Below are 288,358 nucleotides of genomic sequence, written 5' to 3'. Positions count from 1 at the left end.
TTGACATAAAACCAATAATACTTCAAGCATACTAGCTGAAGGAAATATGCCCTAGAGGCATTAATAACATTGTTATTTTATATTTCCTTATTCATGATAAATGTTTATTATTCATGCTAGAATTGTATTGACCGGAAACCCTAATACATGTGTGAATACGTAGACAAACACCGAGTCCCTAGTGAGCCTCTACTTGACTAGCTCGTTGATCAAAGATGGTTAAGGTTTCCTAACCATGGACATGAGTTGTCATTTGGTAACGGGATCACATCATTGGGAGAATGATGTGATGGACATGACCCATCCGTTAGCATCGCATTTTGATCGTTCAGTATTATTGCTATTGCTTTCTTCATGCCAAATACATATTCCTTCGACTATGAGATTATGCAACTCCTGGATACCAGAGGAATGCCTTGTGTGCTATCAAACATCACAACGTAACTTGGTGATTATAAAGATGCTCTACAGGTATCTCTAAAGGTGTTTGTTGGGTTGGCATATTAGGATTTGTCACTCCGAGTATCGGAGAGGTATCTCTGGGCCCTCTCGGTATTGCACATCATAAGAAGCCTTACAAGCAAAGTGACTAATGAGTTATTTACAAGATGATGTATTACAGAACAAGTGAAGATACTTGCCGGTAACGAGATTGAACTAGGTATGTGGATACCGATGATTGAATCTCGGGCAAGCAACATACCGATGACAAAGGGAATAAGTATGTTGTCATAATGGTTCAACCAATAAATATCTTCGTATAATATTTAGGAGCCAATATGAGCATGCATGTTCCTCTATTGGTTATTGACTGGGGAGGAGTCTCGGTCATGTCTACATAGTTCTTGAACTCGTAGGGTCCGCACGCTTAACGTTCGATGATGATTTAGTATTATATGAGTTATGTGATTTGGTGACCGAATGTTGTTCGGAGTCCCAGATGAGATCACAGACATGATGAGGAGTCTCTAAATAGTCGAGAGGTAAAGATTGATATATAGGACGATGGTATTCGGACACCAGAATTGTTCCGGAGGGTACCAGGTACATATCGGGTCACCGGAAGAGGTTCCGGGCACCCCCGGGAAAAGATATGGGCCTTATGGGCCAAGAGGAGAAACACACCATCCACAAGGGGCTGGTGCACCCCCCATATGGGCCAGCCTAAGTGGAGCAGGAAAATGGGAGGTGGAAAGGAAAGAGAGGGAATATGATTCCCCCTTCCTTCCCCCTCTCCCTCTTTCCTTCCCCCTTCCGGAAATAATGAAGGGGGAGGCCGAATTGGGTGAGGTCCCCAAGTAGGATTTCTCCTACTTGGGGCGGCCCATGGCTGCTCCCCTCCCCCTCCCACCTATATATACGTGGGGAGGGGGTGGCTAGAACACACACGAACAATTGTTAGCAATGTGCGATGCCCCCTCCACAGTTTACGCCTCTGGTGATATCTTCGTAGTGCTTAGGCGAAGCCCTGCGCAGATCACTTCACCATCACCGTTACCATGCCATCATGCCGACGGAACTCTCCCTCGACACTTTGCTGGATCAAGAGTTCGAGGGACGTCGTCGAGCTGAATGTGTGCAGAACTCGGAGGCGCCGTACATTCGGTGCTTGATCAGTCGGAACGAGAAGAAGTTCGACTACATTAACCGCGTTGTCAAACGCTTCCGCTTTCGGTCTATGAGGGTACGTGGACACACTCTTCCCCTCTTGTTGCTATGCATCTCCTAGATAGATCTTGCGTGAGTGTAGGAAGTTTTTTGGAAATTGCATGCTACGTTTCCCAATAGTGGCATCCGAGCCAGGTCTATGCGTAGATGATATGCACGAGTAGAACACAAAGAGTTGTGGGCGGTGATTGTCATAATTCTTACCACCAATGTCTTATTTTGATTCGACGGTATTGTTGGATGAAGCGGCCCAGACCAACCTTACATGACCACGTTCATGAGACCGGCGATATGTCTCCAACGTATCTAGTTTTCCTAACACTTTTCCTCTTAATTTGGACTCTAATTTGCATGATTTGAATGAAACTAACCCTAGACCGACGTTGTTTTCAGCAGAACTACCATGGTGTCATTTTTGTGCAGAAATAAAAGTTCTCGGAATGGAGCGAAATTTTGCGATGAATTTATATACAATAAACAAGAATTTCTGGAGCCAATACCTACCGGAGAGGGGCACCTGGGTGGGCACAACCCACCAGGGCGCGCCCCCCTCTCCTGGCACGCCCAGGTGGGTTGTCCCCACCTGGTGGCCCAGCACACCCTGAAACCGACGCTATAAAATCCTATTTTTCCAGAAAGAAATCAGGAAGAAAGAATTATCACGAACCATGAAACGGAGCCGTCGTCACCTCCCGTTCTTCATCGGGAGGCAAGATCTGGAGTCCGTTTGGGGCTCTAGAGAGGGGGATCTTCGTTCTTCATCATCACCAACCCTTCTCCATTGCCAATTCCATGATGCTCCCCACTGGGAGTGAGTAATTTCTTCGTAGGCTCGCTGGTCGGTGAGGAGTTGGATGAGATTCATCATGTAATCGAGTTAGTTTTGTTAGGGCTTGATCCCTAGTATCCACTATGTTCTAAGATTGATGTTGCTATGACTTTGTGAAAGGATCGGTATAGTTGACTAGAGGGGGGGGGGGTGAATAGGCAACTAACAATTTTTAGCTTTTCTTTACCAAATTAAACTTTGCATCAAAGTAGGTTGTCTAGATATGCAACTAGGTGGGCAACCTATATGATGCAACAACAATAAGCACACAAGCAAGCAAGGTATATAACACAAATAAGCTTGCACAAGTAAAGGGACGAGATAACCAAGAGTGGAGCCGGTGAAGATGAGGATGTGTTACCGAAGTTCCTTCCTTTTGAGGGGAAGTACGTCTCCGTTGGAGCGGTCTGGAGGCTCAATGCTCCCCAAGAAGCCACTAGGGACACCGTATTCTCCTCACGCCCTCACACTATGCGAGATGCCGTGATTCCACTATTGGTACCCTTGGAGATGGCGACTAGACCTTTACAAACAAGGTTGGGGCAATCTCCACAACTTAATCGGAGGCTCCCAACAACACCACGAAGCTTCACCACAATGGAATATGGCTACGCGGTGACCTCAACCGTCTAGGGTGCTCAAACACCCAAGAGTAACAAGATCCGCAAGGGATTATTGGGTGAATCGAATTTCTCTTGGTGGAAGGGTAGATCGAGTCCTTCTCAACCAATCCCTAGAAAATCAACAAGTTTGATTGGCTAGGGAGAGAGATCGGGCGAAAATGGGGCTTGGAGCAACAATGGAGCTTAGGGTTGGAAGAGGTAGTCAACTCGGAGAAGAAGATACCCCTTATATAGTGGAGAAACAAATCCAACCTTTAACCACTTAACCAGCCCGCGACATGCGGTACTACCGCGCCTGCCAAGCGGTACTACCGCAAGGGCTCACGGTACTACCACACCTCCTTGCGGTACTACCGCAAGGTAGGGTCGGACCAGCCTGGAAAGGCCGTGAACAAATAAACGTCTGTGGCCAGTAGCGCTGACTTTCAAGTAGTGCAAAAGTATGACACGGTACTACCGCTGAAGACAAGCGGTACTACCGCGCAGGGAGCGGATGTAAAAAATTACATCCGCTCCTACTTCCGCTACTAGTGCTGTGCCAGACCAGGACTCACTGTACTACGGCTCCCAAGGAGCGGTACTATTGTGGCCTCCTACGGTACTACCGCAAAGGCCCGCGGTACTACCGCAGGGGCCTGCGGTACTACCGCTCCTAAGAGCAGTACTACCGCAAGCTCCAGAACAGCAACACTAGGAAAGCTTCTTTTTGCACAAACTCTAAGAAACGGAGGATGCTCCAAAGTGCTAAGGGAAAGGCGGTGCAAAGAGGAGTAAATGTGTACGTGACGATTCCACCCAAACCTTTCCAAAGCGAACCCCCTCTTAATAGTACGGCTTTCCTACGACTCAAATCCACCGAAGAAGGAACATAGAAAAATGCCGTCTTTAATAATCTTCGAGGGGCTCCTAACCGTCTTGTGCCTAGTCATGAAATATCTGAAATACTCGAGACACACGATTAGTCCGCAAATGCATTGTCATCAATCACCAAAACACCTTAGGGATAAGTATGCCCTTACAATCTCCCCCTTTTTGGTGGATTGATGACAATATGGGATTTGCACAAGGGAGAAAGAATAGAACATGAGCAAACCCTACATCTCTAAAATATAGACGGGCTCCCCCTAGATGTGTGCTATTTAGATGAGTGCTTTGGACTGCACGGCACACATACTAGGATCAACACTCCCCCTATATTTTATAGACAAGGCATATCTTGCAATAATAATGCTAACACTAAGCATGATAGTAAATAAGAGCATAAACTAAGTAGCACAATATATCATAAGCTCAGCAAGGTGCGATAGATAGAGTGCATATGTCTTACACCATATGATAGATAAGTCTCACATGCTCAAATAAACTCAAACCAAATCAAACAAGGTTCAACAAACCAAACACAAGCGAAGCAAACACGACACGACACGGCAAATCCCTACTCTCTCTCCCCCTTTGGCATCGAGACACCAAAAAGGCAGAGAGGACACCTACAACACGAGTGGTCGCTCAAGCAGAGTAGTCGCTCGCACGCTCTTCGTCAGCCTCGGCAGCGGGGATGTACTCCTCCTCAGAATCAGTCCACTTGTAGCCTTGTTTTGCCATCCATTCGGCCTCTGTAGTGATGTGCTCCTCGGATCCGTCAGAAACATCCTCTCAAAAAATCCTCATGATCTTCTTGTCGCGGCAACGACTCTCCTTGGAGGCAACATGAGTCTGGTACTGCCCCTTGGCCTGCATGCAGAACAAGGCCTTCATCTTGGCCTTCAGCTTCTTTGCCCATGAGGGCTCAGTGGAGGGAGGTGCATATCCAGCAGAGCTGTCCTCATCTACATTCTCCCCCTCAATCTCCTCCTTATTAGCAGCCCTCTTAGCAGCTTCAGCCTCGGCACGAGTAGTAGTGTTAGCCCACTGGGGCTTGATGCAGAGTTTGATGGGGTCATGACGGATCCAGTCAGGGGCTAAAAACTCCTTAGTGGGATAGAGCTTCTCCCAAGTCTTCGATATCAGGAGGAATAGATATGTACCATAGATGGGCACCTTGCGGGTGAACACCGCGAACCGAAGCTCGCACCACATGATATGTGAGACATCAAGCGGTTGAGTCTGAGAAACTCGTGCCTCCTCACAAATGAGCAACATGTCCACAAGAAAGGCATGCACCTTGTGCTTGTCCCCAATGCGAGGAAAGAGGAAGTGGCGGAAAATCCGGTGCATAATGTCAAGGAACGGGTTGAGCACCCACGTCGACTTGCCACTGGCTAGTTTCTTCTCAACATAGAACGACATAAGCTTGTCCTTGTTAGCTGACTCGGCATTGGCATGAGGGCGAACACCAACAGGCGTGTGGAATCCCTCATCAGGCACTCTAAGCAAATCCATGAACTCCTTCCAAGTAGCAGTCAACTGACGTCCATTGGTCATCCAGGTCAGCCTCCGATCCTCCCCAGAATGAAAGTGGACCGAAGCAAAGAACTGGGCCACCAGCTCGGGGTCATAGTCCAGGTGGAAAGAGATCACATCCTCAATGAAAAACTTCTCCACGAGATCCAAGGCCTCACCAAAGTAGTGACGATGCTTATCAGCCCTCATGTGATGCATGTCGATCTAGTGCACATCCACACACAGATTTTGCTTGGCCTTGATCACATCCAAGTAAATGAGATTCTGCTGCTTGGTCCAGAACAGTTCATTCCCTCTGAAGTTTGCACGAGGATGCGCATAAGGGTTGATCTTCCTTCGAGAAACAAACTTAGCAAGAGGTATCTCATCCATGTCCTTTGATGGTTCCTTGAACCTGCTAGCAGTGGTCTTGACATTGCGCTTGGGGGCATTGGAGCCCTCTGGAACATCCTCTTGGTTGCGCAGACGCTTGGAACCCGTGTCTCGGCTTGGATTGGAACGATGAGCAGGGACACCGGAGCCACCACCTAAGACACACACAAAACACAAACACACACGAGAAGCGAGACAGGTCAAAACAAAGACCACAGCAAAACACAAGAAACCAGTAGAAAGTGCATATGGCAATTGCCAGGAAGAAGATTTGACAGCAGCGGTAGTGCTGCCTGTTCGCGCAGTACTAAAATTTTAGTGTCGCTCCTAGTCACGGTAGTACCGCGCGGTGGCACGGTAGTACCGGGGCTTGGAGCGGCAGTAGGACTTTAGTACCGCGGCCCGTGCGGTAGTACCGCGCCTGAGGAGCGGTAGTACTGCACGAGCGGTAGTACCGCACCTGATATGAGGTAGTACCGCACGGCATCAGATCCGAACAAATGAATCTGAGAACAAACGCTACAACGAGGCGGTACTACGGCTGATCAAAGCTACCCCGGGACAACATATCAAGTACACTTTCTACGCATCACTACTCCCCTACATCCTACTCTTGCAAAGATTTGGCCTAAAATCTCATGAACAACATGCATCTCCCCCAAAAACCTAGAAGCAAAAGCACTAACAAAAGAGAAAGGGATTTGGGGAGAGACCTTGATCCATGGCAAGAGGAGGTGGTGGGGAACGATCCCACCGCTCGGAATCCGAGGAGAGCGGCCGGGGACGGAGATCCGGCGAGGGTCTCCGACACCGTTCTTGAGCAGGAGAGAGAGAGGCGGCAGGGAGAGAAACAAACGAATGGGTATGGGGGAGTTGAAACTCCCCCTGCTCGGGTCTTAACCCCCACGCGCCCTCGGCAGCGCGGTAGTACCGCACCTCATTGCGGTAGTACCGCTCGGGTGGAAGAGCCGCACCAAAGCGGTAGTACCGCTCCCCCAGGCGGCAGTAAAAAATTACTGCCACGCTGGGTGCGGAAGTACCGTGCGCTCCACAAGCGGTAGTACCGTGGTAGGCCGCAGTAGTACCGTGAGCTCAATAAGATGCAAGTTTCAAACGAAATAGAAAGGGTCTTCGCAAGGAAACTACAAGCGAACGAGACACCACAAGAACACGCTCAGCACGAAGAAAGAAAGGCAAGAGACAACAAGGACCAACCATGAGACACAACCTCTCCAAGGAGAGGGCGGTGGCCGGAGCCACCTATGTTTGAGTCAATTCGTATGGCACCGCGAAGAATTATCCTTGGGCCTATGACCAAAACTCGTCTTCGAAGCACAAGTACCATAAAAAATGGCTAATGTGAAAGAGTTGATCAATTTATGCATAATGGGGGGAGGGAGAGTTCATTGAAAGAACAACACTCCCCCTATGTCCATGCCTACACCTAAACAAGATAACAAGTTGAGTATGGTGGGGTGTGCATGGGTTCAAGCAACATTGCTCGAATCAATGATATTTAGCTCATGCCTTAACTCATGAAATCTTGCTTCATCCAAGGGCTTCGTGAAAATATCTGCAAGGTTGTCATGGGTGTTGACATAGTTGAGCTCGATCTCCCCTCACCTAATGTGATCCCGGATGAAGTGATACCGAATCTCAATATGCTTCGTCTTGAAGTGTTGCACCGGGTTGAGAGAAATCTTGATGGCACTTTCATTGTCACACCAAAGAGGCACTTTGTCACAAATGACACCGTAATCCTTTAAAGTTTGCCTCATCCATAAGAGTTGTGCACAACAACTACCGACCGCCACATACTCCGCTTCGGTGGAGGAGAGAGACACACAACTTTGCTTCTTGGAAGACCAACTCACCAAAGAGCAACCAAGAAATTGGCACCCTTCGGAAGTGGACTTCCTATCCACTTTGTCTCCCGCCCAATCCGAGTCCGAATAACCTACAATCTTGAAGTTTGCTCCTCTTGGGTACCATGAGCCAAAGTTTGGGGTATGAGCCAAATATCGAAAGATTCGCTTGACCGCCACGAAGTGACTTTCCTTAGGTGTGGCTTGAAACCGTGCACAAATTCCCACACTCAACATGATATCCGGTCTAGATGCACAAAGGTAAAGCAAGGAGCCAATCATGGAGCGATATACCTTTTGATCCACCACTTTACCATTGGGATATATGTCAAGTTGGCATTTGACAGGCATAGGAGTGGATGCCGGCTTTACATCACTTAGCTTGAATCTCTTGATCATGTCATGAGTGTATTTGGCTTGGTTGATCAAGTTCCTTCTTTTCGTTGCTTGACTTCGAACCCGAGAAAGAACTTCAACTCTCCCATCATGGACATCTTGAACTTGGAGGTCATGAGCGTGGAAAATTCCTCATTGAAAGATTTGTTAGGGGAACCAAAGATAATATCATCAACATATAGTTGGCACACAAACAACTCCCCTTTGACATTCTTAGTAAAAAGAGTGGGGTCGATTTTCCCAATTTCAAAACCACGATCTTGCAACAACTCGGTAAGGTGGTTGTCGGTGTCAAAACCGGCGGATCTCGGGTAGGGGGTCCCGAACTATGCGTCTAGGCCGGATGGTAACAGGAGACAAGGGACACGATGTTTTTTACCCAGGTTCGGGCCCTCTCGATGGAGGTAATACCCTACTCCTCCTTGATTAATATTGATGATATGGGTAGTACAAGAGTAGATCTACCACGAGATCAAGGAGGCTAAACCCTAGAAGCTAGCCTATGGTATGATTGTTGTGTATGGAGTTGATTGCCTACGGACTACAACCCTCCGGTTTATATAGACACCGGATAGGGTTAGGGTTACACAGAGTCGGTTACAACGGTAGGAGATCTTGAATATCCGCATCGCCAAGCTTGCCTTCCATGCCAAGGAAAGTCCCATCCGGACACGGGACGAAGTCTTCAATCTTGTATCTTCATAGTCCAGGAGTCCGGCTGAAGGTATAGTCCGGCTACCTAAACACCCCCTAATCCAGGACTCCCTCAGTAGCCCTTGAACCAGGCTTCAATGACGATGAGTCCGGCACGCAAATTGTCTTTGGCATTGCAAGGCGGGTTCCTCCTCCAAGTCCTTCATAGAAGATTGTAAACACCAAGAGTAGTGTCCGGTTCTGCAAAATAAGCTTCCACATATTGCCATAGAGAGAATAATATTAACACAAATCAAATCTGCTAATGTATTCCGCAGTGCGTCATCACACTACAGCCAAGTCCTTCACTCAAATCGTTTTCACTTTTCCACCTCAGCGTGTTTTGCGAGGCAGTTTCCTTGGCACGTCTTGTCAAAGCAGAGATCGTGTGCCCCCCTTTTACGGGATTCTCATCAATACGGACGTGGGTAACCCAATCGTGCCCGTTAGCATGTTTTCTCGATTAAAGGCGAGTCCCAAACGGTTACAGGGAGGGCTCCTGGTATTCAACCTCTGATAAAGGGACCAGGGCCTTACTCCTTTTCTCCAATCCCAAAACAAGTTCGCCCGTCGCCTCGAGTTCCAACACCCTAGGCTCCAGATTCCAGGCGCTTTGGACCTTCGACAATGTCCGGTTCCGACCTTCAAGGACGATGGATGCCCTCCTCCGTCACGGAGGAGGACGTGCTAAAGTTGAGAGAGGCTAAGTTCTTGACCGCCGAAATTTCGCATAGGTTGCCTGCTCAAAGGCAGGCTATTCCCAGTCCCCAGCCCGGCGAGAGCGTAGTGTTCATGTCTCACTTCCTTCGGGGGTTAGGCTTCCCGATGGATCCCTTCGTGAGGGGGCTGCTGTTTTATTACGGGCTGGAATTTCATGACTTAGCTTCGGAGTCCATCCTCCACATTTCCTCATTCATCGTTGTGTGCGAAGCGTTCCTCCGTGTTACTCCTCACTTCGGATTATGGCTCAAGACTTTTGGAGTGGAGCCGAAGATGATCGAGGGATGGCACGCAGAGTGTGGAGGCGCTGTCATAAGTAAGAATGCTGATGCTCCATGGCCCGAGGGCTCCTTTCAAGAGGAGCTCGGCTTGTGGCAACGAGAATGGTTCTATATCACCATTCCCAGGAGCGCCAAGTGGGAGGCGCCTCCTGCCTTTCGCTCGGGTCCCCCATCACGGCTAGCGTCATGGGTCAACAAAGGATTAGATTGGGGGTTATCCAAAGACGTGCCCTTGTTGCAGGGCCGCATCAGGGATCTCTTAGAAAGAGACCTCAACCTGGTCAAGGTGACGCAGGTCATGCTGATTCGCCAAACACTGCCCGGCAAACGTCGCTCCCTTCATCTGTGGGAGTTTAATCCGGAGGGACCACGAGCTCTCCAGCATTTTATGGGCGCAACGCCCGTGGAGATGTATAAACTGTTCTTCGGATCACAAATGATGTGTCCGGATTTGACCGAGGACGCAGGCCTAAGCTGCAATCGCCCGGATACCCAAGTAAGTAGCCTTGTGCTCGGACCTACTATCCATATAATTGTCATAAACTTGCACCTAAAAGAGCCGTCCTTTTAAACAGAAGTGGATAGCGAAGGCAAAGCTGATCAGGTGTCCGGCTCCCCTTCCCGAAACCAGGCCGGATCCCGTGCTTGTCAGGATGTTGAAGATAATGCATTTGGAGGGAAGTAAGGGGAAGGACAAGGGAACTATGGCCTCCTCGAAGGAGGCTGGTCCTAAGGGAGGAACCGACAATTCCTCTCCCAAGGGGAAGAAGAGGGCTGCCTCTGACGACCTGGAGACCATGGCCCCGAAGCGGGGGAGAAAATCCTCGTCAGAGGGTCCGACGCCGGGGAGTTCCTCGGCCGAACTATGCCCTCAAAGGGATCAGCCCTCCAGCGAGCCGTAAGTATAAAGAGGTTTTCCTTTTGAGGGATGAGAGAAATCCTTGATTTATATCTGAGAAGATTAACCAAAATTTTACCTTGTAGCTCGGACCTTAGCCCTTCTCAGCGGAGCTCGTCTTCGGGGGATCTTCTTCCGGAGATGATGGAGAGCGGGACGCCTCCCCCTGCCGTACCGCCTAGCGAGGCGGGCGACCCTGAGGTGTCTTCGCGGAGGGTTTCTCTGAATCCGGCAGGGGCGGAAGATAGCTATGTGGCCCCCCAAGGCTCTCCGCGTCCGGCCTTCGAAGGAGGCCATAGGAAAAGTCCGACACCGTCTGGTGCTCGGCCGGAGGAGCTAAAGATTTTGCTGGGGCGAGCTTCTATCTCAGAGGAGCACCGTGCATTGATGGGAACGGTGATTGAAAGGATTTCATCCGCAGAAAGCGGATTGCATGAGGCCGTCAAAAGTTTACTGACGGGTTTTGAGGTACGTTAGATAATGTACACTTTTGTTAGTTGCGCATAAGTAAGATGCGCCCTGTGTAGATAGTAGCCCCTGAGACTCTGCGCGTTGTCAAGAAATGACGGCACGCAGAGGATCATAATCCCAGGTCTAAGATGTCGCCTTTGAATGTAGGTGGCGAGGTGTCCGGAATCAAGCCGAACTAATGATGTGGCCGAACTAAAGTGGCAACTGGACGTGGCAGATGCCGACATCGCGCTTGGCAACAAGCGGCTTGATGAGGCTCAAGGTATGTAATTCTTCGGGCGGCATCAGGTAAGAGGAGCTTCATGCCAGTGTCTTACAATGTGTGTGCTTGACGCAGATGGTATGGCCGTCATGGAGAATCTTAGGGCAGAACTTGCCCGAGCTAAGGAGCAAGCCAGAAAAAGCGATGCGACTGCCGAGAAGGCCCTTGAAGAGCTGAGAGGCGAACAGGCTGCTCACTACCGAAGCAAAGAAGAGATGGCCGAGATGGCTGAGAAGTTAAAGAGTGCTGCAGACCGTTGCAAACTTCTTGAGAAAGAAGACCGGGAGAGACAGACGGACTTAGAGAAGGCTGTTGCCGATGTCAAGGACGCTCGCTCTGCGATGAGAGCTGCGAAGGAGGAGCTGCGTCAGGCCGAACAGATTGCGGCTGGAAAGCCCTTTATGTTGCGGAGGAAGTTTTGTGATCCGAAGTTTGCTCCGTTGGACCGGATGTGGAGTGTGGAGGACACCTATCTGGATTTGGCAGCAAGTGCTGCTGATGCAACCGAACACTTTCGAGATCTAAAAGATCGCGAAGTGGAAAAGCTTTTCTGGTCACAGTTCCACAATCCAGAGCGTCCACTGGCAGTGGAAGATCGCCTGGCTCAATGGGCCGAACTGAATAGATTGTCCGGACTCGCCATGAAGTACGTCATGGGTCATCTGTGGCCTGGGAGATCGGAGCCGAAGAGTTATTTCGGCTTGGTGCAGCAATTCCTTGACGCGGTGCCGCGTATAAATGCAATGAAGAGGTCAGCATGCATAGAGGGCACTAGGATGGCTCTTGCCCGTGTTAAGACATACTGGGCAGAGATGGAGACCACCGTTGTTGCATCCCGAGATTCGGACAAAAGCCAAGTACCCTCCAAGCACTATTTTCAGGAAGTTCTTGAAGGCGCTCGTGTAATAGAGACGCAGTGCCCGAAAGATGCTATGTTATGATAGCATATATAATTATAAAGTAATATTTTGATAAACTGTAGTGGCCTTTTTTATACTTGTGCCTCCAAGTATTGGGAACACCTCCTATGCGGCCGTTTTAAGATATATATATATATACAAAATCTGAAAGATGGCAGTCGTTGGCTTCAGCCCCCACGCACATAGTGCGGGGGTGCTCGCAGAAGATGCATTTTCACACTTAACCCAACGTCTTGGTCCTACAAAGGAGGTGATAGCGCAGCGGGCCAGGCAACCGGACTATAATGCTTTAACACTTTCACTTAGCCATAGGAGTTTGACAGTGACACTATTTAGGTAGCTCCTTGGTGGTAACTGCGCTCGTCCGAGTTCGGGGCGCGTATGTGCCTGACCGGGAAGCGGCCCTTCGTTAAAGTGAAGGAATCCGATAGATTCCGATAGGTCATCGAGTGGCTGACCAGTCTCACGCTACATCATGACAGTCAGTTTTCGGCTTTCTCTACTGAGGTGCTCGCCCGGCCGAACCGGGGGCACAATCGCAGTAGTTCTCCTGGTGCTACCTTAGCCGATAGAGCGGAATGTAAGGTAGCCGAACTCAGGAGCCGGGCAACCCAACATTTGACCAAAGACATGATTCGGAGCTGATGCATATAATGCTAAAACTCGCGACGCTGAACACTCCCTAAGGTGTTCGGTCTTTATGAGTGCGGGCGAAACAACACTCTTTATTAAAAAAGCCCCTAGTGTCCAGGTATGTGCAAAAATTCTGACGTGGCCACATGCCAAGACGCCAGCCTCCTCCTTGGTTATATCAGAAAGAAAAAACCAGGGGATGTGTAGCAACAAGAGACAGTAAAAAAGGTTTACGCAGGGTCTTAATCTAAAAAGAATCCTTTAGGATGGGTCCCTACTGCACGTCTGCGCCTGTGTCTCCGTTGTGCCGTATCCTGGACGGGCGCCGCACGACGTTCATCTGTAAAAGAGAGGAACTGAGTTGAAAATGGGTCGTGCCGAAAAAGTTTAAAATAAGCAAAGTATAAAGTAAGATATATAAGATTGAGCTTTATTGTCTCTTATTGTATATGCGTGGAGCCCCTAGTGCGGGGGTATATGGCTTCTAGGCCTGCATCAATGATGATTTTGCACCGAACTCGTCTATCCGCGTTCGTGGTCTTGAATGACCTATTTCGAAGTTTTTTGGCCGGTGAGGCCATTTTGCTGTGGGGCTGTCAAAGCGGCCGCACAGTCCTCCGCTTGGGGAGGCGCACTTTAGTGCTTCCCCTTCAAAGAGATGATGCCTCGTGGACCGGGCATCTTAAGCGTAAGAGATGCATAATGCGGTATTGCGTTAAAGTGAGCGAAAGCTTCGCGTCCCAGTAGTGCTTGATAGCGACTTGAGAACGGGACGATGTGGAAGGTCAGCTTTTCGTGGCGAAGGTTATCGGCAGAGTCGAATATGACTTCGAGCCGGAGAAAACCCATACAATGGGTGTCCGGACCAGGTATTACCCCTTGAAAGGAGGTTTTGCTGCGGCGGATTCTTGCTGGGTTTATCCCCATGTGCTGGATTGTATCCTGATATATCAGGTTTAGTCCACTGCCGCCGTCCATAAGGACATTTGAAAACTGGAGTCTGCCAATTATTGGATACAGTATCAAGGCAGTCCCGCCTACATTCTTGACCCTAGAATAATCTAGCTGATCGAAGATGATCGGTTTTGACAACCAGTGGTAGGACCCTTTGGGGATGGGCCGTGTGGTGCGTACCTTTACGGGCGCCGCACGTTTTGTTATGTGAAGTGAGTTCACTGTTTTTTACTTCTTGTGGGAAGTTCTTTTGTTTCCTGGTGCTCTGCTTTTGGGGTTCGTCCTCGTCTTTGCTTGGTGTGTCGAGCCCCTTGTGTTCGGCATTGAGTCTGCCGGATTGTTTGAAAACCCAACAGTCTCTATGGGTATGGTTAGCAGGCTTCCTGAGAGTACTGTGTATCTGACATATCCTGTCCAGGATTTTATTTAGGTTGGATGGATCGTCCCTGTTATCCTGGGGGGGGGGGGGGGGGCGATTTTTCCTGATTTTGTCGTGAGCCTTTGAATCCGGCATTGACTGCCGTGCTCTTTGGACTTTTGTCCTTAGTCCAGCGATGGTCCTTGTTGCGTCGCGGTTTTCTGTTTCCATCCCTAGTTTCGGATGTACTTGGGTCGCTGGGGCTGCACCTTGCCAACCAGCTGTCCTCCCCTGCACAAAAGCGGGTCATGAGGCTTGTTAGTGCGGCCATTGTTCTTGGCTTTTCTTGGCCGAGGTGGCTGGCGAGCCATTCGTCTCGGACGTTATGCCTGAAAGCTGCTAAGGCTTCAGCGTCTGGACAGTCGACTATCTGATTCTTTTTAGTGAGGAATCTATTCCAGAACTGCCGAGATGATTCTCCGGGTTGTTGAGTTATGTGATTACGATCGTCTGCATCCGGAGGGCGGACATAGGTCCCTTGAAAGTTTGCTCGGAAAGCATCCTCGAGCTCTTCCCAGCTTCCAATTGTGTTTTCAGGAAGGCTTTTAAGCCAATGCCGGGCTGGCCCTTTAAGCTTAAGGGGTAGATATTTTATGGCGTGGAGATCATCTCCTCTAGCCATGTGTATGTGGAGGATATAATCCTTGATCCAGACTCCAGGGTCTGTTGTTCCATCATATGCCTCTATGTTCACGTGTTTGAATCCCTCTGGGAATTCATAGTCCAGGACCTCATCGGTGAAACATAGGGGGTGTGCGGCACCCCTGTATTTGGGTGTGCCGGATTCTGATGATGGCTTCATAGCGTTGCTTACGAGAGCTTGCTTTCTTGGCCCATAAATGGACCTGACTGGGCCATGATGCGAATCCTTAAGTGGGTCGCATGCCGATTTAGGTGCAGCGCCGCTTGCCGCTTTATGGTGTCGTCTATCCGACCGTGTGGCTTTTTCATTTTTTGAATGCGAGGGCTCTAGGGCCTCTTCGTCGAATTCAGGCAGTAGCTTTCTTTTCGGATAGCTTTTAGTGCGGCAACTGTCACCGTACTTATCTGTGGTATTGATTACTTTGCTCCATCTAATCCGGAGTGCATCTTCCGCTGTTTTTAGCTTCCGCTTCTGCTTTTTTAGGCTGCGTGCAGTTGCAACGAGCCTCTCGTGGAGATTCTTCTGCTCCATAGGTTTATTCGGCGTGAGGTCGTCCGGAATGCCGTTTTCGCCGGAGGAGGGACGTTCGGTTTATCTATGCGTGTTGCCCTGTTTGGACGGTTGCTCTAAGGCCTGCTCGTCGTCTACCGGCTCGTCCTGCTCTCTGGCCGGGTTTTTGTCGAGGCGGGGCTTGGGTCGGCGTTTACACCGACGCTTTGATTGCTTTTCGGGGGGTCAATCTCCCGTCCCATCCCCTTTTTCTTGTTGTCGCTTCCTTTAGGGGTATCCACCATGTACACATCGTGAGATGAGGTGGCTGTCCAATGCCCTATGGGCGTTGGTTCATCGGTATCTCCTGCATCGTCATCCATGCTGTCGATGTCTCCAGAGTCGAAGTTGAGCACGTTGTTTAAATTGTCGATAGTGGCTACCAAGTGGGTGGTGGGTGGGCTTTGAATTTCTTCATCGTCCGTATCCCACTTTCGCTTACCGTAGTCCGGCCAGGGCTCTCCTGATAAAGAGAGAGACTTAAGAGAATTCAAGATGTCACCAAAAGGCGAATGCTGAAAGATGTCTGCGGCGGTGAACTCCATTATCGGCGCCCAATTGGATTCGATTGGCAGGGGCGCGGGGGGTCGGAGTCCGGGGAGGAGTCCGGATCCTCGGAGTCACGGGTCGCACAGAGTGCGGGGCTAGCGTTCGGCTCGATCGCTTTCGGGATCGTAGCCCCTGAGGTGACATCCAACCGTTCATCCTCGATTGGCGCAATAGGCTCCGAGTTAGGGGTCGGAACCGATGTGTGTGCGGCCTCCCGGACATCGTCCGGGGGCAGAGCTAGATCATGCCCCTCGAGATAGTGCGACGCGCTTGGCCGTGGCTCGAACCCGTCGAAGATCAAGTCTCCGCGGATGTCAGCCATGTAGTTTAAGCTTCCAAACCTGACATGATGGCCAGGGGCGTAGCTTTCGATCTGCTCCAGGTGGTTGAGCGAATTGGCCCACAGAGCGAAGCCGCCGAAGACGAAGATCTGTCCGGGGAGAAAAGTCTCACCCTGGACCCTATCGTTGTTGATGATCAAAGGAGCCATCGGGCCTAAAGGCGATGACACAGAGGAACTCTCAATGAAAGCACCAATGTCGGTGTCAAAACTGGCGGATCTCGGGTAGGGGGTCCCGAACTGTGCGTCTAGGCCGGATGGTAACAGGAGACAAGGGACACGATGTTTTTTACCCAGGTTCGGGCCCTGTCGATGGAGGTAATACCCTACTCCTGCTTGATTAATATTGATGATATGGGTAGTACAAGAGTAGATCTACCACGAGATCAAGGAGGCTAAACCCTAGAAGCTAGCCTATGGTATGATTGTTGTGTATGGAGTTGATTGCCTACGGACTACAACCCTCCGGTTTATATAGACACCGGATAGGGTTAGGGTTACACAGAGTCGGTTACAATGGTAGGAGATCTTGAATATCCGCATCGCCAAGCTTGCCTTCCACGCCAAGGAAAGTCCCATCCGGACATGGGACGAAGTCTTCAATCTTGTATCTTCATAGTCCAGGAGTCCGGCTGAAGGTATAGTCCGGCTACCCGAACACCCCCTAATCCAGGACTCCCTCAGTGGTCATACCACGCACGTGGGGCTTGCTTAAGGCCATAGAGTGCCTTATCGAGTTGATACACATGATCGGGAAAGTAGGGATCCTCGAACCCGGGGGGTTGCTTGACATATACCAACTCATTAATAGGACCATTAAGAAAAGCACTCTTCGCATCCATTTGTTGTAACTTAAAGTTATGATGAGAAGCATATGCAATCAACATGCGAATGGATTCAAGGTGAACAACGGGAGCAAAGGTTTCACCGTAGTTGATACCCTCAACTTGGGAGTAGCCTTGTGCTACCAAACGAGCCTTGTTGCGAATGATAATCCCATGAGCATCTTGCTTGTTCTTGAATATCCACTTGGTTCCAATGACATTATGGTTCCCCGTTGGCCTTGGCGCCAATCTCCACACCTTGTTGTGCTCAAAGTTGTTGAGTTCTTCATGCATGGCATTGAGACATCCGGATCTTCGAGCACCTCATAGACCCCCTTTCTTAAGCTTCCAAGCACAGTTGTCATGAGATGATCTTTGGTGGAGAGCTTGGAAGCAATCTTTGCGACACGACGCTCCAATTCCTCCTCGGGGGTGAGTTGAGGAGCGGTCACTTGGTCATCTTGAGCGCCGTCTTGAGCTTGTTCTTGATCTCGAGGAAGCTCTTGATCTTGAACTTGCTCGGAGGAGAGAACTTGACCTTGGGCATCACTTGATGTTAAAACACCATCTTGAGATTGACCTTGCCCTTGGTCTTGTTCTTGAGGTTGAGGGCCTTCACTTTGTTCTTCGGAAGCGTGTGGGCCTTGGGTTGGTGATGGCTCCACTTGAGTGGAGCACTGTCCTTCTCCTTCGGCCACAAGGGGTTCCTCAATTGGTAAGATAAAACCAACACCCATTCTTCTTATGGCTTGGGGAAGAATTTCATCACCTACATCACAAGTGCCACTTTGCTCCAATTGGGAGCCGTTATTCTCATCAAACTCCATGTTACATGTCTCCTCAATAAGTCCCGTGGACTTATTGAGGACACGGTAAGCATGGGAGTTTGTAGCATAACCAACAAATATGCCCTCATGAGCTCTAGCCTCAAATTTAGACAAACGAACACCTTTCTTGAGAATGAAACACTTACACCCGAACACCTGGAAGTACTTGAGGTTGGGCTTGTTCCCGGTGAGTATCTCATATGGAGTCTTGTTCAAGACTTTGTGGAGGTAGAGCTGGTTTGATGCATGACACGCGGTGTTGATGGCTTCGGCCCAAAAGTTGTATGGAGACTTGAACTCCACCATCATGGTCCTTGCCGCATCCATCAACATCCAGTTCTTCCTCTTCGCTACACCATTTTGTTGAGGGGTGTACGGTGCAGAATATTGATGCTTGATCCCCTCATCACTAAGAACTCATCCAGGGTGTAGTTCTTGAACTCAGTGCCGTTGTCACTTCTTATTGTCAAGATTTTTGCATTGTGTTGCCGTTGAGCTTCATTTGCAAAGTCAATGACGGTTTGTTGGGTCTCACTCTTCCTCTTGAAGAAATATACCAACGTGTATCTTGAATAATCATCCACAATCACCAAGCAATACTTTCTTCCCCCAAGACTATCAAAAGATGGAGGCCCAAAGAGATCCATGTGAAGGAGCTCCAAAGGCCTCTTCGAGTAAATGATAGTCGTAGGAGGGTGAGCCTTTTCATGTAGCTTTCCTTCGATACAAGCACTACAAGCACGATCTTTGGCAAAACTAACATTTGCTAGTCCACGAACATGGTCCCCCTTGAGAAGACGTTGCAAAGATCTCATATTGACATGGGCTAGACAACGATGCCAAAGACATCCCACGTCAACTTTAGCCATTAGGCATGTCACGGTCTTGGTGAGTTGCTTCAAAAAGTTAATCACATAGAGACCGTTTTCGACATGCCCAACAAAGGCTACTTTAAGGGTTGTAGCGACTAGACCTCAAACGGTCCAATCTCTGTGCTCAGGTGTCATCCCTGGATCAGTAATGCTGACACCACACAATACTTGAAGGATTTATAACAGAGCGGCAATCACACACTTATTACATCGAGAGTCTCAAAAGAGAACTTATTACAATAAATATGGCTTAAGGCCATCTAGAAACGATAACAACGGAAGGCTTGGAAGATAAGTGAGTCCATCAACTCCAACGACATCACTGAGTATAGAACCACGACCTAAAAGGCACCTTACTCGTCGTCTGAAAAGTCTGCAACATGAACGTTGCAGCCCGAAACGGGTCAGCACATGGAATATGTTGGCAATGTAACACATAGAGAGCAATAAAAGAATAAGACTATTCTATATGCATATTTGGCTGGTGGAAAGCTCTATGGTTACAGTTTTGCGTAAAGCCAATTTTTCCCTACTTCAAAGGAATAAATTTTATTTAACTATCATGGTAGTTGTTAAACATTGAGAATGGTTGACAACATTCTCAATCCCAATTAAGCATCATCATTAAACCCAATAAAATTAATTTAGAGTAACATGATGAGATTCACATGATAATCCAAGTACTAGATACTTAAGATGTCCATAACCGGGGACACGACTAACCATGATTAGTTTATACACTCTGCAGAGGTTTGCGGACTTTTCCCCACAAGACTCGATCTCCTCCGTTAGGATTCTCGCACTACATGGTGTTTGAGAAATGGATGACCGAGACATAGTCTTTCAGAAGCGCTAGCACCTTACAAACGGGTAAACCATACCAACCTACATCCCCTACATCTGCTAGTCTACCACTGTAAGAGTTCGCATGACTTAGTCAACTATGCTAGAGCCCATAGTAGCTTGTGGCTGCACACGGAAGTTTCTAGTATGAATAATATCATGATCCCTTTGAGCCTGGGTGGTGGTCCAAAAGAAAAATAGGCAATCGCTGGAATACCCAGGTGCCTCAATCCACCCAGATATGTATTTAAGTTGCCACCTTAAATAAACCATTAAATTATCAATCTCACATCTGTCATGGATTTCACTCACCCAATCCACGTCTACGAGCATAGCATGGCATAAAAGCAAACGTAGAAGTAACTCCCAAAGGTTTGATAATAACAGGTAATAGGTACTACCTCATCTACTTCCCAAACCCACAATTTAATTAGATCCTAATCATGCAATGTGTGAGGGTTGATCTAATGCAATAAAAACTGGGTAATAGGAAGTATGATCAAAGTGTTACTTGCCTTGCTGATGATCCGTGAAACCTAGCGATTCGAAGTAGCAAGCGGCGCACTCCGGGTACTCTATCGCAAACAAACAAGCATACAATAAGTACTCAGCTAATGCACAGGTAAAACTCAAATAAGAGATCTAACTAGAAAGTTCAACTTAAGAACTCTGGTTGGCAAAAATAATCAAATCCAACGAAGCAACGAAAGACAAACGGCAAAAGAAACAACTCCATTTACTAATCTGAATCTAGGTCAAATTTTACTGAGGCAAAAACTTGTTTGAGTTGGTTAAACGGAAAGAGGGTTTCGAGACGAAACTCCAGGTGCTTGAATCGCCTGATTCCGATAAATGAGCGAAAAGATAAACTAAAACGAAAATCAGATCAGAAATGGCGATCAGAAAAATCGCGGATTTAATCCGAGAAAAAGAGAAACGATGAAAAGATTAACGAATGAACGTTCGTTATCTGATTCTAAACGATGAACGCGTTCGTTAAACGAACGAACGAGCGAATGCTCGCTAAATAAATAAACCGGAGAAAAACCGATCTATTTAAAAAAAAAATGAAAACTAGGGTTTTCTTAAAAAACCGAAACGGTTTTTCTCAGAAAACCGGCGGCGGCGGCTACCTCTGCTCGGGCTTCGGGCGGCGGCTCCTAGCAGCGGCGGCGTGGGGAGGCGGCGGCAGTGTGGGGCTCCAGGGGGGCTCCGGCGGGTTATAAGGGTGGGGCAACTTGGGGAAGGGGGCGGCCTCGGGAGGCGTGTCCTCCCCGGACTCGGCGGCGGCGGCGATCGGGACTCCGGTCCCGATCCGGCTCGCGGGAGGCGGCGGCGGCTGGGCCCTCGGCCCAGTCGGGCGCGCGGGGGGTTTTTTTAAACAATATCGCTACGACTAAAAAAAATTCTAGAAAAATAAATAAAAATCTAAAAATGCCAAAACAAATTTTCACCGTCTAAATAAAATATTTAGAACAGGATGAACATTTTCTTGGCCCTAAATGCAATTTTTGAAAACGTGCATTTTTCCTAAATTCAAATAAAATAGCAAATAAAACCAAAATAAAATCTTATTTGATTTTATTATTAAATCCTCAATATTTCTTTATTTTGGGAAAGTCATTTTATTCCCTCTCTCATTTTTTTTGTAATAGCAATAATTGAAGATAAAAATAAAATCAAATGATCCTATTCTCAAAATTTGAGAGAACTCAAATATGAAAATAACGAAATCCCCAACTCTCTCCGAGGGTCCTTGAGTTGCGTGAAATTTCTAGGATCAACCAAAATGCAAATAAATATGATATGCAATGATGATCTATTGTATAACATTCCAAATTGAAAATTTGGGATGTTAGAAAACTACCCCCCTTAAGATGAATCTCGCCCTCGAGATTCAGGTTGGCTAGAAAAGAGGTGAGGGTAGTCCTTCAACAGATCTTCCTCTCGTTCCCAGGTGGCTTCATCCTCCGTGTGGTGGCTCCACTGAACTTTGCAAAACTTGATAACATTGCTGCGGGTGGCTCGGCTGGCATACTCAAGAATCTTGACTGGTTTCTCTTCATAGGTCAAATCACTATCCAACTGAATCACTTCCAGCGGCACTGCATCTCTTAGCGGTATATCAGCCATCTCTGCGTGGCACTTCTTCAACTGGGAAACGTGGAACACGTTGTGAACTCCTGACAATTCTTCGGGAAATTCCAACTTATAAGCTACTTCTCCCATACGCTCCGAAACTTTGTATGTGCCTACAAAACGTGGCGCTAACTTTCCCTTAACTCCAAAGCGCTTAACTCCTCGAAGTGGAGATACTCGAAGATAAACTCGGTCTTTGAAAGTGCGTTATACCGACTAGAGGGGGGGGGGTGAATAGGCGATTTTTATGAAAGTCTTCAAAACATGGGAGTTTTGAAGACAAACGATAGAAATGAACCTATAAGCATGCAGCGGAAGGTAGACTACCCTAGACAAGCCATAGTCAAGTATTCAATGAAGTGAAAGTACAAAGACTAACAGCAGCTAGGCAGTACGGATCAGGATGGAAGATAATATGAAACCAATATGAACAAACAGTCACACAGTGAAGACAAATGGACAATGCAAATAGGCAATGACTTCACAAGGACCAACTGTAAATAAAGAGATGGGAAGGATAGAACCAGTGAGCTTGGTGAAGATAAAGGTTTGGTAGACCAGTTCCAACTGCGGTGATAGTTGTACGTCTGGTTAGGGCGGCTAGGTATTTAAACCTAAGGACACACAGTCCTGAACACGCAGCTCAGGACACTCAGTCCTCACCGTATTCCCCTTGAGCTAAGGTCACACAGACCTCGCCCAATCACTCTGGTAAGTCTTCAAGGTAGACTTCCAAACCTTCACAGACTTCGTTCACCGGCGATCCACAATGACTCTTGGATGCTCAGAACGCGACGCCTAACCGGCTGGAGGATTCACAGTCCTCAAGTGTAATAAGTCTTCAGATCACACAGACAGGAAGACTTCAGTGATGCCTAACACTCTTTGGCTCTGGGTGGTTAGGGCTTTATCCTCGCAAGGAATTATCTCTCAAAGGCTTCGAGGTGGGTTGCTCTCAAACGACAAAAGCCGTACTAACTCTGAGCAGCCAACCGTTTATGGTTGTAGGGGGTGGGCTATTTATAGCCACTGGGCAACCCGACCTGGTTTGTCCGAAATGACCCTTGGTCACTAAGGAACTGACACGTGTTCCAACGGTCAGATTTCAAACACACACGGCAACTTTACTTGGACTACAAGCAAAGCTGACTTATCCAACTCTGGACAAGATTTGCTCTCATAGTCTTCACTCGAAGACATAGGATTTTGGTTAAGCATCACTTCAGTCATTCTGACTGGTTCTCTTGGACCCCACTTAACAGTACGGTGGTTCATATGACTCAACAAAGAAAAACACAGAACGACGAAACTGCTAAGTCTTCGTGCTCCATAGTCTTCACGCGATGTATTCTCTTATCATAGTCTTCAATGTGAATGTCTTCACATACCACCTCTGACTTCAATGTCTTCATACATTTTCAGGGGTCATCTCTAGTAGGAAAACCGAATCAATGAGGGACTTCTACCTGTGTTATCCTGCAATTCTTACAAACACATTAGTCCCTCAACTAGGTTTGTCGTCAATACTCCAAAACCAACTAGGGGTGGCACTAGATGCACTTACAGTCTCCGACTTCATAAACTGTCTCCTTGCGTTTAGAATCTGCGTAGCTCTTCTGCCTGGACTGGGCTACCTTGAGCCTATCGCGAATCAATTTTACTTTCTGTTCGGACTCCTTAATCAGATCTGGTCCAAATAACTGACGGTCTCCAACTTCATCCCATGACAACGGGGTCCTGCACCTCCTTCCATACAAGGCTTCGAAAGGGGCCATCTTCAAACTAGATTGATAGCTGTTGTTGTAAGAAAATTCTGCGTATGGCAAATTCTCGTCCCAACTAGATCCATTATCTAGCGCACAAGCTCTCAGCATATCCTCTGAATTCTGATTGACTCTCTCGGTCTGTCCATCTGTCTGTGGATGGAAAGCTGTACTGAATTCTAGCCTGGTACCCAAAGTTTCATGCAACTGATTCCAGAACTTTGAGGTAAACTGGGTTCCTCTATCTGATACAATGCTCTTTGGAACTCCATGCAGACATACGATTCTGGTCATGTATATCTTTGCCAATTTGGCACTAGTATAGGTAGTCTTCACTGGGATGAAATGAGCTACCTTTGTCAAACGATCGACTACAACCCAAATTGAGTCATAGCCTGAACGTGTTATGGGCAATCCTGTAATAAAATCCATTCCTAGCTTATCCCACTTCCATTCGGGTATCGGCAATGGCTGTAGAAATCCTGCTGGCTTCTGATGCTCTGCCTTTATTCTCTGACATACATCACAAACTGCTACATACTCCGCAATATCCTTCTTCATTCCGGTCCACCAGAAATTATCCTTCAAATCCAAATACATCTTGGTATTTCCTGGGTGAATCGAATGTGGTGAATCACGGGCTTCTTGCAGAATCAACTTTCTGATCTCCGAATCATTAGGCACATAAACACGGTCTTCAAACCATAAGGTATCGTGCTCATCCTCACGAAATCCTTTAGCTTTCCCCTTGCTCATCTTCTCCTTAATAGAAGCAATCTCCTTGTCAGTCTTCTGGGCTTCTCTGATCTTATCCATCAATGTAGACTGAATCTCCAATGCTGCTACATAGCCTCTCGGAACTATCTCCAAACACAGCTCACGAAGATTTTTGGCTAACTCCTTCGGTAACTCTCGCATCATTAAGGTGTTGACATGGCTTTTACGGCTCAACGCATCAGCTACTACGTTAGCCTTTCCAGGGTGATAATGCAATCTCATATCATAATCCTTGATGAGCTCCAACCATCTCCTTTGCCTGAGATTTAACTCCTTCTGCATGAAAATATACTTCAAACTCTTGTGATCCGTGTACACCTCACAATGGTTTCCAATGAGTAAGTGTCTCCAAGTTTTCAATGCATGCACTACGGCTGCTAACTCCAAATCATGCGTAGCATAATTAAACTCATGAGGCTTAAGCTGTCGTGAGGCATATGAAACAACTCTTCCTTCCTACATAAGCACTGCTCCAAGTCCTCGACGTGAAGCATCACAATACACCTCATAATCCTTGGTCTGATCTGGCAAAATCAACACTGGTGATGTAACCAAGCGTTTCTTCAACTCCTGGAAACTAGCCTCACATTCCTCAGTCCATATGAACTTGGTATCCTTCTTCAACAATTCTGTCATAGGCTTCGCAATCTTCGAGAAATTTTCAATGAATCTCCGGTAGTATCCTGCGAGTCCAAGAAAACTCCGGATCTCTCCAACTGTTGTTGGCGCCTCCCAATTTGTCACAGTGTCGACCTTGGTGGGATCCACTGCTATACCTTCTCCGGATATAGCGTGTCCGAGAAATCCAACTTCCTTCAACCAAATCTCACATTTGCTAAACTTGGCATATAACTGATGTTCTTTGAGCTTACCAAGTACCAAACGCAAATGCCCCTTATGCTCTTCTTCATCCTTCGAGTAAACTAGGATATCATCAATGAACACTACGACGAACTTATCGAAAAACTCCATAAACACTTTGTTCATCATGTTCATAAAATAAGCAGGTGTGTTAGTCAGGCCAAATGACATAACGGTATACTCGTACAGCCCATACCTGGTGGTAAAAGCCATCTTAGGTATATCCTGTTCTCGAATCTTCAACTGATGGTATCCTGATCGCAGATCGATCTTGGAAAATACCTTAGCTCCTTGCAATCGATCAAACAGATCATTGATCATCGGTAGTGGGTACTTATTCTTGATGGTTACTTCATTCAATCCTCGATAATCAACAACCATTGAGGGAGTCCTGGATTAGGGGGTGTTCGGGTAGCCGGACTATACCTTCAGCCGGACTCCTGGACTATGAAGATACAAGATTGAAGACTTCGTCCCGTGTCCAGATGGGACTTTCCTTGGCGTGGAAGGCAAGCTTGGTGATGCGGATATTCAAGATCTCCTACCATTGTAACCGACTCTATGTAACCCTAACCCTATCCGGTGTCTATATAAACCGGAGGGTTGTAGTCCGTAGGCAATCAACTCCATACACAACAATCATACCATAGGCTAGCTTCTAGGGTTTAGCCTCCTTGATCTCGTGGTAGATCTACTCTTGTACTACCCATATCATCAATATTAATCAAGCAGGAGTAGGGTATTACCTCCATCGAGAGGGCCCGAACCTGGGTAAAAAACATCGTGTCCCTTGTCTCCTGTTACCATCCGGCCTTGACGCACAGTTCGGGACCCCCTACCCGAGATCCATCGGTTTTGACATCGACATTGGTGCTTTCATTGAGAGTTCCTCTGTGTCGTCGCCTTTAGGCCCGATGGCTCCTTTGATCATCAATAACGATGCAGTCCAGGGTGAGACTTTGCTCCCCGGACAGATCTTCGTCTTCGGCGGCTTCGCTCTGCGGGCCAATTCGCTCGGCCACCTGGAGCAGATCGAAAGCTACGCCCCTGGCCATCAGGTCAGGTTTGGAAGCCTAAACTACACGGCTGACATCCACGGGGACTTGATCTTCGACGGATTCGAGCCATAGCCAAGCGCGCCGCACTGTCTCAATGGGCATGATATAGCTCTGCCGCCAAACAGCGCCTTGGGGGCCGCATACGCATCGGTTTCGACCATTGATTCGGAGCCTACTGCGCCGATCGAGGATTAGCGGTTGGACGCTGCCTCAGGGGCTGCGATCTCAGAGGCGATCGAGCCGAACGCTAGCCCCGCACTCTGCACTACCCGTGACTCCGAGGATCCGGACTCCTCCCCGGACTCCGAACCCCCCGCGCCCCTGCCAATCGAATCCGATTGGGCGCCGATAATGGAGTTCACCACCACAGACATCTTTCAGCATTCGCCTTTTGGCGACATCCTGAATTCTCTTAAGTCTCTCTCTTTATCAGGAGAGCCCTGTCTGGACTACGGTCAGCGAGGGTGGAATACGGACGATGAGGAAATTCAAAGCCCACCCACCACCCACTTTGTAGCCACTGTCGACGATCTAACCGACATGCTTGACTTCAGCTCCGAAGACATCGACGGCATGGACGACGATGTAGGAGACGAACAGGAACCAGCACCTGTAGGGCGCTGGAAGGCCACCTCGTCATATGACATATATATGGTGGACACTCCAAAAGATGGAGATGGAGATGGAATAGTGGGGGATGACGCCCCCAAGAAACAGCCAAAGCGCCGGCGTCAGCGGCGCCGCTCTAAATCCCGCCAAAGCAAAAACGGTGATTCCGGCACGGGAGATAATACTACCCCAGATAGCGCCAAAGAACACCCACCTCAGCAAGATTCGGCACAGGAAGATGGAGAAGCCAGCCCTCACGAGAGAGCGGCAGACCGAGAGGTCGAGGATGATAACTATACACCTCCCTCCGAAGATGAGGCAAGCCTCGATGACGACGAATTCGTCATACCATCAGACCCTGCCGAACAAGAGCATTTTAAACGCAGGCTTTTAGCCACGGCAAGCAGCCTCAAGAAAAAGCAGCAACATCTTAGAGCTGCCCAAGATTTGCTAGCTGACAGATGGACTGAAGTCCTTGCGGCCGAAGAGTATAAACTCGAACGCCCCTCCAAGAGTTACCCGAAGTGCAGGCCGCTACCCCGATCAGAGGAGGAAGCACCTACATCACCAGCGCATGACATGGCAGACCGGCCACCTCGCGGCCGCGACAGAGAGGCCTCTCGGCCCTCCACCCAAGCCATGCCCCGACGCCGCTCAACTAAGTCACGGGAAAATGTGCCCGACCTGCGAGACATACTGGAGGATAAGGCAAGACAAACAAGATCGATCTACGGATCGCGCAGGTGCCCTACGGCATGTGACAATGATCTTCACTCCGGATACAACAAATCCGGCCGGGCCAAACACAACAGACATAGCTCTTCCGAGCTGCGTCGTGATATAGCCCAGTATAGAGGCGCCGCACACCCGCTATGCTTCACGAATGAAGTAATGGATCATAAAATCCTAGAGGGTTTCAAACCCGTAAACATCGAATCATACGATGGCACAACAGATCCGGCGGTATGGATCAAGGATATCTCCTTCACATCCACATGGCACGCGGCGATGATCTACACGCCATCAAATACCTCCCGCTCAAACTTAAAGGACCGGCCCGGCATTGGCTTAACAGCTTGCCAGCAGACTCAATCGGTTCTTGGGAGGACCTGGAAGCCGCATTCCTCGACAACTTCCAGGGCACTTACGTGCGACCGCCGGATGCCGATGACTTAAGCCACATAATTCAGCAGCCAGAAGAATCGGCCAGACAATTCTGGACATGGTTCCTAACAAAGAAAAACCAGATAGTCGACTGTCCAGACGCAGAGGCCCTAGCAGCCTTCAAGCATAACATCCATGACGAGTGGCTTGCCCGACACCTAGGATAGGAAAAGCCGAAATCCATGGCAGCCCTCACGACACTCATGACCCGCTTTTGCGCGGGAGAACACAGCTGGCTAGCTCGCAGTAACAACTTATCAAAGAACCCTGGTAATTCGGATACCAAGGACAAAAGTGGCAGGACACGTCGGAATAAGCAAAAACGCCGCGTTAACAGCGACAGCAATGAAGAAACGGCAGTCAATGCCGGATTCAAAGGCTATAAATCCGGTTAGCGGAAAAAGCCATTCAAAAAGAATACTCAGGGCCCGTCCAGTTTGGACCGAATACTCGATCGCTTGTGCCAGATACATGGCACCCCGGAAAGGCCAGCCAATCACACTAACAGGGATTGTTGGGTGTTCAAGCAGGCAGGCAAGTTAAGGGCCGAAAACTGAGACAAGGGGCTGCACAGCGATGACGAGGAGCCCAAGCCGCCGAACAACAATGGACAGAAGGGCTTTCCCCCACAAGTGTGGACGGTGAACATGATATATGCAACCCACATTCCCAAGCGGGAGCGGAAGCGTGCGCTACGGGACGTATACGCGATAGAGCCAGTCGCCCCAAAGTTCAACCCATGGTCCTCCTGCCCGATCACTTTTGATCGAAGGGACAATCCCACTAGCATCCGTCATGGCGGCTTCGCCGCATTGGTTCTCGACCCAATCATCGACGGATTTCATCTCACAAGAGTCCTCATGGACGGCGGCAGTAGCCTGAACCTACTTTATCAGGATACAGTGCGGAAAATTGGCATAGATCCCTCAAGGATTAAGCCCACAAGAACGACCTTTAAAGGCGTTATACCAGGTGTAGAAGCCAACTGTATAGGCTCAGTAACACTTGACGTAGTCTTCGGATCCCCGGACAATTTCCGAAGCGAAGAGTTAATCTCCGATATAGTCCCGTTTCGCAGTGGCTATCGCGCCCTGCTCGGACGAACCGCATTCGCAAAGTTCAATGCGGTGCCGCACTATGCATATCTCAAGCTCAAGATGCCAGGCCCTCGAGGAGTAATTACGGTCAACGGAAACACCGAACGCTCCCTCCGTACGGAGGAGCATACGGCGGCTCTCGCAGCGGAGGTACAAAGTAGCCTTCTCAGGCAATTCTCTAGTCCGGCCATTAAAAAGCCAGACACTGCCAAGCGCGCCCGGAGTAACCCACAGCAGTACCACCTGGCACACTCTGAGCAAGCGTAGCAATGCGGCCCCAACCCCAGCTTTCGTGACATAGCGAAACCAGTACCTCGCGTACATAACTACGCCCTTGAAATACCATGGGCACAGGGGAAGGGGCACAATAACGGCACGCCCAAAATACGGCTTAAAACGTACTAGGGGCTGCCGGATTCTTTTTTTAATTTTTTCTTACTTTCAGGACTCCATACTTCGGACGACCTGTTCGGCAATTCGACTGCGCACAAACGATGCAGGATCCAGGGAGGCAGACAAGCCATGCCGCATTATGGAACCCCCAGGTGGTCTCTATTACGAGCAGTATGCCTGTTTTGAATACAATTCCGCGGCCTGCCCCTGGCTAGGACATGTTAAATAGTCCAATATCTTTACCTTATAATACCACTCGTATCGTTCTGCTCTGACAACAACCTTTATATAAACAATGCATAGCTTTTGTCTATTTTCTGCATTACTCTCTTTTATATATGTTCATTAATGACATGTTGCACCCATACACTGTGGTACGACAAGTACGCCAGGGGCTTCAGTACCCTTTAATATGGTGTGAGAAGTCCATACACTTTCACAAGTGCGGCACCCCGAACTTATAGCACTATATGCATCGGCTCCGAATCGTGATTTGGGTCAATAGTTGGGTTTGCCCGGCTCCTATGTTTTGGTGCCTTACGTTCCGCTATATCGGCTAAGGTAGCACTAGGAGAACCACTGCGATTGTGCTCCGATTGAGCTGGGTTAAGCACCTCAGTGGAGAAAGCTAAAACTGACTGTCATGATGAGGCGAGAGACCGGTCGCTGTTCGAGAGGTTTTTCGAGTCCCTAAAAACTTATGCCGCTTCGAGCGAGGAGCCGGATTTGTCCGGCCAAGGCGTGGATAGCGCCCCGAACTCGGTCTTCCAAACTAGGGGCTTCACCGAAATTTAAAATTATAAAGTTCTATGGCTAAGTGAGAGTGTTCAAGCATTATAGTCTGATTGCCTGGTTCATTGTGCTGAGCGCCTCCCTCGAAGGACCCAACTATGGGAAAAAGAGCGCTCAGGTTTATCCCGAACACCCCAGCACTATTGGCATGGGGGCAGAAGCCGACGACTGGCCATCTCTCAATTTTTTGATAAACGGCCGCACAGAAAATAATATTTTAAATTCAACAAGCATTGCTTAAGCGCCTATGAACAAGTTTTCAGCGCACAGGATAAAAACAAGCGAGTTTATTCAAAAATTACATCCTTGGTACATTCATCCGCCACAAGGCGGGCACCCGCAAGAACATCCTTGTAATAGTTCTCGGGCTTGCGATGCTCCTTCCCCGGCGGCGGCCCGTCCTTCACAAGCTTCTCACCATCCAGCTTACCCTAGTGCACCTTTGCACGGGCAAGGGCCCGACGGGCACCTTCGATGCAGACAGAGCGCTTGATGACCTCGAGCCTTGGACAGGCCTCCACCAGCCGCCGCACCAGCCCGAAGTAGCTCCCAGGCAGGGCCTCTCCGGGCCATAGCCGAACTACGAAGCCCTTCATGGCCTGTTCGGCCGCCTTGTGGAGCTCGACCAGCTGTTTCAGCTGGTCGCTCAAGGGCACAGGGTGTCCAGCCTCAGCATACTGAGACCAGAACACCTTCTTCGTCGAGCTGCCCTCTTCAGCTCGGTAGAATGCGGCGGCGTCGGATACGCTGCGGGGAAGATCTGCGAATGCCCCTGGAGAACTCCGGATTCGGGTAAGTAACAAGTAGTTTACTTTTATATTTCTGCTTTGCATAAAGAATGCCTTACCCGCTGCTATCTTCTTCATCTCCTCCAACTCTTGGAGGGCCTTTTGGGCTTCGGCCTTGGCAGACTTGGCAGTCTCAAGGGCCGCCGCGAGCTCGGACGCTTGGGTCTTTGACTCAAGCTCCAAACTCTCATGTTTTTTCGTGAGAGCCTGAAGCTCTTGCTGCACCTCACCGACCTGAGCCCCAAGTTTCTCTCGCTCGGTGTGCTCCGCGGCCGTTTTCTTTTCGGCCTCGGACAGCGCCTGCTTGAGGGTCGCCACCTCAGCCGTGGCCCCTATAATAAGCAGTGCAATCCTGTTATTTTTTGCAATCACGCCTCTCTATAGGCACTTTTTCTGTAAGGTATTTCCTACCTTCTTTTTCCTCGAGCTGCCGCTTGGCAAGGCCGAGCTCTTCTGTTTCAGGACACCCACCTCCGCAGTCAGTGCGGCGGTGGATAGCAGCGCAGCCTGCACAGGCATATTGACTCTTTATTGTTAGACTCATGCGAAATTTACTAGATCCTCTATTCGGATTTTCTTTCCGAACGCCAAACAGAGCATCAGGGGCTACTGTCTATGTGGTACTATTTTTATATATTTTTACTTACCTCGAAGCCTGTTAGAAGGCTAGCGCAAGCTTCAGTCAGTCCGCTCTTGGCGGACTGAACCTTCTGGATCACCGTACTCATAATAGTACAGTGCTCCTCGTCGATGGAGGCGCCGTCAAGCACCTCAAGCAGATTGTTCGGCACCTCCGGTTGGACGGAGGCCGCCGGCTCAGAAGGCTTGCTCCTCTTGGAAGGAGTTCGCCTACCGCGGTCTGGAACTGTTGAAGATTCCGGCGCGGTGTCCGGCACAAAGCCGGACTTGGAGCCCTGGGGGGTCTTGTCCCCTTTACTCCTGGGGTCTGGGAGGTCGCCTTGCGGCTCCTCTAGGACCACCTCCTCCTGCCCCGGAGCTCGTTGCGACGCCACTTCAGCGTCGTCTGCAGTGCGTGGGGAGACATCGGGCGGAACCGAGTTCACGTCCGATGAGTCCAGGGAGCCGCCCGACGATTCGTCGAATTCGGCCCGGGCCGGACTGCATAATTACATTCGACATTAGGGAAAGCTATGCAACAAAGGAACATCATGAGTTATTCTGATATCCGAACTTACGATTTCGCCGGATGCTTGGCCCTGTTTGGCCACTCCTCTTTGCCCTTTTCGGCGTTGGGGCGTAGTCCGGCGGAGGGGTCTTCCTTTTCCTAGACCCCTCGGCCTCCCCCGTTGGGGCGGCCTTCCTCTTCTCTCCTCCCCCCACTGGGGGGGGAGAGTTTTCTTCTTCCTCCTCCTCGTTTTCATGGGAAGAGGGCGTCTCGGACTCGTCGGACGACGAGTCCGACACCACCACGTTACGGGCACTCTTTCGAGTCCCCGTGGTCTTCTTCTTCTTGGCCTTCTTTTCCGGCACCACATAAGGCGCCAGAGCCAGCAGCTTCACTAGTAGAGCTGGGGCTGGGTCTTCGGGCAGCGGAGCCGGACAATTAATCGGTCCGGATATCGCCCGCCAAGCCTGTCAAAGGTAAGGGAGTTTAGATCCCGCATAGAGTTAAACTATGAAAAAAGCTGAACACCCTGTAAAAGGTGAAAATAGCTTACCTAGCTAGCGTGACGCTGCGAGCTGTATCCGCGGTCCTCGGAAGCGGATGCGGGAGCCTCGGCACCTTTGATTAGCGCCTTCCAGACGTCTTCATACGTCGTGCCGAAGAGCCTGTTAAGGGTTTGGTGATGTGCCGGGTCGAACTCCCACAGAGTAAAGTCCCGTTGTTGACACGGGAGGATTCGGCGAACGAGCATGACCTGGACTACATTTACAAGCCTGATTGGCTTGTTTACCAGGGACTGGATGCATGTCTTCAGTCCGGTCACCTCTTCCTCGTTACCCCATGATAGGCCCGTCTCTTTCCAGGACATGAGCCGCATGGGGGGTCCGGATCGGAACTCGGGGGCTGCGATCCATTTCGGATCGCGTGGCTCGGTGATGTAAAACCACCCGGCTTGCCACCCCTTTAGGGTCTCTACGAAGGAGCCCTCGAACCACAGGACGTTGGCAATCTTGCCCGCCATGGCGCCTCCGCACTCCGCCTGGCTGCCGCGCACCACCTTGGGCTTGACGTTGAAGGTCTTGAGCCAGAGGCCGAAATGGGGGAGTACGCGGAGGAAAGCCTCGCACACAACGATAAACGCCGAGATGTTGAGGATGAAGTTCGGGGCCAGATCGTGGAAATCCAGGCCGTAGTAGAACATGAGCCCCCGGACGAATGGGTGAAGTGGAAAACCCAGTCCGCGGAGGAAGTGGGGAAGGAATACTACCCTCTCATGGGGCCTTGGGGTGGGGAGGAGCTGCCCCTTCTCGGGAAGCCGGTGCGCGATGTCCTTGGACAAGTATCCGGCCTTCCTAAGCTTTTTGACGTCGCCCTCTGTGATGGAGGAGACCTTCCACTTGCCTCCCGCTCCGGACATCGCTAGAGAAGGTCGAGGTGGGAAGTGCGGGCTTGGGCGCTGGAGCTCGAGTGTGCAGGAGATGGGTAGGCAAAGGAGGAATAAGGCGTAGGTAAAAAGGGTGGATCCTTGTCCCCTTATATGGGCGGATGCGGTTGTGCGTCCCCACCTGCCTAGTAAAACTCGCTTGCCTCCCAAGCGCCGTGATAAGTGGCGCGGTTGGATTACCCACGTCCGTATTGATGAGAATCCCGTAAAAGGGAGGTACACGATCTCTGCTTTGACAAGACGTGCCAAGGAAACCGCCTCGCAAAACATGCTGAGGTGGAAAAGTGAAAACGATTCGAGTAAAGGACTTGGCCGTAGTGTGATGACGCACTGCGGAATACGTCAGCAGATTTGATTTGTGTTAATATTATTCTCTCTATGGCAATATGTGGAAGCTTATTTTGCAGAGCCGGACACTACTCTTGGTGTTTACAATCTTCTATGAAGGACTTGGAGGAGGAACCCGCCTTGCAATGCCGAAGACAATTTGCGCGCCGGACTCGTCGTCATTGAAGCCTGGTTCAGGGGCTACTGAGGGAGTCCTGGATTAGGGGGTGTTCGGGTAGCCGGACTATACCTTCAGCCGGACTCCTGGACTATGAAGATACAAGATTGAAGACTTCGTCCCGTGTCCGGATGGGACTTTCCTTGGCGTGGAAGGCAAGCTTGGCGATGCGGATATTCAAGATCTCCTACCATTGTAACCGACTCTATGTAACCCTAACCCTATCCGGTGTCTATATAAACCGGAGGGTTGTAGTCCGTAGGCAATCAACTCCATACACAACAATCATACCATAGGCTAGCTTCTAGGGTTTAGCCTCCTTGATCTCGTGGTAGATCTACTCTTGTACTACCCATATCATCAATATTAATCAAGAAGGAGTAGGGTATTACCTCCATAGAGAGGGCCCAAACCTGGGTAAAAAACATCGTGTCCCTTGTCTCCTGTTACCATCCGGCCTTGACGCATAGTTCGGGACCCCCTACCCGAGATCCGCCGGTTTTGACACCGACAACCATCCTTAACGATCCATCCTTCTTCTCCACTAGAAGTACTGGCGATCCCCAAGGTGAAGAACTTGGGCGGATATATCCTTTATCCAATAACTCCTTAATCTTCTTCTTAATCTCCACCAAATCCTTTGCGCGCATACTATATGGTCTCTTAGATATTGGCCCTGTGCCTGGCAAAAGCTCAATCAAAAACTCAATATCTCTATCCGGTGGCATGCCTGGCAACTCCTCTGGAAATACGTCAGGGAAATCCTTTACTACTGGTACTTCCTCTTGCACAACTCCTGTTAAGCAATTTACTTGAGTCCTCTTTGGCACATGCCGGGATACGTACTTGATCATTCTCCCTTCTGGGGTGGTAAGCAAAATTGACTTACTAGCACATTCAATGTTCCCTTCATACTTCGATAACCAATCCATGCCTAATATCACATCCAATCCTTGGGATTCCAATACTATTAGGTTTGAGGGAAATACATAGTTACCAATCCTTAATGGTAACCGATCACAGCATAGACTAGCCACATATTCTGCTCCAGGCGAGGTTACTAACATGGGTGACCTAAGGGTTGGGTTGGCAGTTTATACTTATCCACAAATCCCCTTGATATGTATGAATGCGATGCACCAGTATCAACAGAACGAGTGAAGTAAATGACTTAACCAAAAACTTACCTATTACTGCATCGGGCTGGGCTTCAACCTCCTCCACATTTACGTGGTTCACCTGTCTCCTGTTGAAAGGGTTCCGCTTCTTCCCAGAGCTTCCATTGCCATTTCCATTCTAGGATTCAGGACATTCATTTGCATAATGTCCGGTCTTCTGGCACTTAAAGCAAGTGACTTGGCTCAGGTCTCTCTTGGCTGGGGTTGATGGGTTTGTACGGTTCTGGCTGTTGCTTCCTCCATTCCCATTACCAGTCTTGGTGCCATTATGATTGTGCGAGCTAACTCCTCGATGGGTATGCTGAAAATGTCCTCCCGGTCTAGGGGTAAAACGTGGCTTCTGCTGAGCTCCTGAATTGTACTTCCCTTGTCCATACTTCCTCTTGCGGTTCTCAATTTGCCGCTGCTTCCCTTCAATCATGAGAGCATGGTCTACCAACTCCTGGTAGTTGTTGAAGGTTGCTACCATCAACTGCATGCTCAACTCATCATTCAGTCCTTCCAGAAACTTCTCCTGCTTAGCTGCATCCGTAGCAACGTCATTTGGGGCATAATGTGCTAGCTTACTAAAGTCCTCCACATACTGGCCAACTGTCCGTCCTCCTTGGCGCAAGTTGCGAAACTCTCGCTTCTTCACGACCATAGCTCCTGTTGAAACATGGGCAGTACAGAAAGCCTGCTAGAACTGGTCCCATGTGACAGTGTCGACAGGGAAAGTGGCCGTGAAATTCTCCCACCATGATGCTGCGGGTCCTTCAAGCTGATGTGCGGCAAATTCACCTTTTCCGCATTGGTGCATCCTGCCGTGGTCAACTCCCTTGCTGTCTTGTGGAGCCAATCATCTGCCACTATCGGCTCGGTGCTACTAGAAAACACCGGCGGATTCAGCCTAAGAAAACGGGCTAAGTGATCAATAGGTGGTGGTGGTGGTGGCGGGTTGTTGTTGTTGTTCCCCTGATTCTGGTTCTGGACTAGCAACTACATCAACGTGTTCTGCTGCTGGATCAACTGGGTGAGCTCCGGTGGGAAGGTAAATCCAGGGTCACGTCTCGGAGGCATCTGAGGGTTTAGAAAAGATGAGATTTAAGAATAGAGAGGGGTCTAAAGAGAAAACACTACCCATATGCACATGAGGCAAAAGCAAACAATAATTCACTTCATTCAATCAAACAAGGGCATACAATCGATCTAACTATCGCAAAAGTGCTCGGACTATTATATTTACATGGTGGACTACTACTACTGATGGGGTGGTCTACTAGAAATATTCTTCAGTTGCAGACTCCATGATATCTGCTCTGGCTTCATCTACATAGTCATCATCGCTATCATCTGGATCCGAGTCGGTGTCGTCGATGATGATGTAGTCTTCAGGGTGAATCTCCTTGGGTTCTTTGTTTTCCTCTACTAGTGTAGGGCCTCCCATAAATATTCCAATCTTCTTGATCAGATCGTCATTTTTCTCCACTAATACTTCGATTTCCTCTTCATAATCTTCACGTGCAGCCTTGAGTTCTTCCTCCAGTTCCTTGATTCTTGTCCTCGCCTTCTTCAGATCTATCATGTCGGCGCACATCTGGTTCTCTTGACGTCGAATGTGCTGGTTTAACTCCTGGATAAAAGCTGCAACTGATCTATCCTTCCTGGTGCTGGTCATCTCCCCGTGCTCATCTCGACGCCCACAAATTTGGTAGATAGTATCCTTGAGATCATTGCGATAAACTTCTCCAATGCGTCCCATGGCGATGTGAGATGCCATGCTCTTTCCTAGGCTCCATGTTGGTGCATCAAAGGAAAACTCTATGGGTTCAGTGACTGCCATGAACGTCCTTCCTGGAACTTGAACTTGAATCATCCAGCGCTCCTCTTCAGGTAATGTGGCGTTGTAGGTTCCGGTGAAGCTTGGTACTCCTATGTTCAGATATCTAGTGACTTCCTTCAAGTGATGTCCAAAGGGTGTATCTTCATCCGGTTGCGTGAACTTGTTCCTTGAATCCGCCATCCTAAAATAGTAGAAAAGATGGGGAGTCAGAATAAGAAGAGAGTAGTGATCTAGGGCTTTGGCTTAGTGGTCGTGTCCTACAGTCAGCGTGTGCTCTGATACCATCTTGTAGCGACCAGACCTCAAACGGTCCAATCTCTGTGCTCAGGTGTCATCCCTGGATCAGTAATGCTGATACCACACGGTACTTGAAGGATTTAACAAAGTGGCAATCACACACTTATTACATCGAGAGTCTCAAAAGAGAACTTATTACAATAAATATGGCTTAAGGCCATCTAGAAACGATAACAGCGGAAGGCTTGGAAGATAAATGAGTCCATCAACTCCAACGACATCACTGAGTATAGAACCACGACCTAAAAGGCACCTTACTCATCGTCTAAAAAGTCTGCAACATGAATGTTGCAGCCCGAAACGGGTTAGCACATGGAATATGCTGGCAATGTAACACATAGAGAGCAATAAAAAAATAAGACTATTCTATATGCATATTTGGCTGGTGGAAAGCTCCATGGTTACAGTTTTGCGTAAAGCCAATTTTTCCCTACTACAAAGGAATAAATTTTATTTAACTATCATGGTAGTTGTTAAACATTGAGAATGGTTGACAACATTCTCAATCCCAATTAAGCATCATCATTAAAACCCAATAAAATTAATTTAGAGTAACATGATGAGATTCACATGATAATCCAAGTACTAGATACTCAAGATGTCCATAACCGGGGACACGGCTAACCATGATTAGTTTATACACTCTGCAGAGGTTTGCGCACTTTTCCCCACAAGACTCGATCTCCTCCGTTAGGATTCTCGCACTACATGGTGTTTGAGAAACGGATGACCGAGACATAGTCTTTCAGAAGCGCTAGCACCTGACGAATGGGTAAACCTTACCAACCTACATCCCCTACATCTGCTAGTCTACCATTGTAAGAGTTCGCACGACATAGTCAACTATGCTAGAGCCCATAGTAGCTTGTGGCTGCACACGGAAGTTTCTAGTATGAATAATCTCATGATCCCTTTGAGCCTGGGTGGCGGTCCAAAAGAAAAATAGGCAATCGCTGGAATACCCAGGTGCCTCAATCCACCCAGATGTGTATTTAAGTTGCCACCTTAAATAAACCATTAAATTATCAATCTCACATCTGTCATGGATTTCACTCAGCCAATCCACGTCTACTAGCATAGCATGGCATAAAAGCAAACGTAGAAGTAACTCCCAAAGGTTTGATAATAACAGGTAATAGGTACTACCTCATCTACTTCCCAAACCCACAATTTAATTAGATCCTAATCATGCAATGTGTGAGGGTTGATCTAATGCAATAAAAACTAGGTAATAGGAAGTATGATCAAAGTGTTACTTGCCTTGCTGATGATCTGTGAAACCTAGCGATTCAAAGTAGCAAGCGGCGCACTCCGGGTACTCTATCGCAAACAAACAAGCATACAATAAGTACTCAACTAATGCACAGGTAAAACGCAAATAAGAGATCTAACCAGAAAGTTCAACTTAAGAACTCCGGTTGGCAAAAAGAATCAAATCCAACGAAGCAACGAAAGACAAACGGCAAAAGAAACAACTCCATTTACTAATTTGAATCTAGGTCAAATTTTACTGAGGCAAAAACTTGTTTGAGTTGGTTAAACGGAAAGAGGGTTTCGAGACGAAACTCCAGGCGCTTGAATCGCCTGATTCCGATAAATGAGCGAAAAGATAAACTAAAACGAAAATCAGATCAGAAATCGCGATCAGAAAAATCATGAATTTAATCCAAGAAAAAGAAAAACGATGAACAGATTAACGAACGAACGTTCGTTATCTGATTCTAAACGATGAACGCGTTCGTTAAACGAACGAACGAGCGAATGCTCTCTAAATAAATAAAACGGAGAAAAACCGATCTATTTAAAAAAATGAAAAATAGGGTTTTCTTAAAAAATGAAACGGTTTTTCTCAGAAAACCGGCGGCGGCGGCTACCTCTGCTCGGGCTCCGGTGAAGCTCCGGCGGGGCTCCGGGCGGCGGCAGGGCGGCGGCTCCTAGCAGCGGCGGTGGCTGCGGCGGCACGGGCGGCATGGGGAGGCGGCGGCGGTGTGGGGCTCCAGGGGGGCTCCAGCGGGTTATAAAGGGGGGGGGCAACTTGGGGAAGGGGGCGGCCTCGGGAGGCATGTCCTCCCGGACTCGGCGGCGGCGGAGATCGGGACTCCGGTCCCGATCCGGCTCACGGGAGGCGGCGGCGGCTGGGCTGGCTCGGCTGGGCCCTCGGCCCAGTCGGGCGCGCGGGGTTTTTTTTAAACAATATCGCTGCGACTAAAAAACATCTAGAATAATAAATAAAAAACTAAAAATGCCAAAACAAATTTTCACCGTCTAAATAAAATATTTAGAACAGGATGAACATTTTCTTGGCCCTAAATGCAATTTCTGAAAACGTGCAATTTTTCCTAAATTCAAATAAAATAGCAAATAAAACCAAAATAAAATCTTATTTGATTTTATTATTACATCCTCAATATTTCTTTATTTTGGGAAAGTCATTTTATTCCCTCTCTCATATTTTCTTTTTGTAATAGAAATAATTGAAGATAAAAATAAAATCAAATGATCCTATTCTCAAAATTTGAGAAAACTCAATATGAAAATAACGAAATCCCCAACTCTCTCCGAGGGTCCTTGAGTTGCGTGAAATTTCTAGGATCAACAAAAATGCAAATAAATATGATATGCAATGATGATCTATTGTATAACATTCCAAATTGAAAATTTGGGATGTTACAAGAGTCTTGCTCCACAAGAGGGCCACAGTATCAACATCAAAGAAGGTGGCAAAACATGCATGACCTTCTCGATCGTAAGATCATGAGAAATGACAACCTTGTCGAGTCCCAATACCTTAGAGGACGAGGCGTCACCCCACTTGACGTTGGTGGGCATGGATGGAATCTTTTGCACGTTCACCACCAAGTCCTTGCTTCCGGTCATATGATTAGTACCTCCACTATCGAGCAACCATGACCCCCCACCGGAAGCAAACACCTACAAGAGATCAATGCTTGGTTTTAGGTACCCATTTTGTAATGGGTCCTTTGATGTTAGTAACAAGGGTCTTAGGAACCCAAATAGACCATTCAATGTACTCATAAGGAGAAACAACAAATTTGGCATAAACATGCCCATCACTAGCACGGCATAACACATAAGGGTTAAAGTCGCCGGCTTTGTTGGGAAGGGAAGCGTTGCCCTTCTTGGCATCACTACCCCTCACGGTGTTCTTCTCCTTCTCCTTAGTAGCACCCACTCCCTCCTTCACAAAGGTTTGAATGAGAGGAGGAGGTCGTTTGCCCTTGTTGACGGTGTCCTGGACTAGGGGGTACTCACCAAGTCGTCTCCCGATCTATTAGATTGGGCCGAGGCCCCCCATGGCCGTATACTCATGGGCCAGTTCGGACAGCTGCCGCATACAAGGAAGATTCCACAAAGACTTGGCGATCAAGACAAGGACTTCTCCCCACCAGCGTATTCGGCTAGGACTATTGTTAACCTAGGCCTCTGGTGCATTATATAAACCAGGGCCAGGCTAGTCGATAGATGAGATACAACATACACATATACAACAACCATACCGTAGGCTAGCTTCTAGGGTTTAGCCTCCTTGATCTCGTGGTAGATCTACTCTTGTACTACCCATATCATCAATATTAATCAAGCAGGACGTAGGGTTTTACCTCCATCAAGAGGGCCCGAACCTGGGTAAAACATCGTGTTCCCTGCCTCCTGTTACCATCCGGCCTAGACGCACAGTTCGGGACCCACTACCCGAGATCCGCCGGTTTTGACACCGACATTGGTGCTTTCATTGAGAGTTCCGCTGTGTGATCGACAAAAGGATCGATGGCTCGCCTGCAGATCAACTGCGACTTCGGCATCTTCGTCACCAGCTCGACTGGTCACCTTGGTTCGACCAAAAATTGCGCCCCGTGTTCGGATCACCATGTCCGGACGAGGGCCTTCATCAAACATCAACTCCGATCTCTATCAAGATCACGGAGGAATCATCTATGGAGCTCGGGGGCTCAACGTCAACATTGCCCTCAAGCGACCGTGCTGTTTTTCTGGACAGCGAACTCGTATCTGCCACCACCACCTCCTCGAGTATCGCTTTGACGATCGCTTTGGTGGAATTGTGCAGAATTGAGTCTACAACAACCCTGGAAAATCTCGTCGAGTTCCGATGGAGGAATCTCTGGCAATCCACGATATACCGGAGCCCTGTCAAATCTGGACGGGAATTTGGATGAGTTTAGGGCGTGGTGTCCAGCTTCTAGCTCGGACGTCCTTTGGAAGATCCAACCGTTGATCGTCTGCAGAATTCCTATATGTACCACATCTCAAAATTTCGGCTCGATCCGACCGTCCAAACTCCGAGAACCTTCCGATTAGTGCATCACTTTTCGGATCTGTTTTCTGCGCGAAAACGAATCTGACCCGAGTTCATCTTTTTTATGAACAGGATTTCGGACATCCCTTTTGAAGGAAGTTTTGTATGGGGTATTGTGTTTTGTTCCCGAACACATCCCACTAACTGTAAGATCTTTTGAACATGATCTTCAACATCATGCTGGTGTCAAACCAGTCCGGCAATATTACTCCACGGCTGCCGACCTGCGCTAGACATGGCGTCACTTTGTTGAGCCGAGCTCAACTTCTTCGGATCATCATATCGGCAAGCGGAACAAGAGCCCGGCATCGCGAAGGATAAATCATCACCAACATCGCTGCCCCACGGATTACACGGAGCGGGCATACTGGCATCGCCGCACGGTCGCTTCATCAAGCCGGCATCGACCACGTCACGACCTGCATCGACAGGGCCGCACTATTGCTTCTTCAAGCTGGTATCCACCACGCCGACGTACTTCGACTCATCGGCTGACATCGAGGTTTCGACATCTCGGCTGGACCGGGGGCTTCGCCATCTCTTCATCAACCTACTCCGGACACTTCGGCGTCACTAGCCGACCGGCTCCGTCACGTTAGCTGGGCCGAGGGCTTTGCCTCGGCGAGTCAACCTTTACCAGCATTGTCATGCCGTCGTTTTATCGCCCTTCAGGTAATGGGTGTGCGGAGCGGGTCCCAATTTTAGGAATCACCTTCCTTCGGATTGCTACAACAAATAAACCAGGCGCTATTAATCCCAGTATTTTTTGCTTATTTGGGTTCATTTTTCCCAAGGAATTATTACTCTGGTTTGTCCGTCATATGTACACAGGTCTATCAAATGGTGGCCGCATTAAACGACAGTCGCATGGTGGTTCGGTCAGTTTCCGTACATAGTCCGGCGAACGCCGCACTCGGAGCTCGGACCGACCTGCGAATTCAAGATTTGCCACGTCTTCACCGCATCACGCCGACGCCCTGCATCGACATTGACTTTGGCGCCAGGCCATATTTCTTTTATTACTCAGTTTGCATAAATTATTTATTATGCAATGATTTTTTTAATTATCATTATTACTATTATCTCCGGTTTGCACTATTTTTTGTGCACGGGAAAATGATCCGGGGACTTCGGCGTCACTCTGCCGGTCTGCATTGATCGTGCTATGTCACCACTTCGGCGTGTCAAGCTCTCCGCTCCGCCACCTCGGGACCGGCTTGAGGGATGGAACCTTGCCCCGCATCAAGCTCGGACCGCGTCATCAATACCGAACACATTAACCAGCTAAGTCGCTTTCATGCTCAAAGCTTTAATTTCTAACTTGCGTTCGGTTCGACCAAGCATTATACGTTTTTGGAAAAAAGTTGCTTCTAAAAAATTTCCTTGTCCAAACTTTGTTTGTGACGCATAAATTCAAATACCCCGTTTACTTGGGGGCTTCCTTTATGAAGCTTTTCCTGTTGCATATGATTATACTTGTACGGCTTCGTTCCTTGTTCGTGTATTACACCACAATATGCACCATATTGACTTAAGCGATTTGCAAGCTAGGTTGCCTCGCTCCTGTGTTTACCCCTACGTTCCCGATTGTTCGGCTAGGGAGTAAAGGGAGCACCTCTGTGATTGTCACGATCGGGTCACCCGAGCCAGACCTCAGACTGGGTGAAGCCGAAAGCTAGCGCTCTTATAGTTATTCAATGATGGTCGGCACACAACGGAACTCATGAGTACAAAAAATCTATTGCACAAGTCTCATAATAACAATGAGCACTGAAGAAAGGTATCGGTGGGGGTACTATTTTCTTCGAAGATGCTTCTTACTCTTCGCAGTAATATAGCATAAGTTCCCTGAGCGCGCTTTGTCTGTTACAGCCTTATGGCCTGATTGCCTGGTTATTGGAAACACCGTCGATATTCTCGACCGATGGAGTACATAACACTTTTCGGTCCTTAACCGAAGAGGGAGAAGCCGACGGTCGGTTAAGACGCATTTAAAGTTCGGTTGAACATAGATATGATATAAGTACTTCGGTACATGCAATCATTCATCTACCCAAGTCACTTGGGGGCTCTTAAGTTTATTTGAGCCGTTTTATTATAAGTGTTCTTCTTCTCAGTCGTTGCAAAGTTCTATTATTATTAGTATTATTAGTATTATTATTATTTATCACTCCTTTTTTTGACGCGAGTGTGCGGTCACTAGCCGGGGAGCCTAATTTCTCTCTCAAAGCCGCTAGAGTTTAGTTTGCTAAACTGGCCTAATGAGAAGTACTCCGCCCTCGGGATAGGAGGTTGAAGCCGTAGGCTGACCCGCTCGAAGTCTTGTGATAGGATGTGTCATGTTAAAGAATGGCAGAAGCACTTCTTTTTTTCTAAGACCAATTTTCGGATTGGCACCGAACACTTGATCTTGTTCGGACGTCATGTTTTTACTGACGTTTCTTGGTTTTCCAAGCTTTTTGGCACTTTTAAACTATTTGTGCTTTTCCAGCATTAGTCTCACAGTGCAACGCTGGACACCTTTAGGGATTCGGCAAAAACATTCTCAAATATTGCTATATATGCATCAGTTTCGAATTGTGTCTTCGGTCAATAGTTGGGTTGCCTGGCTCTTGCACTTGCTTCCTATGTTCCGTTTTGTTCGGCTAGGCGTGCAAAGGGAGAACCACTGCGATTGTGCTTCCAGCTCACATGGTTAAGCACCTTAGTGGAGAAAGCCGAAAACTGACTGTCATAATAAGCGTAAACTGGTTAGCGATCCGATGACTATGACGGGCCATTCATAACATTGGCCGAAGTGTTTATGGCTTGACCTCGACTGTCGCCGAACACTACCGGGGGCTATTAACTGGCCTCCCAAACTAAATCCTCGATATTTTGCTCTTACATTAGAGCTGAGGTTTAATGATCATGCTTAGCATGACAACCCAAAGAAAGGAACTGGTAGCGGGACTATTTTCTTTGGAAGACATTTCTTCTGTTAAACAGTAATATAACTCTCTGCGTACCTTTGTTTATAAAACCGTGTGGCCAGATTGCCTTGTTTGTCGTAAATCTTTGCCCTCATAAAGGCTTTATAAAGTAGGACAAACACTCCTCGGCTACTGGCCAAGGAGGTGGAAGCAGATGGTCGGTCAACAAAGTTTTGTACAATGCGGATCCAAGCATTAATGACATAAAGTACTTGGATACATAGAGTCATTACACATAATTTGTGATTTTACTATGGATATTGATCCTTAATTCGGCCACCCGTGCCCGCATTAAGGCTCGGGGGCTACTGGGCTTCGGGCTTATTATTTACAAATATTAAAGGGGCACATCGATCCCCTGTTCTGGTGTTGCCACCCGACCAGTGTCTCGGGGGCTACTGCATTGCTTGTCCAATGCAGAAAATTTTATGTGCAATATAGTTTCCGAGGAGATTTTGATCCTCAGGTTGGTCGGCCGCACCCAACCTCAGTCTTGAGGACTGAGCACGCCGCTTTTGTGTCCCGAAGTATTCTGCCGAGCTAGGACTTGATCCTCAGGCCGATTTTGCAAATCAACCAGAGTCTCAGCGGCTACTGGGATCAGCGGTCTTATGTCATCCTTCATGTGCATCTCGGGTTTTAGACCGATACACACCTTGAGGGCTATTGGCTATATATCTCGGCAGAGAATAAATTGCACCAATAAAAAATACTGACAAAAAATCGGCCCATAGTCGGGGTGGTGCACCACCTCGGAAGCAGTCCGGCATAAAGCTCGGGCGCTAGTGGCTGGCTCCATAGAGGGCATTTCCGGCATTAAGCTCAGCTAAACTCCTTCAACTTTTTTGAACCAAGGTGATATGACACCTCGGATATAGTCCGGCATTGGAGCCTGGACATAGTCCGGCGTTGGAGCTCGGATATATTTCGGCGTTGGAGCTCAAATATACAGTCTGGCGTTGGAGGTCGGATACATAGTCCGGCGTTGGAGCTCGGATACATTCTGGCGCTAGAGCTGGGAAGCGGTCCGGCGTTGGTGCTCGGCTGCAAATGATACCTCGAATGCAGTCCGGCGTTGGAGCTCGGACGCAAGAGGACCCTGCCTCCCGGGAACAACTTCAAACCCGAGGTGTGGCATAAAAATAAACAAGGCATTGATAAAGGCCGGAAACTTAAAGGGGCTCCTCGGATACCCGACGTGTAAACTCGTCGAATGCATTTCGGCGATCCTCAAGATCGAAGATAAAGAAGATTTGTTGAACCAGTTTTCAAGACCGATGACCGAAGATGAAGAACAGTTCGGAAGAATCGAGGAGCGTCCCTAACTTGAAGACCGGTTCAGGGGGCTACTGACGGTGTCCTAGACTAGGGGGTACTCACCAAGTCGTCTCCCGATCTATTAGATTGGGCCGAGGCCCCCCATGGCCGTATACTCATGGGCCAGTTCGGACAGCTGCCGCATACAAGGAAGATTCCACAAAGACTTGGGGATCAAGACAAGGACTTCTCCCCACCAGCGTATTCGGCTAGGACTCTTGTTAACCTAGGCCTCTGGTGCATTATATAAACCAGGGCCAGGCTAGTCGATAGATGAGATACAACATACACATATACAACAATCATACCGTAGGCTAGCTTCTAGGGTTTAGCCTCCTTGATCTTGTGGTAGATCTACTCTTGTACTACCCATATCATCAATATTAATCAAGCAGGACGTAGGGTTTTACCTCCATCAAGAGGGCCCGAACCTGGGTAAAACATCGTGTTCCCTGCCTCCTGTTACCATCCGGCCTAGACGCACAGTTCGGGACCCACTACCCGAGATCCGCCGATTTTAACACCGACACTTGTCATTCTTCTTCTTGGTCTTGGACTTGGGCACGTACCTAATCCCTTCTTTGGCCACAACTTCCTTTTGGTTGCTCAAAAGGTCATTGAGGTTCTTCTCGCCTTGTATGCAAGACACAAGACCTTTCTCAAGTTGCACCTTCAACTTAGCATTCTCCTCAACAAGATGCACATGCTCACAACATGGGTCAGTAGCATTTGCATTATCAATTAACATCATACAAGGAAAAGTGGCTTTCTCCTTGGTTAGCTTTACTTGAAGTTTATCATGAGACTCTTTGAGGCTAGCATGAGCACCCTTCAAGACCTTGTGAGCCTTGTCAAGTAAGTCAAACTCCTCTTTGAGTCTAGCAAGATCAACCCAAAGCTTGGCCTTCTCGGAGTTTAGCACTCGAGAAACAACAAGAGCATGATCAAAATCTTTCTTTAACTTAGCGTGATTAACGTTGTGTGACTTCTCAAGAGCCAAACGAAGACCACACTCTTCCTCAAGAGCATTGGAAAGATCTGAAATCTCATCGGCATAGTCACGACTATGCCCCTCCATCTTGGAGATAGTATCTTCTTGAGCCTCGATCATATTATTGGCTTCACCAAGTTGTTCCAAGAGAGCAACGAAATGCTTCTTGGATTTACCCTCGAGTTTACCCATAAAGGACTCAAACTCATTTTCCTCCACGTTAGATCCCTCATATTCATAAATGCAATCCGTCAAGGAAGGATTATTAATGATGGTAGTTTTGATCTTGGGGGTTACTGTAAGTGCATCTAGTGCCACCCCTAGTTGGTTTTGGAGTATTGACGACAAACCTAGTTGAGGGACTAATGTGTTTGTGAGAATTGCAGGATAACACAGGTAGAAGTCCCTCATTGATTCGGTTTTCCTACCAGAGATGACCCCTAAAAATGTAAGAAGACATTGAAGACAAAGGTGGTATGTGAAGACATTCACATTGAAGACTATGACAAGAGAAGACATCGCATGAAGACTATGGAGCGCGAAGACTTAGTTCTTTCGTCGTTCTTTTTCTTCTTTGATTGAGTCATAGGAACCACCGTACCATTAAGTGGGGTCCAAGAGAACCAGTCAGAATGACTGAAGTGATGCTTAACCAAAATCCTGTGTCTTCGAGTGAAGACTATGAGAGCAAATCTTGTCCAGAGTTGGATAAGTCAGCTTTGCTTGTAGCCCAAGTAAAGTTGCCGTGTGTGTTTGAAATCTGACCGTTGGAACACGTGTCAGTTCCTTAATGACCCAGGGTCATTTCGGGAAAATCAGGTCGGGTTGCCTAGTGGCTATAAATAGCCCACCCCCTACAACCATAAACGGTTGGCTCCTGAGAGTTAAAGCATGGCTTTTGTCGTTTGAGAGCAACTGATGTAGACTCGACTAGATGGCGAGTCTTCGACGGCCTGATCTTTCATGGTACTAGCAGCAGGAACAAGAAATTCTGGTCGAGCAAAGATGCAAGACCGTAAGATCAGAAACTTGTGTCGAGTAGGTTAGATCGACTCCACACGCAGCAGCAACAAAATCCCTTCGGATCAGCAACAAAGATATTTGGTGTCCCTCGACATGGGGCGTTTTCTGTAGTTTTATTGAACTCATGACTAAAACAAAAATCTGACCTGATACATCGGCCGTAGCCAGCCTTTTATATAGGCGTCACATGGCCAAACTGACCGACGAGAGAAACTAAAACGACACGGACTCTATATCAACTAATCTCTGTTATACGTATAGGAATATCCCTCCTAACCATACTAAATAATGTTTTCCTAATAAAATAATACGGCTACACTGATCACGTACATCTAACCCAACTGAACTAGGACTCTTAGAAAAGTGGAACCCCAGTTGGAATTTCTCCAGCCAGGTTACAACTACATGGTGGTGTTCTGAAGTTTGGCTTGATGTCTTCCTTCCATGATTCAGCTGAGTGAATTTGAATACCAACAGAGCCAATATAAAGTATACACGAAGTCTGTGTAGATGCATGCGTTGGAGCTTTCAATTCCTTTGCACTGATACTATTGTGTTTCTCCGTATCTTGAACGTATGGCACGACCCTGGATATCTCGATGGTGTTTCTCTCTTTTCTAGTAGCTATAACACCAATGACCGCATCATCCCCTCCTCCTTTAAGAGAAACCGTCCTTGGTTTCAATGTATTCTTCTCAATTTTCTTATGCAACGAAACAGTGGCATCAACCTGGATTGTGCTATCAAACATTGGCTGCAACACACGCCGCTTTCCGGCCTCCCAAAAAGAATAAGTGTTGGACCTCCCCTCATGTGTGGCACGTCGATCATATTGCCAAGGCCTCCCCAACAACAAGTGGCATGCATTCATTGGCAGAACATCACATATCACCGTATCAATATAATCGCCCACAGAAAAATGAAGACGCACCTTGTGAGTAACTTTCAACTTGCCCGATTGATATAACCATTCGACGCAGTGTGGTTGTGGGTGCCTCCAAGTAGGCAATGCTAAGGCATCCACCAAGTCCTTGCTGACCGCATTGGTGTAGCTTCCTCCATCTATGATCAACTTACAATTGGTGTTTTTGATTTGGCATTGAGTTTGAAAAATATTCCAACGTTGCCCCTTATCCTCAATGCGATCCTCTGCACTCGCTGCACCATTAGTGAAGGATATGACTCAGCAGCTTCAAAACTCGCAACCACATTGTCATCATCCCTAGATTTTTCACTAGAAGTGTCAAAAACTGCCTCTTCATCACTAGCGGATGCATAGCCATCTCTCGTGAGCAACACTCTTTTCTCATTAGGACATTCACGCTTCATATGTCCCCTTCCTCCACACTTGAAACACTCTATGTCACTAGTGCGTCCGGTCGACTGTGCATTAGAATCAACCATCGACTGATTTTGAAGCATCCTTTTGCACGGAACCATGAGAGCGATTTGATGATGTCGCCCTGGAGCTAGGACCGACATCCTCATTCTTATGCTGTGAGCGACGCCATGTGTTCAAAGTGGTACCGGGAACTGTGTTGACTTGGCGTCGCTTAATCTGTTGTTCCGCATGCACAGCTTGGTGCACAAGATCTTGTAAGTTGTAGTAGACCACCATCTCAACACGATCTTGCACCTCGATATTCAGCCCGTTAAAGAAACGTGCCATGGTCGCCTCTGGATCCTCCGTTGTCCCTGTACGTATCATAAGCAATTCCATCTCCTTGTAATATTCATCAACACTCATATTACCTTGAGAGAGTTGCTGCAACTTGTTGTACATATCTCTTTTATAGTGTTCAGGAACAAAACGACGCCTCATGAATTCTTTCATACCTCGCCAAGTAGTCGGGCGATGTCTTGAACGACAAATTTGATTCCACCAAATTAGCGCGTAACCGGTGAACTCAATTCCAGCAAGTTGAACTTTCTTCTCCTCGCTATAATGATGGGCATCAAATATTTGATCAACACGCATCTCCCACTCCAAATAGCCTTCTGGTTCGCACTTGCCGGAGAACGAAGGAATTGAAATTTTTATGCGCCCAATTCCATCATCCAAAGGCACACGCACAACTTGACCAACTCGGTCATGCACTCCATCATGAACGGAAGTTTCAGGACGAGGCTCATAATGTCGTGGTCGTGGAGCGTACCCTGCCTGGTCAACGCCATTATCGAAACCATCATCTCCAGCATGAGGTTGTGCCACCAGACGGCGATCATGCACGCCGGCATGTCCATCGCGAGCTGGTGGTGCATAATGCAGTGGAGCAGCCGGAGCAGTCTGTGGTGGTGCAGAATTCGTTGCCGGCATATTGATGATGTCTGCCAAACCATCGAACCGAGTGATCAGGACATCTATTCTTTTGCCGAGCGCATCATGACATTGCTTGATGTAGTTGCATGTGTGGTCAAAACCATCCCGAATATTTTGCAGAATATCATCCGCATACACTGGACGTACTATTTCCTCAGAATCAACGGCAACCTCATCACCCTTGTTGACCGAGGTTAACATCTTGATCAACACAGTACCGTGAACAACCTTAGCTCTGAATACCACTTGATGTAGACTCGACTAGATGGCGAGTCGTCGACGGCCTGATCTTTCACGGTACTAGCAGCAGGAACAAGAAATTCTGGTTGAGCAAAGATGCAAGACCGTAAGATCAGAAACTTGTGTCGAGTAGGTTAGATCGACTCCACACGCAGCAGCAACAAAATCCCTTCGGATCAGCAACAAAGATATTTGGTGTCCCTCGACATGGGACGTTTTCTGTAGTTTTATTGAACTCACGACTAAAACAAAAATCTGACCTGATACATCGGCCGTAGCCAGCCTTTTATATAGGCGTCACATGGCCAAACCGACCGACGAGAGAAACTAAAACGACACGGACTCTATATCAACTAATCTCTGTTATACGTATAGGAATATCTCTCCTAACCATACTAAATAATGTTTTCCTAATAAAATAATACGGCTACGCTGATCACGTACATCTAACCCAACTTAACTAGGACTCTTAGCAAAGTGGAACACCAGTTGGAATTTCTCTAGCCAGGTTACAACTACATCGTGGTGTTCGGAAGTTTGGCTTGATGTCTTCCTTCCATGATTCAGCTGAGTGAATTTGAATACCAACAGAGCCAATATAAAGTATACACGAAGTCTGTGTAGATGCATGCGTTGGAGCTTTCAATTCCTTTGCACTGATACTATTGTGTTTCTCCGTATCTTGAACATATGGCACGACCCTGGATATCTCCATGGTGTTTCTCTGTTTTCTAGTAGCTATAACACCAATGACCGCATCAGCAACCCACCTCGAAGCCTTTGAGAGAGAATTCCTTGCGAGGATAAATCCCTAACCACCCAGAGCAAAAGAGTGTTAGGCATCACTTAAGTCTTCCTATCTGTGTGATCTGAAGACTTATTACACTTGAGGACTGTGAATCCTCCAGCCGGTTAGGCATCGCGTTCTGAGCATCCAAGAGTCATTGTGGATCGCCGGTGAACGAAGTCTGTTAAGGTTTGGAAGTCTACCTTGAAGACTTACCAGAGTGATTGGGCGAGGACTGGGTGTCCTTAGCTCAAGGGGAATAAGGTGAAGACGAGGTCTTCTGAGTTGAATCACAGCCTCCCTAACCAGACGTACAGTTGTCACAGCAACTGGAACTGGTCCAACAAATCATTGTCTTCAATGAGTCACTGGTTTCATCCTTCACTTCCCTTTACTTACTGTTGGTCCATGTGAAGTCATTGTATGATTGCATCACCATTTGGCTTCACTGAGTAATTACTTGTTCTGATTGGCTTCACAATATCTTCCTACTTGATCCTTACTGCCTAGCTACTATTAGTCATTGCGCTTTCACTACATTGATTACTTGACTATGGTTTGCCTAGTGTAGTCTACCTTCCGCTGCATGGTAATAGGTTTATTTCTATCGTTTGTCTTCAAAACTTCAATGTTTTGAAGACTTTCATAAAAATCGCCTATTCACCCCCCCTCTAGTCGATCACTAGCACTTTCAGTTACCTTGTTGGTGGCTTTAGCCATGAGGCACTTGGCGGTGATTTGCTCACTGGGTGAGTCAAAGAGAGACACTCGTGGAGTTGTTGCAACGGCAACGGAGGCCATGGCAACCGACTCACCATCTTCTTCATCCTCATCCTCATGGTACTCTTCTTGAACCACCAACGCTGTGACGCCCGGATAATTAGGCTACAGTAATCCCCCGTTAACGATGCCACGTCACTTTGATTACTGTTAGTAATCTCGCGTCAGTTCGAAACCGATTCAAATTCAAAATCAAAATCAAACAAACAATAAAAGTTTTTCAAATATTAAAACTAAAATGTTCAATAAATAGTAGATAAATCAGAGGCTATGATAAAATTGTAAACAACATTATTGAAATTTGATAAGTGACTTAAACAACCTCAAACAGTGGCTGAAAACATTATTTACTAACCTTTTTATTAAAAAAAATAAATAAATATGAAATGATAATTACCCGAAACTAGTTTTTGGTGGTAGGATATATTGTGTTTTGAATTTTGGGCCAACTCTCATATTTTACAAAACTCATTTGGTGCCCAAACAATTAGCCAAAAACAGAAAAGGAAATAAATAAAAGAAAAGAAAATACATAAAAAAAAGAAAAGGAAACAAAACCTCCCCCTCGGCCATTCGGCCCAGCTAGCTACAGGCCGGCCCGGCCGGACCGGCCCACCCCACCACGCCTACTAACCCCCCCCAGGGGACACCGAACCCTAACCCACTCCTCCCACTTCCCACATCTCTCCTCTCCTCGTCCCGATCTGGATCAGGGACGAGCGTCCCCTCCCCCCCATCGACGAGCGCCCCCATCCCACCCCTCTGCCGCACGCCCCCGTCGAACACCGCCAGCGCCCCCCCCCCACCGCCGTCCTCCTCGCCTCCCCCCTCTCCCGATCCGGGAGCTCCGACGCCGCGCCCGATCCGCCGTTCGCCGCCGCCTCATCCTCGATTCACCGCCGCCCGGAGCTCCACGGACGCCGCCCGGAGCCCGCGCAGTCGCCCGAGGACCTCGCCGGACCTCCTCGCCGGCGTGCCTCCGCCTCCCCACTGGTCTGCCTCCTCCACGCCGCAGTCGTCCTCGTCCTCCTCCTCACGCCGCTGCCTTAGTCCCTGCGCCCTATCGTGAGCTCCCTCCCTCTTCCCCTCTCTGTCGCACGTCGCCGCTCCCGACCGCCCCGACGAGCTCCTCCGCACGCGTCCGTCGCCGTGGCCTCCTCCGGCCTCTCCTCCCGCCCTCTGCACCGGCAGCCCCGCGCGCCCAACCGTCGCCGCCCAGTGCTGCAACGCAGCAGCTGCTGGCGCTGCTACTGCCGCTGTCTGCTGCAGCTCCACGCCGGCCGCGCCTACCATGGCCCTGGGGCGTCCCTCTTGTGCGCCCCGGCTCCCCCTTCGCGCCCTCCCCGTGCGCTCGTGCGCCCCGCCGGGGCCTCGCCCTCGCCGCGGCCCCACCCGGGTTCGCCCTCTCCGGCCCCTTGCCCCGCCAGCCGCGGTGGCCTCACCGCGCTGGCCGCCCGCACCCGCGTCCCCTCGTTCGGGCGGTTACGCCCGCCCAGATGCGCCCCGCGCCCGATCCGCTAAGGCCCCCGTGGGCCTATGACAAGTGGGGCCCAGACCCCAGAACGTTAATAAAAAAGAGTTGTAAATAAATAAATGATAAAAAGTATATTGATTAATTAGTTAACTTAATTAATTAAATTAACTTAATTAATTAATGTTTAATTAACCTAATTAACTAGTGTTAATTAACTAAACAATAATTAGATTAGTTAAAACCTAATTAGGCTGAACAGACAATGACACGGGGTCCCACCCCTGTTGACCAGTCAAACGTTGACTGGTCAACTGGGTCCCCCTGGCCCACTTGTCAGCCTCTGTGTACATTCTGTGTACGCAGGGCTGGGTACCCATAGCATTTTGTCTATTAATTTTGAATTAGTAATAATTTCAGAAAATGAATAAAACTTTGAAAAATCATATAAAATAATCTGTAACTCGGATGGAGAAACTTTGTACATGAAAGTTACTCAAAACGACGAGACGAATTCGAATATGCAGCCCGTTCGTCCGCCACGCATCCCTAGCATAGCAAACACGCAACTTTCCCCTTCCGGTTCGTCTGTCCGAAAACGCAAAACATTGGGAATACTTTCCCGGATGTTTCCCCCTTCACCGGTATCACCTCATACCGCGATAGGGCACCCCTAACACCGCTACTTGTCATGTCATGCATCGCTATGCATCTGTTTGCTTAAATATTTATTGTTTCTTCCCCCTCTTCTCTCGCTAGACACCGAGACCGACGCCGCTGCTACCCAGTACGACTACGGAGTTGACGATCCCTCTCTCTTGCCAGAGCAACCAGGCAAGCCCCCCTTTGATCACCAGATATCGCCTACTCTTCTCTATACTGCTTGCATTAGAGTAGTGTAGCATGTTACTGCTTTCCGTTATTCCTATCCTGATGCATAGCCTGTCCTTGCTACTACTGTTGTTACCATTACCTGCTATCCTACTGCTTAGTATAGGATGCTAGTGTTCCATCAGTGGCCCTACACTCTTGTCCGTCTGTCATGCTATACTACTGGGCCGTGATCACTCGGGAGGTGATCACGGGCATATACTATATACTTTACACTGTTACGTTACCGGAGAAACTGTTTGGAGATGGGGGCTGAAGGGGCAGGTGGCTCCATCCCGGTAGAGGTGGGCCTGGGTTCCCGACGGCCCCCGGCTGTTACTTTGTGGCGGAGCGACAGGGCAGGTTCAGACCACCTAGGAGAGAGGTGGGCCTGGCCCTGTTCGGCGTTCGCGGATACTTAACACGCTTAACGAGATCTGGGTATTTGATCTGAGTCTGGCCATTTGGTCTATACGCACTAACCATCTACGCGGGAGTAGTTATGGGTATCCCGGCGTCGTGGTATCAGCCGAAGCCTTCGTGACGTCAGCGACGGAGCGGCGCGCGCTGGATTGGACTGGAACGCCACTAGGCTAGGTCTGCTTCCGGCCGCCCTCGCAACGTGCAGGTGTGCTAAGGGCGATGGGCCCAGACCCCTGGGCGCTTAGGTTTAGACCGGCGTGCTGACCTCTCTGTTGGTCTAGGTGGGGCTGCGACGTGTTGATCTTCCGAGGCCGGGCATGACCCAGGAAAGTGTGTCCGGCCAAATGGGATCGAGCGTGTTGGGGTATGTGGTGCACCCTTGCAGGGAAGTTAATCTATTCGAATAGCCGTGATCTTCGGTAACAGGACGACTTGGAGTTGTACCTTGACCTTATGACAACTAGAACCGGATACTTAATAAAACACACCCTTCCAAGTGCCAGATACAACCGGTGGTCGCTCTCTCTCAGGGATACGAGGAGGGGATCGCCGGGTAGGATTATTGCTATGCGATGATACTTGGAGGACTTCAGTCTACTCCCTTCTACATGCTGCAAGACGGAGGCTGCCAGAAGCGTAGTCTTCGAAAGGATTAGTTATCCCCCTCTTATTCTGGCATTCTGCAGTTCAGTCCACATATGATACCCTTACTCCATTTGATACCCATGCATATGTAGTGTAGCTTCTTGCTTGCGAGTACTTTGGATGAGTACTCACGGTTGCTTTCTCCTTCCTTCCCTCTATCCCTTCTACCTGGTTGACGCAACCAGATGTTGGGGCCTAGGAGCCAGACGCCACCGTCGACGACGACTCCTACTTCACCGGAGGTGCCTACTACTATGTGATGCCCGCTGACGACGACCAGGAGTAGTTAGGAGGATCCCAGGCAGGAGGTCTGCGCCTCTTTCGATCTCTATCCCAGTTTGTGCTAGCCTTCTTAAGGCAAACTTGTTTAACTTATGTCTGTACTCAGATATTGTTGCTTCCGCTGACTCGTCTATGATCGAGCTCTTGTATTCGAGCCCTCGAGGCCCCTGGCTTGTAATATGATGCTTGTATGACTTATTTTAATTGTAGAGTTGTGTTGTGATATCTTCCCGTGAGTCCCTGATCTTGATCGTACACGTTTGCGTGTATGATTAGTGTACGATTGAATCGGGGGCGTCACAAGTTGGTATCAGAGCCAACTGCCTATAGGAATCCCCCTTCCAAACTCCTTGGCCGAAGTCGAGTCTAGTCAGTGAAAACTGTTTACTAACATGGTTGTGTGGCTTACGGGCCCACGTAGCCATTTGGGTGGTATTAGGATCTTTTATTCCTCGACCTATACTCTCGGACTCTGATCTCTCTTCTATTCGGGTTAAATGAGTTTACTAAAAATCTAACTTAGGTTCTCGTAAATACTTTCTCCCGGAGAGCCCCTTCAGTCTAGGTGATCGCCGGCTGCACCAGAAGATTTCGAAGATACTCTCCGATATTCTGTCGAAACCTTATGCCGTTGCTTTTGCAAGTCCCTACCACCGGAATATCCCTATGGATAAGTATTTAGACCTGACGTGCTTACTTTTATTCCCAGTCGATCTTGTTATTATAAGATACCCCGAGGATACTTTGTGCCTACTGCCTTGCAGTTCCTTGCCACATGCATACCACTACGGATAATTACTCGCATTTATCGAGTATCCGCTCATCCCCAGATATTCATGCAGTTCACAAAATTCTTCGAAATACCATTCGATCTTCCGAAAATCCTGAGCAACCTATTGCTCCTGAAATTCTTGCTTGCTTGCATTATGGTTAATCCCATAAGTATAGTAATCTTATTGACTACCTTTGTCAATATCATTTTGAGTCCATTGACTCAATATGTTGCGAATTCTCGCAATCCTCACTCAGATCGTAGAATTCATCCTTCCAGCTCAGATGTCATTTAAAACGTGAGCTGGTCCTCGGCCAATCACATTGCCATCGATTGTACCCCTAAGTCTATTCAACTTGTCCGTCCTTGATCAGAGCGTTTGCTCCTGATCCCTTGATTTGAAAATCATAATTCCTTTGTTATTTAAACGTTGAATTATTCAGATGTTCTGTAAAACGATGCATTTGCATTCTTTCTTCCTCTGATTGGGTATCGATACTCACATTAGCTCCATTGTGGGTCACCATATCCACTGTTGGATTATTATCCGACAATGTCCTTCATAATTAATCACCTTGTGAGTTCTTACTCCGATACATAATGCCTTTGATAATTTGTATCCTCTCCTTTTGCCAACCATGCTCTGCTTTCGAGCTGGTAATATTTACTCATGAAACTTGTGGTATATGTTTCTAAGAAGCCCCTATGGGTTGAACATATGCTTTCTCTAAAACTGTGTGAACTCGAAAGTTTTCACGGGTCATACTCCTCTGATAATTCACCAGGTAGGTTTTGACACTGAAATCAGTTTTATCTAGAGCAGTGAATGAAAGGTTATGCATTGAAGAAGTGGGAGTCGACCTTGAACTTGTGTTCATGCCCATGGACACGATGTATATCCTATCATGGAAGCTTCTTGCAATAATAACTATCCTCCTTGATATAATATCATTTGGTATCTGTGAATTGATCCTTGCAATCGTGGTTCCGACCATATGTTCTTCTTTGACCCCATTTCTCAGGCAAGTTTAAGCGCTTGTCTTCTACGGGGTAATACCCCAGTCCAACCTCTACTTTGATTTGTCGTCGAGTATTACCCCCTGGTATCTCAAGATTATCACGGAACTGCATAACTTCTTATGGGTTCTTCAACCAAGTGCTACATTCTCACTAGTTCCAATTTTTCACGGGCCCTGAGTTATTAAACACTCGAGAACACCGTTAAGTGAACCGATCCCGCACTACGATTCAATAACTCTAAGTAATTTTCATTGCTTATGATTTAATAACCCTTCAAGTTATTCCTAGCCTGATCGGCTATATCATTATCGTGCAACTTTTTAACTGTGCTACCTGGTCCTTCATGGAGCACAATTCTTGACGATGAGCTAAGCTTACGTCGATTTTCCTCATCATATCATTTCTCCCTGAACAACAAACTTGATTTCGAGTTTGTGTCATACCCATGGTTCCAATAACCATTCGCTTCATCATTCCTTTCACTTGATGTCATCGCCGATCGATTACATCTTCGTGGAGCCTCTCGACTAAATTTGTCGTGGTCATCAAACAACATTTTGATTCCTTCTAGAATATCAACCAAATGTATGATGACATGTAACCATCCTTGTCCCTCGATGATTTGTGTTATCACCGACAACATTATTGCTTTCCCTCCAACACAAACTTGTTCGTGTTTTGTGTTATACCTGGAGACCCGTGCTATCCAGCAATTATTCTTCGATGCCTTGGAGTATTACCATCTTTTATATCAAGAATGTCGTGAGAATTTCACCACCTCCTAAGAATTCTTGATACAGGTAATACTTATCACCATCACCTTTCTTTCTTGGTCCCCGTGTTGGTTCTAACCGGGATTCCAACAAGTGAACGGTACTACGTGGATTTTTGTACTTCTAACAACCCTATTGCTTTGAAGTTGATGGTCGATAGTTCGTTCTTAGACTATTGGTTGTTGAACCACCATTCTAACGTTGATCATGCTACCTAAGCCCATCTTTCGGGTGCACCTTTCAGCCAATGTTCAATTGTGTATGCTTTCCTCGAGCATACATCATTATATTATATCATTTGATCTGACAAATGTTATCTCCTGGTTCACATAATTGTGGAAACCCATCCTTTCGAAATCTCGATGAATTGTCACTGAGTTCATCAACTACCTCCTTATTCCTTCATTGGTTTATTGATGAACTCTTGTTTCAGAACTCGCTTGCATAGTTCAATTCCTGAGAATCTTACAATGTCTTCTTGTCAAATTGTGTTGCACCTTTTCTTCTCAGGCATCCAAATGTCTCAGGTATCCTGGCACCAATCAGATCTGAATCTCGGCCAGTTATGATGGTTGGGACTTATTTCCAAGAGTTATAACATTGGTCCTTATATATTGGTAAGGTGAGGTCATGCCTATCACCCCTGGCCGGAGGACCTATTGTTATAGTTCCCTTTTTAGCAAGCTTAGCGATTCTTCCCTAAGGAAATCATAAGACTTATGCTATAAGTTGTTCCTGATGAATCCTTTGTGCATCCAAATGCCGACCCCTTACTTGATGACCCCGTCAATGCTATCTCGAAGCATGCCTATGGTACTCCATTTTTCAACAAGAACATTTGAAGCCCAGTGCTAAATGTTTCTTGCTCAATTATCCAATCACCGTTGTATGGGTAATGTCATGAAATTTCTCTCCCCTACCTAAGGAGTTTTCTACATTATATCCTGTCATGGATAATATGTTCTGCTTTTCCTTGGGAAGAATATACCCTTGAAATATGTGTTTAAACACATTTTCCTTTCCATTGTTCTGTTTAAAACCAGACAATCACTTTTCCTTCACATTGGTTTGTTTAAACCTTCTTGTGTTCTATATTGTATAAGCAGTAATATATCCTTGCTTATGTAAACACCTCGTTGTACCACTCTGTTAGAACGACCCTGTTACTTTTGTTGATGGCATTCCAGTAACCATCGATGGACGAGAATCTTGCCTACTGGTCCGCCTCGTTCAACGAGCGGGAAAATGGTTCTCTTCGTCCCTCGCCCTTGGTACTGATGTGTTGCCGACATGACAGACAGACTATCCTCTGACATGCCTTGCTTACATGATCGTGCAAGATGTCACCGTCCTTCCTACCTTTAACCACATGGTGGGCCCATAACCCACAGTTCCACAGGATCGAAACCTGACTCTCCTGTACACCTTGTTAACAAAGTTATCCCTTGCTCTTGGTTTCGTAGGTAATTCGCGAGCCACCTTCCTAGTGCTCCATTCTGGTATCAGATGCAATACTTACTCTCGCTACTGTGAACCCTTTCTCACTATGGTTCAGACATTGAACAACTATCTATCCACTTGGAACCCCTTATTGTACCTTCGTACCTTACTCTTGATGTATTCAAAATGTTCAGCTCGAGAGATAATCTTACGCTCATTCATGGGTTAACCCCCAGATTGTTTCCCTCATAAGCATTCTATCGTAGCCGAGCTGCCCCTTACCTATTCGTAAGTACGTTGGAGTTCCCGAGAAAAGAACGACATCACAATGATAACCTGAAGTAGACAAATGAAGACTTCAATGTAATGGATTGACCTCTTCGAGAAGAACAACCGAGACCAAGAACACTCCCTAGAATTTCGTAACCCGAACCTTCCCCCTTTACTTCCCTCTTAAATCTCGGGACGAGATTTCTTGTAGTGGAGGAGAATTGTGACGCCCGGATAATTAGGCTACAGTAATCCCCCATTAACGATGCCACGTCACTTTGATTACTGTTAGTAATCTCGCGTCAGTTCGAAACCGATTCAAATTCAAAATCAAAATCAAACAAACAATAAAAGTTTTTCAAATATTAAAACTAAAATGTTCAATAAATAGTAGATAAATCAGAGGCTATGATAAAATTGTAAACAACATTATTGAAATTTGATAAGTGACTTAAACAACCTCAAACAGTGGCTGAAAACATTATTTACTAACCTTTTTATTAAAAAAATAAATAAATATGAAATGATAATTACCCGAAACTAGTTTTTGGTGGTAGGATATATTGTGTTTTGAATTTTGGGCCAACTCTCATATTTTACAAAACTCATTTGGTGCCCAAACAATTAGCCAAAAACAGAAAAGGAAATAAATAAAAGAAAAGAAAATACATAAAAAAAGAAAAGGAAACAAAACCTCCCCCTGGGCCATTCGGCCCAGCTAGCTACAGGCCGGCCCGGCCGGACCGGCCCACCCCACCATGCCTACTAACCCCCCCAGGGGACACCGAACCCTAACCCACTCCTCCCACTTCCCACATCTCTCCTCTCCTCGTCCCGATCTGGATCAGGGACGAGCGTCCCCTCCCCCCCATCGACGAGCGCCCCCATCCCACCCCTCTGCCGCACGCCCCCGTCGAACACCGCCAGCGCCCCCCCCCACCGCCGTCCTCCTCGCCTCCCCCCTCTCCCGATCCGGGAGCTCCGACGCCGCGCCCGATCCGCCGTTCGCCGCCGCCTCATCCTCGATTCACCGCCGCCCGGAACTCCACGGACGCCGCCCGGAGCCCGCGCAGTCGCCCGAGGATCTCGCCGGACCTCCTCGCCGGCGTGCCTCCGCCTCCCCGCTGGTCTGCCTCCTCCACGCCGCAGTCGTCCTCATCCTCCTCCTCATGCCGCTGCCTTAGTCCCTGCGCCCTATCGTGAGCTCCCTCCCTCTTCCCCTCTCTGTCGCACGTCGCCGCTCCCGACCGCCCCAACGAGCTCCTCCGCACGCGTCCGTCGCCGTGGCCTCCTCCGGCCTCTCCTCCCGCCCTCTGCACCGGCAGCCCCGCGCGCCCAACCATCGCCGCCCAGTGCTGCAACGCAGCAGCTGCTGGCGCTGCTACTGCCGCTGTCTGCTGCAGCTCCGTGCCGGCCGCGCCCACCATGGCCCTGGGGCGTCCCTCTTGTGCGCCCCGGCTCCCCCTTCGCGCCCTCCCCGTGCGCTCGTGCGCCCCACCGGGGCCTCGCCCTCGCCACGGCCCCACCCGGGTTCGCCCTCTCCGGCCCCTTGCCCCGCCAGCCGCGGTGGCCTCACCGCGCTGGCCGCCCGCACCCGCGTCCCCTCGTTCGGGCGGTTACGCCCGCCCAGATGCGCCCCGCGCCCGATCCGCTAAGGCCCCCGTGGGCCTATGACAAGTGGGGCCCAGCCCCCAGAACGTTAATAAAAAAAGAGTTGTAAATAAATAAATAAATAAATGATAAAAAGTATATTGATTAATTAGTTAACTTAATTAATTAAATTAAATTAATTAATTAATGTTTAATTAACCTAATTAACTAGTGTTAATTAACTAAACAATAATTAGATTAGTTAAAACCTAATTAGGCTGAACAGACAATGACACGGGGTCCCACCCCTGTTGACCAGTCAAACGTTGACTGGTCAACTGGGTCCCCCTGGCCCACTTGTCAGCCTCTGTGTACATTCTGTGTACGCAGGGCTGGGTACCCATAGCATTTTGTCTATTAATTTTGAATTAGTAATAATTTCAGAAAATGTATAAAACTTTGAAAAATCATATAAAATAATCTGTAACTCGGATGGAGAAACTTTGTACATGAAAGTTGCTCAGAACGACGAGACAAATTTGAATATGCAGCCCGTTCGTCCGCCACGCATCCCTAGCATAGCAAACACGCAACTTTCCCCTTCCGGTTCGTCTGTCCGAAAACGCAAAACACTGGGAATACTTTCCCGGATGTTTCCCCCCTTCACCGGTATCACCTCATACCGCGATAGGGCACCCCTAACACCGCTACTTGTCATGTCATGCATCGCTATGCATCTGTTTGCTTAAATATTTATTGTTTCTTCCCCCTCTTCTCTCGCTAGACACCGAGACCGACGCCGCTGCTACCCAGTACGACTACGGAGTTGACGATCCCTCTCTCTTGCCAGAGCAACCAGGCAAGCCCCCCCTTTGATCACCAGATATCGCCTACTCTTCTCTATACTGCTTGCATTAGAGTAGTGTAGCATGTTACTGCTTTCCGTTATTCCTATCCTGATGCATAGCCTGTCCTTGCTACTACTGTTGTTACCATTACCTGCTATCCTACTGCTTAGTATAGGATGCTAGTGTTCCATCAGTGGCCCTACACTCTTGTCCGTCTGTCATGCTATACTACTGGGCCGTGATCACTCGGGAGGTGATCACGGGCATATACTATATACTTTACACTGTTACGTTACCGGAGAAACTGTTTGGAGATGGGGGCTGAAGGGGCAGGTGGCTCCATCCCGGTAGAGGTGGGCCTGGGTTCCCGACGGCCCCCGGCTGTTACTTTGTGGCGGAGCGACAGGGCAGGTTCAGACCACCTAGGAGAGAGGTGGGCCTGGCCCTGTTCGGTGTTCGCGGATACTTAACACGCTTAACGAGATCTGGGTATTTGATCTGAGTCTGGCCATTTGGTCTATACGCACTAACCATCTACGCGGGAGTAGTTATGGGTATCCCGGCGTCGTGGTATCAGCCGAAGCCTTCGTGACGTCAGCGACGGAGCGGCGCGCGCTGGATTGGACTGGAACGCCACTAGGCTAGGTCTGCTTCCGGCCGCCCTCGCAACGTGCAGGTGTGCTAAGGGCGATGGGCCCAGACCCCTGGGCGCTTAGGTTTAGACCGGCGTGCTGACCTCTCTGTTGGTCTAGGTGGGGCTGCGACGTGTTGATCTTCCGAGGCCGGGCATGACCCAGGAAAGTGTGTCCGGCCAAATGGGATCGAGCGTGTTGGGGTATGTGGTGCACCCCTGCAGGGAAGTTAATCTATTCGAATAGCCGTGATCTTCGGTAACAGGACGACTTGGAGTTGTACCTTGACCTTATGACAACTAGAACCGGATACTTAATAAAACACACCCTTCCAAGTGCCAGATACAACCGGTGGTCGCTCTCTCTCAGGGATACGAGGAGGGGATCGCCGGGTAGGATTATTGCTATGCGATGATACTTGGAGGACTTCAGTCTACTCCCTTCTACATGCTGCAAGACGGAGGCTGCCAGAAGCGTAGTCTTCGAAAGGATTAGTTATCCCCCTCTTATTCTGGCATTCTGCAGTTCAGTCCACATATGATACCCTTACTCCATTTGATACCCATGCATATGTAGTGTAGCTTCTTGCTTGCGAGTACTTTGGATGAGTACTCACGGTTGCTTTCTCCTTCCTTCCCTCTATCCCTTCTACCTGGTTGACGCAACCAGATGTTGGGGCCCAGGAGCCAGACACCACCGTCGACGACGACTCCTACTTCACCGGAGGTGCCTACTACTATGTGATGCCCGCTGACGATGACCAGGAGTAGTTAGGAGGATCCCAGGCAGGAGGTCTGCGCCTCTTTCGATCTGTATCCCAGTTTGTGCTAGCCTTCTTAAGGCAAACTTGTTTAACTTATGTCTGTACTCAGATATTGTTGCTTCCGCTGACTCGTCTATGATCGAGCTCTTGTATTCGAGCCCTCGAGGCCCCTGGCTTGTAATATGATGCTTGTATGACTTATTTTAATTGTAGAGTTGTGTTGTGATATCTTCCCGTGAGTCCTTGATCTTGATCGTACACGTTTGCGTGTATGATTAGTGTACGATTGAATCGGGGGCGTCACAAACGCCTTGTGAGAAGTCTTCTTGGTGAAGTTGCTCTTGTTTGGGAAAGACTTGGCTTTGTCCTTCCGGATGAGCTTGCCACCATTGTCTTCCCTCTTCTCATACGGGAACTCCACAACAAAATGGATCACATTGCCACAATTATAACAAGTCCTCACACGTTGCTTGCTCTTCGTGCCACTTGGATTGTTCTTGTTGAAGTTTGGCCTTGAATTTTTCTTGCTCCAAAATTGCCTTGAAGCAAGTGCCATGTGTTCATGATAGGCATACTTTGTATCTTCGGGGTTTCTTTCCTCTTCTTCCTCTTCTTCTTCTTCAACACAAACCTTGGCCTTCAATGCAAGGTTGGTCTTCTTTACCCTTTGAGAGCGAAGCACCGCATTGTCGGCGGTCTTGTCCAAGATGCTCATAGCCACATACTCATCCAACACTTCACTTGAGAAGAAGGTGTGGAAGTCCGGCCTTTGACGAATGACGGAGGACATGGCCTTGTGGTAAGGCATCATTGCCTTGAGGAATTTGCGCTTGATCCAATTGTCATCCGTGTCCTTGCTCCCATGATCTCGGAGTGAAACCGCGAGTTTGGTTACTCTTCGATAAAGCTCACGAGGTTCTTCATCTTCCTTCATTGTAAACTCATCGGCTTCATCTTGCACCTCTTCATAGTTGGAGCGTTGAATGCTTGCACTTCCCCGGTAGAGGGAAACAACTTGGTGCCATGCATCTTTGGCTATGGCGTAGGGCCGGAGGTGAGGAAGATCTTCGGGTGGAATTGAATCTTGGATGATGAAGAGAGCATTCTAATTGAATTGATTATCCGCAGCTTCTCTTGGAGTGAAGTTGCTTCAGTCATGTGGATAGAAACCTTCTTCAATGATTATCCAAAGATTAGTATTCACATGATTTAAATGACGCTTAAACCGATAGACCCAAGAATCAAAGTCCTCCTTTTTCACAATCTTAGGGGGAGGACCGACATGATTCAAATGAGTGGAAGGAATCGGTCCACCATAAACAAGTGGAGGTTCCATATGGGCAAAGATGCTGGTGCCATTTTTAAGAAGAAGGAGCCTTTTCAATTGTAGCTTCCCCCTTGTCGGAGTTAGCATCCGTCACCTTGTTCGTGGGATCACCCACTTTCAACGGTGCGGTGGATAGTTTAAGCCCTTCAATGAATTTAGTAAACATGCTTTCAACCTCGGTCGTCATGGAGGTTTTCAATGTCTCCAAGGCCACATTGAATTCCTCATGAGAGACCGAGGTTCCCCCATCGCCCGTAGACGAGATCGGATTCACACCGGAATGCTCCTCCACATTGTCTACGGTGTCAACCATACTCTTCGGACGGCAACGTCCTTAGTAAAGATATGAGGCTCTAATACCAATTGAAAGGATCGATATAGTTGACTAGAGGGGGGGGGGGTGAATAGGAAACTAACAATTTTTAGCTTTTCTTTACCAAATTAAACTTTGCATCAAAGTAGGTTGTCTAGATATGCAACTAGGTGGGCAACCTATATGATGCAACAACAACAAGCACACAAGAAAGCAAGGTATATAACACAAATAAGCTTGCACAAGTGAAGGGACAAGATAACCAAGAGTGGAGCCGGTGAAGAAAAGGATGTGTTACCGAAGTTCCTTCCTTTTGAGGGGAAGTATGTCTCCGTTGGAGCAGTGTGGAGGCACAATGGTCCCCAAGAAGCCACTAGTGCCACCGTATTCTCCTCACGCCCTCACACTATGCGAGATGCCGTGATTCCAGTATTGGTGCCCTTGGAGGCGGCGACTGGACCTTTACAAACAAGGTTGGGGCAATCTCCACAACTTAATCGGAGGCTCCCAACAACAGCACGAAGCTTCACCACAGTGGAATATGGCTCCACGGTGACCTCAACCGTCTAGGGTGCTCAAACACCCAAGAGTAACAAGATCCACAAGGGATTAGTGAGGGGAATCGAATTTCTCTTGGTGGAAGTGTAGATCGAGGCCTTCTCAACCAATCCCTAGAAAATCAACAAGTTTGATTGGCTAGGGAGAGAGATCGGGCGAAAATGGAGCTTGGAGCAACAACGGAGCTTAGGGTTGGAAGAGGTAGTAAACTCAGAGAAGAAGATACCCCTTATATGGCGGAGAGACAAATCCAACCGTTAACCACTTAACCAGCCCGCAACATGCGGTACTACCGCGCCTGCCAAGCGGTACTACCACAAGGGCTCACGGTACTACCGCACCTCCTTGCGGTACTACCGCAAGGTAGGGTTGGACCAGCCTGGAAAGGCCGTGAACAAATAAACGTCCGTGGACAGTTCCGCTGACTTTCAAATAGTGCAAAATTACGACATGGTGCTACCGCTGAAGACAAGCGGTACTACCGCGCAGGGAGCGGATGTAAAAAATTACATCTGCTCCTACTTCCGCTACTGGTGCTGTGCCGGACCAGGACTCACGGTACTACGGCTCCCAAGGAGTGGTACTACCGTGGCCTCCTACGGTACTACCGCAAAGGCCTGTGGTACTACCGCAGGGGCCTGCGGTACTACCGCTCCTAAGAGCAGTATTATCGCAAGCTCCAGAACAGCAACACTAGGAAAGCTTCTTTTTGCACAAACTCGAAGAAATGGAGGATGCTCCAAAGTGCTAAGGGAAAGGCGGTACAAAGAGGAGTAAACGTGTACATGAAGATTCCACCCAAACCTTTCCAAAGCGAACCCCCTCTTAATAGTATGGCTTTCCTACGACTCAAATCCACCGAAGAAGGAACATAGAAAAACGCCGTCTTTAATAATCTTCGAGGGGCTCCTAACCGTCTTGTTACTAGTCATGAAATATTTGAAATACTCGAGACACACGATTAGTCCGCAAATGCATTGTCATCAATCAGCAAAACACCTTAGGGATAAGTATGCCCTTACACTTTGCCATGCTTAATGCCTGTCACTTTGGGCCCGGATGCCATGATTTTAGATCTGAACCGTTTGTGTTATCACCATTATATTCATGTTCTAGATCCGATCTTGCAAGTTATAGTCACCTACTACGTGTTATGATCCGGCAACCCCGAAGTGACAATAGTCGGGACCACTCCCGGTGATGACCGTGGTTTGAGGAGTTCATGTATTCACTATGTGTTAATGCTTTCTTCTGGTTCTCTATTAAAAGGAGGCCTTAATATCCCTTAGTTTCCAATATGGATCCTGCTGCCATGAGAGGGTAGGACAAAAGATGGCATGCGAGTTCTTTCCATAAGCCCTAACCACCCAGAGCCAAAGAGTGTTAGGCATCACTTAAGTCTTCCTGTCTGTGTGATCTGAAGACTTATTACACTTGAGGACTGTGAATCCTCCAGCCGGTTAGGCATCGCGTTCTGAGCATCCAAGAGTCATTGTGGATCGCCGGTGAACGAAGTCTGTTAAGGTTTGAAGTCTACCTTGAAGACTTACCAGAGTGATTGGGCGAGGACTGGGTGTCCTTAGCTCAAGGGGAATAAGGTGAAGACGAGGTCTTCTGAGTTGAATCTCAGCCTCCCTAACTAGACGTACAGTTTTCACAGCAACTAGAACTGGTCCAACAAATCATTGTCTTCAACGAGTCACTGGTTTCATCCTTCACTTCCCTTTACTTACTGTTGGTCCTTGTGAAGTCATTGTACGATTGCATCACCATTTGGCTTCACTGAGTAATTACTTGTTCTGATTGGCTTCACAATATCTTCCTACTTGATCCTTACTGCCTAGCTGCTATTGGTCATTGCGCTTTCACTACATTGAATACTTGACTATGGTTTTCCTAGTGTAGTCTACCTTCCGCTGCATGGTAATAGGTTTATTTCTATCGTTTGTCTTTGAAACTTCCATGTTTTGAAGACTTTCATAAAAGTCGCCTATTCACCCCCTCTAGTCGATCACTAGCACTTCCAATTGGTATCAGAGCAAGGTACTCCCTTGTTCTGTCTGATTCGGTTTAACCACCTGGAGTTTTAGCTATGTCGACTGCAGGGATAGTTAAAGTCTCCGCTGCGTGCCCCGTCTTCAATGGAACTGAATATCCCTACTGGAAGAATAAGATGCGCACGCATCTTGAAGCCATTGATGTTGACCTATGGTATGTCGTCAAGAACGGCGTTCCCAAGGCTGGAGAAGGTGTCACTGCTTGTGACACTCCAAAATTTTAATTCGGTTTTTATCAAAAAAAAACCTTGTTGGATTTTTAAAAGAGAGCTTTTAAAAATTTCTTTTCCAGAAATCCTTCCTCTTAAAAACTTCCTTTCCTTTGGCAAGGATTTTCTTTTCCCTTTTAAATTTGGTGTTGAAGTTTTTGGGAGCTTTTCCTTCTGGTTGTTACCCTCTCAAACTTATTTATTTTCAAAAAGAAAATAAAGAAACCCTAGGAGTTTTGGGACTTCTTTCTTTTTGAATCCACCCATGGTTTTACCATGTCTCCTATAGTAAAACTTCTCAAAACCCCTCCCTCCACCTTTGGACAATCTGACTTCTCTATCTCAACAAGTCCAAACAAGTTTTGGATTTTATTTCAATTATTTTTATCTCCCAAAACTTTTCTGCCATTCATTTTGAGCCTAAGTGATTTTCAAAGCAAGTACCATTTTGCCTTTGAGTCTTTATCCCAAACCAACTTCCCTGGATTGTCTTTAGTACCCACAACCTAGAACAATCTTGATCCACTCTTCTTCTTTTCAAAAATTTCAAATTTCACTCACTGCAAGTTTGGACCAGATTTGCCAAATTTGGTGAAATTCATATCTACACTCCTCCAAAAATTCCACCAAAAATCATGTAGCCTACTGGAGCAATGAGAAGCCACTCCACCAAATTTCAGCTCTAGGAAAAATCCCTAGATGCCAGAAACATTCTGTCGAACACCTGAGCTGCACTGTTCCTTGCATTTTCAGAAAAATTCAGAAAAGTTCAGAGTGCAGCGTCGTTTCTTCGTCAGGCTTCGGTCACGCGCTCACAGTGCCCTTGGCTGGATGCTCGCAGCCCCTCCCTCTTTTCCGGAGCTTCACACGCGTGCTTGGCCGGTTCCAGGCGTCGGTGGCTCGCTGGCCCGCCCCTGCCGGCGTCTTCTGTGGCGTCGGGACCTCCCGTGGCGGCCGACAGAAGGCACACCACGGCAGAACACCGTTCAGCGCCGCCCAAGCCATCTGGTAGCTCCGCGTGGCCGTCTCCCTTGCCAGCGCACGCGTGCAGCACCGCCGCCGTGGCCTGGCACGCGCAGGGCGCGCTCCCTGCCGCCGACGTGCCGCACGGCCGTTCCGTTGGGACAGGCCGTAAAACCCCCTCCCGTGCTGAGCTGGACCCTGGAATGGCACCACTACTCCACCTAGGCGATGCCCAAACTCCTAATCCCACTGCCCAACCGCAGGGCCGCCATAATCACTCGCCGGACTTATCCCGTTCACGGCAACCGCCTCGGGCCGGCTATATATAACGCCCCCAAGCTCCCTCTCGCCCCCGCACACCTCCAGCACCTCACTAGACCCCGACCAGCAACTAGAAGAGCCTCAAGGGGCCCTTCTTCCTAGATTCCGGCCGCCTCGCTCCGCCTCGGCCTCCAGCTCGATTCACTCCGGTGAGGCCACCTCCGGCGCCCAAACCTCGTCCGTAGCCTTCTCTAGCACCCAGTGAGCTAACCCCCTCCTCAATTTAATCCTTGCAGCCCTCCTCGGCGAGTTCCATCAACGCCTGAACCACCGTCCGCCGGAGTTGAGGCCACCGTCGACGTGGTGCTCACCGGCGACCACCACCACCACCCATAGACGCGGAAGGGTGCACTGATCACGAAGGTACCCTCCGATCCCCCTGCCTCGCCGTGGATCGCCGCCGGCGACCACCGCGGCTCTCGGGCACCGGCGAAGTCTGCCACCCCGTTTGAAAGTTTAAACCCGACGGGTGGAGCCGCCCCGTCAGATTTCTTTTCTTTTCAAAGCGTTTTCTGAAAACGCCTTCTGCCAAATGCGCTTTCCCTCTGGGCTGGCGTAGTTTCTGCCGAAGCGTTTTCTGTTTTTATAAACTAGCCCCTGGAAACTTTCTGTTTCATTACAGATGAGTCCCTGGATTAAAACCCTTATAACTTTTTAACAGAAAGGAATTTTTGAGTGATTCTTTTTCTGTCCTCTTCAGAATTTTGTCTAGTTTTTTATCATATTTATTCGAAAAATATTTGGTATAACTTTCTGTGCACCTCTTGATATTTACGATAGCGCATATATTTCCTTATACCGTAGATACCGAAGGAGGTGACGGAGCCGCGAACTTCACCGAGCTAGGCTCCGACTACTCCGAACCAGGCAAGCATGTTTGAACTTTTGATATGATGAGTGTCTTGGCATGTTTTGCATTTAGTTAGTCTCATGGCATGTTGATGAGCATACCGATGAACGTTATTTCCATGCACTGTTGAGGTAAGTGAGTTCGATGATCCATAAGTGGATGGATGTGGATATGAATGGCCATGTGTTGGCATGAGGATGGGTAAGATGGCAGTGTTGTAGCATGCCAGTCTTATGCCAGACTATGTGACTGCAGTGTCAAACCGTATCGGTCCAGTTCCTCCCATTTCCTTCCCTGTATTACCACATGTTTTCCGCAAGGAATATGGCTTAGTAAGTTGCAAACCGCTTTCCTGGTACACACCAAAAGGAGAGGCCGGGATGATGGTTCCATGGCCCTGGATTAAAGCCAGTCATCCGGTCAGGGGGCATGGGTGTTTCCGGTTGGGACCGAGAGGGGGGCACCCCTTAGAGCGCGCGTATATAAATTTGATCCCATGCTATTCGAGATTGTGATCTCCCCGTCTCAAAAGTTTTTCTTGGACGATGTCTAGGGTGATTCCTAGCATCGAGAGGTAGGATGGGTGTGTACTGGTTAGCTGTGTTTTCTTCCGAAATACCGTAAACGGAACTAGTCCTTCGTGACTACGGAAATCCGTTGGCTGTGGGAAATTTTTTTGTACAACCTCTGCAGAGTCATATATTCCTTGAATCATCTATTCTATGTCCAAGTTCAGTATCATCTTATCCTGACAAGTGCCAGTTTTGATGACAGAGACTCCGGTGAATCATATGAGTGCTAATTCCGGTTAAATGATTATTCTTGTGGATGGACTAACCCGTTTATTTTCATGAATTGAATGTTGGTTATGAGTATTATTTACTTGTGAATAAAAGCCCTTTCTGTGATGTCGCTCAGACGTTCGACTGTGGCATTGTTATATGTTACTCTCGATAAAAGCCCTTTCTGTGATGTCGCTCAGACGTCCGACTGTGGCATTGTTATATGTTACTTTCGATAAAAGCCCTTTCTGTGATGTCGCTCAGACGTCCGACTGTGGCATTTCTTTTAAAGCCCTTTCTGTGATGTCGCTCAGACGTCCGACGGTGGCATTTCTTTTAAAGCCCTTTCTGTGATGTCGCTCAGACGTCTGACTGTGGCATTTCTTTTAAAGCCCTTTTTGTGGTGTCGCTAAGACGCCCGACTGTGGCATCATTTTCTTATATTTATTTGTCCACCCTTCGAGGCGTCGCTTCAGACACCCGATCGGTTTTTATTTATGTTTTGTTGGGACTTCAGGCGGACTACCGCCGTTTCCCTTTTACTTACTTCGTTATGCTAATTTTTTTAATATACATTGGTGAATTAATCGTGACGCATTCATGCCTGCATTTGTTATATCTCATGTCCGAACTGTCTTGCGAGTACTTTCAAAGTACTCACTGGCTTTTTGATTTGGCCAGATGCTGACGAAGGCGATCTCATGGATGAAGAGTTCGATAGCGAGTCCGACGCCTAGAGGAATCCCAGTCAGTCTCGTGCGACCCTGGATTTGGTCACTGTATTATATCCGCTTCCGCTACCAAATAAATTCATCGAGCCTCACCTCGACGCTCGATGAGATGCCAGTTTTAGAGTCATGTATTCCACTCCCCGCTGTGTTTTTCCACCACCGCCCTATCCTCGAGTCAGTAGTATGCCTCCACACCACTGTGTCATGTCCGCCATTATGTATAATTATTGGTGTGATTGTAATAATTTGGTTGAGCTGCCGTAGCTCGACTCTGTAATATATTTTATGCTACTGGCTTATTGTATCAAGAAATTGTCCACCGGTAAGGAGAATTTTTCTCATACTGGACTCAAAAGATTGGTTTCTCAATAAATATTTTTATTGGAAAACCGGTCGTGACAAGCTTGGTACCAGAGCCAGGCTGACTGTAGGAAGCCACTAGGTGCGATCGCTAATCGGTTAGTAGCATAATAGAGCTAATTTATATTTCTGCAATTGTAGTCATTTTCTGACAGTCAGCATAAATTTATAATCTGACCATGCAGGATTTTTGCCTACTTTTGTAGATGGCCGACAACAGCTGCGAGTCTCAGTCCTTCGCCAACGTGCCCGATGGGTTCGTCAAGCTTCTCTCCTTCATCGTTCAGGTCGCGATGGGGCCATCTGTGCGCCCAGTCTTCACACTCTACCAGCACAAGGTCAACAACAGTCTGACCATGCACCAGGTCACGGTGCAGTTCAGGGGAGGGCGTGGTGAGTCACGCCGCTTCCGGTTCGTGGGAAGAGCCATGCCTACGGAGAGGCATGCTATGCAGATGGCAGCCCGTGAGACGATAGCTCGCCTCAGGGATGTCCTTCCCGCGATGAAGACTCGTCGCTACCGCTATCTTCCATGCCATGTGCCTTATACCTGTCACTACGCATTCTCCTGCCCCAGAGGAGAACGAGATGAGGCTTTTGAGATGCTTATTGAGTATCTCCGGGCTCTGGAGGCAGCCTTCGACAACCTGGTGGACGACTTCGTAGCTGCCCGCATGGACTCAGTCTATGGCTGTGCCGCCAACAGGAGAGAGCTCCTGCCCGCCGCACCGCCACTGACTTTGGTCTCGTCATCAGCATCTTATGCACCTACTCGTCGCCTGCCTACCACCGAAGAGTTCAACCAGGCCATTGCACCCACTTCAGCGCGCACTGCACCACCCGCTGTGCCTACTCCTATTCGTGTTGCTCCGCCCCTGGCACCCGCTCCATCTACCCGACACAGCTCTTCACGTCTGGAGCCTATTAGTGAGGAGGAGGTCGAGTTCCCAACCTCATTGCGCCTCACCCTTGGCAGGGCCAAGGAAATCATCAACATTTCCGGCTGAGTACGCTTGCCCGTCATGCGATGTACCGCTTGTAAGATATGTACATAGGTTGTGAGGAGTAGCTTGTTTGCGCATCATGTAGGAACTGGAGAAGTGCACTAGCCTAAATAACATGTCAGGATTATGTATGCATATCCTGAGTGATGTATTGTATAATTATCGCCCGCGTGTAAGATATGTAATGAGCAGTCCTTCTCCGTGCGCAAATCAATTTGTTTTCTTAAGCGACCTTGGTTATTTAAATTATTTGCCATCCTTGTGCGATTTTCTTGGATTTGTTTTACGACCATTTTCGCTTTTCTTATGAGTTTTGCAAAATATATCCCCACAGTGAAAAATGTCTCGTCCTTGGACTCGCTCCATGCCTACTCCGCGAGAGGGAGATTATGACACTCAACCAGGCAACAATTTCACACAAGGGCAGTCAAGTCAGCAGAACAGTGAAACGGCACTCTCCCAAATGTGCCGCCTTTATGAACAGAGTCAGCAACAACATCGTGAAATGATGAACCAAGTCATCAACATGGGGAGTCACCATGGACAGTATCAGCAGCAATCCAAGTTATCTGAGCTTCAGAAGACACGCCCCCAAACATTTTCTCATACAGACAAACCTCTTGAAGCTGAGGACTGGCTTCGAGATATGGAGAGAAAATTAATTATTGCAAAATGTTTAGACCCCGAAAAGGTGCTGTATGCTCCGCACTATCTCACAGGAGCAGCCGCATCATGGTGGGAGAATTTTCTGCACATGCATCCCAACGAAAATGACATAACCTGGGATGATTTCAAGGAAGGTTTCCGTGGTGCACACATTCCTAAGAGTATTATGAAAATCAAGAAGAGAGAGTTCGATGACCTCAAGCAAAGGAACATGACAGTGTCAGATTACAACAGTCAATTTACTCTATTGTCCCGCTACGCCAATGAAGAGCGTATGACTGAAAGCAAGAAGATGGAGAAATTCCTTGACGGTCTAGCACCCGCGCTTAAATGCCAACTGGTCGTGCACACTTTTCCTGATTTTAAAACACTGGTGGACAAAGCCATCACTCTGGAAAATGAGAGACGCAGCCTGGAGGATATCCGCAAGCGGAAAAGGGACCAGACTAACCATGCTCGCAATCACCGAAGTAGGACAGATTTTCATAAGGGTGGGACACACAAATCCTCATCCAATGTCTCACGCCCAATCAAGAATTTTCATGCAAGGGACAAGGAGTTCACATATCGCCCCGGCGTTACTTGTTACGCTTGTGGAGAAGAAGGGCACTATGCCAAACAGTGCCCCAAGCCAAGGAACTCAACCCCAAGGCCGAACAACGGCGGCAATAATTCAGCGCCCAAGCGTAACAATTTCAACCCCAACAAAAACCACAGGAAGGGTCATCTAAACCACGTGACCAAAGAAGAAGCACAAAACGCTCCGGATATTGTACTCGGTACGTTTCCTATCAACACAATACCTGCAACGGTTTTGTTTGATTCTGGAGCTTCTCACTCATTCATTTCGAAAAGTTTTGCTTTGCAAAATAATTTTTCGATGTTTCCCTTGGAAAAATCCATGATCATCAAGTCCCCTGGGATTCAGCAAGTTACTCAGAGTTACTGTCAGAATGTGGTTATTGAGTTCGAAGGATTGAAATTTTACGCCAATCTTATTGTGTTGGAAAATAAAGGACTGGATGTCATCCTAGGGATGGACTGGTTAGCCACCAACAAAGGTTTTATTGACTGTTTCAACTGGACCGTAATTCTCACGCATCACCACGGGAAGACAATAAAAGTATCATCCAAGGAAAGAAAAATACCCCGGCAGCCGAGATTGAATAAGGTGGACATTTCTGAGTTAAGCAAGGTTCCAGTGGTATGTGAATTTCCAGATGTATTTCCCGAAGAACTACCAGGCATGCCACCGGACCGAGAAATAGAATTCAGCATTGAGCTAGCACCAGGAACCACCCCCATATACAAGAAACCATACAGAATGGCACCATCCGAGTTGATTGAGTTGAAGAAACAAATAAAAGAATTGCTAGACAAAGGATACATTCGAGCCAGCTCCTCACCTTGGGGATCACCAATTTTATTTGCCAAAAAGAAGGATGGAACACTAAGATTGTGCATAGACTACCGAGCACTTAACATGGTCACAGTCAAGAACAAATACCCGATGCCACGAATAAATGATTTATTTGATCAGCTCGCTCAGGCCAAGGTATTCTCAAAGATTGACTTAAGGTCAGGATATCATCAATTAAAAGTACGAATAGAAGATATCCCCAAAACTGCCTTCACCTCCAGATATGGGCTATATGAGTTCACAGTTATGCCTTTTGGACTAACTAACGCCCCCGCATATTTTGTTCACCTCATGAACAAAGTATTTATGAAGTTTATGGACAAGTTCGTTGTGGTATTCATCGACGATATTCTAGTATACTCCAAGACACCAGAAGAGCACGCGGAACATCTCAGGATTGTGCTAGGAGAACTCAGGAAACATCAATTGTATGCCAAGTTCAGCAAGTGCGAATTTTGGCTAAGGCAAGTAGGCTTTCTAGGTCACGTGCTGACCCAAGACGGTATCGCAGTGGACCCAGAGAAAGTTAGGGCCATACTTGGCTGGAAGGCACCAGCCAGCGTAACGGACGTACGAAGTTTCTTGGGAATGGCAGGATATTACCGTAGATTTATTGAAGGATTCTCTACCCTAGCCAAACCAATGACGCAGTTGCTCAAGAAGGACAAGAAGTTTGAATGGACAGAAGCCTGCGAAAAAAGTTTCCAAGAGTTAAAACGGAAATTAACCACAGCACCAGTATTAATTGTGCCTGACATACACAAAAACTTTGAGGTGTACTGTGACGCATGCCGAAAAGGTCTCGGATGCGTGTTGATGCAAGAAGGCAAGGTTGTCGCATACGCTTCACGACAACTCCGCAAGCATGAGGAAAATTATCCCACTCACGACTTAGAAATGGCAGCAGTTATTCATGCACTTAAGGAATGGAGGCATTTCTTACTTGGGAATCGATGTGAAATATACACGGACCATAAAAGTCTCAAATATATTTTCACACAGCCAGAACTAAACTTACGGCAACGACGCTGGTTGGAATTGGTAAAGGATTATGATGTTGGTATCCACTATCATCCAAGGAAAGCAAATGTAGTGGCCGATGCTCTTAGTCGGAACCCCAGCTCCGACGAAAACAGTCTGCAAAGCTTGAGACCTGAATTCCAACAAGAATTTGCCAAACTCAACTTATTAATGATCGCGGAAGGCACCATATCAAACTTGGAAATAAAGCCCGACCTTGTGGAGAGAATTAAAGAAGCTCAGCCTAGTCACCCCAGCATTGAAGGAATTAAAAGAAAGGTGAGTATGGGCAAGGCCTCGGAATTTGTCATAGGCGATGATGGAATACTACGGTACGGAGACAGACTCTGTGTGCCAAACATAGAGGACCTCAAACAGAAAATCCTAACTGAAGCACACACCACCCCATATTCAATCCACCCTGGAGGAACCAAAATGTATAAGGATATTCAGGAAAGATTTTGGTGGCACGGTATGAAGAGGGACATAGCCACATTCGTTGCGTGTTGCGATTCTTGTCAACGCATAAAATTTGAGCATCAAAAACCAGCCGGATTACTGCAACCAAACAAAATACCTGAGTGGAAATGGGATGAAATAGGGATGGATTTTATTGTCGGACTACCTCGGTCACGACACGGGAATGATGCCATATGGGTCATCACCGATAGATTAACCAAAGTGGCACATTTTATTCCAGTGAAGACAACCTACAACACTCAGAAGCTTGCCAGGATTTATCTCTCCCGTATAATTTGTCTGCATGGAGTCCCGAAGACTATAATATCCGACAGAGGCACTCAATTTGTCTCGAGATTCTGGGATCATTTACAACAGGCTCTGGGAACTCAATTGGCCTTCAGTACAGCCTACCATCCCCAGACTGATGGACAGACTGAACGCGTAAACCAAATTTTAGAAGACATGCTGAGAGCATGTGTCCTCACCTATGGAACCAGTTGGGAAGAAAGTCTGCCATATGCCGAGTTCGCATACAACAACAGCTACCAGGCCAGCCTGCGAATGGCACCTTTTGAAGCCCTATACGGACGGAGGTGTCGTACCCCGCTAAATTGGTCAGAGACCGGAGACAGCCGTATCTTCGGCCCAGACGTGCTCAAAGAAGCCGAGGAAAAAGTCAAGCTAATCAGGGACCGACTCAAGACCGCTCAAAGCCGACAGAAGAGTTATTACGATCAGAAACATCGTGGGGTCAATTTTGAACCCGGTGAATTTGTGTACCTACGAGTATCACCCATGAGGGGACTGCAACGGTTTAAGATTAAAGGAAAGTTAGCACCAAGATTCATTGGACCATTCTGTATAAAGGCACGAAGAGGCACGGTAGCCTACCAGCTAGACTTACCCGAGGAATTATCCGATGTCCACGACGTGTTCCACGTCTCGCAATTGAGGAAGTGCGTAAGCAACCCAGAGAAACAAGTATCCCATGAAAACATTGACGTGCAGCCAGACCTCACTTATCGGGAACGTCCCGTAAGAATATTAGAGGAGTCTGAAAGGAAGACCCGACAAAAGACCATCAAGTTTTTCAAAGTCCAGTGGAGCAATCACGCCGACAGTGAAGAAACTTGGGAAAGAGAGTATTTTCTTCGGACAGAGCATCCCCACTTATTTAAGGATCAGCTGAAATCTCGGGGACGAGATTTTTCCTAAGGGAGTAGGTGCTGTGACACTCCAAAATTTTAATTCGGTTTTTATCAAAAAAAAACCTTGTTGGATTTTTAAAAGAGAGCTTTTAAAAATTTCTTTTCCAGAAATCCTTCCTCTTAAAAACTTCCTTTCCTTTGGCAAGGATTTTCTTTTCCCTTTTAAATTTGGTGTTGAAGTTTTTGGGAGCTTTTCCTTCTGGTTGTTACCCTCTCAAACTTATTTATTTTCAAAAAGAAAATAAAGAAACCCTAGGAGTTTTGGGACTTCTTTCTTTTTGAATCCACCCATGGTTTTACCATGTCTCCTATAGTAAAACTTCTCAAAACCCCTCCCTCCACCTTTGGACAATCTGACTTCTCTATCTCAACAAGTCCAAACAAGTTTTGGATTTTATTTCAATTATTTTTATCTCCCAAAACTTTTCTGCCATTCATTTTGAGCCTAAGTGATTTTCAAAGCAAGTACCATTTTGCCTTTGAGTCTTTATCCCAAACCAACTTCCCTGGATTGTCTTTAGTACCCACAACCTAGAACCATCTTGATCCACTCTTCTTCTTTTCAAAAATTTCAAATTTCACTCACTGCAAGTTTGGACCAGATTTGCCAAATTTGGTGAAATTCATATCTACACTCCTCCAAAAATTCCACCAAAAATCATGCAGCCTACTGGAGCAACGAGAAGCCACTCCACCAAATTTCAGCTCTAGGAAAAATCCCTAGATGCCAGAAACATTCTGTCGAACACCTGAGCTGCACTGTTCCGTGCATTTTCAGAAAAATTCAGAAAAGTTCAGAGTGCAGCGTCGTTTCTTCATCAGGCTTCGGTCATGCGCTCACAGTGCCCTTGGCTGGATGCTCGCAGCCCCTCCCTCTTGTCCGGAGCTTCACACGCGTGCTTGGCCGGTTCCTGGCGTCGGTGGCTCACTGGCCCGCCCCCGCCGGCGTCTTCTGCGGCGTCGGGACCTCCCGTGGAGGCCGACAGAAGGCACACCACGGCAGAACGCCGTTCAGCGCCGCCCAAGCCATCTGGTAGCTCCGCGTGGCCGTCTCCCTTGCCAGCGCACGCGTGCAGCACCGCCGCCGTGGCCTGGCACGCGCAGGGCGCGCTCCCTGCCGCCGACGTGCCGCACGGCCATTCCGTTGGGACAGGCCGTAAAACCCCCTCCCGTGCTGAGCTGGACCCTGGAATGGCACCACTACTCCACCTGGGCGATGCCCAAGCTCCTAATCCCACTGCCCAACCGCAGCGCCGCCGTAATCACTCGTCGGACTTATCCCGTTCACGGCAACCGCCTCGGGCCGGCTATATATAACGCCCCCAAGCTCCCTCTCGCCCCCGCACACCTCCAGCACCTCACTGGACCCCGACCAGCAACTAGAAGAGCCTCGAGGGGCCCTTCTTCCTAGACTCCGGCCGCCTCGCTCCGCCTCGGCCTCCAGCTCGATTCACTCTGGTGAGGCCACCTCCGGCGCCCAAACCTCGTCCGTAGCCTTCTCTAGCACCCAGTGAGCTAACCCCCTCCTCAATTTAATCCTTGCAGCCCTCCTCGGCGAGTTCCATCAACGCCCGAACCACCGTCCGCCGGAGTTGAGGCCACCGTCGACGTGGTGCTCACCGGCGACCACCACCACCACCCATAGACGCGGAAGGGTGCACTGATCACGAAGGTACCCTCCGATCCCCCTGCCTCGCCGTGGATCGCCGCCGGCGACCACCGCGGCTCTCGGGCACCGGCGAAGTCTGCCACCCCGTTTGAAAGTTTAAACCCGACGGGTGGAGCCGCCCCGTCAGATTTCTTTTCTTTTCAAAGCGTTTTCTGAAAACGCCTTCTGCCAAATGCGCTTTCCCTCTGGGCTGGCGTAGTTTCTGCCGAAGCGTTTTCTGTTTTTATAAACTAGCCCCTGGAAACTTTCTGTTTCATTATAGATGAGTCCCTGGATTAAAACCCTTATAACTTTTTAACAGAAAGGAATTTTTGAGTGATTCTTTTTCTGTCCTCTTCAGAATTTTGTCTAGTTTTTTATCATATTTATTTGAAAAAAATTTGGTATAACTTTCTGTGCACCTCTTGGTATTTACGATAGCGCATATATTTCCTTATACCGTAGATACCGAAGGAGGTGACGGAGCCGCGAACTTCACCGAGCTAGGCTCCGAATACTCCGAACCAGGCAAGCATGTTTGAACTTTTGATATGATGAGTGTCTTGGCATGTTTTGCATTTAGTTAGTCTCATGGCATGTTGATGAGCATACCGATGAACGTTATTTCCATGCACTGTTGAGGTAAGTGAGTTCGATGATCCATAAGTGGATGGATGTGGATATGAATGGCCATGTGTTGGCATGAGGATGGGTAAGATGGCAGTGTTGTAGCATGCCAGTCTTATGCCAGACTATGTGACTGCAGTGTCAAACCGTATCGGTCCAGTTCCTCCCATTTCCTTCCCTGTACTACCACATGTTTTCCGCAAGGAATATGGCTTAGTAAGTTGCAAACCGCTTTCCTGGTACACACCAAAAGGAGAGGCCGGGATGATGGTTCCATGGCCCTGGATTAAAGCCAGTCATCCGGTCAGGGGGCATGGGTGTTTCCTGTTGGGACCGAGAGGGGAGCACCCCTTAGAGCGCGCGTATATAAATTTGATCCCATGCTATTCGAGATTGTGATCTCCCCGTCTCAAAAGTTTTTCTTGGACGATGTCTAGGGTGATTCCTAGCATCGAGAGGTAGGATGGGTGTGTACTGGTTAGCTGTGTTTTCTTCCGAAATACCGTAAACGGAACTAGTCCTTCGTGACTACGGAAATCCGTTGGCTGTGGGAAATTTTTTTGTACAACCTCTGCAGAGTCATATATTCCTTGAATCATCTATTCTATGTCCAAGTTCAGTATCATCTTATCCTGACAAGTGCCAGTTTTGATGACAGAGACTCCGGTGAATCGTATGAGTGCTAATTCTGGTTAAATGATTATTCCTGTGGATGGACTAACCCGTTTTTTTTCATGAATTGAATGTTGGTTATGAGTATTATTTACTTGTGAATAAAAGCCCTTTCTGTGATGTCGCTCAGACGTCCGACTGTGGCATTGTTATATGTTACTCTCGATAAAAGCCCTTTCTGTGATGTCGCTCAGACGTCCGACTGTGGCATTGTTATATGTTACTTTCGATAAAAGCCCTTTCTGTGATGTCGCTCAGACGTCCGACTGTGGCATTTCTTTTAAAGCCCTTTCTGTGATATCGCTCAGACGTCCGACGGTGGCATTTCTTTTAAAGCCCTTTCTGTGATGTCGCTCAGACGTCCGACTGTGGCATTTCTTTTAAAGCCCTTTTTGTGGTGTCGCTAAGACGCCCGACTGTGGCATCATTTTCTTATATTTATTTTTCCCCCCTTCGAGGCGTCGCTTCAGACACCCGATCGGTTTTTATTTATGTTTTGTTGGGACTTCAGGCGAACTACCGCCGTTTCCCTTTTACTTACTTCGTTATGCTAATTTTTTTTAATATACATTGGTGAATTAATCGTGACGCATTCATGCCTGCATTTGTTATATCTCATGTCCGAACTGTCTTGCGAGTACTTTCAAAGTACTCACTGGCTTGTTGATTTGGCCAGATGCTGACGAAGGCGATCTCATGGATGAAGAGTTCGATAGCGAGTCCGACGCCTAGAGGAATCCCAGTCAGTCTCATGCGACCCTGGATTTGGTCACTTTATTATATCCGCTTCCGCTACCAAATAAATTCATCGAGCCTCACCTCGACGCTCGATGAGATGCCAGTTTTAGAGTCATGTATTCCACTCCCCGCTGTGTTTTTCCACCACCGCCCTATCCTCGAGTCAGTAGTATGCCTCCAAACCACTGTGTCATGTCCGCCATTATGTATAATTATTGGTGTGATTGTAATAATTTGGTCGAGCTGCCGTAGCTCGACTCTATAATATATTTTATGCTACTGGCTTATTGTATCAAGAAATTGTCCACCGGTAAGGAGAATTTTTCTCATACTGGACTCAAAAGATTGGTTTCTCAATAAATATTTTTATTGGAAAACCGGTCGTGACACTGCTGCTGATGTCAAGAAGTTCGTTCAACAGGACTCTACTGCCAAGAATATCATCTGTGGTCATCTGAACGAAGGACAGTATGGCCGCGTGAGTGCTTTGGAAACATCTAAGCTAGTCTGGGACTGGCTCTCCAAGGTTAACGAAGGCGTCTCAACCCAGAGAGATCAAAGAATCAGTGTCCTTTGCAACCTCTTCAACCGGTTCAAGAGAAATGACAATGAGAATGTCCAGCTCACGTTTGATCGACTCACTGACATCACAAATGAGCTTCAAGCCCTCGGCGCTACTAATATCACCAAGCATGAAGTCGTCAAGACACTCCTGAGATCACTTGACAGTTCGTTTGACACCCTAGCCCTGATGATTCAAGAATGTCCTGATTTCAAGACACTCGATCCGCCTGACATACTTGAGAGGCTCAACACACACAAGTTTCAGCTTTCTGAGAAAAGAGACATCTACGGTCCCAACTATGGGCGAACTCGTGCCTTGAAGGCAAAACCTGTCTCCTCATCTGAAGAAGAATCTGACAAGAATTCTGATGATCCTGAAGACATTGGAAAGGAGCTTGCTATGCTTGTGAAGAAGTTCCAAAAATTCACCAAGAAGAAAGGCTTCAGAAAGTCTTCACGATCAATCTCAAGGAATGATGAAGCTTCTGCTCATGACTACAAGAAGAGAACATGCCACAAGTGCAAGAAACCTGGCCACTACATCTCTGAGTGTCCGTAGTGGGACAATGAGAACAACAACAAGAAGAAGAAGAGCAAGGAGTATGACTCTGACGACAAGAAGAAGAAGAAGAAATACTCAAAGTCTTCTTCCAAGTCTTCCTCAAAGTCTTCATCACACAAGAAGAGCTCATCTGGCAAGGCACGTGCATTTGTTGGCAAGGAAATGGATTCTGAGGAGGAGTCTACTTCTGAGGAGGCGGAGGTGGAGTCTGAGGAGGAGTCCGATTCTGGCATTGCGAGTCTGGCTATAGCATACGTTGCCAAGTCCATCTTCAATACAGAAGACAATGACTTCATCACCGACACCGATGCAAATGACAAGGACTACTCCGCTCCTTCCTACTGCTTCATGGCACGCGGTGCCAAGGTAAACACACGCACTACTCACTATTAAACATCTAGTGACGATGACTCTGATTGTGGTTCCAAACCCAGCTACAAAACACTTGCTAAAATTGCAACTGAACAACAGAAAGCTATGGAACACATTCAAAAACTGTTAGACAAAAGCGATGATCTGTTAGACGCTGAAATGACTCGATCTCAGTCCTTAATTGAAGACATAAAAAATCTTCACGTTAAGTATGAGGAACTTGAAAGTCGTCATGAAACGCTCTCAACAAATCATGAAAGGCTTTCCTATGATTATCTTCATAGGAAGCAAGATCTTGAGAAATTGAGAGCGGCTCATGAAGATCTTCAAAAGGAAAACGAGTCACTTCACGCCAAACAGATCAGTTCAGCTCAGGAAGGATTTGAACCACCATGTCTTAAATGCATTTAGCGTGATAATGCTACTTCTGTTGCTGAATGTTCTACTGCTGCTACTATTGCAATATCTTCAACTGTTGATGTGGTAACTAACCCCTCTGCTGAGGATACCACTGCTATTGCTGATGAGAATGCTAGGTTGAAGACACTGCTTGAAACAGGGATGTACAAAAGTCTCAAAGGGCATCAGACACTATGTGATGTCCTCAAAAGGCAGATCCTGAACCGAAACCCTAGGAAAGAGGGTGTTGGGTTCGAAAGGAAAATGAATGCTGATGGCACTTACTGGAAACCTAAGTAGTACCCCAAAACCACATGGGTTGCTACAAAGGGACCTTTAGTGGATCCATCCACTCTATCTGGCTTCACTTGTGTTAATCCCATTGTTATTGATGAATCCTTTGATGCAAACTATAAACTGTTTAAGAATCCGAATGGTGAAGTGTTTGCCAGGTATATTGGTACTAACTGCAGGAATGGGCCGCCTATGAAGATGGTCTGGGTGCCGAAAAGGTGTTTGGAGAATCTTCCTGTGAATGTCGTCATGACACCACAAGTGAAGAAGACAAATCCCAGACCACAGGCTTCATACGGCCCAAAGGCTTCATACAGATAGAGGACTCACCTGAGTCACACTAATGCAAATGTTTTGCAGGGAAGCCATACTCAGGCCTATGAATATGAGCGCGGTTCATCAAACCGCCATGTTCATAAGACCAAGAACTATTCTGCTTATTCTTATGAGTACTATTGTCTACCTGCAAGACTTTTTGCTAGGGCTCCAAAGCCAAAGTTCTCAGATGCTACACTTAGACTCATTGCTTCGAAGCCACCCTTGAATATGTGGGTGGCTAAGAAAGCTTAACTCTCTTTTGCAGGGAAAGGTCTCTAGACGAAAACCAAAATCGTCTGACGCTATTGCTGGGGACCTTGCACATCTTGTAGGGCGCAAGATCAAATGCACAAATGGTCCTATTATGTATTTTGTTCCTGAGTCGCTTGCTACTTGCCCTATCCATCCTAATCTCGATCTAAGCTTTAATAATCCACTGGATCGTCAAATGTTTTCTCTTCACAATTCTCTTCGTGAAGCCTATCCTCCTAACTGCACTGTAGGGTACGACACCAGCAGCTTCAGAATGGATTATTGATAGTGGGTGTACCAATCACATGACTGGCAAACGAAGCCTTCTCATGGACTCAACCTTACGTCCATCTGACAAAAGTCACATCACATTTGCTGACACTGGTAAAAGCAAGGTATTGGGTCTAGGTAGAGTTGCAATCTCAAAGGATCAACACATGGATAAAGTCATGCTTGTTGAATCCCTTGGTTTCAACTTAATGTCTGTCTCAATGCTTTGCGATTTAAACATGATTGTGATATTTGGAAAATATCGTTGCCTTGTTCTAATGGAATCTGACAAGTCTCTAGTGTTTGAAGGGTATCGGAAAGATGATTTGTACGTGGTAGATTTCTCAGCAGGACCACAACTTGCCGTATGTCTTCTAGCAAAAGCTTCTGAATGCTGGCTGTGGCATCAGAGGCTAGGGCATGCTGGCATGAGGAACCTCCACACCCTTGCAAGGAAGAAGCATGTCATAGGCATCGAAGGCGTCAAGTTCAAGAAGGATCACTTATGCGGTGCCTGTGAAGCTGGAAAGATGACGAGGGCCAAGCATCCCTCGAAGATAATCATGACAACGACTCAACCCTTCGAACTGCTCCACATGGACCTTTTTGGTCCCACTCATTGCTCAACTCTTACTACTACTGCTTGTCTCTATGGCTTTGTCATTGTTGATGATTATTCAAGATATACCTAGGTGCATATAATCCTCTACAAGACTGAAGTGCAGGATGTCTTCAGATGCTTCGCCAATCAAGCAATGAACAACTACGGCGTCAAGATAAAGCACATCAGAAGTAACAATGGCACCGAATTCAAGAACACTGGCCTGGATACATATCTTGATACTTTGGGTATCACACATGAATTCTCAGCTCCGTACACGCCACAGCAGAATGGCATCGTTGAACGCAAGAACAGAACACTTATTGAGATGGCTCGGACGATGCTTGATGAATACAAGACTCCAAGAAAATTCTGGCCTGAAGTCATTGATACTGCATGCCATATCATCAACCGTGTTTATCTTCACAAGCTTCTGAACAAGACATCCTATGAGCTCCTTACTGGCAAGAAGCCAAATGTCAGTTACTTCAAAGTATTTGGTGCCAGGTGCTGGATCAAGGATCCACATCACACTTCAAAATTTGCACCGAAAGCACATGAAGGCTTTATGCCTGGATATGGAAAGGATTCGCACTCCTACAAAGTCTTCAACTTTTTTCACTATAAAGTGGTTGAAACAGTGGATGTGCGGTTTGATGAGACTAATGGCTCACAAAGAGAGCACCTGCCAAATGTGCTAGATGAAGTTCCATCCAGTGAATCAATCAAACTTATGGGAACTGGAGAAATCATACCTTCTGAAGCTCAGCCTGAAGAGGAACTTATCATCTCTGCACCTGATCAACCTGAAGACAATACTCAGCCCGAAGACAATCCTTCTAACAATGACAATGATCAGCAAGAGCAAAATCCTCGTCCTGTACATCCTCGTGTTGCAAATGAAGTACATATTGAGAGAATAATTGATAGCATCAATGCACCAGGTCCACTCACTCGTTCAAGGGCAACATAGCTAGCAAATTTCTGTGGGCACTTCGCATTCGTCTCAATATCTGAACCCAAGAAAGTTGAAGAAGCCTTCATGGAACCTGAATGGATTCAAGCTATGCAAGAAGAGCTTCAACATTTTGAGTTGAATAATGTATGGGAGCTGGTTAAGCGTCCTGATCCTCGCAAGCACAATATAATAGGAACCAAATGGATATATCGCAACAAGCAAGATGAGCATGGTCAAGTTGTCAGAAACAAAGCTCGTCTCGTTGCTCAAGGATACACTCAAGTTGAAGGGATTGACTTCGATGAAACATTTGCTCCTGTGGCTAGACTTGAAGCCATACGCATACTGCTGGCCTATGCAAATCATCATAACATACTTCTATATCAAATGGATATGAAGAGCGCTTTTCTCAATGGCAAGATTGAAGAAGAAGTGTATGTTGCACAACCGTCTGGCTTTGAAGATCCAAAACATCCTGACATGGTGTACAAGCTCAACAAGGCACTGTATGGCCTCAAACAAGCCCCTCGGGCTTGGTATGACACACTCAAAGACTTCCTGAAGAGCAAAGGCTTCAAATCTGGTTCCCTCGACCCCACTCTCTTCACGAAGACATATGATGGTGAACTGTTTGTGTGCCAAATATATGTGGATGACATTATCTTCGGCTGCACCAATCAAAAATACAGTGAAGAGTTTGGATATATGATGCAAGAGCAATATCAGATGTCCATGATGGGTGAGCTGAAGTTCTTCCTTGGTCTTCAAATACGTCAGCAACGCAACGACATCTTTATATCTCAAGAGAAGTACCTCAAAGATTGCCTGAAGAAATTTGGGATGCAAGACTGCAAAGGCTTCACGACGCCAATGCCAGCCAAACATCATCTGGGTCACGACGACAATGGTAAAGAGTTCGATCAAAAGGTATACCGCTCCATGATTGGTTCTTTACTTTATCTATGTGCATCTAGGCCAGATATTATGCTTAGTGTTTGCATGTGTGCTCGATTCCAAGCGGCACCAAAGGAATCGCATCACTTAGCTGTGAAGCGAATTCTTTGATATTTGGCTTACACCCCAACACTAGGATTATGGTATCCAAAGGGCTCAGAGTTTGATCTGGTTGGATTCTCGGATGCTGATTATGCTGGTGACAAGGTGGATCGCAAGTCTACATCAGGCACATGTCATTTTCTGGGACGATCACTTGTATGTTGGTCTTCAAAGAAGCAGAACTATGTATCTCTCTCCACTGCTGAATCTGAATACATTGCTGCTGGATCTTGCTGCGCTCAGCTTCTGTGGATGAAGCAAACACTCAAAGACTATGGCATTCATCCGAAGCAAGTGCCACTCTACTGCGACAACGAAAGCACCATCAAGATTGCCAACAACCCAGTTCAGCACTCGAAGACAAAGCACATTGAAATTCGTCATCACTTTCTCAGAGATCATGTTGTGAAGGAAGATATTGATATCATACACATCAACACTGAAGAGCAATTGGCAGATATCTTCACCAAGCCCTTGGATGATAAGAGATTTTGCAAGTTACGGTGTGAGCTAAATATCTTGGAATCCTCAAATGTCATGTGATCAGGCACACATCCTAACACTTATGCATATTGATGACTTAGATGTGCAACACACGAAGTAAAGTATATCTTCAATCAATGAAGACATACATTCTAAGTGTGAATACATTAATGTGGAATTTGACTTTGGAGCGCCACGATAATTGTGCGCCGTGTCTGGGTCTAATACTTCCTATACGGTGGGTAACGCCACCACCAAATTCTTCTGTTTGAAGTGTTTTACCCATGGCGTTGCATTTGCTATGTCTTCACATTTTGTTTGTCTTCATTCTTCAACTTGTCTTCATGATTATCTTCACTATGTTGGTTTGATTGTCTTTCTCTCTCTCACACACACACACATATATATATACTAGTCTTCTGTCCTCTACAGCATTCACTTATAGCTATGTCTTCTTGTTGAATCTTTTGAACTAAGTGAATGTGATCGGACCCTAACCTCTCTATGCTTTCTATCTCAAACTCTATCTGTCCAAATCATATGCATTCTCTTGAAACTGTCGAATGTCTTCTCTGCGTCCTTGTCAGCAGAAGATACAGAGACAAACATTAAGTCCGTTTTCAATGCTAATTCCTTCACATGAAACCCGGAGAAGTAGGAACGACCACCCGACAATCCAGGCGTGCGTGGGAACGTGGAACAACCTCCGATATGTTGCATGATGGCCACGTGTCCTTCAGATGTGAATTGCCAGGGGCACCTGTGTAATAACACTGTGCCGTCCCTGTCCCTATAAATACACGCCTCACCACAGTCATTATCCTTTCTTCCACTCTCGCACAAACCCTAGCGCCACCGCTAGCCTTCGACGACGCCGGCGATGAAGCGCTTAGCTGCCGCGACCTCTCCGACGCCGTCTTCACGCCGGCCGCGGACATCGTCCTCTCCGACGTCGCCGTAGGTGTCCTCCGTCGCCAAGTTAGGGCACGGACGATCGAACTGCTCGGCCTCCTCTTCCACTCCGTCTAGAAGTTCTTCGTGTGGTAAATAAAACTTCCTTTTTACGGCCCCTTTGATCCTATAGATTCATCACTTTCTACCATAAGAAGTTTCTATTCACACAAGTTGGATCTATTTCATACTGCATCTCATAATATGCCTAGTATGTTCACTTATGCTTCACAAAGTAGTTAGATTCCTCACTTGTATTGATCTGTGGATTCGTACAAATCTGGAACCAACTCTTTATCTATGAGTGAATGTCTTCGCACGATGAGGTCAATGTCTTCTAAACTGATTTATCTTCAAAATCTTCTGAGAATGCATATGACCTCTTCCCCTTCCCTCGCACCTTAATGCTGTCACAGGTACATGTCCGTGGGAGAATCCCTTGTTTCTCATAGTCTGCATTCATTTGCAGAATTCTTACAGCATCATATAAATTCTCCCGAAGCCAGTTCCTGTTTGACCCGCAGGCGGAAGACTTTGAAACCTTTGAACGTGTTGAAGCCATTTAGTTTGAAGTTCATGGCTACTGAGAAATCTGCAAGGAAGGGAGGCAGACAACATCGTGGAAACACTGCTAAGGACCTGCCACCAGATCTATATGAGCAATACAAGTCAGATCCAGAAGAAACCAATGGAGAACGCAAGAACCGAATCCAATGGATTCGAAGACATTGGGCAGAGGAATGGTTCAAGTACAGATTCGTCACCGACGAATATGCTGAGAAAAGTGCCATCAAGGGACCATGGGGAGATATCATGTACAAAGGTCTTCAGCCCAAATCATAGTCCGAAGCTATTGCTCAAGGCTTTTACCCATGCATGCTTCGTGGACCTCAGCCTGCTAATGCTGACCCATCCTCTCTGCTATGGTGTCGCGAAGACAATCTCTTTAAGCGCAACTATCAGTTTGCTCAGAACTCTGCCAAGGAAAACAAGAAGTCATTGGGATTAAACTTCAACCCAGGCCCCTCTGTGCCACGTGCTGACGGCACACGAGAAGCTGAACCCAATCTGGTTGGGCCCTTCTGCAACCTAGAATGTCTCATTACTCATATTATGGTTCAAGGGGCAGTCGTGGCTCAACCTGCAGATGATGCTGAATCTGACGAAGCACCTGCACCACCGAAGCCGCAGAAGCAGAAGAAGGCTAAAGCTTCAAAGTCTGCCTCAGCACCAAAAATCCTACGGGCGAAGCCACTGGCTACTGCACCTCCTGAAGACAGTGTGCAGTCTGAAGATCTCTCACATATCTCGAAGAAGACTGAGATGAGAAGGAATACTGATCAGGCACTGACTGCTGCTGCTATTCTGCGCAATGACACCATTGATCTGTCCAGCGATGAGGAGCTTGCAGATGACGCTCTCGAGCAAATGATCAAGAGCAAGGAGGAAGCAGAGATCTTTAATGATTTTCCTCTCTTTGATGTGGCAATCATCCATAACTTCATTGATAAGTGGTTTGACACGCCCAACCTCAGCTTTGAAGATCTGCAACTTCCAATTGGCCTCAGTGTCGCCTTCACTGGCGCCATTTCTTCAGAGCTAGCTCTAGCTCACCGCATCGTTGAGCTGAAGCAAAAGATCAACTTTGAGAAAGCTCAGTTCAAGAAGCACATGGCCAAGCTCGGCGTGCATGATGTGAAAAACTTCAAGATTATGCTGCACGAGCTCAAGGAAGCCTTTCTCAAGAAGCGTGAAGAAGCTAAAGGTTCTCGTGAGCGCATGAAGAGCCTGGCTGACAAGTGTGTGCAAGCCTACAATGAGGCTGAGAAGCGCAAGGCTCTTGGTCGTCCTGGCATCGACCCAAGAATGGCTTCAAAGAAGAAGAAGCCCTCAACTGACCAATCTGCACCTTCAAGGCAGGAAGAACCTCGCATAGTCTTCCCAAGCAGCATGACTGGCTCGAATCCAAAGGTCAGGTCAACCGCTTCAAAACTGAAGAAGACGAGGACTGTCGAGGCTGAAGCCAGAAAAAGGAAAAATCCCGAAGCCTCTGATGTCGCTCCCTCAAAGAAGAAGCGCAAAACCAAGAAGGATCGGGCTGCTCCCATAGAGCCCTTAGTTGTTGAACCTATCTTAATGGTTCGCCCTGCATTTGAACACCACGAGCGCCAACTGATTTTTCATGAACCTGCTTCCACAGAGGCTCATGCAACTAAAGACATTCCAGAAGTTGATCCCACCACTGCTGAAGACATTGGTCACCATGACAATGTTGAAGATGATGAAGTCCTTCCTCAGATCGAGCACCAACTGGTATCATCGCCTGTGCTTACGCACAGCGAACTCATCAGCATTGGTCGTCCTCTGATGCCAACTGCTCAGGATGCATCATGGGCTGATCACCCACAACAACAAGACACCCCGAGTACTCCCCAACAACAACAAGTCACACCACCTGTGCCAGACGAAGAAGACGACTTTGAGGGCCAGCCATCTCCATCAACACAGGCGTCGCCAGCGCTATGCAGGCTTCGCAAAGGACCAAGGCCTCAAGTCCCTCTTTCGAGCGTTCCAGAAGGAGAAGTGCACCACCAAATCTGTTGCACGTCAAGTGTTTCCAGATGCCACTCCTACTGTGACTGTCTCTGAATCCGAAGCCAAAATGGCTGAAGATGTTCCGGCTGCATCAACCAATGAAAAAGAAGCTATTCCTGAAGTGAACATGTCTATGCCCGACCCTCCAGCTCATCAAGTGGAGGTTGAGAATCTTGAGGCTGCCACCACCAACACAAATGAAGCCAATGACGTAGTCATGGCTGAAGCAAATGTGGAGCCAGCACCAACCAATGTGCCAGAAGCCAATGAAGCCAATGATGCACCTGCAACAGATGTGCAGCCTGACGCCTCTGTTGATGCCACTGCTCATGTTCCTGCGCCTGCTGTTGGTCCTTAGTTTGACTATCACATTGAGCACAGGCCTCAGGTACAGAAGCCAATGCCAAGGTTGCCCAGGTTTCCAGGTCCTGCATTAGCACCCGGATCTTTCAATGTCAACGGCTTCAAAGCAGACAATACCTTCTTCAATAGCGCCAAGAACCCCTACTCGAGGGAAAGAATATCTTCTGATCGGTTCTGGAGCTATCAGCAGCGAAGTTATTACTCATGCATTCTGTACAATCAAGGTCGCATTTTCCCACATATGTTTCTTGACACTGAAGCCATAACTGGTCTGCCTTGCTTGGAAGAAGCTCTTGATTGCTTCAAAGAATCTGGATTGTTGCCGTTCGTCACTGACAAGGAGCACTGGAACGAAGAATTGCTGCTCCAATTTTATGCCACTCTTCACATTCGTGGCTACAACAGAGATCCGAAGACTTGGGTCCTTGAGTGGATGACCGGCAATGTTCATCATGAAGCCAAAGCCTTTGATATCATTGAACTCACTGGTCTGCCCACTCCAGGAGATCTTTATGAACCTGGTTGTCAGCTTCACATTGCAGCTATGGAGAGCATCTTTCAGAAGCCTGAACCAAACATGAGTCAGATGCTTAGCATGATGAAGCCTTTGCCTCCAGATGCTGCAGATCCTAAGGAGTTCTTTGTTGAAGACCTTGAGTATCTGCCACGAACTATCTATCACATTATAAGGCGAATTCTCTGGCCCATCAAAGGACATTCTCCACATGCAAAGCTGGAAGGTGCAATGAAGACTTTGGACTTTCATATTCTTCACGGCAAATGCTTCAATGCACAAGACTTCTTCATCCGCCAACTTGCTGCATCAGGATCTGATCTTTTTGGCTTGAAGTTTTACGCTCCATGGATAATGCGGCTGATCAAACTACACTCAACTGTCTCATATCAGCCCTCTGCTCGCAATCATCGGATCTTTCTGCCTGACGTTGATATGTCCGTTGAAGCCATCTTCCAGAGCCTGCCAAGGAGCCTCTTAGTCTTCAAAATGCTGAGCATCAAAGATTCTCTCAAAACATTGAAGGAGTTCAAGCAGTCTCTCGTGTTTATCCTCTGGCTGGCACTACACGTGCACCTCACCGTGCCCTCACTGAAGCCACTGACAGCACCATAGCCCAACGGCCCAAGAAGCGATACCGTGTTCTCAATGACCGAGAGCTTCTAGTTGCCCTTCATCAGAAACAGGATAGGCATCATGACTGGCTGAAGCGCCAAATGCAAAGCCTCTTGGTGGACGTAAACAGGACTCGCAATCTTGCCACCAAGAATGCCTTTGTTGCCCATGAAACCTGTCGGCGTACATGGAAAGGGCTGACGCTTATGTGTTCTGAAGATGATCTTCAAGAGGATAGCTTCTCTGAACGCTTCAAGTTTGACTCAACACCTCCAAGAAGGACTGCTGCGACGAACTCCGTCTCTTGAAGACTCTGAGTTCTCTTCCTCCGCGGCAACTGTGAATGCCAGAGTGATCGATGACGAAGACGATGCTACTTCACCGCCCCTACTTCTGCACGCATCGATACTTCCCCAAGTTCGTCTGCACTGCCAAACAACACCGACGACCTTGCCGCTTCACCTACTCCTCATGGGAACGAGTAGATGCTCTATGTCTTCAAACCTTTTTGGTCCTTACTGACAAAAGGGGGAGAAGCATATGAGTTTGATAGTCTTCAAGCGGGTCCATATGGGTGGTTGCTTTATGTTTTGCCTAGTGTTTACAACTCTCGTTTTGGTACATTTGGTCCTTTGAGTTGTAACACTTAAACTCGATGGTCGTCTGCTACTTATTTGCTATTCTGTGATGCGATGATAAATTCCGCACGTGCGACGATAAATTCCGCACTTAGAGCATTTTGCAGACGTCCATTTTTCATTATGCATGTCATTATCTTCACATACTTTTCATGCATGATGAATTGTCATCATAAGTTGAAGAGGATCTCCACAAGTACAACCTGCCATGTGCATTTGCATTCCAAAAGCAAATTACTTATATGCACATCTTCAGGGGGAGCCCTTGCAACTTATGAAGACAATTCCCTATCCTTTACAATTTCACATATTATATTCCCCGTTGAAAACTTCAACTAGTTTGTCATCAATCACCCAAAAGGGGGAGATTGTAAGTGCATCTAGTGCCACCCCTAGTTGGTTTTGGAGTATTGACGACAAACCTAGTTGAGGGACTAATGTGTTTGTGAGAATTGCAAGATAAGGTAGAAGTCCCTCATTGATTCGGTTTTCCTACCAGAGATGACCCCTAAAAATGTAAGAATACATTGAAGACAAATGTGGTATGTGAAGACATTCACATTGAAGACTATGACAAGAGAAGACATCGCATGAAGACTATGGAGCGCGAAGACTTAGTTCTTTCGTCGTTCTTTTTCTTCTTTGATTGAGTCATAGGAACCACCGTACTGTTAAGTGGGGTCCAAGATAACCAGTCAGAATGACTGAAGTGATGCTTAACCAAAATCCTATGTCTTCGAGAAAAGACTATCAGAGAAAATCTTGTCCAGAGTTGGATAAGTCAGCTTTGCTTGTAGCCCAAGTAAAGTTGCCGTGTGTGTTTGAAATTTGACCGTTGGAACACGTGCCAGTTCCTTAGTGACCCAGGGTCATTTCGGACAAATCAGGTCAGTTTGCCTAGTGGCTATAAATAGCCCACCCCCTACCACCATAAACGGTTGGCTGCTCAGAGTTAAAGCACGACTTTTGTCATTTGAGAGCAACCCACCTCGAAGCCTTTGAGAGAGAATTCCTTGCGAGGATAAAGCCCTAACCACCCAGAGCCAAAGAGTGTTAGGCATCACTTAAGTCTTCCTGTCTGTGTGATCTGAAGACTTATTACACTTGAGGACTGTGAATCCTCCAGCCGGTTAGGCATCGCGTTCTAAGCATCCAAGAGTCATTGTGGATCGCTGGTGAACGAAGTCTGTTAAGGTTTGGAAGTCTACCTTGAAGACTTACCAGAGTGATTGGGCGAGGACTGGGTGTCCTTAGCTCAAGGGGAATAAGGTGAAGACGAGGTCTTCTGAGTTGAATCTCAGCCTCCCTAACCAGACGTACAGTTGTCACAGCAACTGGAACTGGTCCAACAAATCATTGTCTTCAACGAGTCACTGGTTTCATCCTTCACTTCCCTTTACTTACTGTTGGTCCTTGTGAATTCATTGTACGATTGCATCACCATTTGGCTTCACTGAGTAATTACTTGTTCTGATTGGCTTCACAATATCTTCCTACTTGATCCTTACTGCCTAGCTACTATTAGTCATTGCGCTTTCACTACATTGATTACTTGACTATGGTTTGCCTAGTGTAGTCTACCTTCCGCTGCATGGTAATAGGTTTATTTCTATCGTTTGTCTTCAAAACTTCCATGTTTTGAAGACTTCCATAAAAATCGCCTATTCACCCCCCCTCTAGTCGATCACTAGCACTTTCAGTTACCTTGTTGGTGGCTTTAGCCATGAGGCACTTGGCGGTGATTTGCTCATTGGGTGAGTCAAAGAGAGACACTCGTGGAGTTGTTGCAACGGCAACGGAGGCCATGGCAACCGACTCACCATCTTCTTCATCCTCATCCTCATGGTACTCTTCTTGAACCACCAACGCCTTGTGAGAAGTCTTCTTGGTGAAGTTGCTCTTGTTTGGGAAAGACTTGGCTTTGTCCTTTCAGATGAGCTTGCCACCATTGTCTTCCCTCTTCTCATACGGAAACTCCGCAATAAAATGGATCACATTGCCACAATTATAACAAGTCCTCACACGTTGCTTGCTCTTCGTGCCACTTGAATTGTTCTTGTTGAAGTTTGGCCTTGAATTTTTCTTGCTCCAAAATTGCCTTGAAGCAAGTGCCATGTGTTCATGATAGGCATACTTTGTATCTTCGGGGTTTCTTTCCTCTTCTTCCTCTTCTTCTTCTTCAACACAAACCTTGGCCTTCAATGCAAGGTTGGTCTTCTTTACCCTTTGAGAGCGAAGCACCGCATTGTCGGCGGTCTTGTCCAAGATGCTCATAGCCACATACTCATCCAACACTTCACTTGAGAACAAGGTGTGGAAGTCCGGCCTTTGACGAATGACGGAGGACATGGCCTTGTGGTAAGGCATCATTGCCTTGAGGAATTTGCGCTTGATCCAATTGTCATCCGTGTCCTTGCTCCCATGATCTCGGAGTGAAACCGCGAGTTTGGTTACTCTTCGATAAAGCTCACGAGGTTCTTCATCTTCCTTCATTGTAAACTCATCGGCTTCATCTTGCACCTCTTCATAGTTGGAGCGTTGAATGCTTGCACTTCCCCAGTAGAGGGAAACAACTTGGTGCCATGCATCTTTGGCTATGGCGTAGGGCAGGAGGTGAGGAAGATCTTCAGGTGGAATTGAATCTTGGATGATGAAGAGAGCATGCTCATTGAATTGATTATCCGCGGCTTCTCTTGGAGTGAAGTTGCTTCAGTCATGTGGATAGAAACCTTCTTCAATGATTATCCAAAGATTAGTATTCACATGATTTAAATGACGCTTAAACCGATAGACCCAAGAATCAAAGTCCTCCTTTTTCACAATCTTAGGGGGAGGACCGACATGATTCAAATGAGTGGAAGGAATCGGTCCACCATAAACAAGTGGATGTTCCATATGGGCAAAGATGCTGGTGCCATTTTTACCACTAGAAGAAGGAGCCTTTTCACTTGTAGCTTCCCCCTTGTCGGAGTTAGCATCCGTCACCTTGTTCGTGGGATCACCCACTTTCAACGGTGCGGTGGATAGTTTAAGCCCTTCAATGAGTTTAGTAAACATGCTTTCAACCTCGGTCGTCATGGAGGTTTTCAATGTCTCCAAGGCCACATTGAATTCCTCATGAGAGACCGAGGTTCCCCCATCGCCCGTAGACGAGATCGGATTCACACCGGAATGCTCCTCCACATTGTCTACGGTGTCAACCATACTCTTCGGACAGCAACGTCCTTAGTAAAGATATGAGGCTCTAATACCAATTGAAAGGATCGATATAGTTGACTAGAGGGGGGGGTGAATAGGAAACTAACAATTTTTAGCTTTTCTTTACCAAATTAAACTTTGCATCAAAGTAGGTTGTCTAGATATGCAACTAGGTGGGCAACCTATATGATTCAACAACAACAAGCACACAAGAAAGCAAGGTATATAACACAAATAAGCTTGCACAAGTAAAGGGACAAGATAACCAAGAGTGGAGCCGGTGAAGACAAGGATGTGTTACCGAAGTTCCTTCCTTTTGAGGGGAAGTATGTCTCCGTTGGAGCGGTGTGGAGGCACAATGCTCCCCAAGAAGCCACTAGTGCCACCGTATTCTCCTCACGCCCTCACACTATGCGAGATGCCGTGATTCCACTATTGGTGCCCTTGGAGGCGGCGACTGGACCTTTACAAACAAGGTTGGGGCAATCTCCACAACTTAATCGGAGGCTCCCAACAACAGCATGAAGCTTCACCACAATGGAATATGGCTCCACGGTGACCTCAACCGTCTAGGGTGCTCAAACACCCAAGAGTAACAAGATCCGCAAGGGATTAGTGAGGGGAATCGAATTTCTCTTGGTGGAAGTGTAGATCGAGGCCTTCTCAACCAATCCCTAGAAAATCAACAAGTTTGATTGGCTAGGGAGAGAGATTGGGCGAAAATGGAGCTTGGAGCAACAACGGAGCTTAGGGTTGGAAGAGGTAGTAAACTCAGAGAAGAAGATACCCCTTATATGGTGGAGAGACAAATCCAACCGTTAACCACTTAACCAGCCCGCAACATGCGGTACTACCGCGCCTGCCAAGCGGTACTACCACAAGGGCTCACGGTACTACCGCACCTGCTTGCGGTACTACCGCAAGGCATGGTTGGACCAGCCTGGAAAGGCCGTGAACAAATAAACGTCCATGGATAGTTCCGCTGACTTTCAAATAGTGCAAAATTACGACACGGTGCTACCGCTGAAGACAAGCGGTACTACCGCGCAGGGAGCGGATGTAAAAAATTACATCTGCTCCTACTTCCGCTACTAGTGCTGTGTCGGACCAGGACTCACGGTACTACGGCTCCCAAGGAGTGGTACTACTGTGGCCTCCTACGGTACTACCGCAAAGGCCTGTGGTACTACCGCAGGGGCCTGCGGTACTACCGCTCCTAAGAGCAGTACTATCGCAAGCTCTAGAACAGCAACACTAGGAAAGCTTCTTTTTGCACAAACTCGAAGAAATGGAGGATGCTCCAAAGTGCTAAGGGAAAGGCGGTACAAAGAGGAGTAAACGTGTACATGAAGATTCCACCCAAACCTTTCCAAAGCGAACCCCCTCTTAATAGTATGGCTTTCCTACGACTCAAATCCACCGAAGAAGGAACGTAGAAAAACGCCGTCTTTAATAATCTTCGAGGGGCTGCTAACCGTCTTGTGACTAGTCATGAAATATTTGAAATACTCGAGACACACGATTAGTCCGCAAATGCATTGTCATCAATCAGCAAAACACCTTAGGGATAAGTATGCCCTTACACTTTGCCATGCTTAATGCCTGTCACTTTGGGCCCGGATGCCATGATTTTAGATCTGAACCGTTTGTGTTATCACCATTATATTCATGTTCTAGATCCGATCTTGCAAGTTATAGTCACCTACTACGTGTTATGATCCGGCAACCCCGAAGTGACAATAGTCGGGACCACTCCCGGTGATGTCCGTGGTTTGAGGATTTCATGTATTCACTACGTGTTAATGCTTTCTTCTGGTTCTCTATTAAAAGGAGGCCTTAATATCCCTTAGTTTCCAATATGGACCCCGCTGCCATGAGAGGGTAGGACAAAAGACGGCATGCGAGTTCTTTCCATAAGCACCTATGACTAATTGACTATTTACGGAATACATGCCTATATTATATTGATGAACTGGAGCTAGTGCCGTATCGCCTAGGTTATAACTGTCTCACGATGAATATCATCCAACAAGTCATCGATCCAATGCCTACGAATTTATCCTATATTTTTCTTACTAAGTTACTACTGCTATCATCACTTTTACACTTAGAACAAATTACTGCTATCACTATTACCGCTACCATTGCTACCGCTACTATTATCAAAATTATCATACTACTTTCCTACTAATCACTTTGCTGCAGATAATTAATCTCCAGGTTTGGTTGAATTGAAAACTCAGCTGCTAATACCTTCAAATATTCTTTGGCTCCCCTTGTGTCGGATCTATAAATTTGGGTTGAATACTCTACCCTAGAAAATTGTTGCAATCCCCTATACTTGTGGGTTATCAAGACCTTTTTCTGGCACCGTTGCCGGGGAGCATAGCTATATTCGTTGAGTCACTTGGGATTATTATCATATTATCACTATGAAGAATCTGAGGGGTGCTAAGACTAAGATTTTCCCCTCTAAGACGACTGGAGGTAAGGAACTGTCATCCAGTTCTACTTTAGATTCACCTTCTGTTATAAGTAAACTTGCAACACCACCACATGCTATTAATTCTGATATGTCGCAAGTTATTGATGATGCTATTTCTGCTATGGATAATCCTTATGGTGATGCTAGAACCTTGCTTGATAATGGTGATGTGCCACTTGGTGAATTTCTTGATAAACAAATTGCTAGAGTAATACAACATGATCTTGTTGAATCTGATGATGATCTTGAAACTGAAACTCCTGAAACACCTGCTAGAACTAGCCTTCATAGATATGAATTGCCTAAGGTACCGAAAGGTTATGTTATGAATGAGGAGACAAGAGATATTCTTGCTTGTAAGGATAGAGATGATCTAGAGAAACTATTATGCAAGTATAAAGAAAAATCTCTGAATGCTAGAATGAAATGTGATCCTAAGTTTGCTACTTCACCTATCTTTATTGATGATAAGGATTATGAATTCTCTGTCAACCCAGAGTTAATTACTTTCGTTGAATCTGATCCTTTCCATGGTTATGAAACTGAAACTGTTGTGGCACATCTTACTAAGTTGAATGACATAGCCACCCTTTTTACTCATGATGAGAAAACTCGCTATTACTTTACTCTCAAGTTATTTCTGTTCTCATTAAAGGGTGATGCTAAAACTTGGTACAATACTCTTGCTCCTGGTTGTGTGCGTAGTCCCCAGGATATGATTTATTACTTCTCTGAAAAATATTTCCCTGCTCATAAGAAACAAGCTGCTTTACTGGAAACATTTAACTTTGTTCAATTCAAAGAAGAGAGTCTCTCACAAGCTTGGGGGAGGTTTTGCTAATTACTTAATGCTTTGCTTGATCATCCTCTTGAGAAAAATGAAATACTTGATATCTTCTATAATGGACTAACTGATGCTTCTAGGGACTTCCTAGATAGTTGTGTTGGTTGTGTTTTCAGGGAATGAACTGTTGGACAAGCTGAAGAATTATTGAATAACATATTGAAAAATTATGATGATTAGACTCTTCCTCAACCACCACCTAAACCCACTCCGAAGAAGAGGGGTATATTATATCTCAGTCCTAAAGATATGCAAGAGGCAAAGAAATCTATGAAGGAAAAAGGTATTAAAGCCGAGGATGTTAAAGATTTACCTCCTGTTGAAGAAATACCTGGGCTTAATACACCACCACTGCCTAAGGTGGTAGAGGTAAATTCTCTTATGAAATTCAATGATAATGACAATCCTCACAATATGCATCCTAGCCAATGCTGTCATGAGTTTTAAAACTATATTGCTCGCTTGAGTGACTTGTTATTTAGAATATCAAATGATGTTAGAGGTGTTGGAAAGCACGCTTCTATTGTTCAAACTCAGTTAGAACAAGTTGCTAAATCACAAAGAGAGTTGCTTGATGAAATGAATAATAATATGTATGACTTTGCTGTTAGAGTTGCTACTGGAGGAGGTAAAATGACTCAGGAACCACTTTATCCCGAGGGACACCCAAAAAGAATTAAACAAGGTTCACAAAGAGCTAACACTAGTGCACCTAGTCCTTCTAGAAATAAAAATAAAAAGAAAAATGATAGGACTTTGCATGCTTCTAGTGAACCTAAAATAGAAAAACCTCCTGATAATAATAATGAAACTTCTATCTCTGATGCTGAAACTCGGTCTGGTAATGAACATTCACCTAGTGATAATGAAAAAGATAATGCTAATGTTCATGAAAATACTCAACCAAATAATAAAGAACTAGACAATGATGTTGAGATAGAACCACCTGTTGATTTTGATATCCCACAACCTAAGAATAAAAGGTATGATAAAAGTGACTTTGTGACTAGAAAACACGGTAATGAAAGAGAACCGTGGGTTCAAAAACCAATGCCTTTTCCACCTAAGTCAACGAAAAAGAATGATGATGACGAATTTGAACGCTTTGCTGAAATGCTGAGGCTAATCTTTTTGCTTACTCGCTTGACTGATATCTTGAAAATGCCTCCTTATGCAAAGTATATGAAAGACATCATCACTAATAAATGAAAAATACCAGAAGCTGAAATCTCCACTATGCTTGCTAATTATACTTTTAAAGATGGAGTACCTAAAAAACTTGGAGATCCGGGAATACCAACTATACCTTGCTCTATCAAAAAGAATTATGTGAAAACTGCTTTGTGTGATTTAGGAGCCGGTGTTAGTGTTATGCCTTTCTCTTTACATAAAAGACTTGATTTGAATAAACTCACACCTACTGAAATATCTTTTCAAATGGCTGACAAATCAACTGCCATACTTATCGGTATTTGTGAAGATGTGCCCATTGTTGTTGCTAATGTTACTATTTTGACTGACTTTGTTATACTTGAGATGCCCGAGGACGACAACATGTCGATTATCCTTGGTAGACCCTTCTTCAATACTGCAGGGGCTGTTATTGATTGCAATAAAAGCAAGGTCACTTTTCATATCAATGGTAATGAGCATAAGGTGCAAATTTCCGAAGAAACAATTCCAAGTGAATGGTATTAGTGTTATTGAAAAATCTTCGACAATCACCATTGGAAGTTTTCAAATACCTCTACCTACTGTCAAAAGGAAATATGAAATGCTTATTGTTGGGGACATTCATATCCCCATTGAGGTAACTTAGTGATTTATGAAAGTTCTTCGGTTTCATACTAATCGAAAGTGGTTGTTAATAAGACCTGATCAACCTTATTAATGGATCATTTTTGAGCGGTATGAAGTTGATGAATTTAGTAAGCACTACCTTCTATTCCTACTTTTTGTTTTATGTTTTTATTAGTTAGATAAAATAAAATGCCATGTTCTGTCAATTTTCTGATTTTCCCGTGCAATAAAAAATGACCCAAAAATAAAAGTTCTCAGAATGCCCTGAAAATTTAATACGATTTTTTCTGAATATTTCTGAATTTTTGGTGCAAATAACATCAGAGGGAGGTGCACCAGGTGGGCACAACCCACCTGGGCGCGCCAGGAGCCCCAGGTGTGCCCTGGTGGGTTGTGGTCCCCATGTGGGCCCCCTCACTTATCCCTTCACACCACATCATCACTCACCTCCAGAAAAAAATCTCCATTGCTCTCTCTCCCGTGTTCTTGCTCTCAAACCCACGGATTTCGATCTCTTTGCTCGAAGCTCCATTTTCGAAACTGTTTCGGGGGATTGTTGCTTGGTATGTGACTCCACCGTTTGTCCAATTAGTTTTTGTTTTAGTGGTTTATATTTTGAATAATTAGCTACTCTTGGTGCTGCTGTAGATGAGCTTGCATGTTGAATTCTTAGTGTTCTAAGTAGTTTGAATGCTTTTTATGGCCTCTATGTATCCCTATGAGTAGTTGGTATCATTTTTGTGAAGTTTTTTTGAGAAAATTTTGTGAGCTAATAAATTTCAGAATTTTTGTTCATAGGAAAATCATGAATATCTTTAGGAAGTTTGGCTCTAAGAAGAACTCCAAGGGTGTTATTGGGGAGTCATCTGATAGTTATCTTCATCCTCGGAGGTTGGCGGAAGTACGTCCGTGTGAATGGCCGCACATCCCGTTCCTGAAAGAGGCCGGAATCCTTCGGGAGTTCACACAATATGCTGCTAATGCCGGCCTCACCGACTTCATCGCAGATGAGTGTGAACAACACTAAATCCTCACAAACATCTTTGTTCAAAGTTTTACTTTCCTTCCTAGGAATAATCCCCCTGAAGTGAGTTTTGATTTATATGCTGAAAACCATCACATACCACTTACTGAATTTTCTAACATATGCATGACCCCTTCTGATGGGAGCTTAGCCGAGCCTAGACCGACTGAGTTTGAGGCCTTTTATCGCACTTTGACCATGGGAGATGAGAGGGGGTGTCAGCTGTCACTGCCGCTGGCTTGCATTTTCCTGCTTTTCATTACTTTGCTCTTTTCATTGCAAAATGCTTGCTTGGTAGAGAGAAGGTGGGTGCACTCAGTTCACCAGACCTTGCTGTTTTACATCGTGCACTAGAGGGCGACAACACTTATAGCTTGTGAGCTATTGTGGCTCGTCGCCTCCACATTAATAAATCCAAGGGTAAAATACATGGTGGGATTTTTGCTACTCGTTTGGCAGCTCATTTTAATGTTGAGATACGCCACCATGATTACCCTCTTACCAAAGTTTACCTAGATCGTGCAACCATGGATCACCACCATTTCGCTGATAACAATTCTCCTGACATCCCTATTCCATATAACTTGGTTTTCAGCATTGAAACTCGTGATATTATTCCATTACCTGCTCCTGCTTTGTTTGATCCTATTGCCAGGGGTGGATATAGGATTATGCCTGCAGATATCATCGCCTACCGGAACGATCAGGCTGCTGCAGAGGAGGAGGAGGAGCCTTAGCAGTGGGATGAGTGGATGCCCGCTCCTCAATACCCCTACTACCATCCAGGTTACTGATCGACTACCAAGTTAGGCCAAAAGCCTAAGCTTGGGGGAGTACGTGTTTCTCACCAACATTACATTCATGTCCACTTATTCCAGTTGTCGGTGTTCACAATTTTTCATTGTATCATCCATGTTTAGATTTTATTTTTCTTGCTTTCTTCTTGTGTGTTTGAAAAACTTTAGAAAAACCAAAAATTAGTTGTAGTTAATTTACTTTCTATGCATGCTTAGTTGTAACATTCAAAAGAAAATCCAAAAAGATTTCCTCGTTCTTATTTTTCTTGTTGGGAGCTTTCCCGTGTAAATAGTTTTTCTCATTTTTGCTTTTCCCTTTTATTTGCTTGTTCAAGAAAACCGAAAAATCCAAAAACATTTCAGGGTGTTTCTTTGAATTTCTTTTCTTTTTATTTGAGTCGTACCGAGGAGAAGACCACGATGAAAATGTTGAGTGGGTCTCATATGAATAAGTGTTGATCTAACAAAGAGCCCATTTTACCTTGCCTTCTCCTATTGAATAAAATGTTTTGCAGATTCTAGCTTAGTCCATGGCACTCTTGCACTATTATTATTTTCACATCATTCGGTCATGCAAGTGAAAGGAAATAGTGATGATATTCGATGAACTGGCCGTGGCAGAGAGAAACTCGTATGAACTCGACTTGTTCTATTTATGTAAATATGTTTAACCTAGTATCTATGATTCAGCCCATTATGATTAAATATGTTTGCAATGACAATTAGAGATTATAGTTTCTCATGTCATGAATAAGTAGCTGGGAGTGGATAATGATTTATCTTGGATATCAACATTGCGTTAAAATAATTGTGATGTAGTATGATGATATGGTATCCTCCTCTGAATGTTCGAGTGGCTTGACTTGGCACATGTTCATGCATGTAGTTGAATCGAAACCAACATAGCCTCTATGATATTTATGTTCACGGTGATCATACCCTACTCATGCTAGTGTCCAATGTTACTTATGCATAATGCATGTTCATGATCGTTGTTGCTCTCTAGCTGGCCGCTTCTCAATCTAATTGCTAGCCTTCGCCTGTAATAAGTGGGAATTCTGCTTGTACATCAACAACCTTGAACCCAAAGTTACTCCAGATGAGTCCACCATACCTACCTATATGCGGTATTACCCTGCCGTCCTAAGTAAATTTTCATGTGCCACCTCTTAAAACTTCTAAAAATAATATCCTTTTTGTGTTCCTGGATCGTTCATGGAACGAAAGGAGGTGGTCGGTATCTTCCATGCTAAGCGGGTTATTCTCAGGTCGAGTGTTTATTCACTCGCTATCGCACGAGAAAAGGGCGGTAATAGGGATGCCCAGTCCCAAAATGCTAACAGAAAAAGAGTTAATCTCTCAAATAATCAAACAAAAACTCCCAATGGAGTCAAAACCTTTACTTTTATCGCCTGGGAACCGCCACTAGCGTGCTTAGCATGGAAGATATTGATAACTGATGGTTGTGAAGTAAATGAGGAGGGTGCATGTTTCAAAATATCATTTACCTCTGTTTTATAAACTTGAGCTCTGGCACCTCTGCAAATCACTGCTTCCCTCTGCAAAGGGACTATCTACTTACTTTTATGTTGTGTCATCACCTTCTAAAACAAGCGCCAGAACCTGAGAGCACAACTGTCATGACTTATGCACCGTGTGTAGCTAATGTTGGGTGCATCATGACTAGATCTTTTCTACCATGAATTACAATGTTTAGTCGCTGCTTGAACTTTGGAGGTGCTCTGCATATATGTTTCGCGGTCTCAGAAAGGGCTAGCGAGATACCACTATAGTCATATTATATCATGGTTATTTTGACAACATGTTGCCATTTGAGATGCCTTATTATTGCTCGCTAGCTGATTGTGTCATTGATATGAGTTAATATAATCTTTAAGAGTTATTGTCGACATGGTTAGTTATAATGTTGGCTGAAAACCTGGGTGCTGTTTAAGCTTATTTATGCAAACAAGAGCAAAAGAGTTCGTCAAAGCTTTTCTTTGTCACTTTCAGTTTATCAACTGAATTGCTTGAGGACAAGCAAAGGTTTAAGCTTGGGGGAGTTGATACGTCTCCAACGTATCTACTTTTCCTAACGCTTTTCCTCTTGTTTTCGACTCTAATTTGCATGATTTGAATGAAACTAACCCTGGACTAATGTTGTTTTCAGCAGAACTACTATGGTGTTGTTTTTGTGTAGAAATAAAAGTTCTCGGGATGGAACAGAAGTTTGCGAGGAATTTTTATACAATAAACAACAATTTCTGGAGCCAAGACCTACTGGAGAGGGGCACCTAGGTGGGCACAACCCACTAGGGCGCGCCCCCCTCTCCTAGCGTGCCAGGTGGGTTGTCCCCACCAGGTGGCCCCGCAGACCCAGAAACCAATGCTATAAAATCATATTTTTCTAGAAAAAAGTCAAGGAGAAAGAATTATCGTGATCCACGAGACAGAGCCGCCAGTACCTCCTGTTCTTCATCGGGAGGCCAGATCTGGAGTCCGTTTGGTGCTCCGGAGAGGGGGATCTTCGTTCTTCATCATCACCAACCCTTCCCCATCGCCAATTCCATGATGCTCCCCACCGGGAGTGTGTAATTCCTTCGTAGGCTCACTGGTCGGCGAGGAGTTGGATGAGATTCATCATGTAATCGAGTTAGTTTTGTTAGGGCTTGATACGTCCATGTTGCATCATGTTTTCTTAGTGTTATTTATAACATTTGTATCCAAAATAATGCTTTTTGGAGTAATTATAATGATTTTCTCTCATAATTTGCAAGGAACACACCAAAGAGGGAGAATTCTCGCAGCTGGAAATCTGGACCTGGAAAAGCTACGTCAGGCCACCAATTCTGCACCACTCCAAATGAGCTGAACTTCACGGAGATTTTTTATGGATTATTTAAGAAATACTGGAACCAATAAACACCAGAGGGGGGCCTCCAGGTGGGCACAACCCACCTGGGCGCGCCAGGCCCCCCAAGCGCGCCCTGGTGGGTTGTGGTCTCTCGGCGCACCCCCGGTGCCCATCTTCTGGTATATAAGTCATTTTGACCTAGAAAAAATAAGGGGAGGACTTTCGGGATAAAGCGCCGCCGCCTCAAGTCAGAACTTGGGCAGGAGCACTTCTGCCCTCCAGCGGAGCGATTCCGCCAGGGGAACTTCCCTCCCGGAGGGGAAATCATCATCATCGTCATTGAGGGAGTCCTGGATTAGGGGGTGTCCGGATGGATGGACTATACCTTCAGCTGGACTCCTGGACTATGAAGATACAAGATTGAAGACTTCGTCCCGTGTCCGGAAGGGACTTTCCTTGGCGTGGAAGGCAAGCTTGGCGATACGGATATGCAGATCTCCTGCCATTGTAACCGACTTTGTGTAACCCTAACCCTCTCCGGTGTCTATATAAACCGGAGGGTTTTAGTCCGTAGGACAACATACAGAACAACAATCATACCATAGGCTAGCTTCTAGGGTTTAGCCTCTCTGATCTCGTGGTAGATCTACTCTTGTACTACCCATATCATCAATATTAATCAAGCAGGACGTTGGGTTTTACCTCCATCGAGAGGGCCCGAACCTGGGTAAAACTTCGTGTCCCTTGCCTCCTGTTACGATCCGGCCTAGACGCACAGTTCGGGATCCCTACCCGAGATCCGCCGGTTTTGACACCGACATTGGTGCTTTCATTGATAGTTCCTCTGTGTCGTCGCCGTCAGGCTTGATGGTTCCTACGATCACCAATAATGATGCAGTCCAGGGTGAGAACTTCCTCCCCGGACAGATCTTCGTCTTCGGCGGCTTCGCACTGCGGGCCAATTCACTTGGCCATCTGGAGCAGATCGAAAGCTATGCCCCTGGCCGTCAAGTCAGATTTGGAAGTTTAAACTACACGGCTGACATCCGAGGGGACTTGATCTTCGACGGATTCGAGCCACTGCCGAGCGCGCCGCACTGTCACGACGAGCATGATCTAGCTCTCCAGCCGAACAGTGCCCTAGAGGCCGCACCCACATCGGCTTCGACCCTTAATTCGGAGCCAACTGCGCTGATCGAGGATGGGTGGTTGGACGCCGCCTCGGGGGCTGCGATCCCAACGGCGATCGAGCCGAACACCAGCCCCGCACTCTGTGAGACTCGTGACTCCAAGGAGCCGGACTCCTCTCCGGACTCTGAACCCTCCACGCCCCTGCCAATCGAATCCGATTGGGCACCAATCACGGAGTTTACTGCCGCGGACATCTTTCAGCACTCGCCTTTCGGCGATATTCTGAAGACACTGAAGTCTCTCTCTTTATCAGGAGAGCCCTGGCCGGACTACGGTCAGCAAGGTTGGGGTACGGATGATGAAGAAATTCAAAGCCCACCCACCACCCACTTTGTAGCCACTATCGACGATTTAATCGACATGCTCGACTTCGACTCCGAAGACATCGACGGCATGGACGCCGATGAAGGAGACGATGAAGAACCAGCGCCTATTAGGCCCTGGAAAGCCACCTCGTCATATGACATATACATGGTGGACACCCCAAAAGAAGGAGATGGCGATGGAACAGCGGAGGATGACCCCTCCAAGAAACAGCCTAAGCGCCAGCGTCAGCGGCGCCGCTCAAAATCCTGCCAAAACAAATACGGTGATTCCAGCACGGGAGATAATAATACTCCGAAAAGTGCCAAAGAAACCCCCTCTAGCAAGATTTAGCACAGGAGGATGGAGAAACCAACCCTCATGAGAGAGCGGCTGACAGAGAGGTTGAGGACGATAATTATATGCCTCCCTCCGAAGACGAGGCAAGCCTCGACGACGACGAATTCGTCGTGCCAGAGGATCCCGTCGAGCAAGAGTGTTTTCAACGCAGGCTTATGGCCACGGCAAGAAGCCTCAAGAAAAAACAGCAACAGCTTAGAGCTGATCAAGATTTGCTAGTCGACAGATGGACTGAAGTCCTTGCGGCCGAAGAGCATAAACTCGAACGCCCCTCCAAGAGCTACCCAAAGCGCAGGTTGCTACCCCGATTAGAGGAGGAAGCACTTGATGCAGCCGACCGGCCACCTCATGGCCGCGACAGAGAGGCCTCTCGGCCCTCCACTCAAGCCGCACCCCGTACCAAGGCACGGGAATATGCGCCGGACTTACGAGATATGTTGGAGGACAAGGCAAGGCAAACAAGATCGATCTACGGATCGTGTGGGCGCCCCACGGCTCGAGACGGTATCCGTCACGCCGGCCACAAATTCGGCAGGGACGAACACTGTAGAGAAAGCTCATTGGAGCTACGTCGTGATATAGACCAGTACAGAGGCGCCGCACACCCACTATGCTTCACAGACGCAATAATGGATCATCAAATCCCCGAGGGTTTCAAACCCGTAAATATAAAATCATATGATGGCACAAAAGATCCTGCGGTATGGATCGAGGATTATCTCCTTCATATCCACATGGCCCGCGGCGATGATTTCCACGCCATCAAATACCTCCCACTCAAGCTTAAAGGACCAGCTCGGCATTGGCTTAACAGCTTGCCAACAGGATCAATCAGTTGTTGGGAGGACCTGGAAGCCACATTCCTCGACAATTTCCAGGGCACTTATGTGCGACCCCCAGACGCCGATGACCTAAGTCACGTAATTCAGCAGCCAGAGGAATCGGCCAGGCAATTCTGGACACGGTTCCTAACAAAGAAAAATCAAATAGTCGATTGTCCGGATGCTGAGGGCCTAGCAGCCTTCAAGCACAATATCCGTGACGAGTGGCTTGCCCGGCACCTTGGACAGGAAAAGCCGAAGTCTATGGCAGCTCACGACACTCATGACCCGCTTTTGCATGGGAGAAGACAGCTGGCTTGCTCGTAGCAACAATATGACCAAGAACCCTGGTAATTCGGATACCAGGGACAGTAGTGGCAGGTCGCGTCGCAACAAGCAGAAGCACCGCATTAACAGCGACAATGCTGAGGATACGGCAGTTAATGCCGGATTCAGAGGCTCTAAATCCGGTCAGCGGAAAAAGCCATTTAAAAGGAATCCTAGGGGCCCGTCCAGTTTGACCGAATACTCGACCGCTTGTGCCAGATACATGGCACCCCCGAAAAGCCGGCCAATCACACCAACAGGGATTGTTGGGTGTTCAAGCAGGCAGGCAAGTTAAACACCGAAAATGAAGACAAGGGGCTGCATAGCGATGACGACGAGGAGCCTCGGCCGCCGAACAACAGTGGACAGAAGGGTTTTCCCCCACAAGTGCGGACGGTGAACATGATATACGCAACCCACGTCCCCAAAAGGGAGCGGAAGCGCGCGTTAAGGGACGTATACGCGGTAGAGCCAGTCGCCCCAAAGTTCAACCCATGGTCCTCCTGCCCGATCACCTTTGATCGAAGGGACCATCCCACTAGCATCCGTCATGGCGGATTTGCCGCATTGGTTCTAGACCCTATTATTGACGGATTTCATCTCACTAGAGTCCTTATGGACGGCGGCAGCAGCCTGAACCTGCTTTACCAGGATACAGTGCGGAAAATGGGCATAGATCCCTCGAGGATTAAGCCCACCAAAATGACCTTTAAAAGCGTAATACCAGGTGTAGAGGCCAACTGTACAGGCTCAGTCACACTTGAAGTGGTCTTCGGATCTCCGGATAATTTCCGAAGCGAGGAGTTAATCTTCGACATAGTCCCATTCCGCAGTGGCTATCACGCACTGCTCGGGCGAACCGCATTCGCCAAGTTCAATGCGGTACCGCACTATGCATACCTTAAGCTCAAAATGCCAGGCCCTCGAGGAGTAATTACGGTCAATGGAAACACCGAACGCTCCCTCTGAACGGAGGAGCACATGGCGGCCCTTGCAGCAGAAGTACAAAGCAGCCTCTCCACGCAGTTCTCCAGTCCGGCCATTAAACGACCGGACACCGTCTAGCGCGCCCGGAGTAACCTACAACAAGACCACCTGGCACGACCCGAGTAGGCGTAGCAATGTGGCCCCAACCCCAGCCCTCGCAAAAATGCGATACCAATACTTCGCGCACATAACTACGCTCTAGAAATACCATGGGTATAGGGGGAGGGGCACCATCACGGCACGCCCGAAACACAGCTTAAACCGCACCAGGGGCTGCCGATTTTTTAATTTTCTCTTACGTTCAGGACTCCACCCTTTGGAAGGCATGTTCGGCAGTTCAATTGCCGCACAAACGATGCAAGAACCAGGGAAGCAGACAAGCCACGCTGCATTACGGAACTCCCAGGTGGTCTCTATCACGAGCAGTATACCTATTTCGCATACTATTCCGCAGCTTGCCCCTAGAACGGACAGGTTACATAGTCCAACCTTTTGCTTATCGCATTATTTGTATCATTCTGCTTTGATCGCAACCCTCTTTAATAAACAGTGCATAGCTTTTGTCTATTTTTGCATTACTCTTTTTTATATGTATATATGTTCCTTAACGACATATTGCACCCGTACACTTTGGTACGGCCTAAATACTCCAGGGGCTTTAGTACCCCTCAATATGGTGTGAGAAGTCCGAACACTTTAACAAGTGCGGCACCCCGAACTTATAGCATTATATGCATCAGCTCCGAATCATGTCTTGGGTCAATAGTTGGGTTTGCCCGGCTCCTATGTTTTGGTGCCTTACGTTCCGCTATATCGGCTAAGGTAGCTCTAGGAGAACCACTGCGATTGTGCCCCAGTTAAGCTGGGTCGAGCACCTCAGTGGAGAAAGCTAAAACTGACTGTCATGTTGAAGCAAGAGATGGTCGCTGTTCGAGAGGTTTTTCGAGTCCCTAACGACTTATGCCGCTTAGAGCGAGGAGCCGGCTCTATCCGGCCAAAGTGTGGATAGCGCCCCGAACTCGGTCTTCCGAATACCAGGGGCTTCGCCGAAATTTAAAATTATAGAATTCTATGGCTAAGTGAGAGTGTTCACACATTATAGTCCGATTGCCTTGTTCGTTGGGCTGAGCGCCTCCCTCGAAGGACCCAAACATGGGAAAAAGAGCGCTCAGGTTTATCCCCGAACACCCCAGCACTAGCGGCATGGGGGCAGAAGCCGACAACTTGCCATCTCTCAGAATTGATAAACAGCCGCACAGAAGGTAATATTTTAAATTCCAACAGCATTGCTTAGCGCATATGAACAAGTTTTCAGCGCACAGGAGAAAACAAGCAAGTTTCACTCAAAAATTACATCCCTAGAACATTCATCCGCCACAAGGCAGGCACCCTTCAGAACATCCTTATAATAATTCTCGGGCTTGCGATGCTCTTTCCCCGGCGGTGGCCCGTCCTTCACAAGCTTCTCAGCATCCAGCTTGCCCCAGTGCACCTTAGCACGGGCAAGGGCCCTACGGGCACCTTCAATGCAGATGGAGCGCTTGATGACTTCGATCCTTGGACAGGCCTCCACCAGCCGCCGCACCAGCCCGAAATAGCTCCCAGGAAGAGCCCCTCCAGGCCACAGCCGAACTATGAGGCCCTTCATGGCCTGTTCGGTCGCCTTGTGGAGCTCGACCAGTTGCTTCAGCTGGTCGCTCAAGGGCACGGGGTGTCCGGCCTTAGCATACTGAGACCAGAACACCTTCTCTGTCAAGCTGCCCTCCTCGGCTCGATAGAATGCGGCGGCATCAGACACACTCCGGGGAAGATCGGCGAACGCTCCTGGAGAGCTCCGGATTCGGGTAAGTAACAAGTAACTCACGTTTATGTGTTTGCTTTGCATAAAGAATGCCTTACCCACCACTATCTTCTTCACCTCATCCAACTCCTAGAGGGTCTTCTGGGATTCGGCCTTGGCAAACATGGCATTTTCAATAGCCACCGCCAGCTTGGACGCTCGCGTCTTTGAGTCAAGCTCCAAACTCTCATGTTTTTCCATGAGAGCCTGGAGCTCTTGCTGTACCTTGCCAACCTCGGCCTCATACTTCTCCCGCTCGGTGCGCTCCATGGCCGCCCTCTTCTCAGCCTCGACCAGCGCTTGCTTAAGGGTCACCACCTCAGACGTGGCCCCTACAATAGCCACGATAATCCTGTCATTTTTTGCAATTGGACCTTTTTATATATATTTAAACAAGGTATTTCTTACCTTCATTGTCCTCGAGCTGCTTCTTGGCACGCCCGAGCTCTTGCTTGGACCGCTCGAGGTTCTGCTTTAGCGTGTCCACTTCCGCAGTCAGTGTGGTGGATGCAAGCAGAGAAGCCTACATACGCATATTGACTCCTTTTTGTTAGACTCCTGCAAATTTTATTTGATCCTCTATTCGGCTTTTCTTCCTGAACGCCAAACAGAGCATCAGGGGCTACTGTTTATGCGGTAATATTATTTACACATTATTTACTTACCTCAAAGCCTGTTAAAAGGCTAGTACAAGCTTCAGTCAGTCCGCTCTTGGCGGACTGAACCTTCTGGACCACCGCACTCATAATGATGCGGTGCTCCTCGTTGATGGAGGCGCCTTGGAGCACCTCCAACAGATTGTCCGGCGCCTCCGGTTGGACGGGGGTCACCAGCACAGTGGGCTTGCTTTTCTTGGAAGGAGGTCCCCCGTCGGACTCTGGAACCTTTGAAGGTTCCGGGGCGGTGTCCGGACTAGAGCCGGACTTGGAGCCCTGGGGGGTTTCATCCCCTTTACTCCTGGAGTCCGGGAGGTCGCCTTGTGGCGCCTCCAGGACCACCTCCTCCTGGCTTGGAAACTGTTGGGACAACACTTCGGTGTCGTCCGTAGGGCGGGGGGAGGAAGCCGTCGGAAGCGAGTTCACATCCGACGAGTCCAGTGAGCCGCTCGACGACGCGTCAAGCTGGTCTTTGGGTGGGCTGCATAAACATATTCGACATAAGGGAAAGCTGTGCAATAAGCAAATACTATGAATTAATCTGGTATCTTGATACTTACGATTTTGCTAGGGGCTTAGCCCTGGGCGGCCACTCCTCTCCGCCGTCGTCGGCGTCGGTGGAGTAGTCCGGAGGAAGGGTTTTCCCCTTCTTGGACCCTCCGGCCTCCCTAGAGAGGGCGGCCTTCCTTTTCTTCTCTCCTCCCGCTGGAGGGGGAGAGGTCTCTTCTTCTTCCTCCTCGTCTTCACGGGAGGAATGCGCCTCGGAACCGTCGGATGATGGATCCGACACCTCCTGGCGCCGGGAAATCTTTCGAGTCCCCGTGGCCTTTTTCGCGGCCTTCTTCTCCGGCACCACATAGGGTGCTGGAACCAGCAGCTTCGCCAAGCGAGCGTCCGCTGGGCCTTCGGGCAAAGGAGTCGGACAGTTGATCTGTCCGGATGTCACCTGCCAATCCTGTCAAAGGTAAGGGAGCTTTGATCCCACATGGAGTCAAACTATGAAAAACTGATACCCTATAAAAGGAAAAAACAGCTTACCGCATGAGCATGACGCTGCATACTGAATCCGCGATCCTCGGTAGCGGATGCGGGGGCCTCGGCGCCCTTGAAAAGCACCTTCCAGGCATCTTCGTACGTCGTGTCGAAGAGCCTGCTCAGAGTTTGGTGCCGCGCCGGGTCGAACTCCCACAGGTTGAAAGCCCGTTGTTGACACGGGAGGATCAGGCGGATGAGCATAACCTGGACTACATTGACAAGTTTGAGCTTCTTGTCCACCAGGGTTTGGACGCATGTTTGGAGTCCGGTAAGCTCTCCTTTTTTACCCCATGACAGGCCCGTCTCCTTACAGGAGGTGAGCCGCATAGGGGGTCCGGATCGAAACTCGGGGGCTGCGACCCATTCGGGGTCGCACGGCTCGGTGATGTAAAACCACCCCGATTGCCACCCCTTCAGGGTCCCCACAAAGGAGCCCTCGAGCCATAAGACGTTGGCCATCTTGCCCACCATGGCGCCTCCGCACTCTGCCTGGTTGCTGCGCACCACCTTCGGCTTGACATTGAAAGTCTTGAGCCATAGGACGAAATGGGGGCGGATGCGGAGGAAAGCCTCGCACACGACGATAAACGCCGAGATGTTGAGGACAAAGTTCGAGGCCAGATCGTGGAAATCCAGGCCATAGTAGAACATCAGCCCCCGGACAAATGGGTGAAGAGGGAAGCCCAGTCCGCGGAGGAAATGGGGGAGGAACACCACCCTCTCATGGGGCCTAGGGGTGGGGATGAGCTGCCCCTTTTTGGGAAGCCGGTACGCAATGTCGTTAGACAAGTATCCGGCCTTCCTCAGTTTTTTGATGTGTCCCTCCGTGACGGAGGAGACCATCCACTTGCCTCCCGCTCCGGACATGGCTGGAGAAGGTTGAGGTGGGGAGTGCGGACTTGGGCGCTGGAGCTCGAGTGCGCGAGAATGGATAAGCAAGGGAGGAAGAAGGTGTAGGTTAAAAGGTGGATCCTTATCCCCTTATATGGGTAGACGCAAATACATGTCCCCACCAGCCTGGTAAAACTCGCTTATCTCCAAGCGCCGTAATCAATGGCGCGGTTGGGTTACCCATGCCCGTATTGATGAGAATCCCAGAATAAGGGGACACGATCTCTGCTTTAACAAGATGTGCCAAGGAAACCGCCTCGCATGACGCGCTAAGGTGGGATAATGAAATGACTCGGATAAAGGCTTGGCCGTGGTGTGTCACGCTACAGAATACGTCAGCAGATTAGATTGGTGTAAATATTATTCTCTCTATGGCAATATGTGGAAACTTATTTTGCAGAGCCGAACACTATCTTTGTGTTCAAAATCTTCTATGAAGTACTTGGAGGAGGAACCCGCCTTGCAATGCCGAAGACAATCTGCGCGTCGGACTCGTCGTCATTGAAGCCTGGTTCAGGGGCTACTAAGGGAGTCCTGGATTAGGGGGTGTCCGGATGGCCGGACTATACCTTCAGCCGGACTCCTGGGCTATGAAGATACAAGATTGAAGACTTCGTCCGGTGTCCGGAAGGGACTTTCCTTGGCGTGGAAGGCAAGCTTGGCGATACGGATATGCATATCTCCTGCCATTGTAACCGACTTTGTGTAACCCTAACCCTCTCCGGTGTCTATATAAACCGGAGGGTTTTAGTCCGTAGGACAACATACAGAACAACAATCATACCATAGGCTAGCTTCTAGGGTTTAGCCTCTCTGATCTCATGGTAGATCTACTCTTGTACTACCCATATCATCAATATTAATCAAGCAGGACGTAGGGTTTTACCTCCATCGAGAGGGCCCGAACCTGGGTAAAACTTCGTGTCCCTTGCCTCCTGTTACCATCCGGCCTAGACGCATAGTTCGGGACCCCCCTACCCGAGATCGGCCGGTTTTGACACCGACAGTCATCATCATCACCAACAACTCTCCCATCTTGGGGAGGGAAATCTCCATCAACATCTTCAACAGCACCATCTCCTCTCAAACCGTAGTTCATCTCTGGTGTTCAATCTTGTTACCGGAACTATAGATTGGTGCTTGTGGGTGACTAGTAATGTTGATTACATCTTGTAGTTGATTACTATATGGTTTATTTGGTGGAAGATTATATGTTCAGATCTATTATGCGATTTAATACTCCTCTGATCATGAACATGTTATCATTAGTGAGTAGTTACTTTCTTTCTTGAGGTCACGGGAGAAATCATGTTGCAAGTAATCATGTGAACTTTATATGTGTTCGATATTTTGATAGTATGTATGTTGTTATTCCCTTAGTGGTGTCATGTGAACGTCAACTAAATGACACTTCACCATATTTGGGCCTAAGGGAATGCATTGTGGAGTAGCAATTAGATGGTGGGTTGCGAGAGTGACAAAAGCATAAACCCCAGTTTATGTGCTATTTCGTAAGGGACCGATTGGACCCAAAAGTTTAATGCTATGGTTAGAATTTATTCTTAATACTTTTCTCATAGTTGCGGATGCTTACGGGAGGGATAATCATAAGTAGGAGGTTTGTTCAAGTAAGAACAACAACTAAGCACCAGTCCACCCACATATCAAATTATCAAAGTAACAAACACAAATCAAACCAACATGATGAAAGTGACTAGATGAAATTCCCGTGTACCCTCAAGAACGCTTTGCTTATCATAAGAGACCATTTTGGCCTGTCCTTTGCCTCAAAAGGATTGGGCTACCTTGCTGCACTTTTGTTACTACTATTGTTACTTGCTCGCTACAAATTATCTTGCTATCAAACTACTCTGTTACTTAAAATTGTAGCACTTGCAGACAATACCTTACTGAAAACCACTTGTCATTTCCTTCTGCTCCTCGTTGGGTTCGACACTCTTACTTATCGAAAAGAGCTACAATTGATCCCCTATACTTGTGGGTTATCAGTGCTTGATCCCTAGTATCCACTATGTTCTAAGATTGATGTTGCTATGACTTTGCCATGCTTAATGCTTGCCACTTTGGGCCCGGGTGCCATGATTTCAGATCTGAACTGTCTATGTTATCACCATTATATTCATGTTCTAGATCCGATCTTGCAAGTTACAGTCACCTACTACGTGTTATGATCTGGCAACCCCGGAGTGATAATAGTTGGGACCACTCCCGTTGATGACCGTAGTTTGAGGAGTTCATGTATTCACTATGTGTTAATGCTTTGTTTTGGTTCTCTATTAAAAGGAGGCCTTAATATCCCTTAGTTTCCAATATGGACCCCGCTTCCATGGGAGGGTAGGACAAAAGATGTCATGCAAGTTCTTTCCATAAGCACGTATGACTATTTACGGAATACATGCCTACATTATATTGATGAACTGGAGCTAGTGTCGTATCGCCCTAGGTTATAACTGTCTCATGATGAATATCATCCAACAAGTCACTGATCCAATGCCTACAATTTATCATATATTGTTCTTGCTAAGTTACTACTGCTATCATCACAGTTACACTTGTTACCAAATTACTGCTATCACTGTTACTGTTGCCATTGCTACTACTACTGTTATCAAAACTATCATACTACTTTGCTACTGATCACTCTGTTGCAGATAATTAATCTCCAGGTGTGGTTGAATTGACAACTCAGCTTCTAATACCTTCAAGTATTCTTTGGCTCCCCTTGTGTCGAATCTATAAATTTGGGTGGAATACTCTACCCTCGAAAACTGTTGCGATCCCCTATACTTGTGGGTTATCAACCGGTTGCACCGACAGACATGCAACTAATTTTGCATAAAGGTGGCTGGCGGGTATCTGTTTCTCCTACTTTAGTTGAATCGAATTTGACTGTGGCCAGTCCTTGTTCAAGGTTAAAACAACAAACTTGATAAATCACCGTTGTGGTTTTGATACGTAGGTAAGAACGGTTCTTGCTAGAAGCCTGTAGCAGCCATGTAAAACTTGCAACAACAAAGTAGAGGACGGTCTAACTTGTTTTTGCAGGTCATGTTATGATGTGATATGGTCAAGACATGATGTGATATACGTTATTGTATGAGATGATCATGTTTTGTAAAAGTTACTGGCAACTGGCAGGAGCCTTATGGTTGCCTCTTTATTGTATGAAATGCAAACACCATGTAATTGGTTTACTTTATCACTATGCATTAGCGATAGTTGTAGAAGCAATAGTTGGCGAGATGACCATGACGCTCTGATGGAGATCAAGGTGTCAAGCCAGTGACAATGGAGATCATGACGGTGCTTTGGATATGGAGATCAAAGGCACAAGATGATGATGGCCATATCATGTCACATATTATGATTGCATGTGATGTTTATCTTTTATGCATCTTTTTTTGCTTAGTACGGTGGTAGCATTATAAGATGATTCCTTAACTAAAATTTCAAGGTATAAGTGTTCTCCCTGAGTATGCACTGTTGCGATGGTTTGTCATGCTAAGACACCACGTGATGATCAAGTGTGATAGGCTCTACGTTCACATACAACGGGTGCAAGACAGTTTTGCACATGCGGAATACATGGGTTAAACTTGATGAGCCTAGCATGTACATACATGGCCTTGGAACACTAGAGACCGAAAGGTCGAACGTGAATCATATAGTAGATATGATCAACATGGTGACGTTCATCATTAAAGACTACTCCATCTCACGTGATGATCGGACATGGTTTAGTTGATTTGGATCACGTATCATTTAGATGACTTGAGGGATTTCAATCTAAGTGGGAGTTGATTAATTGAACTTAATTTATCATGAACTTAGTCCTGATAATATTTGCATATCTATGTTTTAGATCAATAGCTTGCGTTATAGGTCCTATGTATTTTTGATATGTTCCTAGAGAAAAGTTGAAAGATGATAGTAGAAATGATGCGGACTGGGTCCGTGATCTGAGGATTATTCTCATTTCGGCACAAAAGAATTATGTCCTTGATGCACCGCTAGGTGACAGAACTATTGCTGGAGCAGATGCAGACGTTATGAACGTTTGACAATCTCGGTATGATGACTACTTGATAGTTTAGTGCGCCATGCTTTACGGCTTAGAACGGGGACTTCAAAAATGGTTTGAAAACCACGGAGCATATGGGATGTTCCAAGAGTTGAAATTGGTATTTCAGACTCATGCCCATGTCGAGAGGTATGAGACCTCTGACAAGTACTTTGCCTACAAGATGGAGGAGAATAGCTCAGCTAGTGAGCATGTACTCAGAATGTGTGGGTACTACAATCACTTGAAACAAGTGGGAGTTAATCTTCCAGATAAGATAGTTATTGACAAAGTTCTCTAGTCACTATCACCAAGCTACTAGAACTTCATGATGAACTATAATATGCAAGGGATGACGAAAATGATTCCCGAGCTCTTCGCGATGCTGAAATCGGTGATGGTAGAAATCAAGAAAGAGCATCAAGTGTTGATGGTTGACAAGACCACTGATGACCCAGAAGTATAGGGGATCAATTGTAGCCTTTTCAATAAGTGAGAGTGTCAAACCCAACGAGGAGCAGAAGGAAATGACAAGTGGTTTTCAGCAAGGTAATGTCTGCAAGTGCCGAAATTGTAAGTAACAGAGTAGTTTGATAGTACGATATTTTGTAACGAGCAAGTAATGATAGTAGTAGCAAAAGTGCAGAAAGGTAGCCCAATCCTTTTGAGGCAAAGGACAGGCCAAAGCGGTCTCTTATAATAAGCAAAGCGTTCTTGAGGGTACACGAGAATTTCATCTAGTCACTTTCATCATGTTGATTCGATTCGTCTTCGCTACTTTGATAATATAATATGTGGGTGGACCGGTGCTTAGGTGTTGTTCTTACTTGAACAAACCTCCTACTTATGATTAACCTCCTTGCAAGCATCTGCTACTACGAGAAAAGTATTAAGAATAAATGCTAACCATAGCATTAAACTTTTGGATCCAATCGGTCCGTTACGGAATAGCGCATAAACTAGGGTTTAAGATTCTATCACTCTCGTAGCCCATCATCTAATAACTACTCCACAATGCATTCCCTTTGGCCCAAATATGGTGAAGTGTCATGTAGTCGACGTTCATATGACACCACTAAGGGAATCACAACATACATACTATCAAAATATCGAACAGATATCAAGTTCACATGATTACTTGCAACATGATTTCTCCCGTGACCTCAAGAACAAAAGTAACTACTCACAAGTGATAAACATGCTCAAGATCAGACGGGTATTAATTAGCATAATGGATCTGAACATATAATCTTCCACCAAATAAACCATATAGTGATCAACTACAAGATGTAATCAACACTACTAGTCACCCACAAGCACCAATCTATAGTTCCGGTACAAAGATTGAACACAAGAGATGAACTAGGGTTTGAGAGGAGATAGTGCTATTGAAGATGTTGATAGAGATTGCCCTCCCCAAGATGGGAGAGTTGTTGGTGATGATGATGACGATGATTTCCTCCTCCGGTAGGGAAGTTCCCCCGGCGGAATCGCTCCACTGGAGGGTAAAAGTGCTCTTGCCCAAGTTCCGCCTCGAGACGGCGGTGCTCCGTCCCGAAAGTCCTCCCCTTATTTTTTCTAGGTCAAAATGACTTATATACCAGAAGATGGGCACCGAAGGTAGGCCGAGGGGAGCACAACCCACCATGGCGCGCCTGGGCTTCCTGGAGCACCCAGATGGGTTGTGCCCACCTGGTGGGCCCCCTCTGGTACTTATTGGCTCCAATATTCCTCATAAAAAATCCACATAAAGTTGCAACTCATTTGGAGTTGTGCAAAATAGGTGGCCTGTCGTAGCTTTTCCAGGTCCAGAATTCCAGTTGCCGGAATTCTCCGTCTTTGTGTGTACCTTGCATATTATGAGAGAAAAGGCATTAGAATTACTCCAAAAGGCATTATTATGCATAAAACATCATAAATAACAGTAGGAAAACATGATGAAAAATGCACGTATCAACTCCCCCAAGCTTAGATATCGCTTATCCTCAAGCGAAAACCAAAATCGAAAAACATGTCCACATGCTTAGAGAGAGAGAGGTGTCGATAAAAACAAAATACGGACATAGAAGCATCATGTAGATTATTATAACAACAAAAACTTTAACATAAAACTCTTATCATAGAACTTTTATCATAGACTTCTCATGAATAAGTAACAGTTCATCACACTATCGAAGTATGAAGCATAAACTCTATTAGAAACCAACAAACTATGTTCTCAGTCAACTTTGCAACTACAATTCATCATCTTTCCAGGAAGGGTCATGTATCGGAGCCTTTTGGGAAGTCCACATACTCAACCATCATATAGTCTTGTATGATTGCTAACACTCACTGCATACACATGAGCAAAACGTTTCAACCGGACACATAGAAATATAGGGGCTTATAGCTTCGCCTCCCAATGCATTCACCTCAAGGGTTATGTCAACAATATGTGACTCCCCCGATTTAATCGTACACTAATCATACACGCAAACGTGTATGATCAAGATCAGGGACTCATGAGAAGATATCACAACACAACTCTAAAAATAAAATAAGTCATACAAACATCATATTACAAGCCAGGGGCCTCGAGGGCTCGAATACAAGAGCTCGATCATAGACGAGTCAGCGGAAGCAACAATATCTGAGTACAGACATAAGTTAAACAAGTTGCCATAAGATGGCTAGCACAAACTGGGATACAAATCGAAAGAGGCGTAGGCCTCCTGCTTGGGATCCTCCTAAACTACTCCTAGTCGTCGTCGGCGGCCTACACGTAGTAGTAGGCACCTCCAGTGTAGTAGGAGTCGTCGTTGATGGTGGCGTCTGGCTTCTGGGATCCAACATCTGGTCGCAACAACCAGGTGTAGAAAGGGGAAAAGGGGGAGCAAAGCAACCGTGAGTACTCATCCAAAGTACTCGCAAGCAAGGAACTACACTACATATGCATTGATATCAAATGAAAGGGGTAGTATATGTGGACTAAACTGCAGAATGCTAGAATAAGAGGGGGGTAGCTAGTCCTATTGAAGACTACGCTTCTGACAGCCTTCATCTTGAAGCAGTAGAAGAAAGTAGATGGTAAGTTAACCAAGTATCATCGCATAGCATAATTCTACCCGGCGATCCTCTCCTTGTCGCCCTGTTAGAGAGCGATCACCGGGTTGTATCCGACACTTGGAAGGGTATATTTTATTAAGTATCCAGTTCTAGTTGTCATAAGGTCAAGGTACAACTCCGGGTCGTCCTTTTATCGAGGGACACAACTATTCAAATAGATAAACTTCCCTGTAGGGGTGCACCACATTTCCCAACATGCTCGATCCCTCTGGCCGGACACACTTTCCTGGGTCATGCCCGACCTCGGAAGATCAACACGTCGCAGCCCCACCTAGGCACAACAGAGAGGTCAGCATGCCGGTCTAAACCTTATGCGTGCAGTGGTCTGGGCCCATCGCCCATTGCACACCTGCACGTTGCGTACGCGGCCGGAAGCAGACCTAGCCCCCTTAATACAAGCGCAGGCTTACGGTCCAATCCAGCGCGCGCCGCTCAGTCGCTGACGTCAAGAAGGCTTCGGCTAATACCACGACGTCGAGTGCCCATAACTGTTCCCGTGTAGTTGGTTAGTGCGTATAGGCCATTGGCGAGTGTCGGTGTCAAAACCGGTGGATCTCGGGTAGGGGGTCCCAAACTGTGCGTCTAGGCGGATGGTAACAGGAGACAAGGGACACAATGTTTTACCCAGGTTCGGGCCCTCTTGATGGAGGTAAAACCCTACGTCCTACTCGATTAATATTGATGATATGGGTAGTACAAGAGTAGATCTACCACGAGATCAAGGAGGCTAAACCCTAGAAGCTAGCCTATGGTATGATTGTTGTATATATTGTATATCTATCGACTAGCCTGGCCTCGGTTTATATAATGCACCGGAGGCCTAGGATAACAAGAGTCCTAGCCGAATACGCCGGTGGGGAGAAGTCCTTGTCTTGATCGCCAAGTCTTGTGGAATCTTCCTTGTATGCGGTAGCCGTCCGAACTGGCCCATGAGTATACGGCCACGGGGGTCCTCGGCCCAATCTAATAGATCGGGAGACGACGTGGTGAGTACCCCCTAGTCCAGGACACCTTCAGTGGCCCCCTAAACCGGTCTTCAAGTTAGGGACGCTCCTCGATTCTTCCGAACTGTTCTTCATCTTCGGTTGCCGGTCTTGAAAACTGGTTCAACAAATCTTCTTTATCTTCGATCTTGAGGATCGCCGAAATGAATTCGACGAGTTTACACGTCGGGTATCCAAGGAGCCCCTTTAAGTTTCCGGCCTTTATCAATGCCTTGTTTATTTTTATGCCACACCTCGGGTTTGAAGTTGTTCCCGGGAGGCAGGGTCCTCTTGCGTCCGAGCTCCAACGCCGGACTGCATTCGAGGTATCTTTTGCAGCCGAGCACCAACGCCGGACCGCTTCCCAGCTCTAGCGCCGGAATGTATCCGAGCTCCAACGCCGGACTATGTATCCAAGCTCCAACGCCGGACTGTATATCCAAGCTCCAACGCCGAAATATATCCGAGCTCCAACGCCGGACTGTGTCCAGGCTCCAATGTCGGACTATATCCGAGGTGTCATATCACCTTGGTTCAAAAAAGTTGAAGGAGTTTAGCCGAGCTTAATGCCAGAAATGCCCTCTATGGAGCCAGCCACTAGCGCCCAAGCTTTATGCCGGACTGCTTCCGAGGTGGTGCACCACCCCGACTATGGGCCGATTTTTTGTCAATATTTTTTATTGGTGCAATTTATTCTCTGCCGAGATATATAGCCAGTAGGCCTCAAGGTGTGTATCGGTCTAAAACCCGAGATGCACATGAAGGATGACATAAGACCGCTGATCCCAATAGCCGCTGAGACTCGGGTTGATTTGCAAAATCGGCCTGAGGATCAAGTCCTAGCTCGGCGGAATACTTCGGGACACAAAAGCGGCGTGCTCAGTCCTCAAGACTCAGGTTGGGTGCGGCCGACCAACCTGAGGATCAAAATCTCCTCGGAAACTATATTGCACATAAAATTTTCTGCATTGGACAAGCAATGCAGTAGCCCCCGAGAGACTGGTCGGGTGGCAACACCAGATCAGGGGATCGATGTGCCCCTTTAATATTTGTAAATAATAAGCCCGAAGCCCAGTAGCCCCCGAGCCTTAATGCGGGCACGGGTGGCCGAATTAAGGATCAATATCCATAGTAAAATCACAAATTATGTGTAATGACTCTATGTATCCAAGTACTTTACGTCATTAATGCTCGGATCCGCATTGTACAAAACTTTGTTGACCGACCATCGGCTTCCACCTCCTTGGCCAGTAGCCGAGGAGTGTTTGTCCAACTTTATAAAGCCTCTATGAGGGCAAAGATTTACGACAAACAAGGCAATCTGGCCACACGGTTTTATAAACAAAGGTACGCAGAGAGTTATATTACTGTTTAACAGAAGAAATGTCTTCCAAAGAAAATAGTCCCGCTATCGGTTCCTTTCTTTGGGTTGTCATGCTAAGCATGATCATTAAACCTCAGCTCTAATGTAAGAGCAAAATATCGAGGATTTAGTTTGGGAGGCCAGTTAATAGCCCCCGGTAGTGTTCGGCGACAGTCGGGGTCAAGCCGTAAACACTTCGGCCAATGTTATGAACGGCCCATCATTTAACATATTCATCGGATTGCTGACCAGTTTACGCTTATTGTGAAAGTCAGTTTTCGGCTTTCTCCACTGAAGTGCTTAACCATGTGAGCTGGAAGCACAATCGCAGTGGTTCTCCCTTTGCACGCCTAGCCGAACAAAACAGAACGTAGGAAGCAAGTGCAGGAGCCGGGCAACCCAACTATTGACCGAAGACACAATTCGAAACCGATGCATATATAGCAATATCTGAGAATTTTTTTGCCGAATCCCTAAAGGTGTCCGGCGTTGCACTACGAGAATAATGCTAGAAAATCACAAATAGTTTAAAAGTGCCAAAAAGCTTGGAAAACCAAGAAACGTCAGTAAAAACATGATGTCCAAACAATATCAAGTGTTCGGTGCCAATCCGAAAGTTAGTCTTAGAAAAAAGAAGTGCTTCTGTCGTGCTTTAACATGATACATCCTATATCAAGACTTCGAGCAGGTCAGCCCACGGCTTCAACCTCCTATCCCGAGGGCGGAGTACTTCTCATCAGGCCAGTTTAGCAAACTAAACTCTAGCGGCTTTGAGAGAGAAATTAGGCTCCCCGGCTAGTGACCGCACACTCGTGTCGAAAAAAGGAGTGATAAATAATAATAAAACTTTGCAACGGCTAAGAAGAAGAACACTTATTATAAAACGGCTCAAATAAACTTAAGAGCCCCCAAGTGACTTGGGTAGAAGAATGATTGCATGTACCGAAGTACTTATATCATATCTATGTTCGACCGAACTTTAAACGCGTCTTAACCGACCGTCAGCTTCTCCCTCTTCGGTCAAGGACCGAAAAGTGTTAGGTACTCCATCGGTCGAGAATATCGACGGTGTTTCCAATAACTAGGCAATCAGACCATAAGGCTGTAACAGACAAAGCGCGCTCAGGGAACTTATGCTATATTATCGTGAAGTGTAAGAAGCATCTTCGAAGAAAATAGTACCCCCACCGATACCTTTCTTCGGTGCTCATTGTTATTATGAGACTTGTGCAATAGATTTTTTGTACTCATGAGTTCCGTTGTGTGCCGACCATCATTGAATAACTATAAGAGCGCTAGCTTTCGGCTTCACCCAGTCTGAGGTCTGGCTCGGGTGACCCGATCGTGACAATCGCAGAGGTGCTCCCTTTACTCCCTAGCTGAACAATCGGGAACGTAGGGGTAAACACAGGAGTGAGGCAACCCAGCTTGCAAATCGCTTAAGTCAATGTGGTGCATATTGTGGCGTAATACACGAACAAGGAACGAAGCCGTACAAGTATAATCATATGCAACAGGAAAAGCTTCATAAAGGAAGCCCCCAAGTAAACGGGGTATTTGAATTTATGCGTCACAAACAAAGTTTGGACAAGGAAATTTTTTAGAAGCAACTTTTTTCCAAAAAAGTATAATGCTTGGTCGAACTGAACGCAAGTTAGAAATTAAAGCTTTGAGCATGAAAGCGACTTAGCTGGTTAATGTGTTCGGTATTGATGACGCAGTCCGAGCTTGATGCGGGGCAAGGTTCCATCCCTCAAGCCGGTCCCGAGGTGGCGGAGCGGAGAGCTTGACACGCCGAAGTGGTGACATAGCACGATCAATGCAGACCGGCAGAGTGACGCCGAAGTCCCCGGATCATTTTCCTGTGCACAAAAATAATGCAAACCGGAGATAATAGTAATAATGATAATTAAAAAAAATCGGTGCATAATAAATAATTTATTCAAAGTGAGTAATAAAAGAAATATGTCCTGGCGCTGAAGTCAAGTCGATGCAGGGCGTCGGCGTGATGCGGTAAAGGTGTGGCAAAGCCTGAATTTGCTGGTCGGTCCGAGCTCCGAGTGCGGCGTTCGCCGGACTATGTACGGAAACTGACCGAACCACCATGCAACTGTCGTTAATGCAACCACCATTTAATAGACCTCGTTTATTTGTTGTAGCAATCCGAAGGAAGGTGATTCCTAAAATTAGGACCCGCTCCGCACACCCATTGCCTGATGGGCGATAAAACGACGGCATTGCAATGCTGGTAAAGGTTGACTCGCCGAGGCAAAGCTCTCGGCCCAGCTAACGTGACAGAGCTGGTCGGCTAGTGACGCCGAAGTGTCCGGAGTAGGTTGATGAAGAGATGGCGAAGCCCCCGGTCCAGCCGAGATGTCGAAGCCTCGATGTCAACCGATGAGTCGAAGTAGGTCGGCGTGATGGACACCAGCTTGAAGAAGCAATAGTGCGGCCCTGTCGATGCAGGTCGTGACGTGGTCGATGCCGGCTTGATGAAGCGACCGTGCGGTGATGCCGGTATGCCCGCTCCGTGTAATCCGTGGGGCGGCGATGTTGATGATGATTTATCCTTCGCGATGCCGGACTCTTGTTTGGCTTGCCGAGATGATGATCCGGAGAAGTTGAGCTCGCCTAAAGTGACGACGTGTCTAGCGCAGGTCGGCAGCCATGGAGTAATATTGCCGGACTGGTTTGACACTAGCATGATGTTGAAGATCATGTTCAAAAGATTTTAAAGTTAGTGGGATGTGTTCGGGAACAAAACGCAATACCCCATACAAAACTTCCTTCAAAAGGGATGTCCGAAATCCCGTTCATAAAAAAGATGAACTCGGGTCGGATTCGTTTTCGCGCAGAAAACAGATCCGAAAAGTGATGCACTAATCGGAAGGTTCCCGGAGTTTGGACGGTCGGATCGAGCTGAAATTTTGAGAGGTGGTAGATATAGGAATTCCGCAGCCGATCAACGGTTGGATCTTCCAAAGGACGTCCGAGCTAGAAGCTGGACACCACGCCCTAAACTCATCCAAATTCCCGTCCAGATTTGACAGGGCTCCGGTATATCGTGGATTGCCAGAGATTCCTCCATCGGAACTCGACGAAATTTTCCAGTGTTGTTGTAGACTCAATTCCGCACAATTCCAGCAAAGTGATCGTCAAAGCGATACTCGAGGAGGTGGTGGTGGCAGATACGAGTTCGTTGTCCAGAAAAATAGCACAGTCGCTTGAGGGCAATGTTGACGTTGAGCCCCCGAGCTCCATAGATGATTTCTCCGTGATCTTGATAGAGATCGGAGTTGATGTTTGATGAAGGCCCTCGTCCGGACATGGTTATCCGAACATGGGGCGCAATTCTTGGTCGAACCAAGGTGACCAGTCGAGCTGGTGATGAAGATGCCGAAGTCACAGTTGATCTGCAGGCGAGCCATCGATCCTTTTGTCGATCACACAGCGGAACTCTCAATGAAAGCACCAATGTCGGTGTCAAAACTGGCGGATCTCGGGTAGGGGGTCCCAAACTGTGCGTCTAGGCGGATGGTAACAGGAGACAAGGGACACAATGTTTTACCCAGGTTCGGGCCCTCTTGATGGAGGTAAAACCCTACGTCCTGCTCGATTAATACTGATGATATGAGTAGTACAAGAGTAGACCTACCACAAGATCAAGGAGGTTAAACCCTAGAAGCTAGCCTATGGTATGATTGTTGTATATATTGTATATCTATCGACTGGCCTGGCCTCGGTTTATATAATGCACCGGATGCCTAGGATAACAAGAGTCCTAGCCGAATACGCCGGTGGGGAGAAGTCCTTGTCTTGATCGCCAAGTCTTGTGGAATCTTCCTTGTATGCGGTAGCCGTCCGTACTGGCCCATGAGTATACGGCCACGGGGGTCCTCGGCCCAATCTAATAGATTGGGAGACGACGTGGTGAGTACCCCCTAGTCCAGGACACCGTCAGCGAGACTCAGATCAAATACCAAGATCTCGTTAAGCGTGTTAATTGATGTAACCGCGGATGCTGACCAGGGCCAGGCCCACTTCTCCCCTAGGTGGTCTCAACCTGCCCTATCACTCCGCCACAAAGATCCACTCAGAGGGCCATCGGGACAAACGACCTTTCGGTCCCAATCCGTGAATCACTCGCGGGTACTCTACGAGCCGTCCCGACTTTAGTCACCACATGTATCATATATAATGTATATAAGTTTATGCCCGTGATCACCTCCCGAGTGATCACGGCTCGATAGTATAGCATGGCAGACGGGCAAGAATGTAGGGCCACTAATGATAAACTAGCATCCTATACTAAGCATTTAGGATTGCAGGTAAAGGTAACAACAGTAGTAGCAAGGACGGGCTATGCAGCATAATAGGATTAACCGAAAGCAGTAACATGCTACACTACTCTAATGCAAGCAGTAGAGAGAAGAATAGGCGATATCGGGTTGATCAATGGGGGGCTTGCCTGGTTGCTCTTGCAAGAAGGAGGGGTCATCAACAACGTATTCGATCGGGGCACCAGCAGCGGCGTCAGTCTCATAGTCTACCGGAGAGAAGAGGGGGGAGAAACAATGAATACAATGCAAACAGATGCATATCGATGCATGACATGACAAGTAACGGTGCCAGGTGTGCCCTAACACAGTAAGAGGTGATACCGGCGAAGGAGGGAAACATCCGGGAAAGTATCCCCGGTGTTTCGTGTTTTCGGACAGATGAACTGGAGGAGGAAAGTTGCGTGTTTGCTATGCTAGGGATGCGTTACGGACGAATGGGCTACATATCCAGATTCGTCTCGTCGTTCTGAGCAACTTTCATGTACAAAGTTTTTCGAACCAAGCTGCGGTATAATTTCTATGCTTTTTCAAAGTTGTATTAATATCCGGAAAATCCCGAAAATATTGCTAAGTCTGAGAATTCGTCAGTTGTAAGCATCACTTAGCTGTTTTCAAAAGGCTACAACTATTGCTCTGTACATCCTATGATTTTGTGCCTTATATCAAATTTTGAGCATTCTTTGTGATCTACAAGATAGTGGCACTTGAATCTCTGTTAGATTTCATTTGCTTGATCATCAACAACTCTAAAGTAGCTACGAAAATAAAGCTGTTTTCGGTTTTTCTATTAACAGAACTTAGAACTTTGTGATTTTCGTAAGAATTAAACCACGCATTATCTGAAACAGGTCCAATGGAACAAAATCTAGCTTGTTACGTCTACTTTACGTTCATATAATTTTTACCCAGGTTAGGACTTGTCTTATCGCTGTTTAGGGGCTGTTTAGAGAGCTAGTCAGCGTAATGTCAGTAAAGCTAGCTACTGCTATAGTAACCGAATGTTACTGTAGCAGTGCAGCATAGCAGCAGGCAGCGGCAACAGAGTAGCTATGGGCGAAGTCGGCCCGGCCATGGCGCGGTCAACCACGCGCGTGGCCAGGGACGGGCATGAGCAGCTGCAGCATCGGGCAAGCAGCGGTGCTGCGTAGGGCTACCGAGAGCAGTAGGCGGCGACGGCTGCAGCCAATGAGCGACGCACGGACCCGGCGAGGCCGTGCGGAGGCGGGCACGTTCAGGCGAAGGAGGGCACGGCCGGTGTGGTGTACGCAGTGACGGAGCGCGCGCGTCATGGCTGCATTTACGGTGAGTGCGGTTGTAGTAGGCGGAGCGGGTGCGCGTGTGGGCGCAAGGGGAGCGTCAGGCAACGGCCAGTGGGCGCGCGTGTGGGGCAAGCCGAGCATGGTCAGGGGCGGCGCAGCGCGACAGTAGCCGGAGGCGGCAGCAGTGCATAGCAGCATCAGCAAGGAGCAGCAGCGCGGCACACACGTACGTGTACGCGTACAGGAGAGCTCGGGTGTGCTCGGGGATGGCGGCTATGGGTGGTGTTCATCAACGGGAGTAGATGAGAAAGGGAGGAGGGGACGCACAGCTCACCGAGAGCCTGTAGGTGTGCAAAAAGCAGCTCGGGGAAGGCTCACTGGCCCCGGAACCATCACGGAGTGCTTCGGAGCCGAGGAAGAAGAAGACGAGGCGTGGTGGCGATGAAGGCGCTCCGGGGTGGATCCCGTCCTTGTAGCTGACGTAGTCGGCGATGACGCGGTATCTCGATACATCCTCAAGCGCTGGGGAGCTCGGTGGGTGTGGCCGGGCAAGGTGGTCGGTGACGGACATGCCCGGCAAGGTGAATCCCGAGCGGAAGGGAGGAAGGAGGAGTGGGGAACAAGGGGCAAAGGCGGATCTGGGGGGAGTGGGGGAGTGGAGCATGGGGGAGAGGACCGAGGAGGCAGGGGCAATCCTTATCCCACATGTCGACTAGCTGGTCCGGCGGGGGTCACCCCTGTAGCAACTGGTCGGGGGGAACAGGGCGATCAACCGGGGTGGGGGTCGGGCTGGCTAGATCGGCCTGTTGGGCTAGGCCCAGCGACAAAGTAGTTTTAGGCCTTCTTCTATTTTTTTGTTTTTCTACCTTTGCTTTTATAGAAACAATTTTGTATTTAAATAAATCATCAAATGACTTTTGCAGATTATGGAACTTGGCCAATAAATGCAATGCAATATTTGGCCTTGCCATAAAAAGTTTGGAGCTTAGTTGAACTCACTTGAATTTTGCTTAAAAGTAAATGGGTTAAATGGGATTGTTTTGGTCCTGTTTTAAATAGGTTAGAGGCGATTTATTAACTCAAATAATGTTTGTTTATGCATGAAAACTAACTAGTGAATATTTGCAACCCAACGAACATTTTTATTTGACAGTTTGAAGAAATGAAAACTTATCTTAAAATTTGAATTTGAATTGAGTTAGAAATATTTTTAATTGATATTTTTTGGCATAATGATGATGACTTGGCATCATTAGCGTGGAGTTACTGTAGCTTAATTATCAGGGCGTCACAATTCTCTTCCACTACAAGAAATCTCGTCTCAAGATTCAAGAAGTGTATAAGAGGGGGGAGTTCTTATTACGAAATCCTAACGATTCTCCTCTATCTAGGTTGCTCTTCTCGAAGAGGTTAATCCATTACATTAATGTCTTAATTTCCCTACTCCAGGTCATCATGATGAAGTCATCATCCTTCTTTCGGAGTCTTCATCGAACCTACGAAGGACAAGGGGTAACTTCGGAAGAACCGACCCTAGAAGGTTGCTTATCTGGTAGATAACATTAGGGAAGGTGGCAGAAGGTAACTCTCGAGTTGAAACTAGAAATAGCGATTGCATGTTAATAAGGTACCATGAGAAGTTTCAAGCAGGAGGCATTCCCTCGATGCCTGAAACAGGACATGAAAGGGGTTCAAAGCAACGGGAATAAGTATTGTGTTTGATACAAGAACTGATGATCTCTCAGAAGGTGGCTCGTGAATCTCATATGAAGCCAAGCGTGAGGAATAACCTTAGAAACAGGGGTTGTCGATGTCAAAACCGGTGGATCTCGGGTAGGGGGTCCCGAACTGTGCGTCTAAGGCGGATGGTAACAGGAGGCAGGGGACACGATGTTTTACCCAGGTTCGGGCCCTCTTGATGGAGGTAAAACCCTATGTCCTTCTTGATTTATTCTTGATGATATAAGTGTTACAAGAGTTGATCTACCACGAGATCGGAGAGGCTAAACCCTAGAAGCTAGCCTATGGTATGACTGTATGTTGTCCTACGTACTAAAACCCTCCGGTTTATATAGACACCAGAGGGGGCTAGGGTTACACAAGGTCGGTTACAAAGGAGGAGATATACATATCCGTATTGCCTAGCTTGCCTTCCACGCCAAGTAGAGTCCCATCTGGACACGAGACGAAGTCTTCAATCTTGTATCTTCATAGTCCAACAATCCGGCCAAAGGATATAATCCAGCTGTCTGTATACCCGCTAATCCAGGACTCCCTCAGTAGCCCCTGAACCAGGCTTCAATGACGATGAGTCCGGCGCGCAGTGTTGTCTTCGGCATTGCAAGGCGGGTTCCTCTCCATCTTTCGAACATTTGTAAAGTAGTGTCCGGTCCCATAAATGTTTGGACCTCTTGGCTTCTGTGCCCAATAAGGGCTTTCTCCCACACGTCGAATGAATACGAGGCGCCAGGGTGTTTTTACATTCGCCCCCCTAGCCAGGTAAATAAATTGTCTATTAAAGGGATGGGGATCCTTAGATCTGATCCATACCATCCTCCCCCAGCGAGAATCCATCAGAGCGCATTCCGGAAAGATCCATTCCAGCATGGCCGACCTCCGCAGCTCCTCCTCCCGCCCCCGAAGCCCTAAGCCCGGTGATTTGGAGAGGTGTTCAGTCCCACACAGTCGATTAGTCGAAATGCAGACTAAGGGATTTCTCCCTCCGGCGTATATGGTGCCTGTTCGAGCCGGGCTTGCCACCTACAATGCCGGGGAGCAAGCGGAGAGCTTTCCCTGTCCCTCTATGGGGGAACCGGTCTGCCTTGTTCCCTATTTATTTAGGGGACTCGGATTTCCAATTCATCCATTCCTTCGCGGGCTCCTGGAGTTCTACGGCCTCCAATTACACAATTTCACCCCCGCCTCCATCCTACATATCTCCAGCTACATTGCTCTCTGCGAGTTGTTCCTGGGCTGCGAGCCTCACTTCGAGCTGTGGAAAAGGCTATTTTGCCTCGTCCCTCGCACACAGAGGGGGTCACTTTATCAACTGGGCGGAGCCGAAATATGGCGCATCGCCGATACCGGATACCTATCCGGTACTCCGAAGAAGTAATCCGAAGACTGGCCTTCAGAATGATTTTATATGGAGAACGTTCCCCTTTCGGACCCTGTTCGGTGGGGTCTTCCTGAGTTCAACAATGCTCCTCTGAAGAAATGCCGAAGTTGGCGCCCACGGAGCCCCTAGGTGGAAGACAATGGAGAAGTCCTCTATCTGATGAACCGGATTAAAGCACTGGCTCGATCAGGATTGACAGTAATCGAAGTTACATCGATTTGCATAATGCGGGGAGTGCAACCACTTCAATATCATGGGGACCCCTTGTGGTGTTTTAAAGGGGCGGATGACGCCACCCGCTGCGGGCGTAAGGGTCCGGACAATGCTGCCGCTTTAGTGAAAATTTTGTCTGAATTGTTCAAGGGTGAGGAAGAGGAGTTCACCCGCATCAAGCCACGGGATGGATTCTCCATGTACAATCCTCCAAGCTGGGTAAGTTATATCTCCCTACTCCCATTTTCCTCGCATTCTTTGTCGTAAGTATTCACCTTGCCACTTTGCGGCAGGAACTGCGAAAAGCCATAAAGGAGGTCAGCAGCCCTTCTCCACAACCAGAGGACCCTGACCGGGCCCTCGACTCCGGACTTGAAGAAGATTCGGTTATATTCGTGGAGCTGATAGAGCAGCAGTTCTATCAGTTAAGCTGCGATGATGCCATGGTGGCCATTACGGCCGACTATCCCAGACTGCTCCCTAGATCGCACGTAAGAAAAACCAAAAATCCCAACTCCAAAACTAGGATCCCCTTTTAGACACTTCACCCACCATATACACATGGCATTTTTACAGGGAAGGCATTTGGGACACCCTGCCGAACCCGCAGCAACACGCCAACAAGAGGCACCGAGGCCGGGTAGGCCAAAAAAGGAAGGCGGTAAGGACAGAGACACCGGCGCAAAGGTATGACAAACCCCACTCTATGGTTGTCGTCTTTCTCGAAATATAATGACGCCCATGTTCCTTTAACAGAAAAAACGCTCGCCAGAATATGTCCGGCGATGTTACTAATCACGCTTCCACCGGCCGGGCGCCAGAGCCGGACATAGAGGCGGAAGCCGATATGGGGCGGGCGCCGGATAATCCCCCTACAGAGGATGCGAATAGATTATCTGCTACAAACTCAGAAGTGGAAAGCACCATGAATCATAGGCGCCGTCGGGCCGTACTCCGTGACGCTTGTTTCTCACTAGAGGCATTTGATGCCTTCAATTCTGGAGAGGCGTATCTCCGAGCTGCTCAAGATGGTCTAGCCAGAGCCACGGATCAGTATGTAAAGGATGTATGGGTAAGTAAATCTGATGATTTATATGTATCAGTAGCCCCTAAGACTTGAAACAGTTAGCAGAACTGATTTAAGGATCATCTTTATTGTGCAGGTTCTTACAGAGAAGAATACTAGGCTGTCACAGGAGCTAGAGGAATGCAAGACCCAACTGCGGGCCGCTGTTGCCGCATTGCAGGAACCGAAAAAGTCAACTGATGGTAACATTTACTTTAAAGAATGATGGTGACCATATAGTGTGCGACATGGTTGCAGATCTAACAATAGATGTTGCAGATGAATCCGGAGGACCAGCATGTTATGCGACAGCTAGAGGCTTGCAAACGCGTGCTGACTGAGGTTAGGCAGGAGAAAAACAATCTCTAAGACGCCAATATCAAGCTGAGCGTGGAACTAAAAGACGTTCGAGCCCAGCTTGCAGACTCCGAGAAGGAGAATAAGCGGCTTTGGCGCGGCATTTTTAGTAAGTGCTTGAACGAATCCTTTTAAAGGAGTTCGGCGAAGAAGTCGACTAACAACGTTATATCTGTAGGTATGCTGACGGGTCGTCCCGCGGAGGAAATGCCCGGGTCTGCGGGTGATCTTCTATCCGAGCTCTCACATCTGCATGAACAAGTTCGGCAGGTGATGCAAGGTGTTGCCCATGCCTTGTGGCCATCCATCTCCCTGCCAGAGGGCATTGCAGAGCTTACGGAGAAGCTCAAGGGAGCACGGTGGCGCTTTCGATTATGGAAGATATCGGCCTGCCGACAGCATGCCAGAGAAGCCTGGGCCATGGTGAAGACGCGGTATACCAAGGAAGACCCAAATCACATGGCCGAGGTCGGACCTGTGGGGCCCGACGGAAAAGAGATCCCCATTACCTTAGTTTATGGGCAAGTAGAATTAGCCGCAAAGTATTCCCCGCGGATTGTAAGCTAGACCGCCTGTTAGATGGCATAGAAGAGGAATTTAGTCAGTCTACATGACTATGTAATTAAAGTGACATGTATAATGCCTTCTAGCCAGATTGTAGATCATTTGTCTTGGCGGACCTTTTCGCTTCAACCTCGGGGCCCAATAGTCCGGAGTGTATCCGAATACCCGCTCAGTTATATAAGAACCGGGGTATGCGTGAAGACCAGGCGTAGGGGTCATTAGTGCTTGAACAGACAAGTGCCCAACTAGTTATGTTATATTACATGGGTAGTAAGAAATATCTTCCAGGGAGAATAGTTCCGTTAAGGGTTCCTTTCCCTGGGTAAGCATGCCCTAAAGTGCATGTCCGGACTGCGATAGGAAACGCAGGAAAAACATCTGGGGGCAGATATGGATAATAAATAAAAAATCATCTTTTGTTCACCGACCGAATATTCCCTTAAGAACGCTAGCTTTCGGTTTCACCCAATCTGAGGTACACATCCAGCTGACCCGGCAGTAACAATCACAGAGGTGCTCCCCTTATGCCCTAGCCGAATTAACGGGAACGTTGGGCATAAATACAAGAGACAGGCAACCCAGCTTGGACAAAACTTAAGTCATATCGATGCATATAATGGCGAAAAAAGGTACATGCGGAAGCATGACACATGTGCGGGGCTTGAGGTCCAAGTAAATAATTAAGCTTCTGTGAAAGAAGCCCCCAGGTATGATGAGCGCGGCTAGTGCATCTATAATGTGCAAGCGAGGCACAAGTTGGCCCTTGAAGGCCTAGAGAAAGAATAAAAGAAAGGAAGAAAGAAAAACAAGACAGATAATGTATATGCAAAAAATGGACAAAGGGAGGGGACGAACATAGAGTCCGGTGCTAGGCGTAAAATCTTCGGAGCCTGGCCGCGTTCCATGGGTTCGGCTCGAGTTGACTGGTCGATGCATCCCGCAGTCGGTACGCTCCACCGGTCAGAACTTGGTCAATAATGAAGGGACCTTCCCATTTGGGCTCGAGCTTGTTCTTTTTCTTATCCGGCAGGCGTAGAACTAGTTCGCCAACGTTATAAGTTTTGGCCCGTACTTCTCTGCTTTGGTATCTGCGAGCCTGTTGCTGATAAAATGCGGAACGGGCTTTGGCTACGTCGCGCTCCTCCTCCAAGGTGTCCAGGATGTCCTGCCGATCAAGCTCGGCTTCTCTTTCTTCGTACATGCGCACTCGAGGTGAGTCATGAATTATGTCACAGGGCAAGACTGCCTCTGCGCCGTACACCATAAAGAAGGGTGTATATCCAGTACTATGATTCGGCATGGTCCGCAGCCCCCAGAGTACGGAGTCGAGCTCCTCTACCCAGTGCGTGTTAGACTCCGTTAAGGAACGCAATCTGGGTTTAATGCCGCTCATTATAAGACCGTTTGCTCGCTCGACTTGGCCGTTGGTTTGTGGGTAATAGACTGAAGCATAATCGAGCTTGATGCCCATTTTGCTACACCAGAGTTTTACCTCATCGGCTATGAAGTTTGTGCCATTGTAAGTGATGATGCTGTGGGGGACGCCATAACGGTGTACGACCCCAGATATAAAGTCTATCACTGGTCCGAATTCGGCTGTTTTAACAGGTTTGGCCTCTATCCATTTGGTGAATTTATCCACCATGACCAGTAAGTATTTTTTCTTGTGGGTTCCCCCTTTAAGGGGTCCAACCATGTCAAGCCCCCAGACCGCGAAGGGCCACGTAATGGGGATTGTTTTGAGGGCGGTGGGTGGCATGTAGCTTTGATTTGCAAAGAGCTGGCAACCGGCGCAATGTTGGACCAAGTCCTGTGCATCTGCCCGGGCCGTTGGCCAATAGAATCTTGTACGGAAAGCCTTGCTTACAAGAGCCCGGGCAACGGCGTGGTGACCGCCGAGTCTAGCATGGATTTCTGCCAAAAGGTTCTGCCCTTCCTCTTCGGAGATGCACCTTTGAAGGACTCTGGTAGTGTTTTTTATACAATTCTCCCTCGTGGACCCTGTAGGCCTTAGATCGCCGCACTATGCAGCGTGCCTCGTTTTGGTCCTCCGGAAGTTCCTGCCTAGTTAGGTAGGCCAGGAATGGTTCTGTCCACGGGGCTATAATGGCCATTATTACGTGGGTTGAAGGTGTTATTTTGGTGGCGGAGCCTCCGGTTGTGTCAGAGTGTTCGGTATCGGGCATTTTGGCCGGGTATGGACTATTGTTACCGGTGTCCCCTTCCCATACTACGGATGGCTTGAACAGCCTTTCCAGAAATATGTTGGGGGAGACCGCATCGCGTTTTGCGCCGATGCAGGCGAGGATATCCGCCGCTTGATTGTTTTCCCGGGCCACATGGTGAAATTCGAGCCCCTCGAACCGAGCTGACATTTTTAGGACGACGTATCGGTAGGCCGCCATTTTCGGATCTTTGGCGTCAAAGTCTCCATTTATTTGGGATATTGCAAGGTTTGAATCCCCACACACCTCTAGGCGTTGGATGCCCATGGAGACTGCCTTGCGAAGACCATGCAACAGAGCTTCGTATTCGGCTGCGTTGTTGGAGTCTGTATACAATATTTGCAGTACGTACTGAATGGTATCTCCGGTTGGGGACGTTAGGACGACGCCAGCCCCTAGACCATCCAGCATTTTAGAACCTTCAAAGTGCATGATCCAATTGGCGTATGCACCGTACTCTTTAGGGAGTTCGGCCTCCGTCCATTCGGCGACAAAGTCGGCCAATACTTGCGACTTAATGGCTCGTCGAGGTTTGTATGTGATGTCGAACGAGAGGAGCTCAATGGCCCATTTAGCAATCTGGCCTGTAGCGTCGCGGTTGTTTATAATATCATTAAGTGGCACTTCCCAGGCTACTGTAATCAAACACTCATGAAAGTAGTGTCGCAACTTCCGGGATGCCATGAATACCGCATAGGCTGTCTTTTGATAATGTGGTTACCGTGATTTGCATGGAGTGAGGACAGTGGATACATAGTATACCGGCTTTTGAAGAGGGAATTTATGTCCGTCAGCTTCTTGTTCGATGACAAGCATTGCGCTTACAACTTGATGAGTTGCCGCAATGTACAACAGCATTGGTTCGCCGATGTTTGGCGCAGCCAGGATTGGGTTGGTTGCCAAAATGGCCTTTATTTCTTCCAATCCGGCTGTGGCAGCGTCCGTCCACTCAATGTGTTCGGTGCGCCGAAGGAGGCGATAAAGGGGTAAAGCCTTTTCTCCTAAGCGGGAGATAAAGTGGCTTAGCGCCGCCACGCATCCTGTTAACTTCTGCATTTGTTTGAGGTCTGTTGGGGTAGCCAACTATGACAAAGCTCGGATTTTGGCCGGATTAGCTTCAATACCTCAACTGGAGACAATGAAACCCAGGAGCTTTCCGGCTGGTTTGCCGAAAACGCATTTTTCCGGATTGAGCTTAATGTCGTATGTTCGGAGGTTGTCAAATGTGAGCCTCAAGTCGTCTATCAAAGAGTGGACATGTTTGGTTTTGACGACCACATCGTCTACGTATGCCTGTACTGTTTTGCCGATTTGTTTCTCCAGACATGTCTAAATCATGTGCTGATATGTTGCGCCAGCGTTTTTGAGCCCAAAAGGCATTGTATTGAAACAGAAGGGACCGTATGGTGTGATGAATGCCGTTGCGGCTTGGTCAGACTCCGCCATCTTGATTTGGTGGTAACCGGAGTTTGCGTCGAGGAAACACAATGACTCGTGTCCTGCAGTAGCATCGATAATTTGGTCGATGCGGGGGAGGGGGAAGGGATCCTTTGGGAAAGCTTTATTGAGGTCCTTGAAATCGACACAAAGGCGCCAGGATTTATCCTTCTTTGGTACCATCACCAGGTTTGCTAGCCAGTCTGGGTGTTTTATCTCTCTGATGAATCCGGCCTCCAATAACTTGGCTAGTACCTCTCCCATGGCCTGTCTCTTAGGTTCGGAGAAACGCCGAAGAGCTTGCTTGACCGGCTTGAATCCCTTTAGGATATTGAGGCTATGCTCGGCCAGCCTGCATGGGATTCCTGGCATATCTGAGGGGTGCCAGGCGAATATGTCCCAATTCTCGCGCAGGAACTCTCGTAGTGCAGCATCCATGGCGGGGTTTAACTGTGCCCCGATGGAGGCTGTTTTTGTAGGGTCCGTTGGGTGGACTTGGAATTTGACTATTTCATCCGATGGTTTAAAAGAGGTGGACTTGGATCTCTTATCGAGTATCACGTTGTCCCTGTCCACCGTGGAGCGTAGCATGGTTAGTTCCTCGGCCGAGAGGGCTTCGGATAATGCCTCGAGGGCCAGTGCGGCTGTTTTGTTTTCGGCGCGGAGTGTTGTGTCCGGATCACTAGCGAGGGAGATGATTCCGTTGGGCCCGGGCATTTTGAGCTTCATGTACCCATAATGGGGTACGGCTTGGAAGATCGTGAACGCCTCCCGTCCTAAAAGGGCGTGGTATCCACTGCTGAACGGGGCCACTTGAAATGTAATTTCTTCGGACCTATAATTCTCTGGCGTACTGAATAGCACATCTAGTGTGATTTTCCCAGCGCATCGTGCCTCCCGATTGGGTATGATTCCCCTGAAGGTTGTGCTACTTTGCTCAATGCGGTTCCAGTCTATTTCCATTTTTTGAAGGGTTTCCTCATATATGAGGTTTAATCCGCTGCCGCCGTCCATGAGTACTTTGGTGAGTCGAAAGCCGTCCAAAATTGGACTAAGGACCAGTGCAGCTGGTGCTCGGGCTGTTCGGAATTTAGGTTCGTCACTAGCATTGAAGGTAATAGCCGTGTCACTCCATGGATTTATTGCTGCTACGTGGCAGATTTCGGCCATGCTGCGGAGTGTTCGCTTGCACCTATTATTTGATGCAAAGGTCTCAAAGACTGTTAACACAGTATTGTTATCCACGGGATGGTGCTCTTTGGCGTTTGGGATAAGGAGATCCTCACCACTTTTGGCCACCTGCCGAAGTATCCAACATGCTCTAAGGCTGTGCGTTGGTACTGTATCCACTGTACTATGAATTTTGCAGGGTCCGTTAAGCCATCCCTCCAGTACGGTTTCATGCCCTGTAGAGGGTTTTTGTTTCTTTGCAACTAGCTCGGGTGTCTTACGATAGTGCACCCTTTTACTTCGGACTGGGTGTGTATTTGGAGCCGGATTATCCCAAAATTTTGTTTCGGTTTTCCAGGCGTTTTCCATCGCACAGTACCTTCGTACTATGGACGCCAAGTCAGCGAAGCGTGATATGTCACGGTGACTTAAGGTGTTAAGGATTCCCTTGTCCGTGCAATTATTGCAGAAAAGTGATACTCCATCTTCCTCTCGATAGTCCTTAACCTTGTTCATCACAAGGAGGAATCTGGCCCAATAATGATGTACTGTTTCATGGGGATCTTGCCTGATGTGGGAAGGATCGTTTATGTCTGGGTGGGTGGGTGGATTTGAGTCCGAACCCCTACCCGATCTGAGACCCAGGGGCCGAGGAGTTTCCAATCTTGGAAGTTTGGGTTCCGGAGTGTTACCTGATAAGTCTGGCCCGCTGCCTGATTCTAGGTTCAGGGCATGGGTGATGTCCTCCCGTAAGCAGGTATCCGGCTCGGAGGGCTCAGGAATCCGGACATAGTTAGTCCTCAAAATAGAGGAAGCGTTACTGCATTGTTCCTCCACCACCGCAACGTGATGGGTGACCGATGGAGAGTTAATCTCCCTTTGATCGGGTTTAAGCCCAATCTGATCATAGTCCGTAGCGACTCCCAAGGCGGCAATGCGATCCAAGAGTTCGTTTAGGGAAGAGAGCTCCATTGGATCCATCTGCTCGGCGACTTCCGAGCCGACGTGGAGGCTGTTTTTCATGACCCGAGAAGTCATCGTCGATGCAGCGGCCAAACAGGCAGTCATGACAAAACTGCCTAGTCGGAGAGTTTGGCCGACAGCCAGAGCTTCGCCGGCGGTAATGTTTCTTTTAACAACGAGATGAGGCATCCTTCCTTACGGCGACGTCACAGAGGAACTCTCAATGAAAGCACCAATGTCGGTGTCAAAACTGGCGGATCTCGGGTAGGGGGTCCCGAACTGTGCGTATAAGGCGGATGGTAACAGGAGGCAGGGGACACGATGTTTTACCCAGGTTCGGGCCCTCTTGATGGAGGTAAAACCCTACGTCCTGCTTGATTTATTCTTGATGATATAAGTGTTACAAGAGTTGATCTACCATGAGATCAAAGAGGCTAAGCCCTAGAAGCTATCCTATGGTATGATTGTATGTTGTCCTACGGACTAAAACCCTCCGGTTTATATAGACACCAGAGGGGGCTAGTGAGGGAGTCCTGGATTAGGGGGTGTCCGAATGGCAGGACTATACCTTTGGCCGGACTCCTGGACTATGAAGATACAAGATTGAAGACTCCGTCCCGTGTCCGGAAGGGACTTTCCTTGGCGTGGAAGGCAAGCTTGGCGATACGGATATGTAGATCTCCTACCATTGTAACCGACTTTGTGTAACCCTAGCCCTCTCCGGTGTCTATATAAACCGAAGGGTTTTAGTCCGTAGGACAACATACAGAACAACAATCATACCATAGGCTAGCTTCTAGGGTTTAGCTTCTCTGATATCGTGGTAGATCTACTCTTGTACTACCCATATCATCAATATTAATCAAGCAGGACGTAGGGTTTTACCTCCATCGAGAGGGCCCGAACCTGGGTAAAACTTCGTGTCCCTTGCCTCCTGTTACCATCCGGCCTAGACGCACAGTTCGGGACCCCCTACCCGAGATCCGCCGGTTTTGACACCGACATTGGTGCTTTCATTGAGAGTTCCTCTGTGTCATCGCCATCAGGAAGGATGCCTCGCCCCGTCTTTAAAGACGGCACCGTTGCTAAGGGAGCTTTGGCTGTCGGCCAAACCCTCCGGCTAGGTGGTTTTCTTATGACCGCCTGTTCGGCTTATGCGCCGACGATGACCTCTCGAGCCATCGAAAACAATCTTCATGTCAGCTCGGAACTCGTCGAGCAGTTAGATCCAATGGATCTCTCCTCCATAAACGACCTCTTGGATCGCTTCGCCGCCCTGGGAGTCGCTACTGATTATGACCAGATTGGGCCTAAACCCGATCTGAGAGAGATTAACTCTCCCCAAGTCACCTATCACGTTGCCGTGGTAGAGGGACAGTGCGGCGACCCTTCATCTATCTTAAGGACTCGCTACGTCCAGATTCCCGATCCCTCTAAGCTGAATACCCGTGGAGGGGAGGATATCACTCAAGACCTGAACTTAGAGTCGGGCGACGGGCTGGATTCATTGGACAACATCTAGGAATCCAAATTTTCGAGTTCGGAAATTCCTTGGTCTCTGAGCCTCAGATGGGGTGAGGCTTCGGATTTAATTCCACCCACCCACCCCAACATAAGCGATCTATCCAAAATCAGGCAAGAACCCGATGAAACAGTACATCATTACTGGGCCAGATTCCTCCTGGTTAAGAACAGGCTAAGGGACTGCCGCGAGGAAGACGCAATCTCAATCTTCTGCAATAATTGCACGGACAAGGGAATACTCAATGCCATAAGTCGCCGTGATATTACACGCTTCGCTGACTTGGTGTCCATTGTATATAAGTACTGTGCGATGGAAAGCGCCTGGAAAACCGAAATAAAATTTTGGGACAATCCGGCCCTGAATACAAACCCAGTCCGAAATAAAAGGGTGCACCATCACCAGACACCCGGGTCAAGCACTAAAAAGCAAAAAACCCTCTATAGGGCATGGAACCGTACTGGAAGGATGGCTTAATGGACCCTGTAAAATTCACAGTACAGAGGACGCCACACTAACTCACAGCCTCAGAGCATGTTGGATACTCCGGTAGGTGGCCAAAATTGGCGAAAATCTCCTAATTCCGGAGGCCACAGAAAGCCACCCCAGAGACACCAATACGGTATTAACAGTCTTCGAGACTTTCACATCAAATAATATGCGAAAAAGGACACTCCGCAGCCTTGCCGAAGTCTACCAAGTAGCAACAATAAACCCATGGAGTGACACGGCTATTACCTTTAAAGCCAGTGATGAACCTAAATTCCGAACAGCCCGAGCACCAGCCGCATTGGTCCTCAGTCCAATAGTGGAGGGCTTTCGTCTTACCAAGGTACTCATGGACGGCGGCAGCGGATTGAACCTCATTTATGAGGAAACCCTTCAAAAAATGGAAATAGACTGGGACCGCATTGAGCGAAGAAGCACAACCTTTAGAGGAATAATCCCCAGTCAGGAAGCGCGCTGTACAGGAAAAATCACACTAGATGTGGTGTTCGGCACGCCGGATAATTACAGGTCCGAAGAGGTCACGTTCCATGTGGCTCTGTTCAGCAACGGTTATCATGCTCTGCTAGGGCGGGAAGCGTTTACAATCTTCCAGGCAATACCCCATTACGGGTACATGAAGCTCAAGATGCCCGGGCCTAACGGGATCATCACTCTCGCTAGTGATCCGGACATAGCACTCCGCACCGAAAACAAGACAGCCGCACTGGCCCTCGAGGCACTATCCGAAGCCCTAGCGGCTGAGGAACTGACTGCGCTGCGCTCTACGGTGAATAGGGACTATGTGGTACTGGACAAAAAAATCCAAGTCCACCTCCTTTAAACCGGCAGATGAAATAGTCAAATTCCAAGTCCATCCAACGGAGCCCAATAAAACAGCTTCCATCAGGGCACAGTTAAACCCTAATGTAGATGCCGCACTGCGAGAGTTCCTACGAGAGAACTAGGACATTTTTGCCTGGCACCCTTCAGACATGCCAGGAATCCCACGCAGGCTGGCCGAGCACAGCTTAAATATCCGAACCTAAGAGACAGGCCATGGGAGAGGAGCTAGCAAAGCTATTGGAGGCCGGATTCATCAGAGATATTAAACATCCGGACTTGGTAGCAAACCTGGTGATGGTACCAAAGAAGGACAAATCCTGGCGCCTGTTTGTTGATTTTAAAGACCTTAACAAGGCTTGCCCAAAGGATCCCTTCCCCTCCCCTGCATCGATCAAATTATCGACGCTACCGCAGGACACGATTCGTTGTGTTTCCTCGACGCATATTCCGGCTACCATCAAATTAAGATGGCAGAACCAGACCAAGCCGCAACGACATTTATCACACCATACGGCCCATTCTGCTTCAACACGATGCCCTTCGGGCTCAAAAACGCCGGCGCAACATATCAGCGCATGATTCAGACATGTCTGGCAAGCCAGATCGGCAAAACAGTGGAGGCATATGTAGATGATGTGGTCGTCAAAACAAGACATGTTGAATCTCTAGTAGACGACTTGATGCTCACATTTGATAACCTCCGAACATACGACATCAAGCTCAACCCGGAAAAATGCGTTTTCGGCGTTCCAGCCGGAAAGCTCTTGGGCTTCATTGTATCTGGTAGAGGAATTGAAGCAAATCCAGCCAAGATCCGAGCTCTGTCGCAACTGGATATCCCAAAGGACCTCAAACAAATACAAAAGTTAACCGGATGCGTGGCGGCTCTAAGCCGCTTTATCTCCCGCTTGGGAGAAAAGGCCCTACCCCTTTACCGCCTCCTTCGGTGCACCGAACACTTCAAATGGGCGGATGCAGCCACAGCCGAACTCGACGAAATAAAAGCCATACTGGCAACAAACCTAGTCCTGGCCGCGCCAAACATTGGCGAACCAATGCTATTATACATTACAGCAACACATCAGGTTGTAAGCGCAGTGCTCGTCGTCGAACGAGAAGCGGACGGACACAAATTCCCCCTTCAAAAGTCGGTCTATTATGTGTCCACTGTCCTCACTCCCTGCAAATCACGGTACCCGCATTATCAAAAGATTGCGTACGCGGTATTCATGGCATCCCGGAAGCTACGACACTACTTTTAAGAGTGTTCAATAACAGTAGCCTCGGAAGTACCACTTAACGATATTATAAACAACTGTGACACAACGGGCTGGATTGCAAAATGGGCCATTGAGCTCCTCCCGTTTGACATAACTTATAAGCCACGGCGAGCCATCAAGTCGCAAGTCTTGGCCGACTTCGTCGCAGAATGGACAAAGGCCGAACTCCCTAAAGAGTACGGCACATATTCAAATTGGATCATGCATTTCAACGGCTCCAAGATGTTGGCCGGACTGGGGGCTGGCGTTGTTTTGACGTCCCCCACAGGAGACACAGTTCAATACGTACTCCAGATTATGTACACGGACTCCAACAATGCAGCCGAATATGAGGCCCTTTTACATGGTCTCCGGATGGCCGTATCCATGGGCATTCAACGCCTAGAGGTGTGTGGGGACTCGAACCTCGCAATATCCCAAATAAATGGAGACTTCGATGCCAAGGATCCAAAAATGGCAGCTTACCGCAACGCCATCCTAAAAATGTCAGCTCGGTTAGAGGGGCTTGAATTTCACCATATAGCCCGGGAAAATAATCAGCCGGCAGATGTCCTGGCACGCATCGACGCAAAACACGATGTAGTCCCCCCCAACATCTTCTTGGAAAGGTTGTTCAAGCCATCCGTAGTATGGGACGGGGAGCCGAACAATAACAGCCCGGACCCAACCGCACTGCCTGACACCGAACATTCTGACACAATCGGAGGCTCTGCCAATGAAATAACACCTTCAGCCCACGTAATAATGGCCGTCATCGCCCTGTGGACAGAACTATTCCTCGCCTACCTTACTAGGCAGGAACTCCCCGAGGACCAAAATGAGGCACACTACATAGTGCGGCGATCCAAAGCCTACAGAGTCCATGAGGGAGAGCTTTATAAGAAAAGCACTACCGGAGTCCTTCAAAGGTGCATCTCCGAAGAGGAGGGGCGGAACCTCCTGGCTGAAATTCATGCCGGACTTGGTGGTCATCACGCTGCAGCTCGGTCCCTTGTAAGCAAGGCCTTCCGTACAGGCTTTTATTGGCCGACGGCCCGGGCAGACGCTCAGGACTTAGTCCAACGATGCACCGATTGCCAGCTCTTTGCAAACCAAAGCCATATGCCACCCACCGCCCTCCAAACTATCCCCATTACTTGGCCCTTCGCGGTCTGGGGGCTTGACATGGTTAGATCCCTTAAAGGCGGAACCCACAAGCAAAAATACTTACTGGTCATGGTGGATAAGTTCACCAAATGGATAGAAGCCAAGCCTGTTAAGACGGCCGAATCTGGACCGGTGATAGACTTTATATCCGGGGTTGTACACCGTTACGGCGTCCCCCATAGCATCATCACTGATAACGGCATGAACTTCACGGCCGACGAGGTAAAACTCTAGTGCAAAAACATGGGCATCAAGCTTGATTATGCTTCCGTCTATCACCCACAAACTAACGGCCAGGTCGAATGTGCAAATGGTCCTATCATGAGCGGCATCAAACCCAGATTAGTGCGGTCCCTCAAGGAATCTAACACGCACTGGGTAGAGGAGCTCGACTTCGTACACTGGGGGCTGCGGACCACGCCGAATCGCACCACCGGATACACACCATTCTTTATGGTGTACGGCGCAGAGGCAGTTTTGCCTTGCGACATAATTCATGACTCACCTTGAGTGCGCATGTACGAAGAAAGAGAAGCCGAGCTCGATCGGCAGGACAGCTTGGACGCATTGGAGGAGGAGCGTGACGTGGCAAAAGCCCATTCCGCATTCTATCAACAGCAGGCTCGAAGATACCAAAGCAGAGAAGTACGGGCCAAAAATTACTACATTGGCGAATTAGTTCTACGACTACCGGACAAGAAAAAGGACAAACTCAAGCCCAAGTGGGAAGGTCCATTCATAATTGACCAAGTCCTGACTTGTGGAGTGTACCGCCTGCGGGATGCATCAGATAACCGACTCGAGCCGAACCCATGGAACACAGCCCGTCTCCGAAGATTCTATGCCTAGCGCCGGACTCTGTGTTCGTCTCCTTCCTCTGTCCATTTTTTATATATTTTCTGTGTTACATTTCTCTTCTTCTCTCTCTCTCTTATAGCCTTTAAAGGCTTATAAAGTGACGCGCTATCCGCGCTCATTAAACCTGGGGGCTTCTTTAAACAGAAGCTTATTCATACGGGCTTCATGCCCAACACATGTGTCACACTTCCGCATGTACCTTTTATTCACCATTATATGCATCGATATGACTTAAGTTTTGGCCAAGCTGGGTTGCCTGGCTCCTGTGCTTACCCCTACGTTCCCGATTGTTCGGCTAGGTGGTAAAGGGAGCACCTCTGCGATTGTTACTACCGGGTCAGCCGGACGTGTACCTCAGACTGGGTGAAGCCGAAAGCTAGCATTCTAAAGGGAATATTCGGTCGGTGAACTAAAGATGATCTTTTTTTATTTTTATCTATCCGCCCCCAGTTGTTTTTCCCGCGTTTCTTTTTGCAGCATGGACATGCACCTTAGGGCATGCCGTCCAGGGAAAGGAACCCCTAACGGAACTATTCTCCCTGGAAGATGTTTCTTACTAACCATGTAATATAACATAACTAGTCGGGCACTTGTCTGTTCACGCACTAATGACCCCTACGCCTGGTCTCCATGCATTCCCCGGTTCCTATATAACCGCATGGGAATTCGGACACACTCCAGACCGTCAGGTCCCGAGGCTGAAGAGAAAAGGTCGGCCATGACAAATGATCTACAATCCGGCTAGAAGGCATTATAAATGTCAATTAAATTACATAGTCATTTTGACTGATTGTATTCCTCTTCAATACCATCAACAGGCTATCTAATTTACAGTCCTGCTGGGAATACTTTGCGGCCAACTCTACTTAGTCATATACTAAGCTTACAGGGATCTCCTTCCCATCGGGCCCTACAGGACCAACCTCGGCCATGTGGTTGGGGTCAGCCTTTGCATACCGCATCTTCACCATGGCCCAGGCCTCCCTAGCGCCTTGACAGCAGGCCGATATCTTCCACAATCGGAAGCACCGCGGTGCTCCCTTTAGCTTCTCCGCAAGCTCTCCAAGACCTTCGGGCATGGAGACGGATGGCCACAGGGCCTGGGCGACGCCTTGCATCGCCTGCCGAACTCGATCGAGCAGTTGCGAGAGCTCGGGAAGAAGGTCACCCATAGAACCGGGCATCTCCTCTGCAGGACGACCTGTTAGCACACCTACAGACATTGCTTTGTTACTCGACTTCCCCGCCGAACTTTCTTTCAAAGGTTCGTTCAAGCACTTACTAAATATGCCGCGCCGAAGCCGCTGATTCTCCTTCACGGAGTCTGACAGCTGGGCACGAACATCTTTCAGCTCGACGCCCAGCTTGGTGTTGGCATCTTGGAGATCGTTCTTCTCCCGCCTCACCTTTGTCAGCACCTTCTCACCAGCCTTTAGCTGGCGTAGGAGGTGTTGCCTTTCCGGATTCAATCCGGCACCATCTGCAATTTCATTTGTTAGATTTGCACCCATGCCGTGCTTCGCAAAATACTTAACTTTCAAAGTGTATATTACCAGAGGGGGTCTCCTTGGGCTCCCCTGCCGCGGCTAGTGCGGCCTCAAGTTGGGCTTTGCACTCTTCCAGCTCCTTGGACAGTAGGGAATTCTTTTCGGTAAGAACCTGCATAACAAATGATCCTTAAATCAGTTATCCTAACTGTTTCACGTCTTGGGGGCTACTGGTATATATATATAATTACCAAAAATTTCTTACCCGTATGTCTTTTACATATTGCTCTGTGGCTCTGGCTAGACCATTTTGAGCGGCACGGAGGTACGCATCTCCCGAGTTGAAGGCATCTAACGCCCCTTGGGAGAAACAAGCGTCGCGAAGAATTGTCCGGCGACGCCTGTGGTTCATGGCACTCTCCACCTCAGAGTTGGTGGCAGACAACCCGTCCACATCTTCCGTCAGAGGAGCGTCTGGCGCGCGCCTTGCGTTCGCCTCCGCCTCCGGACCAGGCTTTGGAGCCTGGCTGGTGGAGGTGCGATTGGCAGCCTCTCCGGATAGAGTCCGACGAGGTCTCTTTGTCCTGAAGAGAGCACGAGTGTCAATGTGCCTCGAAGGTATAACACCTGGGATAAGGGGGCACGCCATACCTTTGCGCTGACGCCTCGGTCCAGACTGCACTTCTTTTCTGCCCACGGGACCCTGCGGCCCCTCGTTGGCTTGTCGTCGCAGGTTCGGCCTTCCGCCTTAAAAACCTCCCCTGCAAAGTTCGTTTGTAATCAGGAAACTGAAAACACGAGAGGGCGAACACCTATTCGGGATACTGGGACTTCGATCTCAGTTACCTGGGAGGCCGGGATTAGCCCTGGGTAATCGGCCGTAATGGCCACCAAGGCGTTGTCCATGCTCAATTGATGGAACACTCCATCAATCAGCTCCACAGATATGTCCAGATCCTCTTGAGAGGCTGGGTCGAGGGACCGTCCTGGGTCCTCAGGTTGTGGAGGAGGGCTGCTTATTTCCTTAACAGCCCGGCGCAGTTCCTGCATTGAAGTCGTCAGACTGAATAATTAACAATGGGAATAAAAAACAGATGGGCAAGTAAATACGACCGCTTACCCAGCTTGGGGGATTGTGCATAGAGAATCCACCCTGTGGGTTGACGCAGAGAAATTCCTCCTCTTCTCCCTCATACAAAGTGGACAAGATCTTTAGTAGAGCGGCAGCTGAATCCGGCCCCTTACGGCCGTAGCGGGTGGTGTCATCCTCCCCGTTGAAGTCCCACATGGGGTGGCTTCTATACTGAAGCAGTTGCACCCCCCACATAATGCATTTGGCCATAACCCCGATCATGGTTAGTCCGGAATGGGCTAACAATCTTATTCGGCCCATCAGGTAAATGATGTCCCTGTCACTTTCCCTCTGAGGGCTCCGTGGACGCTAGCTTAGCGCTTCTTTAAGGGAGCACTGTCGAATTTTGGGAGGCCGATCCGGACAGGATCCGGCAGCGGGACGTGTTCTATATAAAACCATTCCGAGGGCCAGTCTTCGGACGCCTTCTTTGGGGTTCCGGACAGATATCTGGTCCCGGCGATGCGCCACACTTCGGCTCTGCCCACTTGATACATTGACCCCTCCTTAGAGCGGGGCACAAGGCAGAATAACCTTTTCCATAGCCCGAAATGAGCCTCGATACCCAAAAACAGCTCGCAGAGGGCTACGAAGCCCGCGATATGCAATACGGAGGCAGGCGTGAGATTCTGTAGCTGGAGGCCATAGAACTCCAGGAGCCCCCAGAGAAATGGATGGATTGGAAATCCGAGCCCCCTTATTAAATAAGGGACGAGGAACACCCGCTCTCCTTTGGAGGGATTAGGGGCACTCTCCGCTTGCTCTCCGCCATTATAGATGGCAAGGCCGGCTCGAACCGGGACTATATAGGCCGGGGGTGGAAATCCCTTGGTCTGGAGCGTCACTAGCTTGCTATGCGGGATGGAGCATCTCTCCCAATATCTAGGCTGAGGGTTGGAAGGGCGAGAGGAGGAGTCGCGACGGCTGGCCATGGTGGAATGGACATTTGTCGGATGCGCTCTGATGAACACTCGCGAAGGGGGTAAGATGTGGTTTGGATCTAAATCCTCGTCCCCTTAAATAGGTCAGCTCGTTTACGCGGCTAGGGGTGTGAATGTAAAAACACTCGGACTTTTCATATTCGTTTGACACGTGCGAAGAGGCCATTATTGGGCGTAGAAGCCAAGGAGCGCAACATCTACAAGAAACCGGACTTTATTCAACAGGTACACGGAATTTGGAGGAGAACCCGCCTTGCAATGCCGAAGACAATCTGCGCGCCGGACTCATCGTCATTGAAGCCTGGTTCAGGGGCTACTGAGGGAGTCCTGGATTAGGGGGTGTCCGGATGGCAGGACTATACCTTTGGCCAGACTCCTGGACTATGAAGATACAAGATTGAAGACTCCGTCCCGTGTCCGGAAGGGACTTTCCTTGGCGTGGAAGGCAAGCTTGGCAATACGGATATGTAGATCTCCTACCATTGTAACCGACCTTGTGTAACCCTAGCCCTGTCCGGTGTCTATATAAACCGGAGGGTTTTAGTCCGTAGGACAACATACAGAACAACAATCATACCATAGGCTAGCTTCTAGGGTTAAGCCTCTCTGATCTCGTGGCAGATCTACTCTTGTGCTACCCATATCACCAATATTAATCAAGCAGGACGTAGGGTTTTACCTCCATCGAGAGGGACCGAACCTGGGTAAAACTTCGTGTCCCTTGCCTCCTGTTACCATCCGGCCTAGACGCATAGTTCGGGACCCCCTACCCGAGATCCGTCGGTTTTGACACCGACAGCTAGGGTTACACAAGGTCGGTTACAAAGGAGGAGATATACATATCTGTATTGCCTAGCTTGCCTTCCACGCCAAATAGAGTCCCATCCGAACACGAGACGAAGTCTTCAATCTTGTATCTTCATAGTCCAACAGTCTTGCCAAAGGATATAATCCGGCTGTCCGTATACCCCCTAATCCAGGACTCCCTCAGGGGTGTACAGAAGAGTCAGGTTTTGATCCTGTGGAACTATGGGTTATGGGCCCACCATATGGGTTAAAGTAGGAAGGGCGTTGGCATCTTGCACGATCATGATAGTAAGGCATCTCAGAGAATAACCTGTCGGTTATGTCGGCAACAACGTCAGAACCAAGGGTGAGGGACAAAGAGAACCATTTTCCTGCTCGTCGAACGAGGCAGGCCAATAGGCAATGTTCTCGTCCATCGTGGCTACCGGAATGTCGTCAACAATAGTAACAGGGTCTTACTGGCAGAGTGGTACAACGAGGGGCTTATCGAAGCAGGGAATTATCACTGCTCAGTTAAGTCAACTTACAAGAAAGGTTAAAAAACAATGGAAAGGAAAAGTGTACTAATTAGAACAACGGAAAGGAAAATGTGTTTAAACACATGTTTCAGGGGTATTTCCATCCCAAGGACAAGCAGAGGATGATATCCATGACAAGACAATAAGTAGATAACCATTTTAGGTAAAGGTGAGATGAAATTCACGATGTTACTCATACAATAGTGTTTGGATAAATGATCATGAAACATTTAGCATTGCGCCTACATTGTTCTTAATTACATTGTTCTTAATTATGTTCGGAGTACCACAGATATGCTTCGAGATAGTATTTGCATGGTCTTCAAGAAAAGGTCAGACTTTGGATACACAAAGGATCCATCAGGAACAACTCATAGAATAAGTCTTACAATTTCCTCATGGGAGAATGGCTAACCTTGGTAAAAAGGAAACTACAGCAATAGGTCCTCCGGCCAGGTGTGCTAGGCATGACATCACCTTATTGGGTTAAAGAAAGACCAATGCTATGACTCTTGGAAAATGTTCCAACCATCATATCTGACCGAGTTTCAGATCTGATTGGTGTCAGGATACCCCAGACTCAAGATGCCCGAGAAGAAAAGGTGCAACACAAATTAACACAAGGACATTTTAAGATTCTCGGGAAATGAACCATGGAAGCAAGTTCCAGAACAAGAGTTTATCATTAAATCAAGGAAAGTGTGAGGATGTGGCTGATGGACTCAGCGACAATTCATCGAGATTTCCAAAAAGATGGATTTCCACAATTATGTGAACAAGGAGATAACATTTGTCAGATCAAATGATAAAATGATGTATGCTCGAGGATAACATTCACGAGTAAACATTAGTTGAAATGTGCACCCGAAATATGGGCTTAGGTAGCATGATCAATGTTAGAATGGTGATTCGATAACCAATACCCAAAGAATGAAACTATTGTTCATTAACTTATAAGCAATAGGGTTGCTAGAATTTTTGAACTTTACACGTCATAGTTCAATTGTTGGTATCCCGATTAGAAACAACACAAGAAAGAATGGTGATGGTGAGAAGTATCACTATACCAAGAATTCTTAAGAGGTGGAGCAATTCTCATAGCATCCTTGACATAAAAGGTGGTAATACTTCAAGGTAGAGCATAATACAAGCTCGATAGCAAGTTGCATCCACAACACGAACAAACTTATGATGAAAGATAAATAAGGATGTTGTCGATGGTAACTCAAATTACCAAGGGACGAGGATGGTACTTACCATCATGAATTCGTTTGATATCCCGAAAGGAGTCAAAATGTTGATGATGATCACGACAAATTTGTCGAGAGGTTTCATGAAGGTGTAATCGATCATCAACGACAGAAAGCAAAAGGACTGATGAAGTGAAAGATTACTGGAACCACAGATACAACACAAACTTGGAATCAAGCTTGTTGCTCAAGGCGAAATGATATGACAAGGAAGATCGATGTAAGCTTAGCGCATCATCAAAAATTGTGCTCCAGACAGGACCAGGTAGCACATTTAAGATTTAGCATGATAATGATATAGTCGATGAGGCTAGGAATGACTTGAAGGATTAATAAACCTGTAAGCAAGGAGTTATTGAACCGGAGTGCAAAATCGATTCACGTATCGGTGTTCTTGAATGATTAATAACCCAGAACCCGTGGAAAACCTGAAATTGGTGAGAAGCAATACTAGATGAAGACTCATAGTAAGCAACACAGTTCTTTGTTATTCTCAATATACCAGAGGATAATACTCGAAGGAAGATCAAAATGGAGGTTGCAGAGATGCATTGATCTGCAAAACAAAAGTGCTTTAACTTGTTTGAGAAATATAATTGAAGGAGAACAATTTGGTCCGAACCACATTTGTAAATGATCAAACCACAGATACAAGATGAACTTGTAACAAGGGGTAATTATTTTCATGAGAAGCTTCCATGAAAAGATCTGCATCGTGTCCATGGGCATGAACGCAAAGTTCAAGGTCGACTCCCACTTCTTCAATGCCTAACCTTTCATTCACTTCCCGTCTTCAAAGAAGTTATAGAGTTGAAAATTTATCCGGCAAAACACCAGTAGATATAACCCGCATAAACTTCGGGTTCACACAGACTAAAGAAGGCATAGGTTCAACCCATAGGGGCATCTTAGGAACATATACCATGAACTTCAGCATTAAATAACACAAGCTCAGAAGGAGAGCATGGTTGGCCAAATCAGAGAATAGGATTTGCCAATGGCATTATGTATCAGGGAAAGAACTTCTTGAGGTTTTTGTATACAATGGACACTATCGGATGATAATTAAACAAAGGATCTGATGATCCAGAACGGAGCTGATGTGAGCATCGGCACACACCTAGAGGAAGAAACAATGCAAGGAGATCAAATTGTAGAAACAACTGACTAATTCAAAGCTCAGATGCAAAGGAATTATGATTTCCAAATCAAGGGATCAGAAGCAAACGCTCTAATTTAGGATGGGTAAGTTGAATATACTTAGAGGTACAATCAATGGTAATCTGATTGGTCGAGAATCAGCTCATGTCCAAGATGATGTTTGAGCCAGAAGGATGAATTCTAGGATTTGACTGAGGATTGCAAGCAATCGCAACCTATTGAATCAACGGACTCAAAATGATAATGACAAAGGATGCCAATAAGATTACCAGACTTATGGATTAACCATAATGCAAGCAAGCAAGAATTTCAAGAGCAATACGCTGTTGAGGATTTACGAAAGATAAAAAGGTATTTCGAAGACTTTTGTGAAATACATGAATCAACTGGGGATGAGTGGATACTCGATAAGTGCGATAAATTATCCATAGGGGTATTCAGGTGGCAAAGAACTACAAGGTAGTATGCATAAAGTATTCTTAGAAAATAGAGAAGATTTCGGGGTATCTTCTAATAACAAGATCAACGAGAAATGTTTATATGAATGACAAGTGTATGCCATTATCCAAATGGATATATCGATGGTAGATGATTGAAAAGGCGGAGGGCTCAAGGGTCTCGGAAAAACATCGAACAACATCTTCGGAATCTTATGATGAAGTAGGCAATCATCTGGGATGAAGGGCTCTCCGGGATGAAGTATTCATGAGAACCTAGAGTTAGAGTTAACAAAATCATTTAACCCGAATAGAAGAGAGGTCAGAGTCCCAGAGTATAGACGAGGACTAAAGGATCCTAATACCACCCAATGGTGATGTGGGTCTGTAAGCCACACAACCATGTTAGTAAATTAGTTTTTCAAAGACTAGACTCAACTATGGCCAAGGAGTTGGAAAGGGGTTTCCTACAGGTAGTCGGCTCTGATACCAACTTGTGATGCCCCCGATTTAATCGTACACTAATCATACACGCAAACATGTACGATCAAGATCAGGGACTCACGGGAAGATATCACAACAAAACTCTAAAAATAAAATAAGTCATACAAGCATCATATTACAAGCCAGGGGCCTCGAGGGCTCGAATACAAGAGCTTGATCATAGACGAGTCAGCGGAAGAAACAATATGTGAGTACAAACATAAGTTAAACAAGTTTCCATAAGATGGCTAGCACAAACTGGGATACAGATCGAAAGAGGCACAGGCCTCCTGCTTGGGATCCTCCTAAACTACTCCTGGTCGTCGGTGGCGGCTTGCACATAGTAGTAGGCACCTCCAGTGTAGTAGGAGTCGTCGTTGACGGTGGTGTCTGGCTCCTGGGCTCCAACATCTGGTCGTAACAACAAGGTATAGAAAAGGGGGAAAAGGGGGGAGCAAAGCAACCGTGAGTACTCATCCAAAGTACTCGCAAGCAAGGAACTACACTACATATGTATTGATATCAAATGAAAGGGGTACTATATGTGGACTGAACTGTAGAATGCTAGAATAAGAGGGGGATAGCTAGTCCTATTAAAGAATACGCTTCGGGGAGCCTCCATCTTGAAGCAGTAGAAGAGAGTAGATGGTAAGTTAACCAAGTATCATCGCATAGCATAATCCTACCCGACGATCCTCTCCTTGTCGCCCTGTTAGAGAGCAATCACCGGGTTGTATCTGGCACATGGAACGGTGTGTTTTATTAATTATCTTGTTCTAGTTGTCATAAGGTCAAGGTATAACTCCGGGTCGTCCTTTTACCGAGGGACACGTCTATTCGAATAGATAAACTTCCCTACGGGGTGCACCACATTTCCCAACATGCTCAATCCCTCTGGTCGGACACACTTTCCTGGGTCATACCCGGCCTCGGAAGATCAACACGTCGCAGCCCCACCTAGGCACAACAGAGAGGTCAGCATGCCAGTCCAAACCCTATGCGCGTAGAGGTCTGGGCCCATTGCACATCTGCACGTTGCATACGCGGCCGAAAGCAGACCTAGCCCCTTAATACAAGCGCGGGCTTACGGTCCAATCCGGCGCGCGCCGCTCAGTCGCTGATGTCAAGAAAGCTTCGGCTGATACCACGATGTCGAGTGCCCATAACTGTTCCCGCATAGTTGGTTAGTGCGTATAGGCCATTGGCCAGACTCAGATCAAATACCAAGATCTCATTAAGCGTGTTAATTGATGTAACCGCGGACGCCGACCAGGGCCAGGCCCACCTCTCTCTTAGGTGGTCTCAACCTGCCCTATCGCTCCGCCACAAAGATCCACTTAGAGGGCCGTCGGGACAAACGTCCTTTCGGTCCCAATCCGTGAATCACTCGCGGGTACTCTACGAGCCGACCCGACTTTTGTCACGACATGTATCATATGTAATGTATATAAGTTTATACCCGTGATCACCTTCGGAGTGATCGCGGCCCGATAGTACAGCATGGTAGACGGACAAGAATGTAGGGCCATTGATGATAAACTAGCATCCTATACTAAGCATTTAGGATTGCAGGTAAAGGTAACAACAGTAGTAGCAAGGACAGGCTATGCAGCAGAATAGGATTAACCGAAAGCAGTAACATGCTACACTACTCTAATGCAAGCAGTAGAGAGAAGAATAGGCGATATCGGGTTGATCAAGGGGGGCTTGCCTGGTTGCTCTGGCAAGAAGGAGGGGTCATCAACAACGTAGTCGATCGGGGCACCAGCAGCGGCGTTAGTCTCATAGTCTACCGGAGAGAAGAGGGGGGAGAAACAATGAATACAATGCAAACAGATGCATATTGATGCATGACATGACAAGTAACGGTGCCAAGTATGCCCTAACGCACTAAGAGGTGATACCGGCGAAGGGGGGTAACATCCGGGAAAGTATCCCCGGTGTTTCGTGTTTTCGGACAGATGAACCGGAGGAGGAAAGTTGCGTGTTTGCTATGCTAGGGATGCATGGCGGATGAATGGGCTACATATCCGGATTCGTCTCGTCGTTTTGAGCAACTTTCATGTACAAAGTTTTTCGAACCGAGCTGTGGTATAATTTCTATGCTTTTTCAAAGTTGTATCAATATCCGGAAAATCCCTGAAATATTGCTAAGTCTAAGAATTCGTCAGTTTTAAGCATCACTTAACTGTGTTCAAAAGGCTTCAACTATTGCTCTGTACATCCTATGATTTTGTGCCTTATAACAAATTTTGAGCATTCTCTGTGATCTACAAGATAGTGGCACTTGCATCTCTGTTAGAGTTCATTTGCTTGATCATCAACAACTCTAAAGTAGCTATGAAAATAAAGCTGATTTTCAGTTTTTCTGTTAACAAAACTTAGAACTTTGTGATTTTCGTAGGAATTAAACCACGCATTTTCTGAAATACGTCCAATGGAACAAAATGTAGGTTGTTACGTCTACTTTCCGTTCATATAATTTTACCCAGGTTAGGACTTGTCTTATCGCTATTTAGGGGTTGTTTAGAGAGCTAGTCAGCGTAATGTCAGTAAAGCTGGCTACTGCTATAGTAACAGAATGTTATTGTAGCAGTGCAACATAGCAGCAGGCAGCGGCAACAGAGTAGCTACGGGCGAAGCCGGCCCAGCCATGGTGCGGTCAACCACGCGCGTGGCCAGGGACGGGCATGAGCAGCTGCAGTGTCGGGCAAGCAGCGGTGCTGTGCGGGGCTAGCGAGCGCAGTAGGCGGTGGCGGCTGCAGCACAGCGAGCGACACACGAACCCGGCGAGGCCGTGCGGAGGCAGGCGCGTTCAGGCGAAGGAGGGCACAGCCGGCGTGGTCTACGCAGTGAAGGAGCACGCGCAACATGGCTGCATTTACGGTGAGCGTGGTTGTAGTAAGCGGAGCGGGTGCGCGTGGGTGCAAGGGGAGCGGCAGACAACGGCAAGTGGGCGCGCGTGTGGAGCGAGCCGAGCACGGGCAGGGGTGGCGCAGTGCAATAGTAGCCGGAGGCGGCAGCAGTGCATAGCAGCATGGGCAAGGCGGATCTGGGGGAGTGGGGAGTGGAGCAGGGGGAGAGGACCGAGGAGGCGGGGGCAGTCCTTATCCCCTCGCCCATGCCAACGAGCTAGTTCGGCGGGGCTCGCCCCTGTAGCTACTGGTCGGGGGGAACAGGGCGATCAAATAGGGTGGGGGTTGGGCTGGCTGGATCGGCCTGTTGGGGTAGGCCCAGCGGCAAAGTAGTTTTAGGCCTTCTTCTATTTTTTTGTTTTTCTACCTTTTCTTTTACAGAAACAATTTTGTATTTAAATAAACCATAAATGACTTTTGCAGATAATGGAACTTGGCCAATAAATGCAATGCAATATTTGGCCTTGCCATAAAAAGTTTGGACCTTAGTTGAACTCACTTGAATTTTGCTTAAAAGTTAATGGGTTAAATGGGATTGTTTTGGTCCTGTTTTAAATAGGTTAGAGGCGATTTATTAACTCAAATAATGTTTGTTTATGCATGAAAACTAACTAGTGAATATTTGCAGCCCAATGAAGATTTTTATTTTACAGTTTGAAGAAATGAAAACTTATCTTAAAATTTGAATTTGAATTGAGTTTAAAAATATTTCTTAATTGAGTTTTTGGCATAATGATGATGACTTGGCATCATTAGCGTGGAGTTACTGTAGTTTATTTATCCGGGCGTCACACAATAATAACTCATGCTACCCATATTCAATTGGACATATGTGCCTAGATATTTCCTCACCACATGATGCTTGACAAAGGAGAAAACTAAAAAAGGAATAGAGAGAAAACTTTGACTCATGCATAAAAGTAAATACATAAAAGTAAAAGATAGGCCCTTCGCAGAGGGAAGTAGAGGGTCACATGCTCTTATTTGTTTGTATGCTCAACCCCTTAGTGCAAAAGAACGTCACGTTGTATTGCCCCTTGTGATGGCAACCTTTATTATGCAGTCTATCGCTTTTATTCTTCACCATCACAAGTTTGTACGACGCTCAATTTTCTCTTACACTAAATGATCTCACACTTTTAGAAGCAATTTTTATTGTCTTATTGCACCGATGACAACTTAGTTGAAGGATCTTAGTCAATCCTTAGGTAGGTATGGTGGACTCTTGAAAACAAAATTTGGGTTTAAGGGTTTTTCGATGCACAAGTAGTATCTCTACTTAGTGTAGAATTTTTGGTTAGCAAAGATGGGGGCAAGCACCACATGTTGAAGGATCTACGACAATATAATTTCTATGTGAATATGAACAAACATAAATCATTATGTTGTCTTCCTTGTCCAACGTCAACAATTTTGGTGTATAATATTCTGATGGGGGCTCACAATCACAAAAGATTTCCAGGATAGTGTATTTATATGTGAATCTTCTCTTCCCTTATTAATTCTTTCATGAGTTGCACCATTGACCAATGCTATGTTTGTCAATCTCTAATAATTTTTTTACTTATACGTTTCCTTGTGCGGTGTCATCACCTACCGTAAGATTAGCATATGATCTTTTTCATTTATTTCCTTTCTTTTTATTGGAACATGAAAGTAAAGAAAGCAAAAACTCAAACTAAGCTTTATTATATATCTCGCACACGATTACAAGGATACATCACTAAGCAAACTTTCGAAAATAAAGGATCGAACTAAACTTTTATTCGTCTAAAGCAAAATATAACTGTGGATCGAACTACAATAAGTAAAGGAAAAATATAGTGGGTTGATACAATACCGGGGCACCTCCCCCAAGCTTGGAGAAAGCCAAGGGGAGTGCCCATGCCCGATACTCAGTTTTCTTTCGGTGATGAAGAAGGTGGCGGTGATGGAGAGGCAATCCTGTCCTTCACGATCAAGAGATTCTCCAATCTACGGATGACGCTCCGGAGGAAGATGTTGTGCTCTTGACGTAGAATATTTTCACGAGTGAGATATTTATTTGGCACACGAACTATTTCAATGATTCGAAAGGCTTTAATCTCAGTCGGGGTAATATGAGCATAGTAAGGTTTAAGTATATCTTCTTCTTCCTCGGCAGGCCAGGCCTGCTCAACCACCGGTGCTTGATCTCCGGTAGCCTCCTTGCTCTTGTTCCCTTTGACGGCTTCTACGGGCTCTTCTCTCTTCAGCTCGATCTTCATCAACCAAGCGTCCTCTTCCACATTGTTGGAGGAATAAGAACACATGATGCCTCGCTCAACAGATCTGTCCGAAAACGGCAAGAAAAGAGAACAGAAAATTTCTCCGCGATACGATGGTCAATAGGTTTAGGGGGGTATATAAAGATTTTTTTTATCTTGGTAAACAAGCAAGCTATAGATAGAAAAACGGAGTTCAGAAGGTACCCGAGGTGGGCACGCCCTGGTGTCTTGTGCCCACCAGGGTGCGCTTCCTGGTAGTTTCTTATTTTCCAAAACTGACAGAAAATATTTTTGCGGATTTTTCGGAGTCTGTTTACTTACCGTATCACATACCTCCTCTTTTTCTCGATTTTAGAGTGTTCCAGAAGGTCTCTTTTATGTGTTCTTCCGGTGTCAAAGTTTGGATAATATTACTTTCAACATTAATGGGCATACCTAAGATATAGTGTTTTATTCGTTGGCCATTAACAACCTTCGGTTTAGTACCTTCGACATTATTTATTTTGATAGCTCAAGACTGATAAACCTCCTCGATAACATAGGGTCCTTCCCATTTGGAGAGGAGTTTTCCTACAAAGAATCTTAAACGAGAGTTGTACAAAAGAACATATTCTCCAACTTTGAACTCACGCTTTTGGATTCTTTTATCATGCCATCTTTTAACTTTTTCTTTAAATAACTTGGCATTTTCATAAGCTTGGGTTCTCCATTCATCTAATGAGCTAATATCAAATAACCTCTTTTCACCGGCAAGTTTAAAATCATAGTTGAGTTCTTTAATTGCCCAATATGCTTTATGTTCTAACTCAAGAGGCAAATGACAAGCTTTTTCATAAACCATTTTATAAGGAGACATACCATAGGATTTTTATATGTTGTTCTATAAGCCCAACGTGCATCATCTAATTTCTTAGACCAATTCTTCCGGGACCTATTGACAGTCTTTTGCAAAATTAATTTTATTTCTCTATTGCTAAGTTCAACTTGACCACTAGACTGAGGATGATAAGGTGATGCAATTATATGGTTAACATCATACTTAGCAAGCATTTTACCAAAATAAGCATGAATAAAGTGTGAACCACCATCAGTCATTAAATATCTAGGGACTCCAAACCTTGGGAAAATAACTTCCTTAAGAATTTTAATAGAGGTATTGTGATCAGCACTGCTAGTTGGAATAGCTTCTACCCACTTAGTAACATAATCAATAGCAACCAAAATATGTGTATACCCATTAGTGGAAGGAAAAGGTCTCATGTAATTAAAACCCCAAACATCAAATGGTTCAACAACAAGTGAATAATTCATAGGCATTTCTTGAGGCTTGCCGATATTTCCTATTATTTGACATTCATCACAAGATAAGACGAACTTACGAGCATCCTTGAAAAGAGCAGGCCAATAAAATCCAGACTACAATACTTTGTGAGCATTTCTGTCTCCCGCATGATGCCCTCCATAAGCTTCAGAGTGACATTTCCGTAGGATTTGTCCCTGTTCATGCTCAGGTACACAACATCTAATAATACCATCTACTCCTTTATATAGATGTGGGCCATCCCAGAAGTAATGTCTTAAATCATAGAAGAACTTTTTTTCTTTCGTTGGTATGTAAAGGTAGGTGGTAAATATTTAGCAACAATGTAATTAGCATAGTCAGCTGTAACACCCCGGATGTAACATTCCATAATTGTAACTCCAACTCTTGCCATTTCCGGCTATGTGATATGATATATCCTTTGTGGTTGGGTTTTGTCTTTGTTTTGCATTTTGTTCATGTCATGCATTTCATCTCATGTCATCATGTGCATCTCATTTGCATTCGTGTTCGTCTCATGCATCCAGTCATTTTCCTCGTTGTCCATTTCACAATTCGACACTCCCACATGCACCCGTTGCACCTCTCAAATCTCGTTTCATGAGCGTGAGAAAAACGTTCTCGGAATGGGTCAAGATTTGTCGAGTGGACTTGTACATCACCGGTAGGCCGCCTGTCAAATTTCGTTCCATTTGGAGGTCGTTTGATGCCCCAATGGTTAAATGGGTAACCGCAAAAGCCCCTTTATATTTGCAGCCCAGCACCCCTCCAAAACAGCCCACTAGCCCATCTAAAACCCCTCCATGCTCTCCGTCGTTGGATGACGACCGTGTGGGCGAAAACTACACCTCATTTGGACTCACCTAGCTCCCCCTACATATAAATATGCACCCCCTTCCAAATTCGTAGATAAAACCCTAGTCCACCCTCCTCTGCGCCGCTGTACGTGTCCGCCGTCACCGGACATGCCCACACCACCACCCACGGCCACTCCCGTGCTGCCACATGGCCTCCGCCACCGCCCACCGCCGCCGGCCCGCTCGGCCCGAGCGAGGCCCTCCGAGCCCGCGCGCCTCGCTCGCCTCCCGCGCCAAACCCTAGCGCCCACGCCGCCTTCATCTCCGCCCCACCGCCGACCGTTGCCGCCACAGTGCCGCCCCGCCACCCTACGCACTGGCAACCACCGCCCCACGCCGCCCTCGCCGAGATCCGGCTAGATCTGGCCCGGACCCGTTGACCCCAGCGACCCCGAGCATCTCCGGCGATCCCCTGCAGCTACGGCCGCCGTCTCCTTCCTCTCCGGCGAGCGACTCCGACGAACCTCGGTTTTCATGTGAAACCCTAGATGTGAGGTTGACCCCTCATTTTTCTCCAAGTCCCAAAATTTTCAACATTATGTGCCCATGTTCATCATGCCATATCTCCATGCATGTAGCTCCGATTTGTACATATGATATATCAAAATGTTTGCCTCATGATCCTCTTCATGTTAGTGTCATTTGAATTCCTGTTACTATCCATATTGATGCCCTAATCCTCGTTGAAAAAGTGCTACATGATGTTGTCTGTTGGAATTTATCATAACTTGTTGATTTGTCATTTTCATTGCATTTTATGTGTGCATCCTATGAGCATGATGTCTGCATGTTTTAGGAGCTCCATCATGCCATCTTTATAGGGGTGCAAGTCTTGTATTTCTGTGAGCTTTGTGCTGATTAGCACAAGCATGCAAAGTAGGCTCTGTGATGTTTCTGTTTTCAGACAGTAATTTTGCAAGTCTTTTCCTGTTACATTATGATGCTATGTTTTCTTGTTGCTACCGGTAGACCCGTGCACATTTTGAGGTAGTTCAGTAAGAGTGTTTTGAAGATTTGGTATTGCTCTATCCATTCAGGCCTCTGGTTCTAATTATGGAGTAGTGTATCATGTCATTTGCATGCTCTACTTTTGCTAAATATTGTTCCTGGCAGATTGTTAACATGAAGTTCATTTTTGCCATGTGTGTTGCTAGTGATACATGTACCCTATGAACTTGCTCTTGCCATGCTTTGCTTCATAAATGTGTCTTCTTACTGTTGGTTACCTTGTGATGCCATGAAATGCTTTTTGGTGAGTGGCATGATCTTGCAAAGTTGCTATCATGAATATGTTTCTGCCATGCTCTGTTTTTCTTCTAAGTCTGAAACTGATCATATCATTTCCCATGTTTGCATTGATGCTACCATCTTGTCCATGCATCTTTGGTTAAAGTTAAGTAAGGGAGTTTTGTTCTATGTCTTTAGTACTAGCATTCCATGCCCTTGTTTTCCATGATATGTTCATGTAGCATGTTGTTTGCTAGCTTTAAACATTGCTACTTGATGCTGATTATGCCATGTTTAGTATTTTCACAAAGTTTGTGAAGCTTTTATCATTTGCATCTTTGCCATGCTATTTTAGGATTGTTCTAGTGAGTTCTAGCAGGAGCTCATTGTTCATGATTTGTAGAGCTTCACTTTTACTTTAATTCCATGTGCTTTGTTGTCTTGTTGGAATGCTGTAGCATAGTTTCATGATGCATATTAAGTGCTATGATGTTGTTAATCACAGATTTGCATCATTCTTGTTTTGCTTGTCATTTGCAAACCGTGCATCCGTTTCCGGTGATCCTTATATCGATTTCGACCGAAATCACCCCATCTTTCCAGCGGAATGCTTGGTTTGCCAAATTGATTCCTTGATCATCCTTTCCCTTCCAGAGTACCCATATGCATCGCACATCATACCTTGCATTCCATGTCATGTCTTGCATCATGTTGCTTGTGCATTGCACCGTGATTGATTGTTGTTCCGTTGCTTGTGTTCTTGCTTTGGGTAGAGGCGGGAGACAAGTTCGTGAATGAGGAACCTATTGAGTATACTAACGAGGAGCAAGCTTTCGACAACTCTAAGAACTTTGCAGGCAAGATGATCATTACCCCTGATATCACTTCTATCTTTGCTTGCTAGTTGTTTGCTCTATCGCTATGTCGTGCTACCTACCACTTGTTTATCATGCCTCCCATGTTGCCATGTCAAGCCTCTAACCCACCTTCTGTCGGTGTACAAAAGTAGGGGCTCTCCTTTGTACCTCTTTACTTGTGCACAGGTAGTCAGAGCCGCGCCCACGGCCACACTAAGTAGGGCAGAGGAGGGGAGCTAAAGCCACAAGATAGCCAGAACAACGGCAAGACCGGAGACACAAAGAGCAAGAGAGCAAAGTGAACTCCCCTGGCAAGACCCTTGCCGGGGCATCCTCCGCAGCCCGGCAAGAGCCTTGCCGGGGCAAATTGCCCAATGCCAGTAGAGCGCGCCACCCTTGAGCCAAGGGTTCCAACACCATCAACCACATTGGAGCCAAGGCTCGGGAGGCACCTCCATGGTGGCATGTAGATCTTTGTGGAGATCATAAATACTTGTGACGCCCCCAATTTGACCGTACACTAATCATACACGCAAACGTGTATGATCAAGATGAGGGACTCACGGGAAGATATCACAACACAACTCTACAAATAAAATAAGTCATACAAGCATCATATTACAAGCCAGGGGCCATGAGGGCTCGAATACAAGAGCTCGATCATAGACGGGTCAGCGGAAGCAACAATATCTGAGTACAGACATAAGTAAACAAGTTTGCCTTAAGAAGGCTAGCACAAACTGGGATACAGATCGAAAGAGGCGCAGGCCTCCTGCCTGGGATCCTGCTAAACTACTCATGGTCGTCGTCAGCGGTGGCGTCTGGCTCCTGGGCTCCATCGTCTGGTCGGAACAATTGGGTATTGAAAGGGGGGAAAAGGGGGAGCAAAGCAACCGTGAGTACTCATCCAAAGTACTCGTAAGCAAGGAACTACACTACATATGTATGCGTTGGTATCAAATGGAAAAGGGGTATTATATGTGGACTGAACTGCAGAATGCCGGAATAAGAGAGGGATAGCTAGTCCTATCGAAGACTACTCTTCTGGCCACATCCATCTTGCAGCACGTAGAAGAGAATATAAGGTAAGTTCACCAAGTAGCATCGTGTAGCATAATCCTACCCGGCGATCCTCTCCTCGTCGCCCTGTTAGAGAGCGATCATCGAGTTGTATCTGGCACTTTGAAGGGTGTGTTTTATTAAGTATCCGGTTCTAGTTGTCATAAGGTCAAGGTACAATTTCGGGTCATCCTTTTACCGAGGGATACAGCTATTCGAATAGATCAACTTCCCTGCAGGGGTGCACCACATTTCCCAACACGCACAATCCCATATGGCCAGACACACTTTCATGGGTCATGCCCGGCTTCGGAAGATCAATACGTCACAGCCCTACCTAGGCACAACAGAGAGGTCGGCATGCCGGTCTAAATCCTATGGCGCAGGGGTCTGGGCCCATCGTCCATTGCACACCTGCATGTTGCGTACGCGGCTGGTGAGCAGACCTAGCCCCCTAATACAAGAGCACGTGTTCCAGTCCAACCCGGCGTGCACCGCTCAGTCGCTGACGTCACGAAGGCTTCGGGTGATACCACAACATCGAGTGCCCATAACTGTTCCCACTTAGTTGGTTAGTGCGTATAGGCCAGTGGCCAGACTCAGATCAAATACCCAGAACTCGTTAAGCGTGTTATTTTGAAATAACCGCGGACGCCGACCTGGGCCAGGCCCACCTCTCTCCTAGGTGGTCTCAACCTACCCTGTCGCTCCGCCACAAAGATTCACTCAGAGGGCCGTCGGGACAAACGTCCTTTCGGACCCAATCCATGAATCACTTGCGGGTACTCTACGAGCCGACCCGACTTTAGTCACCACAAGTATCATATAATATGTATATAAGTATATGCCCGTGATCACCTCTCGCGTGATCACGGCCCGATAGTATAGCATTGCAGACAGACAAGAATGTAGGGCCACTGATGATATACTACCAACCTATACTAAGCATTTAGGATTGCAGGTAAGGAATAACTGTAGCAACAATGACAGGCTATGCATCATGATAGGATTAATGGAAAGCAGTAACATGCTACACTACTCTAATGCAAGCAGTAGAGAGAAGAGTAGGCGGTATCTGGTGATCAAGGGGGGCTTGCCTGGTTGCTCTGGAAAGAAGGAGCGGTCGTCAACATCGTAGTCGAACTAGGGGTCGCCGGCAGTCTCGGGGTCTACCGGAAAGAAGTAACGGAGGGGGAACACAATAAATAACAAAGCAATCAAGGCAGCACAAAGTGTAACATGGCATTATGCAGTGCTAGGGGTGACCTAACACAGTACTAGGTGCTACTGGCAAGGGGGGGGGGACATCCGAAAAAGTTTTCCTAGTGTTTTGCGTTTTCGGTCAGATGAAACGGAGGGGGAAAGTTGTGTGTTTGCTATGCTAGGGATGCGTGGCGGACGAACGGGCTATGTACCCGGATTTGTCTCGTCATTCTGAGCAACTTTCATGTACAAAGTTTTCCCATCTGAGCTATGGTTTATTTTATATTAATTTTAAAAGATTTAATTGTTATTTTCAAATTATTTTAATACGATTTAAATAGTAAAACGCTATGTGTACACAGTAGAGGCCAGCCACAGCCTATGACCTGTGGGGCCAGGGGACGTAGTTGACTCAGTCAACTATTGACTAGTCAAAGGTGTGAATAGTGCATCTGGGGCCCGCATGTCATTCTCTTTTCTTTTATTAGATGATTTAATTGTTTTTTATGCAGCAGGGTCCACATGTCATTGGACCAAAGACTAATTAGGTGGGGGGTTAAGTTAATGGGGATTAGCCCCCAAATTATTGGACCAGGCCCAGCGTTAGTGGCCGACGGCCACAGCCCGCACGCAGCCACTAGCCGATGCCAGGGCGCGCCGAGGCGAGGCCGGCTGGCCGGCGCGGCCGCGAGCGGGAATGAGCGGGGGGGGGGGGGGCAGCTGGTGAGGAGGGGTGGATTGGGCACGGCTGTCGGCGCTAGCAGCGGGCGGAGGCGGCGGCGATGTCAGGCGGGTAGCAGCGGGCAGAGCGTGCGCGGGCGGGGGTCTCCAGTGAGCGGCGGCGGGGGAAAGCAGCAGGCAGCAGCGAGCAGCAAGGAGCAACAGCGGTAGCAGCGCACGGGCACGGGGGAGAGGTGGGCGCGGCAAGGGCGCAACAATGGGAGGGGACGCGTGCGGGGCGCGCGTGTGCGCTGGGCGCGGCCAGCTCGTCGGTCACGCGGGGGCAAGGGCAGCGTGAGGCGCGGTGAGCGTGAGAGGGGGTGTGAGCGAGCGTGTCCACGGACAGGGAGGTGGCGTTTGACCAGACTGCATCTACGAGGCACGGGAAAGATCAAGAGAAGATCAGGGGGATGAGGGGCTCACAGAGGGCGCGGGGAGATGTCCAGAGAAGCCGGGGGAGGGCGAGGATGAGCGGATCGACCAGCAGTGAGCGGTGGAGGTTGTCGGCGATTCTGGATGAAGGCGGCGGCTCGTGGGCGTTCGAGCCCGTCCGGGGCCTTGTTGTCGAAGAGGACTACGACCGTGGTCCTCCTGGGCGCCTCGGTTGGCTGTGGGCAGGCCAGTGGCGACGTTCATCGTGCCGACGCAGCGGTAGCTACTCTCAGGTAGAGAGAATCGAGAGAGGGGAGATGAGCGAGGGGAACGGAAGTGGCTAGGGTTGTCCCAAGGGTTGGGGATGGTCTTATCCACCATTGGGCATCGGCGGATGCGCGACGCGTGGAGGATCCACGCCATGGACGCACACGCTGCCTCCAGAGCGCCTTAGATGAGCAGTAGGTTCAAGACAAGAGCGTTGGTGGGCTGGGCTGTACTATACACGCGTAGAGCCCAATAGTGTAGTGGTTCTTTTCCTTTACCCTTTTTTCATTTCTATTTTTCTTCTGTTTTGTCTTTTATTTTAATTGAAAATGACTTTAGTTGAACCCAATATTTAGCACATAAATATTAGGCAGTGGTTTGAGCTAGTACAACAAGATTCAATTATTTTTGAATAGTTTATATATACATTTAAGATAGGGATGGTTCAAATAAATAAAGTTGGCTCTGTTTTAATTAGGTTGAGGTCATTCAATTATCTCAAATTATGTTGATTCCTGCATGACAATATAGTAGTGATTAAAGGCAATATTATGAACCCTTTTGTTTTTAAGTTTGAAGAAATGAATATTTGACTTGCTATTTGAATTTGAATTTGAGGTCGGTTTGGAACAAAGTGATGATTAGCAGAAATTAATTATGATGTCGTGGCACCATTAACAGGAGTTTACTATAGCTTAACTAGCCAGGCGTCACAATACACAAGACCAGATGAGAACCAGAAGACGACGATCCTTGGCAAGATCGTTGCCAAGGAAATCCATGAGACCCCCCTGCAAGATCCTTGCCGGGAACGACCGCGGTGCCATGGCAAGACCCTTGCCGGGCCCTCGGGAAGACCCTTGCTGAGGACAACCGCGGGGCCGCAGCCAGGCCCACATCTGCCTAGACTCCACCGTCGCTCCCATGCAGCTGCTAGCTCAACCAGCTGGGCAGACACCTACGTGGCAGCATGCGAGCTCCACACCGACTCAACAAGCACCTACGTGGTGGCATGCAGATCTTCGTGAAGACTCCACCACCACGCCAGCCCAGCAGCCAGCCAACATGGTGCTACAATGCCCTGTCAGCTCGGATGCGCGTCGGAGCCAGGCGAGGCAGCGACAGTTGGGACAAGCTCCCTTGCCGTCCCCAATAAAGCTAGAGGGGGACGTCGGCGGCGCTTCAATGCGTTTGTCCGACGGTGCCAGAGGATAGACTTAACCACTATACACCTTTCCACCTCCTGTGTGCCACTGTGGCAACCCCTTTTGTCTATAAAAGGAGTCCCGAGGCGTACTGGAGGGGGATTCGGATCTTTTGGACTAGAGATAGACCGTAGCTAGTTCAAGAACTCAAGAGCACTCAAATATACATCAAAGCAGGACTAGGGTATTACGTGTCTCCGTGGCCCGAACCTGGGTAAACGATTCTTGTGCTGACTGCCAGACCCGCTCTTTGCACAACCCCGCACCCGCCAACTGTACAAGGGATCCCAGGGATTCCATAGGTGTCGTTTCCACCGACATCTTTGGTGCGCCAGGTAGGGGGCACAGTTGTGGAAATCTGGTCTGGTTGAAGCAGCGGTTTCATCATGGTCGTCACTCCAAGGAATAAGACGACCGAACGACCAAACAAGTGGCATCCTCGGTGGATGCAGTGAAGGCTCACACCTCGGCAAAAAAGCTAAGTTATGCAAAACTTTGAGCAATTCCTTTTTATATATAAGGATATCGTCCTCGACGATCTTGCCCTGTGTATGGAAAACCTGCACGTAATGGGGCCCTGCCACTATTGGCAACGCCCTCGTTCTGTTTCGAGTCCGCTCAACAGTTCGAGCGGCTGCGTCGAGAACGGCAGGGTGACCATCTGCAATTGGCAACACTCTCGTTCCGTCTCGAGTCCGCTCGACAGTTTGGGCGACGGCGTTAAGAGCAGTGAGGTGGTTTGCCCGACAGCAAGCATACCCAGTAGGCCATTGGGGATCCGTCCTCAAAGCGCCACGGCCTGGGTTTTCGCGCTGGCAAGCCTACCCGATTAACATAGGGTAGACATACAAAGGGAGATCAAACGGGAAAATAACATGCATCATTTCAAAAGCACCGCAGAGTTATATTACATCAATTGTTGTTGTGGTTCTAACTAAAGATAAAAATTGTCTTGGTCGTGAACCTGCATCGGCGATAAGAAACGGGGTGCCTAGTCCAGGTGCTGGCCTTCTATCCTCCGAACTCCGTCGATGCGGCTGATGACGGGCTTGATACGCTCCTCGAGCGTCGCGAGGTCCATGCCCTCCGGCAAACTCTGCAGCGCAGTATCGAAGTCGAGGTTGGGGTTCCAGTGCACCACCTTGGTGAGGACCTTGGTCATGGCACCCCGGCAAAGCCTTCGGGCCTCATCGGCCAGAGAGGCCGCCCTGTTGGAGCGGAACTACTCCAGGGCACCAAGAACACCCTCGAAGAACTGGGTCAGCTTGTCATTCGGTGTCACGCTCGGCTCCGGGACATACCTCATGTTTGGCATCCCCATGGTAGCCAACTACGTGGTGATCCTGCCAGCGACGCCGGCGAGGCGGTCAATCCAGAGTTTCTCGCCTTTCACGAAATCCTCGTGGTTGGCGGTTTCGTTCTTTCGCAGCTGCCTCTCCTTCTCCAGATTCTTGGTCGGGGTCTCCTCCCGGGCCCTGACCTCCGACAGCGTCCCCTCCAGACCCTCCAGCTTCAGCTTCAGGTCTTGGATGGAGTCGTTGGCCTTGGAGAGTAGCTTGGCCTTGGCGAGGATTGTGGCATGCGCATCAGCCAAAGCACCTTTGGTCGCGTCCCTCTCCCCGTCAGCTCCAGGTCCTGCTTCTTCAGCCCGTCCCACTCCACCTCCAGCTCGTTCACCTTGTCGACATGGACCTGGGCCTGAGCATTGAGTGCCTCATTGTGCCTCTGCTCCAGTTCCTGGGTCCGCTGCACGACAAGCTTCTCGACCTCCTCGTCCTTACCGCGGAGTGTCGCAGCAAGTTTCTCCTCGCGCGCGGCAAGGTCCTCCTCATGGAAGTTTAGCACAGCTTGCTGCTGGTGCCGAGCGGCTTCATCCTTGGTGGCCTCTTGTTTCGCTGCCTCCTGGGCCTTCTCGATATCAGCTTGGTTCATGACAAGCTCCAGCTTGCGCTCGGCCAGCAGATCCTGCGCGGCCTTCAGTTCCTCACAGGCCTGGCGGAACCAAGTTTGCATCTCGGCGATGCGCCCTGCGAGGTCCGCCTCCGCCTTGTCCACCGTTGCCATCCTGGACTTGGCCTTGTCTAGGCGGGCACGGTGAAGCGCCTGGAGCTTATGGAAGTTGGCGCTCATGCCCTGGAGGAGCCGCTCTTCCTGGGAACCGCTGCCACTGGCGCTCGGTTCGTCAAGGACCTCAAACCCGGCGGCGGCAAGCACCTCGTCGTCGAACACCTCCCCTTCAGCGGGCGCCCTGGTGCTCGCCGTTCATGGGAGGTGGACGAACAGGTCGTCGTCCACCTTCAGGTACTTGCCCGAGCCAGGGGCGACGGAGGAGGAAGGATAGTCGTCAACCACCCCTCCTCGGCAGTGCCCTTGCCAGCCTCCCTGGCAGGCCCCTTGCCGACCTCCTCGGCAGCGGCCCTACCAGTCTCCCCGACAGGCTCCTTAGTGGCATCCTCGGCAGCACCCTTGGCAGCCTCCTCGGCGGCGATCTTGTCGGCCTTGGCCACGGCATCCCTGGCAACCTCCTCGATGACGGTGTCCACATCCTCCCGGTCCACCGAGGAAGGATCTGGATACCGAGAAGGGGAATGAGGTGGAGTCAGGACCAAAATTCAAAAGAAGAAAAACGAGCGGGGACAGAAGGCAAACAACTCACCCGTGCCAGGCTGAGAAGAAGTGCCCCCCCTCCCCGCCAACATTCGGTGCCGGGACAGAGCCGCCGGCGCCCGGGTTCGCCTCCTCCTCCTCCTCTGTGCGCATGGGCTTGGTGCTTGGCGCACTTGCCGGGGACGCCCCTCGGGGAGGCGTGGTTGATGGGGGTGGCGTGTTGGGGGTGGCCCTCAGTGGCTCCTCCTGCTGCTGGCCTCCTCCTGCAACCACGGCAAGGTCAGCACCAAGAGATCGTGCCCCAGCACACGTTGATGGAGAGCGAGTGATGAACGCATGCTGGGGGTTGCGCCGGGGGCTGCTGTCCGGGCTGCTCTCCACCACCAGCGGCGTACTCGAGGTTCCCGCCGGGGGCTGACCACCCGTCGAGGCCCTGGCCCTCTTCGCCCTCTGGGCCAGCGTTTCCATGTCCCTGTAAAGACAAAGACAAGTCAAGAACAACGACACGGTCTGAGGGGGTGGAGATGACAAAAGACAAGATACTTACTCATCCTCCGCCTCCTGTTCCGCTGCCTTCCTCTTCCTCCTCGGGCTAAGGGACCTGAAGTTGAAGACAACCTCCATGTCATCATCTGCGGGAGGAGGGGAAGCGGGTGGAGTTCGAGGACGCTTGGACAAAGAAGAGGCGGTCGCTTTCTTCTTCGCCACCACAGCCTTCACCACCTTCCTCGCCGCCGCGGCCCTCGTCTGGCACACAGACACCCCCTGGGCTTGTTGCGGTTGCGCGGCCCTGCCGGGCCGGACCGGCTCGCCAGAGCTGGCCCGTCGCAGGACACGCCCTCTCCCTGCGGCCGGGGGCACGACAGCCTCGACCTCCTCCTCAGATGACTCATCGACCACATCTTTGATGAGAGGGGCCCCGGTGCCGGCGTTGCTGGCCTCCCGAGCGGACTCCGCCCACTAGGTGAGCTCCCTCTCCTCCGCGGCCGCCGCGGGCTCGTCCTCCATGCCGCCAGTGCTGCCGGCCTCCTTGGCGAGCTCCGCCTCTGCCGCCCTGGCGGCGATATAGTCCAGCTCCGCTTGGGTGGTGTCCTGGATGAGCAGCGGCTCGTCGTGGACATACTTCTCCGACAAGGTGTCAAAGAAATCGTACACCTGATCCTCCTCCGGCTCGGCCCAATTCGGGTCAAGGTCGTGCGCATTAAAGTTTGGCATCATGGCGATGATGTCGGTTTGGCGAGAGTTGTTGCTCAGCGGGACCACCCCCGCCGGCAACCCAAACAAGGGCCCCTTGGCGACCTTGCCGGCCTTCGCGGCCTTGCCGATCCTCTCAGCCCTGTCATCGCGGCTCACGTCGAGGAGTAAAAGCCGCTGGCAGAAGTGGGAGTGCCCCATCACCGTGAAGTTATGGTTTAGACCAGGGCGAAGCCTCATGATGTCAGCCGCGTTCTTGAAAAGCCAGGCTGGCCTCCCCTTGTTGTGTAGTGGAGCGATTCGGCGGCGGATGAAATCCGCCCCAATCATCTCCAGGGTGAGCCCGACAACGGTGAGGGGATGGATCCTGGTGATGGCGACCTTGAGCTTCTCATCTTGGGCGCCGACATCGCCCCAGTCATCCCTGCGAACCGGCGGCGCCTAGCGAACCTGGCAAAATTCCTATGGGTCCTCCTCCTCAATCCAGCACCAACAGCTCTGCCACTCCTCCCACCTCTCCTTCTGGGCGCCTCTGGATACGTCCCCTTCTCATGGGTCCTTGGGATCCAGGCGACACAACCGGAGATGGCGGCTCCCTTCTGGATCCGAGGATAGAAGTAGTGGCGGAAGAGCGCCGTGCTGGGAAGCACTCCGGCGAAGCCCTCGCAGATATGGGCAAAAAGGCCATGCACGCCACGACGTTTGGAGTGAAATCCAGAAGGTGGAAGCCATAGGTGTGCATGACATCATTGAAGAAATCAGAGAAAGGGGGGCAGAGACGGCAGCAAAAGTAATCGACGAATAATGGGTACCGATTTGGGCCGGCCTTGGCGAAATCGGCAAGGATGATGCGCGTGGCTAGATGCCCCGTCGTCTCCCCCCCCCCCCCCGTGTTGCACCCCCACAGGGGCTTGAAGTCGTCCCAGAGATGGACCGCATCGACCGTCAAGGGGAAGTAGGCGAGCTGCATCCGCCGCGCCGCCAACTCACTCTCCGGCGGCTCCTCCCCCCTGGCGTCCTTGGCCACTCCCTTGCCTTTGTTGGTTTTGGGTGCCATGGCGGCTGCGAGAGGTGAAGGGTGAAGGATAGCGAAGATGCGGCGGCGGCGAGCAAGAGCAAGAGCTTGAGAAGGAAGAAGGAGGGGACGGCGGTTCCGAGATTGGAGAAGGCACAGAGGGTAAATGAGCAGCGTGCCTGCGGTTATTCCTTTTTACGGGGAAGGCGCGGGCCGCCCCTTTACCATTTACTACGACATGACGCGTGCGTGCGGGAACCGCCCCAAGCATGACCCCCATGTCGCGCGTTCAATGTGGGTCGTGGGGAAGCGCAGCGGACGGAGAAGTTACTACGGTAAAAATCCGCCCGCCTGCCCGCGCACCGATCTGGGCCTAGCCCAACAACGCGTCGCACTTATGTGTGGCCCAGGCCCGGGGGCTCCTGTCGGTGTACAAAAGTAGGGGCTCTCCTTTTTACCCCTTTACTTGTGCACGGGCAGTCAGAGCCGCGCCCACGGCCACACTAAGCAGGGGCAGAGGAGGGGAGCTAAAGCCACAAGACAGCCAGAACAACGCCAAGACAAGAGACACAAAGAGCAGGAGAGCGAAGTGAACCCCCCGGCAAGACCCTTGCCGGGGCAACTTCCCAATGCCAGCAGAGCGCGCCACCCTTGAGCCAAGGGGTTCCAACACCATCAACCACATTGGAGCCAAGGCTCGGGAGGCACCTCCATGGTGACATGCAGATCTTTGTGGAGATCATAAATACACAAGACCAGATGAGAACCATAAGACGACGATCCTTGGCAAGATCCTTGCCAAGGAAATCCATGAGGCCCCCCAGCAAGATCCTTGCCGGGGACGACCACGGTGCCACGGCAAGACCCTTGCCGAGGACACCCGCGGGGCCGCAGCCAGACCCACGTCTGCCAAGACTCCACCACCGCTCCCATGCAGCTGCTAGCTCAACCAACTGGGCAGGCACCTGCATGGCAGTGTGCAGCCTCCACATCGACTCAGCAAGCACCTGCACGGTGGCATGCAGATCTCCGTGAAGACTCCGCCACCACGCCAGCCCAGCAGCCAGCCAACATGGCGCTACAACGCCCTGTCAGCTCAGACGCGTGTTGGAGCCAGGCAAGGCGGCGACAGCTGGGACGAGCTTCCTTGTCATCCCCAATAAAGCAAGAGGGGCACGTCGGCAGCGCATTAAATGCATTTGTCCGACGGTGCCAAAGGATAGACTCAGCCACTGTACACCTTTCCACCTCTTGTGTGCCACTGTGGCAACCCCTTTTGTCTATAAAAGGAGGCCCGAGGCGTACTGGAGGGGGATTCGGATCTTTTGGACTAGAGACAGACCGTAGCTAGTTCAAGAACTCAAGAACACTCAAATATACATCAAAGCAGGACTAGGGTATTACGCGTCTCCACGGCCCAAACCTGGGTAAACGATTATTGTGCTGACTGCCAGACCCGCTCTTTGCACAACCCCACGCCCGCCAACCGTAGAAGGGATCCCAGGGATTCCATAGGTGTCGTTTCCACCGACACCTTCCTAGCAAACCGTTGTTTGGCTAAGTTACCGCTTTTGCTCATCCCCTCTTATAACGTTGCTAGTTGCAGGTGCAGAGCAGGTTGTTCCATGTTGGAACATGGATATGTTGGGATATCACAATATCTCTTATTTAATTAATGCATCTATATACTTGGCAAAGGGTGGAAGGCTTGGCCTTTTGCTCGGTGTTTTGTTCCAGTCTTGCCGCCCTAGTTTCCGTCATACCGGTGTTATGTTCCTTGATTTTGCGTTCCTTACGCGGTTGGGGTTATGGGACCCCCTTGACAGTTCGCTTTGAATAAAACTCCTCCAGCAAGGCCCAACCTTGGTTTTTAACATTTGCCTAACAACAACCTAAACTTTTCCCTAGGGACTTGCAAACCCGAGGGTCATATTTATTTAACCCCCCCCCCGGGGCCAGTGTTCCTCTGAGAGCTGGTCCAACCTGGGCGATGTCCGGCGCCCCCTGGGCAGCCAGGGTCTCAGCCAACCCGACGTCTTGCCCATCCAGTGTGCCCTGAGAACGAGATACTGATACGTCTGCAACGTATCTATAATTTTTGATTGTTCTATGCTATTATATTATCTGTTTCGGATGTTAATGGGCTTTATTTTACACTTTTATATTATTTTTGGGACTAACCAGCTACTAACCCAAGGCCCAGTGCAAATTGCTGTTTTTTTTGCCTATTTCAGTGTTTCACAGAAAAGGAATATCAAACAGAATAAAACCTTCGGGAGAGTTATTTTTGGAACAAACGTGATCCAGAGGACTTGGAGTGGACGTCAAGAAATCAACGAGGAGGCCACGAGGCAGGGGGGCGCGCCTACCCCCCTGGGCGCGCCCTCCACCCTCGTGGGCCCCTCGTGGCTCCACCGACCTACTTCTTCCTCCTATATATATATATAGTGATACTATTCATCACCCAGGGTGCAGAATAAATTATTCTTCTTCCGAGGTAATCTTACGATCATTTCATAATTAAATTACGTTGGAATTCAAATAGTTACATTTCTATTGATTCATTATGTAAAATTTGGCAAAATAAAATAAAAATATACGTCATAAGACAAGAAAATTTACAGTTTATGTGTATTTTACACTACGTTTTTACGTTTGTAATTTTACATAACATAAAATATTTTTTACGGCGATTATATATTTTCTTGCGGTCTTTTTTATGTTGGAAATAAAACAAAACTTACGGAACGTAAAATTACGGTGCATTGATGGTAAAATAGAGGGGGTGAAGAATAACTATTCCTCACCCAGGGTGACGAATAGCGCGACCCTATATATATATATATATATATATATATATATATATATATATATATATATATATATACCCCGATAACATCCAGAAGCACCACGAAACCCTATTTCCACCGCCGTAACCTTCTGTACCCAAGAGATCCCATCTTGGGGCCTTTTCCGGAGCTCCGCCGGAGAGGGAATCAATCACGGAGGGCTTCTACATCAATACCATAGCATCTCCGATGATGTGTGAGTAGTTTACTTCAGACCTTCGGGTCCATAGTTATTAGCTAGATGGCTTCTTCTCTCTCTTTGGATCTCAATGCAATGTTCTCCTCGATCTTCTTGGAGATCTATTCGATGTAACTCTTTTTGCGGTGTGTTTGTCGAGATCCGATGAATTGTGGGTTTATGATCAAGATTATCTATGAACAATATTTGATTCTTCTCTGAAATCTTTTACGTATGATTTAATTATCTTATCAAGTCTCTTCGAATTATCAGTTTGGTTTGGCCTACTAGATTGATCTTTCTTGCAATGGGAGAAGTGCTTAGCTTTGGGTTCAATCTTGCGGTGTCCTTTCCCATTGACAGCAGGGGCTGCAAGGCACGTATTGTATTGTTGCCATCGAGGATAAAAAGATGGGATTCATATCATATTGCTTGAGTTTATCCCTCTACATCATGTCATCTTGCCTAATGCGTTACTCTGTTCTTATGAACTTAATACTCTAGATGCATGCTGGATAGCAGTCGATGTGTGGAGTAATAGTAGTAGATGCAGAATCGTTTCGGTCTTCTTGTCGCGGACGTGATGCCTATATATATGATCATGCCTAGATATTCTCATAATTATGCACTTTTCTATAAATTGCTCGACAGTAATTTGTTCACCCACCGTAATACTTATGCTATCTTGAGAGAAGCCACTAGTGAAACCTATGGCCCCCGGGTCTATTCTTCATTATATTAATCTCCCGTCAACAAGTTGTTTCTGGCATCGTTTATTTTTGCAATCTTTACTTTCAATCTATATCATAAAATACCAAAAATATTTATCTTATTATTATTATCTCTATCATATCTCACTCTCGTAAGTGACCGTGAAGGGATTGACAACCCCTTTATCGTGTTGGTTGCGAGGTTCTTATTTGTTTGTGTAGGTACAAGGGACTTGCGTGTAGTCTCCTACTGGATTGATACCTTGGTTCTCAAAAACTGAGGGAAATACTTACGCTACTTTTCTGCATCACCCTTTCCTCTTCAAGGGAAAACCAATGCAGTGCTCAATAGGTAGCAAGAAGGATTTCTGGCGCCGTTGCCAGGGAGATCTATTCACAAGTCAAGACATACCAAGTACCCATCAGAAACTCTTATCCTTCGCATTACATTATTTGCCATTTGCCTCTCGTTTTCCTCTCCCCCACTTCACCCTTGCCATTTTATTCACCCTATTTTTATGTTCCCCTTCTCTTTTCTAGTTCATCTCTTTCTCGCTTGCTTCTTGTGTGCTCGTGTGTTGGATTGTTTTTCGCGATGGCTTTACCAAAAGGTGTTGATCCTCACCTTAGAAGGTTGGAACAAATCGAAAATAATGTTAAAAGTTTTATGTCCTTGCAGTTTGAGCATAATAATTTCTTTAGAAACGAGCTTAAAGAACAAAAAGGCTTTATAGGTTACATGAATAAAGAGCTTGATGATATGTCTAAGGAATTTTATGGTTTGAAATCTCAGTTTGCTCATCTTGAAAAATTAATTGCCCAAATTTCGGATAAGCAGGCCACCTTAGTTAATAAGATGGTCGCTAAACCGGAAGAGTTAAATAATAATAAGGATGAAGATCTTAAAGTGATTGATGTGTCTCCTACTAAATCTTTGTTTTGCAATATGAATCTTGATAATGATAGGACTGGAGATGAGTCAACTTTAGTTCAAAGGCGTCCCAATGATTCGGAGTTTTTAGATATTGATGCAAAAATTGGTAAAAGTGGGATTAGAGAGGTCAAAACTTTACATAGCAATGAACCCACTATTTTGGATTTCAAGGAATTTAATTATGATAATTGTTATTTAATAGATTGTATTTCCTTGTTGCAATCCGTGTTAAATTCTCCGCATGCTTATAATCAAAATAAAGCTTTTACTAAACATATCGTTGATGCTTTAATGCAATCTGATGAAGAAAAGCTTGAATTGGAAGTTTCTATCCCTAGAAAACTTTAAGATGAGTGGGAACCTACTATTAAAATTAAAATTAAAGATCATGAATGCTATGCTTTATGTGATTTGGGTGCTAGTGTTTCCACGATTCCAAAAACTTTGTGTGATGTGTTAGGTTTCCGTGAATTTGGTGATTATTCTTTAAATTTGCACCTCGGGGATTCCACTATTAAGAAACCTATGGGAAGAATTAATTATGTTCTTATTGTTGCCAATAGGAATTATGTGCCCGTAGATTTCATTGTTCTTGATATAGATTGCAATCCTACATGTCCCATTATTCTTGGTAGGCCTTTCCTTAGAAGGATTGGTGCAATTATTGATATGAAAGAAGGGAATATTAGATTACAATTTCCATTAAGGAAAGGCATGGAACACTTTCCTAAAAAGAGAATTAAATTACCTTGTGAATCTATTATGAGAGACACTTATGGATTGCATACCAAAGATGATAATACATAGATCTATCCTTGCTTTTATGCCTAGCTAGGGGCGTTAAACAATAGCGCTTGTTGGGAGGCAACCCAATTTTATTTTTATTTCTTGCTTTTTGGTTATGTTTAGTAATAAATAATTCATCTAGCCTCTTTTTAGATATGGTTTTATGCTTTTAATTAGTGTTTGTGCCAAGTAGAACCTTTGGGAAGACTTGGGGAAAGTCTTTGCAATCTTGCTGTAAAAAACAGAAACTTTAGCGCTCACGAGATTTGCTTCCATGTTTTACTGGAGAGTGAGATTAGGTTGATTCTTTTTGAATATGATTAATAGATAAATTCCTCACGTCCAGTAATTTATTTTATAATTTTTTGGTTACAGAAGTATTCGAAACCGACAGATTACTACAGACTGTTCTGTTTTTGACAGATTCTGTTTTCGTGTGTTGTTTGCTTATTTTGATGAATCTATGGCTAGTATCGGAGGTTATGAACAATAGAGAAGTTGGAATACAGTAGGTTTATCACCAATATAAATAAAGAATGGGTTCATTACATTACCTTAAGTGGTGGTTTGTTTTCTTATACTAATGGAGCTCATGAGATTTTTTGTTTAAGTTTTGTGTTGTGAAGTTTTCAAGTTTTGGGTAAAGATTTGATGGATTGTGGAATAAGGAGTTGCAAGAGCCTAAGCTTGGGGATGCCCATGGAACCCCCAATATAATCTAAGGACACCTAAAAGCCAAAGCTTAGGGATGCCCCGAAAGGCATCCCCTCTTTCGTCTACTTCCATCGGTAACTTTACTTGGAGCTATATTTTTATTCACCACATGATATGTGTTTTGCTTGGAGAATCTTGTATGATTTGAGTCATTGCTTTTTAGTTTACCACAATCATACTTGTTGTACACACCTTTTGGGAGAGACACACATTAATTGGAATTTATTAGAATACTCTATGTGCTTCACTTATATCTTTTGAGCTAGATAATTTTGCTCTAGTGCTTCACTTATATCTTTTATAGCACGGTGGTGGTTTTATTTTATAGAAATTATTGATCTCTAATGCTTCACTTATATTATTTTGAGAGCCTTTTAGAACATCATGGTAATTTGCTTTGGTTATGAAATTAGTCCTAATATGATAGGCATCCAAGAAGGGTATAATAAAAACTATCATAAAAAGTGCATTGAATACTATGAGAAGTTTGATACTTGATGATTGTTTTGAGATATGAAGATGGTGATATTAGAGTCATGCTAGTTGAGTAGTTGTGAATTTTAGAAATACTTGTTCTAAAGTTTGTGATTCCCGTAGCATGCATGTATGGTGAACCATTATGTGATGAAGTCGGAGCATGATTTATTTATTGATTGTCTTGCTTATGAGTGGCGGTCGGGGACGAGCGATGATCTTTTCCTACCAATATATCCCCCTAGGAGCATGCGCGCAGTACTTTGTTTCGATAACTAATAAATTTTTGCAATAAGTATGTGAGTTCTTTATGACTAATGTTGAGTCCATGGATTATATGCACTCTCACCCTTCCACCATTGCTAGCCTCTCTAATACCGCGCAACTTTCGCCGGTACCTTAAACCCACCTTATACCTTCCTCAAAATAGCCATCGTACCTACCTATTATGGCATTTCCATAGCCATTCCGAGATATATTTCCATGCAACTTTCCACCGTTCCCTTATTATGACACACTTCATCATTGTCATATTGATTCGCATGATCATGTAGTTGGCATCGTATTTGTGGCAAAGCCACCGTTCATAATTCTTTCATACATGTCACTCATGAGTCATTGCATATACTGGTACACCGCTGGAGGCATTCACATAGAGTCATACTTTGTTCTAAGTATTGAGTTGTAAGTAAATAAAAGTGTGACGATCATCATTATTAGAGCATTGTCCCATGTGAGGAAAGGATGATGGAGACTATGATTCCCCGACAAGTCGGGATGAGACTTCGGATGAAAAAAAAAAAAGAAAAGAGGCCACAAAAAAGAGAAAAGGCCCAAATAAAAAAAGAAAAAAGAAAAAAAATGAAAAATGAGAGAAAAAGAGAGAAGGGACAATGTTACTATCCTTTTACTACACTTGTGCTTCAAAGTAGCACCATGATCTTCATGATAAAGAGTCTCCTATTATGTCACTTCCATATACTAGTGGGAATTTTACATTATAGAACTTGGCTTGTATATTCCAATGATGGGGCTTCCTCAAAATGCCCTAGGTATTCGTGAGCAAGCAAGTTGGATGCACACCCACTTAGTTTCTTTTGTTGAGCTTCCATAAACTTATAGCTCTAGTGCATCTGTTGCATGACAATCCCTACTCACTCACATTGATATCTATTGATGGACATCTCCATAGCCCGTTGATACGCCTAGTTGATGTGAGACTATCTTCTCCTTTTTGTCTTCTCCACAACCACCATTCTATTCCACCTATAGTGCTATGTCCATGGCTCACGCTCATGTATTGCATGAAGATTGAAAAAGTTTGAGAACATCGAAAGTATGAAACAATTGCTTGGCTTATCATCGGGGTTGTGCATGATTTAAATATTTTGTGTGGTGAAGATAGAGCATAGCCAGACTATATGATTTTGTAGGGATAACTTTCTTTGGCCATGTTATTTTGAGAAGACATGATTGCTTTGTTAGTATGCTTGAAATATTACTATTTTTATGTCAATATTAAAAATTTTGTCTTGAATCTTTCAGATCTGAACATTCATGCCAAAATAAAGAAAATTACATTGAGAATTATGCTAGGTAGCATTCCACATCAAAAATTCTGTTTTTATCATTTACCTACTCAAGGACGAGCAGGAATTAAGCTGGGGGATGCTTGATACGTCTCCAATGTATCTATAATTTTTGATTGTTCCATGCTATTATATTATCTGTTTTGGATGTTAATGGGCTTACTTATACACTTTCAGAGGACTTGGAGTGGATGTCAAGAAATCAACAGGAGGCCATGAGGCAGGGGGCGTGCCCTCCACCCTCGTGGGCCCCTCGTGGCTCCACCGACCTACTTCTTCCTCCTATATATATCCATATACCCCGAAAACATCCAAGAGCACCACGAAACACTATTTCCATCGCCACAACCTTATGTACCCAAGAGATCTCATCTTGGGGCCTTTTTCGGAGCTCCGACGGAGAGGGAATCGATCACGGAGGGCTTCTACATCAACACCATAGCCTCTTCGATGATGTGTGAGTAGTTTACTTCAGACCTTCGGGTCCATAGTTATTAGCTAGATGGCTTCTTCTCTCTCTTTGGATCTCAATACAATGTTCTCCTCGATCTTCTTGGAGATCTATCCGATGTAACTCTTTTTGCGGTGTGTTTGTCGAGATCCGATGAATTGTGGGTTTATGATCAAGATTATCTATGAACAATATTTGATTCTTCTCTGAATTCTTTATGTATGATTTAATTATCTTTGCAAGTCTCTTCGAATTATCAGTTTGGTTTGGCCTACTAGATTAATCTTTCTTGCAATTGGAGAAGTGCTTAGCTTTAGGTTCAATCTTGCGGTGTCCTTTCCCAGTGACAGCAGGGGCAGCAAGGCACGTATTGTATTGTTGCCATCGAGGGGTTTATATCATATTGCTTCAGTTTATCCCTCTACATCATGTCATCTTGCCTAATGTGTTACTCTGTTCTTATGAACTTAATACTCTAGATGCATGCTGGATAGCGGTCGATGTGTGGAGTAATAGTAGTAGATGCAGAATCGTTTCGGTCTACTTGTCGCGGACGTGATGCCTATATATATGATCATGCCTAGATATTCTCATAATTATGCACTTTTCTATTAGTTGCTCGACAGTAATTTGTTCACCCATCGTAATACTCATGCTATTTTGAGAGAAGCCACCAGTGAAACCTATGGCCCCCGGGTCTATTCTCCATTATATTAATCTCCCATCAACAAGTTATTTCTGGCACCGTTTATTTTGCAATCTTTACTTTCAATCTATATCATAAAAATACCAAAAATATTTATCTTATTATTATTATCTCTATCAGATCTCACTCTCGTAAGTGACCGTGAAGGGATTGACAACCCCTTTATTGCGTTGGTTGAGAGGTTCTTATTTGTTTGTATAGGTATGAGGGACTTGGGTGTAGTCTCCTACTGGATTGATACCTTGGTTCTCAAAAACTGAGGGAAATACTTACGCTACTTTGCTGCATCACCCTTTCCTCTTCAAGGGAAAACCAACGCAGTGCTCAAGAGGTAGCAGATACGTGTGACTCCTATCGGGGTTTGTCGGCACATCAGGCGGTCTTGCTGGTCTTCTTTTACCATTTTTGAAATGTCTTGTAACCGGGATTCCGAGACTAGTCGGGTCTTTCCGGGAGGAGGAATATCCTTCGTTGATCGTGAGAGCTTGTGATGGGCTAAGTTGGGACACACCTACAGGGTATAAACTTTCGGGAGCTGTGCCCGCGGTTATGTGGTAGATGGGAATTTGTTAATATCCGGTTGTAGAGAACTTGACACTTGACTTAATTAAAATGAATCAACCGCGTATGTAGCCGTGATGGTCTATTTTCGGCGGAGTCCGAGAAGTGAACACGGTTTGGGTTATGTTTGAACGTAAGTAGTTCAGGATCACTTCTTGATCACTTCTAGCTTTATGACCATTGTGTAGCTTCTCATCTTACTCTTGTATTCGTATGTTAACCACCATATTTGCTTAGTGCTTGCTGCAACTCCACCTCATTACCTCATCCTACCCATAAGCTTATATAGTCTTGATCTCGCGGGTTTTGAGATTGCTGAGTCCTCATGACTCACAAATACTACCAAACAGTTGCAGGTGCCGATGATACCAGTGCAGGTGATGCTACCAAACTTAAGTGGGAGTTTGACGAGGACCTTGGTTGCTACTATGTTTCATTTCCTGACGATCAGTAGTGGAGTCTAGTTGGGACGATCGGGGATCTAGCATTTGGGGTTATCTTCTTTTCATTTGGATTTGACCGTAGTCGGTCTATGTGTGTACTCTGAATGATGTATGAATTATTTGATCTTTGTGTGACGTGGCGATTGTAAGCCAACTCTATTTATCCCTTTCTTGTTCATTACATGGGATTGTGTGAAGATGACCCTTCTTGCGACAAAACCACAATGCGGTTATGCCTCTAAGTCGTGCCTCGACATGTGGGAGATATAGCCGCATCATGGGTGTTACATCAGCATACCAAGGAGTGTTATGAGAAACATTTATTGCAGCTAACTGCTCGTCAGGGAAACAATCATCAATGGGTAGTGGGTCATCAAGCACATTTTCAAGCCTAGACAAGTTATCAGCTACGGGGTTCTCTACTCCTTTTCTATCAGTGATATGTAAATCAAATTCTTGTAGCAAGAGAACCCATCGAATAAGTCTAGGTTTCGCATCTTTCTTATCCAGCAGATATTTAATAGCAGCATGGTCGGTGTGAACAATTACTTTTGAATCAACAATGTAAGATCTAAATTTATCACAAGAAAACACCACTGCTAGAAATTCTTTTTCAGTAGTAGCATAATTTATTTGAGCACTGTCTAGAGTTTTACTAGCATAATGAATAACATTTAGTTTCTTATCAACTCTTTGTCCTAGAACATCACCAACATCATAATCACTAGCATCACACATAATTTCAAAAGGCAAGTTCCAATTAGGTGGTTGAACAATAGGTGCAGAAATTAAGGCTTTCTTGAGTGTTTCGAAGGCTTCTAAACAATCATCATCAAAAACAAAAGGAACATCCTTTTGCAGAAGATTTGTAAGAGGCCTAGAATTTTAGAAAAGTCTTTGATAAATCTCCTATAGAAACCAGCATGACCTAAGAAACTACGAATACCTTTAATATCTTTAGGACATGGCATTTTCTCAATTGCATCAACCTTAGCTTTGTCCAATTCAATACCTCTTTCTGAAATTTTATGACCCAAGACAGTACCTTCATTAACCATAAAGTGGCACTTCTCCCAATTCAAGACAAGGTTTGTTTGTTCACATCTCTGCAAAACTCGATCAAGATTGCTTAAACAATCATCAAAAGACTTCCCATAAATAGAGAAGTCATCCATGAAAACCTCAACAATCTTTTCACAAAAGTCAGAGAATATAGCAGTCATACATCTTTGAAAGGTAGCAGGTGCATTGCATAAACCAAAAGGTATACGTCTATAAGCATAAGTTCCAAAGGGACAAGTGAAAGTGGTATTTTCTTGATTAGGTTGAGAAACAGATATTTATGAAAAAACAGAGTATCCATCAAGGAAGCAAAAATGTGTGTCCTTAGATAATCTTTCTAGCATTTGATCAATAAAAGGCTGAGGGTAATGATCTTTTCTAGTTGCTTTGTTTAATTTTCTAAAATCAATTACCATTCTATATCCTGTAATAGTTCTTTATGGAATAAGTTCATTCTTATCATTAGGAACAATAGTAATACCTCCTTTCTTAGGGACACAATGAATGGGACTTACCCATCTACTATCAGCTATAGGATAGATTATACCTGCTTCCAGAAGTTTTAATATTTCCGTTCTTACCACTTCTTTCATCTGTGGATTTTACCGGCATTGGTGATCAACAACGGGTTCAGCATCAGGTTCCATATTAATCTTGTGCTGACATAGAGTGGGACTGATGCCCTTTAAATCATCAAGAGTATATCCAATAGTAGCTTGGTGCTTCCTTAGAACTTTCAATAATATTTCTTCTTCATGTTCTGAAAGGTTAGCACTAATAATAACAGGATATATCTTCTTCTCATCAAGATAAGCATATTTCAAAGTGTCTAGCAATTGTTTTAATTCAAACACATGATCACCTTTAGGTGGAGGAGGACCTCCGAGAGTTTCAATAGGCAAATTGTGTTTAAGCAGAGGACATTGTTCAAAGAAAATCTTATCTATCTCATTTCTTTCGTGCATATGTAACTCATTTTCATGGTCTAGCAGATATTGTTCTAGAGGATCAGTAGGAGGCACAGCAATAGAATCAAGACTAATTATTTCATCCTTACCAGGCAATTCTTTTTCATGAAGCTTTCTACTAAACTTGGAAAAATTAAACTCATGAGACTCATCACCAAAGCTAACACCGACAGTTTGTTTCTCACAATCTATTTTAATGGTGTTCAAGAAAGGTCTACCAAAGATAATGGGACAAAAGCCATCTTGTGGGGAACCAAGAACAAGAAAATCAGTAGGGTATTTTATTTTCCCACACAAGACTTCAACATCTCTAACAATCCCAAGTGGTGTGATGGTGTCTCTATTAGCAAGTTTAATAGTAGCATCTATTTCTTCTATTTCGGCGGGTGCTATATCATTCATAATTTCTTGATATAAGGTAAAGGGAATAGCACTCACACTAGAACCTATGTCACATAAGACATGATAACAATGATCTCCTATTTTAACTGAGACAATGGGCATGCCAACAATGGGTCTATGTTTTTCCTCTTTATCAGGTTTGGCAATTCTAGTAGCTTCATTATAGAAGTAAATAACATTCCCATCTATATTTTGTTCCAGGAGATCTTTAACCATAGCAACACTAGGTTCTACTTTGATTTGTTCATCAGGTTTAGGTGTTCTAATATAACTTTTGTTAACCACAGTGCAAACTTTAGCATGTTACTTTATCCTAACAGGGAAAGGTGGTTTCTCAACATAAGTAGTAGGAACAACTGGATCAACATTATAAATTATTGGTTCCTCTTTAGCTAGTATCGGTTCTTTAATTTCTTCTTTAATAGGTGGGTGATATTTAAACCACTTCTCCTTAGGGAGATCAGCATGAGTAGCAAATGATTCACAAAAGGAGGCTACTATCTCAGAGTCAAGTCCATATTTAGTGCTAAACTTTTGAAAAGCATCGATATTGATAAAAGATTTAACACAATCAAACTTAAGCTTAATACTTGACTCTTTACCTTCATCGAGTTCCCAATCTTCAGAGTTGCGTTTAATTCTTTCCAAAAGATCCCACCGGAATTCAATAGTCTTATTTATAAAAGAACTAGCACAAGAAGTATCAAGCATGGATCGATCATTATGAGAAAGCCGAGCATAAAAATTATGGATAATAATTTCTCTTGAGAGCTAATGATTGGGGCATGAATATAACATTGACTTAACCCTCCCCCAAGCTAGAGTGATAATCTCTCCTTCACAAGGCCAAAAATTATATATGTAATTCTGATCACGATGAACTAGATGCATAGGATAATTGTTTTGGTGAAATTCCAATTTCAATCGATTCCAGTTCCAAGATCCAATATCATCGCATAGCCCATACCATGCCAATGCTTTTCCCTTCAAGAATAAAGGGAAAAACTTCTTCTTAACTTCATCTCCGGGTAAACCTGCAAGCTTAAACAATCCACAAATTTCTTCCGCATATATCAAGTGCATATCAGGATGTTTGGTTCCATCTCCTGCATAAGGATTAGCTAGAAGTTTCTCTATCATACCCGAAGGAATTTCATATTCAATATTTTCAGTAGCTACATTAGGTTGAGGGGTAACTAATTGTGGTTCCGGTCAAGGTGAAGATACCCCGAACAAACCACTCAAAGGATCGTTTTCCATAGTAACAAGTGACAATAAATTTCAGCACGTAGTAATAATTTTCCTTACCAATTTCCACTTACCAAGAGCGCTTCACTCCCCGGCAATGGCACCATAAAATAGCCTTGATGACCCACAACTATAGGGGATCAATTGTAGCCTTTTCAATAAGTAAGAGTGTCGAACCCAACAAGGAGTAGAAGGAAATGAAAAGTGGTTTTCAGCAAGGTAATGTCTGCAAGTGCCGAAATTGTAAGTAATAGAGTAGTTTGATAGCAAGATATTTTGAAATGGGCAAGTAATGATAGTAGTAGCAAAAGTGCAGCAAGGTAGCCCAGTCCTTTTGAGGCAAAGGACAGGCCAAAATGGTCTCTTATAATAAGCAAAGCGTTCTTGAGGGTACACGGGAATTTCATCTAGTCACTTTCATCATGTTGATTCGATTTGTGCTCGCTACTTTGATAATATGATATGTGGTTGGACCGGTGTTTAGGTGTTGTTCTTACATGAACAAACCTCCTACTTATGATTAACCCCTCGCAAGCATCCGCAACTACGAGAAAAGTATTAAGAATAAATTCTAACCATAGCATTAAACTTTTGGATCCAATCGGTCCCTTACGGAATAGCGCATAAACTAGGGTTTAAGCTTCTATCACTCTCGCAACCCATCATCTAATAACTACTCCAAAATGCATTCCCTTAGGCCCAGATATGGTGAAGTGTCATGTAGTCGACGTTCACATGACACCACTAAGGGAATCACAACATACACACTATAAAAATATCAAACACATATCAAGTTCACATGATTACTTGCAACATGATTTCTCCCGTGACCTCAAGAACAAAAGTAACTACTCACAAGTGATAAACATGCTCAAGATTAGAGGGGTATTAAATATCATAATGGATCTGAACATATAATCTTCCACCAAATAAACCATATAGTAATCAACTACTAGTCACCCACAAGCACCAATCTATAGTTCCGGTCCAAGATTGAACACAAGAGATGAACTAGGGTTTGAGAGGAGATGGTGATGTTGAATATGTTGATGGAGATTTCCCTCCCGAAGATGGGAGAGTTGTTGGTGATGATGATGACGATGATTTCCCCCTCCGGCAGGGAAGTTCTCCTGGTGGAATCGCTCCGCCGAAGGGCAAATGTGCTCCTACCCAAGTTCCGCCTCGAGACGGCAGCGCTCCGTCCCAAAAGTCCTCCCCTTATTTTTTCTAGGTCAAAATGACTTATATACCAAAAGATGGGCACCAGAGGTGGGCCGAGGGGAGCACAACCCACCAGGGCACGCTTGGGCTACCTGGCGCGCCCAGGTAGGTTGTATCCACCTGGTGGGCCCCCTCTGGTACTTATTGGCTCCAATATTCCTCATATATTCCATAAAAGTCCCCGTAAAGTTTTAGCTCCTTTGGAGTTGTGCAGAATAGGTTGATTGATGTAGCTTTTCCAGGTCCAGATTTCTAGCTGCCGGAATTCTCCCTCTTTGTGTGTACCTTGCATATTATCAGAGAAATGGCATTAGAATTACTCCAAAAAGCATTATTATGCATAAAAACATCATAAATAACAGTAGGAAAACTTGATGCAAAATGGACATATCAACCACTAGTTTCAAGAAAAAGGGCAAGGGAAAGAGAGGGAACTTCAAGAACAATGGCAAGCAAGTTGCCACTCCCATGAAGAAGCCCAAAGCTGGACCTAGCCTAAAACTGAGTGCTTCAACTGCAAAGGAAATAGTCACTGGAAGCAGAATTGCCCCAAATACTTGGCGGATAAGAATGATGGAAAGTGAAAAAAGGTATATTTGATATACATGTCATTGATGTGTACTTTACTAGTGTTCATAGTAGCCCATGGGTATTTGATACCGGTTCAGTTGCTAAGGTTAGTAACTCGAAACAGGAGTTGCAAAATGAATAGAGACTTGTTAAGGGCGAGGTGACTATGTGTGTTGGAAGTGATTCCAAGGTTGATAAGATCACCATCTCATACTCCCTATACCTTCGGGATTAGTGTTGAACCTAAATAAAAGTTATTCGGTGTTTGCGTTGAGCATGAATATGATTAGATCATATTTATTGCAATACGGTTATTCATTTAAGTTAGAGAATAATTTTGTTCTCTTTACATGAATAAAACCTTCTATAGTCATACACCCAATGTAGATGGTTTATTGAATCTCAATCGTAGTGATACACATATTCATAATATTGATGCCAAAAGATGCAAAGTTGATAATGATAGTGCAACATATTTGTGGCACTGCTGTTTAGGTCATATTGGTGTAAAGCGCATGAAGAAACTCCATGCAAATGGGATTTTGGAATCACTTGATTATGAATCATTTGATTCTTGCGAACCATGCCTCATGGGCAAGATGACTAAAACTCCTTTCTCCAGAACAATGGAGCGAGCTAATGACTTATTAGAAATAATACATACCGATGTACGCGGTCCGATGAGTGTTGAAGCTCGCGGCGGGTATCATTATTTTCTGACCTTCACATATGATTTGAGCAGATATGGGTATATCTACTGGATGAAACACAAGTCTGAAACATTTGAAAAGTTCAAAGAATTTCAAAGTGAAGTGGAGAATCATCATAACAAGAAAATAAAGTTTCTTCGATCTGATCACGGAGGCGAATATTTGAGATACGAGTTTGGCCTTCATTTAAAATAATGTGGAATAGTTTCACAACTCACGCCACCTGGAACACCACAGCGTAATGGTGTGTCCTAACGTCGTAACCGTACTTTATTAGATATGGTGCGATCTATGATGTCTCTTACCAATTTACCACTATCATTTTGGGGTTATGCATTAGAGACAGCTGCATTCATGTTAAATAGGGCACCATCTAAATCCGTTGAGACGACACCGTATGAACTATGGTTTGGCAAGAAACCTAAGACAGCACGGGCGGCAGAAACACGCCACTCGTGGAGCCGGTCCGGGCCCGACTCCAACCACCGCGCCAACAGTGTGAAGCTGTTTAGCGCAATGGAGCCCGGCCAGAGGGCCACCGTCATAGCCGCGCCGCCCTCAGAGAGCCGCCCCATCTGCTCGCCCAAGACTCGTAGACAAGCTTCGGCGGCGGTCACGATCTCCGGGAAGGTCCAAGACACCCGCGGGTCGGTCCCGGAGCCCACAATTCCCTGCAGATCTCACTGGAAGCGGACGGCCTCCTCCGCCAGCCGGCGCATCTTCGGGAAGGCCCCTATTAAATAAGAGCAAGTCAGATCAATCACCAAGGAAAAGAAGCCGGCATCCCACCCCGGCAGAACCCAAGAAAAGCACTTATTGGAGAAGGACTCTTCTAGGTGCTGCGCTTCGAGCAACGTACCACGTCGTTCCCTGGCAATGGTGTGGTCACGCTCCTGGAGCATCTTCTCCAAGTCGGTGGCTTTGGCAAGGCCCGTCTTCAACTCGGCGTCCTTGGCTTCAGTCGCCTTGTCGGCCTCCTCGCGGCGACGGGTTTCCGCCTAACGGGCCTCCTCCGCCGCAGCCTCCAGCACCTTCAGGCACTCTACCTCGGCATGGAGATGGCCCTTCTCGTCGGCCAGCTTGCCTCGCTGCTGAACGGCCTCAGCAAGGGCCCGCTGCGCCTCCACGACCTTGGTGGCGTCCGCCTTCAGGCGCTCCACCTAGGCCTCAAGACGGCTCTTGTCGCCCGCCAGCCGCTCCCGTAGCCGGCTGGCTTCATCAAGTGCCTGCCGGGCTCCTGTCGCCTCCGCCTTCGCCTCCGCCACCTCGGCCCCAAGCCGGTCGGTGTCGGCGACAAGCCGGTCGTAACGGAAGCCGGCTCGAATCAGCCGGGTCTTCCAAGACAACACCTCGGCTGCAGAAGAAAGACTCAGAAACAAAGAACCACTTTAAGATTTGACCCAACTGCTACGCAGTTGGCCTGAATCTCAAGGGCTACACCCAGTGGGTGCGCTAGCACGCCCCCACTAAAAAGATCACGCAAAAAATACCTACGGCAATGCGGAGCTCCTCCTCCTTGGCAGCAAGCCACTCTTTGAGCTGCCAGTGCTTCTCCAGAAGCCGATTGAAGACGATGACCCGGAAGGAGTCCAGTTGCTACAAGGAACAACGATCAGCACGAGACGGCGGTTGAAGATTCGACCCAACTGCTACACAGTTGGCCCGAATCTCGGGGGCTACACCCAGTGGGTGCGCTAGCACCCCCCCACTGCTACCTCTTGAGCATGCGTTGGTTTTCCCTTGAAGAGGAAAGGGTGATGCAGCAAAGTAGCGTAAGTATTTCCCTCAGTTTTTGAGAACCAAGGTATCAATCCAGTAGGAGACAATGCACAAGTCACCTAGTACCTGCACAAACAATCAAGAACCATGCAACTAACGCGATAAAGGGGTTGTCAATCCCTTCACGGCCACTTGCAAAAGTGAGATCTGATAGAGATAGTAATATAAATATTTTTGGTATTTTTGTTGTATAGATTGGAAAGTAAAGATTGCAAAATAGTAAACGAGATGCGATAATAAAAGAGATGCAATATAATAAGAAAGAGACCCGGGGGCCATAGGTTCCACAAGTGGCTTCTCTCAAGATAGCATGTATTATGGTGGGTGAACAAATTATTGTCGAGCGATTGATAGAAAAGTGCATAGTTATGAAGATATCTAAGGCAATGATCATGAATATAGGCATCACGTCCGTGTCAAGTAGATCGAAACGATTCTACATCTACTACTATTACTCCACACATCGACCGCTATCCAGCATGCATCTAGAGTATTAAGTTCATAAGAACAGAGTAATGCCTTAAGTAAGATGACATGATGTAGAGGAATAAACTCAAGCAATATGATATAAACCCCATCTTTTTATCCTCGATGGCAACAATACAATACGTGCCTTACTGCCCCTACTGTCACTGGGAAAGGACACCGCAAGATTGAACCCAAAGCTAAGCACTTCTCCCATTGCAAGAAAGATCAATCTAGTAGGCCAAACTAAACCGATAATTTGAAGAGACTTACAAAATATCAAATCATGCATATAAGAATTCAGAGAAGAACCAAATAATAATCATAGATAATCTTGTTGATAAACCCATAATTCATCAGATCTCGGCAAACACACCGCAAAAGAGTATTAAATCAAATAGATCTCCAAGAACATCGAGAACTTTGTATTGAGAATCAAAGAGAGAGGAGAAGAAGCCATCTAGCTAATAAATCTGGACCCGAAGGTCTGTGGTAAACTACTCACGCTTCATCGGGGAGGCTATGGTGTTGATGTAGAAGCCCTCCGTGATCAATTCCCCCTCCGGCAGATCACCGGAAAAGGTCCCCAGATGGGATCTCACGGGTACAGAAGGTTGCGGTGGTGGAAAAGTAGTTTCGTGGCTCGCTGCGATGTTTCTAGGGTGTAAGAGTATATATAGGCGGAAGAAGTACGTCGGTGGAGCTACGAGGGGCCCATGAGGGTGGGGGCGCGCCCTCCTGCCTCGTGGTCGCCTCTTGGCGTTCCAGACTTCAACTCCAAGTCTTCTGGTTTGCTTTCGGTCCAAAAAAGATCATCGCGAAGGTTTCATTCCGTTTGGATTTCGTTTGGTATTCCTTTTCTGCGAAACTCTAAAATAGGCAGAAAAAACAGAAAGTGGCACTGGACCTCCGGTTAATAGGTTAGTCCCAAAAATAATATAAAAGAGCATATTGAAGCCCATTAAACATCCAAAACAGAAAATATAATAGCATGGAACAATCAAAAATTATAGATACGTTGGAGACGTATCACCCACCCAGAAGAAGCAACAAAAAGAAACATAGCACATGAGGAAGAACTTACGAACACGGTGAGCTCCATCTCCCACGTCCGCTCCACCTCGGCCTGGGTGAAGGCCTGGATCCTATCCGTCCGCCCCACAGGCGCGAGCTCATGACGGCCATCGCCGCCTCCTCCTAGGTTAGGGCCCCAAAGAAGACCTCGCTGGTCTCGCCCCAAGCCGGCTGCGACCCGACCGCCCGGCGACCCCCTGGCCTGGGCACCAGGGAGTACTCCCTGCTGACCGTCTCTTCCGTGGCCGGCGCCTTCTCCCGCGCCCTCTCCGGCACCCTCGCCGGCTCGACAGCCGGAGTGGTCTGCGGCACCACCACCGGCGGCGCCCCGCCCGTTGGCACCTGAGACGCTTCCTCCGGTGCCGTTCACGGCGTCTCCTCCAAGACGACGTCGCCGCCGCCTCCCTCGACCCCCACCTGCTCGACCTCGTCGTTCCACAGTGGGGTGTCGTCCTCAACCACCACGACCTCCTAGTCGAGGTCCATGGCGTCTGCATGGCCACCTTGGCCGCGCTCCCCCTCCGACAATGGCATGAAGACCGTCGCCGCTGGCTCCATGCCAGCCAGCATCTCGGGCCATGCCGGCTCGCGCCCACCTCATTGCGGTGTTGGCCCAGGCCTGGGCCCATGCTGCCTCCAGCTCCTCCTCGGCCCTATTCCGGTCCCGCCAGGCCAGGACTTCGGTGTCAGCCGGGTCCAGGCCGAGGTCCGAGTCGGCTGCCTCCTCATCATGGTCAACGGCGCTGGTCCGGGTCCTCTAGAACACGGCGTCCTCGGTGGACGCGGCGTCCGTCGCCGCCAGGGCCAATGAGATCAACGACCTGAAGCTCAATGAAGTAAACAGACAAGAACCAAGCAGGGCCACTCGGCCATTCAAATTCAACAAGAAGGAAACTTACCCAAGCACCACCGGAATGGTGGGTCTCGCCTGTGGAGCACCGTGCCTCCTCTTGGCGGGCGTCTTCACGCTGGCAGCCAGGTTCGCCGCACGCTTCACGGCCGGGGCTCAGAGTGTGACGTTGTCCTTCCCATGCGGCTGGCTCGCCGCCGTCGTGCCCCGAGACGACCCGGTGCCACCCACGCTGCCGCCTTCTCCACCCAGCGTCGCTGCATCGACAACTCACATCAGCACCCACCATGCCGCCTCGCGCCCGGCAACTCAAGAAATACGGAAGACGAACTTATCCGCACGGCACCCCGCGCCGGCATCGGCAACCACCTCATCGTCCTCGCTGTGGGCCGCGGGCTCCTCCGAGCCGGCCCACACCACCTGCGTCCGTGCCCGGTCATACGGATGCCGGATGGCGTTCAGAAGCACATCCCGCGTTGCGTCGGGATGAATGAGAAGATATGTAGTGGCAAAGTACGGGGACCAGGGACTCACCACGGGTGCCGGGTTTGCCTGGCTGTACGGAGGTTTCCCGAACTACCAATCCTCCCGCAGCCCGGCCTTGGAGATGTCGTTGACTCGGCGGGCGACCTAGTCCGCCTCCAGGCGCAAGTTCGACATGTGGTTGGGGTCCTTGATACGTCTCCAACGTATCTATAATTTTTGATTGCTCCATGCTATATTATTTACTGTTTTGAATGTTTATGGGCTTTATTATACACTTTTATATCATTTTGGGGACTAACCTATTAACCCAGAGCCCAGTGCCAATTTCTGTTTTTACCCTGTTTTAGGGTTTCGAAGAAAAGGAAAACCAAACGGAGTTCAATTGACCTGAAACTTCACGGAACTCATTTTTGGAAGGAAAGAAGCCCAGAAGACTTGGAGTGCACGTCGGGGGATCTGCAGGAGGTCACGAGGCAGGGGGCGCGCCCACCCCCTAGGCGCGCCCTCCACCCTCGTGAGCCCCTCGTGGCCCCCCTGACGTACTTCTTCCGCCTATATATCTCCATATACCCTAAAAACATCCGTGAGCACAATAGATCGGGAGTTCCGCTGCCAGAAGCATCCGTAGCCACCGAAAGCCAATCTAGACCCGTTCCGGCACCTTGCCGGAGGGGTCAATCCTTCTCCGATGGCCATCTTCATCATCCCGGAGCTCTCCATGACGAGGAGGGAGTAGTTCTCCCTCGGGGCTGAGGGTATGTACCAGTAGCTATGTGTTTGATCTCTCTCTCTCTCTCGTGTTCTTGAGGTGATACGATCTTGATGTATCGCGAGCTTTGCTATTATATTTGGATCCTATGATGTTTCTTCCCCCCTCTACTCTCTTGTAATGAATTGAGTTTCCCCTTTGGAGTTATCTTATCGAATTGAGTCTTTAAAGATTTGAGAACACTTGATGTATGTCTTGCTGTGCGTATCTGTGGTGACAATGGGATACCACGTGATTCACTTGATGTATGTTTTGGTGATCAACTTGCGGGTTCCGCCCATGAACCTATGCATAGGGGTTGGCACACGTTTTCGTCGTGATTCTCTGGTAGAACTTTGGGGCACTCTTTGAGGTTCTATGTGTTGGTTGAATAGATGAATCTGAGATTGTGTGATGCATATCGTATAATCATACCCATGGATACTTGAGGTGATATTGGAGTATCTATGTGACATTAGGGTTTTGGTTGATTTGTGTCTTTAGGTGTTATTCTAGTACGAACTCTAGGGCTGTTTGTGACACTTATAGGAATAGCCCAACGGATTGATTGGAAAGAATAACTTTGAGGTGGTTTCGTACCCTACCATAATCTCTTCGTTCGTTCTCCGCTATTAGTGACTTTCGAGTGACTCTTTGTTGCATGTTGAGGGATAGTTATATGATCCAATTATGTTGTTATTGTTGAGAGGACTTGCACTAGTGAAAGTATGAAGCCTAGGCCTTGTTTCCTAGCATTGCAATACCGTTTACGCTCACTTTTATCATTAGTTACCTTGCTGTTTTTATATATTCAGATTACAAAAACTATTATCTACCATCCATATACCACTTGTATCATCATCTCTTCGCCGAACTAGTGCACCTATACAATTTACCATTGTATTGGGTGTGTTGGGGACACAAGAGACTCTTTGTTATTTGGTTGCAGGGTTGCTTGAGAGAGACCATCTTCATCCTATGCCTCCTATGGATTGATAAACCTTAGGTCACCCACTTGAGGGAAATTTGCTACTGTCCTACAAACCTCTGCACTTGGAGGCCCAGCAACGTCTACAAGAAGAAGGTTGTGTAGTAGACATCAAGCTCTTTTCTGGCGCCATTGCCGGGGAGGTGAGTGCTTGAAGGTATATCTTTAGATCTTGCAATCGAGTCTTTTAGTTTCTTGTTTTATCACTAGTTTAGTTTATAAAAGAAAATTAAAAAATGGAATTAAGTTTGTCTCATACGCTTCACCTTTTTAATATCTTTCATGAGTATGATGGAAAAGGATAATTGTGCTCATGTGCTAGAAGAAGAAATCTATAAAATGTTTGTCACTAAATATTTTAATGATGAGCATGATTGCAATGTTGTTAGTATTAATTCCTTGAATATCCATGATGCTAATGATATGCAAAGCCACAAGCTTGGGGAAGCTATTTTTGATGAAGATGATATTTTTTGTCCCCCAAGTTTTCATGAGCAAATTTATTATGATGAAAGCATGCCTCCTATCTATGATGATTATTGTGATGACACATATGCTTTAAAGAATAATAATAACCATGAAACTTGTCATCTTGATCTTAATTTTCAATCACTTGATAGTTATTTTGTTGAGTTTGCTCCCACTATTATTCATGAGAAGAATTTTGCTTATGTGGAGAGTAGTAAATTTTCTATGCTTGTAGATCATGAAAAGAATGCTTTAATTGCTGGTTATATTGTTGAATTCATTCATGATTCTACTGAAAATTATTATGAGGGAGGAATATATGCTTGTAGGAATTGCAATAATATCAAGTTTCCTCTCTATGTGCTTAAAATTTTGAAGTTATGCTTGTTTTACCTTCCTGTGCAAGTTGATTCTTGTTTCCACAATTTGTTTGCTCACAAAATCCATATGCATAGGAATAGGGTTAGGCTTAAATGTGCTAGTCATATTCTTCATGATGCTCTCTTTATGTTACTATTCTTATCCTTTATGTGAGCATCGTTGAAATCATCATGCCTAGCTAGGGGCGTTAAACGATAGCGCTTGTTGGGAGGCAACCCAATTTTATTTTTGTTCCATGCTTTTTGTTCCTGTTTAGTAATAAATAATTCATCTAGCCTCTGTTTAGATGTGGTTTTATGCTTTTAATTAGTGTTTGTGCCAAGTAGAACCGTTGGGAAGACTTGGGGATAGTCTTGTTGATCATGCTGTAAAAAACAGAAACTTTAGCGCTCACGAGAATTGCTGTCATTTTTATTTGGAAAGTTCTATTTAGTTAATTATTTTTGCAGATGATTAATATATAAATTCCTCACGTCCAGCAATTTATTTTAGAATTTTTGGGGTTCCAGATCTTGCGCTAGCTACAGATTACTACAGACTGTTCTGTTTTTGACAGATTCTGTTTTTCATGTGTTGTTTACTTATTTTGATGAATCTATGGCTAGTAAAATAGTTTATAAACCATAGAGAAGTTGGAATACAGTAGGTTTAACACCAATATAAATAAAGAATGAGTTCATTACATTACCTTGAAGTGGTGATTTATTTTCTTATACTAACGGAGCTTACGAGTTTTCTGTTAAGTTTTGTGTTGTGAAGTTTTGAAGTTTTGGGTAAGGATTCGATGGACTATGGAATAAGGAGTGGCACGAGCCTAAGCTTGGGGATGCCCAAGGCAACCCAAGGTAATATTCAAGTATAGCCAAGAGATTAAGCTTGGGGATGCCCCGGAAGGCATCCCCTCTTTCGTCTTCGTTCATCGGTAACTTTACTTGGAGCTATATTTTTATTCACCACATGATATGTGTTTTGCTTGGAGCGTCAATTTATTTTGTTAGGATTTTCTTGTTGTTATTTATAAAAATGTTTTGCATCTTTTATTTCAATAAAAGTGGCATTGATAGCCTTCACTATGCCTATTTTACAAGTCTTCATGTTGCTGTTTGAAAACAGAAAGTTTACCGCTGTTGCAATAATTCCCTAGAAAATTCAGAATGTGATAAAATGTTGAAACCTTTTGCATATTAAGCTATGATAAATTTACTACAGTGATAATTTTCTTTCATAATTTTTTGAACTAGGGAAGTATGGATGTTGCTGCATTCTTTACAGACTATCCTGTTTAGGCAGATTGCTGTTATGTTTGCATATGTTTGCTTCTTTAATGATTCTATTTGAGGATAGGACTATTAAATATGAAGAGGCATTTAGTATGCAATGTTGAATAATAATTTTAGTGATTTTCTACAGTAGAGTATGATAAGGTTTTGGCAATGGTTTATACTAACTTATCTCACGAGTCCTTGTTGAGTTTTGTGTGGATGAAGCTTTTGAGATTTAGGGAGACCGTGACATGAGAGGAATTAAGGAGACACAAAAGCTCAAGCTTGGGGATGCCCAAGGCACCCCAACATAATATTTCAAGAAGTCTCAGGCATCTAAGCTTGGGGATGCCCTGGTTGGCATCCCACCTTTCTTCTTCAACAACTATCGGTTAGTATTGGTTGATCCTAAGTTTTTGCTTCTTCACATGATGTTTGCTATTCTTAGATGTCATTTTATTTTGCTTTGCTTTCTGTTTGAATAAATTATCAAGATCTGAAATTATTAAATGTTAGAGAGTCTTCACATAGTTGCATAATTATTCAACTACTCATTGATCTTCACTTATATCTTTCGGAGTAGTTTGTTATTTTCTCTAGTGCTTCACTTATATCTTTTTAGAGCACGGTGGTGGTTTTATTTTATAATAAATAGATGAACTCTCATGCTTCACTTAGATTATTTTGAGAGTCTTAAATAGCATGGTAATTTGCTTAAATCCTAATATGCTAGGTATACAAGATTAGTAAAAACTTTCATATAGAGTATTGAATACTAAGAGAAGTTTGATGCTTGATGATTGTTTTGAGATATGGAGGTAATAATATCAAAGTCGTGCTAGTTGAGTAGTTTTGAATTTGAGAAGTGCTTGTGTTGAAGTTTACAAGTCCCGTGGCATGCACGTATGGTAAACGTTGTGTAACAAATTTGAAACATGAGGTGTTATTTGATTGTCCTCCTTACGAGTGGCGGTCGGGGACGAGCGATGGTCTTTTCCTACCAATCTATCCCCCTAGGAGCATGCGCGTAGTGCCGAGGTTTTTGATGACTTGTAGATTTTTTCAATAAGTATGTGAGTTCTTTATGACTAATGTTGAGTCCATGGATTATACGCACTCCCACCCTTCCATCCTTGCTAGCCTCTTCGGTACCGTGCATTGCCCTTTCTCACATTGAGAGTTGGCGCAAAATTCACCGGTGCATCCAAACCCCGTGATATGATACGCTCTTTCACACATAAACCTCCTTATATCTTCCTCAAAACAGCCACCATACCTACCTATTATGGCATTTCCATAGCCATTCCGAGATATATTGCCATGCAACTTTCCATCATTCCGTTCATCATGACACATTCATCATTGTCATATTGCTTAGCATGATCATGTAGTTGACATAGTATTTCTGGCAAAGCAACCGTTCATAATTCTTTCATACATGTCACCCATGAGTCATTGCATATCTCGGTACACCGCCGGAGGATTCATATAGAGTCATCTTTGTTCTAGTATCGAGTTGTGATCATTGAGTTGTAAATAAATAGAAGTGTGATGATCATCATTTTCTAGAGCATTGTCCCAAGTGAGGAATAAAAAAAAGAGAAAGTCCATAAAAAAGGGAAGGCCCAAAAAAGAGAAAGGCCATAAAAAAGAGGCCCAAAAAAGAGAGAAAAAGAGAGAAGGGACAATGCTACTATCCTTTGCCACACTTGTGCTTCAAAGTAGCACCATAATCTTCATGATAGAGAGTCTCTTGTTTAGTCACTTTCATATACTAGTGGGAATTTTTCATTATATAACTTGGCTTGTATATTCCAACAATGGGCCTCCTCAAGTGCCCTAGGTCTTCGTGAGCAAGCAAGTTGGTTACACACCCACTAGTTTCTTTTGTTGAGCTTTCATACATTTATAGCTCTAGTGCATCCGTTGCATGGCAATCCCTACTCCTTGCATTAACATCAATCGGTGGGCATATCCATAGCCCATTGATTAGCCTCGTTGATGTGAGACTTTCTCCTTTTTGTCTTCTCCACATAACCCCCCTCAATATTCTATTCCACCCATAGTGCTATATCCATGGCTCGCGCTCATGTATTGCGTGAAAGTTTATAGGTCTGAGATTACTAAAGTATGAAAGAATTGCTTGGCTTGTCATCGGGGCTGTGCATGATGAGAGCATTCTTGTGTGACGAAAATGAAACATGACTAAACTATATGATTTTGTAGGGATGAACTTTCTTTGGCCATGTTATTTTGAGAAGACATAATTGCTTAGTTAGTATGCTTGAAGTATTATCATTTTTATGTCAATATGAACTTTTGTCTTGAATCTTTCAGATCTGAATATTCATACCATAATTAAGAAGAATCACATTGAAATTATGCCAAGTAGCACTCCGCATCAAAAATTCTGTTTTTATCATTTACCTACTCGAGGACGAGCAAGAATTAAGCTTGGGGATGCTGATACGTCTCCAACGTATCTATAATTTTTGATTGCTCCATGCTATATTATTTACTGTTTTGAATGTTTATGGGCTTTATTATACACTTTTATATCATTTTTGCGACTAACCTATTAACCCAGAGCCCAGTGCCAGTTTCTGTTTTTACCCTGTTTTAGGGTTTTGAAGAAAAGGAAAACCAAACGGAGTCCAATTGACCTGAAACTTCACGGAACTCAGTTTTACAAGGAAAGAATCCCAGAAGACTTGGAGTGCACGTCGGGGGATCTGCGAGGAGGCCACGAGGCAGGGGGGCACGCCCACCCCCCCTGGGCGCGCCCTCCACCCTCGTGAGCCCCTTGTGGCCCCCCTGACGTACTTCTTCCGCCTATATATCTCCATATACCCTAAAAACATCTGTGAGCACAATAGATCGGAAGTTCTGCCGCCAGAAGCCTCCGTAGCCACCGAAAGCCAATCTAGACCCGTTCCGGCACCCTGCCGGAGGGGGCAATCCTTCTCCAGTGGCCATCTTCATCATCCCGGAGCTCTCCATGATGAGGAGGGAGTAGTTCTCCCTCGGGGCTGAGGGTATGTACCAGTAGCTATGTGTTTGATCTCTCTATCGTGTTCTTGAGGTGATACGATCTTGATGTATCGCGAGCTTTGCTATTATATTTGGATCCTATGATGTTTCTTCCCCCCTCTACTCTCTTGTAATGAATTGAGTTTCCCCTTCGGAGTTATCTTATCGGATTGAGTCTTTAAAGATTTGAGAACACTTGATGTATGTCTTGCTGTGAGTATCTGTGGTGACAATGGGATACCACGTGATTCACTTGATGTATGTTTTGGTGATCAACTTGCGGGTTCTGCCCATGAACCTATGCATAGGGGTTGGCACACGTTTTTGTCGTGATTCTCCGGTAGAACTTTGGGGCACTCTTTGAGGTTCTATGTGTTGGTTGAATAGATGAATCTGAGATTGTGTGATGCATATCGCATAATCATACCCATGGATACTTGAGGTGACATTAGAGTATCTAGGTGACATTAGGGTTTTGGTTGATTTGTGTCTTAAGGTGTTATTCTAGTAGGAACTCTAGGGCTGTTTGTGACACTTATAGTAATAGCCCAACGGATTGATTGGAAAGAATAACTTTGAGGTGGTTTCGTACCCTACCATAATCTCTTCGTTCGTTCTCCATTATTAGTGACTTTGGAGTGACTCTTTGTTGCATGCTGAGGGATAGTTATATGATCCAATTATGTTATTATTGTTGAGAGGACTTGCACTAGTGAAAGTATGAACCCTGGGCCTTGTTTCCTAGCATTGCAATACCGTTTATGCTCACTTTTATCATTAGTTACCTTGCTGTTTTTATATTTTTCAGATTACAAAAACTATTATCTACCATCCATATACCACTTGTATCATCATCTCTTCGCCGAACTAGTGCACCTATACAATTTACCATTGTATTGGGTGTGTTGGGGACACAAGAGACTCTTTGTTATTTGGTTGCAGGGTTGCTTGAGAGAGACCATCTTCATCCTACGCCTCCTACGGATTGATAAACCTTAGGTCACCCACTTGAGGGAAATTTGCTACTGTCCTACAAACCTCTGCACTTGGAGGCCCAACAACGTCTACAAGAAGAAGGTTGTGTAGTAGACATCAGTCCTGGAGTCCGGTCATCTGGCCGATGATGTGGGTGCGCTGCTGCGGCAGCAGCACCCGGCGCCTGATGAAGTCAATGATGAGGTTGGTGCCAGTGAGCCCTTCTCGCTCTCTCATCTCTGACACCCGCTGGCATAGTTTGAGCACCTCCTGCGACAGGTGTTAGGGATAATAACCCTAGTTTTGTTTCGCCCGCGGCGGCGCATTGACGAAGGGCGGCAGGTTGATGCATTCCACGTCGAGGTTGCGGATGTAGAAGAAAGAGTTCTGCCACTTGTTAGCAGAGTCCTCCAGGGGCATTTTGGGGCAGTCAGCGCCCATACACTTGTAGATGACGGCGGCGGCGCAGTCAGACATCTCCCCGGCCTTCGGCCCCTGCTGCTTCAAGGAGAAGAAGCGCACCGAGAGATCGATTGAAGGCTTGACCCCCATGTACCCCTCACAGAGGGTGACGAAGCCGGAAAGCTGCATGATGGCGCCCACGCCAAGATGATGGGGATGGAGCCCGAAGAATTCCAGGAAGCCGCGGAAGAAGCTGCTCGCAGGAAGGCTGAACCCACGCTTGAAGTGCGGGTAGAACACCACGTGCTCTATGCCTTCGGGCTGCAGCTCCGGCTTGCCCTGCGGCAGGCGCACGACGACCTCCGTCTCCCCCGACAAGTGCTTGGCGGTGCGAAGATATGTGATGTCGTCCATGGTGACGGTCGAGCCCATCCATGAGCCCGAAGGAAGCGCCATCGACAAAGGCGAAGGAAAAGAGAGGTGAAGAAGAATGGCGATAGAGCTCTGCTCGAAGCAGCGGGCGTCGCGGCAGGCAGCGGTCAGAAAGAGCACAAAGAGGATGAAGAGGCAAGGGAGCGCGAGCGAGAATGGTTTCCGCCGCTCCCCTCCCCCCAATTTATTAGCCACGGTTCGAAACGTGGGGAAGTTGGATCGTTTGCGCTCGCCCCTCCCACTTCCCCGCAATAAGTGCGCACGTACGCACGCAATAACTGCCTCGCGAATGGCAACCGACATACGGACACTGCAATAAATCCGCGTGCATGGGCTGAGGGCGCGCGCTGGAGGGGCCCAGCGCGTCGCTCTGTCATGTCGCGCGTGTGGCCTGTCAGGCCCTTCTGGCTTCCAGGCGCCACATGGCACCCTCGCGAAGCCCAAAAGATTGCCTCAAGATTCGACAGACTCTTCGGTTTCCCGCCCCTAATAGGATGCCGCGATCCGGCTTCTGGAAGCCGGCACATAGTGGGTGTCGCCGGACCCGGCGGTCACGAAATTCGCCTCCTCAGGGGGGGGACTGCGAAGGCCCTCCCACTTGAAGACGACGGACCTTCACAGCTTCGGGGACTACTATCGGGGGGATGAACCCCAGGCAGGCAACGGAACCCGAATCCTTTTGAAAAATAACGGGGCCAGCAACGCCCCTCAAGCCGGCTCACGTTTGGCCGGGTTGCTCAACCCGGCCCCAATAGCTGGCACACGACGGACAAACCAGGCATACCAAGACTTCTCCAACAAGACAGATCCCCTTTGGCGTGTTCCTAAAACCGGCCGCGGGTCAGCTCCCATCCCATCCCGGTCGTACGATGGGATGAGTCTTCATTCAAGGACGAGCAAGGCAATAGTGCCTGAGGGAGTCCTGGATTAGGGGGTATCCGGACAGCCGGATTATATCCTTTGGTCGGACTATTGTACTATGAAGATACAAGATTGAAGACTTCGTCTCGTGTCCGGATTGGACTCTACTTGGCGTGGAAGGCAAGCTAGGCAATGCGGATATGTATATCTCCTCCTTTGTAACCGACCTTGTGTAACCCTAGCCCCCTCCGATGTCTATATAAACCGGAGGGTTTTAGTCCGTAGGACAACATACAATCATACCATAGGCTAGCTTCTAGGGTTTAGCCTCTCCGATCTCGTGGTAGATCAACTCTTGTAATACCCATATCATCAAGAATAAATCAAGCAGGACATAGGGTTTTACCTCCATCAAGAGGGCCCGAACATGGGTAAAACATCGTGTCCCCTGCCTCCTGTTACCATCCACCTTAGATGCACAGTTCGGGACCCCCTACCCGAGATCCGCCGCTTTTGACACCGACATTGGTGCTTTCATTGAGAGTTCCTCTGTGACGTCGCCGTAAGGAAGGATGCCTCATCTCGTTGTTAAAAACAACATTACCGCCGCGGGAGCTCTGGCTGTGGCCAAACTCTACGGCTAGGAAGTTTCGTCATGACTGCCTGTTTGGCCGCTGCACCGACGATGACTTCTCGGGTCATCAAAAACAGCCTCCACGTCGGCTCGGAATTCACCGAGCAGATGGATCCAATGGAGCTCTCCTCCCTAAACGAACTCTTGGATCGCATCGCTGCCTTGGGAATCGCTACGGACTATGATCGGATTGGGCTTAAACCCGATCAAAGGGAGATTAACTCTCCATCGGTCACCCATCACATTGCGGTGGTGGAGGAACAATGCGGCAACTCTCCCTCCATTTTGAGGTCTAACTATGTCCGGATTCCTGAGCTCTCCGAGCCGGATACCTGCTTACGGGAGGACATCACCCAAGCCCTGAACCTAGAATCAGGCAGTGGGCCAGACTTATCAGGCAGCACTCCGGAACCCGAACTTCCAAGATTGGAAACTCCTCGGCCCCTGGGTCTCAGATCGGGTAGGGGTTCGGACTCAAATCCACCCACCCACCCAGACATAAATGATCTTTCCCACATCAGGCAAGAGCCCCATGAAACAGTACATCATTATTGGGCCAGATTCCTCCTTGTGATGAACAAGGTTAAGGGCTGTCGCGAGGAAGATGCAATCTCACTTTTCTGCAATAATTACATGGACAAGGGAATCCTTAACACCTTAAGTCGCCGTGACATATCACGCTTCGCTGACTTGGCGTCCATAATAAGAAAGTACTGTGCGATGGAAAGCGCCTGGAAAACCGAAACAAAATTTTGGGATAATCCGTCTCCGAATATACACCTAGTCCGAAGTAAAAGGGTGCACTATCATAAGACACCCGAGCTAGTTGCAAAGAAACAAAAGCCCTCTACAGGGCATGGAACCGTACTGGAGGGATGGCTTAACGGACCCTGCAAAATTCATAGTACAGCGGATACAATACCAACGCACAGCCTTAGAGCATGTTGGATACTCCGGCAGGTAGCCAAAAGTGGCGAGGATCTTCTTATCCCAAACGCCACAGAGCACCATCCCGTGGATAACAATACGGTGTTAACAGTCTTTGGGACCTTCGCGTCAAATAATAGGCGCAAGCGAATACTCCGCAGCATGGCCGAAATCTGCCACGTAGCAGCAATAAATCCATGGAGTGACACGGCTATTACCTTCAATGCCAGTGACGAACCTAAATTTCGAACAGCCCGAGCACCAGCCACACTGGTCCTCAGTCCAATTGTGGACGGCTTCGACTCACCAAAGTACTCATGGACGGCGGCAGCGGATTAAACCTCATCTATGAGGAAACTCTTCAAAAAATGGAAATAGACTAGAACCGCATTGAGCAAAGTAGCACAACCTTCAGGGGAATCATACACAGTCGGGAGGCACGATGCGCTAGGAAAATCACACTAGATGTGGTATTCGGTACGCCAAAGAACTATAGGTCCGAAGAAATTACATTTCAAGTGGCCCCATTCAGCAGTGGATACCACGCCCTTTGAGGACGTCAGGCATTCACGATCTTCCAAGCCATACCCCATTATGGGTACATGAAGCTCAAAATGTCGGGGCCCAATGGAATCATCACCCTCGCTAGTGATCCGGATACAGCACTCCGCACCGAAAACAAAACAGCCGCACTGGCCCTCGAGGCATTATCCGAAGCCCTCTCGGCCGAGGAATTAACCACGCTACGCTCCACAGTGGACAGGGACGACGTGATACTTGATAAGAGATCCAAGTCCACCTCTTTTAATCTAGTGGATGAAATAGTCAAATTCCAAGTCCACCCAACGGACCCTACAAAAATAGCCTCCATCGGGGCACAGTTAAACCCCGCTGTGGACGCCGCACTACGAGAGTTCCTGCGCGAGAATTGGGACATATTCGCCTGGCATCCCTCAGACATGCCAGGAATCCCACGCAGGCTAGCCGAGCATAGCCTCAATATCCTAAAGGGATTCAAGCCGGTCAAGCAAGCTCTTCGGCGTTTCTCTGAACCTAAGAGACAGGCCATGTGAGAGGAACTAGCCAAGTTATTGGAGGCCGGATTCATCAGAGAAATAAAACACCCAGACTAGCTAGCAAACCTGGTGATGGTACCAAAGAAGGATAAATCTTGGCGCCTTTGTGTCGATTTCAAGGACCTCAATAAAGCTTTCCCAAAGGATCCCTTCCCCCTCCCCCGCATCGATCAAATTATTGATGCTACCGCAGGACATGAGTCATTGTGTTTCCTCGACGCATACTCCGGTTACCACCAAATCAAGATGGCGGAGTCCGACCAAGCCGCAACGGCATTCATCACACCATACGGTCCCTTCTGTTTCAACACAATGCCTTTTGGGCTCAAAAAGCCGGCGCAACATATCAGCGCATGATTTAGACATGTCTAGAGAAACAAATCGGCAAAACAGTAGAGGCATACGTAGACGATGTGGTTGTCAAAACCAAACACGTCGACTCTTTGATAGACGACTTGAGGCTCACATTCGACAACCTCTGAACATATGACATCAAGCTCAATCCGGAAAAATGCGTTTTCGGCGTACCAGCCGGAAAGCTCCTGGGTTTCATTGTCTCCAGTAGAGGTATTGAAGCTAATCCGAGCTTTGTCACAGTTGGCTACCCCAACAGACCTCAAAAAATCCAGAAGTTAACTGGATGCGTGGCGGCTCTAAGCCGCTTTATCTCCCGCTTAGGAGAAAAGGCTTTACCCCTTTATCGCCTCCTTCGGCGCACCAAACACTTCGAGTGGATGGACGCTGCCACAGCCTGATTGGAAGAAATAAAGGCCATTTTGGCAACCAACCCAATCCTGGCCGTGCCAAACATCGGCGAACCAATGTTGTTGTACATTGCGGCAACTCATCAAGTTGTAAGCGCAGTGCTCGTCGTCGAACGAGAAGCTGACGGACATAAATTCCCTCTTCAAAAGCCGGTATACTGTGTATCCACTGTCCTCACTCCATGCAAATCATGGTACCCACATTATCAAAAGATAGCCTATGCGGTATTCATGGCATCCCAGAAGCTGCGACACTACTTTCAAGAGTGTTCGATTACAGTAGCCTTGGAAGTGCCACTTAATGATATTATGAACAACCGCGACGCTACGGGCCAGATTTCCAAATGGGCCATTGAGCTCCTCCCGTTCGACATAACATACAAACCTCGACGAGCCATTAAGTCGCAAGTATTGGCCGACTTTGTGCCGAATGGACGGAGGCCGAACTCCCTAAAGAGTACGGCGCATACTCCAATTGGATCATGCACTTCAACGGTTCTAAAATGCTGGCTGGTCTAGGGGCTGGCGTCACCCTGACGTCCCCAACCGGAGATATCGTTCAGTACGTACTGCAAATATTGTATACAGACTCCAACAACGCAGCCGAATACGAAGCTCTGTTGCATGGTCTTCGGATGGCAGTCTCCATGGGCATTCAACGCCTGGAGGTGCATGGGGATTCAAACCTCGCAATATCCCAAATAAATGGAGACTCTGATGCCAAGGATCCGAAAATGGCGGCCTACCGAAACGCCGTCCTAAAAATGTCAGCTCGGTTCGAGGGGCTCGAATTCCACCATGTGGCTAGGGAAAACAATCAGGCGGCGGATATCCTCGCCCGCATCGGTGCAAAACGCGATGCGGTCCCCCCCCCCCCAACATATTTTTGGAGAGGCTGTTCAAGCCATCCGTAGTACGGGAAGGGGACACCGGTAACAATAGTCCGGACCCGGCCAAAATACCTGATACCGAACACTCTGACACAATCGGAGGCTCCGCCACCGAAATAACACCTTCAGCCCACGTAATAATGGCCATCATAGCCCCGTGGACAGAACCATTCCTGGCCTACCTAACTAGGTAGGAACTTCTGGAGGACCAAAATGAGGCACACTGCATAGTGCGGCGATCTAAGGCCTACAGGGTCCATGAGGGAGGATTGTATAAAAAAACACTACCGGAGTCCTTCAAAGGTGCATCTCCGAAGAGGAAGGGCAGAACCTTTTGGTAGAAATTCACGCCGGACTCGGCGGTCACCACGCCGTAGCCCAGGCTCTTGTAAGCAAGGCCTTCCGTACAGGATTCTATTGGCCAACGGCCCGGGCAGATGCACAGGACTTGGTCCAACGTTGCGCCGGTTGCCAGCTCTTTGCAAATCAAAGCCACATGCCACCCACCGCCCTCCAAACAATCCCCATTACATGGCCCTTCGCGGTCTGGGGGCTTGACATGGTTGGACCCCTTAAAGGGGGAACCCACAAGAAAAAATACTTACTGGTCATGGTGGATAAATTCACCAAATGGATAGAGGCCAAACCTGTTAAAACAGCCGAACCCGGACCGTTGATGGACTTCATATCCGGGGTCGTACACCGTTATGGCGTCCCCCACAGCATCATCACTGACAATGGCACGAACTTCACTGCCGATGAGGTAAAACTCTGATGCAGCAAAATGGGCATCAAGCTCGATTATGCTTCAGTCTATCACCCACAAACCAATGGCCAAGTTGAGCAAGCAAACGGACTTATAATGAGCAGCATTAAACCCAGATTAGTGTGTTCCTTAATGGAGTCTAACACGCACTTGGTAGAGGAGCTCGACTCCGTACTCTGGGGGCTGCGGACCATGCTGAATCGTAGTACCGGATATACACCCTTCTTTATGGTGTACGGCGCAGAGGCAGTCTTGCCCTATGACATAATTCATGACTCACCTCGAGTGCGCATGTACGAAGAAAGAGAAGCCGAGCTCGATCGGTAGGACAGTCTGGACACCCTGGCGGAGGAGCGCGATGTAGCAAAAGCCCGTTCCACATTTTATCAGCAACAGGCTCGCAGATACCAAAGTAGAGAAGTACGGGCCAAAACTTATAACGTTGGCGAACTAGTTCGACGCCTGCCGGATAAGAAAAAGAACAAGCTCGAGCCCAAATGGGAAGGTCCCTTCATTATTGACCATGTTCTGACCGGTGGAGCGTACCGACTGCGGGATGCATCGACTAATCGACTCGAGCCGAACCCATGGAACGCGGCTAGGCTCCGAAGATTCTACGCCTATCGCCGGACTCTATGTTCGTCTCCTTCCTCTGTCCATTTTTTGCATATACATTATCTGCCTTGTTTTTCTTTCTCTCTTTCTTTTATTCCTTCTTTAGGCCTTCAAAGGCTAACTTGTGCCTCGCTTGCACATTATAGATGCGCTAGCCGCGCTCATCATACCTGGGGGCTTCTTTAACAGAAGCTTATTTATTTATCTGAGCCTCGTGCCCCGCACATGTGTTATGCTTTCGCATGTACCTTTCTTCGCCATTATATGCATCGATATGACTTAAGTTTTGGCCAAGCTGGGTTGCCTGGCTCTTGTATTTATGACCTACGTTCCCTTTAATTCGGCTAGGGCATAAGGGGAGCACCTCTGCGATTGTTACTATCGGGTCAGCCGGATGTGCACCTCAGACTGGGTGAAGCCAAAAGCTAGCGTTCTTAAGGGAATATTCGGTCGGTGAACAAAAGATGATTTTTATTTATTTTCCATATCTCCCCCAGATGTTTTTCCTGCGTTTCCTATCACAGTCCGGACATGCACTTTAGGGCATGCTTACCCAGGGAAAGGAACCCTTAACGGAACTATTCTCCCAAGAAGATGTTTCTCACTACCCATGTAATATAACATAACTAGTTGGGCACTTGTCTGTTCAAACACTAATGACCCCTATGCCTGGTCTCCACGCATACCCCGGTTCTTATATAACTGAGAAGGTATTCGGATACACTCCGGACTATCGGGTCCCGAGGTTGAAGCGAAAAGGTCCGCCAAGACAAATGATCTACAATCCGGCTAGAAGGCATTATACATGTCACTTTAATTACATAGTCATGCAGACTGACTAAATTCCTCTTCTATACCATCCAATAGGCGGTCTAGCCTACAATCCTATTGGGAATACTTTGTGGCTAATTCTACTTGCCCATAAACTAAGCTAACGAGGATCTCTTTTCCGTCGGGCCCCACAGGTCCGACCTCGGCCATGTGATTTGGGTCAGCCTTGGTATACCGCATCTTCACCATGGCCCAAGCTTCTCTGGCACCTGGACGGCAGGCCGATATCTTCCATAATCGGAAGCGCCGCCGTGCACCCTTGAGCTTCTCTGTAAGCTATGCAACGCCTTTTGGCAGGGAGACGGATGGCCACAATGCATGGGCAACACCTTGCATCACCTGCCGAACTTGTTCGTGCAGATGTGAGAGCTCGGATAGAAGATCACCCGCAGACCCGGGCATTTCCTCCGCGGGACGACCCGTCAACATACCTACAGACATAACGCTGTTAGTCGGCTTCTTCGCCGAACTCCTTCAAAAGGATTCATTCAAGCACTTACTGAAAGTGCCACGTCGAAGCCGCTTATTCTCCTTCTCGGAGTCTGCAACCTGGGCTCGAACGTCTTTTAGTTCCACGCTCAGCTTGATATTGGCATCTTGGAGATTGTTTTTCTCCCGCCTAACCTCATTCAGCACGCGTTTGCCAGCCTCTAGCTGCCGCACGACATGCTAGTCCTCCGGATTTTCTCCGGATTCATCTGCAACATCTATTGTTAGATCTGCAGCCACGCCGCACACTATATGGCAACCATCATTCTTTAAAGTAAATGTTACCAGCGGGGGACTTTTTCGGTTCCTTCAATGCGGCAACAGCGGCCCGTAGTTGGGTCTTGCATTCCTCCAGCTCCTGTGACAGCCTAGTATTCTTCTCTGTAAGAACCTGCACAATAAAGATGATCCTTAAATCAGTTCTGCTAACTGTTTCAAGTCTCGGGGGCTACTGATACACATAAATCGTCAGATTTACTTACCCGTACAACCTTTACATACTGATTCGTGGCTCTGGCTAGACCATCTTGAGCAGCCCGGAGGTACGCCTCTCCAGAATTGAAGGCATCAAATGCCTCTGGTGAGAAACAAGTGTCGCGGAGTATGGCCCGGCGGCGCCTATGATTCATGGTGCTTTCCACTTCTGAGTTTGTAGCGGATAATCTATCCGCATCCTCTGTAGGGGGGTTATCCGGCGCCCACCCCATATCGGCTTCCGCCTCTACGTCCGGTCCTGGCGCCCGACTGGTGGAAGCATGATTAGAAACATCGCCGGACATATTCCGGCGAGTGTTTTTTCTGTTAAAGAAACACGGGCATCGTTACATTTCGAGAAAGACCACAACCACGGAGCGGGGTTTCTATTATACCTTTGCGCCGGCGTCTCCATCCTGACCGCCTTCCTTTTTGGCCTGCCCGGCCTCGCTGTCTCTTGTTGGCGAGTTGCTGCGGGTTCGGCAGGGCGTCCCGAATGCCTTCCCTATAAAAACGCCATATGCATATGGTAGGTTAAGTGTCTAACAGGGGATCCTAGTTTTTGGAGTTGGGATTTTTTGGTTTTCTTACGTGCGATGCAGGAAGCAGTCCGGGATAGTCGGCTGTAATGGCCACCATGGCATCATCGCAGCTTAACTGATAGAACTGCCGGTCTATCAGCTCCACGAATATAACCGGATCTTCTTTGAGTCCAGAGTCGAGGGCCCGGTTAGGGTCCTCTGGTTGTGGAGAAGGGTTGCTGACCTCCTTTATGGCTTTTCGCAGTTCCTGCCGCAAAGTGGCAAGGTGAATATCTACGACAAAGAATGCGGGGAAAATGGGAGTAAGGAGATATAAGTTACCCAGCTTGGAGGATTGTACATGGAGAATCCATCCCGTGGCTTGATGTGGATGAACTCCTCTTCCTCTCCCTTGAACAATTCGGACAGAATTTTTGCTAAAGCGGCAGCATTGTCCGGACCCTTACGCCCGCAGCGGGTGGCATCATCCGCCCCGTTAAAACACCACAAGGGGTGCCCACGATTTGAAGTGGTTGCACTCCCCGCATTATGCAAATCAACATAACTTCGATTACTGTCAATCCTGATTGAGCCAGTGCTTTAATCCGGTTCATCAGGTAGAGGACTTCTCCATTGTCTTCCACCTGGGGGCTCCGTGGGCGCCAACTTTGGCGTTTCTTCAGAGGGGCATTACTGAACTCGGGAAGACCCCGCCGAACAGGGTCCGGAAGGGGAACATCCTCCATATAAAACCATTCCGAAGGCCAGTCTTCGGACGACTTCTTCAGGGTACCGGACAGGTATCCGGTACCGATGATGCGCCATATTTCGGCTCCGCCCACTTGATAAAGTGACCCCCTCTACGTGCGAGGGACGAGGCAAAATAACCTTTTCCACAGCTCAAAGTGAGCCTCGCAGCCCAGGAACAACTCGCAGAGAGCAACATAGCCGGTGATGTGTAGAATGGAGGCAGGGGTGAAATTGTGTAGTTGGAGGCCGTAGAACTCCAGGAGCCCGCGGAGGAACGGATGAATTGGAAATCCAAGTCCCCTTAATAAATAGGGAACAAGGAAGACCCGCTCCCCCGTAGAGGGACCGGGGAAGCTCTCTGCTTGCTCCCCGCCATTGTAGGTGGCAAGCCCGGCTCGAACGGGCACCATGTAAGCTGGAGGGAGGAATCCCTTAGTCTGCAGTTTGATTAATCGACTGTGTGGGATGGAACACCTCCCCCAATCATCGGGCTTAGGGCTACAGGGGCGGGAGGAGGAGCTGCGGAGGTCGGCCATGCTGGAATGGATCTTTCCGAAGCACGCTCTGATGGATTCTTGCTGGGGGAGGATGGTGTGGATCGGATCTGAGAATCCCCATCCTTTTAATAGACAATTTATTTATCTGGCTAGGGGGGAGAATGTAAAAACGCCCTGGCGCCTCGTATTCATTTGACGCGTGGAAAATAGCTCTTATTGGGCACAGAAGCCAAGAGGTCCAAACATATATGGGGCCGGACACTGCTTTACAAACGTTCGAAATATGGAGAAGAACCCGCCTTGCAATGCCGAAGACAACACTGCGCGTCGGACTCATTGTCATTGAAGCCTGGTTCGGGGGCTACTGAGGGAGTTCTGGATTAGGGGGTATCCGGACAGTCGGATTATATCCTTTGGTCGGACTGTTGGACTATGAAGATACAAGATTGAAGACTTCGTCTCGTGTCCGGATGGGACTCTACTTGGCGTGGAAGGCAAGCTAGGCAATGCAGATATGTATATCTCCTCCTTTGTAACCGACCTTGTGTAACCCTAGCCCCCTCCGGTGTTTATATAAACCGGAGGGTTTTAGTCCGTAGGACAACATACAATCATACCATAGGCTAGCTTCTAGGGTTTAGCCTCTCCGATCTCGTGGTAGATCAACTCTTGTAATACCCATATCATCATGAATAAATCAAGCAGGACATAGGGTTTTACCTCCATCAAGAGGGCCCGAACCTGGGTAAAACATCGTGTCCCCTGCCTCCTGTTACCATCCGCCTTAGACACACAGTTCGGGACCCCCTACCCGAGATCCGCTGGTTTTGACGCCGACATTGCCCCTCCCATGCCTCTGGTCTGCCAAGGCGTGGCAACAGTGCCCCACCTACCCGCTGACCAGGGCCGGTGTGGCTACAGTGCACCCGACGTCATTGCTGATGCCAGCAAGCGGCGACCTGACAGAGCGCCACTGTAGCAGGCTCAACCCGGCCACTCCCTGACGATCGACAAGATGGCGAACAGTGCCCCTAGGCACGTGGGGCCCGCACCCAGAGAACCCGGCGACCCCTTACACCCGACGGGTCCCAGCACTGGCTTCCCGGACAATGACAACCCAGTCCCATGGCCTTGTAACATTACCATTGTACCCCTAGGGGGTTGGCCTATAAAACCCCCAGGAGCCCTCATGCATACGGGAACGACGAAAATGATAGCGATCAGAGACACACTCACACATCAGACTAGCCACACACATGCACCAGGAGAAGGAGCGGCCTAAGCCTTGGCCCGCCTTCCTTCTTCCTCCATACAGCTCTAGGAGCAGCTCAGTACCGTTACATATAAACTACATTCGGTAGGACTAGGGGTGTTATCTCTCTAGAGAGCCCCGAACCTGGGTATGTCTTGTGTCCCGCGCTCGCTCATGCTGACCTCGCCTCTAGAGCCCACCAGTGCCCTCGAGCCTCCTCCTCTCTTTAGCCGTCCCTTGGCAACTGCCGTGTGCCCACCACGACACTATCTACAGAGCTCGACTTGTCACAAAAGGTTCTCGACAAGTTCAAAGAGTTGACTACGATGAGATTTTCTCACCCGTAGCGATGCTTAAGTCTATCTGAATCATGTTAGCAATTGCCACATTTTATGAAATCTGGCAAATGGACATCAAAACTGCATTCCTTAATGGATATCTTAAAGAAGAGTTGTATATGATGCAACCAAAAGGTTTTGTCGATCCTAAAGGTGCTAACAAAGTGTGCAAGCTCCAGCGATCCATCTATGGACTTGTGCAAGCATCTCGGAGTAGGAATATACGCTTTGATGAGGTGATCAAAGCATTGGTTTTATACAGACTTTCGGAGAAGCCTGTATTTACAATAAAGTGAGTGGGAGCTTTGTAGCATTTCTGATATTATATATGGATGACATATTGTTGATCGAAAATGATGTAGAATTTCTGGATAGCATAAAGGATATTTGAATAAGAATTTTTCAAAGAAAGGCCTCGGTGAAGCTGCTTACATATCGGGCATCAATATCTATAGAGATAGATCAAGACGCTTGATAAGACTTTTGATGATTACATACCTTAAGATTTTGAGGTAGTTCAAAATAGATTAGTCAAATAAGGAGTTCTTGCCTGAGTTATAAGGTATGGAGTTGAGTAAGACTCAAAGCCCGACCATGGCATAAAAATATAGAGAGAATGGAAGTCATTCCCTATGCCTTAGGCATAGGTTCTATAAAGCATGCCATGTTGTGTACCATACCTAATGTGTGCCTTGCCACGTTTATGGCAAGGGGGTACAAGAGTGATCCAGGAGTGGATCAGTGGACATCGGTCAAAATTATCCTTAGAGGAATAAGGTAAAGTTTCTCGATTGTGGTGGTGATAAATAGTTCGTCGTAATGGGTTATGCCGATGCAAGTTTTGACACTAATCCAGATGACTCTGGATGCGTATTGAACATAGGACCAACTAGCTAGAGTAGCTCTATGCAGAGCATTGTAGACATAGAAATTTGCAAAGTACACACGGATCTGAATGTTGCAGACCCGTTGACTAAAAACTCTCTCACAAGCAAAACATGATCATACATCAGAGTGTTAATCACATAAACGATGTGAACTAGATTATTGACTCTAGTAAACTCTTTGGATGTTAATCACATGGCGATGTATACTAGATTATTGACTCTAGTGCGAGTGGGAGACTGAACGAAATATGCCCTAGAGGCAATAATAAAGTTGTTATTTTATATTTCCTTATTCATGATAAATGTTTATTATCCATGCTAGAATTGTATTGACAGGAAACCTTAATACATGTGTGAATACATAGACAAACACTGAGTCCCTAGTGAGCCTCTACTTGACTAGCTCGTTGATCAAAGATGGTTAAGGTTTCCTAACCATGGACATGAGTTGTCATTTGATAACAGGATCACATCATTAGGACAATTATGTGATGGACATGACCCATCTGTTAGCTAAGCATTATGATCGTTCAGTTTTATTGCTATTGCTTTCTTCATGCCAAATACATATTCCTTCGACTATGAGATTATGCAACTTCCGGATACAGGAGGAATGCCTTGTGTGCTATCAAACGTCACAACGTAACTGAGTGATTATAAATATGCTCTATAGGTATCTCCGAAGGTGTTTGTTGGGTTGGCATAGATCGAGATTAGGATCTGTCACTCTGAGTATCGGAGAGGTATCTTTGGGCCCTCTCAGTAATGCACATCATAAGAAGCCTTGCAAGCAAAGTGACTAATGAGTTAGTTACAAGATGATGTATTACGGAACGAGTAAATAGACTTGCTGGTAACGAGATTGAACTAGGTATGTGGATACCGACGATCGAATCTCGGGCAAGTAACATACCAATGACAAAGGGAATAATGTATGTTGTCATAACGGTTCGACCGATAAAGATCTTCGTAGAATATGTAGGAGCCAATATGAGCATCCAGGTTCTGCTATTGGTTATTGATAGGAGAGGTGTCTCGGTCATGTCTACATAGTTCTCGAACCCGTAGGGTCCGCACGCTTAACGTTCGATGACGATTTAGTATTATATGAGTTATGTGATCTGGTGACCGAATGTTGTTTGGAGTCCTAGATGAGATCACGGACATGACGAGGAGTCTCGAAATAGTTGAGAGGTAAAGATTGATATATAGGACGATGGTATTCGGACACCGGAAGTGTTCCGGCGGGTACCAGGTACATATGGGCCGACCTAAGTGGAGAAGGAAAAGGGGAGGAGGAAAGGGAATAGAGGGAATAGGATTCCCCCTTCCTTCCCCCTCTCCCCTCTTTTCTTCCCCCTTCCAGAAATAAGGAAGGGGGAGGCTAATTGGGTGAGGTCCCCAAGTAGGATTCCTCCTACTTGGGGTGCCACATGGCCTCTCCCCTCCCCTCCCACCTATATATACGTGGGGAGGGGGCGCCAAGAACACACACCAACAATTGTTAGCCGTGTGTGGCGCCCCCTCCATAGTTTACGCCTCAGTCATATCTTCATAGTGCTTAGGCGAAGCCCTGTGCGGATCACTTCACCATCACCGTCACCACGCCATCGTGCTGACGGTACTCCCCCTCGACACTTTGCTGGATCAAGAGTTCGAGGGACGTCATCGAGTTGAACGTGTGCAGAACTCGGAGGTGTCGTACGTTCAGTGCTTGATCGGTCGAAACAACAAGTTCGACTACATCAACCACGTTGTCAAACGCTTCCGCTTTCGGTCTACGAGGGTACGTGGACACACTCTTCCCCTCTCGTTGCTATGCATCTCCTAGATAGATCTTGCGTGAGTGTAGGAATTTTTTTGAAATTTCATGCTGTGTTTCCCAACACTGGCAAGGCAATTATGTCTTCTCAAAATAACATGGCCAAAGAAAGCTTATCCCTACAAAATCATATAGTTTGGCTATGCTCCATCGTCATCACACAAAATATTCAAATCATGCACAACCCCGATGACAAGCCAAGGAATTGTTTCATACATTTGATGTTCTCAAACCTTTTAAACTTTCATGCAATACATGAGCATGAGCCATGGACATAGCACTATAGGTGGAATAGAATATGATGGTTGTGGAGAAGACAAAAAGAGGGAGATAGTCTCACATCAACTAGGCATATCAACGGGCTATGGAGATGCCCATCAATAGATATCAATGTGAGTGAGTATGGATTGCCATGCAATGGTGCACTAGAGCTATAAGTTTATGAAATCTCAAAAAGAGAACTAAGTGGGTGTGCATCCAACTTGCTTGCTCATGAAGACCTCGGGCAATTTGAGGAAGCCCATCATTGGAATATACAAGCCAAGTTCTATAATGAAAAATTCCCACTAGCATATGAAAGTGATAACATAGGAGACTCTCTATCATGAAGATCATGGTGCTACTTTGAAGCACAAGTGTGGAAAAAGGATAGTAACATTGCCCCTTCTCTCTTTCTCTCTCTCTTTCTCTCTTTTTTTATTCTCCTTTCTCTTTTTTGGAGACTCTTTTGGCCTCTCTTATTTTATTTCCTCACATGGGACAATGTTCTAATAATGACATCACACTTCCATTTACTTACAACTCAAAAATTACAACTCGATACTAGAACAAAATATGACTCTATATGAATGCCACCGGCGGTGTACCGGGATGTGCAATGACTCAAGAGTGACATGTATAAACAATGATGAAAGGTGGCTTTTCCACAAATACGGTGTCAACTACATGATCATGCAAAGCAATATGACAATGATGAAGTGTGTCATAATAAACGGAACGGTGGAAAGTTGCATGGCAATATATCTCGGAATGGCTATGGAAATGCCATAATAGGTAGGCATGATGGCTGCTTTAAGGAAGGTATATAGTGGGTTTAAGGTACCGGCGAAAGTTGCGCGACACTAGAGAGGCTAGCAATGGTGGAAGGGGGAGAGTGTGTATAATCCATGGACTCAACATTAGTCATAAAGAACTCACATACTTATTGCAAAAATCTGTTATTCATCGAAACAAAGTACTACGCGCATGCTCCTAGGGGGGATAGATTGGTAGGAAAAGACCATCGCTCGTCCCAGACCGTCACTCATAAGGAAGACAATCAAAAAATATCTCACGCTCCAACTTCGTTACATAACGGTTCACTATACGTGCATGCTACGGGACTCACAAACCATAACACAAGTATTTCTCAAATTGAAAATTACTCACTATCATGACTCTGATATCACCATCTTTATATCTCAAAACAATCATAAGGAATCAAACTTCTCATAGTATTCAATGCACTTTATATGAACGTTTTTATTATAATCCTCTTGGATGCCTATCATATTAGGACTAAATTTATAACCAAAGCAAATTACCATGCTGTTTGAAGACTCTCAAAATAATATAAGTGAAGCACGAGAGTTCGATAATTTCTATAAAATAAAACTACCGCCGTGCTCTAAAAATATATAAGTGAAGCACTATAGCAAAATTGCCTAGCTCAAAAGATATACGTGAAGCACATGGAGTATTCTAATAAATCAAGATTCATGTGTGTCCCTCTCAAAAGGTGTGTACAGCAAGGATGATTGTGGCAAACTAAAAAGCAAAGAATCAAATCATACAAGACGCTCCAAGCAAAACACATATCATGTGGTGAATAAAAATATAGCCTCAAGTAAAGTAACCGATAGACGAAGACGAAAGAGGGGATGCCTTCCGGGGCATCCCCAAGATTAGGCTCTTGGTTGTCCTTGAATATTACCTTGGGGTTCCTTGGGCATCCGCAAGCTTAGGCTCTTTCTTCTCATTATTCCATAGTCCATCAAATCCTTACCCAAAACTTGAAAACTTCACAACACAAAGTTCAACAGAAAATCTCATAAGCTCCGTTAGTATAAGAAAATAAATCACCACTTTTGGTACTGTTGTTAACTCATTCTTTATTTATATTGTTGTAATATCTACTGTATTCCAACTTTTCCATGGTTCATACCCCCAATACTACTCATAGAATCATCAAAATAAGCAAACAACACAAAGAAAACAAAATCTGTCAAAAACAAAACACTCTGTAGCAATCTGTAACTCTCGAATACTTCTGTAACTCCAAAAATTCTTAAAACTTAGGACAACCTAAGAAATTTGTTTATTAACCTTCTGCAAAAAGAATCAGTATTTTAACACGCTTCGACTAAAAATGAGAATTGTTTTCCTGAGCATAAAAGTTTCTATTTTTCAGCAAGATCAAATCAACTATCACCGTAAGCCATCCCAAAGGTCTTACTTGGCACAAACACTAATTATAACACAAAAGCCACATCTAACCAGAGGCTAGATGAATTATTTATTCAAAAACAGAAAGGAAATATATTGGTTTGACTCCCAACAAGCGCTTTTCTTTAAAGCCTTTTAGCTAGGCATTGATGATTTTAATGATGCTCACATGAACGATAGCAATTGAAACACAAAGAGAGCATCATGTAGCATGTGAAAAATACATCAAAGTCTAACATACTTCCTATTCATAGGCATCTTATAGGAAGACAAGTTATCAAGACAAGGAAAAACTAGCATATGCAAGGAATAAGAAAGAAACAATAGCAATCTCAACATAATGGGAGGTAATTTTGTAACATGAAAATTTGTACAACCATATTTTCCTCTCTCTCATAATAATTGCATGTGGGATCATAATCAAATTCAACAATATAGCTATCACATAAAATATTCTCTTCATGATCCACATGCATGCAAAGTTGACACTCTTCCGAAATAGTGGGATTATCATAAAATAAAGTCATGACCTCTCCGAACCCACTTTTATCAAAAACTTCATAAGATTGAACATTATCCAAATATGTGGGATCTAAAGTTGACACTCTTACAAACCCACTTTCAATATTATTGCAAACATTATTATTAATCTCATATTCATCATGGGGATTAAATAAATTTTCAAGATCATAAGAAGAATCACCCCAATTATGATCATTGCAACAAGTAGTAGACATAGCAAAATTAGCATCCCCAAGCTTAGGGTTTTGCATATTATTATCACAAGTGACATTAATATAATTTATAATAACATCATTGCAATCATGCTTTTGATTCAAGGAATTATCAAGTATGGTTGCAATAGCAATAATCTCATGTTTAACATAAGGAACTATAGCAAATTCATCTCCATAAATATTGGCATCATGGACACAAGAATAGCAAGCCTCATGTTCATCAAGGGATATTTCAATCAAATCATCGGAATCATAATTATCTATAGATTCATGCATATCATTATTTTCTTCCAAAGCAACGGTCATTCTCTCAATAAATTCTTTGGCATAGACATTATGAGCACAGTTCTCATAGAAATATTTAAGTATGTCAAAATTTTCAGATTTGTAGAGAGTAATATCATACTTTTCAATCAAAGAAGCAAATTCATAAGCACCCTTAAAAGCAACAAATTCTTCATTTTGTTCTATATTCATAGTAACTATAAACACCCTTTTCATAAGAAGATAAGATTTCATTATCATTAAACTCACATAGGTAGGGAGGTGTTTTTAGGGTTCTTGGAGCAACAAGTAAAATCACAAATTTCACAAAGATTCCAAGCATAGCATAGAAAACAATTTATTTGATTCCATAAGAGCTTCCCTTTTTCAGACAAATGATGACGCACAAAATGAGCATGCTCATCTAAAGATTTTCCCTCAATTAAACTAGTTGGGGTTTCAGCACGAGCACATATGGATCGAAGATGACCCAAGTAGAAAACTTTGAGTGGATACATATCAATAGATTTTTAGCAAGCAAATAGAAGACACATGGCATGACAAGCAAAGATAGCAAATGAGCAAAAAGTCATACAGAAAGAAGACGAACGGAAGAAGGGTGAAGAAAAGGGCAAATCTTTTCAAAAATCGTTTCAGAAGTGGGGGAGAGGAAAACGAGAGGTGAATGGCAAATAATGTAATGCAAGAGATGTGAGTTTATGATGGGTACTTGGTATGTCTTGACTTGACGTAGATCTCACCGGCAACGGCGCCAGAAATTCTTCCTGCTCTTTCTTGAGCTTGCTTTGGTTTTCTCTTGAAGAGGAAAGGGTGATGCAGCAAAGTAGAGATAAGTATTTCCCTCAGTTTGAGAACCAATGTATCAATCTAGTAGGTGACAATGCACAAATTACCAATACCAGCAGAAACAATCAAACAACTTGCACCCAACGCGATAAAGGGGTTGTCAATCCCTTCACGATTACTTGCAAAAGTGAGGTCTAATAGAGATAGATAAATAGTAAAGTAAATATTTTTGGTAGTTTTGGTTTATTGATCGAAAAGTAAAAGATTAAAAATAAGTAGATCGGAAACTAATATTGTAGATCGGAAAATTGTATGAAGGAAAATAGAAACTTATATGATGGAAAATAGACCCGAGGGCCATGGGTTTCACTAGAGGCTTCTCTCAAGATAGCAAATAATACAGTGGGTGACCAAATTACTGCCGAGCAATTGATAGAAAAACGCAAAGTTATGACGATATCTAAGGCAATGATCATGAATATAGGCATCACGTCCGTGTCAAGTAGACCAAGATGATTCTGCATCTACTACTATTACTCCACACATCGACCACTATCCAGCATGTAGCTAGAGTATTAAGTTCATAAAGAATGGAGTAACGCATTAAGTAAGACGACATGATGTAGAGGAATTAACTCAAGCAATATGATGAAAACCCCATCTTTTTATCCTCGATGGCAACAATACAATATGTGCCTTGTCGCCCCTACTGTCACTGGGAAAGGACACCGCAAGATTGAACCCAAAGCTAAGCACTTCTCCCATTGCAAGAAAAACCAATCTAGTTGGCCAAACCAAACCGATAGTCCCAAGAGAATTACAAAGATATCAAATCATGCATAAAAGAATTCAGAGAAGATGCAAATAATATTCATAGATAAACTGATCATAAATCCACAATTCATTGGATCTCGGCAAACACACCGCAAAAAGTATTACGTCGAATAGATCTCCAAGAACTTCGAGGAGAACGTGGTATTGAGAGTCAAAGAGAGAGAAGAAGCCATCTAGCTACTAGCTATGGACCCGTAGGTCTGTGGTGAACTACTCACGCTTCATCGGAAGGGCAATAGAGTTGATGTAGAAGCCCTCCGTGATCGAATCCCCCTCTGGCAGGATGCCAAAAAAGGTCCCTAGATGGGATCTCACGGGTACAGAAGGTTGTGGCGGTGGAAAAGTGTTTTCGTGGATGCCTCTGGTGGTTTGGGGGTATTTGGGAACATATAGGCGAAATAATTAGGTCAGGAGGGTCACGAGGTGCTCACAAGGGTGGGGGCGCGCCCTACCCTGGGGCGCCCTCCGTCCTTGTGGCCGCCTCGTGGCTCCTTGATGACCCACAAGTATAGGGGATCTATCGTAGTCCTTTCGATAAGTAAGAGTGTCGAACCCAACGAGGAGCAGAAGGAAATGATAAGCAGTTTTCAGCAAGGTATTCTCTGCAAGCACTGAAATTATAGGTAACAGATAGTTTTGTGATAAGATAATTTGTAACGAGCAACAAGTAACAAAAGTAAATAAAGTGCAGCAAGGTGGCCCAATACTTTTTGTAGCAAAGGACAAGCCTGGACAAACTCTTATATGATGTAAAGCGCTCCCGAGGACACATGGGAATATCGTCAAGCTAGTTTTCATCACGTTCATATGATTCGCGTTCGGTACCTTGATAATTTGGTATGTGGGTGGACCGGTGCTTGGGTGCTGTCCTTACTTGGACAAGCATCCCACTTATGATTAACCTCTATTGCAAGCATCCGCAACTACAACAAAAGTATAAAGGTAAACCTAACCATAGCATGAAACATATGGATCCAAATCAGCCCCTTATGAAGCAACGCATAAACTAGGGTTTAAGCTTCTGTCACTCTAGCAACCCATCATCTACTTATTACTTCCAATGCCTTCCTCTAGGCCCAAATAATGGTGAAGTGGCATGTAGTCGACGTTCACATAACACCACTAGAGGAGAGACAACATACATCTCATCAAAATATCGAACGAATACCAAATTCACATGACTACTAATAGCAAGACTTCTCCCATGTCCTCTGGAACAAACGTAACTACTCACAAAGCATATGCATGTTCATAATCAGAGGGGTATTAATATGCATATAGGATCTGAACATATGATCTTTCACCAAGTAAACCAACTAGCATCAACTACAAGGAGTAATCAACACTACTAGCAACCCGCAGGTACCAATCCCGGACTTGGAGACAAGAATTGGATACAAGAGATGAACTAGGGTTTTGAGAGGAGATGGTGCTGGTGAAGATGTTGATGGAGATTGCCCTCTCCCGATGAGAGGAACGTTGGTGATGACGATGGTGATGATTTCCCCCTCCCGGAAGGAAGTTTCCCCGGCAGAACAGCTCCGACGGAGCCCTAGATTGGTTCCGCCAAGGTTCCGCCTCGTGGCTGTGGAGTCTTGTCCGGAAAGGTGGCTTATGATTATTTTTTTCTCATCAAAAGACTCCACATAGCAGAAGATGGGCATCGGAGAGCCACCATGGGGCCCACGAGGTAGGGGGGCGCGCCCAGGGGGTAGGGCGCACCCCCACCCTCGTGGGCAGGGTGTGGGCCCCCTCTGGAACTTATTGCGCTTAGTATTTTTTATTTATTCTAAAAATGACTTGCATGAAGTTTCAGGACTTTTGGAGCTGTGCAGAATATGTATCTAATATTTACTCCTTTTCCAGCCCAGAATCCCAGCTGCCGGCATTATCCCTCTTTATGTAAACCTTGTAAAATAAGAGAGAATAGGCATAAGTATTGTGACATAATGTGTAATAAGAGCCCATAATGCAATAAATATCAATATAAAAGCATGATGCAAAATGGACGTATCAACTCCCCCAAGCTTAGACATCGCTTGTCCTCAAGCGAAAGCCGAAATCGAAAAATATGTCCACATGTTTAGAGATAGAGGTGTCGATAAAAAATAAAATACGGACATGAGGGCATCATGATCATTCTTAGAACAACAACTTATATGATTATTTTCATATGATCTCTTATGCTAGAGTAACAATTCAATCACAATTTCAAGTATGAATCCTAAACTTCATTGAAAACTAACAAACTATAATCTCAGTCATTGAAGCAATTGCAATTTATCATAACATAGGAAAGAATCAATATAAGAGCTTTTCAGCAAGTCCACATACTCAACTATCATATAGTCTTTCACAATTGCTAACACTCACGCGATACTTATGGGTATGGAGTTTTAATCAGACACAGAGAAAGATGGGGGCTTATAGTTTTGCCTCCCAACGTTTTACCTCAAGGGTAATGTCAACAATAATAGTTCATGAAAACTCACATCCAATTAGCCATATATACCAGGGTCTTTCCAACATATTGTGCTTACCAAAGGATAAAAATGTAAAAAGGAAAGGTGAAGAACACCATGACTCTTATGTAAGGTAGGAGATAAAGGAAAAAGATAGGCCCTTCGCAGAGGGAAGAAGAGGTTGTCATGCGCTTTTATGGTTGGATGCACAAAATCTTAATGTGAAAGAACGTCACTTTATATTGCCACTTGTGATATGGACCTTTATTATGCAGTCCATCGCTTTTATTTCTTCCATATCACACGATCGTATAAAGCTTATTTTCTCCCACACTAATAAGTCATACATATTTAGAGAGCATTTTTTATTGCTTGCACCAGTGACAACTTACTTGAAGGATCTTACTCAATCCATAGGTAGATATGGTGGACTCTCATGGCAAACTGGGTTTAGGGATATTTGGAAGCACAAGTAGTATCTCTAATTGGTGCAAGGAGTTTGGCTAGCATGAGGGGTAAAGGCAAGCTCAACATGTTGGAGGATCCATGACAATATAATTTATCTCAGATGTAAGAAAACATAACCCATTACGTTGTCTTCCTTGTCCAATGTCAACCCTTTAGCATGTCATATTTTAATGAGTGCTCACAATTATAAAAGATGGCCAAGATAGTATATTTATATGTGAATACCTCTCTTTCTTTATTACTTCCTATTAATTGCAAAGATGACCAAAACTATGTTTGTCAACTCTCAAAAACTTTCATTCATCATACTTTTTATATGTGAGCTCATTACTCTCCATAAGATCCATGTGATCTCTTTGATTCTTTTTATTCTTTTTCTCTTTTCTTTTATTCACTCAAGATCATAGCAAAATAATCAAGCCCTTGACTCAACACTAATCTTTATTATATGGCTCACAGACTCGATTACATAGAAGAGATCATAAAGCAAAACTCAAAACTAGATCATGCTAAAACTTTATGCTACTAGATCAAGATATTACCAAAAGGATCGAACTAAGAAAAATGGTAAAGATAGAAGTGATGGTGATACGATACTGGGGCACTCCCCCAAGCTTGGCAGTTGCCAAGGCGAGTGCCCATACCCATGTGATTATGTCTCCTTTGTTGGTGAAGAAGGTGGAGTTGTTGATGATGGATAGTCGCACATCGAGCGTAGGAGGTCTTCCAACTTGCGGATAATGCCCTTGAGTGCGATGATATGCTCCTTCAACAAAATATTTTCACGTGTGAGATACTTGTTTTGTATACGAGCTAGCTCAATCATCTTGAAAGCTTCGATCTTAGTTGGGGTAAGAAGATTGTGTTCAAGTTGAAGGATGTCTTCTGTTGCCGGAACTTGGTCCTCCATGGCCTTCTTGATCCCTTCATCCTTGTTGATCTCCATGGGTTCTTCTCTCTTCAGCTCTATCTTCATTAGCCAAGCATCATTGCCCTCATTGTTGGAGGAGGAGGGAGACGACGTGATGCTTGGCTTTGACAACCCTGGCAAAAAACAGCTCGGAACAAGAACAGGAGATTTTTGCGTGATACAGTGGTCAAAACCTTCGGGAGGTTATATAATGAATTTTTACCGACCAAAATATGTAACGTGTAAGAAAACAGAGTCTGGAGAGCACACGAGGTGCCCACGAGGTAGGGGGCGCACCCTCCACCCTTGTAGAGCCCTCGTGTCCTTCCCGGACTGCTTCTTATATTTCTATTTTTCTAAATATTCCAAAACGAAAGAAAATTGCCATTAGAACTGTTTTGGAGTCGGTTTACTTACGATACCACATACCTATTCCATTTCGGAGTCTGAAACGTTCCAGAAAGTGTCCCTTATTCCTTCGGGGTTACGGTTTCAATAACATTGGTTTCAATATTTATAGGATTACCTGAGATATAATGTTTAATTCTTTGACCGTTCACCACCTTCGGATTTGTGCCTTCGAAGTTGTTGATTTTTATGGCACCGGAACGATAGACCTCCTCGATAACGTAAGGACCTTCCCATTTAGAGAGAAATTTTCCTGCAAAAAATCTTAAACGAGAGTTGTATAATAATACATAATCACCTACATTAAACTCACGCTTTTGAATTATTTTGTCATGCCATCTTCTGACTTTTTCTTTAAACAACTTGGCATTTTCGTAGGCTTGGGTTCTCCATTCATCAAGTGAGCTAATGTCAAATAACCTCTTCTCACCGGCAAGTTTGAAATCATAGTTGAGCTCTTTAATAGCCCAATAAGCCTTATGTTCTAGTTCGACAGGTAAGTGACATGCTTTTCCATAAACCATTTTATACGGAGACATACCCATAGGATTTTTATATGCAGTTCTATAGGCCCATAATGCATCATCAAGTTTCTTGGACCAATTCTTTCTAGATCTATTAACATTCTTTTGCAAAATTAATTTGAGTTCTCTATTGCTTAATTCTACTTGACCACTAGACTATGGGTGATAAGGAGATGCAATTCTATGATTAACATCATATTTAGCAAGCATTTTACGGAAAGCACCATGAATAAAATGTGAACCACCATCAGTCATTAAATATCTAGGGACTCCAAACCTCGGAAAAATAACTTATTTAAGCATCTTAATAGAGATGTTATGATCAGCACTACTAGTTGGAATAGCTTCTACCCATTTAGTAACGTAATCAACAACAACTAAAATATGTGTGTATCCATTGGAGGCAGGAAAATGTCCCATATAATCAAAGCCCCAAACATCAAATGGTTCAATAACAAGTGAATAATTCATAGGCATTTCTTGACGTCTACTAATATTACCAATTCTTTGACATTCATCACAAGATACAACAAACTTACGGGCATCCTTGAAGAGAGTAGGCCAATAAGAACCGGATTGCAATACCTTATGTGCAGTTCTATCTCCAGCGTGGTGACCTCCATAAGCCTCGGAATGACACTTGCATAGGATCTGTTCCTGTTCATGCTCAGGTACACAATGTCTAATAACACCATCTACTCCTTTATAAAGATGTGGGTCATCCCAAAAGTAATGTCTCAAATCACAGAAGAACTTTTTCTTTTGCTGGTATGTGAAACTAGGTGGTAGGAACTTAGCAACATTATAATTAGCATAATCAGCATACCATGGAGTAGTACGAGAAGCATTTATGACATTTACTTGTTCATCAGGAAAGCTATCATCAATAGGTAGTGGGTCATCAAGAACATTTTCCAACCTAGACAAGTTATCTACAACGGGGTTCTCAACTCCCTTTCTATCAATAATATGCAAATCAAATTCTTGTAGCAAGAGAACCCATCTAATAAGTCTAGGTTTAGCATCTTTCTTTTCCATAAGGTATTTAATAGCAGCATGATCCGTGTGAATAGTTACTTTAGAATCAACAATATAAGGTCTAAACTTATAGCAAGCAAATACAACTGCTAAGAATTCTTTTTCAGTAGTTGCATAATTTCTCCGAGCATTGTCTAGAGCTTTACTAGAATATTGGATAACATTTAATTTCTTATCAACTCTTTGCCCTAGAACAGCACCTACAGCATAATCACTAGCATCACACATAATTTCAAAGGGTAAATTCCAATCAGGTGGTTAAACAATAGGTGCAGAGATCAATGCTTTCTTAAGTATTTCAAATGCTTCTACGCAATCATCATAAAAAACAAATGGTATATATTTTTGTAATAAATTAGTCAGAGGCCGAGAAATTTTTGAGAAGTCCTTAATGAACCTCCTATAAAAACCGGCATGACCAAGGAAACTTCTTATACCTTTGATGTCCTTGGGACATGGCATCTTTTCAATAGCATCAACCTTGGCTTTATCAACTTCAATACCTCTTTCAGAAACTTTATGCCCCAAGACAATACCTTCATTAACCATAAAGTGGCACTTTTCCCAATTCAAGACAAGATTAGTTTCTTCACATCTCTGCAAAACTCGATCAAGGTTGCTCAAGCAATCATCAAAAGAGGATCCATAGACGGAGAAATCGTCCATGAAAACCTCACAAATCTTTTCACAAAAGTCCGAGAATATAGCCATCATGCATTTTTGGAAGGTAGCAGGTGCATTACATAAACCAAAAGGCATACGTCTATAAGCAAAAGTACCGAACGGGCAAGTAAAAGTGGTCTTAGATTGACCATCAGCTAACACAGGTATTTGAGAGAAACCAGAATAACCATCTAGGAAGCAAAAATGTGTATGTTTGGATAATCTTTCTAGCATTTGATCAATAAAAGGTAAGGGGTAATGATCTTTCTTAGTATCCTTATTTAATCTGCGGAAATCAATTACCATCCTATAACCTGTAATAATTCTTTGCGGAATCAATTCATCTTTATCATTAGGAACGACAGTAATACCTCCCTTCCTAGGGACACAATGTATAGGACTTACCCACTGACTATCAGCAACGGGATAAATAATACCTGCCTCTAGAAGCTTTAGCATTTGCTTTCTTGCCACTTCTTTCATCTTAGGATTCAGTCATCGTTGGTGATCACGAACTGGTTTGGCATCTTTCTCCAAATTTATTTTGTGTTGACATAGTGATACGTCTCCAACGTATCTATAATTTTTGATTGCTCCATGCTATATTATCTACTGTTTTGGACATTATTGGGCTTTATTATCCACTTTTATATTATTTTTGGGACTAACCTATTAACCGGAGGCCCGACCCAGAATTGTTGTTTTTTTCCTATTTTAGGGTTTCGAAGAAAAGGAATATCAAACGGAGTCCAAACGGAATGAAACCTTCGGGAACGTGATTTTTGGAACGAACAAGACCCAAGAGACTTGGACACTACGTCAAGCAAGCAACCAACAGGGAGGCCATGAGGTAGGGGGCGCGCCTACCCCCCCAGGCGCGCCCTCCACCCTCGTGGGCCCCCTGTTGCTCCACCGACGTACTCCTTCCTCCTATATATACCTACGTACCCCCAAACGATCAGATACGGAGCCAAAAACCTAATTCCACCGCCACAACCTTCTGTATCTACGAGATCCCATCTTGGGGCCTGTTCCGGAGCTCTGCCGGAGGGGGCATCCATCATAGAGGGCTTCTACATCAACACCATAGCCTCTCCGATGAAGTGTGAGTAGTTTACCTCAGACCTTCGGGTCCATAGTTATTAGCTAGAGGCTTCTTCTCTCTTTTTGGATCTCAATACAATGTTCTCCCCTTCTCTTGTGGAGATCTATTCGATGTAATCTTCTTTTTGCGGTGTGTTTGTTGAGACCGATGAATTGTGGGTTTATGATCAAGATTATCTATGAACAATATTTGAATCTTCTCTGAATTCTTTTATGTATGATTGGTTATCTTTGCAAGTCTCTTCGAATTATTAGTTTGGTTTGGCCTACTAGATTGATCTTTCTTGCAGTGGGAGAAGTGCTTAGCTTTGGGTTCAATCTTGCAGTGTCCTTTCCCAATGACAGTAGGGGCAGCAAGGCACGTATTGTATTGTTGCCATCGAGGATAACAAGATGGGGTTTTATCATATTGCATGAATTTATCCCTCTACATCATGTCATCTTGCTTAAGACGTTACTCTGTTTTCATGAACTTAATACTCTAGATGCAATGCTGGATAGCGGTTGATGAGTGGAGTAATAGTAGTAGATGCAGGCAGGAGTCGGTCTACTTGTCTCGGACGCGATGCCTATATACATGATCATACCTAGATATTCTCATAAGTCATAACTATGCTCAATTCCGTCAATTGCTCAACAGTAATTCGTTCATCCACCATAAAATACTTATGCTCTTGAGAGAAGCCACTAGTGAAACCTATGGCCCCGGGGTCTATCTTCATCATATTATTCTTCCAATACTTAGTTATTTCCTTTGCTTTTTACTTTGCTTTTATTTTACTTTGCATCTTTATCACAAAAATACCAAAAATATTATTCTACCATATCTATCAGATCTCACTCTCGTAAGTGACCGTGAAGGGATTGACAACCCCTTATCGCGTTGGTTGCGAGGAGTTATTTGTTTTGCGCAGGTACGAGGGACTCGTGCGTAGCCTCCTACTGGATTGATACCTTGGTTCTCAAAAACTGAGGGAAATACTTATGCTACTTTGTTGCATCATCCTTTCCTCTTCAAGGAAATCCAACGTAGTGCTCAAGAGGTAGCACATGGTGTGGGACTAATGCCCTTAAGATCATCGAGAGTATATCCAATAGCAGCACGGTGCTTCTTCAGAGTTTTCAATAATCTCTCTTCTTCATGCTCTGAAAGGTTAGCACTAATAATAACATGATATATCTTCTTTTCATCAAGATAAGCATATTTAAGAGTATCAGGTAACAGTTTAAGCTCAAACACAGGATCACCCTTGGGTGGAGGAGGATCCCCTAGGATTTCAACGGGAAAATTGTGTTTCAGGATGGGTTCCTATTTAAAGAATACTTCATCTATTTCCCTTCTTTCATTCATAAACATATCATTTTCATGGTCTAGCAAATATTGTTCTAAAGGATCACTAGGAGGTATGGCAATAGAAGCAAGACCAATAATTTCATCTTTACTAGGCAATTCCTCTTCGTGGTGTTGTCTACGGAATTTAGAAAAGTTGAACTCATGAGACATATCACCCAAACCAATAGTAACAACATCCTTTTTGCAATCTATCTTAGCATTAACTGTGTTCAAGAAGGGTCTACCAAATATAATGGGACAAAAGCTATCTTGTGGAAAACCAAGAACAAGAAAATCAGCAGGATATTTAGTTTTCCCACACAAGACTTCAACATCTCTAACAATTCCAATTGGTGAAATAGTGTCTCTATTGGCAAGTTTAATTGTGACATCAATATCTTCTAACTCGGCAGGTGCAATATCATGCATAATTTCTTTGTATAAGTCAATAGGTATTGCACTAGCACTAGCACCCATATCACACAAGCCATGATAACAATGATCTCCTATTTTAATAGAAATAACAGGCATGCCTACCATAGGTCTATGTTTATCTTTAGCACATGGTTTAGCAATTCTAGCAGTTTCATCACAGAAATAAATAACATGCCCATCAATATTATCAGCCAAGAGATCTTTAAAAATAGCAATATTAGGTTCAACTTTAATTTGCTCAGGAGGTGTATAAGTTCTAATATTGCTTTTATGAACCACAGTTGAAGCTTTAGCATGATCCTTTATCCTAACAGGAAAAGGTGGTTTCTCAACATAAGCAGTAGGAACAATAGGATCATTATAAGTGACAGTCTTTTCTTCAACTTTAATAGGCGCAGCTACTTTTACTTCTATGGGAGGATGATATTTAAACCACTTCTCCTTAGGGAGATTGATATGAGCAGCAAAAGATTCATAGAAAGAGGCTACTATCTCAGAGTCAAGTCCATATTTAGTGCTAAATTTACGGAAAACATCGGTATCCATAAAAGATTTAACACAATCATACTAAGGTGTCATACCTGACTCCTTACCTTCGTCGAGGTCCCAATCTTCAGAGTTGCGTTTAATTCTTTCCAATAAATCCCATTTGAATTCAATAGTCTTCATCATAAAAGAGCCAGCACAAGAAGTATCGAGCATGGTGCGATTCTTATCAGAAAGCCGAGCATATAAATTTTGAATAATCATTTCTCTTGAGAGCTCATGATTGGGGCATGAATATAACATTGATTTAAGCCTCCCCCAAGCTTGAGCGATGCTTTCTCCATCGCGAGGCCAAAAATTATATATATAATTGCGATCACGATGAACAAGATGCATAGGATAAAACTTCTGATGAAATTCCAATTTCAATCGTTTGTAGTTCCATGACCCCGTATCATCACATAGCCTATACCATGTCAATGCATCTCCCTTCAAAGATAAAGGGAATACTTTCTTCTTAATAAAATCTCCAGGCACACCTGCAAGCTTAAATAATCCACAAACTTCATCCACATATATTAGGTGCTCATCAGGATGCTTTGTTCCATCTCCTGCAAAAGGATTAGCTAGCAGTTTTTCTAACATACCTGAAGGAATTTCAAAGTAGAAATTTTCATTTTCAGTAGGTTCAGTAGGTTGAGGAGCAACTCTTTTCTCTACTGGTCAAGGTGAAGATACCCCGAACAAGCCCCTTAGAGGATTACTTTCCATAGTAACAAGTGACAGTAAATTTCAGCACACTATATAAATTTTTCCTTACCAAATTCCACCTACCAAAGGCGCTTCACTCCCCAGCAACGGCGCCAGAAAAGAGTATTGATGACTGAGGGAGTCCTGGATTAGGGGGTCTCCGGACAGCCAGACTATATCCTTTGACCGGACTGTTGGACTATGAAGATACAAGATTGAAGACTTTGTCTCGTGTCCGGATAGGACTCTACTTGGCGTGGAAGGCAAGCTAGGCAATACGGATATGTATATCTCCTCCTTTGTAACCGACCTTGTGTAACCCTAGCCCCCTCCGGTGTCTATATAAACCGGAGGGTTTTAGTCCGTAGGACAACATACAATCATACCATAGGCTAGCTTCTAGGGTTTAGCCTCTCCGATCTCGTGGTAGATCAACTCTTGTAATACTCATATCATCAAGAATAAATCGAGCAGGACGTAGGGTTTTACCTCCATCAAGAGGGCCCGAACCTGGGTAAAACATCGTGTCCCCTGCCTCTTGTTACCATCCGCCTTAGACGCACAGTTCGGGACCCCCTACTCGAGATCCGCCGGTTTTGACACCGACATTGGTGCTTTCATTGAGAGTTCCTCTATGTCGTCGCCGTTAGGCTTGATGGCTCCTACTATCATCGATAGCGATGCAGTCCAGGGTGAGACTTTTCTCCCCGGATAGATCTTTGTGTTCGGCGGCTTCGCACTGCGGGCCAACTCGCTTGGCCATCTGGAGCAGATCGAAAGTTACGCCCCTGACCACCAGGTCAGGTTTGGAAGCTTAAATTACACGGCCGATATCCGCGGAGACTTGATCTTCGACGGATTCGAGCCCCTGCCTTGTGCGCCACGCGGTCACGATGAGTACGATTTAGCTCTACCATCGCACCGTATTCGGGGGATCGCACCGGCAGCCGCTCCGAGCCTCAATTCGGAGCCAGTTGCGTCATCCATGGACGGGTGGATAGACCCCGTCACGGAGGCCGTATCCTCAGCGGCAATCGAGCCGAATATCGACCTTACCCTTCACGAGAGCCGTGTTGTCAAATTGTCGGACCCTTCTCCGGCCATGGACTCCGAACCGCCTACGCCCGTTCCTATCGAATCTGATTGGGCGCCGATCATGGAGTTTACCTCCGTGGATATTTTTCAGCACTCGCCCTTCGGCGACATACTGAACTCATTAAGGTCTCTCTCCTTGTCAGGAGGGTCCTGGCCGAACTATGTCCAGCAGGATTGGGACGCGGATGACGAAGAAATTCGCCGCCCACCCACCACCCACTTAGTAGCCACTATCGATGAATTAACCGACATGCTCGACTTCGACTCCGAAGACATCGACGGTATGGATGACGATGCAGGAGACAAACGGGAACCACTGCCCACAGTGCACTGGACGCCCACTTCATCACATGACGTATACATGGTGGACACACCCAAAGAAAACAACGAAGAGGAACGGAAGGACGCAGCGAAGGGTTGTTCCCTCGAGAAGCAGTCAAAGCGACGGCGTAGACGCCACTCCAAATCCCGCCTCGGCAGAAATAACGTTCATATGGACCCAGCGATAGAGCAGGGTGAACCATCGCCCAACTAGGGCAACACGTGGAATCAAACCAACCCGACTCCGTCGAAGATTACAGTCCGGACGACACCACACCGGATAGGCGCCAGGAGCAACATAACGCCCACCAAAGGCTTGTCGCTACGGCAAGGAGCCTGAAAAAACAGAAGCAAAGGCTCAAGGCTGCACAAGACACACTCAAAATCAAATGGAGTGAAGTACTCAACACTGCAGTGAAGTACGGCAGTAATGGCCACACCAAGAGCTATCCGAAGTGAAATTTGCTACCTGAATTTGATGAGGAGGCCTTAGATCCTCCACAATTAAAAAATAAAACGGCCATCCGGTCGGATAGACGACCTCATTGCCAACATAAAGCGGCAAACGATGCTGCACATAAACCAATACGCGATCCGCGTAAGGGCTCGCATCAAAAGGATGGCGCAACTAGATCCATCTATGGACCATGCAAGCGCGCTCCAACATACAATACAACACAACAAACATCCGAACACCACGGTACGCCCAAATACAGGGGTGCCGCACACCCTCTGTGTTTCACCGACGAGGTGCTGGATCATGAATTTCTAGAGGGATTCAAACCCGTAAACATAGAGGCGTACGACGGAACAACAGACCCTGGGGTCTGGATTGAGGACTACATCCTCCATATCCATATGGCTTGAGGAGATGATCTCCACGCCATCAAGTACTTACCCCTCAAGCTCAAAGGGCCAGCTCGGCACTGGCTTAAAAGCCACCCCAAAAACTCCATCGGAAGCTGGGAAGAGCTCGAAGACGCCTTTCGGGCAAATTTTCAAGGGACATATGTCCGACCACCGGATGCAGACGATTTAAGTCATATAACTGAACAGCCTGGTGAGTCAGCCCGAAAACTTTGGAACAGGTTCCTCACTAAAAAGAACCAAATAGTCGACTGTCCGGACGCCGAAGCCTTAGCAGCTTTTAAGCATAGCGTCCGAGACGAATGGCTTGCCAGACACCTCGGTCAAGAAAAGCCGAGAACAATGGCAGCATTAACAAGCCTCATGACCCGTTTTTGCGCGGGCGAGGACAGCTGGTTAGCCAGATGCAGCACCAGTGACCCAAGTACATCCGAAGTCAGGGATGGAAACGGGAAGTCATGACGCAGCAAGAATAAGCGCCGGAATAAGGAAGACAACCCGAAGAGCACGGCGGTAAACGCCGGATTTAGAAGCTCTCGGCCAGGCCAGCAGAAGCCGCCCTCCAAAGGCAACAGAGATGAACTGTCCAGCCTAAACAAAATTCTGGACCAAATATGTCAGATCATAGCACCCCTGATAAACCTGCAAATCATACCCACAGAAAATGTTGGGTCTTCAAACAGTCCGGCAAGCTCAACGCCGAACACAAGGGGCAGGATACACCAAGTGAAGACGAGGACAAACCTCGCAAGCAAAGCACAGGGGAGCAGCAGAAATTCCCACCAGAAGTCAAAACAGTCAACGTGTTACATGTGATAAAAGGGAGAAACAAAGCGGCACGTTTAGAGGAACATGCCCCAGGGCCTATCACCGCGGAGCTCCGCCACTGGTCGTCCCAACCGATCACCTTCAACCATCGGGATTACTCGGCAAGTATCCGGCGTGCAGGATGGGCTGCCTTGGTATTAGATCCAATAATTGACGGATACCACTTCACCCGAGTCCTAATGGACGGCGGCAGCAGTTTAAATATGATATATCAGGATACAGTCCGCAAAATGGGGATAGACCCAACAAAAATTTGCCACAGCAATGCTACCTTTAAAGGACTAACACCAGGCCCAGAGGCTCACTACAGGGGCTCCCTGCTACTAGAGGTTATATTCGGCTTCCCCGATAACTTCCGCAGCAAAAATTTAACTTTCCACGTCGCTCCGTTCCAAAGTGGCTATCAAGCACTACTCAGACGCGAAGCTTTCGCTCGCTTTAACGCAATACCGCATTACGCTTCCCTCAAGCTCAAGATGCCCGGTCCACGCGGCATCATTACAGTAAATGGAAATATTGAGCGCTCCTTGCGCGCCGAAGACGGTGCGGCCGCCTTGGCCGCCGCACACTAAGCGGCCTCACCAACTCAAGCATTTGACAGGTCGTTAAGACCGTGGACACGGCTAGACGAGTCCAGCTCAGCTATATGTAATTAATACAGGTTTGATGGCTATACCCCTACTACAATACAATGGGCTCAACGCACACGCAAAAGTGGCAATAAGGCTCACCTTTACTCATTTTCAACTATATATTGTTTATTTAGTATAACTTAACTTTTGCACGGCAACTTTTCAATTAAGTTCCTCTCTTTTTCAGATGACCATCGTGCTACACCCGTCCAGGATACGGCACAACGGAGACACAGGCGCAGACGTGCAGCAGGGACCCGTTCCAAGGATTCTCTGTAGATTAAGACCCTGCGTAAACCTTTTTTACTGTCTCTTGTTGATTTATATCCCTCAGATTCTCAGTACAATCGAGAAGGATGCTGACGTCTTGGCATGTGGCCACGCCAGAATAATGCACGTACCTGGACACCAGGGGCTTATTACAAAGGGTACTGTTTAGACCCGGTTTACACCATAAAGACCGAATACCTTAGGGAGTGTTCGGCGTCGCGAGTTTGGCCTTATATGCATCAGCTCCGAATCATGTCTTTGGTCAAATGTTGGGTTTGCCCGACTCCTATGTTTTGCTGCCTTACGTTCCGCTCTATCGGCTAAGGCGGCACCAGGAGAACTACTGCGATTGTGCCCTGGTTCATCCGGACGAGCACCTCAGTAGAGAAAGCCGAAAATTGACTGTCATGATATAGCGTGAGACTGGTCAACCACTCGATGACTTATTGGAATCTTCGGGATTCCTCCGCATTAACGAAGGGCCGTTTCCCGGCCAGGCATGTACGTACCCCGAATTCAGACGAGTGCAGAGCCACCAGGGGCTATCTAGTAGCCCCACTGTCAAACTCCTATGGCTAAGTGAAAGTGTTAAAGCATTATAGTCCGGTTGCCTAGTTCGCTGCGCTATCACCTCCTTATTAGAACCAAGACATTGGATTAAGTGTGAATACGCGTCTTCTGCGAACACCCCCGCATTATATGCGTGGCGCCTGAAGCCGACGACAGCAATCTTTCAGGTTATATACATGTATACATAAACGGCCGCACAGGAGGCATCACAATACTTTCGGGCAACAGTATAAATACAGCCTTGATAAATTCAATAAAATGTTGTTTTTACAATGGGAATACATGTCACTCAAACATAACATTCTTCGAGCACCGGGCCTCTATCGAACGAGCGCCCTCAAGAACTTCTTCAAAATAGTGCTCGGCAGCCACTCGGCCTATGGCCGAACCCTGCGCCGCGACAGTGGTGGCATCCATCTCCGCCCAGTATGTTTTGACACGGGCAAGGGCCATCCGTGAGCCTTCTATGCACATCGACCTCTTCATCGCATAATGCGTGGCACCGCACCAAGGAACTGCCGCACCAAGCTAAAATAACTGTTCGGCTTTGGCCTTTCCGGCCACAGATGATCCACAACAGACCTCATGGCGAGTCCGGACAATCTATTTAGTTCGACCCATTCGGCAAGTTGATCATTCAATGGAAGCGGACGCTCTGGAACGTTAAATTGTGCCAGAACAGCTTGTCCACTTCACGATCTGTTTGATCTCTGAAGTATTCGGCCGCATCGACAGCGCTCGCTGCTAAGTCCATATATGCGTCGGCCGAACTCCACAGCCGATCCAGAGGGGCATACCGCGGATCGCCGAACTTCCTCCGCGGCATAAAGGGCTTCCCAGCCATTATGTCCCCGGCTTCACGCAGTTCCTCCTTCTTCGCTCTCATTGCGGAGCGGGTGTCTTTGGTCGCCATTGTGGCCTTTTCAAAGTCCGTAGCCTTTGCCCGGTTTTCTTCTTCAAGAAACTGGCAGCGGTCGGCAGTGTCTTTTAACTTCACAGCCATTTTGGCCATTTTCTCTTTGCTCTCACTATGAGTGGCCTTCTCGGCTCTCAACTCTTCGGTCGCCTTCAAAGCGGCCGCATTACTACTCCTTGCTTGCTCCTTGGCTCGGGCAAGCTCCGCCCGCAAGGCCTCCACGGTGGCAGATCCATCTGCAGTCACAACATATTAAAGATAATGGCATCACGCTGCTCTTACTATGTGACATCCACTATAAATATCACCTACCCTGGGCCTCGTCAAGCCGCTTGTTAACAAGCTCGATGTCGGCATCCGCCGCATCCAGTTGCCGCTTTAGTTCGGCAACCCCATCAGTCCGGCTAGCCACCGGAGCTTCAGGCACCTGCACATAAAGGCGGTCTGGTTATTACCTGGGAATATGATCCTCCGTTCGCCGCCGTTCTCGACAACAACCAGAGTCTCAGGGGCTACTATCTACACAGGGCACACCTAAAATGCGCGGTACCATGACAAATGTATATCATTTCACGTACCTCAAAGCCCATCAGTAGACTCATAAAGGCTTCATGCAACCCGTTTTCAGCGGACGAAATCCTTTCAATCACCGTACACTTTAATGTACGGTGCTCTTATGAGATAGTCGCTCGCTCTAGCAGAACCTTCAGTACGTCCAACCGCATACCAGATGGTGCCGGACTCTTTTGATTGCTCTCTTCGAGAGCCGGATACTGAGGGCCTCGGGTGATCATGGGATTACCTTCTGGCCTTGTCGGATCTGGAGAACCTCTCCGTGATGACACTTCGAGGTCGCCCGCTTCTTGAGCCAGGGAGTCCGGGGGAGGCGTTTCGGTCTCCGTCATCTCCGGAAGAAGATCCCCCGAAGACGAGCTCTGCTGAGAAGGGCTCAAATCCGAACTGCAAGATAAATGCTTCGGTTATCTTCCTTAGAAGTAAGGTAGTATATCTTCACTATTAAGTACTTTTTGATTACTTACAGCTCGTTAGAGGGCTGATCCCCGCACGGACGTTGTGCGGCAAGAGCACCCTCCAAGGCGGGACCCTCTAGTGGAGTTTTCTTCTCCCGTTTGGAAACATTGGTTTCCGGATCATCAGAGGTAGTCCTCTTCCTCCCCCAGGGCGAGGGAATGTCAGATTCCTTCCCTTGGCTATCCTCCCTCACGGAGGCGCTCGTTCCCTCAGTTGGAATGGGTAGCGGTGGAGGCCCGCTTTCGCCCTCTTTATTCCCCCCTTCATCTTCCTTTGAGGGCACCGGGCAAGGTGCTGGCTTGAGCATCTTTTCCAGCACCGAATTGTCCAAGCCTTCGGGAAGGGGGGCTGAACACCGGATCATCTTCGCCTTTGTTATCCAGTCCTGGTCAAAAAACGATTCTTCAGAATGACGTCATGATATATTAAAGATAGTGTGTTCGGCTAGAGGATTACTTACTTCGGCCGCGGTGCGGTTGCTGCTCAGGCCCACGTCCTCGGAGGTGTCCGGACACTCTATTTGGGGTCCGAAGAACGACTTGTACATCTCCTTGTGCGTCAGGCCAAGGAAATTCTGAATAGCGCGCAGTCCTTCTGGGTTGAATTCCCACAGGCGGAGGGGTCGGCGTTTGCAAGGCTGGACTTGACGAACCAGCATGACTTGCACTACCATAACCAAACTAAAATCTCCCTCGAAGAGATCCCAGATGCGGCTCTGCAGTATGGGCACATCCTTGGCTGGACCCCAGCTCAGCCCCCTGCTGATCCATGACATCAGTTGTGGTGGAGGGCCCGAGCGAAAGGCGGGGGAAGCTACCCACTTGGCACTTCTGGGAGTGGTGATGTAGAACCACTCCCGTTGCCATAATCTGGACACCTCTAGAAAGGAACCTTTTGGCCATGGAGCTCTAGCAATCTTTCTTATTAATGCACCCCCGCACGCTGCATACTGCCCCTCGACCGTCTTCGGCTTCACATCAAAGGTCTTGAGCCACAGGCCGAAGTGAGGGGTAATGCGGAGGAAGGCCTCACATACGACAATAAATGTCGAGATGTGGAGGAAGGAATCTGTGGCTAGATCGTGGAAATCAAGCCCGTAATAGAACATCAAACCCCTAACGAAGGGATCCAGAGTGAGGCCTAGTCCTCGAAGGAAGTGGGAGATGAACACGACGTCTTCATTGGGTTCAGGAGTAGGGATGACCTGCCCTCGGGTGGGCAGCCGATGTGACACTTCGGCGGTCAGGTATCTTGCCTCCCTTAACTTCTTGATATCCTCTTCCGTGACGGAGGAGGGCATCCACCGGCCCTGGAGGCTGGATCCGGACATGATTGAAGGTCCGAAGCACCTGACCTGGGCTTTGAGTGTTAGAACTCGAGGCGGTGGAAGGATTCGATTGAGCACGGGAGGAAAAAGGTAAAAGCCTTGACCCTTTATAAAGAGGGTGGATATCAAGCGTCCTCCTCGTGGCCGTTTGGGACTTGCCTAAAATCTAGGAGTCCTAAGCGTGGTTGGGTTACCCACGACCGTATTGATGAGAATCCCGTAATAAGGGGGACACGATCTCTGCTCTGACAAGACGTGTCAAGAAACTGCCTCGCGTTATGTGCGGGGCTAGTTAAAGGAAACGGTTCGAATAATCACCGGGCCATGGCATAATGTCATATTGCCAAAACGTGTCAGCAGATTAGATTTGTGGAAATATTATTCTCTCTACGGGGGTATGTGGAACTTATTTTGCAGGGTCGGACACTATCCTTGTATTCAATTTCTTCCGTGGTGTATTCGGAGGAGGAACCCGCCTTGCAATGCCGAAGACAACACTGCACGCCGGACTCATTGTCATTGAAGCCTGGTTCAGGGGCTACTGAGGGAGTCCTGGATTAGGGGGTCTCTGGACAGCCGGACTATATCCTTTGACCGGACTGTTGGACTATGAAGATACAAGATTGAAGACTTTGTCTCGTGTCCGGATAGGACTCTACTTGGCGTGGAAGGCAAGCTAGGCAATACGGATATGTATATCTCCTCCTTTGTAACCGACCTTGTGTAACCCTAGCCCCCTCTGGTGTCTATATAAACCGGAGGGTTTTAGTCCGTAGGACAACATACAATCATACCATAGGCTAGCTTCTAGGGTTTAACCTCTCCGATCTCGTAGTAGATCAACTCTTGTAATACTCATATCATCAAGAATAAATCAAGCAGGACGTAGGATTTTACCTCCATCAAGAGGGCCCGGACCTGGGTAAAACATCGTGTCCCCTGCCTCCTGTTACCATCCGCCTTAGACGCACAGTTCAGGACCCCCTACCCGAGATGCGTCGGTTTTGACACCGACAATGACCCACAAGTATAGGGGATCTATCATAGTCCTTTCGATAAGTAAGAGTGTCGAACCCAACAAGGAGCAGAAGGAAATGATAAGCAGTTTTCAGCAAGGTATTCTCTGCAAGCACTGAATTATAGGTAACATATAGTTTTGTGATAAGATAATTTGAACGAGCAACAAGTAACAAAAGTAAATAAAGTGTAGCAAGGTGGCCCAATCCTTTTTGTAGCAAAGGACAATCCTGGACAAACTCTTATATGATGTAAAGCGCTCCCGAGGACACATGGGAATATCGTCAAGCTAGTTTTCATCACGTTCATATGATTCGCGTTCGGTACCTTGATAATTTGGTATGTGGGTGGACCGGTGCTTGGGTGCTGTCCTTACTTGGACAAGCATCCCACTTATGATTAACCTCTATTGCAAGCATCCTCAACTACAACAAAAGTATTAAGGTAAACCTAACCATAGCATGAAACATATGGATCCAAATCAGCCCCTTACGAAGCAACGCATAAACTAGGGTTTAAGCATCTATCCCTCTAGCAACCCATCATCTACTTATTACTTCCCAATGCCTTCCTCTAGGCCCAAATAATGGTGAAGTGTCATGTAGTCGATGTTCACATAACACCACTAGAGGAGAGACAACATACATCTCATCAAAATATCGAACGAATACCAAATTCACATGACTACTAATAGCAAGACTTCTCCCATGTCCTCAGGAACAAACGTAACTACTCACAAAGCATATCCGTGTTCATAATCAGAGGGGTATTAATATGCATATAGGATCTAAACATATGATCTTTCACCCAGTAAACCAAGGAGTAATCAACACTACTAGCAACCCACAGGTACCAATCCCGGACTTGGAGACAAGAATTGGATATAAGAGATGAACTAGGGTTTTGAGAGGAGATGGTGCTAGTGAAGATGTTGATGTAGATTGCCCTCTCCTAATGAGAGGAGCGTTGGTGATGACGATGGCGATGATTTCCCCCTCCCGGAGGGAAGTTTCCCCGGCAAAACAGCTCCACCGGAGCCCTAGATTGGTTCCGCCAAGGTTCTGCCTCGTGGCGGAGGAGTCTCGTCCGGAAAGGTGGCTTATGATTTATTTCTCATTGAAAGACTCCATATAGCAAAAGATGGGCATCGGAGAGCCACCAGGGGGCCCACGAGGTAGGGGGCGCGCCCAGGGGGTAGGGCGCGCCCCCACCCTTGTGGGCAGTGTGTGGCCCCCCTCTGGAACTTCTTGCGCTCAGTATTTTTTATTTCTTCTGAAAATGACTTCCATGAAGTTTCAGGACTTTTGGAGCTGTGCAGAATAGGTCTCTAATATTTGCTCCTTTTCTAGCCCAGAATCCCAGCTGCCGGCATTCTCCCTCTTTATGTAAACCTTGTAAAATAAGAGAGAATAGGCATAAGTATTGTGACATAATGTGTAATAACAGCCCATAATGCAATAAATATCGATATAAAAGCATGATGCAAAATGGACGTATCACTCCTCCGACTTCATCTCCAAGTCTCCTGGCTGTCTTTTGGTCCAAGAAAAATCATCGCGAAGGTTTCATTCTGTTTGGACTCCGTTTGGTATTCCTTTTCTGCGAAACTCAAAAACAAGGAAAAATAGGAACTAGCATTGGGCTCTAGGTTAATAGGTTAGTCCCAAAAATAATACAAAATAGCATATTAATGCATATAAAACATCCAAAACAGATAATATAATAGCACGGAACAATAAAAAATTATAGATACGTTGGAAACGTATCACTGAGCTGGCACATGTACTCGGGATGGTGACATACCTGCTTTGGGCCAAACGCTACTCCATGACTGCGTAGTTACAAAGGTAGGCTTCGGGCTTGTCCACACCCATATTGCGAGACATGGTCGAGCAAGATGGGATTTGCCCCTCTGATCAGGAGAGATATACTCTGGGCTCCTCGTGTGATCTGACCAAGATAAGCATGGCCATGCGACGCGGATTATGAGATAATCCGTTCTGTGGTCGGCATCACTGGAACGAGAAAGAGGTCGGGCTAGCACAAGGATGACAAAATTGCCTTGAGACCGACAACATATATCGCGTGGCAAAGGGAACAGAAGTGTGACATGTTGTACATGTTCGTCAATCTACTTCATTGTCTACTTGGTGATTGGCACACCTTGCTAGAGGCCGCTACCAACTGAGCAGGTTGGAGTTGATTCGACTTGTGACCAAGCCGACTTGAACATAAGGGGTCACGCGCTTAAGGGAAGGAACCTATGAGGCCGGATCTGACTCCATGAGTCAGATGTGATCCTACTCGGACTCGGATCCAGGCCGAACAGACATTGGGCTTTAGTATCTGTGTGAGGGCCAAGTGTTGAGTCCACGATGGATGCCGATATATAGTGGGGGTGCGCACACTCATTTGGTTGATCGCTTTGGCACCATCACTAGGTTTTGCATGTGTTGCAAATAGCCACCTCCACTCGTCGCCGACCGTGTGATCGGATCTAGCAGTCTGCCACATGGTGTTCCTCCTGCACACACGGATAACGTTAGAGGCGGTGCACCTGCGCCGCTTCGGCGAACTAGTACGTGGGATTCGACGACTAGGTGTTAGAGTGAGATCGGAGGAGGAGGAGATGACTCCGGAGACACACTGCCCCAACTCTACTTCTGCTGCACGGCACTGTGCGTCTAGTGGTAACGATCCATGATCCATCTCTCATAGCATGTTCCTGGATGTTCTGTGGGTAGGAATTTTTTAATTTGCAATCAACGTACCCTACCATAGAATTCAACACAATCTTCATCAATATCTTTACCAGCACCATCTCGTCTCAAACCCTAGTTCAACTCTTGTATTCAATCTTTGTTCCAAAACCTCAGATTGGTACTTGTGGGTTGCTAGTAGTGTTGATTACATCTTGTAGTTGATGCTCATTGGTTTATTTGGTGGAAGATTATATGTTTAGGTCCTTAAACATATGGTCCAATTCCATCCCCCCCTAACTTTGTCCTGAGCTCATCTTTACCCCTAAATAAAAATAGTGCTCAACTATACCCCTCTTTCGTTAGATGGCCTTATGGAATACCCCGTTGCACCATTTCCATCCAATCAAAGGAGTTTGACTGTCTTCGGGAATTTTTCTACACAAGTATGACCCTCCTTACAAGTGGGACGTGGCCGAACATTTATCTATCTCACTCGTCTTCTTCAACCTCCTGACGACGATAGGAGACAGGAAGGCGGCAGAGCACCGGCGATTAGGAGCTCCGGGAGGGAGGCACGACTAGGGCCCGTCCATGTGTACGTCCGCAATGTCATCTGTAAGCTCCTTCGGAGACAGTGAGGTAAGTCGATTTGGATTTTGGGTTGACATTGGATTTGGGGATTTCTCGTCTATGGTTTCGCGAGATGGGCCGTAATATGCACCTTTTTGGCTCGTAGGTGGATGGCTGCGAGATTGTGCAGTTCCAATCCGAGTTTTTCATTCCCAATCCAACTTTTTACGGCCTTGAGGAGCGCTCGAAGCACCGTTGCCCAGGGCACAGGCTAATTCCTGCTCGTCGTGTTTCTTGGGGTGGAGTAAGCACTGGAAGAAGGTTTTGGGTTATCCACTCGATGTAATTGAACTGACCTCAAAAAATCATTTGGTACTTTGTTTTTGTCGATTTGTTGGAAAGTTATGAATTTGACCTAATTATGTGAACTCTGATTTCACAGCTTCCTAATGAGTGTAAATGGGTTGTTTGGATTGACCCCCCTCCCACTGAGCTAGTGGGGCAAGCTTTTGAGGAGCTCCTGAAGGAAATATGCCCTAGAGGCAATAATAAAGTTATTATTTATATTTCCTTATATCATGATAAATGTTTATTATTCATGCTAGAATTGTATTAACCGGAAACTTAGTACATGTGTAAATATATAGACAAACAGAGTGTCACTAGTATGCCTCTACTTGACTAGCTCGTTAATCAAAGATGGTTAAGTTTCCTAGCCATGGACAAGAGTTTTCATTTGATGAACGGGATCACATCATTAGAGAATGATGTGATTGACTTGACCCATCCGTTAGCTTAGCACGATGATCGTTTAGTTTGTTGCTATTGCTTTCTTCATAAGTTATACATGTTCCTATGACTATGAGATTACGCAACTCCCGAATACCGAAGGAACACTTAGTGTGCTATCAAACGGCACAACGTAACTGGGTGATTATAAAGATGCTCTACAGGTGTCTTCGATGGTGTTTGTTGAGTTGGCATAGATCAAGATTAGGATTTGTCACTCCGTGTATCGAAGAGGTACCTCTGGGCCCTCTCGGTAATGCACATCACTATAAGCCTTGGAAGCAATATGACTAATTAGTTAGTTACGGGATGTTGCACTATGGAACGAGTAAAGAGACTTGCTGGTAATGAGATTGAACTAGGTATTGAGATACCGACGATCGAATCTCAGGCAAGTAACATACCGATGACAAAGGGAACAACGTATGTTGTTATGCGGTTTGACCGATAAAGATCTTCGTAGAATATGTAGGAACCAATATGAGCATCCAGGTTCTGCTATTGGTTATTGACTGGAAGTGAGTCTCTGTCATGTCTACATAGTTCTCGAACCCGTAGGATCCCCACGCTTAACATTCGGTGACGATCGGTGTTATGAGTTTATGTGTTTTGATGTACTGAAGGTAGTTCGGAGTCCCGGATATGATCACAGACATGACGAGGAGTGTCGAAATGGTCGAGACATAAAGATCGATATATTGGAAGGCTATGTTTGGACATCGCAATGGTTCCTGGTGAGTTCGGGCATTTACCGGAGTACCGGGTAGTTACTGGAACCCCCCGGGGAGTCATTGGGCTTTAATGGGCCTTAGTGGGAGAGAGGAAGAGGTGGCCAAGGTGGGGGCGCGCCCCAGAGCCCAATCCGAATTGGGGTGCCCCCCTTTCCTTCTCCCTCTCTCCTCCTTCCTTCTTCTCCTACTCCAACTAGGGAAAGGGGGATCCTACTCCCACCGGGAGTAGGACTCCCCCCTTGGGCGCGCCATGAGAGGGTCGGCCCTCCCCTCCTCCACTCATTTATATACGGGGGAGGGGCACCCCATGGACACACAAGTTGATTGTTTAGTCGTGTGCGGTGCCCCCTCCATAGATTTCCACCTCGGTCATATCGTTGCAGTTCTTAGGCGAAGCCCTGCGCCGGTAGCTTCATCATCACCGTCACCACGTCATCATGCTGACGAAACTCTCCCTCGACCTCATCTGGATCTAGAGTTCGTGGGACGTCACCGAGCTGAACGTGTGTAGATCGCGGAGGTGTCGTACCTTCGGTGCTAGGATCGGTCGGATCATGAAGACGTATGACTACATCAACCGCGTTGTCATAACGCTTCCGCTTACGGTCTACAAGGGTACGTGGACAACACTCTCCCCTCTCGTTGCTATGCATCACCTAGATAGATCTTGCATGTGCGTAGGAAGTTTTTTTAAATTACTGCGTTCCCCAACAGTGGCATCCTAGCCAGGTCTATGCGTAGATGTTATATGCATGGGTACAACACAAAGGAGTTGTGGGCGTGAGTATATACATATTGCTTGCCGTCACTAGTTCATTCTTGATTCAACGGTATTGTTGGATGAAGCGGCTCAGCCCGACATTACGCGTACGCTTACGCGAGACTGGTTCTACCGACGTGCTTCGCACACAGGTGGCTAGTGGGTGTATGTTTCTCCAACTTTAGTTGAATCGGTTTCAATGAACAGGGTTCTTTCTAAAGATCAAAAAGCAATCACTATACTACGTTGTGGTTTTGATGCGTAGGTAAGAATGGTTCTTGCTAGAAGCCCATAGTAGCCACGTAAAACTTGCAACAACAAAGTAGAGGACGTCTAACTTGTTTTTGCAGGGCATGGTGTGATGTGATATGGTCAAGATGTGATTATATAAATTGTTGTATGAGATGATTATGTTTTGTAACACAGTTATCGGCAACTGGCAGGAGCCATATGGTTGTCGCTTTATTGTATGAAATGCAATTGCCATGTAATTGCTTTACTTTATCACTAAGCGGTAGCGATAGTCGTAGAAGCAATAGTTGGCGAGGCAACAACGATGCTTCGATGGAGATCAAGGTGTCAAGTTGGTGACGATGGTGATCATGGCGGTGCTTTGGAGATGAAGATCAAAGGAACAAGAGGATGATGGCCATATCATATCACTTATATTTGGTTGCATGTGATGTTTATCCTTTATGCATCTTATTTTGCTTAGTTCGGTGGTAGCATTATAAGATGATCTCTCACTAAATTTCAAGGTACAAGTGTTCTCCCTGAGTATGCACCATTGCTACAGTTCGTCGTACTGAGACACCACGTGATGATCGGGTGTGATAAGCTCTACGTTCACATACAACGGGTGCAAAGCCAGTTTTGCACATGCAGAATACTCGGGTTAAACTTGACGAGCCTAGCATATGCAGATATGGCCTCGGAACACTGAGACCGAAAGGTCGAGCGTGAATCATATAGTAGATATGATCAACATAGTGATGTTCACCATTGAAAACTACTTCATCTCATGTGATGATCGGACATGGTTTAGTTGATATGGATCACGTGATCACTTAGATGATTAGAGGGATGCCTATCTAAGTGGGAGTTCTTAACTAATATGATTAATTGAACTTTAATTCATCATGAACTTAGTACCTGATAGTATTTTGCATGTCTATGTTACTGTAGATAGATGGCCCGTGTTGTTGTTCCGTTGAATTTTAATGCGTTCCTAGAGAAAGCTAAGTTGAAAGATGATGGTAGCAATTACACGGACTGGGTCCTTAACTTGAGGATTATCCTCATTGCTGCACAGAAGAATTATGTCTTGGAAGCACCGCTAGGTGACAAACCCGCTACAGGAGCAACGCAAGATGTTATGAACGTCTGGCAGAGCAAAGCTGGTGACAACTCGATAGTTCAGTGTGCCATGCTTTACGGCTTAGAACCGGGACTTCAACGATGTTTTGAACGTCATGGAGCATATGAGATGTTCCAGGAGTTGAAGTTAATATTTCAAGCAAGTGCCCAGATTGAGAGATATAAAGTCTCCAATAAGTTCTACAGCTGCAAGATGGAGGAGAATAGTTCTGTCAGTGAACATATACTCAGAATGTCTGGGTTCTTCAATCACTGCCACCAAGCTACAAGAGCTTCGTGATGAACTATAATATTCAAGGGATGGATAAGATGATTCCCGAGTTCTTCGCAATGCCAAAGGCTGTGGAGATAGAAATCAAGAAGGAGCATCAAGTGTTGATGGTCAACAAGACCACCAATTTAAAGAAAAAATGTAAAGGGAAGAAGGGGAACTTCAATAAGAACAAGAAGCAAGTTGCTTCTCAAGTGAAGAAGCCCAAGTCTGGACCTAAGCCTGAGACTGAGTGCTTCTACTACAAAGGGACTGGTCACTGGAAGCGGAACTGCCCCAAGTATTTGGCGGAGAAGAAGGATGACAAAGTGAAAGGTGTATTTGATATATATGTTATTGATGTGTACCTTACTAATGCTCATAGTAGCGCCTGGGTATTTGATACTGATTCTGTTGCTAATATTTTCAACTCGAAACAGGGGCTACGGATTAAGCGAAGATTGGCTAAGGACGAGGTGACGATGCGCATGGGAAATGGTTCCAAAGTCGATGTGATCGTCGTCGGCATGCTACCTCTACATCTACCTTCGGGATTAGTTTTAGACCTGAATAATTGTTATTTGGTGCCAGCGTTAAGCATGAACATTATATCTGGATCTTGTTTGATGCGAGACGGTTATTCATTTAAATCAGAGAATAATGGTTGTTCTATTTATATGAATAATATCTTTTATGGTCATGCACCCTTGATGAGTGGTCTATTTTTACTAAATCTTGATATTAGTGATACACATGTTCATAGTATTGAAGCCAAAAGATATAAGTTTAATAATGATAGTGCAACTTATTTGTGGAACTGCCGTTTAGGTCATATTGGTGTAAAGCGCATGAAGAAACTCCATGCTGATGGGCTTTTGGAATCACTTGATTATGAATCACTTGATGCTTGCGAACCATGCCTCATGGGCAAGATGACTAAGACTTCGTTCTCCGGAACAATGGAGCGAGCAACAGACTTGTTGGAAATAATACATACTGATGTATGCGGTCCGATGAGTGTTGATGCTCCCGGCGGGTATCGTTATTTTCTAACCTTCACAGATGATTTGAGTAGATATGGGTATATCTACTTGATGAAACATAAGTCTGAAATGTTTGAAAAGTTCAAAGAATTTCGGAGTGAAGTGGAAAATCATCATAACAAGAAAAAAAGTTTCTACGATCTGATCATGGAGGAGAATATTTGAGTTATGAGTTTGGTCTTCATTTGAAACAATGCAGAATAGTTTCACAACTCACGCCACCTGGAACACCACAGCGTAATGGTGTGTCCGAACGTCATAACCGCACTTTATTAGATATGGTGCGATCTATGATGTCTCTTACTGATTTACCGCTATCATTTTGGGGTTATGCTTTAGAGACGGCTGCATTCACGTTAAATAGGGCACCATCTAAATCCGTTGAGATGACACCTTATGAACTGTGGTTTGGCAAGAAACCCAAGTTGTTGTTTCCTTAAGTTTGGGGCTGTGATGCTTATGTGAAAAAGCTTCAACCTGATAAGCTCGAACCCAAATCGGAGAAATGTGTCTCCATAGGATACCCAAAAGAGACTGTTGGGTACACCTTCTATCACAGATCCGAAGGCAAGATATTCGTTGCTAAGAATATATCCTTTCTAGAGAAGGAGTTTCTCTCGAAAGAAGTGAGTGTGAGGAAAATAGAACTTGATGAGGTAACTGTACCTGCTCCCTTATTGGAAAGTAGTTCATCATAGAAATCAGTTCCAGTGATTCCTACACTAGTAAGTGAGGAAGCTAATGATGATGATCATGAAACTTATGATCAAGTTACTACCGAACCTCATAGGTCAACCAGAGTAAGATCCGCACCGGAGTGGTACGTTAATCCTATTCTGGAGGTCATGTTACTTAACCATGACGAACCTACGAACTATGAGGAAGTGATGATGAGCCCAGATTCCACAAAATGGCTTGATGCCATGAAATCTGAGATGGGATCCATGCATGAGAACAAAGTGTGGACTTTGGTGACTTGCCCGATGATCAGCATGTCGGCGTTCTAGGAACGGGGGTCCCCAGACTTGCCTGCCTGCGGCCTGTGGCGTGGCTCAAAGGGGGGCCCAGCACGGCCCATCCCCATCAACACAGACTCAAGACCCTCGCGAGGGGCCAAGCCTCGCGGGGCGGACGACACGGAGCTTCCTCAGGCACGGCCTCACCAAGCTGGCTCGCGAGGAGGCGGAGAGATCAAGGTGGGGTACCTCACAAGGTGCCCGTGATGCAAGCCATGACGACCAAGGGCGCCAGGCGAGCGCGAGCTCGCGTAGTGTCCTCCTTTCCCCTTTGGTGCAAAGGGGGCAAGCGCAGCCACGGAGTACCAAGGCATCAGGCAAAGGTTGCCATTTCGGTGCAACAAGACCAAGACCAGGAGGACTGCAAGACGGAGGTCATCGTGGAGCCCAAGATGGTGTCACCACCAGAGCTTTGTGCAGGCGAAGACTACTTTTGTCAGGATAGCTGGTACTAGTTGTCCCCCTTCAAATTAGCCCGCCGTGTTGGCCTCCTTCCCGCTCGATATTTGGGAAGAGGACCAGGGCCTCTATAAATAGGACTAGCCACCATAGTAGGAAGGGGGATCGAGATCCGAGAGAGAGAGAAGGGTGACTGAACTCCTCCTAGCAGTTCGTCCCCCCCCCCAGCCAAGAACAGACCCTCGTGAGGCTGTTCTTCCTTGTATTGTTCATCATCATCAGCCCAAGAGGCAATCCACCACACCACACACTGGAGTAGGGTATTACACCACAATGGTGGCCCGAACCAGTATAAACCCTGTGTCCCTTGTGTCGTTCTTCCCATAGCCTAGATCTTAGCGAGGCGGAGGGGTGCAGGTAGGTAGGAGGCGAAATCTCCGTGCGCACCCCAGTGTTTGAACCTCAAGGGTCTGCCGGAACCCGAAATCCGACATTTGGCGCGCCAGGTAGGGGTGCACCGGAGTTTTCCCTTCCGCCACCGCCACGACCTGCCTCGCGATGAGTAGCGCGCCGCCCGCTGCGGCCGCCGGCGCCAGCACGGGGGCCAGGGGGCTCCGAGCCCTGGCCACAGTCCAACAACGGGTACGGTGGCCGGACCAGTTCAAGCCAACGACGCCGCCGCGCTACAGCGGCGCGACTGATCCGCTGGCTTTCTTGCTGGCGTACGAGGAGGCCAACCTCGAAGCTGGAGGTGACGATAGGGTCATGGCCAACTGGCTCCCCATGGCCCTCACCGGCGCTCCGCGCACGTGGCTGCTCCACCTGCCGGCAGCCTCCGTGGCCTCTTGGGAAGAGCCTCGCAGCCTCTTCCCCGCCCATCACGCTACACCAACACCCCCGGTCGTCGCAGCCCTCCTGGGCGGCTCGCAGGCGCCGCCTACAAGTCACCACGTCAAGCCGTTTATCCGCCGGGTCAGCGCCGCTCCCACGCAGCAGGGGGCTCTCCCAGACCGGGCGGCGCGCAAGGCCGGCCTGACCTTCAGCTCGGAGGACCACCCCCCCAACTCGGCCTGCTCGGGTGCGCTCCCCATGCTGTGCACCCCCACCATCTGCCAGGTGGCCGTCACCAGAACTCTCACTGATGGCGGTGCGGGCCTCAGCGTACTCTCGGTCGAGGCCTTCAACCTCCTCTGCATACCCCTGGAACGGCTGCAACCCAGCCGGCCCTTCTCAGGCGTTGGGGGCGGATCATCCAGCTCCTTGGGACAGATCCGGCTCCCAGTAACCTTCGGCACCTACCACAACTTCTGCACGGAGCTGTTCGACTTCGACATCGCCCCCATCGGCCTTCCCTACAACGCCATCCTCGGCTACCCAGCGCTGGCCCAGTTCATGGCCGCGACACACCCGGCATACAACCTCATGAAGATGCCCGGAAGCAGCGGTGTCCTCACCATGCACGGGGACACCGGAGACGCGCTGCGGGTGCTCAAGCTCGCCTTCAAGATGGCGGCGTCGGCACAGTCCGCCGAGTCGAAGACCCCCGAGCCCAAGGAGGCTGCACCCGCCAAGAAGAAACAGTTGTTCACCCAAGACAAGGCAGAAACCAAGCGGATACCCGTCGATGAGGACGGGTCCACCAACGCCACTTTCACCATAGGCGCTAACCTCAAACCCAAGCAGGAGGAGGCCCTGGTCGGGTTCCTGCGCGCGAACAAGAAGGTATTCGCTTGGGAGCCTGACCAGTTGGCGGGGGTCCCTAGGAGTGTAATTGAGCATCACCTCAATGTGTGCCCCAATGTGCGCCCTATGAAGCAGAAGGCAAGGCAGAAGTCCACAGAAAAGCAGGCCTTCATCGTCCAAGAGACCCGCAAATTAGAAGCCGCTGGGGTCATTCGCGAGGTCTGATACCCGGATTGGTTGGCCAACCCTGTCGTCGTGCCAAATAAGGGAGGGAAGGAGCGCATGTGTGTCGACTTCACCAACCTCAACAAGGCATGCCCGCAAGATCCGTTCCCGCTCCCCCGCATCGACCAGATCGTCGATTCCACCGCGGAATGCGACCTGCTATGCTTCTTGGATGCCTTCTCTGGGTATCACCAGATCAAGATGGCGGTAGAAGACGTCGAAAAGACAGCCTTCCTAACCCCGTGTGGGGTGTACTGCTACACATGCATGCCATTCGGGTTGCGTAACGCAGGGGCGACCTTTCAGCGGCTGATGCACATCACCTTGGGCCCGCAGCTCGGGAAGAATATTGAGGCCTACGTCAATGACATTGTGGTAAAGTCTCGGGAGGCCAGGACCCTGATACAAGACCTGGAGGAAACCTTCGCGAGCCTCAACGCAGTGAACCTACGGCTCAACCCAGAGAAGTGTGTGTTTGGAGTCCCCTCGGGCAAGCTCTTGGGTTTCCTCGTGTCCCACTGAGGCATCGAGGCTAACCCGGAAAAGGTCAAGGCGGTCGAAGACATGAGCCCGCCAAAGACCCTCAGAGAAATGCAGAAGCTCACTGGGCGCGTGACCGTGCTAGGGCGCTTCATCTCCAAGTTGGGGGAGCGAGCGTTGCCTTTCTTCCAGCTAATGAAGAAAAAGGGGCCCTTTGAGTGGACTGAAGAGGCCGACAAAGCATTCCAGGATCTCAAGAGATACCTGACCAGCCCACCGGTCATGGTGGCTCCGCGCCCTCAAGAGCCCCTGGTGCTTTACCTCGCCGCCACTCCCTACTCTGCCAGCGTAGCCCTGGTGGCGGTTAGAGAGGAGCGTCGAATCAAAACCACAGCAGCAGCCCGGGACAAGGCAAAACAGGAACAAGGAAGGCCCGCAGAAACCGCCACCGCGGCTGAGGAGGATCAGCCACCGCAGAGGAGTGCATCGGAGGCGGAAGAGGCCCCTCTCCCAGATGGCCAGCCTCAGGAGGCCTCATCGCCTCATGAGGCGCCATGGTCTCCCAAGGGAGCCACCAGCACTGGCGCACCCAATCTTGTTGAGCACCCAGTGTACTTCGCCAGCACGGTGTTGTGGGACGCAAGGGCACGGTACCCCATGCCTCAGAAACTCCTCGCGCTACTGGTGGCCTCGCGCAAGCTGCGGCACTATTTTCAGGGCCACCCCATCAAGGTCGTCTCGTCATACCCCCTGGAGAGAGTGCTCAGGAGCCCTAACTCAGCTGGAAGGGTCGCTGAGTGGAACATAGAGCTGCAAGCGTTTCAGCTCGAATTCAGCACGACCAGAGTCATCAAGGGAGCAGCATTGGCGGATTTTGTGGCGGAATGGACGGAGGCACCAGGCCTCAAGGCCGACGAGGATCGGTCCCTCTCCCCGGGAAGCGAGGCGCCAGAAGGCTGGGTCATGTACTTCGATGGGGCGTTCTCCAGGCATGGCGCTGGGGCTGGGGCGGTGCTTATATCGCCCACTCAGGACAAGCTCTACTACGCTGTGCAGCTCTGTTTCCAGCAAGGTGAAAAGGTCTCCAACAACATAGCGGAGTATGAAGGTTTAATAGCAGGCTTGAAGGCCGCAGCTGCCCTGGGGGTGAAACGCCTCACCATCAAGGGCGATTCGCAGCTCCTTGTCAATTTCTCCAACAAGGTGTACGAGCCGAAAGATGAGCACATGGAATCCTACCTTGCAGAGGTCCGCAGGATGGAGAAGCACTTCTGGGGGTTGGAGTTGCAGCATGTGCCCCGAGGCACCAATCAAGAGGCCGACGACATTGCCAAACGGGCGTCCAAGCGGTTACCTCAGGAGCCTAGCGTTTTCGAGGAGCGGCTCTTCAAGCCCTCAGCCCTGCCATCATTGTCAAACACGGCTCAGCCTCGGGAGGAGCTCCCCCAGCCACCTGCCTCAGGAGCCCCGGCCTGTGGCCCGGCCTCAGGAGCACGCCTGCTCCTGACGATGGAACTTCAGGAAGGGTGCTGGATCACGGAGCTCCGTAGTTACTTAACACAAGGGACCCTGCCGGAGAAGGAGGAGGAAGCGGAGCATGTGGCACGGCAGGCCACGACATACTGCATCAAGGATGGAGAGCTCTACCGGAAGCGACCAAACGGTGTATCCCTGCGCTACATCTCCAGGGAGCAAGGAAAGGAACTGCTGGAAGATATACACGGCGGAGACTATGGACATCATTCATCATCACGGACCCTCGTCGGCAAGGCGTTCTGCAGTGGGTTTTATTGGCCCACCGCACTCAATGACGTCGTCGAACTAGTGAAAGCTCGTGAGGCCTGCCAGTTCCATGCCAAGCAGATCCATCAGCCGGCAGGAGGCCTGCAGACTATACCCCTTTCGTGGCCATTCGCAGTCTGGGGGCTGGACATCCTGGGACCGTTTCCTCAAGCGCCGGGGGGCTACCGCTACCTCTACGTCGCCGTGGACAAGTTCACCAAGTGGGCTGAAGTAGAGGCCGTCCGCACCATCCCCGCGGGTTCCGCGGTCAAGTTCATCAGGGGCATCGTGAGCCAGTTCGGGGTGCCGAACCGCATCATCACAGACAACGGTTCGCAGTTCACCAGTAACCTTTTCAAAACATACTGTGCTAACCTTGGAACGCAGATATGCTACGCTTCGGTGGCGCACCCCCAAAGCAACGGCCAGGCCGAGCGAGCCAACGCAGAGGTCCTGAGGGGCCTCAAGACCAGGACGTTCAAGAAGAAGCTGGAGGCCTGCGGCAGAGGTTGGTACGACGAGCTTCAGTCCGTGTTGTGGTCCATCCGCACAACCGCGACCAAGCCGACTGGAGAGACCCCATTCTTCCTGGTCTACGGAGCCGAAGCAGTCCTCCCTCACGAGGTCAGACGTCACTCCGCGCGGGTCCTGGCGTTCGACGAGGCATAGCAGGACGACATGCGGGGGATGGACCTCGTGCTGGGGGAGGAACGTCACCGAGAAGCTGCGCTGCGAGCGGCGAGGTACCAACAAGCACTGCGACGATATCACTGCTGCGACATCCGCCCCAGAACTCTCGAGGTAGGAGACCTCGTGCTCAGGTGGGTTCTCTTCGGGGAGGGATTGCACAAGCTCTCTCCCATGTGGGAGGGCCCGTTCAAGGTTGTTCATGTTTCCAGGCCCGGCTCCGCGCGCTTGGAGACTCAGGAGGGGGTGCCGGTCCAGAACGCATGGAACATCCAGCACCTCCAGAGGTTCTACCCCTAAAAAGGCCCAGAGCTTGTGAAGAAGGCGAATGCCTGTGAAGCTGTTGCGTTTTGGAAAAGGCCCGGAGCCTGTGAAGAAGGCGAATGCCTGTGAAGCTGTCGCGTTTTGGAAAAGGCCCGGAGCCTGTGAAGAAGGCGAATGCCTGTGAAGTTGTCGCGTTTTGGAAAAGGCCCGGAGCCTATGAAGAAGGCGAATGCCTGTGAAGCTGTCGCGTTTTGGAAAAGGCCTGGAGCCTGTGAAGAAGGCGAATGCCTGTGAAGCTGTTGCGTTTTGGAAAAGGCCCAGAGCCTGTGAAGAAGGTGAATGCCTGTGAAGCTATCGCGTTTTGGAAAAGGCCCGGAGCCTGTGAAGAAGGCCAATGCCTGTGAAGCTCGCCGCCCGTGACACTCTCACGTAATAATGAGTTGGGGCTGTACACGCCCCGGAATCTCAGGAGCGCTGGCCTCAGGCCCTGGGGCTCCCTCCCACGCCTAGTGGCAGCACTTAGCTCTGCACTGGTGAGAAGACGTCGAAGACTAGATTAGGTGCCGGACGCAGCTTTTTCATTTGCTTTCCGCAGTTGGCTTGTTCATGCTCATTCGAAGTTTTACTGAAGCTGTTGTCGTCTTTGGCTTGTGGTTCTTTGACTTTTCACTCTCCTGCCTCGATTTCTCTTATGCAAGGCCTCGCGAGGGGGGGGGCAGCCGAGCGCCCTCGCGAGTGTTCCTGTCCTAGTCGTTCAAAGGTTTCGCGACCTGGGTCCATTATAGGAGCACCCCTCCAGTCCGTGCCCCACGGGCACCGCGACACGAACACAGGGCCTGGGTCGGTCGCCCCCCACGGCTGGGGCCGGGAACTACCCACGCGCGGGCACGTAGCCGGAAGGCATGATAACGGGAGCAAAATGATGATTAACAGCAATAACCCAAACACGCCCCCGCGGGGCTCCACACTACTGTCTTTTTGCGCAGGAAAAAGGAAAAGAAAGAACAAATCGGGCGCAGCTCGCCTCACACCGGCCTGCAGGGAGGACTCGAGCCGCCTTCGGGGCTCAGGCAGACTCCCTCTCGCGCTTCACCGAGGCGCGACGGCGGGCAGACACGCTACCACCTCCCAAGCAGATACGACGGCGTGGAGGCTGACCGCGGCCACCGCTAGAAGAGTCGCCGCTTGAAGAAGAACCGAAGAAGCTTGGGGAACCCTGAGCGCCGCCATTCACGCGAGCGCTGTCCTCTCCATCATCGTCGGAGCTGGGTTCCCGGCCGCGGTCGTCGTCCTCAGGGCAGCACCCCGCGTGGTGACCATCTTCCCCAAACACCCTCACATAGAGGGTGGCATCACCGTCAAACTTGAAGTGCAGGGTGCACCGACGCCTCAGGCCACGCGCGCGGGCAAACATCTACCAACCGCGGGCCAAGGCCAGGCTCCCGGCTGCGGAGACCTCCAGTGAAGCCCATGAGGCCCGGCTGGAGCAGCCGTCAGCCTGGAGCCAGAGGCCGCCCGGGGCGCCGGCCGGGAGCTCGCCGAGGAGGAAGCGAGGAAGTGGAAGCCGGGTGCTAGTCGGCTCCGCCGACCACACAACAAACTCCGGCAGCACCTCCGCAGCGCGAAAGCGTGGCCTAGGGGGACGCGCGACCGAAGCGCGGCCTAGGGGGACGCGCGACCGAAGCGCGCCCCCTGGCCGCAGCAGTCCTCCCGTCACCATGCTGGTAATCGCCTCCGCGGCCGCGGGGAGCTGCCGTGGTGGCCACAGGATGTTTGTGAGGGCGCCCTCGGCCGCGCTTGGGCGGGGGAGAGGCAGGCTCTACCAAGTGAGCCTTCCCCTTCTCTGCGGCCGAGAACCTCCTCGACAGGGCCATGAAGAAGAAGGAGAAGCAAGAAGGGATGGACTGGAAGGGCGCGCGCCGTTCCGTACTTATAGCCGGCGAAGGCCAACCGTTGACCTCCACGATCGCAGGTAATCATGACCCGCTTTGCATGCAGGGACTTGTCCAATCCGTGCAGTTGCCGAGGCGCCATGGGGAAGTGGAGACGCCCACGTCCAATTAACCGCCACGCGGAGTCCAAGGCCGCAGGCTGTTAGGGCCCGCGGTGCTTCGCGCTTACCCTTTCGCCTCCCTGCACGGCCAAGTCCGGGCGCGCCTTGGGCCCGGGGGCTACTATCGGCGTTCTGGGAACGGGGGTCCCCAGACTTGCCTGCCTGCGGCCTGTGGCGTGGCTCAAAGGGGGGCCCAGCACGGCCCATCCCCATCAACACAGACTCAAGACCCTCGCGAGGGGCCAAGCCTCGCGGGGCGGATGACACGGAGCTTCCTCAGGCACGGCCTCACCAGGCTGGCTCGCGAGGAGGCTGAGAGATCAAGGCGGGGTACCTCACGAGGTGCCCGTCACGCAAGCCATGACGACCAAGGGCGCCAGGCGAGCGCGAGCTCGCGTAGTGTCCTCCTTTCCCCTTAGGTGCAAAGGGGGCAAGCGCAGCCGCGGAGTACCGAGGCATCAGGCAAAGGTTGCCATTTCGGTGCAACAAGACCAAGACCAGGAGGACTGCAAGACGGAGGTCATCGTGGAGCCCAAGACGGCGTCACCACCAGAGCTTTGTGCAGGCGAAGACTACTTTTGTCAGGATAGCTGGTACTAGCTATCCCCCTTCAAATTAGCCCGCCGTGTTGGCCTCCTTCCCGCTCGATATTTGGGAAGAGGACCAGGGCCTCTATAAATAGGACTAGCCACCATAGTAGGAAGGGGGATCGAGATCCGAGAGAGAGAAGGGTGACTGAACTCCTCCTAGCAGTTTGTCACCCCCCCAGCCAAGAACAGACCCTCGCGAGGCTGTTCTTCCTTGTATTGTTCATCATCATCAGCCCAAGAGGCAATACACCACACCACACACTGGAGTAGGGTATTACACCACAATGGTGGCCCGAACCAGTATAAACCCTGTGTCCCTTGTGTCGTTCTTCCCATAGCCTAGATCTTAGCGAGGCGGAGGGGTGCAGGTAGGTAGGAGGCGAAACCTCCATGCTCACCCAAGTGTTCGAACCTCAAGGGTCTACCGGAACCCGAAATCCGACACAGCAATCCATAGAGAATAAATGGATCTTCAAGAAGAAGACCAACACTGACGGTAATGTTACTATCTACGAAGCTCGACTTGTTGCAAAAGGTTTTTGACAAGTTCAAGGAGTTGACTACGATGAGACCTTCTCACCCGTAGAGATTCTTAAGTCCGTCCAAATCATGTTAGCGATTGTCGCATTTTATGATTATGAAATTTGGCAAATGGATGTCAAAATTGCATTCCTTAATGGATATCTTAAATAAGAGTTTTATATGATGCAACCAGAAGGTTTTGTCGATCCAAAAGGTGCTAACAAAGTGTGCAAGCTCCAGCGATCCGTTTATGGACTGGTGCAAGCCTCTCGGAGTTGGAATATACGCTTTAATAGTGTCATCAAAGCATATGGTTTTATACATACTTTTGGAGAAGCTTGTATTTATAAGAAAGTGAGTGGGAGCTCTGTAGCGTTTTTGATATTATATGTAGATGACATATTGTTGATCGAAAATGATACTGAATTTCTGAATAGCATAAAAGGATACTCGAATAAGAATTTTTCAATGAAAGACCTCGGTGAAGCTGCTTATATATTAGGCATCAAAATCCATAGAGATAGATCAAGACGCTTAATTGGACTTTCACAAAGCACATACCTTGATAAAGTTTTGAAGAAGTTCAAAATGGATCAAGCAAAGAAAGGGTTCTTGCCTGTGTTACAAGGTGTGAAGTTGAGTCAGACTTAATGCCCGACCACTGCAGAAGATAGAGAGAAAATGAAAGTCATTCCCTATGCTTCAGCCATAGGTTTTATCATGTATGCAATGTTGTGTACACTACAAAAAAAGACACATCCGTGACATTTTGGGCCGAACGAAAAAAATTCTGTCATATATATGACACTTCTATGACGATAATTGTGACAAAACCCGGTATCATCATAGATGTGGTGGGCTCCTACTTCTATGACAAAAAATCATGACAGGAAATGGGCTTTTCGTCCTGGGCGGGCCGGAGACGCAGCTACATGACATTCTTTGGGCCGTCCATGACGGAAAAAAAAACCATGGTAGAAGCGAGGGCAAGGAAGATTTTGGGGAGTTCCCGGTTACGGTGGGAGGTCGGGGGCTGAGCGATGCGCGTTTCTCTCGTACATGTACGCGCGTGTGTGCGAGGCGTTGGCTCTAACTGAACCCGAGCGAGGCATTGGGCTCTAACTGAACCCGAGCGATTGCACTGCAGGCTACGCGTTACTGAACCCGAGCGATCGATTGATGGCTGTTAACTGAACCCGATCGAGCGATTCCTTTGCTACTGCTGCTAACTGAAGCTGATCGATTGGATGAACAGTGAGCGTTGCAGGGGGGTTGGATGAACAGTGAGCGGTGGCGTTGCCTCTGGATGAATAGGACCCCGTGGTGTGGAGGGCTGGGTGAACAGTAGACGGTGGAGGGGTACCCATGGAGGGGTGGTTGAACAGGACCCCGTGGTGTGGAGGGCTGGATGAACAGTAGATGGTGGAGGGGTGGTTGAACAGTAGCCGGTGAGTAGCGCGCGGTGGAGGCTGGATGAACAGGAGCCCGTGGAGGCTGGAGGAGGTCGACGGTGGAGATGAACAGTATCCCGTGGAGTCCCGTTTTGCGGTACGCCACACCCCTCCCGATGAACAGGACCCTCGTTTCGACTGTAGGAGGTCCATTTCGTCCGTTTTGCAGTACGCCACACCCCTCCCGATCAACAGGACCCCTGTTTCAACCGTAGGAGGTCTGTTTCATCCATTTTGCGGTACGCCACACCCCTCCCGATCAACAGGACCCCCGTTTTGACCGTAGGAGGTATGTTTCCTCCGTTTTGCGCTACGCCAGACCCCTCCCGATGAACAAGATCCCGTTTCGAACGTGGCCGGTCGAACACAAGGCCGTTTCCTCCGTTCTGCGGTACGCCAGGCCTTGTTTCCATCACCTGTTCCATCCAAGCCCTCCCGATGAACATGACCACGCATTCCGTTCCGACCCAGACGGTTGACTCCCACGCGTTCTCTTGCCTCCCGATGAACACGACACATTCCGTTGCCTCCCCATGAACACGACGCATTCCGTTGCCTCCCCATGAACACGACGCATTCCGTTGCCTCCCCATGAACACGACGACGACGACGCTGTTTCTCTGTTCCGACCCAGCCATGTACACGAGCCCTGGCCGTACATATGCGCGAGTAGGTGTTCGAGACCCCGCCCGTATGTACACATACATGGCCGTATTTTCTTTCTTGCACCCTGGCCGCTGTACGTACGTGTACATGCTACGTGCGCGCCTCTACTACGACACGTGCGCGCCTCTACATCCACCAGTATATATGTACGTACATGTTCGCGACCAGAATGACAATGCTACGTATGCTTCGACCAGGTGGGTCCCGACTGTCAGGCACTTCCTTGCGTGCGAAGATGTAGCTGGTCGGTCCCAGTAGTCAGGGGGAACATTTTTTCACGAAATACGGTGGCCCGTCCGGTGGGTCCCCGCTGTCAGGTGGAGGAATAATTATTTTGCACGTAATAAGGAGGCACTTCCTTGCTGCGGCCATGGACCCAGCTGTCAGCCTCTCCACGTATAGTCCATGTTTGATGGAAGTCGTTCCTTGACCACGTTGACCACGCCGCGCCGAGAGCACCAGGGCCGTGGACGAAGGTGAGGCCTAGGAAGGGGACGACGCGGAGCCGGGGAAGACGTGGCAGTGGATGCCCACGCGTAGAGGAGTACGAGGGTTCACTGGTTCGCTGCGGTGTGAGGCTGTCATCGCCGCAGAATAACAGGGGGCGTGGGTGAGTAGAGGGATGGCCTGGCCAACGGTGGGAGTAGTAGGGGACGGTGAGGCCTCCGCCGCATCGCAGCCGGCCACGGGAGGCAGGAGCATGAGGCACGACCGGTGCTGGTTTGGGCGGCTGGAGCAAGAAGACCAGAGGTTGAAGAAGCACTACGGCCGTTGGATGGACATCGTGCGGTCATTGGAGCTAGAATCGTGCATATTGACTAAGTTGACAAAGCCCTCCATCCCCGTCAACTTAGTAGGCCCACAAGTCAGCCTGCCACTATACTGGGTCCCAGCTAACAGGGGGAGTATTCATTTTTTTGTGCGTAATAAGGAGGCCCTTCCTTGCATGCGAAGATATAGCTGGTGGGTCCGAGCTGTCAGCAACGGTAACATTTTTTTCATGAAATACAGAGGCCCTTTCGGTGGGTCCCTGATGTCAGGTGGAGGAATCATTATTTTGCGCATAATAAGGAGACATTTCCTTGCGTGCGACCGTGGACCCAGCTGTCGGCCTCTCCACGTACAGTCCACTTCAGATGCATGTCGGTCATTGACCACGTTGACCAGGCCGCGCCGAGAGCACTAGGGCGGTGGACGACGGCGAGGCCTAGGAAGGGAACAACACGGAGGCAGGGAAGACTCGGTAGTTGTTTCCCACACGGAGGGGAGTACGACTGTACGAGGGTTTACTGGTTCGTCTGCTGTCGCCGGAGAATAACAGCAGGTGTGGGTGAGTAGAGGGATGGCTAGGCCAGCGATGGGAGTACGGTGGGGCGGTGAGGCCTGCGCGGCAGCAGAGCCGACCGCAGGGAGGAGGGAGCAGGCAGTCCCGCCGGCGCTTGTTTGAGCGGCTGGAGCAGGAAGAGCAGAGATTGAAGAAGCACGACGGTCGTTGGATGGCCATCCAACAGTCACTGCTTGTGCGTCAACCTTTTTTTAGTAAAGCCTCAAATCTGTGGAAAACAGCATACATCCCATCTGCCATTATTTCTAATAATTTACAGCCCATTTGCTAATTATTAAGGTTTTTTTTGGAGCCCATATTCTTTTTGTTAGCATTACAGCCCATATTGTGGCCACAGTTAAAAAATTATACGAAATTTTGCATATTTCTGTGCGGTCCGAACTGTTTTTAATCCCGAAATTTCGACTCACATTCAAACTGATTTTGAAAATAAATGTATATCAATATAAAATCCAACAAATTCTCCATGCATAAAAATTAATGTAATTTAAAATCTTGAAATGAAAAAAAAGATATTTGAAACTAATTGCCGGTTTGATGTGTTTTAAAAATGTACAACCCATTTCTCATTACTGATGGGCCATTTTCTCGGCCAGCCAAATGAAAGCTCTCCTCGTCTTGAAAGATTTGCAGCCCAACAGGCCTGACAAAGCGACTTACTTGGCAAATCACAAAAAAAACTGAGTTGTGGCCGTGGACCCAGCTATCAGCCTCTCCACGTACAGTACTCTTCCGATGGAATGTCGTTGACCACGTTGACCACGCCGCGCCGAGAGCACCAAGGCGGTGGCGACATCGAGGCCTAGGAAGGGGACGACGTGGAGCCGGGGAAGACGCGGCAGTGGATGCCCACGCAGAGAGGAGTACGAGGGTTCACTGGTTCGGCTGCGGTGTGAGGCTGCCGTCGCCGCAGGGCCTGGCTAGCGGTGGGAGTAGTAGGGGCGATGAGGCCTCAATGGCAGCACAGCCGGCCACTGGAGGCAGGAGCAGGCAGTCTCCCCGGTGCTGGTTTGGGCGGCTGGTGCAAGAAGAGAAGCGATTGAAGAAGCAGCAGGACCGTTCGATTCAAATCCAACGGTTACTGCTGCTAGAATCGTTTGTTGACTAAGTTGACAAGCCATGCGTACGCATCAAATTAGTAGGCCCACAGGTCATCCTCCCAACCGGTGCGCCCCAGATGTCAGTGGGAGGAATCATTTTTTTGCGTAATAAGGAGGCAGTTGATTGTGTGCGGCCAGGCCAGCGAAGGGAGTAGGGTGGGCCGGGGAAGCCTGCGCGGCATCACAGCGGGCCACAAGAGGAGGGAGTAGGCAATCCCGCCGGCTCTAGTTTAGGCGGCTGGAGCAGGAAGATCAGAGATTGAAGAAGCACGTCGGCCGTTGGATGGACATCCAACAGTCATTACTGCTAGAATCATGTGTTCACTGACAAAGCCTTGCGTAAACAAGTCAGCCTCGAAATCTGTGGCGTGTACAGCCCATTTGCTATTATTTTTATAATTTTTACTCATTTTCTAATTCATATGGAATTTATTGCAACCCGTTTTCCATTTTTAGAATTGCTGGCCATTTTCTGGTCAGTACCAGGGTCAAAAAATTAACTAAATATGTGGGAAATTTTGAAAAAATCACAAATTTTTGCTGGGGAATGAAATATTCTTAATCCAAAAATTAATAGCCATACTAAAACAAATTTAAAAATAAATTAGTACTATGTTATGTTAAATCCAATGAAATACGTATAAGATATCAGTGAAGAACAAAAACAAAAAAAGAAACTTATATCCCATTTGCTATAATTTTTTTGGAATTTTCAACCCCTTTTGATATTACTTTTAACAGACATTGACCATACTCTTAAGCCAGGCCAGAATGCATCCCTCCTCATCTTGAAAGATTTGCAGCCCAGTAATTCAAAGAAAACAAATAGGCCTAGTTTGGGTATTCTTCAAAAAGAAATACTGGGATACCTATTTTCCCAAAGAACTGGTGCATGAGCATTTAGCTTTATTTATTTATTTATTTACTTATTTATGTTTAGGGGATCATGAGCATGTACCTGGGCCGGATTCATGTGAGAGCCTCCCTTCCAGTTAATTATGGGCTTCTCTATTGGGCTTTCATCAGTGGGTTGCATGTTATCAACAAGTGGAAAATGTGTCCCATACGAAAAATAGTATGCGCTACGTATGGTAGGGGGCACTAAAGGATCGAACCGTGCAACGACTTCCAAAACATTGTGTTTTTTGTTCTAACAACACATTTATTCAACCAACAGACAAAATATACTGTTGATTGTACATTGAAAACAGCAGCAGCAGCAACCAGTGCTGGGGGTGCAACAGAAGCAGTAAGCAGGCCAGAAGAGTGAAGACCTCCACGAGTATCCACGAGCATCCAGCTGCCGCGACCGTCGACGAGCACCATCCAAGACGTGTTCATGCCGACCCAGTACATACCGTTAATGTAGTTTAGGCTGATGGGGATCAGATCATAGTCAAGGGGGTTGATGCTCTCCACCCTACGATCATTATGCTGCGTGACACGCCGTTTCTGAAGATCAGGCGGCATCAGCAAGCAAGGAGCTGGCTTAAAAAGCTCCGGCCTGAGGGCTTTGAGTAAATGGTACAGCCTCGACGAGCACGCGGCGAGCGGCATGGTACTGAGATTGTCCACACGCGAAACAATGAGCTTGATTACCTTTGTGGGGAGCGAATTCCAGCCACTCTTTCGGCGGACGCTGCTCGATTCTGCCATTGTTAGTGCTTGGGTTTCGGACGAGTGGGGAGGCACCTTAGCGGGGATGGAAGATTGGGCGAGATTATGTGCGGACAAATATGGAGAAGCGAATATGTGCTGCGGGAAGTGGACAGGTGATGATGACTACAGCACGCCGCTTGACTTACGAGACACATACCAGCAGCGTAGGGTCATGTCGATGCCAGACAACTTGCTTGAGTGATCACAGTACTGGTACTCCCTACAGTGCTATGCCCTAACTTGCTTGAGTAGAGTAGTAGAGTAGGACTCTGCTCTACTACTAGCACCGGAGGAGTAGTATATTCTAATCTAAAATAGTTACAAACTTCACTTCCCGAGCGTGGAACGACTACGAACCATGCTCAAAGACCATGTCTACGTGGTGTTTGGACATGGGCGACAACCTCAACGCCAACGGTGCTGCTCCCGTTGCACCGTATGTGTTTCTGTCCTTCCTGTTCGAAATTGTGGTAGAATTCATGATTTATTTTGTGCTTATTTGGATTAAATCTCGTAGTAACTTGCTCATATATTCAACTGGCACAACGTCCCCTACAGCCACTCCCGTTTCATGGACGGCCTGGTCGATGCCTCCAAGGAGCCCTTCGTCCACTGCTATGAGTGCCCGATGCCGTTTTGCAGCTCGCCGGCGGACATGGTGCATCACCTCATGGATGCATGCAGCGGTCACTACTGGCCCTTGGCGAAGAACATCAAGTACGAGACGTGCTACCCGTTCACCATGCCGGAGTCGCTGGAGGATCACCATCGCCTTCTAGTCTTGGAGGAGGACGGTAGCGTCTTCCTCTTGATCGTGGGCACCGGCGAGGCCCATGCAGGCCACCGTCCCGTCTCTGTAATGTGTGTCAGGGGCGACGCCGCTGACGCTGACACTGACACGAGGCCAATGTACGGGTGCATGGTCAGTGTTACTACCCCTCCGGGTCGCGTGGGCGGTGACACCGGCCTCATCGAACGGACTTGGACTCTGGGGAGCTGGTACTATCCCGCCAATGTGGACTTGGAAAACCCATGGCATCCTTTACCCGCCGACGCGGTGCATGGGGTCTCCAAGGAGGTTCACCTAGACATACGCATTATCAAGTTAAATGTTGATCATTAGTCTTCGCTCAATGTAATCCGCTGTCTAAGCATGTGGAGACTTCCATGCAGGATCTTGCTCTATTGGAGTATCGCGCATGAATAAAAGTGTATCCGTTTATGGTTTAGTCTAGAATCTTCCATGTATGAATTTTTACTACAGTACTGGTGAAAGACTTACGATGAACCATTTCTTACATCTCCTCTGCCCGCTTGCAAGTCATCCTGATTTAATCCCTCTGTCTAGGTGTATAAGGGCATGGTTAATATTACTTAATAGTATAGCCAACTGTTGACTATAAGAAAGTGCCATGTCATCTTTAGCCAACATGTATAACAATCGATACTCAAAACTAATTCTTAAAGATCATTTCTTGCAAAACACAATAAGTGTTATTTCTTCACAAGTTTTGGATGCAAGTTTTGGGCACCTTACTACTATAGATTAGTACGACCAAAAATTGAACTAACATTATATATAGTACGATAAATGCTGATGCATGTCACCTAAAATTATATCATTCAAAACTATGTTCAAATACGAATCCAACGATATAGTTTTTGTTGACATGCACTAACATTTTGTCAGTTAAATCTTCAGTTAAATTCAATGGGGGACTAATAAACCACGACCGATGTAGTACAAGTGTAGAGGGCGGTGCTGCACGGGAGTCTCGCCTCTCACCCCGCTCGTGGCGCGGCAGTAAAGCCGTCATATCACAAAACCCAACCACTCCCAGTAATAAGTGGCCTGGTAAAATAAACGGACCAGCAACCATCACATCCCTCCATCTTTTTTGCATTTCATCTCTCTGCATTTACTTTCTCCAGTTCATCTTGCACACTCGATCCCTAGCTACTACTCCTAGGGCCAGTTCTTTTGGCGGCTTCCCCAGCTTTTCCCACAAGACTATTCATAGTGGAGAGTACTACTCATTTATTTGGGCTTCTAAACTACTACTCCGTCCTGGTTTATTCCACACCATTGTAATTTGTGCTAAATTTTGACCAAAGATTTAACCGGTTTATTCCTCACCATTGTAATCCCTCCGTCTAGGTGTGTAAGTCATCTTACAAAAACCAAATAATCCCAAAACACTTAGGCGCGGTGCATTAACTTCTACCTCGTTTCTTGTTTCTTGACATATCAACCAATAAGAGATAAAGAGTGTGCATGCTTTTAATGACTTGAGATATCAAACATGACATGCAGTGGTTAGTTCATTGCATGCAATACTATTAATTAGAAAATAAACATTAACGTTTCTCGTTTTCTCCTCCTCCTTGGTCATGGTGCACAGCCTAAGATGACTTACTCACCTAGACGGATGGAGTAGTGCATGTGACATGCACTAACATTTCATTAGTTAAATTTATGATCAAAATTTGACATAGATTACAATGGGGACCAATAAACAAGGACGGAGGTAGTAGTTATGGGATTACTAATCTAGAAGCCTAAAAGAACTGGCCCCTGGTACTCCTACTAGTAGTAGTACTCAAGTTGGAATTCCAATTGCACGGCACAACTTGTTAGGCAAAAAATTCGATACAGGGTGTAGGAAGCGGTTTGGGAATTTGCATGCCTTTCCAACCAGTGAGATACTCCGTACAAAGTACGACAGAGAAATAACCACAGAGAAGGAAGCTAAAAGTAAACAATCAAATGAGCATTTTTGCATTTGTTTTGCATTGAATCGTTTCACAAGCTTGACTAGTGTTGTTTTTCTACTTTTACAAAAACCGCATCGTAATGTTAAAACGTGCATTTGCATGTACTCCCTCCGTCCGGCTTTATTAGGCCTAAAGACAACTTCTCTTAGACCAAGACACATAGTAATTTGCTCACATTAATTCTTCCATTCCACTCCCAATGCACTCTCTCACATGCATGCAGCCAATGAAAAAGCACACATGAAGTGTATTAACTTTTCAGCCATGGCACCAACAACAATAGCTTTCAATACAACCAATGAAATGGTTGCATGCATGCACCTTTCCAACGCGGGGCCTTATAAAAGGGGACATGCTTGTGGTGCTGAGAAGCCTAATAAACCCGGACGGAGGGAGTACATAAGTAATAGTAGTACTCCCTCCATCTAGGTGTATAAGTCTTCCCTCCTTCTTGGTCACGGTGCACAACCAAAGATGACTTATTGACCTGGACGGAGGGAGTAGCACAGTCTGCAAGCATATACCGAGAGAAACGTGTAGTGCGATAGTATATAGTAAAGTTTGTGCTATATGCACGTACTTGCAAAATGTGTACGAATACACAAGGTTTCCAAACTTTCCCTTTTACATACTTAATTAAGGACGCTAAAAATTCTTGAATGTTTGGGATTTATCATTTGCGTCCAAAAACTAATGAGATCGCCTTACGAAACAAAAATTATACTCCTCCTAAAAGCCACGGCGCTCGTAGGAGCGCTTGCGGCGCGCCACGAGTGCCCTGGTGCGCGGCCGTTTCCCAGTGCGCCGACACAACGCCTCTTCCTCAGCCTCGCAACTCACGAGGTGCTGATTGGCGGCTTGCCGGCGGGCGAGCGCGATCTCATCGGTGTGGTGATCCGGCGCCAACAGGTACTCCTCCTCGCTGGAAGCGTGCACCCGGTCCATGTACCGCCAAGCGTAGATGAGGCGCTTGGGCCCGACTACACTCAGGGCGTCGGCACGGGCGTCCTCCGCCACCCTCACGGCCCTCGCACGAGCCTTCTACCAAAGAGCCAATTGCCTGACTCTCTCGGACGCGACATAGGCCTCCCAGGCAGCTTGTTCCGCGGTGCGCTTCTCTTCCTCGACCTTCTTCTCCACCTCTATTTTGGCGCGCTCTGCTGGAGGCAAAGCCTCCCACAAGGCGACATCCATGTCTTTCCAAAGCTCCTCAAGGCTGGGGGCTCGGCGGGCGGCGCGGCGTTCTCCTCGTAGCGGGGAGCCGACGTGTCCTCCGGCGCGCGTGCTGGCGAGATTGGGAACGCCGACGCGTCCACCTCGACGCGTCGCGGCGAGGAGCGGAATGCCGACGTGTCCTCCTCGACTAGTGGCGGCGAGTAATGGAACGGCGACGCATCGCGTCGCGGCGAGGAGCGGAACGCCGACGCGTCCTCCTCGACTAGTGGCGGCGAGGAACGGAACGGCGACGCGTCGCGTAGCGGCGAGGAGCGGAACACCAACACGTCCTCCTCGACTAGTGGCGGCGAGGAATGGAACGGCGATGTGTGATCGTCCACGCGGTGCAGCGAGGGGCTCCTAGGGCTTGGGAGGGGCGATGCCATGGTGGTCGACGTGAGAGGGAGGGGGAGGAGATAGCGATGAACGTGAACGTTAGGGGGAGGAGATAGGGATGTCATGGGAGGCGCAATATTTATAGCGAGCAATGGCACACCTATGTAAGATATGGACCGAGCTGCACTGACTTAACTGCAGGTCTAGTTGCGTCACTGACATGTGGGCCAGACCCTGTTGGGCCCATATGTAAGTGACCCAATGCACCTGCAGTTAAGTAACAGCTACGCGGGCATATTTGTTGGAGTAAATTATGGGGGAGCGAAGGGGTGGAAATATTGCTGGTCACAACGGATTGGACAAGCGTGGGGGGAGGAGAGTCATGCATGCAGATTAAATTAACTCCGCTAAAAACGCTATTTTAAACGTGGCTACTCGATCTGTGGCAACTGGCGAGCCACCGCGCTCCAAGTTGTTCACCTGTGGTCCCGACCATCAACTCCTATGGATCAAATTATCGCGCGAGTTGACTATTCATACAAAGGTACTCCACCACGTACCCGGTACCCGCGAATGCAGCAATCGTGCACCTACGGTTTTAGGGTTTATTTGTTAACGTCGCCTTTACGTAACACTCATGTGTGCGAGACAGCGAGAGGCCGACTGCGTGCGTGCGCCTCTTCTCTTCGTATATGTACTCCATCGTTTGTCTGGTGTCCAAAAAATTATAATAACTACTAGCAATGTGCCAATGCGTTGTCACACGATCAAAGTATATTAATACATATTCACTGATTTGATAGAAAAAAAGTCTAGTGTTGAAATACGTATATCACTAAAAATATGTTATGTTTCACTGAAAATATATTCCTTTGGCGGTTTTGATGAGATAAGGGAGGAATGTTGTTGGTTTCAAGATTCGAGAAGTGGTATATGTCTAATTTCTACTCTTACTAGCAAGATGCCCATGCATTGCACGGAACATCAAGATCTTGTAGGAGAAAAGGATGAACGAGGGAAGGCCTTATCTGCAAATGTGGTGAAGAGTGCGGGTAAATTGCCATATTTTCCTTCCTATCCGTCAGATATAAATCGGACGACCTACATTGCAGGATGGCAGGCCCACCATCATCACCAACTCTATTTTTTATCCCTACTCTTATAAAAAGCATTGTCGGTGATGATCGTGTGACTGCCATCCTGCAATATAGGCCGTCTGATCTATATCTGACGAATAGGAAGGAAACTATGGCAATTTTGCAAAAGGATACCCACACCCCTCTCCACATTTGCAAATAAGGCCTTCCCTCGTTCATCTTTTTCCCCCACAAGATAAACTACTCATACAAATGCATCTTGATGTTCCGTGCAATGCATGGGCATCTTGCTAGTTGTTGTAAAAAACCCATGTGTGTGTGAGAGAGAGGGAGAGTGGAGGAGGACGGAGTGCATGTGTGACAAAGACACAAGGAGTGTGTGTGCAATAGGTATCAGCTTAAAATGAGGCGATAGTGTGTGTGCACGATCGAGAGGGCGTGTCTGAAGAAGGGAAGAAAAATCTACATAGATACAAGGAGCAGGAGAGAGACATGTATGCGATGGTGGAAGCACGAGTGTGCGGGTGTATAAACCTATCTAGAGGCTAGCTAGTCGATAAATGTTTGTGAGAGAAATACGAGTCAGGGTGCGAAAGCAAGAGTTTTGTGTGTGAGAGAGAGATAGAGACGGTAGTCAGGAAGGGGAGTGGAAGCAGGAGTTGTGTGTGTGTGTGTCTGTGAGAGAGAGAGAGAGGAGACAGTAGTCGGGGTTGTCTGATCGGTAAACAAATGAATAATGTCAGTCTAGGATGGAGACGAAAAGGAGACCGCAACAAATGTTGTGTCTATAGGAGAGAGAGAGAGAGTAATTTTAGTGGTATGAGTCATATGTAGAGACATATAGGGTGTGTGAGAGAATCCCATAGAGAGAAAGACAAAGTGAAAGACGAGTGGAGAATGTGTGTGTGGCGGTGAAAAAGAAAGCTTAGCTACCGAGTGATACCAGAGAATAGTAGAGACGTGAGAGATAATGAAAACCGTGTAATGTATAATGATAGGGAGAGTGTGACACTTCTCAAGGGAGACGTCAAGAGACCATGTTTGCGAGGATAGGAGAAACATGAAGTGAGCGTGCGGGTGAGCTGGAGAAAAGAGAGTGATAGCTACCTGAAGGAGCATGCATGCGAGAGAGATGGGCGTGAAAGGAGTGAACAAAAAAGGGATTCAAATATTTGAATTCAAGATGATGATACATGTAACCCATACTCGAACCAAAATTGATCTATCAAACATGCATACTCATATGAATTCACGCACATCTATGTTATTTAATATGTAGATATTACTGATCCATACATTTTAGTAGAACATAATTTGGTTAAATTTTTTCGAATTCAACCTTAAGATTTTGAGATCGTTGTATTTGTAAATCATATTATACATATAAAGGAGCAGAATTCTTTGTTGTGCTTTTGGAAGTATATATGAAAATGATTTATATAGAATGTAATTCCAATTGAAAATGGATCCCGCCCGAAAAAATAGAATACAAACGGGATTCTAATTGAGTTGGCACGGTAAACGTGCACTCTGCAAAATTTGAACGAAGCGGGGAAAGTCGCAGTAACCGCCCGAAACCAAAATCTGCGAGATGAAAATCACTACTGCCTATCCCTGCCACACAAAGCCTATCTGCTGGATTTCTATAGGTTTCGATAGGGGTAGGTTTGTAATTTCACCCAAACATGACGTAACCGCCTCTCACCCGGATTCATACACGGTGGGCGCCAAAACACAGTGTTTCCTCGGCCAAAATCGACTCCCTCCCCGATTCATATTCATACACGGTGGGCGCCAAAAACAAACTCTCGTCGGCAAATATTCGGTGTATGCGAGATTACCGTCCTATTCCCAACCGACTAATGTTGCTGTGATGTAGTAGAAATTTGAAACGGGGGCTAAGTTTGTAAATTTCCTCGCATTTGAGACAAGCGCGCCCTGAATACATGGTTCCCCCTTCCTCTCTACCTCCCTTTTCCCCATTCATACTCCGTGGGCGCCAAAACACCCTCTCCACCCCACCCTCCTCCGTCCGCCACCGTCCACCACCCCATCCACCGATGTCCTCCTCCACCATGCCAGAGCTGATACCCCGACGTCGTTGTCCATTACAAGAGATCGGCCTCTCTCATCGATGGCTTTGGACCGGGATCCTTGCATCCCGTCCTCTCGCTTCATCCCCGCCATTGTCCACCTTGTCGGCGCCACTCCTACGACCGTCTCGTCCACCGCGCCCCGCCGCCACCGTCTACCCTCCTAGATCTGCTTCCACGCCGCTGACAGCCATCGCTACCGCAGCACCGTTAAATTCTCAGCAGATGCGTACACGGTGCCGCACCAGAGGCGGTGCTCTTTCGTATCTGCTCAACTTATTTATCGCAGCAAGAAAATAGATCGGCACTGCTTTGCTCTGATTTCTTGTCTTGGTTCCGAAGTTGCCTTTGTCCGGTTTGCACCTTCAGATCCGCCATGGCACGCTCAACACTATACTCACAATGCTTATGGTTTTACCCTTTTATATTCCACACTAGTTAAATCACAGTAGACTAAATTTCAAAATTGGGTCAGTCGATTTTTCAGAGCTCGCCGGAGTTCGCCAGTGCGATCGAAGGGGCTGGGGTGGTTGTGGGGCCTCGCCAAATGAAGAAAACTTGACGCGGGTGGGGGTTGGGGCGGGGGTGGGGGTGGGGTGGCGGAGGAATGCAGGCGGTGGGGGCCGGTGGTCTGGCTGGCGTCCCGTGGGGTGTTCTGTATGGGAAGAATTAGAGACGAGGAAGAAGAAGGGTTAGGAGACGTAGGATCTTCATCCAACCGCCTGAAATGGTCGAGAGACAGCTGGGAGTTGCATTCTTAATGCGCTCTGGTTCATCATGTGTGGGCACTGCACAACAAACATTTTATTTGTAACACCCTCGATGCGACTATATCTCCCACGTGTCGAGGCACGACTTAGAGGCATAATCGCATTGAAGGCATATGTCGCAAGTTAGGCAATCTTCACAACATCCCATGTAATATATATGTAATAAAAAGGGGAGATAACATAGTTGGCTTACACTCGCCACGTCAATGAAGTACATAAATAGCATTACATCATTCAAACACTCATGGCCCGACTACGGCGCCAAAATAAAAGATAACCCAACATGCGACACGGTCCCAATCACCCCCAACTGGGCACCACTACCGATCATCAGGAAAGGAAACATAGTAACGTTGAGAGTCTTCGTCGAACTCCCACTTGAGCTCAAACGCGTCTCCTGGAGTGGAATCATCAGGCCCTGCATCTGGTGTAATAGTAATCTGTGAGCCACAGGGACTCGGCAATCTCGCACCCTCGCGATCAAGACTATTTAAGCTTATAGGTAAGGCAGGGTAAAAATATATGTGGAGCTGCAGCAAGCGACTAGCAAAATATGGTGGCTAACTTATTCGCAAAAGAGAGCGAGAAGAGGAGGCAAAGCGCGAGCGAGAAACTAGAGGACAACCTGCGCAAGCATTACTCCAACACCGTGTCCACTTCCCGGACTCCGCCGAGAAGAGGCCATCACGGTAACACACTCAGTTGATTCATTTTAATTAAGTTAAGGTTCAAGTTATCTACAACCGGACATTAACAAATTCCCATCTGCCCATAACCGCGGGCACGGCTTTCGAAAGTTCAAATCCCTGCAGGGGAGTCCCAACTTAGCCCATGACAAGCTCTCACGGTCAACAAAGGAATAGACCTCCTCCCAAGATGTTCCGATCAGACTCGGTATCTTAGTTCTTCAAGACACTTCGACAGGTTAAAACAAGACCAGCAACACCGCCCGAATGTGCCGACAAATCCCGATAGGAGCTGCACATATCTCGTTCTCAGGGCACACTCAGATGAGCCAGACGTCGGGTAGGCCAGCCCAGAGTTGCCCCTGGTAGCCCCGGACATCGCTCGGTGGGACCAACACTTAAGAGGAGCACTGGCCCGGGGGGGCTAAAATAAGATGACACTCGGGCTCCGGAAACCCAAGGGAAAAGAGGCTAGGTGGCAAATGGTAAATCCAAGGTTGGGCATTGCTGGAAAATCTTTAATCAAGGCGAACTATCAAGGGGTTCCCATTATAACCCAACCGCGTAAGGAACGCAAAATCCGGGAACATAACACCGATATGACGGAAACTAGGGCGGCAAGAGTGGAACAAAACACTAGGCGAGAGGCCGAGCCTTCCACCCTTTACCAAATATATAGATGCATTAAGATAGCATGGCTATATAATGATATCCCAACAAGTAAATAAAAATTCCAACAAAGGAACGGCCTCCAATCTTCACCTGCAACTAGCAACGCTATAAGAGGGGCTGAGCAAAGCGGTAACATAGCCAATCAACGGTTTGCTAGGACATGGTGGGTTAGAGGTTTGACATGGCAATTTTGGGAGGCTTGAAAGCAAGTGGTAGGCATCGTAGCATTGGCATACCAAAAGAGCGAGCAATCTAGCATAGCAAAGATAGTAGTGATTTCGAGGGTATGATCATCTTGCCTGCAAAGTTGTCAGAGTTGACTGGATCCTTGAAAGCAAACTCAACGGGCTCCTCGTTAGCAAACTCGTCTCCCGGCTCTACCCAAACAAGACAAACAAGCAACAAGGACACAATCAACCATGTGCAAGGATCAAACAATATGATGCAATGATGACATGCTATGCGGGATGTGATGCGGGATGCATATGCAAGATTTGACGAGGGATGCATGAACCTGGCCTCAACTTGGGAATCCAAGTGTTCCACTGGAAAGATGAGATGAAATCGCTTGAAAACGATATAAATAACGTCGGAATCGGAGCTACGATTTGGAAATGGCAAGCGATTCAAATATGACACCGGTCTGCGATTAACAGCAAGTAACCATCTAAATGCAATGAGATGAACATGCTACAGCACCCAAACATGGCATCAAAATACATGGCAGGGATGCATTCAAGATGCTAAACAAAAGTCTAGCACTAAGCTACGGACACTTCATCCATTAACAGGTTCAAACAAGCATGGCAAAAATGCATATGGCAAACAGATTTCAGACTTAGTGAAATTAACACTTGTCTGGAATCTCAGATCAGATAGCACTCTTCGGAGCAACAAAACTACATGCTACAGGACCTGAACATGGCAAAGTAAAGCATGGCATGGAGCTACTCAAAGATCTTAACAAAAGTCCCTTAGTGACCTTGAGCCAAAAGGGAACCGAAAATACAATTGCAAGCATGTGAACATAGCAAAAACATAATCAGATCACAGACTTAGTGAAAAACTGGCACATGTTGAAACATATCTCAAGTGGTCATGTTTACGAGCTCGATGCACTCAATACGGAGCAAGTCATGATAAGCTAAGCATACACCCATCAAGAATACACAAAATTCAAGCTAGACATGGCAAGAACAATAGCATAGCATGCACGGATCAACTACAACATCATCGGCAAAATTGCAAACAAGTTGACAATCTGCCCAGATGCACAAAGTAGCAAAAGTAGAGCTCGATTGACTCAAGCTAGGGTGCTCCATAATTGCAAACAAAGACATGGATGGATAGAGAACTATAAGATTAACAAAACATCCTTACTGATCATCCTCAAAAAGGCACGGATCACTAGGAAACAACATGAACATATGGCCATATGAGATAAACAGCTCAAGGACTTAGTGGAAATGCTAAGTCCCTGAAATCAGAATTACCAAGAGCCTCACTTTGCAAGCTTGTGCTAGTCACCACACACATCACAAAAATACATGGGTTGCACCTCTGGAAAGATGACAAAACCCTTAACAAAACATATGTAGAACTCATGGGCATATCATGCACACAATAATCATGGCAAAAATGACAAAAAGCTAAATGGAGCAGCAGATCTGACAAATTATCTCAAGTAGCCCTCTTCTAACAGCATTTCGGGCATCAAGATGAGCTCAAATGAAAATGATGCAATGGAATGAAATGATGTACCCTCTGAGATGAACATTTTGATATGCTATATGCCAAAAATGGAGTTACGGATGCAAAGTTACGAGGCTATGAACATGAGAACTTGGACTAGGGATTTTTGGGACTTACAAGAAAATTGAACCTCCGGATCTAGGGTTTCACGGCACGCGAACCGAGGCGATTACGGCGAGCACTGTAGCTCCGGCGAGGTCGGTTCGTCGGCGGGGAGATGAAGGAGAGGCGAGGCCGGCCTCTCCCCGACCGGTTCTGACGGCGGGCTTCGAGGAGCGGCGGGGCCTGCGGCAGCGGGGCGGTGCTGGCCGCGGTGGTCGGAGCGGGCGGAGGGAGCTCCGGCCGCCGGCGTTGGCGAGGGAGGCGGCAATGCGGCGACGGGGAGCGGGTGGCGCGGCGCGGCGGCGGATGGAGCCGGGCGCGGGGCGCGGCGATGTGGGCCGGGAGGGCCATGCGCGGGCCTGCTGGCCGGTGCGGCGGGAGTCGGCGGCGGCGAACGGCGGAGTGCCATGTGGCGGCGGGGAGGCGGATCGGACAATGTCCGTCGGTGGCAATTTTGTCCGGCGGCGCGTGGAGACGAAGGAGACTAGGGTTTGGAGAGGGGATCCGCGAATTTTGGAGGAGGGGCTAGTTTTATAGGTAGAGGGAGCTAGGAGAGTCCAAATGAGGTGCGGTTTGCGGCCACGCGATCGTGATCAAACGCTCTAGATGATGGAGAGGGTTTAGGTGGTTTTTGGGCCAAATTGGAGGGGTGTTGGGCTGCAACACACATGAGGCCTTTTCGGTCCCTCGGTTAACCGTTGGAGTATCAAACGAAGTCCAAATGGTACGAAACTTGACAGGCGGTCTACCGGTAATAAACCAAGGCCGCTTGGAAAGTCTCGGTCCAATCTGGAAATGTTTAATCCCCACACACGAAAGAAAGGTAGAAATGACCACCGGAGGAGAACGAAGCGCCGGAATGCAAAATGGACAACGGGGAAAATGCTCGAATGCATGAGATGAACACGTATGCAAAAGCAATGCACATGATGACATGATATGAGATGCGTGACAAAGATAACAACACACGGAGACAAATTGGACCCGAGAAAATAAAATAACTTAACGCCGAAAACGGCAAGAGTTGGAGTACAAATTGGGAAAGTTACATCCGGGGTGTTACAACACTCCACCACTACGAAAGGATCTCGTCCCGAGATCTAAGACTGAAAGAACGCCGGGTACTCAGAACGGAGGTGATCCTCGCGTTCCCAGGTAGCTTCACGGTCGGAATGGTGTGACCACTTGACTTTGAGAAATTTGATTGACTTATTGCGAGTCTTGCGTTCAGTCTCTTCAAGAATAGCAACTGGGTGCTCACGATAAGAGAGATCTTCTTGGAGCTCAATGTCCTTGAAGTTGACGGTGCGGTCAGGAGTCTTGAAGCACTTTCGAAGCTGAGAAACATGGAACACGTCATGAACATTTGCAAAGTTTGAAGGAAGCTCGAGTTGATAGGCGAGGTCGCCTCGCTTGCTGACAATCTTGAAAGGTCCCATGTATCTAGAGGCAAGCTTCCCTTTGATACCGAAGCGACGAGTACCTTTCATAGGAGAGACGCGGAGGTAAACATGATCTCCGATTTCGAAAGCCAAAACGCGGTGCTTACTATCATAGTAGCTCTTCTGGCGGGATTGGGCTGCTTTGAGGTTATCTCGAATGACTTTGCACATTTCCTCTGCCTCTGTGATTAAGTCATTGCCCAAAAGCGTCAGTTCACCGGTTTCAGACCAGTTGAGAGGTGTACGGCACTTCCTGCCATACAGAATTTCAAATGGGGCCTTGCCCGAACTTGCTTGAAAACTGTTGTTGTAGGAGAATTCAGCATAAAGAAGACAATCCTCCCACTTCATGCCGAAGGAGATCACACAAGCCCTGAGCATATCCTCAAGAATTGGGTTGACACGCTCGACTTGACCGCTAGTTTGAGGATGGAAAGCTGTGCTGAAGCGGATGTTGGTGCCCATGGCCTTCTGAAAAGAATCCCAAAACTTGGATGTAAAGATGCTGCCACGGTCTGAAGAGATCACTTGTGGGATACCGTGCAGAGAGACAATTCGAGAGGTATAGAGTTCCGCCAATTGAGCTGCAGTGATCGACTCTTTGATAGGCAGAAAGTGAGCCACTTTAGTGAGTTTGTCGATGACAACGAATATAGCATCATTGCCACGCTTGGACTTTGGAAACCCAGTCACGAAGTCCATTTCAATGTGGTCAAACTTCCATTCTGGAATGGCAAGAGGTTGGAGGAGACCAGCTGGCCTTTGGTGTTCTGCCTTCACTCTTCTGCAGACATCACATTCATTCACGAATTGAGCAATCTCGCGCTTCATTCGAGTCCACCAATAAGCCTGTTTGAGGTCCTGATACATCTTCGTACTCCCTGGGTGGATGGAGAGGAGAGAATTGTGAGCCTCGTTCATGATCACTTTACGGAGGTCACCTTTGGGTACAACAATACGATCCTCGAAGAAGAGAGTATCCTTGTCATCAAGGCGGTAGCACTTGTACTTGGGTTGACTCTTGGCAATCCCAATCTTCACCTTTTTCACCATAGCATCAAGAAGCTGGGCTTGGCGAATCTGGTCTTCCAAGTTAGGAGAGACTTGAAGGTTGGTGAGGAAACCTTGAGGAACAACTTGCAGATTAAGTTTGCGGAAAGCTTCACAAAGCTCGGGTTGATAAGGCTTAAGAATCAGACTGTTGCAATAAGCTTTCCTGCTCAATGCGTCAGCAATCACATTGGCCTTGCCTGGAGTATACTCGATACTCGGATTATACTCTTGAATCATTTCGACCCATCGAGTTTGCCTGAGGTTGAGATTAGGCTGAGTGAAGATGTACTTGAGACTCTTGTGATCAGTGAAAATGTCCACTTTTCTTCCCAATAAAAGATGTCTCCAAGTCAAAAGAGCATGCACAACTGCCGCCAACTCGAGATCATGAGTGGGTAGTTCTTCTCATTAGGCTTCAACTGGCGAGAGGTATAAGCAACAACTTTCTTCTCTTGCATCAATACTGCGCCAAGACCTTGGAGAGAGGCATCACAAAAGACCTCGTACGGCTTGGATTCATCAAGCGGAGTCAGAACTGGAGCAGTGATCAATTTCTCTTTCAAGGTGTTGAAAGCAATGTCACACTCCGGAGACCAAACGTACTTGACGTGCTTCTGGAGAAGATTTGAGAGAGGCTTCGCGATCTTAGAAAAGTTTTCAACGAATCTTCGGCAATAGCTTGCGAGACCGAGGAAACTATGGAGTTGCTTCACGTTCTGGGGAGGTTCCCAATTCACAATTGCAGACACCTTCTCAGGATTCACGGCAATCCCCTTGGCAGAGATGATATGACCAAGATAGAGAACCTCATCGAGCCAAAATTCACACTTGGAGAACTTGGCGTAGAACTGGTGTTCCCTGAGCTTATCGAGCACCAAACGCAAGTGCTTGGCATGATCTTCCTTGTTCTTCGAGAAAACCAGAATGTCGTCGAGATAGACCAAAACGAAGTCATTGGTGTAGGCGTTGAAGATGAAGTTCATCATGCGAGAGAACGTCGGAGGAGCGTTGACGAGGCCAAAAGACATGACAGTATATTCATATGAACCATAGCTTGTCCTGAAAGCCGTCTTGGGAATATCTTGCTCACGGATTTGAATCTGATGATAACCCATACGGAGATCAAGCTTGGAGAATACTTGGGCACCTTTGAGTTGTTCGAACAGCTCGTTGATGTTGGGAAGTGGGTATTTGTTCTTGATGGTCTTCTTGTTCAATGGACGGTAATCAACACAAAGTCGGTCCGTTCCATCCTTCTTCTTCACAAAAAGAACACCACAACCCCACGGAGAAGAACTAGGCCGGATGAGACCCATTTTCTCTTGAATATCGAGTTGCTTCTTCAGCTCCTTCAACTCTTCAGGTCCGAGCTTGTAAGGACGCTTGCACACAGGTTCCGTGCCGGGCTCAAGATCAATAACGAATTCAACTGGCCGGTGCAGAGGCATTCCTGGAAGCTCTTCTGGAAAGACGTCTTGATATTCGCAAACGACTGGAATTTGCGAGATGGCATCCAATTCACCCTTCTCATTGAGAGAAAACAGACGGATGGTATCATCACGAGCGGCAAAGACAATTACATCCTCAGACGAATGAGTCAATTGAATCTGCCTGGCTGCACAATCAAGATGCGCCTTGTGCTTAGAAAGCCAATCCATTCCGAGAATAAGATCAATATCCGAGTTATCAAGAACCACCGGAGAAGACAGAAACTTGTAGTCGCCCAACGTGATAGTAACATCTGGGGCAATAGCGCTAGCATTCATGAATTTACCCAGAGAAACAACAGATAACTGTCTAGGCAAATCTTGTAAAGGCAACTCATGCTTAGAAACAAATGGTCTCGAGATGAAACAATGCGATGCACCCATGTCAAAAAGAACTTTTGCAGGAATATCGTTAACTGGAAGGTTACCCATGATGACATCTGATGAATCCTCTGCCTGAGCTGCGTTCATCAAGTTGACCTTGGCGGATGTAACGCCCCAAATATACTTTCCATATTTGTACTCCAACTCTTGCCTTTTCCGGCGTTAAGTTATATTTATTTCTCGGGTTCGGGTCTTTGCCCCTATGTGTTGTTTTCGTTTTCTTGCATCTCATATCATGTCATCTCGTGCATTGCATTGCATACATGTTCATCTCATGCATTCGAGCATTTTCCCCGTTGTCCGTTTTGCATTCCGGCACTTCGTTCTCCTCCGGTGGCCATTTCTAGCATTCTTTCGTGTGTGGGGATTAAACATTTCCGGATTGGACCGAGACTTGCCAAGCGGCATTGGTTTACTACCGGTAGACCGCCTGTCAAGTTTCGTATCATTTGGACTTCGTTTGATACTCCAACGGTTAACCGAGGGACCGAAAAGGCCTCGTGTGTGTTGCAGCCCAACACCCCCCAAATTTGGCCCAAAACCCACCAAACTCTGCTCCATGTCCTAGATCGTTCGATCACGATCGCGTGGGCGAAAACCGCACCTCATTTGGACTCTCCTAGCTCCCTCTATGCCTATATATACACCCCCCATTTCGGATCTCGTCTTCCTCCCCGTCCTCCTCGTTTTAAAAAAAAACAGATCAAACACCCGCCGACGGACGTGTCCAGATCGGACCGGACACCGTCCGCCCCGCCGCCGCCAGCCAATCGCGCGCCGCCACGTGGGCGCGCGCCCACTTCGCCGCCGCCAGGCCCGGGAGGCCCGCAGCCGGCCCCCGAGGCCCGCGTCGCCCCGCCGCCGCCCTCGCGTCGCCTCGCCGCCTCTTCCCCGTGGCCGGCCGCCGGCGCCGCCGCGCCCCGCCACCGCCGCTGTGGCGGATCGCCGCCGCCTCCGCGCCGCCGCCCGCGGCTCCCCTCGCCGCCCGGGAGCACCGGCGCCGCGCCGCCCGCCTCCACGCCGGTGCCGCCCCCGGCGAGCCCCTCCTCTCCTCCGGCGTCCTTCTCCGGCTGCTACAGTGTTTCCGGCGAGCCTCGGGATCCGTGCCGCCGGAACCCTAGATCTGGATCTGGATCTGACGGTTGACTTTCTCCTTCTCCCCCCAGATTTTTGTGCCTACTTTGACTGCTCGTATCTCCGCAACCCTAGCTCCGTTTTGGGCGTATAATATATCAAAATCTTCGGCTCGACATGTACATCATTTCATTCCATTGCATCATTTGCATTTGAGCTCATCTTGATGCCCTAAATGCTGTTAAAAGGAGCCTTCATGAGTTAAATTGCAGATCCGTTAGTTCATCATGCACTTTTGTCATTTTTGCCATGTTTAATCCGTGCATGATATGCCTGTGCCCCTTTGGGATCAATTGTTAAGAATTTTGTCTTCTTTCCAGAGGTGCCACCCATGCATTTTTAGGATGTGTGTGTTGTCTTGTGCAAGCTTGCGAAGAGAGGTACCTGAGATTGCTAATTTCAGGGACTTAGTGATTTTCACTAAGTCTGGGATATTTTAGTTCGTGATGCTATATGTCCAGCTTGTTTCCTAGTGATCCGTGCCTCTTTTGAGGATGATCAGTAAGGGAGTTTTGATATTTATGTTATGCTCTATCCACCCATGTCTTTGTTTGCAAATGTGGAGTGCTCTAGGTTGACTCAATCGAGCTCAACTTTTGCTTCGTTGATAATCTGGGCAGATCGTCAACTTGTTTGCGATTTTGCCGATGCTACCGTTAGTGTTTCGTGCATGCTATGCCTTTTTTCTTGCCATGAGTAGCTAGAATATTGTGCCTTCTTGCTGGTTATATGCTTGCCTTGCTATGACTTGCACCATGGTGAGTGCATCGAGCTCGTTTACATGCCTTCGTGAGTTAAATTTCTGCATGTCTCAGTTTTCACTAAGTCTGAAAACTGATTGTGTTCGAGCTATGTTCGTGAGCTCGGTAGAGTATTTTGTGAACCCTTTTGACCCCAGGTCACTTTGGGTGTTTTGTTAAGTTTGTTGAGTAGATCCATGCCGTGTTCTTACTTGTCATGTTCAGGTCATTTATCATGTTGTTTTGCTGCTCCAAAGAGAGCATCATGATCTGAAATTTCAGGCTAGTGTTAATTTCACTAAGTCTGGAATCTGTTTTGCATATTCATTTTTGCCATGCTTGTTTGAACCTCTTAATGGATGAATTTGTCTATAGCTCAGTGCTAGTGTTTTGTTAAGCATCTTGTGTACATCACTGCCATGTATTTTGTTTTCATGTTTGGTGGCTGTAGCATGTTCATTTCGTTGCATTTAGATGCCTACTTGCTGTAAATCGCAGACCGGTGTCATATCTTAAAACGCTTGCCATTTCCAAACCGTAACTCCGATCCCAATGATCTTTATATCGTTTTCAAGCGATTTCGTCCCCTCTATCCAGTGGCACACTTGGAATTCCAAGTTGAGGCCAGGTTCATGCATTTCCTGTCATATCTTGCATTTTGCATCCCACATCGCATCCCGCATAGCATATCATCATTTCATCATATTGCTTGGTCTTGCACGTGGTTGGTTGTATCCTTGTTGCTTGTTTGTCTTGTTTGGGTAGAGCCGGGAGATGAGTTCGCTACCGAGGAGCCCGTTGAGTTTGCTTGTGAGGATCCAGTCAGCTTTAACAACTGTGCAGGCAAGATGATCATACCCTCGAAATCACTACTATCTTTGCTATGCTAGTTTGCTCGCTCTTTTGCTTTGCCACTGCTACGATGCCTACCACTTGCTTGTCAGCCTCCCAATTGCATGATTGAACCTCTAACCTACCATTGTCCTAGCAAACCGTTGATTGGCTATGTTACCTCTTTGCTCAGCCCCTCTTATAGCGTTGCTAGTTGCAGGTGAAGTTTGGAGCCGTTCCTTGTTGGAACATTTATTTACTTGTTGGGATATCATTATATTGCTATGTTATCTTAATGCATCTATATACTTGGTAAAGGGTGGAAGGCTCGGCCTCTCGCCTAGTGTTTTGTTCCACTCTTGCCGCCCTAGTTTCCGTCATATCGGTGTTATGTTCCCGGATTTTACGTTCCTTACGCGGTTGGGTTATTATGGGAACCCCTTGATATTTCGCCTTGATTAAAGCTTTTCCAGCAATGCCCAACCTTGGTTTTACCATTTGCCACCTAGCCTTTTCTTTCCCTTGGGTTCTGCAGACTCAAGGGTCATCTTATTTTAACCCCCCCGGGCCAGTGCTCCTCTGAGTGTTGGTCCACCTGTCAGCTACCGGTGGCCACCAGGGGCAACTCTGGGCTGGCATACCCGTACCTAAGACAATCTGAGTGTGCCCTGAGAAAGAGATATGTGCAGCTCCTATCGGGATTTGTTGGCACATTCGGGCGGTGTTGCTGGTCTTGTTTTAACCTGTCGAATTGTCTTGTTGTACCGGGTTACCGAGTCTGATCGGTGTGTCTCGGGTGGAGGTCTTTTCCTTCGTTGACCGTGAGAGCTTGTCATGGGCTAAGTTGGGACTCCCCTGCAGGGATTGAACTTTCGAAAGTCGTGCCCGCGGTTATGGGCAGATGGGAATTTGTTAATGTCCGGTTGTAGATAACTTAAACCTTAATTAATTAAAACGAATCAACTGAGTGTGTTGCCGTGATGGCCTCTTCTCGGCGGAGTCCGGGAAGTGGACACGGTGTTGGAGTAACGCTTGCGCAGGTTGTTCCTTCTAGTTTCTCGCTCGCGCTTTGCCTCCTCTTCTCGCTCTCTTTTGCGTATAAGTTAGCCACCACATATGCTAGTCGCTTGCTGCAGCTCCACATACTTGCCTTATCCTTCCTATAAGCTTAGATAGTTTTGATCGCAAGGGTGCGAGATTGCTGAGTCCCTGTGGCTCACAGATACTATAATTCCAGATGCAGGTCCAGGTGATTCCGCTCCAGGTGACGAGTACGAGCTCAAGTGGGAGTTCGACGAGGACTCTCAGCGTTATTATGTTTCCTTTCCCGACGATCAGTAGTGGTGCCTAGTTGGGGTTATCGGTTCAGGGCCTTGTCGCATGTTGGGGGTCTTTTCTATTTTGGCACCGTAGTCGGGCCATGAGTGATTTGTATGATGGATGTTATTTATGTACTTTGATGTGACGTGGCGAGTGTAAGCCAACTATGTACCTCCCCTTTATATTATTTATGTACATGGGATGTGTGATGATTTCCTGACTTGCGACATTGCTTTCAATGCGGTTATGCCTCTAAGTCGTGCCTCGACACGTGGGAGATATAGCCGCATCGAGGGCGTTACAAGTTGGTAATCAGAGCCTTCCCCGACCTTAGGAGCCCCCATTGCTTGATCGTTTTTAGCAGCCGAGTTGTGTCTAGAAAAATGTT

Source organism: Triticum urartu, chromosome 4A (assembly GCF_056163025.1).
Source record: "Triticum urartu cultivar PI428250 chromosome 4A, HENAU_Tu73, whole genome shotgun sequence".
Classification (NCBI taxonomy): domain Eukaryota; kingdom Viridiplantae; phylum Streptophyta; class Magnoliopsida; order Poales; family Poaceae; genus Triticum; species Triticum urartu.
This window is presented reverse-complemented; position numbering follows the sequence as displayed.